Source organism: Ovis aries, chromosome 5 (assembly GCF_016772045.2).
Source record: "Ovis aries strain OAR_USU_Benz2616 breed Rambouillet chromosome 5, ARS-UI_Ramb_v3.0, whole genome shotgun sequence".
Taxonomy (NCBI): Eukaryota; Metazoa; Chordata; class Mammalia; order Artiodactyla; family Bovidae; genus Ovis; species Ovis aries.
The window spans coordinates 2433521-2680004 of NC_056058.1; the positions used below are offsets into that span (position 1 = coordinate 2433521).

At 51.2% G+C, this 246484-nt stretch overlaps 1 protein-coding gene and 1 pseudogene across 42 annotated transcripts; one reads left to right on the forward strand and one right to left on the reverse strand.

The window, feature by feature from the left end:
• Positions 1 to 7179: 7179 nt before the first annotated feature.
• On the reverse strand, positions 7180 to 238780 carry OBSCN (obscurin, cytoskeletal calmodulin and titin-interacting RhoGEF). 42 transcript variants are annotated; one of them, XM_042249462.1, is made up of 121 exons: positions 238637 to 238780; positions 234474 to 235483; positions 233070 to 233339; positions 232566 to 232826; positions 231494 to 231802; positions 230776 to 231042; positions 229969 to 230253; positions 198543 to 198818; positions 194549 to 194824; positions 187007 to 187282; positions 183148 to 183423; positions 178616 to 178891; positions 168081 to 168356; positions 164155 to 164430; positions 160111 to 160386; positions 145954 to 146229; positions 140555 to 140830; positions 136588 to 136863; positions 128064 to 128339; positions 121735 to 122010; positions 111813 to 112088; positions 107071 to 107346; positions 105507 to 105791; positions 105087 to 105353; positions 104653 to 104922; positions 103363 to 103629; positions 102821 to 103087; positions 102518 to 102630; positions 102256 to 102409; positions 101911 to 102072; positions 101688 to 101792; positions 100677 to 100943; positions 99973 to 100242; positions 99589 to 99855; positions 99136 to 99402; positions 98762 to 99028; positions 97500 to 97772; positions 96544 to 96810; positions 96063 to 96329; positions 90627 to 90899; positions 89973 to 90239; positions 87422 to 87688; positions 87046 to 87309; positions 86470 to 86733; positions 85667 to 85930; positions 85079 to 85342; positions 84505 to 84768; positions 82273 to 82536; positions 80865 to 81128; positions 80276 to 80539; positions 75647 to 75910; positions 75067 to 75330; positions 74268 to 74531; positions 73677 to 73940; positions 73095 to 73358; positions 72518 to 72781; positions 71929 to 72192; positions 70986 to 71252; positions 70463 to 70729; positions 69878 to 70150; positions 69039 to 69308; positions 68531 to 68727; positions 68278 to 68353; positions 65767 to 66039; positions 64466 to 64732; positions 61312 to 61584; positions 60307 to 60582; positions 59726 to 60013; positions 59332 to 59604; positions 58173 to 58546; positions 56811 to 57663; positions 55743 to 56021; positions 47559 to 47637; positions 47192 to 47316; positions 46844 to 47041; positions 45908 to 45940; positions 45672 to 45770; positions 45342 to 45560; positions 44891 to 44963; positions 44551 to 44618; positions 43439 to 43555; positions 43148 to 43287; positions 42526 to 42726; positions 42335 to 42417; positions 41942 to 42115; positions 41079 to 41235; positions 40597 to 40713; positions 40349 to 40513; positions 39695 to 39853; positions 39368 to 39545; positions 38725 to 38838; positions 32764 to 32931; positions 32290 to 32392; positions 31816 to 31945; positions 30963 to 31071; positions 21644 to 21838; positions 20862 to 20958; positions 20419 to 20534; positions 19810 to 19922; positions 19485 to 19653; positions 19240 to 19327; positions 17328 to 17528; positions 16568 to 16628; positions 16047 to 16124; positions 15514 to 15686; positions 15383 to 15409; positions 14543 to 14695; positions 14411 to 14456; positions 14193 to 14270; positions 11852 to 13862; positions 11244 to 11315; positions 10817 to 10927; positions 10477 to 10644; positions 9683 to 9805; positions 9262 to 9432; positions 8950 to 9034; positions 8487 to 8726; positions 8023 to 8246; positions 7824 to 7899; positions 7536 to 7685; positions 7180 to 7442 (listed from the first exon to the last, which is right to left on the reverse strand). In XM_042249462.1, exons 2-121 carry the CDS (start codon positions 235456 to 235458, stop codon positions 7265 to 7267), a joined length of 28038 nt encoding a protein of 9345 aa, XP_042105396.1. In that variant the 5' UTR covers positions 235459 to 235483; positions 238637 to 238780; the 3' UTR covers positions 7180 to 7264. The 42 variants fall into 42 exon arrangements, with proteins under 42 accessions (XP_042105396.1, XP_042105398.1, XP_042105394.1 ...); XM_042249464.1 differs by having other exon boundaries at positions 21668 to 21838; positions 59332 to 59607; XM_042249460.1 differs by having other exon boundaries at positions 59332 to 59607.
• LOC114114764 (mannose-P-dolichol utilization defect 1 protein-like) lies at positions 214843 to 215731 on the forward strand (annotated as a pseudogene).
• Positions 238781 to 246484: the final 7704 nt, after the last annotated feature.

Sequence of the window (246484 nt, forward strand, 5' to 3'; positions counted from 1 at the left end):
CAATCCGTTTTAGTTCACTGATTCCCAAAATGTGGGTGTTTAATCTTGCCATCTCCTGCTTGACCACATCCAATTAACCTTGGTTCAAGAGTCTGAGGGAGTATGCAGATGGGCGCCCCCAGGGTAGAGCAATTGGAGATTCATTCTCTATTGACCAAAATTCGAAGACAAGAATAGCAGGGCAATTGAGGAAGCTGGATTCTGCAGAGACCACATATTTCTCATTGGGGAAGTCAGGAGACCTCTCTGACCACACATGTACAGAAAAGACTCCTTGAAGGCCAAAGGGGGGTCACATCCAGGTGCCTTTTTGGTAGAATCCATTTTGGCTAAGCAATGTGTACAGACACATGGGAAGAACTGAGATATGGACTGTGAACCAGGCAAATCATAGTGACTGGCCAAAGGAAAGCTGGAAGAAATACCGGGTAAAAGTAATTCGAACTACCACGCAGGCATGACTCAGCAACTCAGGAACTTTCCTGTTGAGTCTGCGCATGTGTCTATCCACATGTACTGTACTCTTTTCCCTCCTAATACTTTACTTGTTTCACTACTTTCTGTCTTTGTGGAAATTCTTTTCTGCAAAGCTGAATTACCAGGGCCCTTGTCACTGACCAGTGGTCTACTGGTTAGGATCTGGTGCTTTCACTGCCATGACTCAGCCCAGTCTCTGGTTGGGAACCCAGGCCCCACTCCAAGTCGTTGCAGGCTGAGGCCACTTGAGATCATCACTAACATTTCTACAACATCAGACTTTACTTTCACCACCAGATAGATCACAACTGAGTGTCTTTTTTGTTTTGGCCCATGTATAGCTGTTCATCCTGTTCATGACACCAACTGTCTTGTTGTCTGCACTGTTTGCCGAACCCAGAGTCGGCAAGGCTCAAGCTAAGAGGCTGGAATGAGACACGAGGAGCTGTAGGAACTGCAGACACGTTTATTCTCTCCTGGCTGACGCAGCAGCCGTATTACAACTCTCTCCTCTTATGGCTGACCCAATGGACATGGCTGTGACACAGTAGTAAATGCTGCTGCTTGTCCAGGTGAAGCTGATATATGCAAACTGCACACAACCCGTGACCAAATGAACACCTTGTAAGGCTCGTGTGCAGTGCTACAAATGATCTCAGCTGTTAGATAGACATTATTTACAAAACATGGAGTGAGAGAGCCTGAACATGTCATCTTGCCCAATTTGCTGTCTCCCAGAGCCCAGCTGCTTCATTCTTTCTGAAGCTATTAGTAATTGCCCTCTGTTCTTCCCCAGGAGCATATTGGAAACCTTCTGACCTGGGGGCTCATCTTCCAGTGTCAAATCTTTTTGCCTTTTCATACTGTCCATGGGGTTCTCCAAGAATATTAGAGTAGGTTGCTGGTTCTTTGTCAAGTGGCCCCTGTTTTCTTAGAACTCTTCACTGTGACCCCCCAATCTTGGGTGGCTCTGCACAGCATGGCTCATAGCCTCATTGAGTTAAGAAAGCCGCTTCCCCACAACAAGGCTGTGATCCATGAAAGGGAAGATCTTATATATAAGAAGCCCTAAAGATTCCACCAAAAAATCTGTTAGAGCTAATATATGAATTCAGCAAACTATCAGTACACAAAATCAACACACAAAAATCAGTTGCATTTCTATACAGTAACAATGAACAGTCTGAAAAGAAAATAATGGAAACATTCAATATACAATGGCATCAAAAAGAATAAAACACTTAGGTGTAAACTTTACAAGGGTTTCCCTTGTGGCTCAGCTGGTAAAGAATCTGCCTGCAATGTGGGAGACCTGGGTTCGATCCCTGGTTTGGGAAGATACCCTGGAGAATGGAAAGGCTGCCCACTCCAGTATTCTGGCCTGGAGAATGCCACGGACTGTATGTATAGTCCATGGGGTCACAAAGAGTCGGACACGACTGAGTGACTTTCACTGTCACTTTCATAAACTTTCCAAAGGAGGTGGAAGACTTTACAATGCAAACTCAAAAATCTTGTTGGAATAAAGAAGACATAAATAAACAGAAACATATCCCATGTTCATTGATTTAAATATCTAATATTTTTAAAATCTCAATAATACCCAAAGCAATCCACAGATTCAGTTAAATCTTTATCAGTATTCTAATGATTTTTTTTTTTTTTGCAAAAAATAGAAAAAACTATCCTAAAATCCAGTGATGTCTTAAAGGACCCTAATAGGTAAAGCAATCTGGAAAAAGAACAAAACTAGAGGATTCACATTTCCTGGTTTCTAAACTTCCTGAAAATCTATGGTAATCAGAACAGTGTAGTACTTGCATAAAGACAGACACACCAATGGAAAAGACTAGAGATCCCAGAAACACACTCTTCCATTTATAGTCAAATGATTTTTGACAAGGGTGCTAAAACCATTCAATGGGGAAAGAACAGTCTTTTCAACAATGATGCTGGGAAAACTGGATATCCTCATGGAAAAGAATGAAGTAGGACCCTTCAGTTCAGTTCAGCCACTCAGTGGTGTCTGACTCTTTGCGACCCCATGAATCACAGCACACCAGGCCTCCCTGTCCATCACCAACTCCCGGAGTTCACTCAGACTCACGTCCATTGAGTCAGTGATGCCATCCAGCCATCTCATTCTCTGTCGTCTGCTTCTCCTCCTGCCCCCAATCCCTCCCAGCATCAGAGTCTCTGCCAATGAGTCAACTCTTTGCATGAAGTGGCCAAAGTACTGGAGTTTCAGCTTTAGCATCATTCCGTCCAAGGAACACCCAGGGTTGATCTCCTTTAGAATGAACTGGTTGGATCTCCTTGCAGTCCAAGGGACTCTCAGGAGTCTTCTCCAGCACCACAGTTCAAACGCATCAATTCTTCAGTGCTCAGCCTTCTTCACAGTCCAACTCTCACATCCATACATGACCACAGGAAAAACCATAGCCTTGACTAGACGGACCTTTGCTGGCAAAGTAATGTCTCTGCTTTTGAATATGCTATCTAGGTTGGTCATAACTTTCCTTCCAAGGAGTAAGCATCTTTTAATTTCATGGCTGCAGTCACCATCTGCAGTGATTTTGGAGCCCCCCCAAAATAAATTCTGATACTGTTTCCACTGTTTCCCCATCTATTTCCCATGAAGTGATGGGACCAGATGCCATGATCTTCATTTTCTAAATGTTGAGCTTTAAGCCAACATTTTCACTCTCCTCTTTCACTTTCATCAAGAGGCTTTTGAGTTCCTCTTCACTTTCTGCCATAAGGGTGGTGTCATCTGCATATCTGAGGTTGTTGATATTTCTCCCGCCAATCTTGATTTCAGCTTGTGCTTCTTCCAGCTCAGCGTTTCTCATGATGTACTCTGCATATAAGTTAAATAAGCAGGATGACAATATACAGCCTTGACGTACTCCTTTTCCTATTTGGAACCAGTCTGTTGTTCCATGTCCAGTTCTAACTGTTGCTTCCTGACCTGCATATAGATTTCTCAAGAGGCAGGTCAGGTGGTCTGTATTCCCATCTCTTTCAGAATTTTCCACAGCAAATTTGGAAAACTCAGCAGTGGCCACAGGACTAGAACATGTCAGTCTTCATTCCAATCCCAAAGAAAGGCAATGCCAAAGAATGCTCAGACTACTGCACAATTGTGCTCATCTCACACGCTAGTAAAGTAATGCTCAAAATTCTCCAAGCCAGGCTCCAGCAATACGTGAACTATGAACCTCCAGATGTTCAAGCTGGTTTTAGAAAAGGCAGAGGAACCAGAGATCAAATTGCCAACATCTGCTGGGTCATGGAAAAAGCAAGAGAGTTCCAGGAAAACATCTATTTCTGCTTTATTGACTATGCCAAAGCCTTTGACTGTGTGGATCACAATAAACTGAAAGCAGGACCCTTACCTAACACCACAAATAAAAATTAACTCAAAATGGACCTAAGACCTAAGGATAAAACTTGAAACTATTAATCTCTTAGGAGAAAATATTTAGGGTAAAATCTTCTGTCATTGAACTTGGTAATGATTTATTGCATATGGTACAAAAGGTGTAAGCAACAAAAGATGATATAGACAAATTGGACTTTATGAAAAAACCTTAAAGATTTGTGTATCAAATGGCAACCAACAAAGTAAACTGGCAACTCATAGAAGGAAGAGAATATTTGCAAATCACATATCGAAATAATTAATAGCCAAAATATATTAAAAATTCCTAAAACTCAACAACAATACAAACCATGTGATTCAAACATGGGCAAAGGACTTGTATAGACATTTCTCCAAAGAAGATATTTAAATGTGCAGCAAATTCATGAAAAGGTTCTCAATATCACTGATCACACAGTTCAGTTCAGTCACTCGGTCGTGTCCGACTCTTTGCTGCTGCTGCTAAGTCACTTCAGTTGTGTCCAACTCTGTGTGACCCCATAGACGGCAGCCCACCAGGCTCCCTCGTCCCTGGGATTCTCCAGGCAAGAACACTGGAATGGGTTGCCATTTCCTTCTCCAATGCGTGAAAGTGAAAAGTGAAAGTGAAGTCGCTCAGTTGTGTCCGACCCTCAGCGACCCCATGGATTACAGCCTTCCAGGCTGCTCCGTCCATGGGATTTTCCAGGCAGGAGTACTGGAGTGGGGTGCCATTGCCTTCTCCGGTCCGACTTTTTGCGACCCCATGAATCGCAGCACGCCAGGCCTCCCTGTCCATCACCGTCTCCTGGAGTTCACTCAAATTCATGTCCATCGAGTCGGTGATGCCACCCAGCTATCTCATCCTCTGTCGTCCCCTTCTCCTCCTGCCCCCAATCTCTCCCAGCATCAGGGTCTTTTCCAGTGAGTCAACTCTTCGCATGAGGTGGCCAAAATATTGGAGTTTCAGCTTCAGCATCAGTTCTTCCAAAGAACACCCAGGACTGATCTCCTTTAGGATGGACTGGTTGGATCTCCTTGCAGTCCAAGGGACTCTCAAGAGTCTTCTCCAACACCACAGTTCAAAAGCATCAATTCTTCAGCGCTCAGCTTTCTTCACAGTCCAACTTTCACATCCATACATGACCACTGGAAAAACCATAGCCTTGACTAGACGGACCTTTGTTGGCAAAGTAATGTCTCTGCTTTTCAATATGCTATCTAGCTTCACTAGGGAAATGCAGATCAAAGCTATGGGATACCACCTCATAGCTATTAGAATGACTTGCTATTGAAAACAAAAAACACAACAAACAAAAAAAAGAAAACAACAGATGCTGATGAGGATGTAAAGAAGCTGAAAATTTCCGTGGTGTTTGAAAGAAGGTAAAATGGTACAGCTAACGTAGAAAATCAAGGGAATTTCCTCAAAGAATTAAAAATGTAGTAACCATATGACCCAGAAATTCTTCTTCTGGATATGTAATCAAAAAGATTGAACGCAAGGTCTGGAAGAGGTAGTACACCCACGTTCATAGCAGCAATATCCGCGCTAGCTGAAACATGGAAGCAACTGAAGTGTACATTGATGAACAGATAAGTGAAATGTGATATGAACACACAGTGGAATATTATTCAACCTTTAAAAGGAAAGAAAGTCTGCAATATGCTATAACATGGATGAATCTTGAGGACATCATGCTAAGTGACTAAGCCAGTTACAGAGGGAGAAATAATGTATGACTCCACTTACATGAGGCATCTAGAGTCGGCAAGGGCCTTCCCAAGCGGCCCAGTGCAGGAGATGCGAGTTCAGTCCCTGGGTCAGGAAGATCCCCTGGAGAAGGAAATAGCAACCCACTCCAGTATTCTTGCCTGGGAAATCCCATGGGTAAAGAAGCCTGGCAGGGTTACAGTACATGGGGTCACAGAAGAGTCAGACATGACTTAAGTGACTAAACAACAGCAACAAAGAATAGTCAAATTCATAGATATAGAAAGTAAAACGGCAGGTGCCAGGGACTGAGGAGAGGGAAGACTGAGGAGTTAGTGTGTAATGGTTATAAACTTTCAGTTTTGCAAGATGAAGAGTTCTGGGGATGAATGGTGGTGATGGTTGTATACAGTACAAATCTCTAACTACTGAAGTATACTCTTAAAATACTTAAAATGATTAATTTTTATTACTACAAAAATAAAGTTGAAGAAAAATTTTCTATCAAGCCAGAAAACAACATGGAAGACACTTAAATTATTACTAAGTGAAAAAGCCAATCTGAAAATTCTATGTACCACATCATTCCAACCACATGACATTCTGGAAAAGGCAAAACTATGGAGACAGTCAAAAAAGTAAACATCCTTTCAGTGGTTTGCAGGAGTTAAGAGAGAGGGAGGGATAATAGGTAGAGCACGGAGGATTTTTCTGGCAGCGGAACTACTCCGCACGACGGGAGAATGGTACGTGGCTGTTGACGGGCCAGTGCAGGGCCACGCCGGGGGTAAGGGAGGAGCGTGATGGGAAGAGCTAAGGCAGAAGCCTCTCTGGTCAAGGCAGAACCCTGCCAGTCCAAGAGAGCGCAGGGCCTATGCCCACCTTGGCTCCCTTCCCACCTTGCCAGGTGAGCCAGTGAGGGGGTGGGGTGGGGGGAGCAGCTGATGTGGCAACGTTGGGTGTCAGTGCCCAGGAGCCAGGTGGCTAGGCTTAGGTATGACCAAGCTCGCACAGCAGGGGGAAGGGAAAGTTAGTGGCTGGATGGGGTGGGGAGGTGTCAGTTCACTTTTGGAAATGTTTGGTTTTTAGATGAGGGGTCTTGGGTCCAAGTAAGAGCTCAGTGGTGGATGTCCAGTGTGCAGACACCATTTTCTGGAGACGGGGAAAGCAAGGAGGGCTGGATTCGCCAGCCTGTCTCGGCTGCCAGTTCCATGAGACTTGCTGAGAATCAAGAGGGCAGAGTCTGCTATCTGCCTGCTCCAGCCTGAGCCCCTCACCCCCACACCGCCAGGAACGATGCTGCGGTGGAACAAGCTGGAATCCTGGATACCTGCCCACAGTCATTTCTCTGCAAATTACCTGGGCGTGTGTCCATGTCTGAAGCAACATTGACACAGAAGAAAACACACCCACCCGTGAGAATATGGAGCTGCCTGCACAGCGCACTGGCTCAGAGGGCTCTAGTCCTGATGATGCCTTTGCAGGCACATAGCCCAGGACAGCCCTGCCCTCCCCCAAACACCAGGAAGGTGGCAGGGCCCTCACCCGCTCCCCAGCACAAAACAATGAAACAGAGGACACCTCATCCGGTGCTGCTTTTTATTGACGTGTGCGTGCATATGCAGGGAGTCCTGAAAGACCGGGAGGCGGGGCCCTGAAGGGCCAGGGCGTCAGCGCACTTGGGCCAGGTTGTGTTTCTTGTACAGCAGTGCCCGCCTCTTTTCCCGCTCTCGCACAAAGACGCGCAGACCAGTGGTTGGGAAGGTCACTGCCGCAGGCTGGGAGCTGGCTGGGCCCTCCTCCGTCAGCCACGGGCTCTGCAGGCAGCTGGACGCACACGGCCGGACCCTGGAGCACACGGAAGGGCAGCATTTACCGCGCTCCCCCCCGCAGGTCAGCGCACAGGGGCATGGGCCAGGCAGAGCTGGAGGAGTTGCTCACCAGGGGTGCACACACAATGTGCTTCGGAGGAAGGCCACAGCACCCCCAGACAGCCCGGCGTAGCAGCGGCTCAGCTGGATGAGCCCCTTGCGCAGGCCCTTCTGCGTGTCTCGCACTCCCTCACCGCTCACCGGGTACTCAGCGCTCAACCTGTGTGTGTGGTGGTCACGTGACTGATGTTACTCTTGATGGACGGAAGTCACAGAGACCTGGGGTCACCATCAACAGACCCCAGGCCCGCCCTTCCTTCCCGCCCGCCCACCCCGCAGAGCACACGTGGAGACTCACATGATGAAGGCTGTAACACCTATGGCCCAGATGTCGGTCTGCGTGACAGCGCCCTGGCCCTCCAGGAGCTCCGGAGCTGGGGACGGCACAGGTGGGGGTCACGGGCTGTTTGCGGTGGAGGAGGCAGGGGGGCAGGACTGGGGCTTGCTCCCGGCACACCCCTCCCCCAGATCAGGCCTGGTGTCTGTGCCCTGCGCACCCATGGTTTCCATGTAGTCCTTGAATCTCTCTGAGGGCAGGACCCGCTCCTGGGCCAAGCTCTGGGCGTTTCCGAAGTCGATGACCTTGAGCAGGTTATACTCTGTGACGATCATGTTCTCCGACCTGAGGTCTAGGTGCAGGATGCCCTGGGCATGCAGGTACTGGGTGGCACTGAGTATCTGCCACAGATAGTCCTTCACCTCTGATTCCGAGTAGGAGTCCCTGGGGGCAGAGGGCCAGTTAGGGGGCACACGGGGAGAGGCACCCAGGCTCTTTCCACAGCCAGCCCCAGGGCAATCAGGAAGCACCAGCCTTCCCTGTGGGCTTAGGAAGGAGGTCCCAGATCTACTGAGTGACTGGCGGGCTGACGGGCGGAGGCGGGGCAAAGAGGTGGGTGAGGAGGCAGACCACAGTGCTCCAGCCAGGTCCTGAGCCTGGAATCCAGGCCAGGGCGATCCTCACCTCTCGGCCAGACAGGGGAGCAGCTCAGGCCCGGAGCACAGCTCCAAGATGAGGACCAGGTGCCTGGGGCTGAGGTAGGCAGCCTGCAGCTGCGCCAGGTGTGGGTGGCGCAAGCCCTTGAGGGCCTCGTACTCCTGCAGCACGGCAGCCCTGTCTGCAGGGTGGTAGGGCACGATCTTGGCAGCCAGCACGCGCCCACTGGCCTTCTCCCGGCACTGCCGCACCACGCTGAAGCGGCCCCTGGGGAGGAGCGCAGGCCAGGCTGGAGGCTCAGGCCAGACCCCGCCCTCCCTCCCGGTCTGGAGAAGCAAGCCCAGCAGGGAGGTCCGGGAGAGGGTGGCAGACCCTGAGGCAATGTGGACGCAAGTGATCAGAGGGGTGGAAGCACGGGGCTGGGGTGGGAGCTCGAAGAGCCAGCGGGGTGGAGGAGGCCCCGCCGCCTGCCCTCCCGGAGGCCCTGCACCTTCTCATCTGCGTCTGGAAGTCGAAGGTCTGCGTGCTGGGGAGGGGCCGGGCCGGCCCCGCTGCACCGCTCTCCTCTTCAGAGGCTGTAGGAAGAGGGCAACCCTGCACCGCCATCTCCCCCAACCTCTTCTCCCATCACCCCTCCCCAACCCTACAGGAACGCCCTCTTTGAACCCCCAACACTCTGCCCTCTCATTCCTCAGGCCATTGTGGGTGGGGGGCCTAGTGGGCAGAAGGAATCACCCCAAGTGAGTGTGTGACCGGTGGAGGTGGCAAGCGCATTCCCACAGAGGCCTGCCCAGGGGCTCACCCAGGCGGCTGGGCCCTCCCAGGAGGACCTGCTCCGAGGGGCTGCTGTAGGGGCCCATGCCCGCCTTGCTGACGCAGGCCGTCCGGAAGGTGTATGCCCCACCCCGAGAAAGCTTGCCCGTGAGGTAGCAGCAGTCAAAGACGTCCGAGGCCAGCGTGATCCAGCTGCCGCCTGGGACACACGGGAGTGAGTGAGAGGCAGCCCAGCCACGGCCGCCCACTCCCCGTCAGGGTGGAGAGGCCCAACAGGGGCAGAGAGCAGCCAGGCACATCCCCAACCCCCTGCCCCCACCCACAGAGACTCTGGGACCCCCCAGGAGGCGCGGGTTCGGGAGCGGCCCCACACCTCCCCCAGGAGGCGCGGGTTGGGGAGCGGCCCCACACCTCCCCCAGGAGGCGCGGGTTCGGGAGCGGCCCCACACCTTCCAGGCTGCACTGCACAATGTACGTCACAGGGCCGTACGACTCCACAGGCTTCCAGACCAGCAGCACCCCGTCCGCATGCACCTCCCCGATGTCCGGCCGTGGTGAGGAAGAGGGGCGTTCTGTGGGGCCCACAGTCAGCAGTCCGGGGTGGGCTTGCAGGAGCTCTCCATGGAAACTCTGAGCCCCAGCCAGCCTGCCTCATCCTCCTCACCCTACTCTAAGGCCCCTGAGCCCACCCGCCCCTGGTCCAGTTCACTCGGGGTCCTTTCCAAGGCTGACTAGTAGGAAGAGTCCAGTGCCTCTCCTTCAAGGGGCCTCGGGAGGTGTCTGCCCTGCTCCCCTCCCACTGGTGCCCACCCAGGAGCCCCACGGAATGGCCCTTGCTCACAGCTCCCCACCAACCCTAGGCTCTCGTCAGGGGGGCCTCTGCTTTGCCGGACTGTGGTGCAGGGCAGGTGGGGGCTGGGGATCAGGTCAGAGGACTGAGAGCTAGGCGCGCAGCCTCTGCTTTGGGTCCCCCAGAAACACACCCTGGAGCTGTGTTCTGAGAGCATGGTTGGACTGTAATACAAAATGGGAAGCCGCCGCCTCCTGCGCTACTGGAGAGACAGGGAGGTACCACGGGAATGCAAGGAGAAGAGCCCCCAAAGAGGGGTCGGGGAGGGGCCTGGCCAGCTGCGTCACCCTGCTCCCACGTCCCCTCCCCATGCCTCCAGACCCGGGGAGGGCCAGGCTGTGGGTGCCCGGGCGCTGAGCCTCACGCTCCCTGGGCCCTTCACGGCCGACCCACCTGCCTTCCGGAGGACGGCCGTCGTGGCTGCCGTCCCCAGCGCGTTGCTCACACTGCATGTGTACACGCCCAGGTCCTCAGCAGTCACCACCAGGATGGTCAAAAGCTGGAAGTTCTTGAGCGTAGAGGAGATGAGGAGGCGGCTGCTGCTCTCAAGCAGAGCCCCATCTGCAGCCGGAGAAAGTGAGCCTCAAGATAAGGTCCCAGCAGGCGCCCCGCCTCGTGGTCACGCCCAGGGCCCACACCCTCTCTGAGCCTCAGTTTCCGTCTACGCAGTGAGAGTAATGCCCGAAAGTAGTACCCTGCCTCCCTGGCCTTCAGCCTCAGGAGAGCTCTTTACCTTTACTCCAGGTGGCCTGTGCGGCTGGCTGGGCCACCACCTGGCAGGCCAGAGTCACAGACTGGCCCAGGACCACCGTCTCATCCGAGAGCTCCCTTAGGAACGACGGTGCTGGGGAACGGAGGTGAGGTGAGCCTTCAGAGGTGGCCTTAGGCCTGAGAGCAAGGCCTGACCCCCACTGCGGGGATACAGGAAATGAGCTGCATCCCCACCCAGCTCATCTCCAACACCAGCGCCTACTCCAGGAAGGCTTCCAGGACTGCCGGCTCCTGACTGCTGGGCCGCCAGTCTCCCCGTGTGCACTTGAGCCCCTGTGGATGTGAGCTTCCCCTCGCCACCCTGCACTAGTCTTGACAGCGTTCCCCTCCCCCACAGTCAGGTCCCTTGGGCTGCAGTGAGGGGCCTCGCCTCTGGGCAGTGTACCCACCTCGGTCCTTGCTCTTCAGGCGGAAGGAAGCGAGACCTGCCTTCTTCCGGGGAGGACTCTCCTCCTCCAAACCTGCAGTAAGGAAGTGGCCGCGCGAGGGAGGTCACACTCTGGGGGCCTGGCTCCTCTGGGAGCACGAGGGGAAGGCTCTGGGGATCCCCATGTGGCAGAAAAGCCCAGTCCCAAGGGGTCTTGTTGGCAATGAGCTAAATGCACGGCCGAGGGCACCAGCCCTCCCTACCCAACGTGTCAGCCACTGTGGGCAGCTGAGGCCAGCAGCTCAGGGGCCACTGGGCCAGCTGAGGGCGCTGGGGTCAGGATCAGGGAGGGCCGGGCCAGTTCCTATCTCCATGGGGGTGTAACTGCAGCTACATTACTGGGCTTCAGATGCACATGGGGAGGGACTGGAGGCCGCACAGCTGACCTCAGAAACAAGCCACTGTGTCCCGGGAGGTGTGGGCAGCACCGGGTCAGGGGAAGGAGCATAGGATGGGGGGCTTCCTGCATCACTCAGGCAAGCTGCGGAGCTATGTTTTTGGCCAAGGAGCCCCAAAGTGCAGAGCGGGAAACGGATGTGCCCAGTTCTGGGGCAGGGTAGGGGTAGTAACCTTCAGGCCTGCCTCTCAGGAGGCGGGAGATGTGAGCCACCGAGGCCTTCACCCTCTGGCGTAGCCCCAGCTCCGTGGGCTCCTCCAGCAGTGAGTGCCTTCCAGGGAAGTGGAAGAGCCTGCCGGAAGGGGGTGACCACTTGCGCTTCCTGCCGCCGGCAGCTTTCCCGAGCAGGGCCTCCATGTCCTCTGGCTCCTCTGTGATCTCCAGGCTGGCTGGCCAGGGCCACGCAGCCTCTGGGAGCTCAGCCAGCTCCTCCCCAGCCTCAGACTCAGGGGAGGATGGACGCTCCGGCTCCACTGGCTTGGGGATCTTCCTAAAGATCATGAACTCAAATGGGAGATACTTGATATCATACAGGTCAGACAGATTGAGGTAGGCAGGATCCACTTCTGAGATGTCCAGGGACACGGTGTCTGCTGCTTCTGGGTCCCTGGACAGGTCCTGGATCTGTACGAGTGACACCTGAGAGCCCCCACTGAAGTCTTCCCACGAGCCCAACTCCTGGGAGGTCCTCGGGAGGGTTCTATCGCCCTCGGGTGCAGGCACTGTGCTAGCCTGGGGCGGTGGGCTCTCGGTCCCTGCCTCGTCCTGCTCCTCCGAGGACTGAGAGACGGCCCAGGTCATCTTGGCCCACATGGGGCCCTGCCCCAGCATTCCACCGGCGTCCCCTCCAAAGGCAAAGGTGCCGTAGCCCGCCACCCCTGCGTAGCCCCCACGGCTCCCCAGGGAGAACTTCCGTGTGGTCGCCTGCTCCTGAGGCCGCTGTAGGCTGGGTGAAGACTGGGACAAGTCCTCTGTCTCCTGGACCAGGCCTTCAGCATCCAGAGAGGGGCTCGACTCCGTGCCCATCTGGGAGGCTGGCTCTGGGGGTCTGGGTGATCCAGGCCTCTTGGTGAGAGGGACGGCCTTCAGCACGCTCTGAGAGTCTACCTGGGGGCTTGCTTGGGCAGGGGGCAGACAGGCCTGCAGCTTTCCTGGGAAGGAAGGGCTAGGGGATGACAAGAGGGCCTCTGTGCAGGGCCCTGAAGGGAAGGAGCCAGGAGGCTGTGGTGCCAAGGCCTCAGGGGGGCCACTGTCCTGGGGGGTGGGGACCCACTGGGGCTGAGAGAAAGGGGCAGCCTGCCCTCCACAGTGGTCCTGGGACAACCCCTCTGGCTGAGTGGAGCACCCATCACTACTGGCAGATGGCAGTCTCAGCCCCTGCGGGGTCCCCTCTGGATGCTCTTTCTCCCTGGCACGTGCACCCCCTCCAGGCATGCCCTCTTCTTGGGCATCTTGAGGACTCAGGGGAGCCGGAGCGGGACACTGCCCCTTGCTGCAGGCCTTGGTGGAGGAACTGGCAGTGTTCGGTGGGTCACGGTCCAGGGAGCGGCGGGAGCCAGAGGCCTCCTGGGGACTTGCTCTGGGCATCGGCACGGCCGTCTCCAAGGGGGCTGCTGTGGCCTGCAGGGCAGCCTGCTCCTCCATGGCAGCCGCCTCCTCCAGTGCCCGGTGCTCCAGCAGTGGCTCTCGAAGTCCCGGCAGGATGCCCGAGAAGTAGCCACCCTTGAGAAGGTGCCGCCGGCGGGCGGGGTGCCGCCTGCCCCCTGTGGACAGGCCCCCTAGCTCTGGGCCTTCGCCCACCTGCTGGTAGAACAGGCTTCGGATGACGCTCTGCCGGGGCACACAGCCCAGGGCAGCTGCTGTCTCCTCGCCCTGCAACGATGCAGGCAGAGCCGAGGCTGCGGCGGGTGGACAGGCCTCGGCCTCCTCAGGCAGGCTGGCCGAAGGCCTCAGGAAGCCCCGGGGATGCAGCAGCGGGGAGTGGGTCACTGGGGAGGACGGCAGCGACTTGGCCCGGGCGAACGGGGCCAACTCGTTGTCGGAGGAGGAGGAGCTGCTGGAGGAGCCGCTGGCATCGCCACGCAGGTGCCGGGCAATCCCGAGGGATGGGCTGTCGGGCGGGCCCTGGAGCAGCTCTGGGATGGAACGCATCACCAGGATGGACTTGTAGCTCATCAGGGAGCGCTGGGGGCGTGGAGAACAGGGGCCCGTCAGCAGGGGACCCGCTGCCTTCCCAGTCCAGAGGGGATCTCAGGAAACGGTGGGCCTTAAAACACATGGTCCCCAGGGCTCCGTTATCTTGTCCCCACCTTGGCAGAGATGTTGCATGTTGCCCCGCCTCACCCTGCTGGCTCAGGGAGCAAAGACTTGAAATGAAGGGTGCCCCGCCCCACTCTCTTGCTCTGCAGACCCAGAAGGGACACAGAGCCAGCCCTCTGGGCCTCATTTCCCTCTCTGGCCTCCGGCCGCTTCTGCACCCAGCCCCTCACCCCTCCACAAGGCAGTGCGGCCCACCTGCCAGCGACTGCGGGCCAGGAGGAACTTCAGCTGCTTGGTGTTGATGAAGTGGGCCTCCTCCGCGGGCACAGACTTCTGGGGGCGCCCAGGTGAGAGATCCTCGTTGGGGGTGTGGGGAGCCCCTGGGGCATCCTGCAGCCCAGGCAGGCCCCCACTCCTCTTGGCCTCACTTTCCCTCCCTGCGAGCCAGGCCAGCCCACATTCAGCCTACTCACCCGGAACCAGGGGTGGGCGAGGCACTTGGCAGCACTGGGCCGAGCCCTGGGCGGGGGAAGGAAGGTCCAGGTCAGGCCAAGAGGTCAGCTGGCCACTGAGGCAAGCGCGGGACCTCAGATGTGCGTACTCACCCCACGGCCTTCTGCAGAGCAGCCTTGATAAAGTCCTGGGCATCCTCACTGAGGTGGGCGGCCATGGGGCTACTCCAGGACACCCGCCCTTCCAGGACATTCAGAAGCGTTGCTCGGTCACTCTCTCCAGCAAATGGGGATGAACAGGTCAGGCTGGAAGCAGAGACATGGCTAGCCTTCAGCTGTGACCTGAATTTCTGGGTCCGTGGGAGGCAGGTTGGCAGGACAGGGGTCTCATAGGGATGTAGTGACTGGGGGCCCCCAGCCCTGACTGGAGATGCCTCCTGACACCTCTCTCCTTCAGCCCTGAGAATCCCAGCATGTGTCTCAGATTTGCCCAGAGATCCAGCTTGGAGCTGGGATCCAGGCTAAGCCTGGAGTGGGTATCTGGTCTTAGGCTGGGGTGAGGATCCAGGTTGGCCTGGGATAAGGGATCAAGTGTCATCTGGAGTGGGCACCTGGACTTAGCCTGAGATGGCGATCAGGGGTCCACCTGCAGAGTGAACCCAGGCTCAGTCCTCATCACTAACACCCTCGGGACAGCAACAGCTGTTAAAAGGGACCTCTGGACAAGCTACCCGGACCCTTTAGGGAAAGAGCTCCGTGCTCTGCCCCATGACCTAGCAGAGGTCCTCTGTGACAGGGTGTGAGTGAGCAGCGCTTGGCAGAAACCCCGTATCAGAACTGGCTGACGGCATGTTCCCAACATAGCTGCCCCTCGGGTCTTGCGTCTCTGAGTTAAGGAGCAGTCAGCAGTTCAACAGCTTCCCATTGGCCTGCTGAGGAGGGGTCTGGGCTGGCTTTGGAGGAGAGAGTAGACAGGAGCAGGGGTCTGCTCACCTGAGGTAGGTGATGACCCCCATGGCCCTGCAGAACAAAATCACAGCCGTGAGTCTCTCCAGACCTGGTCCGATGAGGAGGAGGAGGAGGAGGCAGAGGGCGGGCAAACCCACCCCCACCCACCCACTCACCAGATGTCGGAAGCCTCGTTCACGGGGGTCTGTTCGATGATCTCGGGGGCCACAAACTCAGGGGAGCCATACTTGCTGTACTGTGGCTCTCCCGGGGTGATTTTTTGGGCAAAGCCAAAATCACAGATTTTAATGTCTTCCCGAGCAGGATGCACCATCAGGATGTTGGGGGGCTGTCAGGCAGAGTCGGGAGTGGCTGAGCACACCCTGAGGAAAGAATCCTCAGGGCTCCCAGGCCTGGGGAGGACACTCAGGGGACCCTGAGGAGCTGTCCCCGCAGGAGGGTGAGGCCAGCGTGAGGCCATAGGCAGCCCTGGGAGCAGGTTTCAGCGCCCTTGGGGATAGCTTCTACTCCATCAGAGCTGCCCTCCACCTGAAGGTGAAGGGGCTGCTGTAAGGCGGTGAGCTCCCTGTCCCCAGAGATGAGGAAGTCCGCAGAGGGAACTGGAAGCGATGGGCCTTCTCCTGCTCAGCCCTAGGCCCCAGGCTTCCAGCAGCTCCTCCCTGGGCTTGGGCAGCAGGGAGCCGCGTACCTTTATGTCCAGGTGAAGGATGCCTTGGCTGTGTAGGTAGTGCAGCCCCTCCACCAGCTGCTGGATGTAGACCTTGACCTGCGGCAGAGCCGGTGCTCAGCCAGCCTCCAGCACCCCTCTCCTCACCTCCCCGCCTGCTCCCACCAACAGGACCTCCACTTCCCTCCAGATCTGAGCCTGGGGGTGGGGGGGGCTCCTGCAGGACAGGTTCCATGCAAAGCCCCGGGGAGCCTGTAGTTGGGAGATTCCTCTAGGCCCCCAGGTGGATGGGTTTGGGTGTGTGGAGCAGCTTGAACAAAGCGGGAGGCGGCTGGGGGAGCAGGCAAGGGCTGGGCAGCTCGGTCAGCGCCGTCAGGGGTGGAGAAGCAGGGAGCCCCGGCCACGGGAGGGCTGTGAGAGCCCACAGGAGCTGCAGCAGCCTGTGAGGGTCTCTGCTGGGGAGCTAGTCTGAGGGACAGGAGGCCTGGCCAGGCCCACACGTAGCCCTGCAGCTGGATGGGCAGCCGGGCAGCAGCAGTCACCTCGGCCTCGGTCACCACACTCTTCTTGAACAGGCGGTCCAGCAGTTCATCTGACGAACACCTGGGAGTCCGTTAAGGAAAGCTCTAGGCTCTGGAACCCTTGAAGCCTAGCGCCGCCTGGGGGGGTCTAATCTCCAGGAAGGGGTGGGGGCTATGCTGGGGAGGCTGCTGCTTGCGGCTGAGGAGGTTGGGAGGGACAAAGCCCCCCAAGTACAGGGACGGAGGACAGTGGGAGGCAGCAGAGTGGGGGAGTGGCACGCCACCCCCTGACTCCTGCAGGGGATGCTGGGGGTGGGGGAGGGTGTGGTGAGCATACAGGACCCTCAGCTGGGCCAGGAGCAGCGGATGGGTGGGGCGGGGCGTGTGCCCCTCCCTGGAGCGTGCATTGGCATGCAAAGACGCATCAGTGCCTGGGGCATGCCGGAGAAAAGTAAGAAGCCCAAGTTTCCTGCTGGAGGCCAATGCCGGGAGCAGGAGGAGACAGACTTCTTGATGAAGCCCTGCCCGAATTCCCTACCCAAGGGACTGGGAGCTGGGAGCTATGCGCAGTGGCAGTACCTCCGGGGGGTGGAGGGGCCAGGGGCGTGCAGATAGTCCGGAAACATCGCAATGCCAGCGGCACGGGCTGCCCCCATCAGGCAGTTGGGCCTGGGCCACCGGCACCGCAGACCCCACCCAGCCCTGCAGACCACTGTCTGCCGGGGGCACTCCCACCCACCTCCCCCCCGCCACCTGACACCCTCAGGGTGAGGTGGGATACAGCTCCAGGATGAGGATCAGGGTCTTCCGCGTCTCAAACTGGTCCAGCAGCGCAGTGACCAGCGGGTGGCTCAGGCCTGCTAGAATGTCGCGCTCCCGATAAGCCTGGGCACGCGTCCTGCTCCGCAGCGGAATGAACTTGGCAGCACAGGCCATCTGGTTGCCCTTGTGCTGCACCCTCTTCACGAAGCCGAACACACCCCTGCGGGGAGGGGACAGCGCGCTGGGGGCCCGGGGGCAGAGCTTCGGGGCGGGGTTCCTGGGGGGCAGAGCTTGGGGGCGGGGTTCCTGGGGGGCAGAGCTTGGGGGCGGGGTTCCTGGGGGGAGGGGACAGCGCGCTGGGGGCCTGGGGGCAGAGGCTTCGGGGCGGGGTTCCTGGGGGGGGGCTGTCAGAGCTTGGGGGCGGGGTTCCTGGGGGGCAGAGCTTGGGGGCGGGGTTCTTGGGGGTCAGAGCTTGGGGGCGGGGTTCTTGGGGGACAGAGCTTGGGGGCGGGGTTCCTGGGGGGCAGAGCTTGGGGGCGGGGTTCTGGGGGGGTCAGAAGCTTGGGGGTGGGGTTCCTGGGGGTCAGAGCTTGGGGGCGGGGTTCCTGGGGGGGGGGTCTGAAGCTTGGGGGCGGGGTTCCTGGGGGGGCAGAGCTTGGGGGCGGGGTTCTTGGGGGGTCAGAAGCTTGGGGGCGGGGTTCCTGGGGGGAAGAGCTTGGGGGCGGGGTTCCTGGGGAGCAGAGCTTGGGGGCGGGGTTCCTGGGGGGGGCTGTCAGAGCTTGGGGGCGGGGTTCCTGGGGGCAGAGCTTGGGGGCGGGGGTTCCTGGGGGGGTCAGAAGCTTGGGGGCGGGGTTCCTGGGGGGGCAGAGCTTGGGGGCGGGGTTCTTGGGGGTCAGAAGCTTGGGGCGGGGTTCCTGGGGGGAAGAGCTTGGGGGTGGGGTTCCTGGGGAGCAGAGCTTGGGGGCGGGGTTCTTGGGGGACAGAGCTTGGGGGCGGGGTTCCTGGGGGGCAGAGCTTGGGGGCCGGGTTCTGGGGGGGGGTCAGAAGCTTGGGGGCGGGGTTCCTGGGGGGGCAGAGCTTGGGGGCGGTGTTCTTGGGGGGGTCAGAAGCTTGGGGGCGGGGTTCCTGGGGGGCAGAGCTTGGGGGCGGGGTTCCTGGGGGGGGGTCAGAAGCTTGGGGGCGGGGGTTCATGGGGGGCAGAGCTTGGGGGCGGGGTTCTTGGGGGTCAGAAGCTTGGGGGCGGGGTTCCTGGGGGGGAAGAGCTTGGGGGCGGGGTTCCTGGGGAGCAGAGCTTGGGGGCGGGGTTCTTGGGGGACAGAGCTTGGGGGCGGGGTTCCTGGGGGGGCAGAGCTTGGGGGCCGGGTTCTGGGGGGGGGTCAGAAGCTTGGGGGCGGGGTTCCTGGGGGGGCAGAGCTTGGGGGCGGTGTTCTTGGGGGGGTCAGAAGCTTGGGGGCGGGGTTCCTGGGGGTCAGAGCTTGGGGGCGGGGTTCTTGGGGGGGTCAGAAGCTTGGGGGCGGGGTTCCTGGGGGTCAGAGCTTGGGGGCGGGGTTCCTGGGGAGCAGAGCTTGGGGGTGGGGTTCCTGGGGGAGGAGGTTTCCTGAGAGGAGAGGTGCCAGGAGAGCAGGGGCTGCGGGAGTGGGCACTGGAGGAGGCCAAGTTGGCAAGGGCAGCGGGTACTCTGCATGGGGGTTTGCAGGAGGCAGGGGCTCCAGAGGGTGAGGGCTGGGGAGTCAGGTCTTCCGTGGGGGCAGGGCTCTGGGTTGAGGGAGTTCAGAAAGCTCTAAGCGGGGATGGTAGGGGTGCAGTGGGCAGGAGAGCTGGGGCTCCTGGTCGGAAACTCGCACATAGGAACCCTGGGAGGCTGAGGCTGAGGGTCTTAGGAGGTGGGGCTCCAGCGGAGGAGGCTCCTGGGGCTGGGATGAGGGCGGTACCTTCCAATTTCCTCCAGGACCTCATAAAAGGAATGCAGTTTCCTCCTAGAGCTGGGCTCACTGTCCCGTGTAGCCAGGGAAGGGGAAGCTGTTTAAGAATGAGTAAAGATCATCCAGCGCCTCTGTCCCCCAACTTCACAGTGTCTGCTGAAGCAGCTTCCTGTGCCTGAACCTGTGAGAGCTCAGGGGAACCCCCACACCGGCATGGAGCCAAGACAAGGCCTGGGAAGTCGTCCCCCACTCACCCCCGTGGATCAGCAGCTCTGCTTTGCACAGCACCTGGCCGCCAGGGTTGTGGGCCAGGCAGGTGTAGACGCCCGCGTCGTGCTGGGCCACGTCCCTAATCACCAGGGAGTAGGTGGTCCCTTCCTGCTGCTGGCTGAGCCTGGGGTCAGCTCCCAGCTGGGTCCCATCCTGCAGACACGGGAGCACGGGGCGGCCATCAGTACACCCTGGGGGACCCCAGCGCCAGGGCCCAGCCTGACCTTCGGTGAGCGCCATGCCCAGGCCAGCAGGGGCGCCACACACTGCCTCTCCCGCAGGCAGGCCCTTACCCAGGCCTGCCCCTACCTTGTACCAGATCACTGTGGGCTGTGGGTTGCCCTCGATGACAGCCTGGAATTGCGCCATACCGCCGCTCTGGGCCTGCACGTCCTCGATGGTGACCTGCATGGACGGGGGGCCTGGGGTGGGGGAAGGAGCCGGTGGGCAGGAGCCAGGCTGTGTCCACCACAGCCTATTCTGTGCTGAAATCTTCTGATGCCTGGCCTCCATTCACGGACACCCAGACCTCAGTGGACTGGCAGCAACCCCAGGTGTGTCTTGCTACCCAAGCTGGCCAGGAAGGCCCTGAGACATACTCCAGGGTGAAAGAGCCCAGCTTCCTCCAAGGGAAGGGACCCCACCCTTGATGGTCCAGAAATGCACCCTCTGTCTTTGCTGCTTCAGCCTCAGCTCTCTGTGGGCAGGCCACAAGAATATGCCAACTTTGCATGGGGTAAAAGGCCCTGACGTCCTGGTCACCGCTCCCTTCTGAGGGCATGCAAGGAGAGCGGCAGCAGGGCCCTGGCCACAGTAAGGCTGGGGCATGCCAGGTGGCTATGCCGGCCCTGCCATGGAAATCACTCCTTAGCCTGGGGCATGGAAGGGACACGTGCGACCTGCCAGGCCCCCACCTACTTGCAGCAGGCGTGTCACTGGTCCGGTACACGTACGTCCTGTGTGTGGTCTCCGTGAACACATGGCTGTGGATGTCCCAGAGCTCACCTGCTCCTGGCCAGGCAGTGCCCTCCATCCTGGGGCATGGAGTGGAATTAGCTGTCTGCCTCATCCTTCCATTCTTGGGGCATGGGAGGCCGAGATGGGGTTCTTGCCCCCTGCCTACTCAGGGGGCTGCAGCACTCTTTGGGAGGGGACATACAGCCCGTGGCCTCAGTCCTAGGTGAAGAAGGGAGCTCGCCCCCTTCCTTGCCCCAGGGGTGGCCTCCCCCTGCCCTGGGGCTTAAGGGTGGGGCTGGTAAGGAGAGTGCAGGCTGCTGTGATCCCACCCCTTGCTCTCCTTCTCTCACACTCAGCCTGCTCCCAGGACATCCCCTCGCCCCCCAGCCAGCTTGGGAGGTTACCGGATGGGCACCGTGCGTTCTGGGGCCTCAGTGTGTGCCTGAGCCGTCTGCTCGAGGCCCTTGGGGGAGTGAGGCTGAGGTGCCTTCGGAGGCTCGCCTGGTGGGAGGCAAGGGGCCCGGTGAGATGGAGCCTGGGACAGGGCAGGGGACAATTCCCCAGGACAGGTCGCTGCATCAGCCTCCAGCGCCCAGCAGACAGGAGCACAGACAGAGCAGGGGCTTCAAGAGCACGGGGTCCTGAGCACAGACTCAGCGCTCCCAACTGTGCGTGGGCACCTCACTCCCGGGCTGGGGCTAGCGCCCCGCAGCGCACTCCGGGGTCTGGTCCACCCGGGCGCCGCTCACTTCTGCCGCTTCCTGTCCTCCTCCCTTCCCTCCACTTCCCACGCCCCCCCTCACCCCCTCCTCCTCCTCGCTCCCATCCCTCTCCCTGCTCTTCCCTAGGCTCTGCCCTCCCCCCACCCCCACCGATTCCCACACCCTTCCTCTCTTCTCTCCCTTCCTCCCCACCTCCCCAGGAGCACAGGGGACCCAGGCTGGCGGCTAAGGGCAGCCAGAGTGGGAAGGACCTCCCGGAGCCCATCCCGGCATCTAGTTCCACAGGCTGAGGGAGGGGCAGCCTTGTCCAGGACCCCCGCCACGTAGAGCCAACTGAGTGGTGGGGGTCTCAGGCTCTGCCAGTTCAACCCCGTGGGATGGGCACCCAAAGTAACCAAGGTGGGGTCAGAAAGGAGGGGCGGTTATGGGTGGGGGCAGGGGTCCCGGAAGCAGGGATACTTTGCCTTCAACCTGCTGCCAGGCCTCACCGGATGCAGCCCCAGCCTCCACAGCTGGGGGCTCCGGATGCGGCCCCCCAGGGCTGGGGCTGGGGCTGCTGTGATCCCCTGTGGAAGGTCCTGGAGCCTCAGGGCATGTCTGTGTCCTCTGGATGGACGCGCTTTCCTGCCCTGGGGCAGCTGGGGCTGGGGCCACAGCATCTGTAGGAGAGGCAGGTCGACGCACAGGAGTGAGGGGGGCCGGGGCCCGGGAGGGGGACACTGCCCAGATGAGGCCCCCCTCCCCACCCTCCCGCTCCAGCCACCCGCTGGGTTCAGGAAACACCGAAGGTGGAGGCCCCTGAGAGAAGAAGGGGTCTGTGCCAGAGATGGCACTCCAGGCAGCAAGTGCTAGACTGGTCCACCCCCAGGGTGTCTCCCAGATGCCCTCATGAGAACGTCAGTTCCCACAGGGACAGCAGGGCCTGGACCCCCACCGTCCACTTTGGGCGGCCCCTCGGTCTCAGTCCCATCCCGTCATCCAGCGGCTCGCCTTGCTCTGTAGCCCACTCTGGACCCGAGGGCACTGGGTCACCCAGGCTCAGGTGGGTCCAGCCCCACGTTCTGGGAAAGCTAAGCACGCCCGGATGTCAGATCAGGAGCCCAGAGACCCTCACAGGGTGGGTTGCCTTCCTGCCTCCCGCACAGCCCCCATTCCCCACCCAGCCCGACACAGACCACCACACTCTCACCTGGTGTGAGTCCCCAGCCCCCGACACAACTCCCCAAGGGAGCCTTCAGACCCTCCAGGCTCTTGGCTTCCTGCCCTCAGCCCCCAATTCAGTTCCTCCTCCACTGGACTCTCAGTCCCCCTGTGGCTGTTCTGGGACGCCCACCGCTCCATTTCCAGAAAGGGCCCCTCTGTGGAGCTCCCTCCCGTGCTCCAGAGCCTCCCTCCTGGTGATCTGCTTTATTCTTGGGGCCCCCAGGCTGAAGAGGCCACTGGGCAGGCTACTGTCTGTCTGCGGTCTGTGGCGCTGGGGCGACCATCCTGTGCTTCCCCACTCCAAGGAGGTCGTAAGGACCCCGACCCATCATGCCCCCATGGCTGTCCTTACAAAGGACCCAGGCTCACAGGACGCAGGATGACCTGCTTGGCCCCCAGCAGACTGGGGGCAATGACTATGGACACCGCGGCCACACTGTGTGCGCCTGTGACAGCCCCTGAGCCCTTTTGTGAGCAAGCTGGAAAGGCCAACGATCACGCCTCCCCCCAGGATCTGCAGGACTGGCCAGCACCCACAGGCTGATGTGGGTGTCCACCCAGGCTGCCAGTGGAAAGGGCCTGGGCTGTCCATTGGTTGGTCTCCAGGGCCAGGAGGGTCCCTCCCTCCTGAGATGCCGGAACCACCAGGCGGAGAAGCAAAAATGAGGAAAGCAGAGGCGGTGCAAGGAACCGGTTTATTAGCATCATCAGGGCTGACGGATGGGACTGCTTCCCCTGCACAGACCCTGGTCCACCCTGCCGAGAAGGCCTAGGAGGCCTGTAGAGCTGGGCCCCACACAGGCCTCCTGGAGGCCAAGAAAGTGTTCAGGGCTACGATGTGGTTCGGGGGGACCCCCCAGCCTCGGTGAGAGCCACGGCTGGGCCAGGCCTGGACACTGGGACGGGGGCCTAAGCTGGCACACACAGGGCCCATGCGGCCCCTGCCTGGTGAACAGAGCAAGAAGGAAGCCCGAGTGCCCTCCCTGTGTCTGCAGCCCCGAGCCCGGAGCGGCAGCCTGCGAGTCAGTCCGGCCCATGCTCTCAGAGCAGCTTGAGAAGCCTCTGAGATCACGGATGCGTGCACCGTCCTCAGCTGACGACCAAGTCCTGTGAGGTAGGAATCGCCTGGTTTGGAAGGGGAGGGCAGGCTGGAGTCCTGAGTTGGTGGATAGCCAGGGAGGTCAGAGCACCCATGTCCGAGGCGTGCCAGCTTTGGGACTCTCTCCTGATTGAAAACCCAAGGCGGCTGTGTCGTGAGTTGATGCTGGTGCTAGGCGGGGTCCCAACGCCGCTGTCCTCTTCCCGCCGCCCCATGCAAGCACGGCAGCTTCGTCAGGGGGTCCCAGGTCCAAGGGTCTCTCATCTCAGCCCCAGCCACGCCGTCCCTGAGGGTCTTGGCCTCAGCCCTGGGAGGGGCTGGGGTCCATGTCCCTGTCTGGGCAAATGTGTAGGGTGACAGCCTCCCCCACAGTCCCAAAGCTGACTGTCTGGGTTGAAACCTCGGTTTTGAAGCTGCTCTGGCCGCTGTCCGCGGAGCGCTGAACCTGAGTGCAGAAGGAAGGCTTCTGGGTTGCCGCGCCTCCGGCCCGGGCCTCCCGAAAGCAGAAGGAGACGCCCGTGGGGCCCCGGCCCTGCGGCCCTGATGGAAATGCCTCCCGGGGCCTGGGCACACGGCTGAAGAAGCCAGGCGGGCCCCGGGAGTCTGGGGGGCGCCCCACGTTCAGCAGGACAGGCTGGCCCACGGTGGGCTCACTGATCTCTCTCTGCAGCACCGAGATTTCGCAGGGCGGGTCATCAGCGGCACTCGGCCTGGGGCCACTGCAGCCAAAGGTCTCCCCTTCCCGGGGCACGTAATCCTCCAGGTCGGCCAGGGTGAGGGCACGGCCGTGGTGCGTGAGGATCTTGGGGTCGCGGCCCTGCAGACCATCAGCACCCAGCGGCTCCTCCACCCCATAGGCATCTCTCTCCCCCTCGTCCAGTGGGGCTCCCTCTTCAGCACCCCAGGGAGGGGATGGCTCAGGGCTCTCTGGCCCCGTCTCCACGCAGACGATCAGGGGCTCTCCAGCGGTGACCGTGGCCGGGGGCTCCTGGGTCAGCAGCTTGTTGTTGGAGTTGTTTGTATTGGGGTCTCTTCCAGACACCCTTCCAGGCAGCGTGAAGCGAAGCTCCTCAGGGCTGCCAGCCGTCTCTCTGGCCAGAGATGCACCCTTTGAACCGGTCTTCTTCACCCGGACCTCAATGGTCTCCTCAACCTCCACCCATTTGGGTGGGGGCCTGGTGCCCCCCGGCAGGCCTGCCGTGTGGGTCTCAGGCTCTGTCACGAACAGAGTGGGCACAGCGGGCCGCCAGCCTGGCTCCGCCTCAGGCCTGGAGGGTCTGCTGGCCTCTGGCGAGGGCAGCAGCTCAGGGGCCAGCAGGCCTGGCCTGGGCAGGCTGGCAGGGTGACCGTAGCGGGAGGGAGACTTGCTGGGGGACTGGCGCCGGCCACGGGGGCTCTTCACCACAGTGGTAATAGTCTCCTCTCTGTGGGGAGAGGGCCGAGAGGACATGGGCATGGAGCCCCACAGCCTCACCCAGCGCCCTTGCTGTCAGCACATTCGCGGGCCAGCAAGGGAGATCAGGTTAGTGTCCAAGCAGGCAAGTGGCGAAACCGCATAGACAAACTCTTGCGCATGCGCCTGGGCCCAGGCCCCAGATGCCCACCCAAAGAACCGAAGCACAGAGTTCCGTCTGGCCATCTGCGTACACTGGGGCCCCAGTGTGCAGACCTCCGAGTGAGAGGCGAGGCATGCGGGGGCACGTGCAGCGTCACTCAGGCGGGTCTGTAACGTTATGCGCCGGGCTCCCTTCCTGTGCGTGGCTGTCCCGTTCTGGAGACACCAACCCTCCTTACAGGGCTGAGGGACAAGCCACACAGCCTTCCTCATCAGTCCCACGCTTGCTCTGTGCTCTGTATCATGGCAGGAGGGCACTGGGGGTTTGGGGCGCTTCTCAGAGGGCAGGTGCCTCAGAGATCATCAGTCAGGGACTGCGGAGCAGGGAGATCCCAGAGTGTGGACGTGCAGCCCGCGCTTTGGGCCTCTGAGTCTGGGATATGAAGCCTGGCAAAGACTCCTGGCCCTGGGCATGGCCTTGCTGTCATGGGCGGTGTGAGCTCAGCCCACGAGGTCAGGTGGGGCCGCAGGGGGATGAGGGGAGAGAACGCAAGTCCATGCACACGTGAGCGTGCCTGGGACTCTGGCCAGGGACCTCGCAGCAACTCTGGGCGGTGCGTCGGATCCCCTTTGACAGGTGCAGACAAGGCTGGAGAAGGGCTTGAGACTTTCCCAGAGCCAAGAGTCAGAAGTACCCCCGTCAGCGCAGGCCCTCCTCTGCCAACCAGCACCCTAACTCTGCCAGGTACTGGGGGTGAAATGAGCAACACGCAGGGAGCAGGAACACATTCAGTCACACAGCTCTCCTGGGCCCCAGGACCTGCGTTTCCTCCTGGGCTCAGGAAGAGGGATTCGGCATGCATGTGGTGACAACTCGGTGCTGCTACCGGCTGCCTGCAACGGCTAGGGCACTGTCTCTCTTGTTCAGCTTTGCTTCTGGCTAACCCACAGCTCCAACTGGAAGCCGTTACTCATGGCACGGGCACAGAGCTGTGTGGACCAGACCCTGCCTCCACTGGCCCTCCCCTGGCGAAAGGGAAACGCTCTGCCCCCTGAACTGGTGGGGAAGCCGAGGCATGGAGACGCGGCCTGTTCAGGCCCGCAGGCCTGCCTTCCTGCTTCACACAAGGCTCAGTGGCGCAAGGCTTGTTCCTGAGTCAGAGCCTGCCCACATGTCAGGGGAACCTGGCAAGGACCCATCTTCTGGCCTCAAGTGGCCTGATTTGCTGAGGCAGGACAGCGAGTCCATGCCTCCTAAATGCACCCCCGTGCTCAGCTCACTGCTGCCCCCATGAGGACATGGAGGCCCCCTGCCCTGAGGCCAGTGGCACACCACTTGAGGCTGCCAGGCGGCAGGAGCCTCTCTCCAAGCCCGGTCTCCTTCTGGTACCCCTTGGCTCCCCAGAGCTCCTCACTGTGTGGTGTGCCCTTGAGGGATGCGGTGCCAGGCAGCTGCCTCTCTCCATTCCTCAGGTGAGGGGGTACCTGTCCTTGCAGGGGGCGGGTTACTGCCTCCCTAAGCCTGGAACAGACTGGACGTGAGGGCGCCTTGTGAGTTACCTAGTCCAGCCTCGCACACACATGAGTCCCCAGTGGGCTGCCTGGCCCCATCTCTGCTCCTTCATGTTTTCACTCATAAAACGTAAATAACAATGCTCCCCTCACAGATGAAGTGTAGAGCTGATCTGTGGAAAGCTCTGGCATGGCTGCATACCTCCAGGGATGGGACTTCTTTCTGCCCCAGGCAGCCTCATCTACTGTGAGGCCGCACTCTGCTCTGGGGGAGAAGGGAGAAAGTCAGGGAAGGATTAACCTGGGATGTATCCAATGTCTGAAGATGGGTTCTGCAGCAACATCACCAGCTGCAGGCCCCTACAGGAGGTCTTCTGCCTAGGGGGAATTAAGAGGTTCCGCATCTTAGAGCCTCCCAGACATTTGGCTTTAGGAAATCAGTTTTTACTGCCTCCTAGCTTTTGCAGGCTCTTCCATCCTTCCACTTCACACATCTCCTACCTCAAGTCCTTCCAGGTCATCCAGGTCAAAACCAGTCCTGCCTTCTGTGCGTTCACCTAGCCCTGGACCGCTCTGGGTCTCTTGTATTCTTTAATTATCAATGACATGTATGGCGTTTCCTCAGCCTTGAAGGCACTGAAGCGTGGGGAAGGGGACAGTGGCTGTGGCATCAAGGGAAAGAGTTCTCAGCCAGCTTCCGACTGGGAGCCACCCCGAGCAAGGCTCCTCTCTTCCCTGAACCTGTTTCCCCACCTTCTCAGTGTGAGGGCTGAGTGTGGAGACCTCTAAGGACCCTACAGCGCTACTGTTCACTAAGGTTACACTATTTTAATTAAAATCAAATTAACTAAAATAAACTTCAAAATCCAATTCTTCAGCCACACTAGGCAAACGCTCAGTAGCCACATGCAGCCAGTGGCTGCTGGAGTTGGGGGGGGCGGGGTGGTAAGCATAAATCACTTCCCATCACGGAAAGCTCCCGTGGACAATGCTCTAATCCTAGGATACTAGATGGCAGCATTCTGCCTCCAGCTCACTGGAGAAGAAACTCTCAGGCCTTGCTCTTCCCTGACTAGTATGACTCAGAGTCCAAGCCCTGGGTGAGCCCTGGGATGTGCAGAATAAGTTGGCCCTGCTGAAACAACAGAGGCATGGAGAGGGTGCCTAGACCCTGGGAGAGACAGCTTTGAAATGAGGTAGGCAAGGCCTCGGAGGGAGGAGAATGCCCTGTGAGTGTCTGCAAAGTGCAGGCAGTCTGTGTGGTGAACAAAGGCCGTGGGAGCAAGCAGTCAGGCAAGCCAGGGGCCAGGCTACACAGGCCAGATCCGGGGAGGTTAGTGGGCATGCAGGGAGCACTGCAGTCAGAGGGAGGGTTAGGAACACGCCTGCACTTACATGATGACGGTTTTCTTGGGGACCTTAGTCTCCTGCTCAGTGACTACAAAGAAAACAGTCGGAATAGCGAGGGTTACAGACCAGCCAGCCCTGGGGGCTGCGCTATCCGAGTGGCCCGGCAGTGTGGTGACTCGCTCAGCTTAGGACACTGGCTCCAAACCCTGCTCGGCTGCGTGCCCCCCGGGAGGAATGTCTCGGCTTAGAGCCCCAGGCCCTTCACCTTTGAGACAGTGGCGGTGCCCCCTCCGAGGGTCTGGGGATGAGGCATTGCGGTGACCATGGGTCCCGCGTGAGGCAAGAAGCCCTGTCCCCCTTGAGGGGTCTTGCAGGAGCTTCCTGGAGAATAAGTGCCTTGTTCAGGCTGCCCACACAGAAATCCAAGCTCTTCCTTCAGTCCATGTACCCAGGGAGCCCTGGGTATTTGTCAGGCCCTGAAGTTCCTCTTTTTATAGAAACCAAGGCCTAGAAAGGGGAAAGGAATGGCCTGTGTCTGGCAGCCAAACTGGGAGGTGGAGGGCTGGTGCCTAGTTCACAAAGAATTCTAAGACCAAAGGACCTCTCTTCAGGGCAGAGTGACTCTGGAGTCCTAGAGGTAGCCCATATGAGTGGTGGGCGTCGGGCCACAGAAGGCCCTCTGGGAGCAACCTGAGGATGTCTGAGCAGGGTCCTGAGCTCTGAGCGAGCCAGGAGCATCCCACACACTCAACTGTTTCTTGATTGTCCTAGCTGTCCTCCCTGGAGCCAAGAGGATAAGCCCTGCGGCTCCCATGTTGCTGACAGGGACCCACATCCCAGAGATAGCACGGGACTCATCCAGGACCCGGCAGTACCTACTCCCCACAATCTGGAGGCCTCTTCCTCTGTAGCTTCTGGGCAGGGTCAAGCTTGGCACAGATACGCCCCCTCCCAGCTTTGTCAGTGGGCGGGCAGGCAGCCCACCAGCTACCAGCACCCATACATCTCAACCGTCCCTCTCAGCAGACTGGGGGAAAGCTTAGGGGTTGATGTGGCCCAGGGCACACAGCCTCCTAGTCTGTGGTCTGTGGGATTTTGAGCCACATGGAAAAGGACTTCTTTAGATGACCGTGACTATTTTAGCCTTGTTTCCAACGAACATGAATCAACTGTCCCAGCTGTGTCTGTATGGCACTTGGGTGCCACATTCACTGTGCATGTGTGTGTCTGCACGCACATATGTGTGACTGTGTGTGTGCCTGCATGTGCTTGAGCAAGCAGCCTCCTGGAGAGAGGGGAGCCTGCTGGGAGAGAGAATGGGATGCAGCTTCAATGCCCTGTATCTAGACGGAGCTGGACCCAGAGAACGCCAGCTGTCTGTGGCCTGTAGGCCACCCCCTGCGCACACAACAGTGAGCGATCCAGGGCCTCTTCCCTGATCCTCCCTGACGGGGGACTCATTCTGTTGCTTCTGGGGGTGGTGAGCAGCGCCCCTGTGGGCTGCTACACTCCTGGCACCTTTGTTCCCCATCTAGCCTGCCACCAGAGGGGCTCTGGGATCCAGTGCGTATTGGCGACTACGGAAGGGGTACAGCCATGCCAAGCGGGGCTCTCGGCCCTGCGCAGTTTCACAAGCGAGGGGGCAGCGCCCCACCCCACAGGGCCAGCCAGGGCCCGTCCTGGCTGCAGAGCCACCGGGTTAGTGATGAAGCCGCAGGACAGGATTAGGAGGCAGGAGGCGGCGGGCTCCAGTCCCAGGGGCTGTGAGGACTGGCCTTGCTTTGTGAGGCGCCAAGGCCATTCCTGGAGTGGGTGCGCCGCCCCCTCCAGACCCTGCGTCCACGGGGCCCAGACAGGGGCCTGTCGTGACGGTGAACTGAGAGCTCCGTGGGACGCGCTTGTCACCGCTGAGACAGGGTGCTGAGCCCTGCCGTGCGCCATGTAAGACCACCAGGGGCAAGGCAGAGGTGCCGCCAGACGCCGTGGGGGCCTCCAGTGGGAGCCGGCTTGACCAGTGCCCTTGGGGGCTTGACGAACAGGACCCCTGCCCACGAGGGAGGAAGGGTCTCTGGGCGGGCCCTACAGAGTGGGAAAGGCCCCAGGCCTGCGCTTCTGGGGCCGGAGGGCTGACTCAGTGAGAGTCCAGACAGACAGCAGACCCCGCACGCTGGACCCTGGGACTGGGTCTGGGGGCTCAAGGCATCAGAGGAGCCAACTTTCAGGACTTGGGAGGACACAGATCCCAACCCAGCCCTACTGTGAGAGCTGGAGCTCCCCCAGGCGTTTTAGTGTAGCTTCTGCTTGCATGCCCCCGAGGATGGGAGGCTCAGCCTCTGTCCTGGCAGCCCCTTCCAGGTAAGTCAGCTCAGACCAGGAGAAACTCTCCCTGAGGCTGTCACCCGCCCTGCAAGCCCTGTAAGGCCACTTTCTGAACTGAACAGACACCACTTGCCCTCCTCCCCATCCCAGCCAGCCTGGCGGGGACCCTGGAGCCGCGGAGGGAGACATCCCATCACCCTTCAGCGCCTGCCTGGGAGCATGCTGCTCCCTAGCGAGGCCCGTTCTGCAGCCCAGACCCTTCCCAGCCTGGCCCAGGCCAAGCCACTGCACCCTGTCCTTTCCTCAGCCAGAGCCGCGCGCTGCGGAAGGATCATGCCCCTGACACAGCTCCTTCTCCCAGGAGCCAAGCTGGGACCCAGCAGCCCGCTTCTGTGGGGCTGCCCCTGCCACCCATCCTGGAAGACCTCTCTGAACACGGCCTGGCAGGCAGCTCTAGGCCTGGCCTGCGTCTGCGCTTGTTATTCCCCCCGACCCTTCAGACAACCCCGTCAGCCTTTCCCAGGCTCTGGCTCACAGCCCACCCTTCTCTGGCCCCCACATATGCGGCTCCAGTCAGGGACGGGCCGCCAGCGCTTGCCCCCGTCCCGAGTCCCCTCCTCCGAACGTGCTTTCCCTCCTCCCGGAAGTGTGCTCTGCCGAGAAGGGCTGAGGGTCCTACCCCTCCCGGCCCTGCCCCGGCCTGTGGGGGTCCAGCTCAGGCTGGGCTGCACGCGGAAGCACTCACCTTCCACGGCCGCGAGCCGCTCCGCGCGGTGCTGATCCCGGGCCTGCAGCATGGGGCTCTGCATGAGCAGCTCCGCACGGCTCCGCTTGGAGCCCAGCCGGTTCACCAACTGCAGGGCATAGAGCAGGGGCTCACCTCCAGCCTGTGGCTCCCCAGAGGCCTGGGCAGTCTCTGTGAGGCCATACAGGCCGGCGGTGGCATGGAGGGCCCACCGCAGCTACTTCAGGAGCTGCAGAGCCTGGCCACATGGGTAAGGGTACCAGGCCAGCTACTGTGTCCCTTGACCAGCAGCTCCCTGGGACGGGGGGACACTCTCCACCTGCTCTGTCTAGCATCGTGGCCACATGGGCTCTGGGTACGTGAATTAGACGTGAATCTTTACTTAAATGTTGGCTTTAACTGATTTACATTTAAATCACCATGTGTGGCCAGCACAGGTCCAGAGCTGACTGGGGGTCTGTTTCTTTCTCTGAGAATTGCCTTTGGGAGCAGGCACCCCAGTGTCCCCTGCAGGCTGCCAGCAGCAACAGCACAAAGGAGGCTGGCGGCCAGGAAGGGCCAAGGCTAGCTCACACCCTCCCCCGACCTCCACCAGTGCCCCAGACCACGAGGACCACGGGGACTCCGCCCAAGGTTAGCTCATACCCTCCCCCGACCTCCACCAGTGCCCCAGACCACGAGGACCACGGGGACTCCGCCCAGGGCCCGCTCCTCGGTGCCCGTCTTCCCCACACGGACAGTGGGCGACAGCGGCCTGGGGTCTCCTCTCTCACTGCGGTCACGGGTGGTAGTGACCAGGCGGGATTCCCCAGGCAAGGCCCGCAACCCCCTCCCCCGACCCCACCCACCTCACCTCACACTCATAGATGCCCAGATCCTCCGTGCCAGCTGCCCGGATCTCCAGTACCAGCAGGCCGCTGCGGGGCTCACTCAGGGTCTGGTATCTGCCCCCAGGGGTCAGCAGGACCCCATCCTTGTACCACCTGCAGCCAGCCCCAAGGGCAGTCAGGTGGGTCTCCCGCCCATGCCCAGGACCCTCTCCTCAGCCATCCCACAGTTCCAAGTATCCTCACAGAGCCCACCCCCCTGGACACCACCCACCCAACAAACAGCCGGCCCCATGTCCTCGTCACAGCAGCTAGAGCCGTGTTCAGAATGTGCCGCAGCCCTCTCATGCCCACTCCTCACGGGACAGGCGGCGGTTCTGTGCCTAGCCGGCCCTGACCCAGCTAACAGGCTGCCCACCTGCACCTCTCAGGCAGGCAGGACAGCCCCAGGGCAGGCCCGTGTGCCCTCGGCTGCCCCACCCCCAAGCCAGCTGGCCCACCTGATCTGAGGATATGGGGCCCCTTCGATGGTGCAGGTGATCTGGGCATCTTCTCCATCCACAAAGGGTACTGCCCGGACCTTGTGCACAAACCGAGGCGGGACTGCAGGACCCAGGGAATGTGGGGAGACAAGAGAGAGATTGAGAGACGGAGGGAAGAAACAGAGAGACAGAGACACAGAAAGAAAAACAGAGACAGAGATGGAGACAGAGGGACAGAAAGAGAGAGACAGGAACAGATAAACAGAGATGGACACAGAGAAAGAAACAGACAAGGAGATGGAGACAGAGATGGAGACGGAGACACAGAGAGACACCAAGAGGGACCAGGACCCCACCCCCAGACTTGTCAGATATTCACAACCATCCCTGCAGCTATGCCGTCCATGTGCCCCTAACCAGGGCGGATACCTTTATAATGCCCATCGGCTGGGGCCTGGGCACTCATACCCTGGCCTTGCCCTCAGGGCTCACCTTGCACCAGTATTTTGCCCAGGGTGCTGGCATTGCCGGCAGCGCTGGCTGCGAAGCACATGTACTGGCCAGAGTCAGCACCAGTCAAGTTGTCCAGGATAAGCGCACACGAGCCATCGGGGTCTTCAATGAGGATGTGGTGAGGGTCCACCTCCACTGGCTTCCCATCTGGAAAGGGAACACAGAGAGAACACCATCAGGGACAAAAGGTCAGACCTGTCTGGGGGTCACAGTCACGGGGTCTGACGGAGGCAGCTACCCCTATAGCCAAGAGCCAATGGACTCCCTGCCAAGGGTCTAACTGGCCAAGCTGACCTGGAGCCCTGGGTGGAGCGGTGGTACTGACTCGCACCATCTACTTCCCCAGACCTCACTGTGCACAGCGTGGCCTCTAAAAGGCCAGCTCTCAGCTGGAGGCGGGGGCCAGGCTGGGGGACGTCTCCTCTGATAATAAGACCCTCAACGACCTTGCCAGTGGTTCCGCAACTCCCCCAAGGTACTGACCCCCCCCAGCAGATACTTGGACAGCACCATCTCTTTAACCGTCCTCATCCAAATGCCCACCTGACTAACACCTCCAGCTGCATCACATTTCCTTCCTGAGAGAGGGGTGGGGAGACATGCATCCTTCACTATGAAGAAATCTTTCCTCCGTAAATACGTAAAATTTCATAGATGAACACTTTCCAGTAGCTCTCTACGTTCTGAACAAGGTTGTTCAAGTTAAAACATCTTGACATCTGACTCACAGAGAAACTTAACAGTTTAAAAACATACCCCCCCCCCAAAAGCTTCCAGCTGCCACCCTATTTCCCTGCATCCCTGTATGGTAATTCCAAGAAAGAGCTCTTCTCATTCTCTGTCTCCAGGAGCTTCCCTTTCCATCTTTTCCCAAACCACACCTCTTGGCTTTCACCTCACACAACATAGCCCTTGGCAAAGACATCAGTGACCCTGTCAGTCAAAGTGAAAGTCACTCAGTCGTGTGTGACTCTTTGCAACTCCATGGACTATACAGTCCATGGAATTCTCCAGGCCAGAATATTGAAATAGGTAACCTTTCCCTTCTCCAGGTGATCTTCCCAACGCAGGGATCGAACCCAGGTTTCCCAAATTGCAGGCGATTTCTTTACCAGTCAAGCCACAAGGGAAGCCGAAGAATATTGGGGTGGGTAGCCTATCCCTTCTCCAGCAGATGTGCCTGACCCAGGAATTGAACCAGGGTCTCCTGCATTGCAGGCCAATTCTTTCTTTACCAACTGAGCTATCAGGGAGACCTACTGTCAATCTGTGGTCAATTCTCAGCCTTCATCTTGTCAGAAAACACTTCTTGGACTTTCGGCATTCCTGCACAGTCAGACCCTTTGGGCAGACACCTACAGCCAGGTGTTCCCTGTCACGTACTCCCTGACACGGACAACCCTCCAGGGGGACTGTCAACAGCTGGCTCATAGGCTCGTGGCACCTGGATGGTGTCTAGAGTGCTGATGACACGCTGCAGAACGTGATCCAGAGAGATGTCGGTGCTTCCTGACAGGTGGTCCTGCCTCCTTGGAAACCTCCCCCAGGAGCCATCCGCATCAGCAGAGACAAAGCCCTCAGCTTCCTTCCCTGTGAGACCTGTGACTGCTTTCTAGGGCCGTAAGTCACTTTTCTCTTTGGAGGGAAGGAGGGGAAGATGTGCCAGCAGCCCCATAAAAGTTCAGTATCTCCTAAAACTCGAGGTTCCTCTCTTGCGGAACAATTCACTGCACGAAGCTGGCATCTGGTGCCTGGCTGTGGAGATCAGGGCATGGGGAGCCCATGCAAAATGCTGCTGCCTTTGCCGTGGTTGGGGTCTTGTATTGGTGATCTGGCTGGCCGACTGGCTTGCTGGGTTGAAAGCCAAGAGATATCTCAGGTCCTTCACAGCTTCTGATTTGCAATTTTGGCAACAAGGAAGGGACACTGTAAGAGACACACCATTCCAAAAGAGAAAGGTGGTGGCCCGTGCACCAGTTAATAGACCTGAGGGAAGGGATGTCCACAGGAATCAGTGGTGGGCATACTGCCCGAACATCATGGTCAGCTGTGCAAGAAACAGCTATTTCCTGTGAGTGGAGGGAAACTGAGCAGGCGGCTCCAAGCCGAGCACGGAGAAGTGGGTTCAAAGTCTCCTGGATGGTGCCTTGCTTGACACACTCTCTCTCCCTACAGCGGGGACGCTGCTGGTCACCTCAGGTCAACCCCACTTCCCAACAAACATCAGAGCCCATGCTGAATCCCAGGAGGCATTTCTGAGTCCAGTACCCACCGACACTGGGTGCAAAGGGAAAGCTATCACCAATCCTGGGGGCAGAAGGCAGGCAGGAGCAGGGCTAGAACTCAGGGATGAGAGGCACGGGCACCAAATACATGAAGGATTCTTTTAGAGATGACAGGAAAGGACCCTGGTGTTTGCTGTGAACCCTGGCTTGGGACAACTCCCTGACATAGACAGACCTCAATGGGGAACTGTCAACAGCTGGCACAGTGGACTCATGGCACCTGGAAGGTGTCTAGAATGCTGGTGACATGCTGGAGAAGGTGATCCAGAGATGAGTGCCTCCTGACAGGTGGCCCTGCCTCCTTGGATGCCTCACTCATCCCTCATGGGAAGAACCAGAAAGGGGCTGGGAGATGTCACCATGGCTCTGGGCCACTGGAAACCTCTGCTAAGTGGAGCCCACCCCAAATGTCACCATCATGCCAGGCAAGGGACACAGAGCCCGAGAATAACGTGATGTGGCTGTTAAGTCAAGGGGTCCCTGAAGCTAAAACAGATAGGGTCTGTAGTGACAATCTTGCCGCCTCATCTGAGTGAGCTCAAAACTCTAGGCATCACTGAGCTATGGAAGTGTGTCTCCTTCCATCCCTGAGCCCTTCCTCCTCCTCCACTCTTACCACTGCTTTAAGAGAAAAATCATCAGAAGTGGGCCTTGGTCTCCCTGGGCTCAGAGGGACCCAACATGCCCCTCCAATACGCCAGGCATGCAGCCAGGGGAGAGCTTAGATTTTGATGGCTCTGCTGGATACAGGTATCTGGATTCCACTGATGGGATCTGAGCAAGGTTCCCGCAGAGCAAGAAGAAAACTGTCACCCCAGGGCCAAGTCAGGGTGCTGTGACCGTGGCTTCAACCTCTGGACCCTGGTGTCTGCTGCTTGGAACACCCTGCTCCCCACGAGGGTGGCGAGGCCCTGCATGTCGAGAGGCTACGGAGCATGTGACCAGCTCCAGCCCAGCAACGTGTCACTTGCCAAGCCTGCCAGCAGAACCCCAGCAGAAGAAAGGAAGTTGCAGGCCTCCTGGGAGATGTGAAAGCAGCCCAGGTAACAGGAGAGGCCGAGTCCAAAATCAGCAGCCGTGTGCAGCCTCAGAGTGGGAGCGGGCAGGAGACCGCCGCCAGCCCAGTGCAGTCACTGCGCCTGTGGCTCCAGCTGGCGAGGGCAGGGCTGCCGCAGTGGGGTCTCCTGTGCAGGCGAACAGCTCCTGGCAGGAGTCCTGGGCAGTGCAGCCAACTGCTTTCCCTTCCTGCTGGCATGCAGGGACCGAGACCAGAGCATCACTGGGGCTCCCTGCCCCAGGGGTGAGTTAGAAGGTGGCCTTCTGCCCCCGACACTTGAACTTCCACCCGATGAATGACGTTTGGCTGGTGGGTGAGTCTGACTTCTCCTGCCAGAAGCTATTTTTCCTGGCAAAGGTTATGTGAGATGTTGTGAACACCCTGGCTATTCAGTTTGACACATAACTGCAGATGGGTGGGCAGAAGACACTCCTCCTCAGGTCCATGAACCATGCAGACAAGATGCGAGCATGACCGGGCTCCAGACCAGCAGAGTCGCTGTGTGCAGCTGCTGCCCTGCACGTGGGGCCAAGTTCCAGTGCATGCCACACGGGACTGCCAAGGGTGACGCTCTCACCTGGCAGATGGGTGTCCCTCAGGAGACATCTCTCAGGTGTCTCCAACTGTGAGGGTCAGGGAACCGCTGGCTCTGGCCACACCACGGGGCTGTGTGTGCCGCCTGGCCCACGAGGACCTGTCTGTCACGGGGGCTGCCCAGCGTGAACTGACCACCAGCTGGCCCTTGCTTCCTCCACTCCCCACACACAGCTGTCCTCAGAGGAGTCTAAGCCTGTAAGCTGCTCACCGGGTAAAGGTCCAGATGAAAAAGACAGCGGATGGTCTGGAGACAGTTGGGAACCCGGGATCTCACCCTGACTGTTCCTGGGCATGGGGCAACTCACCTTTCCCTCAGACACAGCCCCGCCAGCACACGCCTCTGAGGGCAGCCTAGCTGAAGGGGTGGGGCTGACCGGCACGTTCTTCTCAATTACTTCTACTGACTGGGTTTGTCTCTCTGAAACCACCCTCACAGGTGAGAGGTCTGGTATGAGAAGGGATGGCGGGGAAGTGGGGTTGCACTGCATGGGTTCTGAGAGGCGGCAGGGAATTCTGCAGATTTCAGGACCCCACAGAATCTGGAAGGAAGACCCCAGGGTGCTGGGGGAACCAGTCATTTCATCCACCGACTCTGCTCTGAAGCTCCAACCCTTGGCCGGGATGGCCTTCTTGCATGTCCCAGCGAAGTGGCCTGCATAGCTGCTCCAGCCCCATTCTCTGCCATCCGTGGTGGACATACACGCCTGACGGGTTGTGGGCAAGCAGGATGGGAGGGCGGACTTCCCTGGGACCGTCCCCTATAACCAGGAGTGGACTCGGCTACTGGGACCAAACTAGAGCTCAGGACTTACCTTTCAGCCCAGATGAGACCTAGTGAGAGTATCATGGTTTACCTGAGACTTTGAGACTCACCAGATGGTCTAGGCTACACTGTGACTTGGGGTGGGGGGCTTTAGGCCACACAGTATCAGCTGGGCCTCAGAGGAGCTGCAGATCGAGGCCACTCGTGAGATGGGTGGTCTGTGTGAGCGCCCCGGCAGAGACCTGAGCAACGAGGCTCAACAAGGGAGTGTCCCTGGGTGGCCACACGACCTGTGCTGGGACACATCAGAGGTGACAGAAACAGGCATGTCCACACGACTCTACTGTGGGGACATCTGGCCCACGCCTGGACCCTCGGTAGGTGGAGGGATCCCACCCCACGTACCGCTTCCCTTTTGCTGCAGTAAACCAGAACCCTGACTGGGATGGTTGTGCTGAGTTCCGCTGCGTCCCTGAGATTCAATCTGTCGCTGAACCTGAAGGTGGGTGGGGACGCCCAAGCGTGCCATTGGTGCCCAGTGAGAATGGCCTTGGGGTCCTGAAGTTGATGTCAGAGGTGAAGGTGTTCCTGGGGACCCCCAGAGTTTGCGGCTCCCATCACACAGGGGAGTCAAGCCTGAGAGCCACATGGCAGCCCGCGAGGCCCAGCATTCTCCAGCCTCATTCCCCACTACGCCCGCCGCGGCTCCCCTCTGCCTGCTGTTCCCCTGCAGCCTTGCTGCCCACTGCGAGTTCCTCCAACCGGTCTGCCCTTCGTCCTGCCGTATTTCCCTGGCTGGTCACGCCACTTCGGACTTCACACTGCATATCTGTCTCTGCGCTTGTCATGTGTCTCCTTCCCAAGAAGGCCAGGCTCTATCCAGGGACAAGGATGACCTGCCTGTTCACTGCTATTTTCCATGCACCCAGAATGGTTCTGGGCACTCAGCACAAACATGATCAAATGAGGAAATGGATGAGCGAGACTCAGGGGTAGGCAGAGTCACTGTGTCAAAAGCACGATGCACACGGGAGCAAGCTCCGCCTCTGTCCCACCCCACCCGGCTGTGCACACCCGCTAGCTTGGCTTTGATTCCGGAGCAGGCAACCAGAACAGGAGGCCTGTCTCTTGTGCCCAGCCCCTCCATCAGACGCCACCCTGGACCCCTGACCCCCTGCCCAGCCTGATTCCCTCTGGGTGGCTCTTGCCTGTTGCAGGATTAGCTCCCAAAAGCTTACCTTTGTACCAGCTGACAATGGGCTTGGGTGTGCCCGTCACACGGCAGGCCAGCTTGACTGTCTCACCCAGCTCAGCTGTGCAGTCAGCCAGCTCTTCTTCAAAATCGGGGGGGCCTGAGGATACAAACACAGGGCCTTGATCACTCCCTCCCTCCCTCAGGTGCCCACCTGGCAGGACCAGAGCCCCATGACCAACAAATGGTTGCAACAGACACCACCCCTTAGGAGCCTTTGTCTGCAGTACCATACTGGGAGCTGGACGGGACTCAGGGGAAGGGACACAGGCCCAGGATACGTCGGGGAGCACGGTGGGGACTGTGGGAAAGAAGGGTATGTTGAAACGGGATCCTCTCTCCCATTCTAAGTGAGGAAGCAAGACCAAGACTGCCGGGCCCTTCACATCCCTAACACAGCCTGCCTGCCCTATGCTGGGCAGCCAAGCGCAGACCCTGAGGCCCCCACCTGGCTAACCAAGGGTAGAGCGCGCCACTTGCCCTAGAATTGAGCATCTTCTCTTGTGCTTGCCCAGGTGGGGACAAGGGCCCAGAGCGCAGGACCTGCCAACTCATGTGCTCTGAAGCCAGGCACCCAGGCAAAGGTTCAGCCTCCCTCCTAGCCTCGCCCCAGGAGCCCAGGCACTCACGCCAGATGGGCAAGGCCAGGCGCTGCTGGATGCCACAGATCTCCTTCACCCAGGAGTTCTTGGTGATGACCGTCCGTGCCTGCAGCAGGTACTTGCGCACGGAGTCCTCCCGCTCGTGCCAGATCTCAAAGGCCCGGTCGTCGCCCTCCACCTGGTCGTTCAGGTCGATGCTGCTCAGCTGTGGGAGGAGGGCACAGGCTCACTGCCGGGACGCAGACCAAGCCGTGGTCACTGAGACCGTGGTAGTGGGACCGACCCCGGGCTTCCCGGCCTGCACACCCTGCACGGCCTCCCTGCCCACCCGGGCTCCGCCGGCACCCTGCAAACCTTCATCATGTTCCGGAAGACGTAGCTGAAGGTGTCGGTGCGGGAGTCCCGCCGGGGCTTGCAGACCACCAGGTGGTTCCGGAACAGGAAGACGTGCCGGTGGTGGCCTTTCCATGGCATCCGCGCGCCCGGTGCCCCCTCCCACACGATGAAGTGGCCCTGGGCGTGCGGTTGGCCGAGGTCAGCCAGGCCCGGCCGGGCGTCCACCCTCCACCGCCCAGGGCGCTCCCTGCACCCTCAGCCTCAGACCTGGTGGATGGGCACGCCCGGGGCCGTCCCTGCATCCATAGCCTCAGACCTGGCGGACGGGCTCGCCCAGGGCCCTCCCCGCACCCTCAGCCCCAGACCTGGTGGATGGGCACGCCCGGGGCCGTCCCTGCATCCATAGCCTCAGACCTGGCGGACGGGCTCACCCAGGGCTCTCCCTGCACCCTCAGCCCCAGACCTGGCGGACGGGCTCGCCCAGGGCCCTCCCTGCACCCTCAGCCCCAGACCTGGCGCCCTTCCCGCACCCTCAGCCCCAGACCTGGCGCCCTTCCCGCACCCTCAGCCCCAGACCTGGCGGACGGGCTCGCCCAGGGCCCTCCCTGCACCCTCAGCCCCACCTGGTGGACGGGCTCGCCCAGGGCCCTCCCTGCACCCTCAGCCCCAGACCTGGCGGATGGGCTCGCCCAGGGCCTCCAGAGTGCCGGGGTAGTTCTCCATGAGCGACACGTGCAGCTGGTTCTCCGCTCGCTGCGGCAGGGCCGACACCACCGCGTAGGCCTGCTCGAGCAGCGCGCAGTTCTGGCCGTTCCGTGCCTTGTTTCGGATCAGCTCCTGCGGAAGACAGCAGGTCAAGGCAAGGCCTGGGGTGGCTGGGCACAGGAGCAGCCCCACAGCCCCTGGACCGTACTGCCTACCTTGAGCAGGGCCTGGTATTGCTGGACCCGCTCTACCGGCTGCTCCAGGAAGTGCTGCAGCGGTGGGGGCGGTGGCTGCGAGGGGTCTGCGGCTGACAGCACCTCCTCAGTGTATTTCTGTGGGAACCACAGGGCTGGGCTCAGGGAAGGAGAGTGCAGCCTCCAGGGGGCCTGTGTCCCCAGAGTCTGAAAGCTGGTGGACCGGGGGCCCAGGGGAGCTTACATGCGCACCCACAGACCCACCTCCCCAGGTGGGTCCCACTGCTGCCCCAGGGGGTGGCCAGCATCACTGCCTAACACACGAGCAGGGCTGGTGGGAGAGCAGGGTTGGCGGGGGGACCCTGCCTGCTTTTCTAACCTGGGGGTCAGGGGTCCTGGGAAGGTGAAGCAGAGCCTGAGCAGGGTCAGGGAAGATGACCTACAAGCCAGGAGCCAGAATCAAGCCTGGGGAGTGGAGGCCGGGCTGGCGGGCAGAGGGTCACCTTGTAGAACTCCTGCACGGCTGTGCTGACCATCACCGACTCGGCTTGCACTCGGCCCACCAGGAACTCCAGATACTTCTCAAAGGCTGCCTGGTTCTTGATGAAGCACATGGCCACGTCGTCATCTGTGTCACAGCTACGCAACTCCTGTAAGAAGCTGCCACAGAGGGGAACTGTGGTCAGGTGAGGGCTGACATCAGGACCCCCACCCAGGACCCACCATCCAGCCCCAAACCTGAGGGTTTGGGAAGGAACAGGCTGCTACCGAGGCCCGAGCTCCTATGGCTGAAAGTCAGTGCTCTGGGCTGTGATGGCCACACACGCTTGCACGTGTGCTGCACGTACACGTGTCTGTGGGCGTGTAAACGCGTAAGGAACGGCATGTCTGTGGGGGTACGTGTACACATGTACACATGTATATGTGTGTGTGCCATGCACAGGTACGCCCACACATGAAAGGGTGTGTGCGTGCAGGTATGCGCACGTGCTTACGTGCGCACACTTCTGGGGCATGCCTGCGTCCTTGGGTTGCAGTGGGTAGGTGTGCTGCAGGCACTGCTGGGGGCAAGCCAGGCACACGTGCCTGTGTGCCTCAGGACACGTGTGTCCTAGTACAGGGCTGTGGTGCACCGATGGGTCAATCAAGTCATACAAGGTCCTGTCTCTTTTCAACCCCTGCCCACTCCCCTGAGGCCCAGGCCTGCCAGGACACACGTGTGCAAGTGTGAGCATCCACGTGAGTGTGTCCTGTGCACGTGACTGGTGCGTGCACGCGTGCATCTGTGTCTAAGCACGCACACATGTACATGCACGTACACACACAGACCAAAGGAGACGCCTCGAGGCCCACCCTGCAGGCCCACCTGCTGTGGAAGTGGCCGATGTCCTGCACGTTTCGGAAGATGACCGCCTTCTGGCTGGTCACGGCTGCGGGCGCGTGGGGGCAGCGGTCCAGGTACTGCATGTGGTGGCTCTGCAGGAACTGCAGCTCACCCACGAAGGACTGCTCTGAGCTCAGCAGGTCCCGGATGATGGCACTGGCAGGGCGACAGCCGTGTAGGGGAGACCCAGGAGTCAGCTGCTCCACGGGGCGCTTCCAAGTCGCATGCACTGTGCTGACCGCTTTCAGGATGGGCCAGGCCAGACAACGGAGGGAGGGCACCCCCACACCCACCCGGCAGCCCCACCATAAAAAATTAGCATCTCAGAGCTCCCCCACAGAGACCCACCTTCCCACCTGTCTGGGGGCCCCTCACCTCAGCCTCGTCTTGTACTCGTCCTCTGACAAAGCCTCCCCAGGGAACTCAGGGGCCTCTGCTGGCCCCCACTCAGGAGACAGCTGGTACAAATCAGGGTGGAGTCATAGGCAGCCTGGGCACTGGCCTGCCCTTCGAGGGTCAGGCTCCCACCTGCGACCCCAGGACCACCCCTCCGGCCACCTAGTTACCTTGAGCCGCTTGTCCAGGTAAGCCGGGGACACCCAGCCCTGCCGAGAGGGGCTGTTTTTGGTGGGTTTGGTGCGCACGAGCCAGCGCAGGGGGTGGGCAGAGTCCAGGACCTCCACGTACTGGCCCTCCCGCAGCAGGATGGCATCCTGCTCAGCCCCCAGGGGCAGGTAGTCAGCCGTGACCACGTAGATGTCAAAGATCTGCGGGTGAGAGGGAGGAGCTGCTGTGTCAGGCCTGCGCTGGGGCCAGCCAGGCCTCCCAAGGCCCCAGGGAGCCCGTGCAGACACCAGAGGGGAGCGGGGTTGGGAGAGGGCCGATGGGCCTCCCAAGGCCTCAGGCTGCAAGGCCCCGAGGATTCAGTGGAGAAGACACAGCCATCCTAAGATTCTCTGAAGCTCTGGAACAGGCCTGACCCAGCTCCAGGTAGGGAGCTCCTTTCAGGGGTGCAGGCAGCCCGCTCCAAAGGGATCAGGAGGGGTCTGTGGGGTGCTGGGCGTGTCCTGAGTCAGGGTGGTGATGCTGGCCACACAGGGGTGTTCCCCACACCCCCCACTGTACCAGCTTGACCTGTACCCTGCCCCCAGGCTCTCCCCCCCCCCCACCCCCTGCCTGCCCACGCACCTCTCCCCGGGAGTCCCCATCCTCAGACTCTGAGGACGACTCCTGGACGCTGGAAGGCGGGCGTGAGCGGCCATGCCGGGGTGATGCGGACGGCGTCTTTGACTCCTCGTCACTGTCAACTCCAGGCACCTGCAGCTTCGCTGAGGGACACAGCACACACGAGGCCCTCAAAAGGCCTGCCCCACCGGCGGTCTCCCCCGGGTCTCCGGGGCATGCGGGTGGGGAGGGCCCAGGCATGCGGGTGCGGTCTCGGCCTCCCCTGGAGCTCACTCCATAATCAGCCAGCCTTACCCTGTGTGATCTTGGCCGACACCATCTCGGTGATCTGCGAAGTGAGCTTCTTCAGGAACTCCTCCGTGCCCACCTCGGCCAAGGACAGGTGGCTACGGGCCTCTGCTGCCAGGAGCTCTGTTGGGGGCCAGAGCCTGGCTCAGCCAGCTGTGTGCTCCACAGACGTGCCTGAACACCTGCCCGTAGGCCCCTCCTGGGCTTGGGATCAGAGGTGCCGATGGACACACAGAGCTGGGCCAGCACTGCCAGAAGCAGGAAATATTGACCACGACTAGAGGTCTCTTTGGCTCAAAAGCATCTGAGCCAAGGTGTGATTTAGGGAACCATGAACTTGGGGGAGCAGGGTCTGGGCAGTGGAAGCAGTAGGTGGCTGGAGGGAGAGCAGGCAGTCAGAGGGCAGGAGGCAGCCTGCAAAGGTGGAGGGCGGTGGGTGCAGGGGAGCTGAGCGCAAAGCTGAGCAAGTGGTCAGGCTAGGCTTGGAGCTTGGAGCGGTGGGGTTCCCCAGGGGGTCCACGCCACTTTCACTCCTGTTGTCCAATTGGCCTTTGGTCTAGGAAGGGGCTCGGGAGGGACAGAGATCAGAGGGAGCCCCGCCAGGCAGTATAATACAAGGACAGGCTCTGGACACCAAAGGCAGTGGGCTCAAGGGCTGGGGGGCCAGAACCCTGGCAGCTTCAGGTTGACCTTGATGGACGTGGGATCCTTTGCGGGGGTGATGGGGCAGCGGAGGTGTTGGGGTTAAAGGGCAATGAGGATGACCCATGGTGGGCAGCACAGGAAAGGGAGGAGCGGGTAGATTAACGAAGCAGGTCAGTGAAGAGTGATCCCACAGGCAGGGGGCGCGCGGGATGCACGGCTCCTTCCTCCTGACTTCCGTGAAGACTCAGTATTTTCCATAAATTACAAGTTTAAAACACGCCAAGGTGCTGGGGCCCTGTGCAGGTCAGAAATGGGTCCACAAGAGGCCAGGGTGACCCGGCCTCAGCTGGGCCAGCGGTGTTCCTGGGGCCACACAGTCCAGAGGAGCCCCACAGGCCGGGGGCAGCCAGCCGAGCAGCCTCCTGCAAGCTCCTGCCCCTCCCTGCACAGACGTGTGCCCACCCTGCCCGTACCTTTCTTCTGCCCAGCAAGGTCCGTGAAAGCTGCAGGTTCTGACATCTGTGCAGCAACAGCTTGGGTCCTAGAGGGGGAGGAGATACCCTGAGGAGGCTGACAGAAAGGAGGGTCTGGGGGCCGTGGGGCTAGACGCCACGGTCAGGGTCCTGGGGAGGGACTCCTCTCCAGTGGGGAGCCTAGCCCCACGGCCCAAGCAGAGCAGAGCTGGGCGGGGCTGCAGGATGGGGCTCCTCCCCGGTGGCAGCACCACCCCCCACTCCCAGGACCTGCACCCCGGGGCCCACATTCTCGAGCCCTCTCTGCTGGCCCCTGGCTCCTGAGCAGCCCCTCACTCACCCCTGCAGGAAGGTGGAGATGAGGGCCTCCTTCACCTCGGGCTGCTCCTCCGTGGCCCCCGCCTCCTTAGGCACTGTCGGGAGAACAGGGCGAGCCACTGGAATGACGCCACACACCCCTGAGCGCAGATTCTGGCCAGCACCCCTGCCAGTGACGCCTGGACCACCCACCAGGGGCCCTGGCCCGGTCCCCTGGAGCCCCGAGGAAGCCTGTGCCCACTGCCCCACCTTGTCCATGGTCACCCCACCAGTGGCAGGAAATGGAAGGAGTGTGCACTTGATTCACCAGCCCTCCGAGTTGCTGAGAGGGCCCGGGAAGAAACCACTCAGGGTGGTGGGGGCTTCTAGGAGGCTCTAGCTGAGCGGAGCCCACAGGGTAGTGGGTGGGGACTGGGTCAGGAGCTTGGAGGCTGCACGCTGCCCACTCTGCCCCCGCTCCCACGCCCACTCACAGCCAGAGACGTGCAAGCCTGCGGAGCAGAGGGCCTGGCCGGCAGCGTTGGAGGCGATGCAGGTGTAGGTGCCCTGGTGCTGTCGGCCCACGTCCAGCAGGACCAGGCTGTGCTGCTGGGCGGAGCTGGCCACCGTGTAGCCGGGCGTGTGGCGGCCGATCCACAGCACACCCTGCTCGGCTTCCTCCCGCAGCCAGTGCACAGCCGGCGGTGGGCTTCCTGCGGGCAGGAGTACACGGTGGATGGCCCTTCCCCACACCAGGAGGGCGGCTCACCTCCGAGCCTCTCTAGAAGGGTCCTGCGTGGGGGCAGGGAGGCGGGACCGCCTACCTTCCACCTTCACGGAGAAAGTGATGCTGGAACCCTTTTTCACCTTCTTGGAGGTGAATTTCTCCAGGAACCGGGGTGGGACCAGCTGCTGGCGTGCATCTGGAAAGACACAGGGCACTTAGTGGCAAACAACACGGATTCCCAGTTCCACACGGGGATTCACAATTCCCCCTCACATTCCCTTACTGAATCTATGCCCAGGGCCTCCCTCTCTCTGCCCTCCGGATTCAGCTCACCTAATGCTGGCTTCTCTTCTGGTTCATTGGGGCCTGAAAAAAGCACACAAGTCAGATCTACAGCACCAAGGTGCCCCCTCCCCTGAACAAGCCTGCCTATCAGGGTGGTAGTCTCGAGGGGGGCCCCACCCACTTCCACACACCACACACAGCACCTTTCCTAAACCTGGCTGGCCATGCAGACCTGGGATTTGCACTCAGGCCCATGGACCAGATGCAGTGCTACCCCATGTCAGCCCAGGGGTCTGGGGCTCGGCGCTGAAACCAACACAGGAACAGGTCTGCTCAAAAAGTCACACTGAAGCCAAGCCACGGGCAATGTTGGCTCCCTAGACCAGTGCAGACTTGGGTAAGACAGGGAATCACCTTGCAGTGCTCAGAACTTGGAACAGTAAGGAAGTTCAGACTTCTCCTTCTAAAATGACTATGAGTCTCTTCCTCCCCAGAGTCTACCGAAGGCCCCAGGCTTGCCTGGGATGACTCCACCAGCTAGCTAGCCTTCTAGCTAGTCAGTTTTCATGGACCCCTTACCCACTCAGCTTCCCTGGCGGCTCAGACAGTAAAGAACCTGCCTGCAATGCAAGAGACCTGGGCTCAATCCCTGGGTTGAGAAGATCCCCTGTAGAAGGGAAAGGCTACCCTCTCCATTATTCTTTTTTTTTTCCCCATTATTCTTGAATGGAAACTTCCACCGCCAGAGCAGCCTGGAGGACTGCAGTCCATGGGGTCACAGAGGGTCGGAAGTGACTGAGCGGCTAGCATTTTCACACACACACTTCACCCCTTAGGGGCACATGCTCTCTGGGGAGCAGTTTCTGGGCACCTGTGACTTCTGTACACAGAGGCAGTGACCACTGGGTCCTGGCTTCCAGGCCTGCCACAAGTGTGCCAACCCAGGTGTGGACGCCAGGCCCTGCCACACTGCTGGGCACCCACCTCGGACCAGGAGACGAGCAGAGGAGTAAGCGGCACCCACGGCGTTGCTGATGTAGGCCGAGTACTGGCCTGCATCCTCGCTGGTGACCGAGACAATCTCCAGGGTGCGCAGCATCTTTCTGTCCGCCATACGTATGTGCGCGGATGCGGTCAGGGGCTGCCCATCTTTGAACCAGTAGAGTCGAGGCGTGGGGTAGCCTGAGGCCACAGGGGGAGCGGTGAGCGCAGGGCCCCAGCCCAGTGGGCACCGTGCTCACCACAGGCCCTCAGAGCCTGGGGTCACCGGTGACCATGCAACTGTGGCTTGGCAGGAGACAGCGCCATGCCCTCTGTCCCTCTCCCGCTCACCTTTCACCTTGAGCTGGAACTTGGCCAGCCGCGTGCCGGGGGCCACCTGCAGGTCTTTCAGCTCCTCCACGACCTGGGGCAGCTGCCCCTCCTCTGAGGTAGACTCTGTACCCTCTTGTTCCCGGCTGGCAGGGAGAACAAAGAAGTGGCAGCCGTGAGCAGGACCAGTGAGGGCTCTGGGACAGAAGGGGTCCGGGGTTGGGGTGGGTCAGTCCTGAGTTCTCTTCTGTGCTGGGTGGAGAGTACGGTGGGCTGGCTGAAGCCACCACACTTGGGATGCTGTCAGTCCAAGCCAGCACTGCCACCCCCGCAAGGACCCGGGACCACCAGCCCACTGGGCGCTGCCCACCTCTGCCTGGCGCTCTACCTGGACAGGTAGCCCTGGGCGCTGAAGTAGGACGAGGTCTCCGTGGCGTCCGCAGCGGTGTCATAGTCGGTGCTGGTCACTGCGGGTAAAGGGTGGGGCTGAAGCGAGGCCTGCACCTCATCTTCTTCCCAGGCACGACCCCAACCCCCGGAGGGCACCCAATTCTAACTGTGCAGCCATTCCCGGGGGACACTCACACTTCTGCACTTCTGAGTCAGAAGGAACAGGGGACGCGGCTGCCTGCGGCCCCTCCCTGGCCCCAGGCTACTTACCAGCCCATGCTTCCAGGCCTGTAACTGACTTCAAGACCCAACAAATTATCAATATTGGGCTTCGTAATAGCAGACAGTGGCAATTAACTTAGTTCCTTAGTCCCAGCTAACTAAGGAACAAGGGTGACACAGGTCTCAGAACCAGCAGCTGGGGTTTTCTCTTAGAGCCACAATGAAGAACAAGGGCTACATTTATCCTCTGCTGTGGTCTGAGTGCTGTATCCACCCCCCCAAATTCCTATGTTCAAGTCCGTACTCCTACCACGATGGTGTCTGAAGGTGGGACCTTTTCAAGGTGATCAGACTTAGATGAGGTCGTAAGAGTGGAGCCTCATGAATGGGATTAGTGCCCTGCCCTAATAAGAAGGGACCCCTTCTCCCTTCCCCCACGTGAGAACAGTGAGAAGACAGATGTTGGCAACTTGGAAGAGGACTCTCACCAGCACCCTTCCGTCTCCATAACTTCAGGCAGTGTACTTCTATCATTTAAGCTGCCCAGTCTATGGGACTTTGTTACAACAGCCTGAAATAAGATACCCACCCCCGAAACAACCAAAGGAAAACAAACACAATAAAGAAAATAGTGGCTGTGATGTAGGGATTTATAATAAGAAACAGAAGTTTGGTCTTCTTCCTGTTCCTGACTCAGAGTTCCTACACACTTGGAATTTCCTAACTGGACAGGTGTAGAGGTGGGGATTTTTTAAAAATTTATTTAAATTGGAGGTTAATTACTTTACAATATTGTGGTGGGTTTTGCCATACATTGACATGAATCAGACATGGGTGTACATGTGTCTCCCATCCTGACCCCCCCTCCCACCTCCCTCCCCATCCCATCCCTCTGGGTCATCCCAGTGCACCAGCCCTGAGCACCCTGTCTCATGCAGTGAACCTGGACTGGCGATCTGTTTCACATATAATAATATACATGTTTCAATGCTATTTTCCCAAATCATCCCACCCTTGCCTTCTCCCACAGAGTCCAAAAGTCTATTCTTTACATCTGTGTCTCTTTTGCTGTCTCGCATACAGGGTCATCATTACCATCTTTCTAGACTCCATATATATGCAGTAGTATAATGTATTGGTGTTTTTCTTTCTGGCTTACTTCACTCTGTATAATAGGCTCCAGTTTCATCCACCTCATTAGAACCGATTCAAATGAATTCTTTTTAACGGCTGAGTAATACTCCATCGTGTATATGTACCACAGCTTTCTTATCCATTCATCTGCTGATGGACATCTAGGTTGCTTCCATGTCCTGGCTGTTATAAACAGTGCTGTGATGAACATTGGGGTACACGTGTCTCTTTCAATTCTGGTTTCCTCAGTGTGTATGCCCAGAAGTGGGATTGCTGGGTCATAAGGCAGTTCTATTTCCAGTTTTTTAAGGAATCTCCACACTGTTCTCTATAGTGGCTGTACTAGTTTGCATTCTCACCAACAGCGTAAGAGGGTTCCCTTTTCTCCACACCCTCTCCAGCCTTTATTGTTTGTAGACTTTTGGATAGCAGCCATTCTGACTGGTGTGAAATGGTACCTCACTGTGGCCTTGATTTGCATTTCTCTGATAATGAGTGATGTTGAGCATCTTTTCATGTGTTTGTTAGCCATCTGTATGTCTTCTTTGGAGAAATGTCTGTTTAGTTCTTTGGCCCATTTTTTGATTGGGTCATTTATTTTTCTGGAATTGAGCTGCAGGAGCTGCTTGTATATTTTTGAGATTAATTGTCTGTTGCTTCATTTGCTATTATTTTCTCCTATTCTGAAGGCTGTCTTTTCACCTTGCTTATAGTTTCCTTCGTTGTGAAAAAGTTTTTAAGTTTAATTAGGTCCCATTTGTTTATTTTTGCTTTTATTTCCATTACTCTGGGAGGTGGGTCATAGAGGATCCTGCTGTGATGTAGGTCAGAGAGTGTTTTGCCTATGTTTTCCTCTAGGAGTTTTATAGTTTCTGGTCTTAGGTTTAGATCTTTAATCCTTTTTATTTTTGTGTATTTTAGAAAGTGTTCTAGTTTCATTCTTTTACAAGTGGTTGACCAGTTTTCCTAGTACCACTTGTTAAACAGATTGTCTTTTCTCCATTGTATATTCTTGCCTCCTTTGTCAAAGATAAGGCGTCCATAGGTGCGTGGATTTATCTCTGGGCTTTCTATTTTGTTCCATTGAGCTATGTTTCTGCCTTTATGCCAGTACCATACTGTCTTGATGACTGTTGCTTTGTAGTATAGTCTGAAGTCAGGCAGGTTGATTCCTCCAGTTCCATTCTTCTTTCTCAAGATTGCTTTGGCTATTTGAGGTTTTCTGTATTTCTATACAAATTGTGAAATTATTTGTTCTAGTTCTCTGAAAAATACCATTGGTAGCTTGATAGGGATTGCACTGAGTCTATAGATTGCTTTGGGTAGTATATTTATTTTCACTATATTGATTCTTCTGATCCATGAACGTGGTATATTTCTCCATCTATTTGTGTCATCTTTGATTTCTTTCATCAGTGTTTTATAGTTTTCTGTATATAGGTCTTTTGTTTCTTTAGGTAGATTTGGATTTTACATTAATGATGTGATTTTTTCCTGAAAGCCCCTAAGGATGTGGTGATTGATTCTTCCATAAGCCAGGGTAACCAACCACAGGATTAGAAGGTTGGGAACTTCTGACCACCAGGAAGGAGAGAAGGGCTGGAGATTTCGTTCAATCACCAATGGTCAATGATGTAATCAGTGTGTCTGTATAATGAAACCTCCATTAAAAACCCAAGAGAACAGGGTTCATAGAGCTTTCCCATTGGTAAGCACACAATCAGGGGTGAGTGGCAAGCTCGACCTGGGCCCTTCCCACCTTCCTGGTCTACACATCTCTTCCATCTGGCTGTTTCTAAGTTATATCCTTTTATAATAAACTGCTGACATAGTAAGTAACATGTTTCTCTGAGTTCTGTGAACCACTTTAGCAAATTAATCAAATCCAAGGAAAGAATCACTGGAACCTCTAATTTATAGCATATTGGCCAGAAGCACAGGTGACAACCTGGACTTGCAGCTGATACCTGAAGTGGTGGGAGGCAGCTTTGTGGGAGTGAGCCCTTGACCTACGAGATCTGATGCTATCTGGGAAGATGGGATCAGAATTGAGTTAAACTATAGGACACTCAGCTGGTGTTGCAGATAATTTCTTTTTGTAGGAGAAAAAATACCCATAAGTTAGAATTGGGTACAGAATCAGCAGAATGGTTTTCAAGTCACAGGCATTACGCAAGTGAAGGACAGTGATCTGTTAGAGACAGGAATGCAGGCGGATTGTTTACCAACTGAGCTATGAGGGAAGCCTCAGGAAACAACACTGGGTCCTATCATTGCCCCAGCTTCCTGCCTGAGGTTTACATGAAGGGGAAACTGAGGCAGAGCCAGGCAGATCCTGAGTGGGGGAAACAAGAGCTGATGTCCTGAGAGACAAAGGCAGTCTTTGTCCATGGAACAGAAAATCAGAGAAGAGAAAGCTGTTCAGAGAGAGGGCCCCCTTTCTTGAGGATTCAGCAGAACACCAATTGGTACATGCATACCGGAGAGCCATCTGAAAGGACCAGAGGAGCACAAGGGCTGCAATAAGGTCTGTCCACGGGCAGATTGGGCACTTTCATAATTCATAGGGTATCAGGCAGAATGCTCAGGAACACTTACTTCAGCAGACAGACAGTCAGCTTGGACTGAGCACTGCCTTGGCCCCACCTACCAAATCACACAAGGCAGATCCAAAAGGATCCAGCTGCTTCCAAGCAACTCACTGTATCACTCAAGAAGACATGCAGAAACACAAAATACTCACCTCTCAACCGGGTTAAATTCACACTGTCAGGCATTTAGCCAAGACTGTCAAGACATGCAAGGAGTCAGAAAACACACAACCTATAACACGCAGAATAATCTGTCAGTCGAAACCAACTCAGACTTGACACAGATGTTAGAACTGAGAGGGAAGGACATTCACGCAAGCACTAGAACTGTGTTCCATGTGTTCAAAAGGTTAAGACGAGATCTAGAACATATCAAAAACACTCAAGTAGGGTGGCTTCCAGAGTGGTCTAGTGGTTAAGAATCCACCCACCCATGCAGCAGACATGGATCTGATCCCTGATACAGGAAGCTCCCACATGCTGCAGAGCGGCTAGACTCTGCATCACACCTCCTGAGCCAAGCCTCTTGAGCCTGTGAGCCTCAACAAGAGAAGCCACCACACCAAAACAAGAGTAGCTCCCGCTCCAGGCAACCGGAGAAAGCTCACATGCAGCGACAGCCCAGTGCAGTCAAAAATGAAAAAGGAAACAAATACATTTATGATGCAATAGATGAAATTTTCTTTTTTACTAAAAAAAAAAAAAAGAAAAATGATTCAAGCAGAACTTCTAGGGATAAACAACACAAGGGATGGGATTGATAGAAAATTAGATACTATGGGGAAAAAGGAGAGTGAATTAAAAGCACAGCAATAGGAACTACGCAAAATGAAATGCACAGAAAACAAGAATGTTAAAATATAAAAGGATTATTAGTGAGCTGTAGGACAACTTCAGTTGCGCTCAGTTCTCAGTCTTGTCTGACTCTTTGTGAACCCTTGGACTGTAGCCCACCAGGCTCCTCTGTCCATAGCATTTCCCAGGCAAGGAAACTGGAGTAGGTTGCCATTTCCTTCTCCAGGGGATCTTCCTGAGCCAGGGATCGAACCTGTGTCTCTTGCATCTCCTGCATTGCCAGGCTGATTCATCACAAGATTCTGCAAGATAATTACAGAAAGCATCTACCTCTGCCTCACTGACTAGGGCAAAGACTTTGACTCTGTGGATCACAACAAATGGTGGAAAATTCTTACAAAGATGGGAATACCAGACCACCTTACCTGTCTTCTGAGAAATCTGTATGTATGTCAAGAAGCAACAGTTAGAACCGGACATGGAACAATGGGATGATTCAAAATTGGGAAAGGAGTACGTCAAGGCTATATATTGTCACCCTGCTTTTTTTAACATATATGCAGAGTACATCATGAGGAATGCCAGGCTGGATGACTCACAAACTGGAATCAAGATTGCCAGGAAAAATATCAATAACCTTTGATATACAGAAGGTGAAAAGGAACTAAAGAGCCTCTTGATGAAGGTGAGAGGAGAGTAAAAAAGCTGGCTTAAAACTCAACATTCAAAAACCTAAGATCATGGCATCTGGTCCCATCACTTCATGGCAAATAGATGGGGAAACAATGGAAACAGTGACAGACTTTATTTTCTTGGGCTCCAAAATCACTGCAGAAAGTGACTGCAGCCATTAAATTAAAAGATGCTTGCTCCTTGGAAGAAAAGCTATGACAAACCTAGATACTATATTAAAAAGCAGACATCATTTTGCCAACAAAGGTCCATATAGTCAAAGGTATAATTTCTCCAGTAGTCAAGTATGGCTGTGAGTGTTGGACCATAAAGAAGGCTGAGTGCAGAAGAACTGATGCTTTTGAACTGTAGTGCTAGAGAAGATTCTTCAGAGTCCCTTGGACTACAAGGAGATCAAATCAGTCAATCCTAAAAGAAATCAACCCTGAATATTCATTGGAAGGACTGATGCTAAAGCTGAAGCTCCAATACTGTGGCCACCTGATGCAAAGGGCCAACTCATTGGAAAAGACCCTGATGCTGGAAAAGATTGATGGCAGGAGAAGGGGACGACAGAGGTTGAGATGGTTGGATGGCATTACTGACTCAATGGACATGAGTCTGAGCAAACTCCAGGAGATAGTGAAGGACAGGGAAGCCTGGCATGTTGCAGTCCATGGGGCTGCAAAGAGTTGGACACAACTGAGCAACTGAGCAACAAGCGCAACTTCAACTGCCTCGATTGTGTATAAGTCCCCAGATGAAGGGGGAAAGGAAAAATATTTCAAGAAATAATGCCTCACAAATTTCAAACTTAATGAAAAATATTAAAAGTGTTAGTTGCTAAGTTGTGTCCAACTCTTCTGTGAATCCATGGATTGTACAGCCCACCAGGCTCCTCTGTCCATGGAATTCTCCAGGCAAGAATGCGGCAGAGTAGCCCTTCCATCCTGCATGAGATCATCCTGACCCAGGGATCAAACCTGAGTTTACTGCATTGTAGGCAGATTCTTTACCATCTGAGCTACCAGGGAAGCCCCATTGACTCAAGAACCTCAATTAACTGCAAGATAAGGAACATAAAGACAAGTGCACCAAAAATTATGATTACTCAAAAACCACTGATAAAAAGGAAATAATAAAATGTACTCAGAGATTATGTTTGCAGGAATTGACAGGCTGATCCTAAAATTCATTAAAAAATACATGAGACTCAGGATGGTCAAAACAATCAAGTTGGCGGACTCACACTTATCAAAACTTAATACAAAGCTACAATAGTCAAAACAGTGTAATAACGGCATAATGACAGACATCTGGACGAATGGAAGAGAAATGAAAGTCAGAAATAAATCTATACATTTAATGGAAATTCATTTCTGGCAAAAAGAGTTCCAAGACAATGTTATAAGGAAAATATTCTTTTCAAAAAATAATGCAGGTACTTTTCCCTAGCCCGTGGCTTTTCATCCTCAACACTTGATTTTTCACAGAGCAAACGGTTTTAAGTCTGAGGAGGTCCACTTTACCAATTTTTCGTTTCAGGGTGAAGTCTAAGTAGTCTTTTCCTAGCCCTTGATCCTGAGGATTTCTTCCCACGTTTTCCCTAAAAGTTTGATAGGTTCATATTTTACATTTAAGTATGTAATCCATTCTGAGGTAATTTTCAAACAAGGTTGAAGTTCCTATTTTTGGTTTCTTTTTTTAATTAATAAATTTTAATTGGAGGATACTTCCTTTACAATATTGTGATGGTTTTTGCCATACCTCAACGTGAATCAGCCACGGGTGCACGTATTTCCCCCATCCTGAAGCCCCCCTCCCACCCCACCCCATCCCTCTGGGTTGTCCCAGAGCACTGGCTTTGGGTGCCCTGCTTCATGCATCAAATGTGCACTGGTCATCTACTTCACATACGGTAATACACGTGTTTCAATGCTGTTCTCTCAAGTCATCCCACCCTCGCCTTCCCCCACAGAGTCCAAAAGTGTTCTTTACATCTGTGTCTCTTTTGCTGCCCTGCATATAGGATCATCGTTACTGTCCTTCTAAATTCCATACATATGTGTTAATATTGGCGTTTCTCTTTCTGACTTACTTTACTCGGTATAATAGGTTCTAGGCTCATCCACCTCATTAGAACTGACTCAAATGCATTCCTTCTTATAGCTGAGTAGTATTCCATTGAGTATATGTACCACAACTTCCTTATCCATTCATCTGCCGATGGACATCTAGGTTGCATCCATGTCCCAGCGATTATCGTAAACAGTGCTGCAATGAACACTGGGGTACACGTGTCTCTTTCAATTCTGGTTTCCTTGGTGTGTTCATATTTTTGTCTACAATTGTTCAAATGACTCCAGCACTATTTGAAATTCCATCCTTGAATCTGAAATTCTGTGTTTCCTCAATTTGTTTTTGGATTTTTGTGAAAAATCAGATGGATTTATTTGTACTGAAGCTATCTAGGGGCCCACCAGGAATCAGGAACAAAGATCAAATATATATATTTCTTATTATGCCACAGTGCTGTTAACCACCCACTGCGCCCATGGGGTACCTCCAAGTCTTCCCAGGTTCTTCCCCACCCCATTTACCTGGCAAGGGGGCTCGAAGAGAAGTCTCTATCTGCCACAAGACTTTCCAGCCCCAAATTCTGCCTGACCTGAGACCAATGCTGGGCTGGTAATCCTCCAACCCAGCACTGCCTCTCACTGCCAGGATCCCTGCCCTGCCTGAATCTTCACACCCAAATGTGCACTCACGGTCCACACGGAGCTCTGCCTTTGTAGAGGACACACCCACACTGTTCTCAGCCAGGCAGCGGTAGACACCCATGTCTGCTGGCACCACCGCCGTGATGATGAGCTGGTGGCCGCCCTGCTGGTCCTCACTGATCATGTAGTGGTCGTCCTCCTCCAGCATCCTCCCATCCTTGAACCAGCGCACAGTGGGCACAGGCTGGCCTGTCACCACACAGTCGAAGCTCACAGGGTACCCATCCAGCACCTCCTGATTCTGTAGCTCGGTCAGGAACACCGGGGCTAGAAGAGAAGGGCAGGGCACCCAGCACGTCAGCCCTGGGTTCCCCGCAGCTACCCCAGCGGCCAGCAGTTCAGTGCTGCATGGCACCCATTCACGTGAGTGCTCACAGACTGGTGGCCAAACAGAATTCTCTCTCTGCCAACTGAGCTATCCCCTCCTCCCCATGCTCTAGAAGAACCCTCTCTTTGCCAGCCTGGTTCCCAAGCTCCCATGAGGCCAGAGAGACAGCAGACAAGAAATGGGGAGGAAGGGGAAGTTAAGGGAAGGCCAAGGCTGGCAAGTCTGGAATTGGAAGCACACAGCAGCTCAGAGTTGAAGAGGAGGAATGATGCTTTGGTTGTCAACCACCCCTTTAGGGATCATTATGATGGTGATCATTATGAGGGTAATGATGTTCCCTATTAGAGAGAAGTAAACAGCGAAATGACTTTTCAATTAACTTTCATTGCCAGAGTGGGAAATGGGGTTCAGACTGGACTATGTGGGACCCTACTTTTTATACAGATTACATCTCAAACCCTCATGGGGGAAAAAATAAATCCCTAAACTCTAGGAAGTCAGTATGTCTGAACATATTTCATAAAATAGGACTCTGAGGCTCAAAGAGGCAGAGCTGGAATTTAAACTGAGCTTTGTCTCACCCCAAAGTCAGGGCTCTTTCCAGCTCAGTGGACCGCATCTGCCCACAACCAGAAGCTAAAGCCCAGCCACCTCCTCGAGTCTTCAGCTGACGCTGGATCGCCAGCCTGGCTTTGCCCGTCCTCCCCGCGTACAGCTTGCAGACTCACCAGCCTCTGCCGTCAGCACTGGCTCCAGCGGGGCTGAAGGGGGGGGTGCCACCTTGCCAATGCGCATCTCCACCTTGCGCGGTCCCAGCTCAGACAGGCTGATGTCCACACGGATGCCCAACACGCCAAACATCTCCTGGAAGCGGCTGGCTGCCCGGCGGGCCTCCGCCAGCGTCTCAAAGCAGATGCAGATGGAGTGCTCATCTTCGCGGTATGTCTGCCAGTCCCCAGGCTCCTCAGGCTCTGCCTTGCCCTCGTCAGCGCTGAAGAAGATCTCCTCGTCCGAGACCTCCGCCGGGCCTTTCGTGCGGAAGAGGCGGTGCAGCCGCCGGGCGGCCCGGCGGAAGGTGTCATCCAGCTCACCCCCGGAGGAGCTCTCGGTCTCACTCTCCGTGCCACTGACCACCACGTTGGCACTGTGGGCCATGTGGCCAAACTTGTTGCTCACCTGACAGGTGTAGCGGCCAGCGTCAGCCCGGCCCAGGCTAGTGACCAGCAGAGAACAGGTGCCGTCCGCAAGCTGGTCGATGTGGTGGTGCCGGCTGTCCGTCAGTTCCACGCCGTCCTTCAGCCAGCGGGCGCGCACGTCTGTCTTGCTGGACACGACACACTCCAGATGCAGGACGTCTCCCACCTGTGCCACGGTGTCCCCAAACGTGCAGCGGAGCACGGGCCCCTCCTGCTGCTGCATCTCCTTCCGGACCTTATAACCCTTGAAGGCCGCCTGGATCTTCACCGCGGCCTGGTCCAAGGCCGGGTCACCCAGGTCCCCAGCACTCAGGTCTCCTGGTGGTGGGCGTACTGCAGGTGGCTTCTCCTGCGGCTTCCCAGAGGGGGCTGCTGGGGCCCCAGCCTGTGTGCACAGGCAAGGTAGGGTGCCTGAGGCCCAGGGCAGGCAAAGGATGCGGCGGGACACATGCAGGGCAGGGGGCAGCAGACCCCGGGCCTCCTGCCCCAGCCCCACGCCTCCCGCCTGCTGCTCGCTCTCAACCACACTCCCTTCACTGAGGCCGAACACCTGAGGGCTTCTGCTGCTGACAGAAGGCAAGTCTACCCTCCCTGAAACTGCTTTTCCCAGAGGGGGACAGAGCTGTGAGGAATACCACAGAGAGATTGGTTCCAGCTCTTCAGGAAAAGCGCTTTAACAGCCACGTGGATGGATGGATGGGTAGGGGCATCGTAGCTGGGTCGGTAGCTGGATGACCAATAGATGGGCAGGTGGTGGGTGGGAAAATGACTGGATGAATGAGTGCTGGATGGACTGACGGACAGACAGTGGAAAGACCACGTGTGGATGCATGATGGAGTGGCAAAAATCTAAGAAACATGGGCCTCTCCTTGCAGGTCAAGCGGGAGACTCACCTTGCTGGCCAGTGGCGAGGTGCTGGGCCTCCCAGCCTTCTTGAGGTAGGTAACCAGCGAAGGCGTGCCTGCACGGGACTCGTCGTCAGAGCTGGTGTGCGAGAGGTCGGCCTCGCCCGTGCGCGCCAGCTCGTCGGCCGTGGAATACTCCTCTGAGAGGTCAGGCGCGGCCTCCTCGGCCTCCTGCCGCGGGCCCTGCGGGCGGCCATCCTCCTCGGGCAGCTCGCTGATGGAGTCTAGCGTGGGCTCGCGGCTCATGCGGCGCTTCCGGGCCAGCGCCTCCCACAGCAGGTGCAGGTCGCCCTCCTGGGCTGCCTCAGGGGGCAGGCTGGGCTGAGCAGGGCCCTCCTCCCCAGATTCTGGGCTCAGCACCACTGAGGAGGGCGGGAGACTGGTCAGTTAGACAAGCACAGCGACCCCAGGCCAGCCCTGGCTACTGACCACAGTTCCCTTTAGAGGCCTCTGCTGCCTGCCTGCTCCAGTACTCTTGCCTGGAAAATCCCATGGACGGAGGAGCCTGGTGGGCTGCAGTCCATGGGGTCACTACGAGTTGGACACGACTGAGTGACTTCACTTTCACTTTTCACTTTCATGCATTGGAGAAGGAAATGGTAACCCACTCCAGTGTTCCTGCCTGGAGAATCCCAGGGAGGAGGGAGCCTGGTGGGCTGCCGTCTATGGGGTCGCACAGAGTCGGACACGACTGAAGCGACTTAGCAGCAGCAGCAGCTGCCTGCCTGGGCCCCGAGAGCTCGGATGGACAGTCTTGACAAGGTTTTAGAGGCTCTGAACGGCCCTCTCTAGGCCCAATTCTCCCTCCTGCACGAGAGCGAGTGAACACAGGAAACCCCAGGCCGGGGGCACAGCAGGTGCAGGGGGCTCAGACAGCAGGCATGCAAGGATTCAAAGAGCCAGCAGGGGGCACCAAGAGGGGGCATCGGCCAGGGGGCAGTGTGGCCTCAGATGTCAGTGATACGGGCGCTGACAGGAGGCTCAGCCACGCTGATCGGTGCACCTCCCCACCCCAGGCCTCAGCCCTGCATGTGAGGGGTGTCTGTCCAGCAGTTTCTCAAGAGAGGGCCAGCGAGGAAGCGCGTGGGCCCACTCCACCCCCCGGGCTCCTTCCTCCCCTCCGCACAGCGGGCCCCAGGAGACATACCCTGGAAAGCAGCAGCTGACCCAGAGGCTGAGTCCCGCGCAGGGGCGCAGCGGTACTCTCCCTGGTCCTCTGCGGAGAAGCCCCGGATCAGCAGCACCTGCCGCTGGCCCTGGCGGAGCAGCTGGAAGTGCCCGCTTGGCTGGACGCGCTCCGTCCCCTTCAGCCAGACGACCTCACCCGCCTCAGCCACCTCACACTCCAGGCACACGTCTTCCCCGGCCGCCACCTGCCGGCTCTCGGGGGCGGGGGCTGCAGGCCTGGGCTCCAGGGGCTCTGCTGGGAACGCGAATCTGGGTCAGCAAGGGTGCGGGCGGGGACCCTCAGCTGAGAGAGGCTTTGAGGGCTGCAAGCTGGGCCCCCGCCCTCGTCAACTAAGACTAAGGCAGCCACTCACCGAGCTTCACCATCTGGGGCAGGTACACGGGCTCCCCAGCACCCGCCGGGCCCACTGCGGCCACACGGAAGCGGTAGGTCTCCCCAGGGACCAGGCCAGCCACCACACACTCGGGCCCGGGCACCAGATCCTGGCACAGCTGCCACTCTCCCGTGGCTGCCGCCTTCATCTCCACCCGGTAGCCACGGAGACCCCCTCCGCCATCGCTCGTGGGGGCCACCCAGGACAATGTCACGGAGCTGCTGCTGCGCCCCACCACCTCTGCGTCCTCTGGGGGGTCGGGGAGGCCTGTGGGGCGGGGAGGAGGCGGTCAGGGCAGCAGCAGGCAGCCTGCACCCGCAGACCTGCCCACGCTGGTGTCTGCCCCCGAGAGCTGTGAGCAGCTGTGCCCTCAGCCTCGTCTTCCTGCAGGGCTGACAATGGTGCACTGGAGTCACAGTAAGTGTGGGCCCCGAGCCCACTCCGCCTGTGGGGCCACAGACAGCCCCCAACAGCTTCTGAAGTGGAAATGCCTCGTCCCCCCACCCACCTCCCCCAGAGCCCTGCGCCCGAGCTGCGGCAGGCAGGCCCAAGCCACCCACCCAGGACAGTGAGCCTCGCGGAGGCGACAGCATCGTGAGCAGCAAAGGTGACCTCGCCGGCGTGGTGCGGCTGGGCCCGGTGCAGCAGCAGGGCGTGGTGGCTGCCATCGGCAGCCATGGTCCAGTCTGCGTCATCGGGCTGCACGGAGGCTCCGTTTATGTACCAAGTCGCCTCGCCCACGGGCACCGTCTCGCTAAGGGTGCAGCTGAAGCTGGCCTGCCCCCCAGCGCGCACGGTCACATCCTGGGGCGCCTCCAAGACCTCTAGACGCCAGCCTGTGGGGCGGGGTAGGGTGGCAGTGTGAGCACAGGGCTGGGGGGACCTGGGGGCACTCAGAGACACCTATGTCACCCCCAGCCCACAGCCCCAGAGCAGAGGAGGGCGCCTAGCCTCCCGCTCCTCCCACCTCTGGGAGCAGCCTCAGAGATCAACGTCCCCAGCACAACCACCCTGCACTCTCCTGTCTCAGAGATCACTGCCCTTCCCAGAGGCCCCAGCTCCCCCAGCTCCCTCCACCCCCCACCAAGCAGCCAGGTGCCCAGTGGAGGAGTCCCTATGACCCCTGCTGCCCCAGCCCTTGCCTATGACCCCCAGCCAAATATCCAATGGGGGGGGTGTCTCAGGAACCTAGCCCCTCTCCTGTGACGCCAGCCCCCATACCTCCCCCACAAGGTGGCATCTCCTGGGCGGGCTCTGAGAGGCTCATGTGCCATGTCCCCAGCCTCATCACCACCCCCTGCACCCGAGCAGCGTGGGATCTAGTGAGAGAGGTGAAGAGTCCCACACAAGGGCTCGAGCCCACCCCGTCCCACCCCGCTGCAGCGTGCAGTATTTAGGAGGACGGGTCTGAGAGAGACGCACCCCTGTGGTCCCAGCATCAGCCCCAGCACCCCTGATGCGGGTCATCCCCTGGGCCCCCCCGACCCCTACCCTCCTGCACTCCCGCAGGGGGACATCAGCTGGGGGACCACGGAGAACCGCCCTCCCGAGCCCACAAGTCTGACCTCTGACGGTGAGGAAGGCAGACGTCACCATGTCCCCCGCCAGGAAGGTCACGCGGCAGCTGTCCTGTGGCCGCAGGTTTTTGAGCAGCAGCAGGTGCCGCAGGCCGTTCTCGAAGTAGACCACCTCTGCATTGTCAGAGGTGCGCACGGGCTCATCGTCCAGCAGCCAGGTGTGGGCGGCCACCTCCGGCTGGGACAGGACGCACTCGAACAGCGCCTCGCCGCCCTCGGGCGCCTCCACGTTTTCCAGGCCCTTCACCACCGTGTTCTTGGCTGCAGAAAGACAGTGGCTCAAGGCGTGCTCAGGGCTTTTCCTGCCCAGCAACCCAAGAGTCGTGCGGGAGAGCCCCCCTCAGGACGAAGGGCCTCAGAGGATGCGGCCAGGGGGAGGGCGTCTGGGTGTCCACCAGGAGGAGCCACACAGGGACGCCCTAAGGCCCTGGCCATCCCCACACAGGGACGCCCTAAGGCCCCGGCCATCCCCACACAGGGACGCCCTAAGGCCCCGGCCATCCCCACACAGGGACGCCCTAAGGCCCCGGCCATCCTCACACAGGGACGCCCTAAGGCCCTGGCCATCCTCACACAGGGACGCCCTAAGGCCCTGGCCATCCCCACACAGGGACGCCCTAGGGCCCCGGCCATCCCCACACAGGGACGCCCTAAGGCCCCGGCCATCCCCACACAGGGACGCCCTAAGGCCCCGGCCATCCCCACACAGGGACGCCCTAAGGCCCCGGCCATCCTCACACAGGGACGCCCTAAGGCCCTGGCCATCCTCACAGAGGGACTTCCTAAGGCCCTGGCCATCCCCACACAGGGACGCCCTAGGGCCCCGGCCATCCCCACACAGGGACGCCCTAAGGCCCTGGCCATCCCCACACAGGGACGCCCTAAGGCCCTGGCCATCCCCACACAGGGACGCCCTAAGGCCCCGGCCATCCTCACAGAGGGACATCCTAAGGCCCTGGCCATCCTCACACAGGGACGCCCTAAGGCCCCGGCCATCCTCACAGAGGGACATCCTAAGGCCCTGGCCATCCTCACACAGGGACGCCCTAAGGCCCTGGCCATCCCCACACAGGGACGCCCTAAGGCCCCGGCCATCCTCACAGAGGGACATCCTAAGGCCCTGGCCATCCCCACGCCGTCACCAGGCCTTGGTTAGGAAGGAGAGTCCGCTCCACCTAACAGGTAAGAAGCCTCACAGATGTTCACAGGCTGAAAACTCACCCAAAGCTGCGGCCAGGCTCAAACGCAGACGGAGGCTTCAGCCTCTCAGCTCTGCTGCAGCATGGGCCTCTGCAAAACTGTTCCCTTCCTTTCCTCCCCCAGCCAGGGCTAGCAGACCCACTGGGCTGCTCCCCTCACTCACTCGGACCAGACATATCTCTACCCTCATTCTCAGCCTGCTCCAGTTCTCCTGTACACAGAGGCCAGGAGTCAGTGGCGAGCAGCTATGCATGTTCTGCGGAAGCCAGGGTGTCAGGCCTGGGCATGCCAGGCCCCAGATTCAGCTCAGCACCTGGGCCCCAAGGGCTTGCCACCTCCGAGAGCCCATTCCCATGACGGGCCCCTGGTACCGACACCAGTGCCTTCAAGCTCCGGGGGGGCTTCTTGGAGGAGGCAGATCTCTGAGGATGGGCATGACTCAGCCAGGAAGGGGAGGGGTCCAGGAAGCAGAAGCACCTGGAGGGGACAGTGTGGTGGGAATGAAGAGGGATGGGTGGGGGGCAGTAGGGAGCCAGGCCAGTGGAGCGAAGGACACCAAGCAAGGTGAGGGGCAGCAGCCAGGAGCGGAGGCGGGCAGGAACGGAGCACGACGGCACCCAAGGCTGCACAGGATGCTGCGGAGGTCTGGACCTCCCCAGAGCCGAGGGCCCACGGCGCCCATCCGCCCATCCGTATCCTTCTCCTCGCTGCACTCCTGGCCCAAGTCTGCTCACGTCATAGGCCAGACTCCCCCACATCCCGGGCTCCTTTATTCCCCGAGTCAGAACTGACAGAACCAACAAGGACTTAGGGATGCACGTGTCCCACATCGCCGCCGTGCTTGGATGGCTGTGCCCAGCCAGATCGAGGCTGCGGCTGCTCTCGGCAGCGATGTAGTGGTGGGGGTGGGGGTGGAGGGAGGGGGAGGGTTGGGCCTACAGTCACTGCTGGAGCTCACCCTCCTTAACGCCTATTTCTACCCAATCCCAGATTCTACAGCAGCAGTGGCGAGCCCGAGGCCTCCGTCCTGCCGTCTCCCGCATTTCATTCTCTACTCCCTGCCGGGGGCCCAAAGGCTGTGCCCTAGATGTCCCCAAGCCCCTGCCCCAGCTGCCTCCTTCAGACCAGCTCACACTGCAGCTCCTCACTGCTCCTATCACATTCCGTCACCTCCCACAGCTCCCATCACAGTCCTTCACCTTCCACAGGAAAGCCACCAGTGGAGGGAGGGAGCTCTGTCTGTCCACTGTTGGGCCCCCAGGGGCCAAACAAAGAGTGTTTAACAATGGAGCTGTTGGAGTAGTCTGTGAATGGAATCCGAGTGACCTCAGGGGGACTGTGGCCCAGACCGGGCCCCACCTGCTCTTCCCGTTTTGGATGGCCCCTGACAACTGCCAGCTCTCACCACTGGGAACATTTCAGGTTTTCCCAATCAAATGCGGCCACAGCCAAATGACACCCCCTCCCCTGCAGAGCTGCTCCGTGTCCCCCATGGGGTATCCCTGCCGTGCTGCAAATGGGGAAGTGGGGCTCAGAGTGTCCTCTAAGTGACCAGCCCAGGAAGGGGCAGTGCTGGGGTCTGAACCCGGGACTCGGAGTGAGCCCAGTGGCCCTCCTCTGCTCTAGGACCCAGCCCTGTCTATGGTCCCAAAGGCCCCAGACCTGCTCATCTACCTGCCAGCCTCGGCCTCCATCCCTCCCCAACAGGGTGTTTGGAATGCAGATCCTTCGAGCAGCCTCTGCCCCGTGTTTCCCAGCTGTTCCATCAGACTGCTTGGGGATGAGAAGGGGTCTGGGTGGGCTGGCTCAGGGCCTAGGACCTGCCTCCTGGGAGCCCCTCTTTCCCGCATCCTGTCACTGCCTGCCACTCCGCCGGCACGGCTCGGCGTGGGCCTCCGCGCAGCTGTCCTGGGCCCGGGGGCTGCCCGCCAGGCGGCCTCACCTTGCACTTGCAGCAGGGCCACCACGCGGGTGCCCGCGGCCTCGCAAGAATAGATGCCGCTGTCACAGGGCAAGGCCGGCCTGAAGGACAGCCTGGCCACGGTCCAGTCCTGCTCTATGACGACACGGTGCCCGTCCGCACACACCGCCTGCTCGTCCATCTTCCACGTGGCCTGCACAGGCCGTGAGTACTGGCAGAGGAGCTCGGCCGGGCCGCCCTCCTCCACTGCCAGGTCCTGCATGGCACTGACCACTTCCACTGTGGGATCTGTCGGCCGACAGGCCAGGCACGTGTCAGCCGGAGCCGCGTGCCTGCGGACCCCCACCCTCTGCAGTCAGCGTCAGCGACTCAGAGGCAAGCAGAAGCAGGGCTGTGGCGGAAGGCGGACCCGCCCAGCGACCCAGGGCCCTCTGCGTGGGGCCAACCTCGCCCCCTCGCCCCCCCGCTTGCAGCAGACTGCACTGTTTGTCCACTCTCTATCTGCTGGGTCCCTCCTACCACTGGTCCCTCTGAGCCCCCACTTCCTCTAGCCCGGGATACCTGGTGCCCCAATAGGACAGAAAACCCACACCTGAAAGCCCTCGGGCCCGTTCAGGATCCAAAGCTCTGCTGGGCACGGGGCATCCCCAGTCCAACTCGCCCCTTCTCCAGGGGCCTTGTCGCCCACCCCCTCAGGGAGCCCACCCCACCTCCACTTGCTGACATCCCATTCAACAAATCGGCTGCCCCAGGATCTGGGCAAGTGCTCACGTTTACTGTGCAAAAGCACAGAGGAGGCCAGTTGAGAAACTGGGCCCCAAGTGGTTGAAACCACACTGGGCTGTCATGCCAAGAATGCGCAAAACCTCTTGACAACAGGCTGAGGGAATTCCCTGGAAGTCCGCTACCCTCTCCAATGGCTAGCTCTTTCCCAGAAGGGCACAAGACCCTGACCAAACCCACAGCAGCGGAAGCAGCTACAAGCGAGGACAGTGCAGGCCAAGCCCAGGGCTGGGAAGGCTGCCTTCACCTCCAGGCTGCTCTCTGGATGTGTGCCCGAGGAAGGGGCAGCCAGGCCCAAGGCCCCGTGAGCAGGTGGGAACGGGGTCGGCCTCCAGCATCACTGCTGAGTCCGACCTTCTTTCTCATCTACCAGCTAGGACTGCTGCCTGCCCACAGCTCTCACCCCTGGCACACATGGAAAGATGCCCCCTGCATCCTGGGGGTCAGTCCCCAAACCCCCACCCAGGAAGCCCGCAGGAAGCGTGCAGGGGTAGCAGAGCGGAAGTTTTAGCACAGGGCAGGGTTCCATCGGCTGGTACCTTTGACCAACAACTTGGCCCTGGAGACCAGGGACCCTGCTCGGTAGGTGACGGTGCCTGAGTCAGCCACCCCCAGGCCTGAGAGCGTGAGGGAGTGGATGGTCCCATCACGCACGGAGATGGCACTCTGAGGGCCGTCCTGCAGCAGGGTCCCATCCAGCCACCAGTGGGCCTCCGGCCCACCTGCACGGGACACCTCGCAGGAGAACGTGGCCACCTCCCCCGCAAAGACGTCCACGTTCTGTAAGCCACGTACCAGGCACGGTGCTGCCTCTGTGCGAGAGGGCAAAAGGAGGGGAGATGGGGTGCCCTGGGTCTGCGGGGCCACACGGCGGTCTACCATTTGGGGCTAACCTGGGTCCACCATGCTGGAGGCAGCCTGGGGATGGGGTGTAGAGATCGACCCTGGCCAGCTGGCACCCCCTGCTCACGGGATGAGACAAGGAGAACACCCCCAGTGAGTCTGTGGAGAGCCATCTCAGCCCTCCTGCACCCTACAGCGCCCTTCACGATGTGTTTGCCTCCATCAGATGAGACCAGTGTCCGCACCTACACCCTTTTCAGTGAGGGAGAACTGACAAGCCTCGAGTCCCTTGGAAGCGGTCCTTAAGGGGTTTGGGGCAGCACAGAAAGGTGAAGTCGTGGGGCCCACCTCTCTGAGAGGGAGGGGGTCTGCTAGGGAAGTGAGCCCTACTTCCTGGGGCTTTGGAAGTAGATGCTTCTCCCATCCTCAGAGGCCCATGTGTCCAGACGTCCCCTAGGGTCCCCTGGCCCCAAGGTTCTGGGGCCCTAGTGCAGAACGCATCCTGCCCTGACCTGCTACACAGGCTGTGAGTCCAGGGGGCTTCCCAGACCCTGTTCTGTGCTGGCACACCCACCCCAGCCAGGCCCTCCCCCAGAGCGCCCCATGTCCCTCCCAGGCGTGCACATCGACACCCCTGTCCCAGGCCCACACCAGTCACTCCGTGTCCTCACAGGCGTGCACATCTAACCACACCCCTAACCTGTCCGCCAGCTCCCTATTCCATCTCCAACACGGTCCCCGAGTCTGCCCATCCTCGCCACCCTAGGCTCACAGCTCTGTCTGAAGCCGCAGCTCATGTCTGTATGTGACAGACAAACGGCCAGGGCCAAGGTACGACCCTCAGTGGGGCCTGCAAGACCCAACCCCGCTCCATGCTGCCCCTCACAGATGCCCACTCTGACGACACATGAGGCCCTTCCCACCCAGCTCTGCTCAGGACACCCAGGATACGGCCCTCTCCTGGTGTCCAGCTTGAGGATGCTGCATTCTGGAGCCTTTCCCAGCCCTAGAGGCCACAGAGCTGGCACCAGAAAACTCACGGTGGGGACACCAGGGGCTCAGGGCACACTTTCCTGCCCCACTCCTCCCCTAACAGACTGGGGACTCCCTGAGGGCAGAGCTGCATCTGGCCCCTCTCAAGGTGGATAATACACATGTGATGGACAGATAACGGGTGGATGACGGATGGAAGAGTAGACAGTGGATGGACAGGTGGATGAACAGGTAGACGGTAGACGTACGGATGGGTGGCCAGACAGGCATAAGCAAGGATGGCAGCAGAATGATGGTTAGATGGGTGGGCTGACGACTGATGGCGGGTGGATGGTAGACAGATGGGTAGATACCAAATGCATGGGTAGATGGTGCAGGGGTGTGTGGATAATGCTGAACAGCTGATGGTGGGTGGATAAACGCATGCCTGATAGATAACAGACTGTGGCTGGATAGATGGATAGGGAATGGATGGCGGGTGAACGGATGGGTAGTTGAATAGATGGGTGTGGGATAAACGGATGGGCAGATGAACAGGGAGGGATGCACGGATGCACGGATGCACGCACAGGTAGATGAATGGATAAGCGGTGGATGGGTTGGCGGTCAAGAGATGGCAGAGGGATGGGACCAATACATAAACCAGGAGCAGGACAGCAGGCGACGGGGAGGCCTGCTGGGTCAGAGATGACCGCCTCCCAGGGTCAGAGATGACCAATTCTGGGGACAGAGTATAACAAGTTGAGGGTCCTTAAACCTTATTTTCCATGCCTGGTTCAGCATCTTTCAAAGCATTCATGTGTCCCAGGTGTGCTACTGGACCAGCATCTGAGAGCCTGTCAGCTGCGCAAGTGTGTACAAATAAGAGCACGGGAGCCTAAATCGCAGGAGCAGCTATATGGAGGGTAGAAGCCCAGAAGGCCCTGCCTCGGCCTCAGGGCCCAAGTCCCCAGCAACCACCCTCCCCACCTTCCCCCTACACACAGCCCTGCTCCTACGTGAGGACTCCCTCACACACCAGAATTTCTCAAGCTTATCTTCACTAGCCCACCTCCAGGGGCTTTAGTGGTCAAGGGTGCAAAGTTGCCAACCCACAGCAAGATCACTGCTGGAAGGCTCAGATTTCTGGCCTCAGCACCTGCCAACAGTTCCTCGAGGAGGGACATGGGGGCATGCACAAGGGGGGAGGCTGGCTGCGGGAGGGGGCTGCCCACCTGTGACCTTCAGCTGGGCCTCCGAGCGACATGAGCCCACTTGGAAACTGATGGTTCCAGCGTCCTCAAGGGTCACCTGATGGAACAGAGACGCACGTGTCAGGCTGGCACTGCCACTTCCACCACCCCGACTTTGCAAGTCGCCAGCGCAACTGCTCCGGAGCTGGAAACTTCCCTGTCTCCCAGCCTTTGGGGGAGCAGGTGGGAAGGCCCCGGGAAGCACTGCAGGGCACAGGCGGTCTGGGGACACCACCTTGTGCAGGGTGAGCCAGTGGAGCGTGCCATGCTCCACCGTGATGTCGTTCATCTCGTTGGCCTGCAGGGGCACGCCTCCCAGGGCCCAGTGGGCCTCCTGGCCCGACGCCCTCGACAGTCGGCACCGGAAGTGGGCGTCCTGGCCCTCGCTGAGCTGAGCGTCCTGCAGGGGCTCAAGGATGGTCACCTCAGGAACTGCACGGGGTGAGGGCAGGGCAGGGGCACGGCATCAGCCTCCGTGTCGGAGACGCCCCGCCCCGCCCCACCAAAGCCACCTCCCAGGCCCCTGGGCCTGCCCCCAGCATCCCAGCCCCAACTCCTGAAGACAGGCACACCGGGGGCCGCTCTACGGCAACATCTTGGGTCACCCCAGAATCAGTCACTCAGCGCCAGCTCCCCCACCCTCAAAGGCAGGAAGCCTTGCCATCTCTCTCTGTCCCCTGACAAGGTCTTAACCAAGGTGGGGGTTCCGGCCCGCAAGTGCAGTGAAGCCCGGCTCCTGCTACCTCGGACGGCGAGTTGGGCAGAGGACGTGTGGCGGCCCACGTGGAAGGAGACAGTGCCAGCGTCCTCCGGGGTCACGCTCTTCAGCCGCAGTGTGTGGGTGCAGCCACCCTGCACCGCCACCTCGGTCACCTCGTTGCTCTGCAGCGGCAGGCCCTGCAGGCGCCACTCCGCATCCACGCCAGCCTGTGACACCTCGCAGCTGAACTCCGCCTCCCCGTCAGCCTGGACCTCGGTGTCAACCAGGCCCCGCACGATGGTCACCTCAGGCTCTGGCGGGCGAAGGGGGCCTTCACCAGCCAGGTCAGAGCACCCGAGCCAAGCTCCCATGTCCCCGACCCCGACTCCTCCCCAGGAAGCCTCCCAGGCTCTCTCACACTCGTCTCCTGCCACAGCCTCTGCCTGCCCCATGGGGGATTCAGCACCCACTGGGCTCACAAACACAGCTCCCTCTCGTGACACTGAGCTCCTGGGGGCAGGGCTGGGCTGGGGGTGCCTCTGCTGGGAGGAAGCAGGCGGCTGTGGGGTGGGGGGCTGCTTGTGCCCCTTCCCAACCTGTGGCCAGCCCTGCCCTGGCTGGGACATGATGGAAGCGAGACCTTCAGGACAGACAGGGGCTCAGAGAGAGCTGCCCCACCTGCAGGCAGGGGGGTGTGGAAGGCAGGGCGGTGAGCGGGGCGACGCTCTCCTGTAGGCACACCAGCCCAGAGCAGCGCAGAGGTGAGCACAGGAAGCCTGTGCCCCAAAGGCCTGAGAGCCACCCCGGAACAGCAGCTGGTGGGGGGCTGAGGGAGCCGGCGTGCCCCCGCGGCGGGTGGCGGGTGAGGCAGGGGGCGCTCACCTTTGACTTTGAGGAAGGCCAAGGTCTTCTGGCTGCCCGCCATGCAGCTGTACTCGCCCACGTCCTTGGCCTCAAGCCCGTGGATCAGCAGCTCACACGTGGCCCCCTGGCGCCGCATCTCATACTTGGGACTCCTGTGCAGCTCCACACCCTCCTTGAGCCACAGCACGGGGGCCCCAGCCTCCGAATCACTCAGCTGGCAGCAAAGCCGGGCCACACCGCCTGCGTCCTGCTCGGCACTCTGCAGCTCCGTCTTAAACACAGGCCTGGGGGCTGGGGAGGAGCAGGGAGGGCACTCAGAGCTGCTAATCAAGGGGCCTGGAGGCTGGGGGGAGCAGGGAGGGGCACTCAGAGCTGATCATCAAGGGGCCTGGGGGCTGGGGGGAGCCAGGAGGGGCACTCAGAGCTGATCATCAAGGGGCCTGGGGGCTGGGGGGAGCCAGGAGGGGCACTCAGAGCTGCTAATCAAGGGGTCTGGGGGCTGGGGGGAGCAGGGAGGGGTGCTCAGAGCTGATCATCAAGGGGCCTGCTGGTTTTAGGGGGGCCCAGGGACTGGGGGAGGGCAGGGGCCAGGGGGAGGCTCACCCCGGACAGAGAGGCTGGCGGTGCTCTGCTCGTGGCCTGTGTCACAGGTGTAGAGGCCAGCATCCTCCTGCTCGGCCCCGTGCACCAGCAGCTCAGCGGCTGTGCCTTCCAGCACCATCTGGTACTTGGCACACGGGAAGAGCTGCAGGGAGCCCTTGCGCCACTCCACGCTGCTGCCCGCCCGGCTCAGCTCACAGTGCAGGCGAGCCGTCGCGCCCTCGTCTACCTCCTGGGCCTGCAGCTCTCGAAGGAACCTCACGGGCGCAGCTACAGGCGGAGGCAGAACGTGAGGGTGGGAGCAGCTATGGGGGCGGGGGGCCACAGGGACGCAGCTCTCGGGACAGCGGTGGGCGGGGGGCATCACCTCAGGCCTGCCCACCCTGAGGGAGCCAGGGTCGCGTCCCCCGTGTGTGCCCTCAGGGGACGGCAGCAGGTTGCGGGGGGGGGGCGTCACCCCAGGCCTGCCCACCCTGAGGGAACCAGGGTCGCCTCCCCAGTGTGTGGGGCCGGCCTGGGCACGCACCTGTGACGGACAGGGTGGCGCTGGTGGTCTGGGAGCCACAGCTGCACGTGTACTCCCCCGTGTCCTCCCGGCGCAAGCCCCTCAGCACCAGCTCTGCCACGTGGCCCTGCTGCCGCGGCTCCCGGCGCCCATCGGCCTGCACCTCCAGGCCCCCCTTACTCCAGACGACGGTGGCCCCAGGCTCGGAGAGCTCACACTGCAGGATGGCCGAGGTACCCTCCTCAGCCTGCAGGCTCTGCAGCAGCTTCCGGAACACCACCTGTGGGGCTGTGGAGTGGGGATGGGGTGGAGGGGAGAGGGAAGGTCAGCCCCAAGCCTGAGGCCCAGTCACCCAGAGAGGAGACTGGCACCCCAAATCCAGTCAGACCCACTGAGGGCCTTGGCCAGGCCTGCCTCACCCGCCCACAGGGCCCACTGCCTCAGGCTCCTCTGGAGGATCGGGGTGGGAGTGGGGTCACGGGCCAGGGTCTACTCTAAGGGAGAGGAGGGGCTGCAGTGGGGGCCGTGAAAGGGACCCTGGGTCTGACCCAGGGGGTTCTCATGCCGACCTCCACCCAGGAAGCCCACAGGCAGGTCTGTGTCCGTCCAGCCATTGAGGTGGAAAAGGGGGGGACCTGCTAAGCCCCCAGGGCAGGGCCACGCCCCCCAGATACTGACTAGAGGCTGTGGAGCATGGGGGAACGTGGACTGCATTAGGACAGGCAGGGGGCGGGCACGAGGTGGGAATTCCATCACACATGAGGGTGAGCCGGGGAGGCCATCCGACTGGAGAGCACAACCCAGGCAGGGGACACTGAACAGAGAGTTTGGCAGGTGAGCAGGTGGGCGACAGACAGAAGCTGCACACGACACAGAGGAGACGGCTGCCCACGTGAGGCTGGCATGGGCACAGGAGTCGGGCACACACACAGGCTCCCAGACGAGCCCGCAAGCCCATCCTCACCCGTGACTGTCAGCGAGGCTGAGGTCCTCTCCTGCCCGCACACACACGAGTACTCCCCGGCGTCCTCCGCGGTCAGCTCACGGATCTCCAGCTCACACACGGCTCCCTCCTGCCTCAGGCTCACTCTGTCCCCAGCTCTGAGGGTCTCGGGCCCCTTCCTCCACTCCACGGGGGCCGCCTTGCTCAGCTCACAGCGCAGAGTGACCGTGGTCCCTTCCACAGCCTCTTCCTTCTTCAAATCTTTTGTGAACTTGGCAGGCAGGGCTGCAGATGGTCAGAAACACACAAACACTATCACACTTTCTGAACACACACAGTCCACAGGATGTGAACAGTGCACAGAAGACGTAAAACCCAAGTGGACTTGGCCCACCTGCTGGGGGGCCGGCACACACTGTGACTGTGACTTTAAAAGGTCCAACGGTACATGCACCATGGAACAGACACGGGACATGACAGGGAGAACAGAAGAATTATGGGAGGAAAAGGAGCACGATAGTGCATTAGCAAGCTAGGAAAGGGAGCTGAGAGCAGAGAGACGAAGGGCAGCCGCCAAACGCCAGCCCACGTGGCCACACGCGGTCTTTACCCCTGACGGCGAGTGTGGCTGAGGTCTTCTCCTGCCCGCACACGCACAAGTACTCCCCAGCATCCTCCGCGGTCAGCTCACGGATCTCCAGCTCACACACGGCTCCCTCCTGCCTCAGGCTCACTCTGCCCCCGGCTCTGAGGGTCTCGGGCCCCTTCCTCCACTCCACGGGGGCCGCCTTGCTCAGCTCACAGTGCAGAATGACCGTGGTCCCTTCCACGGCCTCCTTGCTTCTCAGTCTTCCTATGAACTCAACAGGCAGAGCTGAGGACAGAGAGACATGAATATCAGTGTCTTGGGAGAACTCTGAAGGCAGGACGTGACAAGACAGAGAAAAAGACATAAGCTCCCACAGGACACAGGACAGAGCCTGCAGTGAGACAAGAGGTGCGGGGCTGCTCGGAGCCTGGTTTCCCATGGGCCACACCAAGCCCAGGCAGGAGGAAGGAGCTCTGGGGAGTTACGGCGAGAGGGCGGCGCTGAGACGCGGAGGGAAGGTGGGATTGAGTGCAGGGAGATGACACGAAGTCAGTGACTGGTACCAAACCCAGCTCCGCCTGCCACACGCGGTCTTTACCCCTGACGGCGAGTGTGGCTGAGGTCCTCTCCTGCCCGCACACGCACAAGTACTCCCCAGCATCCTCCGCGGTCAGCTCACGGATCTCCAGCTCACACACGGCTCCCTCCTGCCTCAGGCTCACTCTGTCCCCAGCTCTGAGGGTCTCGGGCCCCTTCCTCCACTCCACAGGGGCCGCCTTGCTCAGCTCACAGCGCAGCTTGGCTGTGGCCCCTTCCGTGGCCTCCTCCTTCCTGAGAGCCTTCAGGAACTTGGCAGGCAGGGCTAGAAATGGGCAGAAAGACACAAAGACTCTTAGGCTCTCTGTACACACAGATGAAGTAGGAAATGGAGAGTACACGGAAGACACAACCCAGCTGGACACAGGTATGCTGGGTGTGCCAGTACACACTGTGACTGTGACTTTAAAAGGTCCAACCTGTACACGTGCCGAAGAACAGACGGGGAACGTGACAGGAGGACAGAATAGTTAGGAAAGGAAAAGGAGCCGGGCAGTGAGTGAACAGGGCAGGAAAGGGAACTGAGAGCAGAGACGAAGGGCAGCCACCAAACGCCAGCCACGCGGCCACAAGCGGTCTTTACCCCTGACGGCGAGCGTGGCTGAGGTCCTCTCCTGCCCGCACACGCACGAGTACTCCCCGGTGTCCTCCGCGGTCAGCTCCCGGATCTCCAGCTCACACACGGCTCCCTCCTGCCTCAGGCTCACTCTGTCCCCGGCTCTGAGGGTCTCGGGCCCCTTCCTCCACTCCACGGGGGCCGCCTTGCTCAGCTCACAGCGCAGCTTGGCTGTGGCCCCTTCCACAGCCTCTTCCTTCTTCAGACCCTTTGTGAACCTGGCAGGCAGGGCTGGAGGGGGTCAGAAAGACACAAACACTCGAATGCTCTCTGAACCCACAGAAGGAAACAGGATACAGAGAGTGCACAGAAGACACATAACCCAACCGGACTTGGCCCACCTGCTGGGGGGCCAGCACACACTGCGACTGTGGCTTTAAAAGGTCCCACCTGTACATGCACCACGGAACAGACACGGGACATGACAGAGCCAAAGAAAATAATTATGGGAGGAAAAGGAGCAGGCTCGTGAACTAGCAGGGCAGAAAAGGGAACTGAGAGCAGAGAGACGAAGGGCAGCTGCCAAACGCCAGCCACGTGGCCACACGCGGTCTTTACCCCTGACGGCGAGCGTGGCTGAGGTCTTCTCCTGCCCGCACACGCACAAGTACTCCCCAGCATCCTCCGCGGTCAGCTCACGGATCTCCAGCTCACACACGGCGCCCTCCTGCCTCAGGCTCACTCTGTCCCCGGCTCTGAGGGTCTCGGGCCCCTTCCTCCACTCCACGGGGGCGGCCTTGCTCAGCTCACAGCGCAGCTTGGCTGTGGCCCCTTCCATGGCCTCTTCCTTCCTCAGACCTTTTGTAAACTTGGCAGGCAGGGCTGGAGGGGGTCAGAAAGACACAAACACTCTAATGCTCTCTGAACCCACAGGTGAGATAGGTCCTGGACATCACAGAGAAGACACAGCACCCACTGGACACAGGCCACAGGTCAGTCGCCCCAGGCTCACACCCTGGACTACGGCCCCTCAGCCCAGTCCGTCCAGTGTGCCTGTGGCCCCTTCCACAGACTCCTCAGGCCTCACGTCTGTGAATCTGGTGGGCAGGGCACGGGAGGGCTAGAAGGTGTGGAGAACATCGGATTCCAGAGGCCACTGGGGGACAGGACGTGACAGGATGGAGTGAAAGACGCAGACCCCCATGGGACACAGGACAGAACCTGCAGTGACGCGAGGGCGGGAAGCAGCTCAGAGGCTGGTTCCTTGTGATTCACACACATGCCAGGAAGGAGGAAGGAATTCTGTTTAGTTATGGGAAGAGGGCAAGGCTGAGATGACGAGGGATGAGTGCAAGATGCCGTGAGTCCATAACTGGACACCAAAACCCAGCTCCGCTTGGCCACACGCGGTCTTTACCCCTGACGGTGAGCGTGGCTGAGGTCCTCTCCTGCCCGCACACACAGGAATATTCTCCAGCATCCTCCATGGTCAGCTCACGGATCTCCAGCTCACACACGGCTCCCTCCTGCCTCAGGCTCACTCTGTCCCCAGCTCTGAGGGTCTCGGGCCCCTTCCTCCACTCCACAGGGGCCGCCTTGCTCAGCTCACAGTGCAGTATGGCTGTGGCCCCTTCCACGGCCTCTTCCTTTCCCAAACCTTTTGCAAACTTTGCAGGCAGGGCTGGAGATAGTCGGAAAGACACAGACTATCACACTTTCTGTATACACAGAAGCAGCAGGACATGGGCAGTACACCGAAGACACAACACCCAGCTCGACTTGGCCCACCTGCTGGTTGTGCCCAGCACACACTGTGACTGTGACTTTAAAAGATCTGCACACGCGCCTCAGAACAGACAGGAAACGTGACAGGGACAAAATAGTTACGGAAGCAAAAGGAATGGGATAGTAAGTAGCAGGGCAGAAAGGGGACTGAGAGCAGAGAGACGAAGGGCAGCCTCCAGACGCCAGTGCACGTGGTCACACGCGGCCTTTACCCCTGACGGCGAGCGCGGCTGAGGTCTTCTCCTGCCCACACACGCACGAGTACTCCCCAGCATCCTCCGCAGTCAGGCCACGGATCTCCAGCTCACACACGGCTCCCTCCTGCCTCAGGCTCACTCTGTCTCTGGCTCTGAGGGTCTCGGGCCCCTTCCTCCACTCCACGGGGGCCGCCTTGCTCAGCTCACAGCACAGCGTGGCTGTGGCCCCTTCCACGGCCTCCTTGGTCTTCAGTTCTTTGATGAACCGAGCAGGCATGGCTGCAGAGAGTTAGATGGACAGAAGCCATCAACCCCGATAAAGGACTGGGGGTCTCACCTGAACGTTCAGGATGGGGTAGATGCAGGACGGGGGGAGGACGTGGAAGGAAGCGGGCCAGAGCATGTGCGATAGTGAAATCCTCTCCATATCGCTCAGTAAGTTGCAGGTTGCGAGAGACTGGCTCCGTCCAAGCCTCTTTCTTCTCAGAGTTCATCTGTCCTACTTATGTCTTTTCCTATTGTCTGACGGCCCACCTCATCTACACCCAGAGTCCACGCCATGCTCTTCCAGCTCACGACTTACACACGCAGCCAGGCAATGGACAACTCGCCAGGAGGCACCTTCCAGCCGTGAGAACCACTGCCCCACCGACACCCCTCGTTTGTGCTTCCCGTCCCAGGTAAGGCGTCAGCCACATGGGGCCCACGTCTGGGCACACTGCAGGCCTTCCCTGCCTCCACCAGGTTCCACCTCATTCACCTTACACATTCCTTTCCCGACTCCACTGGACCCCCACTCTCCTGACTCAGATCTCTTAGACCCCAGTGGATTCCAGCCTTGGCCTTCTAACCCTGCCCCCTAGCCCTCCAACCTGCAGTCCGCTCTCGCATCCCAATTCCAGGCAGAGCGCGAGCGTCACAAGTTACAGCTGATCACAGCTCATCCTGGTTACACCCTGCTGTGGCCTGAATCACATCCCTCAAAATTCGTACGTTGGAGCCTAACCCCAGGATGCAGAATGGAGATGTATTTGATGAGGCAGCCGAGGTGAACGAGCTCACTGCGGTGGAAGCTAACCCAACATGACCGGTTCCCTTATAAAAAGAGTATATTACGACACAGATGCCCAGACAGGGATGACCATGTGAGGGCGTGGGAAGAAGACGGCCAACTACATGCCAAGGAGAGAGGTCTCAAGAGAAACCAGCCCTGCCACATCCTAGCCTCAGGCTTCCTGCTTCTAGGGCTGGGAGGAAACCATTTTCTGAGGTTTAAGCCAGTACTATACTGGTAAGCCATTTAGATTTTGGTACCAGGAGTGGGCTGCTACTATAACAAATACCTAAAATTATGGAGTTCTCTTTGGAACTGGGTGATGGGTGGAAGCTGGGAGAGGTCTGAGGTGCATGTTAGATAAACCTAGATTGCTTGAAGAGATTTCCAGGGGAAATATGGATTCTAGACATGCTCCTGGCGAGGCCTCATACGGAAATGCACTGTTGGAAACTGGAAGAAAGGCAATCCTTTTATAAAGCAGTGAAGGATTTGGCTGAACGATGTGTCCCAGAGTTCTATGGAAGGTAGAACTTACAAGTGAACTTGGGTATTTTTTTGCTGAGGTTAATTCCTAAGTCAAGCACTGAGGGCACAGACTGACTGCTCCTTGTTGCTTATGGTAAAATGTAAGAGAATAGAGTTATATTGAAGAAGGAAGTATTTAAACAAAGAGAAACCAAACATGGATACCTTAGAAATTTTCCAGCCTATTGAAATTTCAAAAAAAAAAAAAAAAGAGAGAGAGAGAGAGAGAACACTTGTTCTGGAGAGAATACTAAGTGTGTGGTTGGAAATCATTTGGTAAAGAGATGTTTAAGTGTGAGTCTTGGATCCAATCTTAGAAAAGCCAAGAACAGAAACGGAATCACCCAGGAGGCTGTGTGGAAGACTCTCTTGTCTGAAATCTTGGACTGCTGTGAATTATAAGGGAGACCACCAAGGCTTCTGAGAACTTTGTATCAACAGAAACACTGCCAGCCATGAAAATCAGGCTCAGAAGGCACAGGATGGAAGATGGGCGGGCCAATATAGCTATGCAGCTGGGACAGGGACCATCCTTCACAGTTGGGAATAACCCCAAAGGCAGTTCAGAAGTCAGCAAGGCTGCCACAGCATCCACAGTCCCAGGAGGCCACCTCTGTGTAGGGCCCAGAAGACAGTGTATTGAGCCAGAGGATCATTCTCTAATCTTGAAAATCTCACAGAATTTGTCCTTAGTAGGGGCCAGATTTCTGTGGAACCAGTGGCTTCTTTCTTCTTTCCTATTTCTTTCTTTTGCAATGGGGATATCTACCCCATGCCTGTTTCACTGAAGTATTTTGGAAGCACAGAACTTGTCTGATGTTTCCGGTTTACAACTGCAGAGGAATTCTGCCTCAGGATGAATCATACCTCCAGTCTCACAAACACTTGATTTAGATGAGATTTAGATGAGACTTTGGATTTAGCCTGACACTAAAATAGGTTAAAATTTTGGGGTTTGGGGTAAATGTACTCTGCATGTCAGAACATGCATTTTTGGATCAAGAAACCGAGTATCATGGACTGAATCATTTTGCTTTTCACTCAGTCATGTCCAACTCTTTGCGACCCCATGAACTGTAGCAGGCTTCCCTGTGCATCATCAACTCTCAGAGCTTGCTCAAACTCATGTTCATCAAGTCAGTGATGCCATCCAGCCATCTCTTCCCCTCTTACCCTCTTCTCCTCCTGCCCTCAAACTTTCCCAGCATCAGGGTCTTTTCCAATGAGTCAGCTCTCCGCATCAGGTCGCCAAAGTACTGGAGCTTCAGCTTCAGCACCAGTCCTTCCAATGGACATTCAGGACTGATTTCCTTTAGGACTGACTGGTTTAATCTCCTTGCAGTTCAAGGGGCTCTTAAGAGCCTTCTCCAATACTACAGTTCGAAAGCATTAATTCTTCGGTGCTCAGCTTTCTTTATGGTCCAAATCTTTATGGACTGAATCATCAAATTTATATCAATCAAATTTATATACTGAAGTCTTAACCCTCAGGAACTAAGAATGTGAAGTTATTTGGAAATAAGGTTTTTGTAGAGGTAATTAGGGTAGAATGGAGTTACCGGGAGGGTGACTAATTCAATTTAACTTATAAGTATTCTTATAAGAAGAGAAGATTAGAACACAGGACACGCAAAAGGGTGACCAGGTGAAGACAAAGAGAGAGTGTGGCTATCTTCAAGCCAAGGAGGGAAGTCTCCCGCAGACACCTGGATCTTGGACTTCCAGCCTCCAAGACTATGTAACCTGCATGTCAGAACACACATTTTTGGATCAAGAAACCGAGTATTATGGACTGAATCACTGGATCACTGAATCAATGAATGTGTCTTTTGAGTCACCTGTATGCGGTATTTGTTACACAGCCTAGGTTTTCTGCGACAGAGCTCTTTAGAGGCTGCACAAAAGTTCCAAGGTCAGTCAAATGCTGTCTGATTAGCACAGCACTGGAGGGCTTGGTCTGCCTGCTGCCTGCTCCCTGCACTCCCAAACACTGTGCTTCAGTCCTCGGTGCAGCTCTCTCACCAGCATGAACGACCCCACTGCACACCTGGGTCCGGAGCCCGCACACACCCTCAGACTCGGCCTCAGCCTCGGCTGAGGGCAGCTCTCTAAACCACAATGCCTGTTTGCTGGTGCCTCCCCGAGTGTCCTTGCACCAGGCACCCCTGGGGTCTGCACCCACAGGGCCTAGGCAGGGTTGGCCTGTGTTTCTGTGAAGTGGGTTGTGGCCCTGAGACAGCAGGAACACGGGGAGAGCACACTACACGTGGCAGAGAGGAGTCACGAGCGTGGCTACGTGCAGTCTTCACCTCGACACCGGTGTGGCCACACACCCCGCAGAGTCCACGCCCCCAGGTCACAGATCTCCAGCTCACACGCGGCCCCGTTCTGCCCCAGGCGCCCTATGTCCCGTATTTGAGGAGCTCAGGCCCCTTCCTCCACTCCACAGGGGCTGCCTTGCTCAGCTCACAATGAGGGGTGGCTGTGGCCCCTTCTGTGGCTTTTTATTCCTCAGGTGTTTTGTGAAATTGCTGGGCAGGACTGGTCACAAAGACAAACACGCTGTCACACTAGGCGAACACACAGAGAAGACACCAGGGGAAAAGAACAGCAGGAACACAACAGCCAGGCGGACACGGGCCACGCCCGGGCCGGGCCACGGACACGCCGTGCCTGGGGCTTCCCCCAGCGCAGCCCTGCAGTGGGCTTCCAGGCCCTTCCTGGGCATCACCCGACAGGCAGGGCTGGGAGCGTCAGTGACACGGACACCATGAGCTTCTCTGCAGAACTGCTGGGAAGGAAGTGACAGGACGGGGGAAACGACACGGACTCCGACAGGACGACAGAACAGCGTCACTGGCGACACGGTGGATGGTGGAAGTGGACTAACTGCCGGTTTCAATGGTTCACACATCAGCACAGGAGGGTGAAGGAGATTCCACAGTCTCCTGGAAACAGGCGGTACTGAGACAGGGAGGGAGCATGCAGTGAGGGCAGAAGGCGGCCGTGAGGTCAGTGACTGGACACCAGACACAGCCCCGCCTGCCACACGCGGTCTTTACCCCTGACGGCGAGCGCGGCTGAGGTCCTCTCCTGCCCACACACACAAGAGTACTCCCCGGCGTCCTCCGCGGTCAGCTCACGGATCTCCAGCTCACACACGGCCCCGTCCTGCCTCACCCGCACTCTGTCCCCGGCTCTGAGGGTCGTGGGCCCCTTCCTCCACTCCACGGGGGCCGCCTTGCTCAGCTCACAGCACAGCTTGGCTGTGGCCCCTTCCACGGCCTCTTCCTTCTTCAGGCCTTTTGTGAACTTGGCAGGCAGGGCTGGAGATGGTCAGAAACACACAAACACTATCACACTTTCTGAACACACACAGTCCACAGGATGGGAACAGTGCGCAGAAGACACAAAACCCAACCGGACTTGGCCCACCTGCTGGGGGGCCGGCACACACTGTGACTGTGACTTTAAAAGGTCCAACGGTACATGCACCACGGAACAGACACGGGGCATGACAGGGAGAACAGAAGAATTATGGGAGGAAAAGGAGCACGATAGTGCATTAGCAAGCTAGGAAAGGGAGCTGAGAGCAGAGAGACGGAGGGCAGCCTCCAAATGCCAGCCCATGTGGTTATACGCAGTCTTTACCCCTGACGGCGAGTGTGGCTGAGGTCTTCTCCTGCCCACACATGCACGAGTACTCCCCAGCATCCTCCGCGGTCAGCTCACGGATCTCCAGCTCACACACGGCTCCCTCCTGCCTCAGGCTCACTCTGTCCCCGGCTCTGAGGGTCTCGGGCCCCTTCCTCCACTCCACGGGGGCCGCCTTGCTCAGCTCACAGCGCAGCTTGGCTGTGGCCCCTTCCATGGCCTCTTCCTTCTTCAGACCTTTTGTGAACTTGGCAGGCAGGGCTGGAGACGGTCAGAAACACACAAACACTATCACACTTTCTGAACACACACAGTCCACAGGATGTGAACAGTGTACGGAAGACATAAAACCCAACGGGACTTGGCCCACCTGCTGGGGGGCCGGCACACACTGTGACTGTGACTTTAAAAGGTCCAACGGTACATGCACCACGGAACAGACACGGGGCATGACAGGGAGAACAGAATTATTATGGAAAGACAAGGCACAGACTAGTGAGTGAGCAAGGGAGAAACGGGAACTGACAGCAGAGAGGTGACTATGTGTTGTTCCCTGATTAAACTGTGTCCAGCTCTTTGCAACCGTGTGGACTACAGCATGCCAGGCTTCCCTGTCCTTCACCATCTCCTGGAGTTTTCTCAAATTCATATCCATTGAGTGGGTGATGCCATCCAACCATCTCATCCTCTGTCCCCTCTCTCCTCCTGCCTTTCATCTTTTCCCACATCAGGGTCTTTTCCGAGTCCGCTCTTTGCATCAGGTGGCCACAGTGCTGGAGCTTCAGATGGGCAGCCACCAAACGCCAGGCCATGTGGTCACATGCAGTCCTCACCCCTGACAACGAGCCTGCCCAGAGACCTCTCCTGGCCTCACACACTCCCCGGCAACCATTAGAGCCGAGCCATGATCTGCAGCTCACACGCTGCCCCGTCCTGCCCCAGGCACAGTCTTATTTCCGTCTCAAGGGTTCTGATCCAATCCTCCAGTCCTCATGGACCACCCTGCTCAGCTCACAGCACAGTATGGCCATGCTCCCTTCCGTGGCCTCTGCATGGTTCAGACCCTTTGTGAGCCTGGCAGGCAGGGCTGAGGAGGGCTACGAGGCCACTGAGAACATCAGACTCTCAGGGCAACTCTCTCCAGGACACAAAACCCCACAGACTGCAAAAGACCACAGTACAAACAAGTAAAGAGACGCACAGATGGTGACGGAGGCAAACGTCCCGGACGGAACAGCGGACACACAGCACTGGACACTGACGTCTACTGAAAGAGGAACCGGAGCCAGAGACATCTGCAGGCACCCAGGTGGGAAGATACAGAAAGGCACAGAATCCAACAGTGAGACACAGACCACACGCAAACATGAAGCCACAGGTCCCTGGGGCCTCTCACAGTCTTTACCCGTGACGGCGAGCGTGGCTGAGGTCTTCTCCTGCCCACACACGCACGAGTACTCCCCAGCATCCTCCGCGGTCAGGCCACGGATCTCCAGCTCACACACGGCTCCCTCCTGCCTCAGGCTCACTCTGCCCCCGGCTCTGAGGGTCTCGGGCCCCTTCCTCCACTCCACGGGGGCCGCCTTGCTCAGCTCACAGCGCAGCGTGACCGTGGTCCCTTCCATGGCCTCCTCCTTCTTCAGGCCCTTTGTGAACTTGGCGGGCAGGGCTGGGCAGGGTCAGAGCGACAAGGGAAACATTAGACTCTCTGGAAAATGTAGGGGGATCAGGCTGTGGACATTTGATAATGCAACAGTCACACACTGGGGCAAATGAGGAATAAACGCTTAGACCCACAGACACATGGGCAGGTAGCAGCGCTTGGCGGGGGAGCGTGTGCAGAGGACAGACCGACCAGCAAGGAAACGGACTCCTCAGGGAGGACCTCACGGCAGGGACAGAACACGGAAATGGCCACAGTGCCCGCAGAAAATGACGACAGATCGGAACGGATGTCCTCCAGCACCCTCCACGGCCCAGCTTACCCCACACCGTGGCCACGGCCCCCTCCAGGCCTCATTCTGTAGTGACTTTATGATCTCGAGGGGGATCGCTGGGCACGGAGACACAAAAAGAGCTACCTAAACTATCCCACGTGTCTCCCACAGCATACTCCCCTTGTCAACTCCTACAATGCCGGGGCCGGAGCCCGGGGCTGACAGAACCAGGAGCAGCACGGCCGGAAGGAAAGCACAAGCCACCCCACTCCTGCCCTGTCCCCCTGGAGTAGGTGCCCCTGGGATCGGCACGTTCTGAGAAGCTGCTCTCCTGGACTGCTTGTAGCTGGGCAACTTGAGCACTCCGCAGGCACGCTCAGTCGCTTTGTCGTGTCCGACCGTTTGCGACCCCATGGACTGTGGCCTGCAGGGCTCCTCTGTCCCTGGCATTTCCAAGGGAAGAATACTGGAGTGGGTCGCCGTGCCCTCCTCCGGGGCTCTTCTAGCCCAGGGATCAAGCCTGAGTCTCCTGTCTCCAGCGTTGGCAGGCAGGCTCTTTACCACGAGCGCCAGGGGGTTCTCTGGTCCTCAGCCCTCGGCGGTGCTTCCTCCCTGCAGCGGCAGCTGCTGCTGACCGTGTGACAGGCCTCCGAGCCCACACCCCTTGTGGTCTCCTGGTGAGTCTGAACAGTGTGCGCACCAGTGTCTCTGTGCTAGGGATGCTATGCTGCACTCATGAAGTTCACCCATGAAGGCGGCATCATGGCCTGACCTCTCCCCCGAGATCTGAGTTATCTGTGTTCATGACGGCCCTGCCCAGCCTCAGGGTCCTCTTCTTTACCGTCCCACCTTGTCTCGTGAGCACACCCCAACAGGGCCCAGGATGTGAGGCCTCTGAGCACCTGCAGAGCTGTCCCCTTTGCTCTGGGAGGTCACGCCACACCTTGACAGAACCCCTTCTGTGGCTGCTGTCTAGAGTCAGCGTACCCCCCAGAGGTGCCAGACACTGACCCCAGTCCAGCATGGGTGCCCACCTGCCCTCCTGGACCTGGCTCTGCTCCCCAGCATCCCTCCTTCCTCTCCCGCCGTCGTCAAGCACTGTCCACACCTATTTCGCCTCCACTCCACTCTACACCCAGACCTCACCTCCTGGCTTACCTCCACCTCACCCTCCACAGGCAACTCTCACTCCCAGTTCACTTTCGCTTCAAACGCCACCTCACCTCCACACTGAGGAGCCACCTCCACATCACCTCCAGCACGTCTCCACCTCCCCCACACCCCGAGCTCACTTCCCATAACAACCAGGCGCTGGACGGAAGACCCGAGGCCCTCCATCACGGCTCTCTCTTGGGACTACCCTCTCAACACCGGGTCAACATCCCACCCTCAAGGGCCATGCGCTCATCTATTTCCCAGCTTCTCTCCTGTTCCGCTCCCGCGAGAGGACCATAATTCTGTTCTTTCCCATGTGGCTGCCCGCCTCCTCTTTCTCAGACGCGAACCCCTGAGGACAGTGAGGACCTTATCCTCTGCTCGTTATCTGAGAGAAGCGTGGGAGACTGTGGAGACTCCTGCTGCAAGAATGCAGGAGATGCGCAGAGACATGAAAGACTGCAGCCAGACAGGGCGGAGCTGGAGGACACGATAAAGCCCGCAGACATGAAGCCGCTGCTCCACACGCCACACGCGGCCTTTACCCCTGACGGCGAGCGTGGCTGAGGTCTTCTCCTGCCCGCACACGCACGAGTACTCCCCAGCATCCTCCGCGGTCAGCTCACGGATCTCCAGCTCACACACGGCTCCCTCCTGCCTCAGGCTCACTCTGCCCCTGGCTCTGAGGGTCTCGGGCCCCTTCTTCCACTCCACGGGGGCCGCCTTGCTCAGCTCACATCGCAGCTTGGCTGTGGCCCCTTCCGTGGCCTCTTCCTTCTTCAGACCCTTCATGAACTTGGCAGGCAGGGCTGGAGATGGTCAGAAACACACAAACACTATCACACTCTTTGAACACACAGAAGCAGCAGGATGTGGAAAGCACACCGAAGACACAAAACCCAGCTGGGCTTGGGGAGGCCAGCACACACTGCAACTGTGGCTTTAAAAGGCCCAGCGGTGCGTGTGCCACAGAACAGACACGGGACATGACAGGGAGAACAGAATAATCATGACAGGAGAAGAAACAGGACAGCAAGAGAGCAGAACAGAAAGGGGACTGAGAGCAGAGACGAAGGGCAGCCACCAAACGTCAGCCACGCTGCCACACGCGGTCTTTACCCCTGACGGCGAGCACGGCTGAGGTCTTCTCCTGCCCGCACACGCACGAGTACTCCCCGGCGTCCTCTGCGGTCAGCTCCCGGATCTCCAGCTCACACACGGCTCCCTCCTGCCTCAGGCTCACTCTGTCCCCGGCTCTGAGGGTCGTGGGCCCCTTCCTCCACTCCACGGGGGCCGCCTTGCTCAGCTCACAGTGCAGCTTGGCTGTGGCCCCTTCCATGGCCTCTTCCTTCTTCAGGCCTTTTGTGAACTTGGCAGGCAGGGCTGGAGATGGTCAGAAACACACAAACACTATCACACTTTCTGAACACACACAGTCCACAGGATGTGAACAGTGTACGGAAGACACAAAACCCAAGTGGACTTGGCCCACCTGCTGGGGGGGCCGGCACACACTGTGACCGTGACTTTAAAAGGTCCAACGGTACATGCACCACGGAACAGACACGGGACATGACAGGGAGAACAGAAGAATTATGGGAGGAAAAGGAGCACGATAGTGCATTAGCAAGCTAGGAAAGGGAACTGAGAGCCGAGAGACGGAGGGCAGCCACCAAACAGCTCCGCCTGGCCACACGCGGTCTTTACCCCTGACGGCGAGTGTGGCTGAGGTCTTCTCCTGCCCGCACACGCACAAGTACTCCCCAGCATCCTCCGCGGTCAGCTCACGGATCTCCAGCTCACACACGGCTCCCTCCTGCCTCAGGCTCACTCTGTCCCCGGCTCTGAGGGTCTCGGGCCCCTTCCTCCACTCCACGGGGGCCGCCTTGCTCAGCTCACAGCGCAGCTTGGCTGTGGCCCCTTCCATGGCCTCTTCCTTCTTCAGACCCTTCATGAACTTGGCAGGCAGGCCTGGAGGGGGTCAGAAAGACACAAACACTCGAATGCTCTCTGAACCCATAGGTGAGATAGGTCCTGGATATCACAGAGAAGACACAATACCCAACTGGACACAGGCCACAGGCTGGGTGCCCCAGGCTCACACCCTGGACTACGGCCCCTCAGCCCAGTCTGTCCAGTGTGCCTGTGGCCCCTTCCACAGACTCCTCAGGCCTCACGTCTGTGAATCTGGTGGGCAGGGCACGGGAGGGCTAGAAGGTGTGGAGAACATCGGATTCCAGAGGCCACTGGGGGACAGGACGTGACAGGATGGAGTGAAAGACGCAGACCCCAAAGGGACACAGGACAGAACCTGCAGTGACGCGAGGGGGGGAAGCAGCTCAGAGGCTGGCTCCTTGTGATTCACACACATGCCAGGAAGGAGGAAGGAAAGTTATGGGAAGAGGGCAAGGCTCAGATGAGGAGGGAAGGTGGGACAAATGCAGCAAGATGCCACGAAGTTAATAACTGGATGCAAAACTCAGCTCCACTTGGCCACACATGGTCCTTACCCCTGACGGTGAGGGTGGCTGAGGTCCTCTCCTGCCCGCACACACACAGATACTCCCCAGCATCGTCCACGGTCAGCTCACGGATCTCCAGCTCACACACGGCTCCCTCCTGCCTCAGGCTCACTCTGTCCCCAGCTCTGAGGGTCTCGGGCCCCTTCCTCCACTCCACGGGGGCCGCCTTGCTCAGCTCACAGTGCAGAGTGACCGTGGTCCCTTCTGTGGCCTCCTTGCTTCTCAGTCTTCTTGTGAACTCAGCAGGCAGAGCTGAGGACAGAGAGACATGAATATCAGCGTCTTGGGAGAACTCTGAAGGCAGGATGTGACAAGACAGAGAAAAAGACATAAGCTCCCACAGGACACAGGACAGAGCCTGCAGTGAGACAAGAGGTGCGCGGCCGCTCGGAGCCTGGTTTCCCATGGGCCACACCACAGCTGGGAAGGAGGAAGGAGCTCTGGGGAGTTACGGCAAGAGGGCGGCGCTGAGACGCGGAGGGAAGGTGGGACGAGTGCAGGGAGACGACACGAAGTCAGTGACTGGTACCAAACCCAGCTCCGCCTGCCACACGCGGTCTTTACCCCTGACGGCGAGCGTGGCTGAGGTCCTCTCCTGCCCACACATGCATGAATATTCCCCAGCATCCTCCGCGGTCAGCTCGCGGATCTCCAGCTCACACACGGCCCCATCCTGCCTCAGGCTCACTCTGTCCCCGGCTCTGAGGGTCTCGGGCCCCTTCCTCCACTCCACGGGGGCTTCCTTGCTGAGCTCACAGCGGAATGTGACCGTGGTCCCTTCCGTGACCTCCTTGCTTCTCAGTCTTCCTATGAACTCAGCAGGCAGAGCTGCAACAAGGTCCAATGGACACAGCACATCACCTTCATGCTCCCGCAAAGGATGAAAGGGGCAGTGTGGGACTGCGGAGTGTCACGTGGGCAGGGTGGCTGAGACGCTCACCCTTTACGGTGAGCCTGGCCGACGTCTTCTGGTCCCCGAAACTGCAGAAGTACTGCCCGCTGTCCTGAGGCCGCAGGTCTCTGACCACCAGCTCCAGCACGGCCCCGTCCTGTCGCAAGCTGTATTTGCCTCCAGGCTGCAGAAGCTCATCCCCACGCCGCCACTCCACGGGCCTGACCACGGATGACAGCACGCAGCGCAGCGTGGCAGCGCCCCCCTCCAGCACCTCCACGTCCTTCAGGCCCTCTCGGAACTGCACTGGCCGAGCTGCGGACAGGCACGAGCTCCGTCAGCACAGCCTGCACGGCTGAGGATGGTGGAGGGCAGCAACTGGCAGAGGCAGGCAGGCCCACCCAGCTGTCTGCACTGGGGGCTGAGGATGGGGCCCTGAGAACTCTGCCTGTCCAGCAGGGTGAGCCGAACAGCACGGAGCAGAGAAGGGTGGGGCATTACAGGCTACATTTAATCCCCCAAATTCACCTGTTGGCACCCTAACCCTCAGGATCAAAGAATGGAGCCATATTTGGAGATAGGGGTCTTGAAAGAGATGATTGAGTTAAATGAGGTCAGCAGAATGGGTCTTACACCCGTATTATCGGTATCCTTACAAGAAATGGAAATTAGCACAGAGACACACACAGAGGGATGACCAGGTGAAGACACAGGGAAAGATGGCCATCTATATGCCAAGGAGAAAGGCCTCAAGGGAAGCCAGGCCTGCAACACCCTGATCTCAGACTTCTGGTCTCCAAACCCAGGAGAAAATAAATGTTTGTCTTTTAAGCCACCCAGTCTGTGATACTTGGTAGCCAGGCCGAGCCAACTGAGATGGAGATGAGCCAAGCCAAGAGAAGGGAGACATGTGCTGGGAGCCAGTGTGAGGAATCCCGCCCGTGACAAGGTCATGAGGAAGGAAGCTGACATACGCAAGGCGTGCTCAGACTTCAGGGACCCCTCTGGAAATTCCTAAGCATGTACCCCAACAAAAATCTGCCGGCTTTTGTGCTCTACTTTTCCACTCTTCTGACATTTTCTGGAAAAAGTCAATTCAGGGCTTTAGTCTTCTGCATTTAAAAGAGTGTTTCAATCCAAAAAACCCTCTGATGGCTTTCTAGCCTGCCTGCAGGACTCCTACAGCTGCGCGTGTGATTGTTTGAGGCCTCCTGACTGCAGGAGGCACAGGAAGCTTAAAACATCCTAGGAATGTAGGAGCTTCCGAGGAGTCAAAATCTTTAGAATAGGACTGATTAAAGGTTTCATTTGTTGAATCAATATTTGCTGCCAAATTTTCACATCCTTTAGTTGTAGATATAGTTAGAAAAACAAGTAGTAGACCTTGTGTTAGCAACATTAGATCTTTGAGTTAAGTACCCTCTTTGTTGTGTCCCACTGCACCTTTGTTCTATAGAGATGTAACTTTAATGTTAATGCTTTAAGGAGATGTAGATTAAAGAAAAACACTTCAGGGGAAACAAGATTAACATTCATTAAGGAAGAGAGCCAAAAAGTGTTAACAAGCCTCTTGGCCAGAAGATAATGTAAATCACCTGAGACCTTTTGTATACCAAATGATGTATAGAAAGAGCCTGAGCTGCGAACGCTACGTAATCTTGTGTTACCCATTGATCTCTGTGTTTTATCAAAAGTATAAAAGGCCTTCTGAACAATAAAGGAGGGGGCCAGCTTCCCGGGGCCAGGGGCCGGGGGCCCGGGGCCAGCTTCCCGGGGCCTGGGGCCGGGGGCCCGGGGCCAGCTTCCCGGGGGCCAGCTTCTGGGGCCGGGGGCCAGCTTCTTGGACCAGCTTCTCTAACTAGTCTCCCGGCCTGGTTTCTTGGCACTCTGGCTCCCCCCGTGTCTCTCTCTCTCTTTCTTCTCCTCTCTCTTTCCCTCTCTCTGCTCTTTACTTTAATTTCGGGTTGAATTTCCACCTGGGGCGCGGAGGCTCGCCAGGTCTACTTACTTGCCCCGGCTGTTAAGATCCGCGAGAAAGGGAGCTTAAGGCGAGGCACCCTTAGATATTCAAGCGGGCGCCGGTGGCCCAACGTAGATGGTGCAAATTCCTTGTCTGGAATTTTATTGGCCTTCCGCGTAAACCAAGCTATTCAGCCCTCTTCCTCCACTTAATCTTCTTACTACACTATAATTTCTTAATCTAATCTTACTTTAATAAATAAACAAGCTTTTCCACGCCGACGCCGTCCACCCTTCGAATTCCCTGGATCCACCGGGGCTGGACCCCGGCAGACATGGCAGTGTAAGCACAAGAGAGTCAGCAATGAAGTTAAAAAGGGAAAAAGACTGCTGGTCAGAAGACCAAGAGAGGGTGAGAGAGGCTTTCAGGAGCAGAAGAAACCCAGAGACAGGACAGACAGCGGGCAGAGTAAGATGGACGAACTGCTGAAGATACAGGTGGACAGAAGGAGCCTTATGACACCCTGCACCCACATGAAGAGGACAGAGCGCGTCCTGGAGTCCCCCTCGCCCCGAGCAAGACGAGAGACGTGTCAGGAGTGCGGCTGGAGACTGCCCACGCCCCTCTCCCAGGGCTCACCATGGACCCTGACAATGGACCTGCTCCAGGCGCCCGCAGCCTCACACTTGTAGCGCCCGCTGTCCTGCAGGGTAGCCTCAGTGATGACCAGCTGGGCCCGGCGGCCCTCATAGGTCAGCCGGCACCGGGCCGATGGCCGCAGGGGCTTCCCATCCTTGGTCCAGCACACAGGGCTGTCGGAGGCGGAAGTCTCACAGACCAGGGTCAGATCCTCCCCCTCCGTGACTGTGGCATCCGTGAGCCCCTGGGAGAAGACACTTGGCTTCTCTGCAGACAGAGAGGGATGCGTAAGACTGTTGGGGGCTCCTGCAGGAGAAGCCCCAGGTCTTGCTACACACCAGTGCCCACCCGCCCCTACACCCCATTCTGGGCTGCAGACAGGACTGTTGGGAGAACAGGATGGGCTCTGTGTGGCCCCACCCCCACGCTGACCTTGAGTTCACCTCTGCACACCATGGACAACAACATGTCTTCAGACAGCACCACTCAGCCCTGGGATCCAAGGCTCCAGCCCGAGGGAAGCCTACAGTGCCTTCCTTCTCTGGGAGCCCCAGGGCCTCACCCAGGAGATGGCCAAGCCACTGCCTTGAGGTTGCACGTTCAGCCATACGGACTGGTCCCCACCATGCACTGGGCACTGGGCCTGCCACCTACCTGTGACCTGCAAGGCAGCTGAGGTTCGCTGGTCACCTGCCTCAAAATGGACGGTGCCTGAGTCCTTGAGCGCCAGCTGCCGCAGGGTCAGCACGTGGTAGCCGCCGGGCTGGGCCTCGATCTCGTTGAGTTCATTGGCAGACAGGGGCGTTTTGTCCAAGAACCAGTGGACAGGCTTGTAGTCGGCAGGGGAGATACGGCAGCAGAAGGTGGCCGAGGAGCCCTCCTGCACCTCCGCGTCCTCCAAGTCCTCTGTGATGAGCACTTTCTGGCCTGCAGAGACACGGACAGGCACATCAGGGAGCCCCGGACCGCTGCCAAGGGAAACGGGGTGCTCCCCAAGGCCGGATCCGGGGTGGGCTCTCAGCAGGGAGCGAGCAAATGACTAACAAAGAACGTTAAGTGGGTCTGAACTGAACGGCCCAAAAGCATTTGTTTTGGGCCCACCAGTGAGCCCTCAATCCACCTCTTGGGGCCTTCTGCAGAGCACACACGCTGACCCACAGCACGGCCCCTCCATCAAGCTGGGCTCCGTAACGTCTACACCCCTTGTCCCTGTCACAGAAATCACTTAATGCCATTCGATCTTGTATTAACAGAAGTGTGGGGGGAAAAAGGAGACATGCGGCTATAACAACATTTAAATTGAATGATCTGGAGGACTGACAACATGAATTTCTAGAAAAAAAAATTTTTTTGCTGCTGTCTTAGGTATGGTGAAAGCTTAAGACATAACTACTGATTGGCTGCCAGATTCCTTCTGCGTTCATAGGTGTCTTGAAGCTACTGCATGCCAGGAAGCAGGGATGGCACGTTGGTTCTTGCTGTCCTTCAGTCCCTGAGTCATGTCTGACTCTTTGTGACCCCGTGGACTGCAGCACAGCAGGCTCCTCCGTCCTCCACCGCCTTCCTGAATTTGCTCAAATTCACATCCATTGAGTCAGTGACGCTATCTAACCATTTCATCTTCTGCCACCCCCTTCTCCTTTAGCCTTCAGTCTTTCTCAGCATCAGGGTCTTTTCCAATGAGTCAGCTGTTCACAGCAAGTGGCCAAATACTAGAGCTTTGGCTTCAGCATCAGTCCTTCCAATGAATATTTAGAGTTGATTTCCTCTAGGATGGACTGGTTTGATCTTCCTGCGGTCCAAGGGAACTCTCAGGAGTCTTCTTCAGCACAATTCAAAAGCATCACTCTTCAGCGCTCACCCATCTTAATGGTCCAACTCTCACATCCATACATGGCCACTGGAGAAACATAGTTTGACTGTGTGGACTTTGGCAGCAAAGTGATGTCTCTGCTTTTTAATATGCTGTCTAGGTTTGTCATAGTTTTCCTCCAAGGAGCAAGCGTCTTTTAATCTCATGGATGCAGTCACCATCCACAGTGATTTTGGATCCCAAGAAAAGAAAACCAATTACTTTTCCCCTTCTATTTGCCATGAAGTAATGGGACCTGATGCCATGATCTTAGTTTTGAATGTTGAGTTCCAACCCAGATTTTTCAAACTCCTCTTTCACCCTCATCAAGAGGCTCTTTACTTCCTCCTCCCTTTCTGCCATTCAGTTCAGTTCAGTTCAGTCGCTCAGTTGTGTTTGACTCTCCGTGACCCCATGAATCGCAGCACGCCAGGCCTCCCTGTCCATCACCAACTCCTGGAGTTCACTCAAATTCGTGTCCATTGAGTCAGTGATGCCATCCAGCCCTCTCTTCCTCTGTCGTCCCCTTCTCCTCCTGCCCCCAATCCCTCCCAGCATCAGAGTCTTTTCCAACGAGTCAGCTCTTCTCATGAGGTGGCCAAAATACTGGAGTTTCAGCTTTAGCATCATTCCTTCCAAAGAAATCCCAGGACTGATCTCCTTCAGAATGGATTGGTTGGATCTCCTTGCAGTCCAAGGGACTCTCAAGAGTCTTCTCCAACACCACAGTTCAAAAGCATCAATTCTTCGGCACTCAGCCTTCTTCACAGTCCAACTCTCGCATCCATACATGACCACAGGAAAAACCATAGCCTTGACTAGACGGACCTTAGTCGGCAAAGTAATGTCTCTGCTTTTCAATATGCTATCTAGGTTGGTCATAACTTTTCTTCCAAGGAGTAAGCATCTTTTAATTTCATGGCTGCAGTCACCATCTGCAGTGATTTTGGAGCCCCCAAAATAAAGTCTGACACTGTTTCCACTGTTTCCCCATCTATTTCCCATGGAGTGATGGGACCGGATGCCATGATCTTCGTTTTCTGAATGTTGAGCTTTAAGCCAACTTTTTCACTCTCCTCTTTCACTTTCATCAAGAGGCTTTTAGTTCCTCTTCACTTTCTGCCATGAGTGGTGTCATCTGCATATCTGAGATTACTGGTATTTCTCCCAGCAATCTTGATTCCAGCTTGTGCTTCTTCCAGTCCAGCGTTTCTCATGATATACTCTGCATAGAAGTTAAATAAGCAGGGTGACAATACACAGCCTTGACGTACTCCTTTTCCTATCTGGAACCAGTCTGTTGTTCCATGTCCAGTTCTAACTGTTGCTTCCTGACCTGCATACAGATTTCTCAAGAGGCAGGTAAGGTGGTCTGGCATTCCCATCTCTCTCAGAATTTTCCACAGTTTCTTGTGATCCACACAGTCAAAGGCTTTGGCATAGTCAATAAAGCAGAAATAGATGTTTTTCTGGAACTCTCTTGCTTTTTCCATGAGATCCAGCGGATGTTGGCAAATTGATCTCTGGTTCCTCTGCCTTTTCTAAAACCAGCTTGAAAAAAATACAACCAACTTGAACATCTGAAAGTCCACGGTTCACGTATTGCTAAAGCCTGGCTTGGAGAATTTTGAGCATTACTTTACTAGTGTCTGAGATGAGTGCAATTGTGTGGTAGTTTGAGCATTCTTTGGCATTGCCTTTCTTTGGGATTGGAATGAAAACTGACCTTTTCCAGTCCTGTGGCCACTGCTGAGTTTTCCAAATTTGCTGGCATATTGAGTGCAGCACTTTCACAGCATCATCTTTCAGGATTTAGAGTGGTGTCATCTGCTTATCTGAGCTTATCGATATTTCTCCCAGCAATCTTGATTCCAGTTTGTGTTTCATCCAGCCTGGAATTTCACGTGATGCACTCTGCATACAAGTTAAATAAGCAGGGTGACAATATACAATGCACTCCTTTCCTGATTTTGAACCAGTTCATTGTTCCATGTCCGGTTTTAACTGCAGCTTCTTGACCTGCATACAGGTTTCTCAGGAGACAGGTAAGGTTGCCTGGTATTCCCATCTCTTAAAGAATCTTCCACAGTTTGTTGTGATCCACACAGTCAAAGGCTTTAGCGTCGTCAATGAGGCAGAAGCAGATGTTCTCTGTAATTTTCTTGCTTTCTCTGTGATTCAGCAAATGTTGGCAATTTGATCTCTGGTTCCTGTGCCTTTCCTAAACCCAGCTTGCACATCTGGAAGTTCTCGGTTCACACACTGCTGAAGCCTGGCTTGAAGGATTTTGAGCATAACCTTACTGCTGCCGCTGCTTAGTTGCTCAGTCGTGTCTGACTCTGTGCGACCCCATGGACTGCGTCCCGCCAGGCTCCTCTGTCCATGGGGATTCTCCAGGCAAGAGTACCGAAGTGGGTTGCCATGCCCTCCTCCAGGGGATCTTTGTGACCCAGGGATCAAACCCAGGTCTCCTGCATTGCAGGCAGATTCTTTACTTCTGAGGCACCAGGGGAGCCCAATGTGAAATGAGTGCAACCATATAGCAGTTTGAACTTTCTTTGGCATTGCTCTTCTTTGGGATTGGAACGAAAACTGATCTTTTCCAGTCTTATGCCCACTGCTGAGTTTCCAAATTTTCTGGCATATTGAGGACAGCACTTAGGCAACATTAGATGGCACATCGGGAGGGTGATTTATTCAGAAGGAGATCTCCTTATCTTTGTGTGTCAGCTGTGATTCATGAACTGACACACAAGGAAAGGCTTTGGCAGGAAGCATTACCTGGCATAAGCCTGTGTGTTCTGAATCTGTCCAAAGACTATGTGGTGTTATTATGGTGCTCTCACTTGCGTAACTGTGGTCGTCGCTCAGTCGTGCCCTACTCTTTGCGACCCCAAGGACTGCAGCCTGCCAGGCTTCTCTGTCCATGGGACTTCCCAAGCAAGGATACTGGAATGGGTTGCCATTTCCCTCTCAAGGGGATCTTCCTAACCCAGGGATCAAACCCAGATCTCCTGCACTGCAGGCAGATTCTTTACAGACTGAGCTACCCGGAAGCCCCACTTTTATAACACATATGTTTATTTATTTACCATCTATTTAGCTGCATTAGGTCTTAGCATGGGGGCATCAGTAGCTGTGGCAGGCAGACTTAGCTGCTCCAAGGCATGTGGGGTCTTAGTTCCCTGAGCACGGATTGAACCCACATTCCCTGCACTGCAAGGCAGATTCTCAACCACCGTACTACCACAGAAGTCTGGACACTTGCTTTAATTGCCTTTTTTAAGCATTAACATTCACTTTAGATTAGACAGCTGCGATTCCACTGCACTAACGAAATGTTTTCACTGAGCTCAGTGGATTCACTGTATTTCAGTGAAAAAGAGGAAAAAATTCAAGAGTGGGGCTTCTTTGTTATTTTCTATGGACAGATCCCGGGAAGGACCTACAGCTAACTTCACCCTGACGCCAGCCCTGGGATTAGCAGGGCTAGGCTCAACCGGCCCTGACGTCCACTTGCCCTGCAACCCTGGAGCAGCCAATAAGCCCCAGTGAAGCCCCGGTTTCCTTATCAGTGAAGTAGGATAATGACAACCCCCAGCCTGCTGGCCCGGTGAAAGTTCTGTTCAAACCTGAAGACGTCCCTGAGCCAGTGACTCTCTGCAAGGGCAGAGGACGTACATCCATGTGTGAGCGCGTGCAGAGCCCACGTGTGAACACACGCGGGGAGGGCTCCAGAAACATCCACCTGGCAGACAAGCGCACAAGGAGACGAGGGCTGCCAACGCACTGATGCAAGGCCCAGCGAGACCGCCCAGGGCAGCCCTCCTTGGAGACGGGGAAACTGAGGCTGAGTTAGTCCAGGGCCAGGCAGAGCTCTGATCTCTGCTGCTGCTGCTGCTAAGTCGCTTCAGTCGTGTCCGACTCTGTGCGACCCCACAGACGGCAGCCCACCAGGCTCCCCCGTCCCTGGGATTCTCCACTGGAGTGGGTTGCCATTTCCTTCTCCAATGCATGAAAGTGAAGTCGCTCAGTCGTGTCCAGCTCTTAGTGACCCCATGGACTGCAGCCTACCAGGCTCCTGCATCCATGGGATTTTCCAGGCAAGAGTACTGGAGTGGGGTGCCACTGACTGCCCACCTACAAATCTACTTTAAACAGAGCTTACACCTGAGCACACCACAGGCCTTGAAACCTAGTGGGCAAATGCGAGCAACGGCACAGTGCCCAGGCCTAACCTTTCACCAGGAGCCGAGCCTGGGACTGGGCCTGGCCAATGTCGCAGCTGTAGGTGTCACTGTCTGCCTTCTCCAGGGCGCTGATGGTGAGCCGCAAGGTCAGGCCCTCCTGGCTGGGCGCATGCTTCCCCGAGGCCTGCAGCTCTGTGAGGCCCTTGCGCCAGACCACTGAGACTGCGGGCCGCTCCGTCTTGCAGGTGAACGTGGCTGTGCCCTTCTCCTCCACGTGCAGGTCAGCCAACGGCTCCGTGAACCGGTTTGCCTTTTCTGGTGGAGAAGCAAGAATGAATGAGGGGTGAGGTCTGTGCAGATGCCATGCAGGCCCTCAGGACGGGAAATCATTCCCATCACAGGTGGTTCTCCTGGCTCACCCCAGACCCTCAGGGACCTGGGCGAGTTCCTTATCTGCTGGGTGCTTCTCTCTTCCTACCTGGGACAGAACGGCTCCCAGGGGGCAGCCCCAGGCTCTCATGGGGTTTACCTTCCACTCGGAGACTGGCTGTGCTTTTGGAAGACTCCGTCTCACACGTGTATTTGCCCGAGTCTTTGAGTGAGGCTGCATGGATGACCAGCGAGGCCCGAGTGCCTTCAGTGAGCAGGTCATACTTCTGACTCTTGCGGATGGCCTTCCCGTCCTTCAGCCAGCGCACTGGGGTCCCCTCCCGCGACAGCTCACACTTCAGCACCACATCCTCACCCAGCATGGCCTGCTGGTCTTCCAGTGGCTTCATAATGTCAGCTGACCTCTCTGAAAAGAACAGACGTGGTGCCCGATAAGGCCTGGCCATCGCTCCACCCACGACCTTGGCCCTAGCCATGCCTGGGGTTAAGACAAGGCAAGCACTCAAGAGCTTCCAAGCTCTGGAGGCTGAGACCACAGAGCCCATGGCTCTAAAGCTTCCAACTCTGGAGCCTCAGGCCCAGGGACCTCAGATCCCTGGAGTGCCGGGGAGGACCCTGGGAAAGAGAGCTGTTAGACCACAGAATCTTAGGTTCTCACCACTGTTCAGAGCTCTGTAACTCAAAGCATGGCCATAGGATGAGCTCTGTATTTATGCTGGAAGTAGCAGCTCATAAATTTCAACGGCAATTTCACTACCAACATGAGCCATGCACCCTGGGAGCTAATATAGCATTTGAACCACAGCCTGAAGGTTATGAACCGTGCTCCTGCCCAAAGGCTCCAGAACCTCATCCTAAAGGGTAATCCTGGTCGTCCACGCAGTTCTTGATGACCAGAACCCCCCAGGACTCCAACAGATGCCTCTAGGTGCTCAGCAGAGGCTGGGGAGGCAGTCCCTAGACACAAGCCCTTGCAGCTTCCAAGCCCAGGACCCCGGCTCCAGGCTTCCTGGGGAGAGCCCGGGCTCAGGAGCTCCTAAAGCAGCCCCTGGACCTGCCCCAGCCAGTCAGTCCCTGCTGCCACCATTCACCCACCTTTGACGATGAGCGAGGCCTTGGAGGTGAGGCCCCGCACAGAGAAGACCACCTCCCCAGCGTCACTTGGCACGGCATCTCGGATAGCTAGAGTGTACTTGCGGCCCTGGCGCGTGGCACAGAAGCGGCCAGAGCTGCCCACTGTTTTCCCGCTCACTGTCCACTCAGCCACATCGCCAGTGTTCTCATGGGACAGGATGCACTCGAAGCTGCAGCTCTCGCCCTCCAGCACCTCCACTGTCTTCAGCCTCTTGGTGATGCCCACATGCAGCTCTGCGGGCCATGGAAACAGCTGTCATGCCCCACGAGACAGGCACCATCAACTGACAGCAGCCACAGGCAGACCCCAGGAGGCGGCCCATCCCTGGATGACCCGCATACCCCCCTCTAACCCCGCTCCCAGGAGGCTGCCGCTCCCTCAGCAAGGGTCCTCTCGGCCTCCTGCTGGCCACACCCTGGCAGTCAGATGGCTGACGGCTATGAGTGGTGACCACTCCTTTCACATGTGCTAGAGCATAACGTGGAGAGAATAAGCACCACCTGGTTGCCACCAGCTTACATGCTCCATAGAAAGAACAGCTCCCCCAAATGAAGGGGAATCCAGCTCTAAGAAAAACTCACCACACCACCCTTCCCCTTCCGTCTCATCACAAACTGGCCAGACCATCAGGGACCAGCCAGAGGGTAACTGGGCAACACTCCTGCCAAACACAGAAGAGGGGAAAGGACTAGGGGAGTGGAGTCAGGACAGACATACACGGGACCTCAGGGACCCACCAGAATCATGCCCGGACAGGAAGGCGCCTGGGAAGAGAAAGGTGACCTGCCCACAGCTACCTTCACCAGGCGGGGCGGTGGCCTGGGCGTCTTCCGGGGACACCCCTGCCTGACAGCGCAGCCTCTCCCACGCACTACCCTCCTGACGCCTCCCTCTGGGGCCCCTGTGCCTGCCCACACATCCCCGGGTGCAGAGGGAAGTTTCCAGCCTCCGCTGAATCCTTTATCCCCTGGGACTCGATCAAGCAGGGCCAGTCTATCTCCCAGGCTTTGCTCTATCGCTTGTTACCCCTGGCCCACCTGCCTGCACCTGGGCCTTCTAAGACCTTGTCAAGGCCATTCCTTCAAGAGCCTGCCCCGATCTCTCCAGGCTCAGCAGAGCAGACCCTGGCCTCTGAGAGTGAGTGGGTCCCCCAAACACAGGCACACCCAGAGCCACGCCCCGGTGCCCTGGCCCCACGTCTGCAGCTGGCCACAGCACGCACCATGCACGCTGACATGGGCACGGGTCTCATCAGTGCCCACGTCGCAGGTGTACAGGCCAGCATCATCCCGAGTCAGGCTGCGCACCACGAGGCCTCGCATGCCCGCCGAGTGCAAGAAGTCGTACTTGTCACTGGGGCCCAACTCCACCCCGTCTTTCCGCCACACCACGTGGGCTTGGTGGTCAGAGACCTCACACTGCAAGGCCAGTGTGCCCCGCTCCTCCACAGACACATCGTCCAGCGCCTTCAGGAATACCACCGGCTTCCCTGCAGGAAGAGCACAGGCGACTCAGGGGACCAGCTGCCACCTCTGGCCCTCTGGGTAAAGGGTGCGTGTCCCAAGGGTCCCCACGGACCACGCACAGCCACCTCACCTTTGACCACCAGGTGGGCAGAGGCCGTAACCTTGGGGGAGGAGATGCGCACGGTGCCCCCATCAGCCTGCCGGACCCGCTTCAGCACCAGTGTGTGGCGGCAGCCCTCGTGGCTGATCTCGTGGAAGCTGTCGTTGTACAGCGGTGTCCCGTTGAGCAGCCAGTCCACCTCTTCGTCCTCGTGGGACAGCTCGCAGGAGAAGCGGGCACGGCCCTCCTCCAGGACCTCCACGTCCTCCAGCGGCTGCGTCACCGTCACCTTCCGTTCTGCCAGGAGCACAAGGCGGCCTCAACGTGACTGCCGCTGCCTCCTCTAGAGACCCTTGGGGCCACGCCCCCTCACTCTCTGCCTTCCACGGTGACCTCCTAGAGACCCTTTTGGGGGCCCTCACTCTCTGCCTTCCACAGTGACCTCCTAGAGACCCTTGGGGGCCCACATCCCCCTCTCTCTACCTTCCACAGTGACCTCCGTGCTGCTCTGGGCGCTGCCGGCCTGGCACCGGTAGACACCAGCATCGTCAGGGGTGAGCCGCAGGATACGCAGCTCTGCCATGTGGCCCTCGAGCCTCATCTTGAACTTGCTGGATGGCGCCAGGGGCGTCTCCTCCTTGTACCACTGCACAGCCTTAGGGGGAGGCTTGAAGTCACAGGACAGGACGACGGACTGCAGCTCCCGCCCCACCTTGGGCTCCAGGGGCCGTGTGAGCACCACGGGAATGTCTGCCGTGGGAAAGCAAAGAGGGCAGCAGGCATTAAGTGGGCCAGACCACGAGGATGGAACCCCGCGCCCCAGGCCCTGTCCACCCTCAGCAGAGCCATCGGCCAGCGCCCTCTCACCAGAGACCACCAGGGAGGCGGTGGAGCGCGATTTGCCGATGGTGAAGTGCACTGGCCCCGTCATGGTGGAGTAGGTGCGCCGCAGCGTCAGCCGATGCACCGTGCCCTCCTGCTCTATCCCCACGTCAGCCCCCGCCTGCAGCACCGTCTTTCCCAGGAGCCACTTGGCGGGCCGCACCGAGGGGATGGAGGTCTCACACTCGAACCAGGCGGGTGCCGGCTCCATCACCGTCACATCCTGCAGGCCCCGCACAACCACGATGGACTGCTCTGTGGACGAGGGCCAGTCAGCAGGGCAGTCCCGCGGGAGGGTCTCGAGCCCCCCCCCCCTCACCTCTGCAGGGCCTGCTCCTGGGAACAGACCCTCTCAGGGACACTCACATCCTCCTGGGAGCACCCCGAGGCCACCAGTCAGGCCCTTCTCAGGGTTGTGTTCAGCTCTGTGCGACCCTATGGACTGTAGCCTGCCAGGCTTCTCCGTCTATGGGATTCTCCAGGCAGGAATACTGGAGTGGGTTGCCCTGCCCTCCTCCAGGGGATCTTCCCCACCCAGGGACCGAACCCAGGCCTCTTACATCTGCTGCACTGGCAGACGGGTTCTTTACCACTAGCACCACCTGGGAAGCCCAAGCCTCCAAGTGCCACAGGCCAGAGCCCTTCTCCTAGGGAAAAAAGGAACAGCTTCCACCCAGCCCTGCCCAAACCTTCTACGAAGAACTGTGCACTGGTCTTCACGTCGCCGGCATCACATGTGTAGGTGTCCTCGTCCTCGGGCTGGACGGCGTTGATGACCAGCTTGCGGTAGAGGCCGTCGCTGACCATCTCGTACTTGGCCCCAGGGTGCAGCTCCACGCTACCCTTGAACCACCGCACCTGGGCACTGGCCCTGGACATCTGGCACTCGAGCACGCCGCGGTGCTTCTCCATCGCGATCTTATCCCGCAGTGGGCGGAGGATGGACACGGGCAGCTCTGGGGGTATACCCCGTGGGGTCAGAGTGGGCGCACAGCGAGCCTGAACCCCCAGGATAGGGTGCTCGGGCTGTGCATCTTCCCACCAGCCTAACTGAGACCCCATGCTCAGGCTAAAAAGAGCCCAGGTGACCCGCCCGCCAGAGCCAGCAGGCAGCGCGGCGGAGTCTCACCCTCAGGCTGGCCAGGGACGTGCTGCTCACCTCTGACCACGAGGACTCGTCCAGGGGGCCCTCAGCATGTGCGTGCCCGCCCCACCCTGACACCCCATCCATCCCCTCACCACACAGCCTTACCCTCACCCTGCACACCCCGAATCCTCTGCACCCTGTCCCCTCCATACGTATCCAACACCCGGGCCCCTATCCCCAACCTGCTCCCAGGCCCTTTCTCCCTCCTGCCCCACCATCACCTTGACTGTCACCAAGGTCACCAGACAAAAGGCTTGTACGCTCACCTCCTGCCGGGCCTCACCATTTCCAGCATTTGCTGAGGTCCCAGGAGGGAGAATTTACTGGTAACTACATTTTCAACAAAGAAGGAGACCCCAAGACTGCCTCCCCTGGTCCACTCTCTTCCTGCTGAGGAGGGAACACCCCTTTCCCTCCTCCTGGGTCATTTCTAACCTCATTCCGGGAAGTACCCCAGGACAGACAGCAGGCCTTTCAGCCCCGCAAGACCCAGCACATGTACTCGTCCACACAGACACTGTCCAGCCCCTCCCTTGCTTGGGGCTCCCATTACCTTTTACTCGGAGCTGGGCTCGTGATTCCGCATTTTCTGCTACAAACTTGATTTCCCCTGCATCTTCCACCAGGACCCTCCGATAGATGAGAGTGTATGTCCTTCCTGGGGACAAAGCCCACTCAGCACTAAAGGGCAGGGTGGCCTGGGGACGGGGAGGGGTGGCCTGGGGGCAGGAAGTGGGGAGGACCCCTGCTTTGTCCCCCCACTGTCCCCGTCTCACCTTCCTGGCGGATCCTCACGTTGTCACTAGGCCGGAGCTTATTGCCCTCCCAGAACCACTGCGCAGGCACCTCATCATGGGAGACCGCGCAGGAGAAGGTGGCGCCCTCTTTCTCCATCACTTCCACATCCTCCAGAGGCCTCACGATCTGCACATTCCGGCCTGGGGCACAGAGCAGGCCCTGCTACACCCCGAGGCACAGGTCTCCTATCTGACCACCACCCCCGGCCCAGCTTGCTAACGGGGTACAGGCTGGGCACAAGGGCAGAACCAGAGGGCCAAGCATTTGCTGGGGGACACAGAAGGAGGCCGGGAGGTCCTTGCAGCCACCCACCCAGCCCTCACCTTGCACCTTCAGGGAGGCCGAGCTCTGAGCATCATGGGCATCGCACACATACACACCCTGGTCTCCAAACTCACATCGGTAAATGACGAGACTTCTGCAGGCCCCTTGGGCCAACATGCCCATGGTCTTGCTTACCCGCAGCTCCACATTGTCCTGTGAAGGAACGAGGCCAGGTCAAGGGCTGGCACTGCCCAGCAGAATGGTCTGACACTTGCCCACTCCTGGTTAGAGGCAAGAGGGGGCAGAGGAGTTCGCAGGCACCTTCAACCAGCGCACATCCACATTGGGGCGTGAGAGCTCACAATCCAGGGCCACCTTTTCTTTCTCTGTGGCCACTACGTCCTGCAGGGGGCGGATGAACTTCACAGGCAGCTCTGGGAAGACAAGAGGGAAGTGCTGAGATGCAGGGCCTCTGTGCGGGGACAGAGTCTGAACTGGCTGGAGTCATTCAGCTGGTTTTAGGAAGGGGTCCCCTCCCCTACGATGCCCCACCTGCCTCCCTGGCACCGTAGGGACAGGGGCAGGCACTCTGGAGTGAGTGCTGCCCCACCTATGAGCACCCACCAGTGACCACAAGATGGGCAGAGGTGTGCACGCCCTCCGCCCGGAAGGCCACCAAGCCACCGTCCTGCCGCTGCAGCCGTGACAGCGTGAGGGTGTGTGTGGGGCCGTGCACCGCCAGCTGGCAGTTGGGTCCCGGCTGGAGCCGAAGACCGTCCCGAGTCCAGGTGCCCTCCACGTCTGCGTGGGACAGCTCTACTTCCATGGTGGCCGTGCCCTGCTCCTGCGCCTCCACGGCCTGCAGGCCCCGCACGAGCCGGATCTGGCGCACTACGGGACAAACAAGGGAAGGGTGAGCCGCTGCAGCAAGACCCCGGCCTCGGGCCAGCCCCTGTCACGTCCCGCGGGAGCCTCACAGTGCCCTGCGGGGAGGCCTCCCCGCTCCTCACTCCCTTCCCCTCCTCCCCGCCCCCTGCCAAGCGCAGGGTCTTCTTCCCTTTTCCCCCTTTTCCAAGGCCCTGCCCCCAGACAGAGCTCCCCTCTCCTCCTACCCCCTCTACCTCCTCAATGCTCAACCCTTGGACCAAGCTCGCTTAGCTGCTCACTTTCCACAGTCAGCTTGGCCTGCGTCTTGTCGTTTGGTGTCTCGCAGCCGTAGAAGCCGCGGTCGGCGAAACCCACACTGTGCAGAACCAGACGGTGACGTGCGCCCTCGGCGTGGATCTCCACTTTCTCGCCCGACGCGAGTGCTACGGCATTGCGTGTCCACTTGACCTCCGGCCACGGCCGCGTCAGCTCCACCTCCATAGTCACCGAGCTCCGCTCCTCCACGGTCTGCGGCTCCAGCTTCTTTCTGAACAGCACTGGAGCCTCTGCGGTCGCGAGAGGAGGAGATCACCAGAGCCACTGTTTACTCTCAGAAAAGCAAGGCAGAGCGACCCGGCCCACGACCCCCAGCCAGCAGACCTGCCCTCCACCACATTCTGACTCCGAGCTAGGGAAGGCCTTGGCCATACTCAGGGCTCAGCAGTACGTGTGCGCAGGTATGATTTTATGGGTGGATAACAGCACTTCAGCTGGAAGAAGGCATGGCAACCCACTCTCCCATGGACAGAGAAGCCTGACAGGCTGCCATCCATGGGGTCACAGAGAGTCGGACACGACTGAGCTACTGAGCACACACACAACCACACCTCAGGAGGGCTTCTTCTCACCCAGTCCCCCTCCCGCCTACTGCTCCCCTCTTCTGAACTACCTCCTGCCACGCCCGTAAAAGCCTAACGCTCCTAAGCGCGGCTGGTGAACAGAAGCCTAGGGACACAGAGAGCTCTTGAGACAGGCAGACTCCAAGCCCCCAGACCAGCTGCACCCTGTTCAACTGGCCCTGGGTGCACCACATTACGGAAGAGAAATGTCTGAGGAGTCCTCCCAGACTCAGGTTGTGCCATGGGCAGAAGCAAATCTATCCATTTCACTCCCTTCCTCATGAGCTGGCTTGGCTCCCCCGGGATAAAGTTCTGGCTCTCCCCACACAACCTGGCTTCAGTGAGCCAAGCGCATCCCCATCCCCTGCATATGCTTGCCCACCTTGCCATCTCCCCCACCTCTCGGCTCAGCAAGGGTCCTTTCCTCCAGGAAGACCCCCTGGATCACGACCTCCGCCCATTCTCTCGCCAGGGGTGCACTGCAAGAGTGTACCACCTCCCCTTCAGAGCAGGTGTCTGGCCCCATGGGCCCACTCTGCAGCTGACAAACCCACGTCCTCTGAAATCAGCCCAAGGGGCTGGATCCAGGCCGGCAGCAGGCTGTATCGGTACAGCCACCTGGGAACCAGCTCACTAGGAGAACCTGGTACAAGAAGCTGTGGCGCCCTCCCTGCCGCCCCACAAGCTCACCTCGGACCCGGAGGGCAGCCGTGGACTGGATGCCCTCAGCCTCCGCAGTGACCTGGCCGGCATCCTCCAGGGCCAGGCTTAAGATGGTCAGGCTGTGGCTGGCACCCTTCTGCGATATGAGAAACTTCTCGCCGGGCTGTAGTTGGACACCATCTCGGAACCATGTGACCGCCACGTCGCTGGGAGTCACCACACACTGGAAAGTGGCCTCGCACCCCTCCTCCGCAACCACCGCACTCAGCCCAGACGTGAACTTGACCACGCGGGGTACTGCGGACAGAGGCTCCACTTGAGGTAACAGAGAGGATAGGCGGGGCTTCCCCCTCTTGCAGACTCCGCGGAAGGACCCCTCTTCCAGGAAGCCTCCCAAGAATGCTCCGCCAAGCTACCCATCCTCCCTGGCGACTCAGCCCGCGGACCTGGCACACGCATACCGATAACGGTGAGCATGGCGCTGGTGTGGTCGTCGCGGCTCTCACACACGTACTCCCCTGCATCCTCTTCCCGCAGGCCCGACACCGTGAGCGAGCGCTGAGTCCCCGCAGCCGCCATCTGGAAGCGTTTGCCGGACCGGAGTTGCGTGCTTCCGCGGCGCCACACCACCTCAGCCTGTGCAGGGCTCAGCTCACAGACCAGCGTCACCGTGCCGCCCAGATCCCCGCTCATGGGCTCCAGGGGGCGGCAAAACTTGGCAGCCACCTCTAGGGGAGGGGAGGGGACGTCAGCCTGGCAGGGTTCAGGCCGCAGGACCAGCTCCGAGCCGCCTGCTTGCACGCCTGGAGCCCCACCCAGTCTCCACTCCAGGATGCTGCCAACAAGGGGTTCCCAGAGGACCACCCGGCGGAGCCGCTCACCTTCCACCTGCACCGGGAAGTCCTGCCCCTCTGCGCCCACGCGGCAGCTGTAGACAGCGCTGTCCAGGGTCTGTGCCCCACGCACGGTCAGGGTGTGGGTGTCCCCCAGGCTGGCCATCTCATGCCGCTTGCTGCGGCGAATCTCCACACCGTCTTTGAACCACGTCACCGCGGCCACAGACGGCGTGGCCAGAGTGGCTGTCAGGACGATGTCCTCGTGTTCCCTGACCACCAGCGGTTCCCTGCGCCTGGGTTTCTCTGGGGCGGGGGGCTCAAACTCTGGCTCTGGGCAGGGGGATAACAAAGGAACATTAGACAGGGGACCCCCTCATCCTTGGCCTGAATCCCAGCCCCCTCCAGGCCACGTGGTGGGAGACTTGACATGAAACTGCCTAGGTGGTCCGCCTCTCCACCGCCGCCTCTCTGCTGAGCAAGCCAGAGAGGAATGCCTCAGGGCCACACTCCGCCTGCCAGGCACCATCCAGGCTCCCAGGGGCAGCACAGGGCAGTGAGGAGGAGCCACTTGGGACCACAGGCCTGGGGGCCACGAGCTCTGTCCACCAAGAGCTCGGAGTCCAGGATCCCTGCCCCACCCCAAGCAGCACTGGGCTCCATGAGCAGCTAAAGCAGGGAAAGCGGGGCACATAAAGACCCTGATGCAGCCTGTGGCTGAGCCAGCATTCCAGAGGAGCAGGAGGGAGCGGGGCCAGGAAGGGCAGCAGAGGGGGACAAGCTCAGTAGAGGAACCCCTTGCAGGGAGGGGAGAGGCCGGGCAAAGACTGAGACGTGTGAAACAGCCTGAGTGCCTCCAGCAGCCAAGCATGGGGGAAAGGCCAGGGCTGAGAAGAGGGTGAGGGAGGCCCTGGGAGGGGACCTAAGAGGGTCCCTGTGAGGGCTGATCCGGGGGACCACCTGGAAAGACCGTTATCAGATGCCAGGGCCACAGGTGCAGAAAGGTGGCCGTAAGGGTTAGGGACAGGGTTAGACAGAGACAGGGTCATTGAGCTCAGGACTCTGAAACCCAGTGATGTCACCAGCAGCAGGAGGGACAGGAGCAAGCAGGCAATATACCCACTTGGCTCAGGCTCAGGACAGAATGGGCATCTGAGCAGAGGCCAACACAACAGGCTGACCTAAATACAGCTGGACGGTCAGGGGCCTGAGCCGAGACAGGGGCGCCAGACCCAGTGAAGGCAGGGGCATTCAAGGCCAGAAGTGCCCCAGAGCAGGGCCCCACAGCTGCCCAGGAAAACTTAATATGGGAATAGTGCCCCCTGCCGACCACAGAGAATGGCCATTTCAACAGCCTGCAGATGGCTGAGAAAGCCTCTGTGGCAGGTTTCACGCTGGGAAAGGTATGGATGTGGTAGGGAGAAGCGGGAATCTGGGGGAAGAGATGTCAAGAGTGTCCTGGACTCAGGGCTCTGGCAGGCATCCTGCCGCTCAAGGGCCTTGCCGGGGGACAGAGCCCTGGAGCTGACTGCATCCGTGGAGAACCCAGCAGAGGACCCCAGGGCCCGGCATCCCCCGCACTCACGCCCCCCAACCCTGCCTTGGCACCCACCTGTGATGTCCAGGTGGAAGGAGACCTTCTGGCCCCTGGCCTCGCAGCTGTACTCCCCGGCGTCCGCCTTGCCCGCCTGCTGCACCACCAGCTGCCGGGTGCAGCCCTTGGCTTCCACATGCACTTTCGAGCTCGAACTCAGCCTCTTCCCATCCTTGTACCAGGTCACCTCCGTCTGGGCCTGGGCCACCTCGCAGCTCAGCGTGGTGCGTGCTCCCGCCTTGGCCTGCACTTCACTGCGTGCCGGCTGCTCCTTGGCAAACACCACCATAGGCTCTGCAGACAAGGAAGGATGCACAGGCTCAGAGATGCCATCTAAGTCAGGAATGCAGCAGGATGGAAAGAAGGCCTGGGCAGGTAGGAAGGGGGCTGGGCCCTGCTCCAGGCTCTGCGTTGTGCCACAAGTGCCCACAATTGATCTATACATTCCGTGCGTGCTGCTCCAAGTGGGGGCTCTGGGAAAGATTTCCTCCCTGCACAGACTCCTCTAGGAAAGGAACTGTGGGGTCAGGATGCACGTGCCCTTCAACCTTCCTAGAGGACGCAGTCTTTCTCACACGACTGTACAGAGAACACTCCTACCCACAGTGCATGAGAGTTCCTGAGGCTCCATCCTCTCGGTGTCGTCAACTGGTAGGGAGCATGGCTGTACTTCCTGAGCTTTCCTTTGCACAGTCCTAACGACTTACAAAGTGAAGCACCATTTCTCATCTTTTTGGCTTTTGGAGTTTGCTCTTCTGCAGTATCACTGCCAGACGTTTACCGAGTTATCAGTAGCACTGTCTGTCTTTTCCTTTTTCATTTTCAGGAGCTCTTCATATTTTTATATTAGAACCTTGACAGTTATGGGTGTGTAAATATTTTCTCCATCTTTGTCACTTGCTTCTTTATCTTTTATGTGTCTTCTGTTGACATAAAGTTCTGAGTTTTAACACAGGCAAGTATGTCAATTGTCCTTTGGGGAACCCTCTTACACTGTTGGTGGGAACACAAACTAGTACAGCCACTATGGAGAAAAGTGTGAAGATTCCTTAAAAAACTGGGGATAGAACTGCCATATGACCCAGCAATCCCACTGCTGGGCATACACACTGAGGAAACCAGAATTGAAAGAGATATGTGTACCCCAATGTTCACTGAAGCACTGTTTACAATAGCCAGGACACCTGATGTGAAGAGCTGACTCACTGGAAAAGCCCCTGATGCTGGGAAAGATTGAAGGCAGGAGGAGAAGGGGACGACAGAGGACGAGATGGTTGGATGGCATCACCAGCTCGATGGACACGAGTTTGAGCAAGCTCTGGGAGTTGGTGATGGACAGGGAAGCCTGGTGTGCTGCAGTCCATGGGGTTGCAAAGAGTTGGACACAACTGAGTGACTGAACTGAACTGAGGACATGGAAGCAAGCTGGACCTCCACTGGCAGATGATAGATGAGGAAGATGTGGTGCACACACACAATGGAACATTGTTCAGCTATAAAAAGGAATGTATGTGAGTCCGTTCTAATTAGGTGGATGAAACGAGCCTGTTATACAGAGTGGAAGTCAGTCAGGAAGCGAAACTCCAGTACAGTATACTGATGCATGTATGTGGAGTTTAGAAAGACGATAACAGCGATCCTCTATGCAAGGCAGCAAAAGACACCGATATAAAGCAAAGACTTTTGGACTCAGTGGGAGAAGGCGAGGGTGGGAAGATTTGAGAGAACAGCACTGAAGCATGTATATCACCATATGTAATACAGATGACCAGTGCAAGTTTGATGCATGAAGCAGGGCACTCAAAGCCGGTGCTCTGGGACAACCCAGAGGGATTGGGTGGGAAGGAGGTGGGAGGGGGGTTCAGGATGGGGGGACACATGGGCACCTGTGGCTGATTCATGTTGATGTATGGCAAAACCCACCAGAATGTTGTAAAGTCAGTATCCTCCCATTAAAATGAATTAATTTTTAAAATGTAGTGATTAATACATGTATATACTGCTTAAATCTTTTATTACCATCAGGTCATTAAATAATCTATATTAGCTGCTAAGAGCTTGTTTTAACTTTTATATTGGAGTCTCTAACCCACCAGGAGTTGGTGTCCATGTGTGCTGTGAGAGATATGTCAATTTTTATTATAGAGGAATACATATAATATATATATATGGTTATATGGCATTTGCAGTTTGTGAAAAAATTACTCTTTCTCTACACTACACACTAGCACTACATAGTTAAAAAACAGAAAAGGGATGGGAGAGTTTGGTTAAATGCAGGGCTTTTTCAGAGCTCACTATTCTTATTTCTTTGTATTTATCCCTGCACTGAAACCCAGCTGTTCACTACAGTAATTTTATAACGTTTGATATCTTGCAGATCAAGTGCTCTCATTTTACGAGTGTTTCCATCTCACCTGATCCTTGGAATCAACTTGTCAATTTTGACACACCCACAGAAGAACTTCCCTTTGGATTTTGATTGGTGGTACGTGTTCAGCTGTGTCCAGCTCTTGCAACCCCAAGGACTGTAGCCAGCAAGGCTCCCCTGTCCATGGAGTTCCCCAGGCAAGAATTTCTGGACTGGGTTGCCATTTCCTCCTCCAGGGTTTTGAGTAGGAATGGACCCCTTAGTGCCTTCCATGCATAGCTCACCATTCATTTAGATCTTCACTGCCTCCCTAAAATGTTTAATAATATCCTCTCTTGGAAGCCTTAAACAAATTTTACTAGGCATGGAATTAGAAGCATGATACTTTTGATGTCATTGTAATGGTCTTAAAATATCATTTTCTGACTCTCAGTTGCTAGTACATCAACATAGAAGCGTTTTCTGTGTATTTTGTATGTGGCGATTATTCTTAACTTTCTTACTAACCTTATAAATTCTTCCTACTTTCTGCATTAATAATGTTATCATCTAGGAACTCCACTTCTTGCTGTATCTAAATTTGACTTTATACTGTTCCTGACAGTCTCTACAACATTGGACATAAGATGTGATAGTGGAGCCACTTGAAATGCTCCAATGACAAGAAAAGCTTTCAAGGTTTCTCTGTAAGTATGATGTTTGCTGTTGTTTTCTTTAGTACTCTGTATCAAATTAAAGAACTATTCATTTATTAGTAGTTCAGTAAGAAGTTATCAAAATGAACATATGCTGTATTTTATACAACTCAACCTAGATATGATGTAAACATTTTATCAAGCACTTTTATTCTGCATTTTTTAAGGCAGAAATACGCTTTTTCTCTTTTAGCTTCTTAATGTTATAGGTTGATTTTTCTAATGTTCTGATGTTGAACAAACCTTGCATTCCTGGATTAAGATCTTCATGTCTTGCTCCATTCACTTTGCCAATGTTTTGTATAGGATTTTGATATTGACATCCATAAAAGATTGGCTTGTAATTTCAATTCTTTATACTTTGTCAGATTTTGGTATCAATGCTATGGTAGCTACATAAAATGAGTTAAAGAGTGCCTGTCTACACACACACACACACACACACACACACACACACACACATAAATAGATACACACACACACATATATCCCTTTTCCATTCTCTTAAAGAATCTCCATGAATATGAAAGTTTCCAGAATATTTCATATAATTTGCCAGTAGAGCCACTGAGCTTAATCTTGTTCTATGAGATTATTTTATTATGGTTCCGTTTATCTAAAAGATTATAAGACTGTTCAAGTTTATTTCTTCTTATATAAGTTTTGATATAGTTTTGTGAGAATTGGCCAATATTTCAAAACTTCTCAAATTTACTGTGTGAAATCATATTTCATTATAATAATGTAATTATTATAATAATTCATCTCTATTTGAAGTTAACCTCTCTTAACAAAAGGAAACTAAAGTTGGTCTGCAGACACCTCTGTGAACCGCCTCAGAACGTACAGAAAGACATGCCTCATTAGGAAATGTTATGAAACAAATACTGCTCTGCCAGTCAGTAGGGCTACTCTAGTACTTCGTCTTTAAGAAAGCCTGTTGGTGTGTCAGGAAAGCTCCTTACTACTCTCCATTTCTAAATTTATAAATCAAGCTCCAAAGGGAATACTGCCACAGAATGTACTAACTCAAGGCAAAAGAAAACCAAAATTTGCTTTTAAAAGAATGTACCATATCTCAGAGGTGCATGCCAAAGGCACCAATCCTCTTCTTTTGGTTTACTTTGCACAGACATTGCAACAGAACAGAAACCTAGATTTGCAACATTTAGGTGCACAGATGACTTCTACAACAATGTGCAAGAAAAAGAAACAGTGTCCCATAACAACTGAAATAAATTCAGACTTGAGGTAATGCCAAGTATGATTATGTGGCTGAAATCCTCTTATCCGCTTCAAAAAACTACAAACATCTCTGATTAGGGAGAATCCTCATACAACGCCGGGTGAGAGAATTTGGATATTGCTAAAGCATCCAAAAAGTACATTCACATATCCCAAGGTGAGAGATATGTGGCCCACTTGAGACCCCAAGGGCCAGATGGAGCCAGGGTCCTGGGCACCAAAGATCACCTGGAACATTACAACGCGGAAACAGCACTCGGGGTGCCCAAGAGAGGCCCCTCCTCCTCCCACACACACCATTCCCACCCAGTGTCCCTGGGATCAGCCAGGAGCATGAGAATGGGAGGTGGGAAGATGGGAGATATGAAGAGGTTAAACGCAATGAAAAGATCCGGTCACGGCTGTAAGTCAGTCACATCATCTCCAAAAGATCCTCTCAAATAACTGACCTGTGACGTCCAGGCGGAAGGAGACCTTCTGGCCCCCGGCCTCGCAGCTGTACTCCCCGGCGTCCGCCTTGCCCGCCTGCTGCACCACCAGCTGCCGGGTGCAGCCCTTGGCCTCCACACGCACTTTCGAGCTCGAACTCAGCTTCTTGCCGTCCTTGTGCCACGTCACCTCCGTCTGGGCCTGGGCCACCTCGCAGCTCAGCGTGGCACTCGCCCCCGCCACGGCCTGCACCTCACTGCGTGCCGGCTGCTCCTTGGCGAACACCACCGAGGGCTCTGGGGACAGAGGGGGATACACAGGGTCACAGATACTGCCTAGGTCAAGGTGCAGCACTGGGAGGAAGGACTAAATGGTGAAGCAAGAGAACTGGAAATTTCTCTAGATCCTGGCTAGCTGTGTGGCCTGGAAACCCTACCTCCTTCTCACCGAGTGACCAAGTTTACCTATATATTCTCCCACTGATCCACGCCTGTTGTTCCAGGTGAAGACGCTGCAAGAGACTTCAGTGTACACACTACTCTGGGAGAACTTCAGGGTCCTGAGGCATCGGTTCCTCAGCCTGTCTAGGTGGGCACCCAAAGGGCAGTGCAGGGTCGCAGCCACAGTCACCTGGCATTAGCGCTCTGCACGGGCCAGCTCAGGGAGGGGTGCACTCCCACCTGCCATGCGGAAGCGACCTTGAGCCTCCAGCCTCTGATCTACGCTCAGCGTGCCAACTGTGGCCAGTCGGGTGGAGGGAAGTCGTATCCCCCTGGCGACTGTTTCAGTCTTCTGGCCCTCACTGTTTGCGCTCCTGTGGTGTCACTCTTCAGGTGTTTCAGCTGACTTTCAATAGCGGTTTCTGCCTCCCCCTTACTCATTCTCCAGAGCTCTTTATGCGCTTAAGTGCTAGAGGTTTGACAGATGATGCACTCTGCGAATACTGTACCCATCTGCATAACTTGCCTTTTCACTCAAGTTTTTGTTTTAACTCTGTTTATTTAGTTTCACCACAGAGCTTGTAGGATCTTAGTTCCCCAACAATGGGTCAAACCTGTGCCCCTTGCGGTGGAAGCACAGATTCTTTACCACTGGGCCACCAGGGAGGCCCCCAAATTTAGTTTTAATATAGTCGAATACAGGATATTGTTGCATTGTTCTGTTTAAGACTTCCTTTACCCTGAAGCCATGAGATAATCTATGTCATCATCTGAGGTTTTATGGTCTTCCTTTCATACTCTGGTCTCAAACCCACCTGGAGTTCCTTTTTAACTGCTGTTCCAGTTACCTATGCAATTTTTTATGATTTAATGGTGAAAACACCATATCAAAAAGACCATCCTTTCTCCATTGCCTATACAAGTTCACCGGTTTAAAAACAAAAACGGTGGGGATGGCGGCAGAGTTGGAAGTTCATTTATTCACAGGTCTGATTGTGAGTTCACTATTCTGGTCCTTTGATCTGATAACTATCCCTGTATTGTAACCCCAGTATCTTTATTACTATAGCTTTATGACAATTCTCTTTTTCAAGAGTATGTTGGCTCTACTTGACCTTTGGAATCTGCTGCTCAATTTTCAACTATCCAAAAAAAAACATTTGTTGGATTTTGATTGGATGTGAATATATCTGAATCTTCCATAGATTTCCATCCATTTCTTTAGGCAGTTTTTACTCTCTCTCTCAAAAATGTTTAACTATTTTCCCCCACTAATGTCTTAAACATCTTTATTTTACTTGGAACTGGAAAGATCATACTTTTCACAATGCTGTAAATCTTTTAAAATTTCATTTTCCAACTATGCTGCTACTATATGGAAATATATGTTTTCCACATATTGACTTTTTACATGGCAATTTTCTCAACTCTTATACTAAGTCTAATTAACTTTTTAGATTTTCTGAGTTGATATCCATGTAATCTGTTATTCCTTCTTACGTTTCATGCTTTGCACTGATCTACTTTGTTTGTGAAGCTACATAAGCCTTGCAATATGGGAGTACAACCTTATCACAGTGTATTATCTTGTTGATATATTGCTGAATTCAGTTTGCTAATATTTTGTCTAGGGTTTTCCTTTGATAGCTACAATAAACTGACCTGTAATTTTAATTCTTGGTACATTCCTTGTCAGATTTTGTCAGAAAACCATGTGCAGAGTGTATCTCTTTCTATTCTCTAGAAGAATCTCCATGAACATGGATTAATTTGTTTCTAAACTATTTAGTATAATTTACCAGGAAAGCCACTGGGCTTAGATCTTTCTGAGAAAAATGATTTACTGTGGTTCAACTTACTTAAAAGGTTTAGAACTGTTGGAGTTGTCTAATTCTTCTGTGTGACTTTTGATAATAGTTTTCTAGGAACTGGCCAAATTGTCAAAATTTTTCCAATTGACTACCATAAAGTAATGTGTCATATTCTCTTAAAATATTAATAACATTTGACAAAGGTACAGAGTGAGTTTTCTGGTATCTATACATACCCACAAACTATTATGTACAGGTACAATCCCACACTGTTAGGTATTGGCGACCAGAGGTCAGTGTAGGATCACAGCCTTAGTTATTTGATATTAATACCCTCTTTTTTAAAACTATTTATTTATGCTTTTAATAGTATAATGAACAATGAATCCACTACCCACGGAAGAACTAATCCATTCCCAATCAGTTCTCTACCTGTAACAAACTCCTACGGAAAGGAAAAGAAATTTAGATCTCAGACTTCTCTCTGAACCAGCCAGGGAGACACAAACCACGAGGGAAACTCTGTAAAGTACATACTGTTTCATGAGACCATGGCTGCCGCTACTGTAAAAACTCAGCTTTTAGTGCAGTGGTGTAGTTAGCTTACTCCTTGGAAGGAAAGTTAGGACCAACCTAGATAGCATATTCAAAAGCAGAGACGTTACTTTGCCAACTAAGGTCCGTCTAGTCAAGGCTATGGTTTTTCCAGTAGTCAGGTATGGATGTGAGGGTTGGACTGTGAAGAAGGCTGAGCACCGAAGAATTGATGCTTTTGAACTGTGGTGTTGGAGAAGACTCTTGAGGGTCCCTTGGACTGCAAGGAGATCCAACCAGTCTATTCTGAAGGAGATCAGTCCTGGGATTTCTTTAGAAGGAATGATGCTAAAGCTGAAACTCCAGTACTTTGGCCACCTCATGAGAAGAGTTGACTCATTGGGAAAGACTCTGATGCTGGGAGGGACTGGGGGCAGGAGGAGAAGGGGACGACAGAGGATGAGATGGCTGGATGGCATCACCGACTCGATGGACGTGAGTCTGAGTAAACTCCGGGAGTTGGTGATGGACAGGGAGGCCTGGCGTGCTGCGATTCACGGGGTCGCAAAGAGTCGGACACGACTGAGCGACTGAACTGAACTGATAGTATTAGCTACTTATTCGTTTCCATTTCTAAGCTTACAGATCAAACTCCAAGAATACTGACACAAATGTTCTAACTGAAGACAAAGGAAAACCATATGCTGTTTGGAAAGAGCATGCTAAACCTCAGGCGCATGTCACAGGTGCGTACCTACCAAGAGTCAGCTCCTTTTTTACTCTTCACAGGCGCTGAGACAAAATCTGGATGTAGAATTTGGTACATGAAGTGAAAGAGAAAAGAGCCTCCCACAACACCTAAACTAGTATGAACCAAATTTTAGTTTTGAGATAATTCCAAGCATGATTATGTGCCAAAGTCCCCTTAATTTTGGTTCAGTGAAATTCAAACAGGTTTCACTAGGAAGAACTCTCGTGTGATGTTAGGTGAGGGAGGGATGTGGGAACAGCCAAAACATTCAACATAAGGATATGCACATATTCCCAGGTAAGAGACATCTCATCTACTTCAAACCTCAAGTACCAGGTGGATTCCAGAGTCCTCAATATGGGGAGGATTCTACACAGCTTCTGGGACATGTGAATAAGTGTTACATCAACTACTTGAAGTTTACAAGAATGGCCAAACTCCCTTCCATATCCATGCCCCTCCAATTTAAATTCCCTCGGTGCAGCCACGGGCGTAAGAATAGAAGTGGAAGGATGGGAGACTTGAAGGGAAGTCTGATGTAAAGAGCACTAGGGTCCAGTCAGTCTATTAGTCAGTCCCATCATCTCCTCCAAATGCTCTCAGTTAGAACCCCCTGTGATGTCCACACACAAGGAGACCTTCCGGCCTCCAGCCTCAGAGCTGTACTCCCCAGTGTCTGCTCTCCCCGCCTGCTGCACCACCTGCCGCTGAGCATAGCCCTGGGTCTCTTCCTGCACTCTTGGGCGGGCACTCAGCTTCTTCTCACCCTTGAACCATGTCACCTCCTTCTGGGTCTGGGCTACCTTGCAGCTCAGCTTGGCTGTCCCCCCAGTCACAGTGTGCCCTTCACTCAACACTGGCTGTTCCCTGGCAAATGATGTGCAGCTACGGACTCTGGGGACAAGGAGGGAAGTGCAAAGTCACAGACACGATCATCTAAGGCAGGAAGGCAACAGCAGGGGAAAGGGACTAAGTAGGGAAGTAGAGGGACTAGAAACTTCTCTAAGCTCTGCACTAGATACGTGCCCAAGAGCCCCATACCTTATCAGCAGTGGTGACACAATTTATCTATACATTTGGCCACAGCTTCAAGTGGGCAGTTCTAAGGAAGAACATTGCAAAAGACTTCTCTGTGTATAGGATCTGTGGGGGAGGGGTGGGGGGAGAAGAATCCACCTTCTTCTCAAGTGCACATGGAACATTCTCCAGGATAAACCACATCTTGGATCATATATCAAGCCTCGGAAAATTTGAGAAAATTGAAATTGTATCAGCATTTTTTCCCACCACAATGCTGAGATTAGAAATCAATTACAGGGGGGAAAATGCAAAAAAAAAAAAAACAAAAAAAACCCCACAAACACATGGAAGCTAAACAGTGCGCTGCTAAATAACCAAGAGATCACTGAAGAAATTAAGGAGGAAATTTTTAAAAAATGCACAGAAACAAACAATGCTGAAAAGATGACAACACAAAACCTATCGGACGCAGTAAAAGCAGCTCTGAAAGGGGAGCGCAGAGCAGTGCGATCTCACCTCAAGAAACAAGAAAAGGCCTCGCACTAACAATCTAACCTGCGAGGGAAAGACGAGAAAGAAAACTCAAAGTCAACAGAAGAAACGAAATCAGAAAGATCAGACCAGAAATGAATGAAACAGGAAACGAGAAAACAATAGCAAAGATCAATAAAAGTAAAAGTTGGTTCCTCGAGAAGGGAAACAAAACTGATAAACCTTCAACTAGACTCCTCAAGAAAAAAAAGAGCGAGGACTCAGTAAAATTAGAAATGAAAAAGAAGACATCAGCACAGACACCACAGATACACAGAGGCTCACAGAGACTGCCATAAACAGCTGTAATCCAAGAAAAAAACGGCAACCTGGAAAAAACGGATACATTCTTGGAAAGATGCATGCTTTCAAGACTGAACCAGGAAGAATTAGAAAATATAAACAGGCCAATCACAAGCAGTGAAATTGAAAATGTAATAAAAAATATTCCAACAAACAAAAGTCAAGGACCAGACAGCTTCACAGGCAATTTGAGCAAACTTTTAGAGAAGAGATAACATCTATCCTTCTCAAACTCTTCCCCCCAAAATCTCAGAATTACAAATACTTATAAATTCGTTCTATAAGGCCACTATCACCCTGATACCAAAACCAGAAAAGATATCACACAAAAAAAGGAAATTACAGACCAATATCACTGATGAACAAAGACACAAATATCCTCAACAAATTACTAACGAATAGAAGCCAACAACACATTAAAAGGATCATACATCATGATCAAGTGGTTATCCCAGAGATGCAAGGATTCTTCAATATATGCAAATCAACCAGTGTGATAACCATATCAACAAATTAAAGAATAAAAACCATACAATCATCTCAATAGAGGCAGAAAAAGCTTCTGACAAACTTCAATATAACCGTTTATGATAAAAATTCTCCAGAAAACTGGCATAGAGGCCATTACAACAAACCCACAGCAAGCCATCATTCTCAACGGGGAAAAAGTGAAAGCACTTCCCTTAAGATTAGGAACAAGACAAGGATGTCCACGCTCACCACGCTTTTTCAACATAGGTTTGGAAGTCCTCACTATGGCAGTCACAGAAGTGAAAGAAATCCAAATTGGAAAAGAAGTAAACAAAAGTGTCAGTATATGCAGACGACAGGCAATCACATGTAGAAAATTCTAAAGATGCCACTAGTTTTTCTACTGGACCTGATCAATGAATTTAGTAAAGTTGCAGGATACAAAATTAATACATAGAAATCTCTTGCATTCCTTTATACTAACAATGAGAAATTATGAAAACAATCCTGTTTACCATCAAGACAAAAAGAATAAAATATCCAGGAATAAACCTACCTAAGGAAGCAAAAGATCTGTACTCATAAAACTATAAAGCACTGATGAAAGAAATGCAAGAGGACACAAACAGATGAAGAAACAGACCATGTTCTTGGATCGGAAGAATCAATTTATAGTGAAAATGACTACATTGTGCAAAGCAATCTACAACTGCATTGCAATTCCTATCAAGTTACTAACGGCATTCTTTACTGAATTAGAGCAAAAAGTGGTATAATTTGTATGGAAACACAAGAGACCCCCAAGAGGCAAAGCAATCTTGAGACAGAAAAATGGAGCTGGCTTTCTGACTCCTAACTATAATATAAAGCTACCGTCACCAAGACAGCATGGTGCTGACACAAAAACAGAAATATAGACCAACAGGACAAGATATAACTCCCAGAGATAAGATATGGGCACCTTGTCTTTGACAAAGGAGGCAAGAATATATCTGGGAGATATTGAGAATATGGAGAAAAGACAGCTTCTTCAATAAGTGGTGCTGGGAAAGCTGGACAGCTACATGTAAAAGAATGGAATCAGAACACTCTGTAACACTGTGCACAAAAATAAACTCAAAATGAATTAAAGACCTAAATGTAAGACTGGACACTATAAAATTCTTAGAGGAAAACACAGGAAAAACACTCTTTGACATAAACCATAGCAAGATCTTTTTTGACACACCTCCTAGAGCAATGAAAATAAAAATAATCAAATGTTATATAATTAAACTTAAAAGCTTTTGTACAGCTAAGGAAATCATAAATAAGACAAAAAGACAACCCTCTGAATGGGAGAAAATATTTGCAAACAAAGCAACAGACAAAGGACTAATCTCCAAAATATACAGGCAACTTATGGAGCTCAATATCAAAAAACAAACAACCCAATCAAAAACAGGCAGAAGACCCAAATAGACATCTCTTCAGAGAAGACATACAGATAGCCAAGAGGCATATGAAAAGATGCTCAACATCATTATTGCTGCTGCTGCTAAGTCACTTCAGTTGTATCCAACTCTGTGAGACCCCGTAGACGGCAGCCCACCAGGCTCCCCCGACCCTGGGATTCTCCAGGCAAGAATACTGGAGTGGGCTGCCATTTCCTTCTCTAATGCATGAAAGTAAAAAGCAAAAGTGAAGTCACTCAGTCCTTAGTGACCCCATGGACTGCAGCCTACCAGGCTCCTCCATCCATGGGATTTGCCAGGCAAGAGTACTAGTGTGGGTTGCCATTGCCTTCTCCGCAACATCATTATTAGAAAAATGCAAATTAAAACTACAGTGAGGTATCATCTCACACCAGTCACAGTGGCCAGCATCAAAAAAAAAAAAAATCTACAAACAAAAATGCTGGAAAGGGTGTGGGGAAAAGGGAACCCTCTTACACTATGGGTGGGAATGTAAATTGATACAACCACTTTGAAGGACAGTATGGAGGTTCATTAAAAAACTAAATATTAAACTACCATATGACCCAGCAATCCCACTACTGGGCTTATACCTGAGAAAACCATAACTCAAAAAGACACATATACCACAGCGTTCACTGCAGGACTATATACAATACCCAAAACATAGAAGCAACCTAGATATCCACAGACGGATGACTGGATAAAGATGTGGTACATATACACAATGGAATATTACTTAGGCATAGAAAGGAATAAAATTGAGTCATTTGTAGTAATGTGGGCAAACCTAGAGCCTGACACACAGCATGCAGTCAGTCAAAAAGAGAAAAATACATATTATATAGTAACACATCTATGGAGTCTAGAAAAATGATACTGATGAACCTATGTGCATGGCAGGAACAGAGATGCAGACAGAGAATGGACTTGTGGATGAGGTGAGGGGGAAGAGAGGGGCTAACTGAGAGAGTAACACCGATATATATGCACCAGGATGTGTGAAATAGATAGCTAGCAGGAAGCTGCTGTCCAGCACAGGGGGCTCAGCTTGGTGCTCTGTGATGATCTAAGGGGTGCAATGGGAGCGGGGAGTGGGAGGCAGGCTCAAGACGAAGGGGATATATATACACACACTTATGGCTGATATGCACTGTTTTACAGCAGAAATGCTATGGAAGAAAATGACCCTGGAAGGAAAGCTATGACCAACCTAGACAGCATATTAAAAAGCAGAGATATTACTTTGCCAACAAAGGTCCATCTAGTCAAAGCTATGGTTTTCCAGTAGTCATATATGGATGTGAGAGTTGGACTATAAAGAAAGCTGACACCAAAGAATCGATGCTTTTGAACTGTGGTGTTGGAGAAGACTCCTGAGAGCCCCTTGGACTGCAAGGAGATCCAACCAGTCCATCCTAAAGGAGATCAGTCCTGAATATTCATTGGAAGGACTGATGCTGAAGCTGAAGCTCCAATACTTTGGCCACTTGATGCAAAGAACTGACTCATTTGAAAAGACTCTGATGCTGGGAAAGATTGAAGGCAGGAGGAGAAGGGGACAACAGAGGATGAGATGGTTGGTAGGCATCACCAGTTCTACAGACATGAGTCTGAGTAAGCTCCAGGAGTTGGTGATGGACAGGGAAGCCAGGCGTGCTGCAGTCCATGGGGTTGCAAAGAGTCGGACATAAATGAGAAACTGAACTGAACAGATATATGCTATGGCAATCTTTGATCAATGGTCTCTGATGTTACTATTACCCACTGAAGGCTCATATGATGTTTAACATTTTTTAGCAAGAAAGCATTTTTTGCCTAAAGTATGTACATTTTTAAACATAATGCCAGGGCACACTTAACAGACTACAGTACAGCGTAAACATAACTTTTATATGCACTGAAAAAACAAAACATCTGTTAGGTCACTTTATTGCAATCATGCATGCATGCAGGCATGCTAAGTCGCTTCAGTCGTGTCCGACTCTGTGCGACCTCCATGGACAGCAGCCCACCAGGCTCCTCTGTCTATGGGGTTCTCCAGGCAAGAATACTGGAGTGGGTTGCATATTCACTTTATTACAGTGACCTGAAACCAAACCCACAATATCTCCTAGGCATTCCTATACATAAATGTACATGAGGGTCTTAAAACAAAGAAAAAATTAATAACCCAAAGTTTACTCAACCTTATACAAAGAGATGCAAGAGTCTCTGACTAGTGAGAACCCCAATATGGTTCTAAGAGAGGGCATACCCAGCCATCCAAAAAAGCAGTCACATAACTCAGGTGTGAGATGACTAGTCTATTTCAGAATTCAAGCATCCAATAGAGCCACGGTCCTGGACACCAAGGAACATGACAAGGGTCGTGGGCAGCGTTAATCACACTCAGGATGCGTGATTAAACACTGCTACATGGAAGCACCACAAGGTGTTCAAGAACGGTCCCTCTTCCTCTCATACACACCCTTTCCATTTTGTCTTCCTTGCCCCAGTCACGGGCATGAAAACAGGAGGCAGGAGGATGGGAGGCCTGAAGAGATGACGTCTAATAAGAGAGTATCAGGGTCTAATGCAATTCAACCACCATCTCCAAACAAGACTAAGTACCACAAACGACTGACCTGTGACATCCAGGTGGAAGGAGACCTTCTGGCCCCCGGCCTCGCAGCTGTACTCCCCGGCGTCCGCCTTGCCCGCCTGCTGCACCACCAGCCGCCGCCCGCGGCCCGTGGCCTCCACACGCACTTTCGAGCTCGAACTCAGCTTCTTGCCGTCCTTGTACCACGTCACCTCCGTCTGGGCCTGGGCCACCTCGCAGCTCAGCGTGGCACTCGCCCCCGGCACGGCCTGCACTTCACTGCGTGCTGGCTGCTCCTTGGCGAACACCACCGAGGGCTCTGGGGACAGAGGGGGATACACAGGGTCAGAGACCCCATCTATGTCAAGATGCAACACTGAGGAAAGAATGATTAAATGGGGAGGCAAGAAGACAGGAAGCTTCTGCAGGCTTTGCACCAGCTCTGTGACCCAGAGAAACTCCACCACCTTCTCAGCAACAAGCAACACAATTTATTTCTATATTCCACCCCTGATCTGTGCAGGCTGTTCCAATGAGAAGCTGTGAAAGACTTCTCTCATGTACAAATCCTCTCGGAGAAGAAGTGCAGAGTCATGCATTCCTCAACCTTCCTATGGGAGGCCAGGGTCCTTTCCATACAGCTACACAGGGCACGTTCTCATCTGCAGTGAATGAGAGCTCCTGAGGCTCCACCCTAACCACACTCTCAGTGTCGTCAGCTGTTAGCAACCTGATGGGAGTGAAGCTGCACCACTGTGGCCTGGTCCTAGGGATTCACAAACTGAAGAATATGAGTTTCATAGTTATTCGGTAGTTTACTCTTCTGTAGTTCAAGTTTTGTACAATTTTCAAGATTTGCAGTCTATTTTTTCCAGATTCATTAAATGTTATACAGTGTTGATGGTTCAGTTCAGTTGCTCAGTTGTGTCTGACTCTTTGCAACCCCATGGACTACAGCACACCAGGCCTCCCTGTCCATCACCAGCTCCCAGAGTTTACCCAAACTCATGTCCACTGAGTCGGTGATGCCATCCAGCCATCTCGTCCTCTGTCGTCCCCTTCCTGCCTTCAATCTTTCCCAGCATCAGGGTCTTTTCAAATGAATCAGCTCTTCACATTAGGTGGCCTAAGTACTGGAGTTTCAGCTTCAATATCAGTTCTTCCAATGAACACTCAGGACTGATTTCCTTTAGAATGGACTGGCTGGATCTCCTTGCTGTCCAAGGGACTCTTAAGAGTCTTCTAAACACCACAGTTCAAAAGCATCAATTCTTCGGTGCTCAGCTTTCTTTAGAGTCCAATTCTTACATCATGCATGACTACTGGAAAACCATAGCCTTGACTAGACAGACCATTGTTGGCAAAGTAATGTCTCTGTTTTTGAATATGCTGTCTAGGTTGGTCATAACTTTTCTTCCAAGGAGTAAGCATCTTTTAATTTCATGGCTACAGTCGCCATCTGCAGTGATTTTGGAGCCCCCCAAAATAAAGTCAGCCACTGTTTCCACTGTTTCCCCATCTATTTGCCATGAAGTGATGGGACCAGATGCCATGATCTTAGTTTTCTGAATGTTGAGCTTTAAGCCAACTTTTTGACTCTCCTCTTTAAGAGAAGACTACACATGGACATCACCAGATGGTCAACATTGAAATCAGACTAATTATATTCTTTGCAGCCAAAGATGAATTAGCTCCATACAGTCAGCAAAAACAAGACTGGGAGCTGACTGTGGCTCAGATCATGAACTCCTTATTGCAAAATTCAGACTTAAATTGAAGAAAGTAGGGAAAACCACTAGACCATTCAGGTATGACCTAAATCAAATCCCTTAAGATTACACAGTAGAAGTGAGAAATAGATTTAAAGAACTAGACCTGATAGACAGACTGCCTGATGAACTACGGACAGAGGTTTGTGACATTTTACAGGAGACAGGGATCAAGACCATCCCCAAGAAAAAGAAATGAAAAAACCAAAATGGCTGTCTGAGGAGGCCTTACAAATAGCTGTGAAAAGAAGAGAAGCAAAAAGAAAAGGAGAAAAGGAAAGATATACCCATTTGAATACAGAGTTCCAAAGAATAGCAAGGAGAGTTAACCAAACCTACCTCACTGATCAGTGCAAAGAAATAGAGGAAAGCAATAGGATGGGAAAGACTAGAGATCTCTTCAAGAAAATCAGAGATACCAAGGGAAAATTTCATGCAAAGATGGGCTTTGATAAAGGACAGAGATGGTAGAGACCTAACAGAAGCAGAAGATATTAAGAAGAGGCGGCAAGAATACACAGAAAAACTGTGCAAAAGAGATCTTCACGACCCAAATAATCATGATGGTGTGATCACTCACCTAGAGCCAGACATCCTGTGATGTGAAGTCAAGTGGGCCTTAGAAAGCATCACTATGAACAAAGCTAGTGGAGGTGATGGAATTCCAGTTGAGCTATTTCAAATCCTGAAAGATGATGCTGTGAAAGTGCTGCACTCAATATGCCAGCACATTTGGAAAACTCAGCAGTGGCCACAGGACTGGAAAAGGTCAGTTTTCATTCCAATCCTCAAGAAAGGCAATGCCAAAGAATGCTCAAACTACTGCACAATTGGAACTCATCTCACATGCTAGTAAAGTAATCCTTAAAATTCTCCAAGCCAGGCTTCAGCAATATGTGAACTGTGAACTTCCAGATGTTTAAGCTGGTGTTAGAAAAGGCAGAGGAACCAGAGATCAAATTGCCAACATCTGCTGGATCATGGAAAAAGCAAGAGAGTTCCAGAAAAATATCTATTTCTGCTTTATTGACTATACCAAAGCATTTGACTATGTGGATCACAATAAACTGTGGGACATTCTTAAAGAGATGGGAATACCAGACTACCTGACCTGCCTCTTGAGAAATCTGTATGCACGTCAGGAAGCAACAGTTAGAACTGGACATGGAACAACAGACGGGTTCCAAATAGGAAAAGGAGTATGTCAAGGCTGTATATTGTTACCCTGCTTATTTAACTTATTGCAGAGTACATCATGAGAAATGCTGGGCTGGAGGAAGCACATGCTGGAATCAAAACTGCCGGGAGAAATATCAATAACCTCAGACATGCAGATGACACCACCCTTATGGCAGAAAGTGAAGAGGAACTGAAGAGCCTCTTGATGAGAGTGAAAGAGGAGAGTGAAACGTGTTGTTGTGTTTATCTGTCCTCCCACTTTTGTGCTCTACCTTTTTCATTTTGTAATAATGTTTCTGGTGAGATTAAGTTATTTAATTAAGGCAACTGTATCAGTTTGTCCTCTGTGGTTTCTGCATTTACGTTCTGTTTAAAAATCTTTCATTATCCCACGGTCATTAAATAGTCTTTACTGTCAGATAAAAGCCTGTTTTACCTTTCACACAGAGGTCTCTAACCTGCCTGGAGTTGGTTCTTTGTGTGGTAGGAGGCAGATTCCAATGTTATTTTATTTTTCCGTACGGTTAATGGTCTTACCATTAATGATGATAAGATCCTCCTTTCTCTACACTTCGGTGTGAGTTCACCATTCCATTCCTTTGGGCTATTTATCTGCATTGACACCCACTTGTCTAAATTGCTGTAACTTATTTTTTTTAGTCATGATTAGGTTGGAGCAAATGTCCTCATTTTTTTAAGAGTCACTTGGTTCTCTTTGGCTGTTGCAATCAACTTGTCAATATTCTAACACCCCAAAGAACTGTGATTTGGCATTTAATGGGAAGTGAACGTCTCTGAGTTCCATAGATTTGTATACACTTATTTATATCTGTTTCCTGCCTCTATGCAACGTTTAATATTAATACTTTCACCAAGTCCTGAAGACCTCTGATTAGACTTTGAGTTAGTAACATGACCCATATGCTGTTATTGCCATTCTTTTAAATTTCACCTTCCAGGTGTTTGTGTCTGGTATATAGATATAGAATTGTTTTCTGTGAATTGTTTTTGTATGCAGTGATGTTTACCAGTTTTCTTATAAGTGTAGTAATCAATGTTTCTAGATTTTCTAAATTGCTAACCATATCATCTGCATGTTTCATTTTTATTTTTCTAACTTTTAATCTTTCAGTTCCCTCCTTAGTGTGTTGTGAATGTAGCATCAAAGTGGTGACAACTGGCTTCCTTCTCTTGTTCCTGCTGCAAAGGCAGTGCCTTCAAGGTTTCACTTTATGGACGAGGATAGCCAGTTTTTCTCTATACTGCCAATGACTAAATGAAAGAAGAATCCTTATAAGAATTTTATGGCAGGAATTAATGCTCAATTTTATCAAGTATTTCTCTTGGATATATGTAACTATATTTTACTGAGCATTTTTATTCTCCACTTATTGGGGAAATCATATCATTTTTCTTTTATTTTATTGACACTAAGCTTTCCATCAAGTTTTCTACTGATTCTTGTTTTAAACCAACCTCACGCTCCTGGAATTTGGCTGTTGCTGTAGTGTATTTTCCTCTTAAGAAACTGCTGAATTCAGTTCACTATTATTTTGTGGAAGATATTACCCTTAATATCATCAATAGACCAAACTGTGTTACTTCTTCATAATTACTTTGTCATATTTTGCTATCAATGATATGTTCTCTATGTAAGATAAATTAGACAATGCATTCCATCTTTCAATACTACAGAAGAATCTCTGTGACCATGGAATCATTTCTTACCAGAATACTCAGTACAATTTAACACTAGAGCAAGTGGGCTTAGATATTCTGCTGTGAAAAGATTGTTTATTATGGTTCCATTTATTTAAAATGCTGGGGTCTTTACAACTTGCTAGTTTTCCATTTTGTGAGTTTTGACACAGTTTTCTAGGAACTGATCAGTTTTCAGTCTTCTCTATTTTCATGAATTCTGTACACACACTACAACAAATCATGGACTACGTTTTGCTACATCTGTGTTCAAGGAGTTTACTTATCCATGTGAACATTGCTAACCCAGAATAGCTAAAGATTTATAAGCCAAAATTCTGCCATGAAATAATTCCTGCATTACTGTGTGGCCAAAACTTTCTTATTCTGGTACAGTGAATTCAGCTATCTCTTGTTAACAGGAATTCTCCAATGTTTGGGGTAAGAATCTGCCGGGAAAACCCCAGGGGGAAGATATCTTGTCTACCTCAGCCCTATAGATCAGATAGAGCTCGCGTAATAGACACCCAGGACCACCAATGGAGTCTGAACACTTGTTGGGAAAATGTGACTGAGCATTATTACATGCGTGGTATAAAAGAACTGCCTCTCTCCCTCCAGAATACACTCACTCACCCATGCTTTCTTGGCTCAACATCGGCAGTAAAGATGGAAGAATATAGGATAAGAGAATTCAGGAAATCAATTTAAAAAAAAGAGAGCACAGAGTCTCTTGGCTATACAGCTGTCTGATCCTCACTGCAAACTATGATAATTTGGTATCTTATATAGATGGAAAAATGCATTCAGGTCCTAGGAAAAAACAGAGTTATTACCTGATGTCAATCTTGCCAAACTGATGTACAGACAGCTACATCCCAAAGGACTTAACTCCATACATACTTTCAAACTCGACTCGGCTTCTTCCCATCCTTACACCACCCACTCGATGTAGTTACGCACTACCTCACATTTCAGCATGAAAAAGCACCACTTTGACCCACACCACTCTATACGCCAGATGCTCCTTGAGCACCACTGAGGACCAAGCAAAAGGACTGATACACAGGATAAAAGACTCCATGTGACAGAGACAGAAAACGAACCCAAGGCCGGGACGGCGACAGGGAAAGAGGACTTCCACAGGCGCTCTACCAGCCCCCTGTGCTGCAAAGCCCCCTCTGCCCATCGCAGTAACAAGCAACAGTCTCCCACTGACCTCCTGTATCTAGGAAAACGGAGGGAAGACCTCCCAGAAACCTCAGGTTTGAGCATTCAAACTTTACTCCTGAGAGAATGCGAAAGAAGATTGTCAGGGATACATCAGACTGAAACAGCTGACCCACGGAGGACTCGCATAAGGTGCCTGATGAGGATGTGTGCTGGCTCTCGGAAAAACACACGGTGGGAGGAAAGTCACTCATCCCCAGGCCCACCCCCGCCCCCAGGCATCAGGGAGAGCCAGGGTCCCGACACCAGGAGAAAGAGGAAGGCTCTGGGCAGTGTGATCGAGCCCCACTGTCTGGCAACAGGGGGACAGAAACAGTCCCTCTTCTTTCCACATGTACCCTCCCCATTCATCCTCTTCCAGGTCAAAATGGGCCTCCAGATGGGATGCAGAAGATAGGGAGGCTGAAGAGATGAAGGTTCAAGGCACTCATGTCTGAAAGCCAGTCCCCTCATCACCTGCACACGGGCCAGCTCAGCGCCCTCCTCCAGGACTGACCTGTGACGTCCAGGCGGAAGGACACCTTCTGGCCCCCGGCCTCGCAGCTGTACTCCCCGGCGTCCGCCTTGCCCGCCTGCTGCACCACCAGCCGCCGCCCGCGGCCCGTGGCCTCCACATGCACTTTCGAGCTCGAACTCAGCTTCTTGCCGTCCTTGTACCACGTCACCTCCGTCTGGGCCTGGGCCACCTCGCAGCTCAGCGTGGCACTCGCCCCCGCCACGGCCTGCACTTCACTGCGAGCCGGCTGCTCCTTGGCGAACACCACCGAGGGCTCTGGGGACAGAGGGGATACACGGGGTCAGAGATCCCATCTCAGTCAGGACGGCAGCCCTGGGCAAAGACGACCTGGATGGGGAGCTGGGAGGGTCCAGGTGGGAGTAGTGAAGCTGGAGACTTTTCCAGGCTCTGCAGCAGCCCTGTGCCCTGCAGAAATCCTTCAGACATTCTCAGAAACAAGTGATACAGTCTATGCCTTTTCCCGCAGGTCCACCTGTTTGAGCGGGTCCCACACGGGAAGGGTTGCTGGACCTTTGGAGAAGACCTTTGGACGTCGTTGGAGAAGACATCTCCCTGTTTACGACATCTGCAGGATAACAAGGCACGTGTCCCCCAACCTTCCTACCCGATGCCCCAGTCTTCCCCAGGCTTCCCAGGCTTGTGCGGGGAACTTTTCACCTGCAGTTCACGGAGATGGCTGAGGCTCGGTGCCCTTGCCTGCTCTCGGGATGGTCAACGGATAGCAATCTGGGAGGAGTACTTCCACCTCCCTGTGGCTTTCTTTGTCATCGTCTAAGGAATGAAGAAGTCAGTACCGTCCCCCTTAGAACTGGGGTCCCCATTACTGTTTCTTCTTTCTAGTGAAACCATTCAAGTCTTTTCTCCACTCACTAATAGCAGGCTCTCTGTTTTCAAGATTCACCTCTGGGCACTCTTTATCCATTTAAATACCAGAGAATGACACATAGGTAGGTTTTAAGGATGTTCCCAACTATGTGACTTGCATTTGCACTCTCTGATTGAGTCCTCTGTTAAATCAAAGTTTTTCCTTCCAATAGTGTCAAATGTCCATTTCAAAGTCCCTTGAGTTTGGAGCATTTGTGTTTGTACTTAAGAAATGTTTCCTTACCTTAAGTCTTTAAAGAAATCATGTTATCATCCAAGGGAATTTTGGGTTTTACCATTTACACTGAGGTTCTAACCCATCCTGAGTTGACTTTTGTGTGTGGTATGAATTGCTGGTACAATTTAAGTTTTCAGAATGGTCAAACGTTCCAAGTATGATTTATGAAGACAGCACTTTCCTCAACTTCTCCAATAGATACCACAGGATCAAGTGGAAGGTGATGGTGGGTAAATGCGTGGTGCCAAAATCCATTTATGCAAGGAACTATTTCTGAGCTCACTTCTGTCCCTCTGACATGGTAACTATCCCTATACTGGGATCCTCTTATCTTCAAAATTGTAGCTTTGTGACATCAGGTCCCAGTGAATGCTCCCACCATGCTTTCCTTCAAAAAAACAGTGTATTGATGGCACCTGGCCTTTGGAATCTGCCTGTTATTCTTCCATCAGGCCACCCAAACAGAAATTTGGTTTCAATTCTGATTGCTAATAAATATCTTTGATTTTTTTCTCTCTGATTCCTACCTCTCTATTCCAAATTCTTACTGTCTCTCAAGAATCTTGACTAATTTTCCCACTTAGCAATTTTTATCAGATCTGGAATTAGAACCATACTGTAATTGTGCTAGTCTAACTCTAAACGACAGAATGATCTGTTTGTTTCCAAGGCAAACCATTCAATATCACAGTAATCCAAGTCTACACCCCAACCAGTAATGCTGAAGACGCTGAAGTTGAACGGTTCTATGAGGACCTACAAGACCTTTTAGAACTAACACCCCAAAAAGATGTCCTTTTCATTATAGGGGACTGGAATGCAAAAGTAGGAAGTCAAGAAACACCTGAGTAACAGGCAAATTTGGCCTTGAAAAATGGAATGAAGCAGGGCAAAGGCTAATAGAGTTTTGCCAAGAGAATGCACTGGTCATAGTAAACTCCCTCTTCCAACAACACAAGAGAAGACTCTACACGTGGACATCACCAGATGGTCAACACCGAAATCAGACTGATTATATTCTTTGCAGCCAAAGATCGAGAAGCTCTATACAGTCAGCAAAAACAAGACTGGGAGCTGACTGTGGCTCAGATCATGAATTCCTTATTGCAAAATTCAGACTTAAATTGAAGAAGTAGGGAAAACCACCAGACCATTCAGGTATGACCTAAATCAAATCCCTTATGATTATACAGCGGAAGTGAGAAATGGATTTAAGGGCCTAGATCTGATAGATAGAGTGCCTAATGAACTACGGACAGAGGTTCGTGACATTGTACAGGAGACAGGGATCAAGACCATCCCCATGGAAAAGAAATGCAAAAAAGCAAAATGGCTGTCTGGGGAGGCCTTACAAATAGCTGTGAAAAGAAGAGAAGCAAAAACCAAAGGAGAAAAGGAAAGATATAAGCATCTGAATGCAGAGTTCCAGAGAATACCAAGAAGAGATAAGAAAACCTTCCTCAGCGATCAATGGAAAGAAATCGAGGAAAACAACAGAATGGGAAAGACTAGAGATCTCTTCAAGAAAATTAGAGATACCAAGGGAACATTTCATGCAAAGATGGGCTCGATAAAGGACAGAAATGGTATGGACCTAACAGAAGCAGAAGATATTACGAAGAGGTGGCAAGAATACACAGAAGAACTGTACAAAAACGATCTTCATGACCAAGATAATCATGATGGTGTGATCACTCACCTAGAGCCAGACATCCTGCAATGTAAAGTCAAGTGGGCCTTAGGGAAGCATCACTACAAACAAAGCTAGTGGAGGTGATGGAATTCCAGTTGAGCTATTTCAAATCCTGAAAGATGATGCTGTGAAAGTGCTGCACTCAATATGCCAGCACATTTGGAAAACTCAGCAGTGGCCACAGGACTGGAAAAGGTCAGTTTTCATTCCAATCCCAAAGAAAGGTAATGCCAAAGAATGCTCAAACTACTGCACAATTGGAACTCATCTCACACGCTAGTGAAGGAATGCTCAAAATTCTCCAAGCCAGGCTTCAGCAGTATATGAACCATGAACTTCCAGATGTTCAAGCTGGTTTTAGAAAAGGCAGAGGAACCAGAGATCAAATTGCCAACATCCACTGGATCATCAAAAAAGCAAGAGAGTTCCAGAAAAGCATCTACTTCTGTTTTACTGACTATGCCAAAGCCTTTGACTGTGTGGATCAAAATAAACTGTGGGACATTCTTAAAGAGATGGGAATACCAGACCACCTGACCTGCCTCTTGAGAAATCTGTATGCACGTCAGGAAGCAACAGTTAGAACTGGACATGGAACAACAGACTGGTTCCAAATAGGAAAAGGAGTACGTCAAGGCTGTATATTGTCACCCTGCTTATTTAACTTACATGCAGAGTACATCATGAGAAATGCTGGGCTGGAAGAAGCACAAGCTGCAATCAAGATTGCCAGGAGAAATATCAATAACCTCAGATATGCAGATGACAGCACCCTTATGGCAGAAAGTAAAGAGGAACTAAAGAGCCTCCTGATGAAAGTGAAAGAGGAGAGTGAAAAAGTTGTCTTAAAGCTCAACATTTAGAAAATGAAGATCATGGCATCTGGTCCCATCACTTCATGGGAAAAAGATGGGGAAACAGTGGAAACAATATCAGACTTTATTTTGGGACTCCAAAATCACTGCAGATGGTGACTGTAGCCATGAAATTAAAAGACGCTTACTCCTTGGAAGGGAAGTTATGACCAACCTAGATAGCATATTCAAAAGCAGAGACATTACTTTGCCAACAAAGGTCTGTCTTGTCAAGGCTATGGTTTTTCCAGTAGTCATATATGGATGTCAGAGCTGGACTGTGAAGAAAGTTAAGCACTGAAGAATTGATGCTTTTGAACTGTGTGTTGGAGAAGACTCTTGAGGGTCCCTTGGACTTCAAGAAGATCCAACCAGTCCATTCTAAAGGATATCAGTCCTGGGTGTTCTTTGGAAGGAATGATGCTAAAGCTGAAACTCCAGTACTTTGGCCACCTCATGCGAAGAGTTGACTCACTGGAAAAGACTCTGATGCTGGGAGGGATTGGGGGCAGGAGGAGAAGGGGACGACAGAGGATGAGATGGCTGGATGGCATCACCGACTCAATGGACATGAGTTTGAGTGAACTCTGGGAGTGGGTGATGGACAGGGAGGCCTGGCGTGCTGCAATTCATGGGGTCGCAAAGAGTCAGACACGACTGAGTGACTGAACTGAACTGAACTCTAACATAAAATTTCATTTTCCAAGTATTCTTTGCCAAGACATAAGCAAAGAAATGCTTTCTGTATAATTATTTTTTTTACACACTAATCCTACTCAAGAATCTTACACATTCTAATAATTTATCTTTGGGATTGTCTGAGTTGATCATCCTATCATTAGTAAATTCTACCTTGAGTTTTTTTTTTTTTTTTTCCCAAAATTGTTTGCCGGTGATTTTATTTTCCTCTTTATCTGACTCAGTGGTCAGGGTGGCCTAAGTGTGCTGTCCCTCAGGTCAAAGATTTCCAGGTATACCTTAGGTGGGATGTTGCTGTTGTTGATGCTGTTGCAGGCATTTTTCAATATTTTTTTAAAAAGAACACTTTTATACTGCTTGCCAAGAATTTTACGGCAGAAACTGATGCTTAATGTTATCAAACTTTTTGTCTTGATGTATGATATTCAAATTTAATCAACCATTTGATACTGTACTCATGGGAATGATGACATCTTTTTGCAGTTTGTCTTTTTTAATATTCCCAAAAGTAATAAAAGTAAATTTATTTGCACTGTTTACAACAGCCAGGACATGGAAGCAACCTAGATGTCCATTGGCAGATGGATGGATAAGGAAGCTATGATCCATATACACAATGGAATATTACTCAGCTATAAAAAGGAATGCATTTCAGTCAATTCTAATGAGGTGGGTGAAACTGGAGCCCATTATACAGAGTGAAGTACGTCAGAAAGAGAAATACCGTTACAGTATATTAACGCATACATATAGAATTTAGAAAGATGATAACAATGATCCTATATGCAAGGCAGCAAAATTAGAGATATCAAGGGAACATTTCATGCAAAAATGGGCACAATAAAGGACCGAAACAGAATGGACCTAACAGAAGCAGGGGATATTAAGAAGTGGCAGAAATACACAGAAGAACTGTACAAAAAAAGGTCTTAATCACCTGGACAACCCAATAGCGTGGTCATTCACCTAGAGCCAGATATCTTGGAGTGTGAAGTCAAGTGGGCCTTAAGAAGCATTACCACAAATAAAGCTAGTAGAGGAGATGGAATTCCAGCTGAGCTATTTCAAATCCCCAAAGACGATGCTATGAAAGTGCTGCACTCAATATGCCAGCAAATTTGGAAAACTCAGCCAAGGCCACAGGACTGGAAAAGGTCAGTTTCCGTTTCAATCTCAAAAAAAGGACAATGCCGAAGAAAGTTCAAACTACCACACATTTGCACTCATTTCAAATGCTAGCAAGGTAATGCTCAAAATCCTTCAAGCTAGGCTTCAACAGTACGTGAACTGAGAACTTCCAGATCTACAAGCTGGATTTAGAAAAGAAGGAACCAGAGATCAAACCGCCAACATCCGTTGGATCATAGAAAATGCAAAGGAATTCCAGAAAAAGTTCTACTGCTTCACTGACTGTGCTAAAGCCTTTGACTGTGTGGATTGCAACAAACTGTGGAAAACTGTCAAAGAGATGGGAACACCAGACCACATTGCCTGCCTTCTGCGAAACTTGTATCAGGTCAAGAAGCAACAGTTAGAACAAGACAAGGAACAGTATACTGGTTCCAAATTGGAAAAGGAGTATATCAATGCTGTATATCGTCACCCTGCTTATTTAACTTACATGCAGAGTACATCATGCGAAATGCCGGGCTGAATGAAGCTCAAGCTGGACCTAAGATTGCAGGGAGAAATATCAATAACCTCAAATATGCAGATGATTACACCCTAAAGGCAGAAAGTGAAGAGCAACTAAAGAGCTTCTTGATGAAGGTAAAAGAGGATAGTGAAAAAGCTGGCTTAAAAGTCAACATTTTCAAAATTAAGATCATGGCATCTGGTCCCATCACTTCATGGCAAATAGATCAGGAAAAATGGAAACTGTGACAGACTTTATCACTTTATCACTTTATCACTGCAGACAGTGACTGCAGCCATGAAATTTTTTAAAAGATGCTTGCTCCTTGGAAGGAAAGTTATGACCAACCTAGATAGCATATTCAAAAGCAGAGCCATTACTTTGCCAACAAAGGCCCTTCTAGTCAAGGCTATGGTTTTTCCAGTGGTCGTGTATGGATGTGAAAGTTGGACTGTGAAGAAAGCTGAGCGCTGAAGAATTGATGGTTTTGAACTGTGGTGTTGGAGAAGACTCTTGAGAGTCCCCTGGACTGCAAGGAGATCCAACCAGTCCATTCTAAAGGGGATCAGTCCTGGGTGTTCTTTGGGAGGACGGATGCTAAAGCTGAAACTCCAATACTTTGGCCACCTCATGCGAAGAGTTGACTTACTGGAAAAGACCCTGATGCTGGGAGGGATTGGGGGCAGGAGGAGAAGGGGATGACAGAGGATGAGATGGCTGGATGGCATCACCGACTCAATGGACGTGAGTTTGGGTGAACTCTGGGAGTTGGTGATGGACAGGGAGGCCTGGCATACTGCAACTCATGGGGTCACAAAGAGTCGGACACGATTGAGTGACTGAACTGAACTGAACTGCTCCTTGGAAGAAAACCTATGACAAACGTAGACAGCATATCAGCATATTTAAAAGCAGACATCACTTTGCCAACAAAGTTCAATCTAGTCAAAGCTATGATTTTTCCAGCAGTCATGTGTGGATGTGAGATTTGTACCATAAAGACGGCTGAGCACCAAACAATGGATGCTTTTGAACTGTGGTGCTAGAGAAGACTCTTAAGAGTCCCTTGGTAGCAAGGAGATTAAACCAGTCAATCCTAAAAGAACTCAACTCTGAATATTCATTGGAAGGACTGATGCTAAAACTGAAGCTCCAATACTTTGGCAACCTGATGTGGAGTACTGACTCACTGGAAAACACCCTGATGCTGGGGAAAGATGGAGGGCAGGAGGAGAAGGGGTTTGACAGATGATGAGATGGTTGGATGACTCGATGGCCATCAATTTGAGCAAACTCCAGGAGATAGTGCAAGATAAGAAAGCCTGGGGTACTGCAGTCCATGGGGTCTCAAAGAGTCAGACATGACTGAACACCACCTATTTAGCCACGTTTCCCAACTTTCCTATGATCTTTTCTTAGAATACACTCTAACATTCTCAAAAACAAAAAACACTCCAGAAAGATGCACATTGAGATCTGAGGTATCTGTACACATCCACAAATCATCCTACATTATTAGTACAGTCAAAAACTGGTAGGTGTTGGCACCTAGAAGTCAAGGTAGGATGCCAGCCCAACTCTTTTCAGCATGAAGACTTCCTTGGCAGAAGAAGAATAGTCTGATTTCTTAGACTGCCCTGTGTTCCAGGCACAAGGCAGAGACTCATTCACCATTAGGAAAATGCAATGAAATAAAGGACTGCTTTGCCAGTCAGAGGCTAGTAGGACAGTAACTCCCCATTAGCAAAGCCTAGTGATGTGGCAGAAGTGACTTTTTCCTTTCAATTCCTAAATTCACCAGCATCACATCAAGGGGAATACAACCTGCAGCATCCAACCTGTTTGAAGACAAAGGCAAAAATCATATTTTGCAATCTAAGGTCACCCTAAATGTCACACGTGATGCTCTGCCAATCACCCTTAAGGACCTGACAACATAACATGGGCGTCTTCTGGCTACCTACAGACAACCAGAGCAGGAACAGGAAGGAAGGGCATCCCAGAAACCTCAAGTTTCACCATCCAAACTTCATTCCTAACAGAATTCCAAGTAGGACCGTGTGGTCAATATGTCTCCTAAACTGGGATGCATCAAATTGAAATACTTCTGGGCAACTGAGACCAGCAAGAGGTACTGGATGAAGGCCTATGCTAGCTGTCAAGAAAGAGATAATGGGAGGAAGGTCAGTTATTCCCAGGCCTACCTCGGCCCCCAAGCATCAGGGAGAAGCAGGGTCTCCACACCAGGAACAACAGGCAGATTGTGAGCAGGTGCTAAGACAGTGTGACTGAGCCTCACTGCCTGAAAACACACGGATCAAAACACCTCTCTTCTCTCCATGGACACCCTCCCCATGCATGCTCCCCCAGCCAAAATGGGCATGATGGTGGGACATGGAAGACAGGGAGGCTTGAAGAGACGAAGGATCCAGGCAAGGGCACACATAGTCTGGTGAGGCTGGAAGCCAGTGCCCTCATCACCTGCATGGGCCAGCTCAGCGCCCTGCTCCAGGACTGACCTGTGACGTCCAGGTGGAAGGACACCTTCTGGCCCCCGGCCTCGCAGCTGTACTCCCCGGCGTCCGCCTTGCCCGCCTGCTGCACCACCAGCCGCCGCCCGCAGCCCGTGGCCTCCACACGCACTTTCGAGCTCGAACTCAGCTTCTTGCCGTCCTTGTACCACGTCACCTCCGTCTGGGCCTGGGCCACCTCGCAGCTCAGCGTGGCACTTGCCCCCGCCACGGCCTGCACTTCACTGCATGCCGGCTGCTCCTTGGCGAACACCACCGAGGGCTCTGGGGACAGAGGGGGATACACAGGGTCAGAGACACCATCTCAGTCAGGACGGCAGCCCCGCGCAAAGACGACCTGGATGGGGAGCTGGGAGTAGGGGCTTGGGGCAGTGGAGCTGGAGACTTCTCAGGCTCTGCACCAGCCCTGTGCCCTGCAGCGGTCCCCCTGCCTTTCTCAGCAAGTGACACAATTTACGCATTCTCCCACAGGTCCCTGCGAGCAGGTCCACGGTGTAGGACAAATGGGACGGACTTGTCCCCTGCTCATGACAACTGCCAGGTCTCGAAGTGGATGTTCCCATCTTTCCTCAGCGGTGTCCCAGTCTTCTCCACGCTGTTTAACAGCAGGGAACTTTCCATCTGTGGTCTGCGGAGACGGCTGAGGCTCAGCACCCTCGTCCACTCTTGGCATCGTCAGCTGACAGCAACCCAGGGGAGTGCGCACACCTCCCTGCGGCTTTCTTCATCACTGTCTGAGGAATGAAGAAACTGAGCGCCTTTCCCCTTAGGACTGGGCTCGCCGTTACTGTTTTCTTTTTCCTGCTGACACTAGTCAAATCTTTCGCCCACTTATCAACAGTAAGCTCAATCTTTTCTTGATGCAACTCTGGCCATTCTTCGAACATTTAGAGAATGATAAACAGGGAGGTTTGAAGGATATTCCCAACTGTGTGACTGCCCCTTTCACTCTCAGGTCCAGTCCTCTGAGAAACCAAACGTTCTCCTTCCAATAGCCTCACAAGGCCCATTTCTGCCCTTTGAGGTTAGAGCATCTGTGTTCTATTTAAGAAGTATTTCCTTACCTTGAGTTTTTAAAGAAACCACTTTCTCATCTGAGGTTTTTTATGCCCTAAGCTTTCTAACCCAAGAAGAGTTGACTTGTGTGTGGTATGAATTGCTAGGACATGTTAAGTTTCCCATATGGTTCACTGGTTCAGCAACTATTTTTGACTAGAACATCCTTCCTCGACTTCTCAAATAGACAACACAAGAACAAACAGAAGATAAAGAGGATCTGTGGGGATGGTGGGTGCAGGAACCCTTTTATGCAAGAACTGTTTCTGAGCTCACTATTCTGTTCCTCTGACATGATAACTATCCTGCACTGGGATCCCATTATCTTGAAAAAACTGTAGCCTTACAAGAATTCCTGACTTCAGTTCCCAGTAAATGCTCCCACTGTGCTTTCATTCAAGAAAACAACATATTGGGTATACCTTGCCTTTGATCTGCCTGTTATTCCTCCATCTACCACCCAAAAAAGAAATTTGGTTTCGATTTTGATTGTTAGTAAGCATTTTTCATTTTTCCCTCTAATTTCTATCCACATACTGCAACCTCTAACTATGTTTCGAGAATCTTGACTGAGGTTCCCCACACAGCCTCTGAGTGACTTTTATCAGATCTGGAATTAGAAACGTGATACAATTGTGCCAGTCTAACTCTTTCACACAAATTTCATTTTGCAAGCACTCCTTGCCAGGACTTAGATGTAGAAATAATTTCTGCATTTCGATTTTTATTAATACACTAATCTTACTCAAGAATCGGACGCAATCTAACCATTTATCTCTGGGATTGTCTGAGGTGATCATTCCATCATCAGCAAATTCCACCTTTAGTTTTCCAGTAATTTTATTCTCCTCTTTATTCAACTCAGAGGTTAGAGTTGGCCTGAGGGCTGTCCCTCATGTCAAAGATGCTGGCGTTGGTTTTGTTTTTGCAGGAGTGTGATAACATTAAAAAGAACTCTTTAATATAGATTGCTAACAATTTTATGGCACAGACTGATGCTCAGTCTTATCAAACATTTTGTCCCAATGTATGACCTTCAAGTTCAATCAGCTATTTGATTCTGTTCCCATGGCGATGATCACATCTTTCTGCATTCAATCCAGCGTCAAGCTTTCTACCTATCAACAGTGCCAACGTTGACACGACGTGCAGTCCTGAACTGTGACTTTCATCACTCATTGCTACCCAGGGATACACTGCCGAACTCTTTTTATTAACATTTAATATGTGATTTTTACCTTGGCGCTTGCAGTAGATTTTCTGGAATTTCATTCTCCCTGCCTCTCTAGTGCGATATTGGTATCGATGTTATATTCTGGACATGAAGGAGTTATGGAGACTATCTCATTCTTCTCTCTCTAGGATCATCTCCATAAGCATGGAATAACAATTTTTCAAATATTTTGCATACCTCATTAGAAAACTACAGGGCTGAGAATAGTTTTCATTACTGGTCTTACTGATTCACAAGTCACACACTCTTTTAAACTTACTCTGTCTTCACGCGTCCGATTATCACATAATCTCCTAGGATTTAGCCATATATCACAACTTTCAAAGGTTTTACCATAAAATACTTTCTAATGTGCTCCCCCCCGTAAAAAAAAACACATTCTAAGAGATGCATGGTGGGATCTGGGGTATACATATACCCACACATCCTGCTACACTGCCTGGTCTCAAACTCTCACACGCTGGCACCTGGGAGTCAGTGTGGCATGGCAGCCACCCCTATTCAGCATGAAGACTCTCTTCCCAGAAGCAGCATAACCTGATTTCTTAGACTGCCTGACATTTCGGCCACGAGAAAGAGACACTCGATGACCACGAGGAAAATGCACGGAAATAAAGGCTGCTTTGCCAGTCAAGGCTGCTAGGACAGTAACTGCTTATTAGCAACACCCACTGATGGGGCAGAAGAGATTTTTTCCTTTCCATTTCTAAATTCATCAACTAATGCCAAGCAGAATACTGACCTGTAACATACAAACTTGTTCAAAGACAAATGGAAAATCATATTTGATCTAAGATCACCCTAAATAGCACAGGTGACTGTCAATCATCCTTTCTTTCCTCCCTTTGTAAGGCGTGTGTGCATGCTAAGTCATTCACTTGTGTCCAAGTCTTTGTGACCCTTTGGACTGTATGTAGCCCATCAGGCTCCTCTGTCCATGGGATTCTCCAGGCAAGAGTACTGGAGTGGCTTCCATGTCCAGGGGATCTTCCCAACATAGGGATCAAACCCACGTCTCCTGCAGCTCCTACAGTGCAGGCGGATGCTTCATTGCTGAGCCACCAGGGAAGCCCCACTTTGTAAGGACCTGGCAACAAAACATGTTTTGTTTTGTTTTTTCTTGCAATGTACAGGCTACTAGAGCTTTTATATCCAGAGACAGGAAGGAGTGGCATCCAAGAAACCTCAAATTCAATCATGTGAAGCTCACTCCTGCAAGAATCCCAAGTAGGATTGTGTGGCCAGTATTTCCCCTAATCTGGAATCCATCAAACTGAAACACCCAAGAACTTGCATGAGGCACCAGATGAGGGCATGTGCTAACTCTCAGGAAAGACAGATCATGGGAGGAAAGTCACATATTCCCAGGTCTACCTCAGCCCCCAAGCATCAGGGAGAGTCAGGGTCCCGACACCAAGAACACAAGGAAGGTTCTGGGCAGGTACTAAGACAGTGTCACTGAGTCTCACTGCCTCCAAAGAGGAGGACAAAAATGGCCCTTCTTCACTGAAGGTGCATCCTTCAGGGCCAAGATGATATGAAGATGAGACACGGAGATGCGATGAAATAAAGGCTACAGGCGAGCACACACATCTGTTGAGACCAAAGGCCAATCCCTTCATCCTCTGCACACGGCCTAGCTCAGCGCCCTGCTCCAGGACTGACCTGTGACGTCCAGGCGGAAGGAGACCTTCTGGCCCCCGGCCTCGCAGCTGTACTCCCCGGCGTCCGCCTTGCCCGCCTGCTGCACCACCAGCCGCCGCCCGCGGCCCGTGGCCTCCACACGCACTTTCGAGCTCGAACTCAGCTTCTTGCCGTCCTTGTACCACGTCACCTCCGTCTGGGCCTGGGCCACCTCGCAGCTCAGCGTGGCACTGGTTCCCGCCACGGCCTGCACTTCACTGCGTGCCGGCTGCTCCTTGGCGAACACCACTGAGGGCTCTGGGGACAGAGGGGATACACGGGGTCAGAGATCCCATCTCAGTCAGGACGGCAGCCCCGGGCAAAGAACAGGATGGGGAGCCAGGGAGGAGGTGTGTGTGCTGGCAGTGGAGCTGAAAATTTCTGGGCCCTGCACCAGCCCTGTGCTCTGCAGAGGTCCTCTGCCTTTCTCAGCCACAAGTCACACAGTTCTCGTGTGTGACACAGCATTCTCATCTGAGTCCATGTGAGCAGGGTGGCCCCTGGAAGACTTCTCCTGTGCTCATGGCATCTGCAGGGTCACGAGGCACGTGTCCCCGAACCTTGCTAGCTGGTGCCCTAGCCTTCTCCATGTGGTTATGCAGGCACTTTTCACCTGCGGTCCGTGCAGATGACTGAGGTGCGGTGCCCTTGCCGACTGTTAACTACTGTCAGCTGGCGGCAATCTGGGAGGAGTGCTTCCAGCCCTTTCCGTGGCTTTCTTTGTCATTGCGCAATAAAGAAGCTGAGTACCTTTCCTCTTAGCACAGGATTCACCATTCCTATCTTCTTCTTCATGGTGATACAATTCAAATCTTTTGGCCACCTACAAACAGTAGGCTCTTTTTTCAATTCAACTCTGGCCACTCTTTATACATTTACATACCAGAGACTGATACAAACTTAGGATTTACGGATATCTCCAACTGTGTGACTGGCATTTTTACTCTCAGATCCAGTCCTTTGACAAATCAAAGATTTTCCTTCCAACAGTTTCACAATGTCCATTTCAGCCCTTTTAGGCATAGATCATTTATGTTCCATTTAAGAAATTTCTCCTTACATTGTCTTTAAAGAAACCACATTATCATCTGAGGGTTTTTTTTGGGGTTTTGCCTTTTGCCCTGAGTTTTCTAACCCACTCTGAGCTGACTTTTGTGTGTGGTGTGAATTGCTAGCACAATTTAATTTTTCCGTATGGTTCAGTGGTCCAACGCCATTTATTAGACAACATCCTTTCTTGAGTTCTCCAATAGATGACACAGTAACAGTGGAAAGGTGCAGGGGAAGAGGGGGATGGGTGGTACGGGAAGCCATTTATGCAAGGAGCTGCTTCTGGGCTTACCATTCGGCTCCTCTGATGTGGAAACTATCACTGCACCGGGATCCCCTTATCTCAAAAACTACAGCTTTAGGATCATTCCTGATACATGAGAACTGGTCAGGCTGGTCCCCCACGGAGCAGGGATCACGCGCCCACACACGTGTGGCCTTGTAGCTGTGTGCGGAGCTGGTGTGCCTGGGTGTGTGTCTGCTTCTGCAGCCAAGAGTGTCCTGAGCAGGAGCCTGCTTTGGACATAGCTCTGTGGTTTCAGAGGGCTTCCCAGGTGGCGTTAGTGGTAAAACGTCCACCTGCCAACGCATGAGACATAAGAAAGGTGGGTTTCATCCCTGGGTCGGGAAGAGCCCCTGGAGGAGGAAATGGCAACCCACTCCAGTATTCTTGCCTGGAGAATCTCATGGACAGAGAGCCTGCCTGGTAAGCTATAGTCCTCAGGGTTGCAAAGAGTCTGACACTACCAAAGCGACTTAGCCTAACACAGGTCCCAGTAAATGTCCCCACCATGCTTTTCTTCAAGAAGACAGTGTATTGGCTGAACCTTGCCTTTGAAATCGGCCAACTATTCTTCCATCAGACCACCCCAAAAAGAAAATTCTACTTTGATTGTTAATAAACATCTTTGACTTTCTTCTCAGATTGCTCCATCTAACGTAAGCTCCCACTGTCTCTCAAGAATCTTGAATATGATTTCCCCATGCCCAGCCTCTTGGTGACTTCGATCAGACCTGGAATTAGACACACGGTAACTGTGCTAGTCCAACTCTTAACACAAATTTCATTCTTAAGGCGTTCCTAACCAGGACTTAGGTGTAGGAATTATTTCAGCATGTTGATTTTTTTTCCTCAAGAATCATTCACAGTCTAATAATTTATCTTCAGATTTTCTGAGTTGATCATCAAATCATCAGCAAATTTCACCATTAGTTTTCCAAAACCATCTGCTGGTGATTTTATTCTCTTCTTTACTGGATTCAGGGATTATAGCGGCCTCCATGTATTCAGTCAGTTCAGTCGCTCAGTCGTGTCTGACTCTTTGCAACCCCATGAACGGCAGCACACGAGGCCTCCCTGTCTATCACCAATACCTGGACTCCACCCAAACCCATGTACATTGAGTCAGAGATGCCATCCAACCATCTCATCCTCTGTCGTCCCCTTCTCCTCCTGCCCTCAATCTTTCCCAGCATCAGGGTCTTTTCCAATGAGTCAGCTCTTCGCAGCAGGTGGCCAAAGTAGTGGAGCTTCAGCTTCAGCATTAGTATCAGTCCCTTCAATGAACACCCAGGACTGATCTCCTTTAGGATGGACAGGTTGGATCTCCTTGCAGTCCAAGGGACTCTCAAGAGTCTTCACCAACACCACAGTTCAAAAGCATCAATTCTTTGGTGCTCAGCTTTCTTCACAGTCCAACTCTCATATCCATACATGACCACTGGAAAAACCATAGCCTTGACTAGATGGACCTTAGTCAGCAAAGTAATGTCTCTGCTTTTGAATATGCTATCTAGGTTGGTCATAACTTTTCTTCCAAGGAGTAAGCGTCTTTTAATTTCATGGCTGCAGTCACCATCTGCAGTGATTTTGGAGCCCAGAAAAGTAAAATCAGCCACTGTTTCCATTCTTTCCCCATCTATTTGCCATGAAGTGATGGGACCAGATGCCATGATCTTAGTTTTCTGAATGTTGAGCTTTAAGCCAACTTTTTCACTCTTCTCTTTCACTTTCATCAACAGGCTCTTTAGTTCTTCACTTTCTGCCAGAAGGGTGGCGTCATCTGCATATCTGAGGTTATTGATATTTCTCCCAGCAATCTTGATTCCAGCTTGTACTTCCTCTAGCCCAGCATTTCTCATGATGTACTCTGCATATAAGTTAAATAAGTAGGGTGACAATATACAGCCTTGACATACTCCTTTTCCTATTTGGAACCAGTCTGTTATCCCTCACTCAAAGATTTGCAGGTACACCTTAAGTGGGATGATATTATCACCATTGTTCTTTTCACAGGAGTTTTATTATGTTAAAAGAAAAAATATCTTATATAGTTTCCCAAGTATTTTATGGCAGGGACAGATGCTTGATGTTATCAAATATTTTGTCTTGATGTATGATGTTTGAATTTAATTAACCATTTGACTCTGTACTCATGGAGATAATCACATTTGGAATCTTCATAGGACAAGGATCAAACTATTGTCCCCAGCATTGGCATTCTGGACCACCAGGGAAGTCCTTGCACTCTATTTCTCAATATCCAGCTTTCTACTTTCTATCTATTAACATATCCAACATTAAGCTCATTGTGCAAGCCTAGACTACAATTTTTATCATGGGCCTACTCCTGGATACATTGGTTAATTCATTTTGCTAACAAATACTATGATTTTTTATTTTGGCCTTGATATTCACAGTAGATCGGTCTGAAGTTTGATTCTCCCTGCCATTTCTGGGTCATTTCGGTATCAATTCTATGTTTTATATATGAAGAAAGTTACAGAGTCTATCTTCTTTTTCCTTCTCTAGGATCATCTCCACAAGCACAGAATAACAGTTTGCCCGGACATTTTGTACAGTGTACCAGAGAACTGGTTTTCCTGGTGGTTGGGCAATAAAGAATCTGCCTGCAATGCAGGAGATGCTAGTTCAATCCCTGGGCCAGGGAGATCCCCTAGAGAAGGAAATGGCAACCCACTCTAGTATTCCTACCTGGGAAATCCCATGGACAGAGAAGCAGGACGGACTACAGTCCACAGGGTCACAAATAAGTTAGACACGACTTGCAAATAAACAACGACAAAAACAACCAGAAAACTACAGGGCCGAGAAGACCTTTCATTATTGGTCCTACTGATTGGCGAGTCTTACCACACTTTGACTTCTGTCTGTTTTCCTGTGTTCATAGAGCTTACAATGATTCAGCCACCTTTCACAAGTTTTCAAAAGTTCTGCTTTCAAATACTCTCTAATGTGCTCCCAAAAACACATTCTATAAAGATGAACTGTGGGATCTGAGGTATCTATTCACACCCACAAATCATTCTAGGTTGGCACAGCCTCAAATCACGTGTCAGCACCCAGGAGTAAATGTGAAAGGGCAGCCCATCCCTCTGTGGCGTGAGACTCTCTTCCTGGAAGAAGAATACGCTGATTTCCAGTCACAAGACAGACTCATTCACTGACCATCAGGAAACTGCAAGGAAGTAGGCACTGCTTTGCAGTCAGAGGTTGCTAGGACAGTAACTCCTTAGGGAAGACTAAGAAGAGACTAAGAAGGACGTGGCAGAAATGAACGTGTTCCTTTCTAACCCCCTCGGCGGAGCGCAAAAAGGAATACTGACGGGAAAATCCAACCTGTTTGAAGACAGAGGTAAAAGCATCTTTTATCTAAGATCAGCCTAAATAGCACAGATGACTCTCTACCAGCCACCCTTTTTTTTCCCTTTGAAAAGATGTGATAACACCCCTGGGCCTATTTCCTGCTACCTCTAGGCAACTGGAGCTTCTATATCCAGGAAAAGGAAGAAAAGGCCTCCCAGAAACCTCAAATTTCATCATCCAAAGTTCACCCCTGAGAGAATTTCAGGTAGGATTGTGTGGCCAATATTTCTTACCATCAGGGATCCACCAAATTGAAACACATCTTGACAACTGAGAACTGGCATGAGGGGCAACACGAGGGAATGTGCTGGGTGTTGAGGACTTACAATGGGAGGAGAGTCACGTATCTCTAGGTCTACCTCAGCCCCCAAACCCGAAGAGACCCAGGGTCTCAACACCAGGAATAACCAGCAGGTTCGGGGCAGGTGCTAAGCCAGTGTGATTGAGCCTCACTGCCAGGAAAAGATGTGGGCAGAAACGGCCCCTCTTCATTGCAAGCACACCTTCCACATCACCCTCCCCCAGGGACTAAGATCGGACATGGAAGACAGAGAGGCTTGAAGAGATGAAGGACACAGGCAAGGGCACACAGGTTTGGGGAGGCAGGTAGCCAGGCCTCTGATCGCCTGCACGGGCCAGCTCAGCGCCCTCCTCCAGGACTGACCTGTGACATCCAGGCGGAAGGACACCTTCTGACCTCCGGCCTCGCAGCTGTACTCCCCGGCGTCCGCCTTGCCCGCCTGCTGCACCACCAGCCGCCGCCCGCGGCCCGTGGCCTCCACACGCACTTTCGAGCTCGAACTCAGCTTCTTGCCGTCCTTGTACCACGTCACCTCCGTCTGGGCCTGGGCCACCTCGCAGCTCAGCGTGGCACTCGCCCCCGCCACGGCCTGCACTTCACTGCGAGCCGGCTGCTCCTTGGCGAACACCACCGGGGGCTCTGGGGACAGAGGGGGATACACAGGGTCAGACACCCTATCTCAGTCAGGATGGCAGCCCCACGCAAGACGACCTGCATGAGGAGGTGTGGGGGGCTGGCCAGGAGGATGGTGGAGCTGGAGACTTCTCAGGCTCTGCACCAGCCCTGTGCCCTGCAGAGGACCCCTGCCTTTCTCAGCAACAGGGACACGATTTATGCATTCTCACATGGGTTCCTGGGAGTACACCTTGGGGTGGGCGGTCATTGGAACAGATTTGTCCCCTGCTCATGACATCTGCAAGGTCTCGAGGCAACTGTTCCCCAACATTCCCAGATGGCGCCCCCGTCTTTTCCATACTACTATGCCGGAACTTTTCACCTGCAGTCCATGGAGACGGCTGAGGCTCAGTGCCCTTGCCTACTCTAAGTACTGTCAGCTGGTGGCAATCTGGGGGAGTGCTCGCACCTCCCCGTGGCTTTCTTTGTCCTTGTCTGAGGAATGAAGAAGCGTAGCACCTTCCCTTTAGGACTAGGTTTGCCATTACTGTTTTTTTCTCATTGGTGACAGTATTCAATCAAATCCCTTGCCCACTTACCAACAGGTTCTGTCTTCTCTCAATTCACATCTGGCCACTCTTTGTCACTTTAAACACCAGAGAATGACACATAGGTAGGATTTAAGGATACTCTCAATCATGTGACTGACATTTTCACTCTGATCCAGGTCTCTGATAGCTTTTCCTCCAATAGTCTCACAATGCCATTTTGTCCCTTTAAGCGTAGAGCATATGTATTCTATTTAAGAAATCTTTTTACCTTAAGTCTTGAAGAAACCACATTAGCATCTGTGGATTTTGGGGTTTTATCTTTGACACGGAGGTGTCTAACCCACCTCAAGCGGACTTGTGAGTGTGGTGTGAACTGCTAGCACAAGTTAATTTTTCTGTATGGTACAGTGGTCCACCCACCATATTTTGAGGACAACATCCTTCCCCTAGTTCTCAATAGACAACACAGTAACAAACGGAAGATGCGGAGGGTCGGCAGGAATGTGGGTGATGCAAGATTCCACTTCTGCAAGAACTGTTTCTGAGTTCACTATTCTGTTCCTTGGATGTGGTAACCATCCCAGCACTGGGATCCCTTATCTTGAAAACTGTAGCCTTGTAATAATTTTTGACATTGCTGCTGCTGCTAAGTTGCTTCAGTCGTGTCCAACTCTGTGCAACCCCATAGACGGCAGCCCACCATGCTCCCCCGTCCCTGGGATTCTCCAGGCAAGAATGCTGGAGTGGGTTGCCATTTCCTTCTCCAATGCATGAAAGTGAAAAGTGAAAGTGAAGTCGCCTAGTCGTGTCCGACCCTCAGCGACCCCATGGACTGCAGCCCACCAGGCTCCTCCGTCTGTGGGATTTGCCAGGCAAGAGTACTGGAGTGTGGGTAACAGTAAATGCTCTTCTTCATGAAAATGATGTACTGGCTGGATCTTGCCCTTGCAATCTGCCAGTCATTCTTCCATTAGACCACTCAAAAAACAAGTTTTCTTCCATTTTGATTGTTAATAAACATCTTTTGGTTTTTTTCCCCGTTGGATTTCTATCCATCTCTTGCCACCTTTAACTGTCTCTCAAGAATCCAGAATAATTCCCCTCACACAGTCTCTTGGCAACATTGATCAGACCTGGAATTAGAAAGATGATACAACCGACCTAGTCTAACTCTCACACAAATTTCATTTTCCAAGCACACCTTGTCGGGACTTAAACATAGAAATGTTCTTTCCATGTCAATTTTTTACACACTAATCCTATGCAAGAATCATCTGCATTCTAATAGTTTATCTTTAGGATGGTCTGAGTTGATCATCCTATTATCAGCAAATCCACCTTTAGTTTTTTGAAACCATGTCCAGCGGAATAGCAGTTTCCAGATATTTCGTATGGTGTATCAGAGAACTACAGGGCTGAGAAGATTTTCATCAGTAGTCCTACTGATTCACATGCCATATCTCTGATTTTCCTTATCTTCCTGTATCTGATTTTCATAGAGATTACTAAGATTTAGCCACATTTCACTATTTTTAAACGGTTTTACCTTAGAATACTCACTAACATGCTCCAAAAACTACATTTAACAAAGTTGCGTGGTGGGGTCTGGGGAACACACACACCCACAAACCAGCCTGCCCTGGTATGACCACAGAATGTCAGAGGTTGGCACCTAGTGACTGACGTGGGGTGGCAGAGGAGCAGGTGGACGTGGAGCACATCTCCCCCCACGGATCCATCAGGAATGCACTGATGGACACAGAAGTGCACGTGGGACACCAGCTGGGAGCAGGCAGGAGGACCTGACTGCTAGGAAAGAATATACAGCACCGCACAAAACTCGGTAGGAGGAAGGAACTAGGGAAAACAGGAGTGTCAGTAAGACTGGACCTGCCCTTGGCAGGTAGGGAAACTGAAGAAGGGGGCCGATCCCCACATCCGGGCAACTGTCTGAGTCAGAGGAGAAACATTTGAGGCTGAGAGTGAATCAGCTGATCTGTGACAGCTTAAATGGAATGAGAATCAGACAGTCCTTGCTGCAGCCGTACATACTGGACAGGGACGTGGGCCCCCTGGAAGGCGCAGTGACTGGGAGCTGGAGAGTAGGGATCGTGGAGCAATCCCAGGGCGAGGGCAGCTGTGGACTGCAGAGAGAGACGGACCGAGGGGACGTGAGGGAGCAGACTGTGGGAAATGCCTGTGGAGGAAAGCCGGGCAGCCGTGGAAGCAAGGTGACACAGCTGAGTCATGCGTAGGGGGTGGAGCCATCACCACAACCTCTCTCCCCCCACAGGCAAGCACTGGCCACTGAACAATAGAGAGGCTGGCCCATCAAACGCCCAACGCACCAAACTACAGAGTAGGACCCCAGCCAGGGTGCCCCTTGATGTGCCTGATGTGCCCATCTAGAGGAGGACCCCGAATGGGCAGAGCAGTGGAGAAAGACTAGACAAAGAGGCCTTTTGCTTGCCAGCTGCTAGGGGCTAGAAAAGCACCGATAGGGCCACAACTCCTGTGGCTAACAGAGTCCATGTCCCTGTGCATTTGGCGCTGCCAGGATCCTCATGACCCACGCAGCTGCGCCACCTTCACGCTCAACCCCACTGGGGCACAACTGCCACGGGCAAAAAAAAAAAAAAAAAAAAAAAAGGCTTGCACCTATGCACGCAGGGTGCTTCAGTCCTGTGCAATTCTGCAACCCTGTGGACTGTGGCCTGGCAGGCTTCTCTGTCATAGGGGTTCTCCAGGCAAGAAAGCTGGAGCGGGTTGCCAGACCCTTCTCAGTTCTGTTCAGTTGCTGAGTCGTGTTCAACTCTTTGCGACCCCATGGACTGCAGCACACCAGACTTCCCTGTCTATCAACAACTGCTGGAATTTGCTCAAACTCATGTCCATCGAGTTGGTGATGACATCCAACCATCTCCTCTGTCGTCCCGTTCTCCTCCTGCCTTTAATCTTTCCCAGCATCAGGGCCTTTTCCAATGAGTCACGACTTTGGATCAGGTGGCCGAAGTATTGGAGCTTCAGTTTCAGCATCGGTCCTTCCAATGAATATTCAGGGCTGATTTCCTTTAGGACTGACCAGTTGGATCTCCTTGCCATCCAAGGGACTCTCAAGAGTCTTCTCCAATACCACAGTTCAAAAGCATCAATTTTTCAGCGTTCAGCTTTATGATCCAACACTCACATCCATACATGACTACTGGAAAAACCATAGCCTTGACCAAATGGACCTTTGTCAGCAAAGTAATGTCTCTGCTTTTTAATATGCTGTCTAGTTTGTCACAGCTTTTCTTTCAAGGAGCAAGTGTCTTAATTGCATGGTTGCGGTCACCATCTGCAGTGATTTTGGAACCCAAGAAAATAAAGTCTGTCACTGTTTCCATTGTTTCCCCATCTATTTGCCATGAAGTGATGGGCCCAGAAGCCATGATCTTAATTTTTTGAATGTTGAATTTTAAGCTAGCTTTTTCACTCTCCTCTTTCACTTTCATCAAGAGGCTCTTCAGTTCCTCTTCACTTTCTGCCATAAGGGTGGTGTCATCTGCATATCTGAGGTTACTGATTTTTCTCCTGGCAATCTTGATTCCAGCTTGTGCTTCATCCAGCCTGGCATTTCGCATGATGTACTCTGCATATAAGTTAAATAAGCAGGGTGACAGAATATGGCCTTAATATACACCTTTCCCAATTTGGAACCGGTCTCATTGTTCCATGTCCAGTTCTACCTGTTGCTTCCTGACCTGCATACAGATTTCTCAGGAGGCAGGTCAGGTAGTCTGGTATTCCCATCTCTTTCAGAATGTTCCACAGTTTATTGTGATCCACACAGTCAAAGCCTTTGGCATAGTCAATAAAGCAGAAGTAGATGTTTTTCTGGAACTCTCTTGCTTTTTGGATGATCCAGCGGATGTTGGCAATTTGATCTCTGGTTCCTCTGCCTTTTCTAAATCTAGCTTGAACATCTGGAATTTCACTGTTCACATACTGTTGAAGATTTCCTCAAAAGAATTTTGAGCATTACTTTGCTAACATGTGAGATGAGTGCAGTTGTGTGGTAGTTTGAACATTCTTTGCCATTGCCTTTCTTGGGATTGGAATGAAAACTGACCTTTTCCAGTCCTGTGGCCACTGCTGAGTTTTCCAAATTTGCTGGCATATTGAGTGTAGCACGTTCACAGCATCATCTTTTAGGATTTGAAATAGCTCGGTTGGAATTCCATCACCTCCACTAGCTTTGTTCACAGTGATACTTCCTAAGGCCCACTTGACTTCACACTCCAGGATGTCTGGCTCTAGGTGAGTGATCACACCATCATAGTTATCTGGGTCGTGAGGATCTTTTTTGTACAGTTGTTCTGTGTATTCTTGCCACCTCTTTTTAATATCTTCTGCTTCTGTTAGGTCCATACCACTTCTGTCCTTTATCAAGCCCATCTTCACATGAAATGTTCCCTTGGTATCTCTGATTTTCTTGAAGAGATCTCTAGTCTTTCCCATTCTATTGTTCTCCTCTATTTCTTTGCACTGATCACTGAGGAAGGCTTTCTTATCTCTCCTTGCTTTTCTTTGGAAATTTTCTTGAGATGGGTATATCTTTCCTTTTCTCCTTTGCCTTTAGCTTTTCTTCTCTTTTCTTTGGATTTTTAAAAAAATTTACTTATTTTAATTGGAGACTAATTACTTTGCAATATTATAGTGGTTTTTTCTCAGCTATTTGTAAGGCCTCCTTAGACAACCATTTTGCCTTTTTGCATTTATTTTTCTTCGAGAGCACTATTTCCTTTTAGAGCACTATATTTCCTGCTGCCCCAGCCACCAACTCCTCTGAGTTCCTGGTACTGTCAGATTCCCTGCGACCCAAGCAGCTGTACCACCTCCACCTGGCCCTCACCAGGGCAAACCCAAGTCCTCCAGGGCAGCCCTGGGAGCAAACCCCAGTGGACGACCCACATGCAGAGGTGGAAATAAAGCCACAACTGAAACCCAGGGGCAGTGTGGCTAGGGAAGAAGACCCAAAACCTTCCCACCAGCTGTACAAGCTGCAGGTTAAATCCACATGATCAACTAGGCAGACTCTGTGTCTATGGAATATATAAAAGGACACTGAGAGCTCCCACAGAAGAAAACGCACTAGTTCTGACAGCTGTGGACACTGGAGGCAAGAACACACAGGAGCAGGATCAGATTAGAGTCTGAGCTGCCCCCACAGCAAGTCCAGAGACCAGCCTCGTATTAGAGAGCATCCTCGGGAGGCAATGTGGACTGTGACTCACAGTGAGGGAAAGAACGCTGACAGCAGAGACTCAAGAAAAACATTTATTCTTCTTATACTCTGACTTGCTCTATAGTTGCTTCTGGATTTTTTTTTCTTTTTCTCTTATTTTCCCTACCTCCCCGACCGTGCTGTAGTTGTCCATTTTATTAGCACTATGAAATCTGTTTAAGCTTATGGGATTTTCTTTTTCAATCACACTGTTTATTTCTGTTATAGACTTCTGCCTTTTGCAGAACTTTGGCCTTTTGCAGTTCTGTACTTTTCCTTTTTTTTTCTCTTTAATTTCAATTAAAAAATTACTTTTAAAACTTATGATCTTTTCTCCATTTATTTGTTTGCTTTTCCTGCTGTTCTTTTCCCCTTGCAGTTAATCTTTAATATATATAAATCTTATCTACCTACCTCTATTTCACTTTGCATTTCTATTCTTCCTTTCTTTTCTTTCTCTCACCATATTTGTTATATTTGTTTTCACTGCTTTATCCCCCAGTTGGTACCTTGCTTCAGTTTTGTTTTCCAGTTTGTGCTTTAGTTAGTTTTGTTCTCAGCTGGTGGATATCATTTCTGGTTTCCTTTCTTCACTGGGTCAGTCTGTTGTACTCTATTTTTGTTGGACTGTTTTGATTTTGCTTATGGGTATTTATGTATGTGTGCATTGTCCATTATTTAAATTATTATTTGCCTGATTTTTTAATTGCCATTTGTCTGGGGTTCATCTTTGTTTTCTCCTTTTTGGGTACTTGTTTTAATCCCATTTAATGCCATAACCACCCACCTGTGGAATCTCAGTTCCTGGCCAGAGATCAAGCCCCAAGCCTTTGGAGTGGGAGTGCTGATTCCAAGACCCTAGACTACCAGAGAACTAACCCTAGGGAGCAGCAAGCAGCAAGAACTCCCACAAAGGGAACCACTTGTACACAAGACCTGATATCGCCCAACTACCAGTAGCACCCTGTGCGGGGTACCTCATCCAAACAACAAACAAGACCAAAATACAACCCCAATCATCAGCAGACAGGACTATCACCTTACTCAGTCCTGCCCATCAGAGGAAGAAGAAAAAAAAAAAACAAAACACTCACTGCCTCCCACCAAATGCAAGCACAAGTCACACCCTACACAAAGCTGACACAAACCACTGGACCAAACGTATGAGGGCAGAAGCCAAAAGGAAGAAAGAATTCAACCCTGAAGCCTGGAAAAAGGAGACCTCAAACATAGTAAGTTTAAAAAAACAATGAAAAGACAGAAGTACTGCACAAATGAAGGAGCAAACCAGAAATACACAAGTCCAAATAAATGAAGAGGAAATAAGCAAACTACCTGGAAAAGAATTCAGAATACTGATCATAAAGATAATACAAAACCTTGAGAATAAAATGGAGAAAATGCAAGAATCAATTAACAAAGACCTAGAAGAATTAAAGAATAAACATACAGACACAAACAACACAATTACTGAAATTAAAAATACTCCAGAAGGAACCAATAGCAGAATATCTGAAGCAGAAGAATGAATCAGTGAGCTGGAAGATAAAATGGTGGAAATAACTGCTGAAGAGCAGAATAAAGTGGAAAGAATGAAACGAACTGAGGACAGTCTCAGAGATCTCTGGAACAATATTAAATGCACCAAAATTTGAATTATAGGGATCCCAGAAGAAGAAGAGAAAAAAGAAAGGGTATGAGAAAAAATTTTTAAGAGATTATAGTTGAAAATTTCCCCAGCACTGAAAAGGAAATAGTCAATCAAGTCCAAGAGGCACAAAGACTCCCATACAGGATAAACCTGAAGAGAAACATGCCAGGACACATATTAATCAAACTAACAAAGACTAAACACAAAGGAGGAATATTAAAAGCAGCAAGGGAAAAGCAACAAGTAACATACAAGGGGAACCCCTATGTTTACCAGTTGATCTTTCAGCAGAAACTCTGCAGGCCAAAAGGGAATGGCAGGATATATTTAAAGTACTAAAAGGGAAAAATCTACAACCAAGATTATTCTGCCTGGCAAGAATTTCATTCAAAATTGATGGAGAAATCAAAAGCTTTACAGACAAGCAAAAGTCAAGAGAATTCAGTACCACTAAATCAGCTTTATAATAAATGTTAAAGGGACTTATATAGTCAGGAAACACAAAATAAGAAAAGATGTGCAGAAACAAACCACAAACAATTAAGAAAATGGAAACAGGAACATATATATCAATAATTACTTTAAATTTAGATGTATTAAATGGTCCAACCGAAAGACACAGACTAGCTGAATGGATACAAAATCACGACCCATACATATGCTGTCTATAAGAAACCCACTTCACACCTAAAGACACTTATAGACTGAAAGTGAGAGGATGGGAAAATATATTCCATGCAGATGGGAAGCAAAAGAAAGCTGGAGTAGCAATCCTCATATCAGACAAAATAGACCTTGAAATAAAGAATATTACAAGAGATAAGGAAGCGTGCTACACAATGATCAAGGGATCAATCCAAGAGGAAGATGTAACAATTATAAATATCTATGCTCCAGGACTGGAAGAAACACAGGCTGGAATCAAGACTGCTGGGAGAAATATCAATAACCTCAGATAGCAGATGACACCACCCTTATGGCAGAAAGTGAAGAGGAACTAAAAAGCCTCTTGATGAAAGTAAAAGAGGAGAGTGAAGAAGTTGGCTTAAAGCTCAACATTCAGAAAACAAAGATCATGGCATCCGGTCCCATCACTTCATGGAAAATAGATGGGGAAACAGTGGAAACAGTGTCAGACTTTATTTTTTGGGCTCCAAAATCACTGCAGATGGTGACTGCAGCCATGAAATTAAAAGACACTTACTCCTTGGAAGAAAAGTTATGACCAACCTAGATAGCATATTCAAAAGCAGAGACATTACTTTGCCAACAAAGGTCCGTCTAGTCAAGGCTATGGTTTTACATGTGGTCATGTATGGATATGAGAGGTGGACTGTGAAGAAGGCTGAGCACTGAAGAATTGATGCTTTTGAACTGTGGTGTTGGAGAAGACTTTTGAGAGTCCCTTGGACTGCAAGGACATCCAACCAGTCCATTCTGAAGGAGATCAGCCCTGGGATTTCTTTGGAAGGAATGATGCTAAAGCTGAAACTCCAGTACTTTGGCCACCTCATGCGAAGAGTTGACTCATTGGAAAAGACTTTGATGCTGGGAGGGATTGAGGGCAGGAGGAGAAGGGGACGACCGAGGATGAGATGGCTGGATGGCATCACTGACTCAATGGACACGAGTCTGAGTGAACTCCGGGAGTTGGTGATGGACAGGGAGGCCTGGCGTGCTGTGATTCATGGGGTCACAAAGAGTCAGACACGATTGAGCGACTGAACTGAACTGAACTAAGGAGCACCTCAGTATACAAGACAAACACTAAATGACATAAAGGGAGAAACTGACAGAAACACAATAAGAGCAGGAGACTTTATCACCCCACTCACACCAATGGACAGATCATCAAAACAGAAAATTAATAAGGAAACACAAGTCTTAAATGATACATTAGATGAGATGGATCTCATTGATGTCTTCAGGACATTCCATCCAAATTCAGAAGAATCCACCTTCTCCTCAAGTGCACATGGAACATTCTCCAGGATAGACCACATCTTGGGTCACAAATCAAAACTCAGGAATTTAAGAAAACTGAAATCATATCAAGCATCTTTTCTGACCACAACTCTATGAGACTAGCTATCAATTATAAGGAAAAAAAAAACTGCAAAAAACACAACACATGGAGATTAAACAATATGTTTCAAAATAATGAACAGGTTACAGAAGAAATCAAAAGGGAAATCAAAAAATTCTGCAAAAGCAGTTAAGAGGGAAGTTTATAGCAAGACAATCCTACCTCAAGAAACAAGAAAAACATTGAACAGACAACCTAACTTTACACCTAAAATAACTGGGAAAAGAAAAACAAACAAAAAAAATCAGCAGAAGGAAAGAAATCACAAAGATCAGAGCAGAAATAAATGAAAAGAAATGAAAGAAACAATAGTAAAAATTAATTAAACTAAAAGCTCATTCTTTGAGGAGATAAACAAAATTGATAAACCTTTCGCCAGATTCATCAAGAAAGAGAGAGAGAAGAATCAAGTCAACAAAATTAGAAATGAAAAAGGAGAGGTTCCAACAATGCAGAAATACAAAGGATTATGAGAGACTCTTAATGAGCAACTTTAGGGCAATAAAATGGATAAACTGGAAGAAATGGACAGATTCTTAGAAAAGTTAAATCTTCTAAGACTGAACCAGGAAGAAACAGAAATAATGAACAACCCAGTTACAAGCACTGAAATCAAAACTGTGATCAAAGATCTCCCAAAAAAACAAACATCAGGACCAGATGGCTTCACAGGTGAATTCTAATCAAACACATAGAGAAGAGCTAATACCTATTCTTCTAAAACCCTTTCAAAAAATTGCAGAGGAAGGAACACTTCCAAACTCATTCTATGAGGCCACCATCACCCTGATACCAAAACCAGACAAAGAAAACTACAGGCCAATATCACTGATGAAAATAGATACAAAAATCCTCGACAAACTAGCAAACAGAATTCAACAACGCATTAAAAATCTCATAACCATGATCAAGTTGGGTTTATTCCAGGGATGCAAGGATTCTTCAGTACACACAAATCAATGTGTTACACTGTACTAACAAACTGAAAGATAAAAACCACATGATAATCTCAATAGATGCAGAAAAAGCCTTTGACAAAATTCAGCACCCATTTATGATTAGAACTCTTCAAAAAATGGGCATAGAAGGAACCTACCTCACCACAGTAAAGGCCATATATGATAAGCCTCCAGCAACCATTATTTCCAATGGTGAAAAACTGAAAGCATTCCCCCTAAGATCAGGAACAAGGCAAGGGTGTCCACTTTCACCATTATTACTCAACATAGTTCTGGAAGTCCTAGCTACAGCAATCAGAGAATAAAAAGAAATAAAAGGAATTCAAATCAGACAAAAAGAAGTAAATCTGTCACTGTTTGCAGATGACATGATACTACACATAGAAAACCCTAAAGATATTATCAGAAAATTACTAAAGATAATCAGTGAATTTAGCAAAGTCGTAGGATACAAACTCAATATACAGAAATCATGTGCATTCATACATACTAACAATGAAAGATCAGAAAGAGAAATTAAGGAATCAATCCCATTCACCATTGCAACAAAAATAATAAAATGTCTAGGAATAAACCCACCTAAGGCGACAAAAGAGCTGTATAGAGAAAATTATAAGACACTGATGAAAGAAATCAAAGATAACATAAACAGATGGGGAGATATTCCATGTTCCTGGATAGAAAGAATTAGTATTGTCAAAATGACTATACTACCAAATGCAATCTACAGATTCAATGTGATCCCTGTCATACCAATGGCATTTTTCAGAGAACTACAACAAAAAATTTCACAATTCATATGGAAACACAAAAGATGCCAAACAGCCAAAACAGTCTTGAGAAAGATGAATGGAGCTGGAGGAATCAACCTTCCTGACTTCAGATTATACTACAAAGCTACAGTCATCAAGACAGTATGGTACTGGCACAAAAACAGAAATATAGACCAGTGGAACAAGATATACAGCCCATAAATAAACCTATGCACCTATGGTACCTTATTTTTGACAAAGGAGGCAAGAATATACAATGGTACAAAGATAGCCTCTTTCAGTAAGTAGTGCCGGGAAACTGGACAGTTACCTGTAAAAGAATGAAATTAGAACACTTCCTAACACCATACACAAAGATAAACTCAAAATGGATTGAAGACCTAAATGCAAGATCAGAAACTATAAAACTCTTAGGGGAAAACATAGGTAGAACACTCGATGACATAAATCAAAGCAAGATCTTCTATGACCCACCTCCCAGAGTAATGGAAATAAAAACAAAAGTAAACAAGTGGAACTGAGTGAAACTTAAAAGCTTTTGCACAGCAAAGGAAACTATAAGCAAGGTGAAAAGACACCCCTCAGAATAGGAGAAAATAACAGCAAATGAAACAACTGACAAAGGATTAATTTCCAAAATATACAAGCAGCTCATACAACTCAATGCCAGAAAAGCAAACAACTCACCCAATCAAAAAGTGGGGAAAAGACCTAAACAGACATTTCTCCAAAGGAGACATACAGATGGCTAACACATGAAAAGATGCTCAACATCGCTCATTGTTAGAAAAATCAAATCAAAACTACAGTAAGATATCACCTCACACCAATCAGAATGGCCCTCATCAAAAAGTCTACAAACAATAAATACGGGAGAGGGTGTGGAGAAAAGGGAATGCTCCTGCACTGTTGGTGGGAATGTAAATTGATGCAGCCACTATGGAGGATGGTATGAAGAGTCCTTAAGAGAAACATCACCATATGACCCGGCAATCCCACTCTTAGGCATATACCCTGAGGAAACCAAGACTGAAAAAGACACATGTACTCCAGTGTTCATTACAGCACCTTTTACAATTGCTAGAACATGGAAGCAACCTAGATGTCCATCGACAGATGAATGGGTAAGAAGGCGTATTACGTACACACAACGGAACACCACTCAGCCATAGAAAGAAACGCATCTGAGTCTGTTCTGAGGTGGATGAACCTAGAGCCTATTATAGAGCAAAGTAAGCCAGACAGAGAAAGATAAATATCGTACACTAACATACATACATGGAATCTAGAAAGACGGTGCTGATGAACCTATTTGCGGGGTAACATGGAGACACAGACATAGAGAACAGATTTATGGGCACAGGCAGAGGGGAAGAGAGGGTGAGATGTATGGAGAGGGTAACACGGAAACGTACATTACCATATGCAAAATACATAGCCAACAGGAAATTTCGGTATGTCTCAGGGAACTCAAACAGGGGCTCTGTATCAACCTAGAGGGGTGGGATGGGGTGGGAGATGGGAGGGAAGTTCAAGAGGGAGGGGACACATGTATACCTATGGTTGATTCGTGTTGATGTCTGGCAGAAAACAATGAAACTCTATAAAGCAATTATCTTTCAATTAAAATTAATTTTTTTTAAAAAAAGAAAAAAAAAATGGGATGGCAGGCCATTTCTATATTGGCACGAAGACCATCTTCCCAGAAGAGTAACCTGATTTTTTAGACTGTCCTGTGCATGAGGGGCAGAGGCTCCTCCTGACCACTATGAAAATGCAACGGAATGAAGACTGCTTTGCCAGTCAGAGGCTGCTAGGGCACTAAGTCCTCATTGGCAACGCCGATTGACGTGGCAGCTGCGACTTTTTCCTTTCCATTTCTAAATTCATCAATGTAACACCGACAGGAATACTGACATGGAACTCAGAGTCTGTTGGGAGACAAAGGCAACGGCATCTTTGATCGAAGAAGATCACCCAAAGTAGCAGAACCGACTTCTATCAATCGTCCTCTGTTTCTTCCCGTTGAAAGGAAGTGACGCTAAAACCTGTCTATTTTTTTCTATCTATGGACAACTGGAGCTTCTACATCCAGGAAAAGGAAAGAAGGGCCTTCCAGAAACCTCAAAGTTCATAATTCAAAGTTCACTTCTGGGAGAAGGCCAATGAGGATTGTGTGGCCAAACTTTCCCCTAATCCAAGATCCTTCAAACTGAAACACCACTGGTCAACCAGGACCAGCATGACGGCGTGTGCTTGTTCTCAGAAAAGACAGATGATGGGAGGAAAGTAAGCTATCTCCAGGCCTACCTCAGCCCCCAGGCATCAGGGAAAGGCAGGGTCCCAACAGCAGGAACATGAGAAAGGTTCTGGGCAGGTGCTAGGACACTGCCATTGAGCCTCACTGCATGGAAACAGGCGGACAGAAACAATCCCTCCTCTTTGCAAGTGCACCCTCCCTTTACATGCTCCCCCAGCCAAAACGGGGACCACGTGGGGACATGGAAGACAGGGAGGATTGAAGAGATGGAGGATCCAGGCAAGCGCACACATGTCCAGTGAGGCAGGTAGCCCTCATCACCTGCACGGGCCAGCTCAGCGCCCTCCTCCAGGACTGACCTGTGACGTCCAGGTGGAAGGACACCTTCTGGCCCCCGGCCTCGCAGCTGTACTCCCCGGCGTCCGCCTTGCCCGCCTGCTGCACCACCAGCCGCCTGGTGCAGCCCTTGGCTTCCACACGCACTTTCGAGCTCGAACTCAGCTTCTTGCCGTCCTTGTACCACGTCACCTCCGTCTGGGCCTGGGCCACCTCGCAGCTCAGCGTGGCACTCGCCCCCGCCACGGCCTGCACTTCACTGCGTGCTGGCTGCTCCTTGGCGAACACCACTGAGGGCTCTGGGGACAGAGGGGGATACACGGGGTCAGAGACCCCAACTCAGTCAGGATGGCAGCCCTGCACAAAGACAACCTGGATGGGGAGGTGGTGGGGGGCTGGGCAGGAGGATGGTGGAGCTGGAGACTTCTCAGGCTCTGCACCAGCCCTGTGCCCTGCAGAGGACCCCTGCCTTTCTCAGCAACAGGGACATGATTTATGCATTCTCCCTCAGGTCCCTGCAAGGAGGTCCTGGGTGGGAGGTCCTGAGAACAGACTTGTTCTCTGCTCATGACATCTGCAGGTCTCAACGCAACGACTCCCCATCCTTTCTAGATGGTGCCCCTGTCTTCTCCATACAATTATGCGGAAACTTTTCACCCACAGTCCGTGGAGATGGTTGCGGCTCGGCCCCCTTGCCTACCCTTAGTACTGTCAGCTGGTGGCAATCTGGGGGGGTGCTTGCACCTCCCTGTGGCTCTCATCGTCTGAGGAATGAAGAAGCGTTGCACCTTCCCCTTAGGACTGGGCTTGCCATTACTGTTTTCTTCGTCCTGACATGAGTCAAATCTTTTGCCCACTTGCCACTAGTAGGCACTCTCTTTTGTTGATTCAACTCTGGCCTATTTTTACACATTTATGTGCCAACAGGTAAATTTTAAGCATATTCCCAGCCATGTGACTCGTATACTCATACTCTGCTCCAGTCCTGTGTTAAGTCAAAGTTTTTCCTTCCAATAGTGTGACAATGTCCATTTCTTCCCTTTGCATTTAAAGCATTTGTGTTCTACTTAAGAAATCTTTCTTTACGCTGAGTCTTTGAAGAAACCATGTTATTATCTGAGGGTTTTTTTGGTTTTACCCTTTACTCTGAGGTTTCTAACTCACCCTGAGTTGACTTCTGTGTATGGTGTGAATTGTTAGTACAATTTAAGCGTTCTGTGTGGTTCAGTGATCCACCCACCATTTCTTGCTACAACATTCTCCCTCGACTTCCTAAACAGACAACATAGTAACAATCGAAAGGTACTGGTGAGGGAGGGACGGTGGTGCCGGGAAGTCATTTGTGAATTGTTTCTGAACTCAGGTTTCTGTCCCTCCAGTGTGGTAACTATCCCCACACTGGGACCCCCTTGTCTTCAGAACTTTAGCCTTATGATAATTCTTAACATCACGTCCCAGTAAAGACTCCCACCCTGATTTTCTGCAAGAAAACAACACATTGGCTGTGCCTTACCTATGAATCTGCCTGTTTTTCCTTCATCTGACCCACCCGCAAAAACACTGGTTTCGATTTTGATTGTTAATAAACATCTTTGAATTTTTCCCCTTTTATTTCTATCCATCTGTTTCAACCTCTGACTGCCTCTCAAGAATCTTGAATAATGTCTCACACACAGACCCTTAGCAACTTTCCTCAGGCCTGGAAATTAGAAACATGATACAGTTGTGCTAGTCTAAGTCTTTCACACAAATTTAATTTTCCACGTGGTCCCTGCCAGGACTCAGATGTAGAAATAATTTCCGCATACTGATTTGTTTTCACACACTTAGCTTACTCAAAAAGAGAGGAGATGGGGAGGGAGGTGGGAGGGGGTTCAGGATGGGGAACACATGTACACCTGTGGCGGATTCATGTCAATGTACGGCAAAACCAATACGATACTGTAAAGTAATTATCCTCCAAATAAAATAAATAAATTAATATTTAAAAAAACAAACAGATGCAATCTAATCATTTATCTCTGAGATTGTCTGAGTTGAACATCACACCAAATTCCATCTTTAGTTTTTCAAAACTCCTTGCCAATGATTTTATTCTCCTCCTTACTGAACTCAGTGGGTAGAGGGGCCTGAATGTGCCATCCCTCACATCAAAGATTGCCAGGTATACCATGAGTGGGATGTTGTTGTTGTTTTTGCCACAATGCAATAACATTAAAAAGAAGATATCTTTTTTATAGTCTACTAAGAATTTTACAACAGAAACTGATGCTCAATTTTGTCAAACATTTTGTCTCAGTATAAGACAAGCAAGTTTAATCAACCATTTGATTCTGTACACGAGATGATCTTTGTGCATTCAATCCAACGTCAAGCTACCTATCAACCTTGTCAACATTAATACAACATGCAATCCTGAACTAAGACTTTCACCACTGATCTCTACCCCTGGATACACTGCTGAATTCATTTTGTTAACACTTAAATTCATAATTTTGATACTCTCAGTAGATTGGTCTGGTATGTCATCCTCCCTTTGGCTTTCTGGAGTGATTTTGGTACCAATGTTATGTTCTGTACATGAACAGTTATGGAGGGTACCTCATTCTTCTCTGTCTAGGACCATCTCCAAGCATGGAATAACAATTTCCTGAATATTTTATACAGTTTACCAGAGAACTAACTACAAGGCTGACAAGCCTTTCATTATTTGTCTTATTGACTACAAGTACAAGTCATCCAGCTCTTTGAGTTTTCTCTATCTTTGCATGTCTGATCTTCAGATATTTTACTAGGTTTCAGATTAATGCACTGGAGAAGGAAATGGCAGCCCACAGCGACAGGGGAGCGTGGTGGGCTGCCGTCTATGGGGTCGCACAGAGTCGGACACGACTGAAGCAACTTAGCAGCAGCAGCAGCGGACACATTTTACAATATTTCAAAGGTTTTTACCTTAAAGTACTCTTCAATGTGCTTCAGAAACCACATTCTACAAAGATGCATGCTGGAACCTGGGGATATACACACCCACACATCCTGTTATACTGGCACGATCTCAAACTCTTAGGGGTTGCCACCTAGGAGTCAGTGTGGCATGGAAGCCCACCCCTATTCTGCATGAAGACTTTCTTCCCAGAAGAAGAATAACCTGATTCCTTAGACTGCCCGATGTTTCAGCCATGAGACAGAGACACTCAGTGACCACTAGGAAAATGCAAGGAAAGAAACACTGCTTTGCCAATCAGAGGCTTGCAGGACAGTAACTTCTTCTTAACAATCCACACTGATGAGGTAGAAATGACTTTTTCCTTTCCATTCCTAAATTCTTCAATCTCATGCCAAGAGGAATACTTACCTGAAACATCCAACCTTTTTCAAAACAAAGGAAAACCATATTTTATCTAAGAAGATCACCCTAAATAGCACAGGTGACCCTCTACCATCATCATTTCTTTCTTCCTTTCACAAGGCAGTGACAACAAAAAGTCGCCTATTTCTTGGTCCCTACCAGCAACCAGACCTTCTCTATAGAGGAAAAGGAATCCCAGAAACCTCAAATTTCATCATCCAAAGTTTACTTCCAAGAGAATTCCAAGTAGGACTGTGTGGCCAATATTTTCCTTAATCCAGGATCGACCAAACTGAAACACCCCTGGCCAGCTGAGACCAGCATGAGGTTATAGATGAGGGTGACTACCGGTTCTCAGGAAAGACATATGATAGGAGGAGCCAATTATAGCCCAGGCCTACCGCAGCCCCCAAACATCAGGGAGAGCCAGGGTCCTAACAGCAGGAACAACAGGAAAGTTCTGGGCAGGTGCTAATAAGACAGTGTGACTGAGCCTCACTGGCAGGAATCAGATGGACACAAACAGGCCCTCTTCTCTCCACAAGAACCCTCCCGATGCAGCCTTCCCTGGAGCCAAAAGCGGTATGAAGATGGGACATAGATGACTGGAAGGTGTGAAATCCTAAAGATTACAGGCGACTACACAAGTCTGGTGCGGCTGGAAGCCAGTGCCCTCATCACCTGCACGGGCCAGCTCAGCGCCCCCTCCAGGACTGACCTGTGACGTCCAGGTGGAAGGACACCTTCTGGCCCCCGGCCTCGCAGCTGTACTCCCCGGCGTCCGCCTTGCCCGCCTGCTGCACCACCAGCCGCCGCCCGCGGCCCGTGGCCTCCACACGCACTTTCGAGCTTGAACTCAGCTTCTTCCCGTCCTTGTACCACGTCACCTCTGTCTGGGCCTGGGCCACCTCGCAGCTCAGCGTGGCGCTCGCCCCCGCCACGGCCTGCACTTCACTGCGTGCCGGCTGCTCCTTGGCGAACACCACCGAGGGTTCTGGGGACAGAGGGGGATACACAGGGTCAGAGACCCGATCTCATTACGGTGGCAGCACCAGGCAAAGAATAGGATGGGGCGTTAGTTGTGGGTGGAGTAAGAAGCAGCAACAGAGCTAGGGAATTTTCAGGCTCCACATCAGCCCTGTGCTCTGCCGAGGTCACCCAAACTTTCTGAGCAGCAAGTGGCATGTTTATGAATTCTCCTCTGGGTCCATCCATGTGAGCTATTGCAGGACGGGGCGGCCACTGGAACAGGCTTGTTCCCTGCTCATGCCTGGCGTGTGTTCCCCAACCCTCCCAGATGGTGTCAGTCCTTTCATAACATTATCCTTGGAACTCTTCACCTGCAGTCCGTTTAGATGTCTGAGGCGGGCACCTTTGCCCACTTTTACCATTGCCAACTGGTGGCAATCTGGGGAGAGTGCTTACACCTCCCTGAGGCTTTCTCTGTCATTGTCTGAGGAACGAAGAAGCAAGCACCTTTTCCCCAGGGGTCACCATTATTGTTTTTTCTTCCTGGTGACACTATTCAGATCTTTTGCCCACTTACGAATAGGATGGGAACTGCGGGGTCATGACGGGGGCGTTCCTAGATGAAGCCCCGCCTTCCACACAGAAATGTACATGTTCCATCACAGTGACCAGGACTTGCTAAGGCTCCACTCCTGCCCACTCGCATGCTGGCCATCTGGTGGGAGTGAGTGTGCCTCCTGTGACGTTCTTTGGCGTTTTCCTCATGACACAAAGGAAAGAACCCTTTGTGATATTTTTGCTCACGGGTATTTGCTCTTCTGTATCATCGTTGTTCAAAGATTTTGCCCTATTTTCAATAGCATCTTCTGTCATTTTGAGGACATGTTTATATATTTAAATGCAAGGCGCTGACAAGTATGTATGTTCTAAACGTCTTCCACGTCTGTGTGGTTTGCCCTTTAGTCACTTATACTAACTTCTGATGAATTTTCATGGTTAGTTTTAGTAAAGTATTTCAAATGTGTTTCATTATGGCTAGTACACTTGTATTCTAAGAAATCATTCTTTATCCTGAAGTAATTTACGTCTATGATTTTTGCTTCTATTCTGTGGTTTCTAACTCAACAGGAGTTGACTGTGTGTGGTATGACGTACTGGTCTAATCTCTTCTCTCTGTGGTTAAATGGTTCAAGTATCATTTACGAAAACTATGTTGCCTCTCTGCTTTACACCATTCCATAATGTTTTAAAAGGAGACGGGAAATGCGGTCATTCAGGTCCGTGTCTGAAATCACTCTCCAGAGGCTCTGGCCTGTGTGTCTATCTTTGCAACAAGACACTACTGTATTCATTACTAGAGCTTTATAGTAGTCTTAATATCTGGTAATATCACCAAATATTTGCTCTCGTCAAGAGTGCACTGACTGTACATGGTCTTTGCAATTTACTTGTCAATTTTCAAAGTCCCCTCTAAACAAACTTTTTTTGGATCTTAATTTGTATTGAACATTTTTCATTCTTCTGTAGATTTCTACCAAACTATTCAGAACTTCTTGACTGTCTCTCAAAACAATTCCAAGAATCCTCCCCACCACAGAGCTTCTCAGAACCTTTTATTAGACTTGTAATTAAAAAATGCTTGCTCTGATGCTATTTTAACTCTTTTAAAATTTCATTTCCAACATGTTTGTTGCTACTGTTAGACACAAAAGTTTGTTTTCTTCCTACTAACTTCTTCCACGGTAATCATTCTTAACTATCCGGTGGTCTCATAACTTATCTTTGGGTAAATCATATTATCTGTGAATTCCACTTTTGTTTATTCACACTTTTATATTACTTTATGTTTTCCCTAACTATGCTGTAAAATGTTGGATAAAAGCAGCAACAGTGGGTTTCCTCGTCTAGTTCTCTATCTCAAAGCAAAGCCTTCAAACTTTCACTTTTTTGTGTGCAATTAGCTGGATTGCCTGCAGAGTCATTGATCAAATTAAGAAAGAATTGTTTTATTTATAATTCATCAAGAATTTTATGGCAAAAATTGATGCAAACTTCATTAAACATTGTTTCTCTATTTATAATGCCAAATCTCATCCAATACTTTATTCTGCATGTCATGAACAGAATGGTTTGCTAACATTTCTGGTATTTCAACAATCTTGCCCTTCTGGACTATGACTTTCAGCACAGCGTATTACCAGTTACCCTCTTAATATATTATTAAACTTATTCTGATAATGTTTTCTTTCAGATTTTGGCCTTGCTATCCATAATAGATTGATAATAATTTCAATCCTCACCCCTTTCCTTGTCAGATATTGGTATCAGTGTTACGCTATCTACATGAAACAAATCAGAGACTGTATCTCATTTTTCTATTCTCCAGAATAACCTCCATGAACACGGTTTTTCTTTTTAAAGTAGCTTATATAATTTACCAATGGAACTACAGGGATTAAATATTTCTCTGTGGGAAGATTTCTCATTATGATTCCAATTACTTAAAAGGTTTTAAGACTATTTGAGTTGTCCAGTGTATCTGTGTCACTTGGTATATAATTTTCCAAGAACTTAATTAATTTGTCAAGCCTTTCATATTTACTGCAATGAAAATAATTGTCATATTCTCCTAAAATACCATTTTTTTAAAGATACATGCATATTCGTATAGGAGAAGTGACTATTCCTCTTCAAGTCTAAATCTGTAAATCAAGACTCCAACTAGAGTTCTGGCATAGACTGTTCCAACAGAAGATAAAAGAACTCAATATCTGCTTTGAAAAGAGAATTCCAGACCTCACATGTACGTATTTCAGGCACACATCAACCAATCCTCTGCTCTCTGTTTACTTCCCACACAAACTGCAAGAAAAACAGACCTAGACCTGTGTATCTGTGTAGCTGTGCCTGTGTGCTCAGTCCCTTCAGCCGCCTCTCTGTGACGCCATGGACTATAACCCGTCAAGCTCCTCTGCCCATGGGATCCTCCAGGCAAGAATACTGCAGTGGGTTGCCATGCATACCCAGGGATGGAACCTGAGTCTCCTGCATTGCAGGCAGCTTCTTTGCCCACTAAGCCACCTCAGAAGCCATGGAGATACACAGATAATTTCAATATCCAGTGCAAGGAGAAAGAGTGTCCAGAACAAACTGAAACTCTGGCAAATCCATAGTTCATTCCCGAGATAAAGCAAGCACAACAGTGTGGTAAAAATTCCCCCTGGACCTGGTTTAAAGAAATTCAACCATCTCTCCCTAATGTCAACCCAAACGCATTGCTGGGTGGGGCATCCAGGAGCTGTCAGGACAGCCAAGAGGAGCAAATTCACATACCCACAGTTGAAAGGCATCTGGTTTACATCAGACCCCAAGTGCAAGACAGAACCAGAGGCCCAGACACCAGGGAACACCCAGACGACCCCGGGCAGATGCTGGGAAATGACGGCCGTGCGTCACTGTGTGGAAACGCCACTCTGGCTTTATAGGATGCCCTTCTCCCTTCTGTTCACACCCTCCCATCCAGCGCCCTTTGCCTGGCCTTGGGTATGAAAATGGGGGTGGGAGGACAGAAGGCTGAAAGAGATGAAGCCTAGGGGAAAGACCATCGGGTCTGTCAGGGGTGCAAGCCCGTCCCATCACCTCCACATAAGGCTAACTTACTACCTCCAAACTGACCTGTGACGTCGAGGCGGAAGGAGACCTTCTGGCCCCCAGCCTCGCAGCTGTACTCCCCCACGTCCGCCTTGCCTGCTTGTTGCACCACCAGCCGCCTGGTGCAGCCCTTGGCTTCCACACGCACTTTCGAGCTCGAACTCAGCTTCTTCCCGTCCTTGTACCACGTCACCTCCGTCTGGGCCTGGGCCACCTCGCAGCTCAGCGTGGCACTGGTTCCCGCTACGGCCTGCACTTCACTGCGTGCCGGCTGCTCCTTAGCAAACACCACTGAGGGCTCTGAGGACAGAGGGATACACAGGGTCAGAGACCCCATCTCAGTCAGGATGGCAGCCCCGGGCAAAGACGACCTGGATGGGGAGTTGGGAAGCAGGGTGGTAGGAAGGAGCGATGGAGCTGAAAACTTTTCCAGGTTTTGTACCAGCCCTGTGCCTTGCAGAGGACACTCTTGTCCTTCTCAGCAGCAAGTCACACAAGTCATGCATTCTCCCACAGATCCGTGTGAACTGGCCTGAGAAAGGGGCTGTTGAAAAAGGCATTGCCCCTGCTCATGACATCTGCAGGTTCACAATGCAAATGTCCACAACCTTCCGAGATAGTGCCCCAGTCTTCTCCATAGGATTATGCAAGGGACTTTTCATCTGCAACCAGTGGAGATGTCTTAGGCTCAGCACCCACGCCTGCTCTTACTCTTGTCAACTTGTGGCAATCTGCTGGGAGTGCCTGCACCTCGCCGTGGTTTTCTTTGTCATTGTCTGAACACCTTTCCTCAGGACTGGGTTCATCACTACTGTCTTCTTCTTCTTCTTCCCAGTAACACTATTCAAATCTTTTGCCCACTTACCCTTGGTAGGCTCTCCCTTTTCTCGATTCACCTCTGGCCATTCTTTATGGTTTAAATACCAAAGAATGACACATAGGTAAGTTTTAAGGATATTCCCAACTGTGTGACTCGCATTTTCACTTTCTGATCAAAACCTGTGATAAAGCAAAGTTTTTCCTTTCAACAGGGTCACATTGTGCTTCCATCCCTTTGAGTGTAAAATATTTCATTCTCCCTACCTTTCTTGTGTGATTATGGTGTTGGTGCCATGTTCTGTACATGAAGAGAGTTATGGATGGTATCTTCTTTTTTCTGTCTCTAAGATCATCTCCACAAGTATGGAATAAGAGTTTTCCAGGAAATTTTGTATACTGTACCGGAGAACTACAGGGCTGACTTTTCATTATTAGTCCTACTGACTGACAAGTCATACAACTCTGACTTCTATCTTCCTTTGTCCTCTTTCATATAGTTTACTAGAATTTAGCCAAATTTCATAATTTTTCAATGGTTTTATCTTAGAACACTCTCTCCTATTCTCAGAAAACCACATTCTACAAAGATGCATGGTGGGACCTGGGGTATCTATACACACCCATAAATCATCCTATCCTGATAGGTATTGCCACCCAGGAGTCAATGGCATGGCAGCCCAGCCCTATTTGGCATGAAGATGCTCTTCCCAGAAGAATAACCTGATTTCTTGGACTGCCCTAAGTTCCAGCCACAAGAAACAGGCCGTTAGGAAAATGCAACAAAATAAAGACTGAACTGATTCTATGAGGCCACCATCAGCTTGATACCAAAGCCAGACAAAGAAATCACAAAAAAAGGAAATTACAGGCCAATATCACTGATGAACAGAGACGCAAAAATCCTCGACAAAGTTCTAGCAAACAGAATCCAACAACACATTAAAGGAAGTATACATCATGATCAAGTGAGATTTATCCCAGGGATACAAGGATTCTTCAATATATGCAAATCAATCAGTGTGATACACCATGTTAACTAATTGAAAGAAAAAGCATGATCATCTCAACAGATGCAGAGAAAACTTTCAACAAAATTCAACATCCATTTATGATAGAAAAAAAAAAAAACTGTCCAGGAAATTGGCATAGAAGGAACACACCTCAACATAATAAAGACCATATATGACAAACCCACAGCAAACATTATTCTCAATGATGAGAAACTTTAAGATTGGGAACAAGACAAGGGTGCCCACTCTCACCACTATTATTCAATATAGTTTTGGAAGTCCTCGCCATGGCAACAAAGAAGAAAAAGAAATAAAAGAAATCCAGATTGGAAAAGAAGAAGTAAAACTCACTGTTTACAGATGTCATGATACTATACATATAAAACCCTAAGAGCACCACTAAAAATCTACCAGAGCTAATCAACAAATTTAGTAAAGTCACAGGATATAAAATTAACACACAGAAATTCCTTGCATTACTATATACTAACAATGAAAATTCAGAAAGAGAAATTAAGGAAACAGTTCCATTCATCACTGCAACAAAAAGAATAAAATATCTAGGAATAAACCTATTTAAAGAAACATAAGACCTGTATGCGGAAAACTGTAAGACACAGATCAAGGAAATCAAAGACAACATAAACAGATGGAGAGATTTACTATGGTCTTAGATTAGAAGAATCAGTATTTTGAAAGCTACCATACTACCCAAAGCCATCTACAGATTCAATGTAATCTCTATTAAGCTACCAATGGTACATCCATAGAACCAGAACGAAAAAATTTCATAATTTGTATGGAAACACAAATTCCTTGAATAGACAAAGCAATCTTGAGAAAGAAAAACAGAGCTGGAAAATTCAACTCTCCTGACTTCAGACTACACTACAAAGCTAATAGTCATCAAGACAGTATGGTACTGGAACAGAAACAGAAATATAAACCAATGGGACAAGATATTAGCCCAGAAATAAACCCACACACCTATGGGCACCTTAATCTTTGACAAAGGAGGCAAGAATATACAATGAGAAAAGACAGCCTCTTCAATAAGTGGTGGTGAGAAAGCTGGATTGCTACATGTAAAAGAATGAAACTAGAATACTTCCTAAAACCAGACACAAAAATAAACTCAAAATGGATTAAAGACGTAAACGTATGGCCAGAAACTATAAAGCTCTTAGAGGAAGCCAAAGACAGTATACTCTTTTGCATAAATCACAGCAACATCCTCCTTCACCCACCTCCTAGACTAATAAAAACAAAAATAAACTAATGGGACCTAATTAAACTTAAAAGCTTTTGCACGGCAAAGGAAACTAAAAACAAGATGAAAAGAATGGGAGAAAATAATTGTAAATGAAACAACTGACAAAGGGTTAATAACCAAAATATATTAGCAGCTCATACAGCTCCATATCAGACAAACAAACAGCTCAATCAAAAAATGGGCGAAACACCTTAAACAGACATTTCGCCAAAGAAGAAATACAGATGGTCAATGAAAACGTGAAAAGATGCTCAACATCTCTCATTATTAGAGAAATGCAAATCAAAACCTCATACAACTCAGAATGGCCATCATCAAAAAATCTACAAACGGTAAATGCTGGAGAGGATGTAGAGAAAAGTGAACCCTTTTGTACTGCTGGTGGGAATGTATACTGATACAACCATTATGGAAAACAGTACAGAGATTCCTTTAAAAACTAGGAATAAATCTACTAAATAACCCAGCAATCCCACTATAGGTCATATACCCTGAGAAAAACCACAATTCTAAAAGACACATGTACCCCAGTGTTCACTGAAGCACTATTTACAATAGCCAGGACATGCAAGCAACCTAGATGTTCACTGACAGATGAATGGATAAAGAAGCTGTGGTGCATTTATAGAATGGAATATTACTCGGCCGTAAAAAGGAATGCATTTGAGTCAAGTGTAGTGAAGTGAATGAACCCAGAGCCTCCGATACAGAGTGAAGTAAGTCAGAAAGAGAAAAGCAAGTATTGTATATTAACGCAATATACATAGAATCTAGAGAAATGGTACTAATGATCCTAGTAGAGAACAGACCTGTGGGCACAGAGAGGGAAGGTGAGGGAGGGACTAACTGAGAAAGTGGCATTAACATATATATACAATCGTGTAAAGCAGATAGGGGGAATTTGCTAAAAAACACAAGGAGCCCAGCCTGGTGCTCTGTGATGACCTAGAGGGATGGGATGGGGTTGGGGGAAGGAAGAGAGGCTCAGGAGGAAAGGGGCATATAAATATATATATATAATTATGATTGATTCATGTTGTATTATGGCATAAACCAGCACAAAATTGTAAAGCAATTTTCCACCAATTAAAAAAATTTTTTTAAAAAGATCGCTTCCCCAGTTAGAGGCTGCTAGGACAGTAGCTCTTCATTAGCCATGCCTAATGGTGTGATGGAAGTCACTTTTTCCTTTCCACTTCTAAATTCAACAATGTAATGCCAAGGGGAATACTTACCTGCAACATCCAAACTCTTTGAAGACAAAAATAAAGTCATATTTGATCCAAGAAGATCTCCCTGAATAGCACAGGTGTTTCTCCACTAATCATTCTCTCCTCCTTCCCTTTGCCAGGACATGACAACAAAAACAGCCCTAGTTTTTGCTACCTTTGGGCAACCGGAGCTTTTAAATCCAGGAAAAGGAAGGAAGGCCTCCCAGAAATCTCAAATTTCATCATCCAAAGTTCACTCCTGAAAAAACTCTAAGTAAGATTTTGTGGCCAACATGTACCCTAATCTGGGATCCATCATATTGAAACACCTCTAGCCAACCAAGAACCAGTATGAGGTTTCAGATGAGGGCATGTGATTGCTCTCAGGTAAGACATATGATGGGAGGAAAGTCAGGTATCCGCAGGCCTGCCTTAGCCCCCCAAGCATTGAGAGGGTAACAGGCAGGAAGGCCAGGGGTCTCCAAACGGAGGAAACAGCCTGCAAGGGTCAGACACTTTTATCTCTCTTAAGCGGCAGGAGGAAACAAACTAGCGATATTTTTTTCCCTTCTCTATACAAATTTAAAAGGTTTCTCTTAAAATTCTGTGTTGCCATGATACCTGGTTTCACCTGAAGTTAACTATTCTCAAACCTAGAGATAACCAACTTTTTCTTATGGAAATGTTTATCTTAAGCTATGCTAACATCACTTCATGGGAAATAGATGGGGAAACAGTGTCAGACTTTATTTTTTGCGGGGCTTCAAAATCACTGCAGATGGTGACTGCAGCCATGAAATTAAAAGACGCTTACTCCTTGGAAGAAAAGTTATGACCAACCTAGATAGCATACTCAAAATCAGAGATATTACTTTGCCGACTAAGGTCCATCTAGTCAAGGCTATGGTTTTACATGTGGTCATGTATGGATGTGAGAGGTGGACTGTGAAGAAGGCTGAGCACTGAAGAATTGATGCTTTTGAACTGTGGTGTTGGAGAAGACTCTTGAGAGTCCCTTGGACTGCAAGGAGATCCAACCAGTCCATTCTGAAGGAGATCAGCCCTGGGATTTCTTTGGAAGGAATGATGCTAAAGCTGAAACTCCAGTACTTTGGCCACCTCACGCAAAGAGTTGACTCACTGGAAAAGACTCTGATGCTGGGAGGGATTGGGGGCAGGAGGAGAAGGGGACGACCGAGGATGGGATGGCTGGATGGCATCACGGACTCGATGGACGTGAGTCTAAGTGAACTCCGGGAGTTGGTGATGGACAGGGAGGCCTGGTGTACTGCGATTCATGGGGTCGCAAAGAGTCGGACAAGACTGAGCGACTGAACTGAACTGAACTGAATGTACTATGCATTTACCCCAAATGCACAGTCTTCAAGTCGGTTCCTCCTTTTGGGCTCAGAACCTACTTGATAAACCAGTATATTCTACTCAGATATTGTTCCTCTAATCTATGTAAATGAAACTATTTGTATGGTGATCTGCCCTTCTTCAAGATTCAAGTTAATCATTATATGGCCCAAGATAAACCATTTGGTGCCAAGATTATCCCAAAATGCATCTTATGGGTGAGGGGCCTGGTGCCATTCTGAGTTTTGAGCCATTCCTTTCTTTCATTAACAGACTGCTAGTGACTATATAACATCCAGCTGAAGACTAGCAGGGGGGTACTCTTTCTGCCCCCTTCTGATGCCTATGTCAGAAGCTTTCTCTATCTCCTTTATACTTTAATAAAACTTAATTACACAAAAGCTCTGAGAGATCAAGCCTCGTCTCTGGCCCCGGATTGAATTCTTCTCCTCCGGGGGCCAAGAATCCCGGCATCGTGATTCAACAGCAACCGTTCGGCATCAGGGAGTGCTAGGGTCCCCTTAGGGGAATTACAGTGCAGGAAGTACTGTTCAGGCTTCAGAAGCAGGAGAGCAGGCCCTTGACCTTCGTTCTGACCTGCCAGGACACTGCCCACATTTCCTGCCTGTCTGCAAGCACACTAAGTCAGGCGGCACTTTAGACAAGAAGGGAGTGGGGCTTGGAGTTCTTGAGCCCCTGGATTCATGCCCGGGTTTAATGAAATCCTATCCTGATTCACAAGATAAAGCAAACAGCTCCGTAAAAATGTTAGACTGAAACCAGAGCTGCATTTTTGCATGCAAACTGATGATGCAGCCTGGGGTTATAAGCAGGGGCCCCCCAAACTGCAATCTGAAGTCTCATCAGTGGAGTGGGCTGCTGCTGAGGCCCTCTTCCCAACTGGGACTCCAGATTGCTGTTAACAAGAGACTTCTCGGTATGATGTTTAAGTCTGGATGCTGGTCAGCCCCATTTGGTGATATATGTACTGTTACTCTTTGCTTTCGCTTAATTATTTTCATTGGAGGATAGTTACTTTACAAGACTGTGGTGGGTTTTGCCATATATTAACATGAATAAACCATGGGTGCACATGTGTCCCTCCATCCTGAAGCCCCCTTCCACCTCCCTCCCCACCCTATCTCTCTGGGTTGTCCCAGAGCACCGGCTTTGAGTGCCCTGCTTCATGCACTGAACTTGCACTGGTCATCTATTTCACATATGGTGATATACATGCTTCAATGCTATTCTCTCACAATTTCCCACCCTTGCCTTTTCCCACAGAGTTTAAAAGTCTGTTCTTTACATCTGTGTCTCTTATGCTGCCTTGCATACAGGATCATTGATACCATCTTTCTAAATTCCATATATATATGCATTAATATACTGTATTGGTGTTTCTTTTTCTGACTTACTTCACTCTGTATAACAGGCTCTAGTTTCATCCACCTCATCAGAACTGATTCAAATGCGTTCCTTTTCATAGCTGAGTAATACTTCATTGTGTGTATGTCTTCTCTTGTGTTGTTGGAAGAGGTAAACTTCAAACTGCAATCTGAAGTCTCATCTGTGGAGTGCACTGCCGCTGAGGCCTTCTTCCCAATTGGGACTTCAGATTGCTGTTAATGAAAGACTTCTCAGCGTCATGTTTAAGCCTGGATGTTTTTTTAGTTTACCTCTTCCAACAACACAAAAGACTTTTCATGTGGACATCACTAGATGATCAATACCGAATCAGATTGATTATATTCTTTGCAGCTAAAGATGGAGACGCTCCATACAGTCAGCAAAAACAAGACCAGGAGCTGACTGTGGCTCAGATCATGAACTCCTTATTGCAAAATTCACACTTAAATTGAAGAGAGTAGGGAAAACCACTAGACCATCCAGGTATGACCTAAATCAAATCCCTTACAGTAGAAATGAAAAATAGATTTAGGGGACTAGATCTGATAGACAGAGTGCCTGAAGAACTATGGATGGAGGTTCATGATTTTGTACAGAAGGCAGGAATAAAGGCCATCCCCAGGAAGGAGAAAAGCAAAAAGGCAAATGGTTGTCTGAGGAGGTCTTATAAATAGCTGACAAAAGAAAAGAAGCTAAAGGCAAAGGAGAAAAGGAAAGATATACCCAACTGAATGCAGAGTTCCAAAGAATACCAAAGAGAAATAAGAAAGCCTTCCTCAGTGATCAGTGCAAAGAAATAGAGGAAAAGAACAGAATGGGAAAGACTAGAGATCTCTTCAAGAAAATTAGAGATACCAAGGGAACATTTCATGCAAAGATGGGCACAATAAAGGACAGAAATGGTATGGACCTAACAAAAGGAGAAGATATTAAGAAGAGGCGGCAAGAATACACAGAAGAACTGTACAAAATGACCTTCATGACCCAGATAATCATGATGGTGTGATCACTCACCTAGAGCCAGATATCCTGGAATGCAAAGTCAAGTGGGCCTTAGGAAACATCACTATGAACAAAGCTAGTGGACGTGATGGAATTCCAGTTGAGCTGTTTCAAATCCTGAAAGATGATGCTGTGAAAGTGCTGCACTCAATATGCCAGCAAATTTGGAAAACTCAGCAGTGGCCACAGGACTGGAAAAGGTCAGTTTTCATTCCAATCCCAAAGAGAGGCAATGCCAAAGAATGTTCAAACTACAACACAATTGCACTCATCTCACACGCTAGAAAAGTAATGCTCAAAATCCTCCAAGCCGGGCTTTAACATTATGTGAACCATGAACTTCCAGATGTTCAAGGTGGATTTCAATGGCACCCCACTCCAGTACTCTTGCCTGGAAAATCCCATGGGCGGAGGAGCCTTGTGGGCTGCAGTCCATGGGGTCACTAGGAATTGGACATGACTGAGCGATTTCACTTTCACTTTTCACTTTCATGCATCAGAGAAGGAAATGGCAACCCGCTCCAGTATTCTTGCCTGGAGAATCCCAGGGACGGGGGAGCCTGGTGGGCTGCCGTCTATGGGGTTGCACAGAGTCGGACACAACTACAGCGACTTAGCAGAGGAACCAGAGATCAAACTGCCAACATCTGTTGGATCATAAAAAAAGCAAGAGTTCCAGAAAAACACCTACTTCTGCTTTATTGACTATGCCAAAGCCTTTGACTGTGTGGATCACAATAAACTGTGGAACATTCTTAAAGAGATGGGAATACCAGACCACCTTAACTGCCCCCTGAGAAATCTGTATGTAGGTCAAGAAGTAACAGAACTAAACATGGAACAACAGACTGGTTCTAAATTGGGAAAGGTATATGTCAAGGCTGTATATTGTCACCCTGCTTATTTTAACTTACATGCAGAGCACATCATGCAAAATGCTGGACTGGACGAAGCACAAGCTGGAATCAAGATTGCCGGGAGAAATATTAATAACCTCAGATATGTAGATGACACCACCCTTATGGCAGAAAGCAAAGAACTAAAGAGCTTCTTGATGAAATTGAAAGAGGAGAGTGAAAAAGCTGCCTTAAAACTCAACATTCAGAAAACTAAGATCATAGCATCCAGTCACATCACTTCATGGCAAATAGATGGGGAAACAATGGACACAGTGAGAGACGTTATTTTCTTGGGCTCCAAAATCACTGCAGATGGTGACTGCAGCCGTGAAATTAAAAGATGCTTGCTCCTTGGAAGAAAAGCTATGACCAACCTAGACAGCATAATAAAAAGCATAGACATTACTTTGCTGACAAAGGTCCATCTTAGTCAAAGCTATGGTTTTTCCAGTAGTCATGTATGGATGTGAGCTCTGGACCATAAAGAGGGCTGAGTATTGAAGAATTGGTGCTTTTGAACTGTGGAGCTGGATAAGACTCTTGAGAGTCCTTTTGACTGCAAGGAGATCCAACCAATCAATGCTAAAGCAAATCAGTCCTGAATGTTCACTGGAAGGATTGATGCTAAAGCTGAAACTCCAATACTTTGGCCATATAATGCAAAGAACTGACTCACTAGAAGAGACCCTGATGCTGGGAAAGATTGAAAGCAGGAGGAGAAGGGGACCACAGAGGATGAAATGGTTGGATGTCATCACTGACTCGATGGACATGAGTTTGAGCAAGCTCCAAGAGTTGGTGATGGACAGGAAAGCCTGGCATGCTTCAGTCCATGGGGTCACAAAGAGTCAGACACGACTGAGCTGAACTAAATATTTCATTGTATTCAACTTCCTTATCCATTCATCTGCTGATGGACATCCAGGTTGCTTCCATGTCCTGGCTATCATAAACAGTGCAACCATGAACATTGGGGTACACGTGTCTCTTTCAATTCTGGTTTCCTCAGTGTGTATGCCCAACAATGGCATTGCTGGGTTATATGGCAGCTCTATTTCCAATTTTTTAAGGAATTTTCACTCTGTACTCGTAGAGGCTGTCCCAGTTTGCATTTCCACCAACAGTCTGTTACTCTTTTCTATTTTTTCTATTTCTTTTAAAGGTTATATATTGAAATTAAGTTAAATAAATCTATATTAAATATTGAAATTGCTTATTTGTGTGTAATGAGCTGTTTCGTTCGAAAACAAATTCTCTGAACCTGAAATGAAAGTAAAACTTTTGGTAAAATGGGTTTTGACACCAGGGAAAACAAGAAGCCTCTGGGCAGGTGATAAGACAGTGGGACTGAGCCTAACTGCCTGGAAACAGGTGGGTGGAAACGGCCGCGCCTCTTTCCAATGCACCCTTGTCATTCATCCTCCTCCAGGCCAAAATGGGTATCAAGATGGGACATGGAAGAATGAGAGGCAAGAAGAGATGAAGGTTATAGGCGAGGGCACATGTAGTCTGGAGAGACCAAAAGCCAATTCCCTCACACTTGCAAACAGGCTAGCTCAGCGTCCTCCTCAAGACTGACCTGTGACGTCCAGGCGGAAGGAGACCTTCTGGCCCCCGGCCTCGCAGCTGTACTCCCCGGCGTCCGCCTTGCCCGCCTGCTGCACCACCAGCCGCCGCCCGCGGCCCGTGGCCTCCACACGCACTTTCGAGCTCGAACTCAGCTTCTTGCCGTCCTTGTACCACGTCACCTCCGTCTGGGCCTGGGCCACCTCGCAGCTCAGCGTGGCACTGGTTCCCGCCACGGCCTGCACTTCACTGCGTGCCGGCTGCTCCTTGGCGAACACCACTGAGGGCTCTGAGGACAGAGGGGGATACACAGGGTCACAGACCCCATCTCAGTCAGGATGCAGCCCCGCGCAAAGACGACCTGGATGGGGAGCTGGGATTTGGGGTGGTGGGAAGGGGCAGTGGAGCTGGAAACTTCTCAGGCTCTGTACCAGCCCTGTGCCCTGCAGAGGTCCCCTGCCTTTCTCAGCAAAAGTCACACATTTATGCATTCTCCATGTAAACTGGTTCAGTCGGCAGGGGGGCCGTTGGAAAGGACTGGTCCTTTGTGCGTGGCATCTGGAGATTCACGAAGGTTCCCCAACCTTCCTGGATGGCACCCCAGTCTTCCCCATATGGTTATGCAGGGAATGTTTCACCTGCAGTCCACAGAGATGTCTTAGGCTCAGCACCCACGCCTATCCGTACTGTTGTTAACTTGCACGCTTGCACCTCCCCATGGTCTTGTCCTTCACTGTCTGCGGAGTGGAGAAACTGACCACCTTTACCATTAGGACTGGGTTCGCCATTACTGTTTTCTTCCTGGTGACACTATTCAAACCCAAACTGGTGCGTCATCATGGGTGCATTCCTAGCCTTCCTCTATGAGGCCAGACCCTTTCCCACAGTACTGTGTAAGCCACGTTCTCATCTGCAGAAAGTGAGACTTGCTGAGGCTCCACCCTCACCTACTCTCACTGTTGGCAAACTGATGGGATCGAGTGCACCTCCTGAGATGCTCTTTTGCATTTTTTCCTAATGACCCAAAGTAAAAAACCCTTTCTGATGTTTTCGCTCAACAGTGTTTGCTCTTCTATGTTGTCACTGTTCAAAATTTTTGCCTTATTTTCAATTGCAGCGTCTGTCATTTATTTGTTCATTTGAAGGACCTGTTTATTTATATATATTTAAATGCTAGGCGCTGACAAGGATGTGTGTCCTAAATATCTTCCATATCTGTGTGGTTTGCCTTTTATGAACTTATGCTATCTTCTGGTGAATTTTCATGTTTAGTTTTAATATAGTCAAGTATTTCAAATTTGTTTCAGTATGGTTGAGAGCTTCTAAGTGGTGCAAGTGACAAGCAATCTGCCTGCCAATGCAGGAGACGCAAGAGACCGGGGTTCAGTACCTGTGTCACGAAGATCCTCTGGAGAAGGAAACAGCAGCCCACTCACCATGGTTCGCGAACATTCTGAGAAATCCTTCTCTACCCTTAAATAATTAAAATCATCTATGTTCTCATCTAAGAGTTTTATGAGAAGTTCCTTTGTGGCACAGTGGAGAGGAATCTGCCTGCCAACGCAGGGGACACAGGAAGAGTTCACGTGCAAGCTCTAAGAGCAACCAAACCCATGCGCCACAACTGCTGAGCTCAAGCTCTAGAACCCAGAAGCTGCAACTACCGAGCCCGTGGGCCACGAGCACGGAAACCTGTGCACTCTAGGGCCCACGAGCTGCAACTGCCGGGCCCATGGGCCACGACCACCGAAACACGTGCACTCTGGGGCCCACGAGCTGCAAGTACCAAGCCTGAGCGCTGCAACTTCTGCGCCTGCCTCCTGCAACTACTGAAGCCTGTGTGCCTAGAGCCTGTGCTCTACCACAAGAAAAGTGACTCAGGGAGAGGCTTGTGCACAGCAGTGAAGAACAGCCCCTGCTGACCACAGACAAAGTCCACATCCAGCAACAAAGACCCAACCCAACCAAAGACAAATAAATCATTTTTTAAAAAGAATTGTATGATTTTCTCTTCTATTCCCTTCAATTCCAAAAGGAGCTGACCATGTGTGGGATGAGTTACAAGTCTGATCTTTTTTTTCTATTGATTTACTACAGTTGAATGTTTAAGTACCATTTATTAAGAACATGCTGTCCTTCCCTTTGCACTGTTCCACAGTTTTCTTTTAAAAAGAAGGGGAACGTGGTCATCTACTTATCGGTGTCTGGGATCCCTATTCTGGTCCTTGGGTCTCAATACCTGTCCTTGCAACAAGACACTTCTGTGTTCATTTCTGTAGCTTTCTAACAGTATTGATATCTAGTATAGCAGATAACTCTCCTTTTGTTCTTCAAGAGTGAATTCACTGTACATGGTCTTTGAAATTTATATGTCAATTTTCAAAGTCACACTAAACAAACATTTATTTGAATTTTAATGGGTACTGAACATGTTTTATTGTTCAATTGATTTCTACCCAACATTTTCAAACTTTTTGACTGTCTTTTAAATTTTTTTCTAACTTCTCCCTGCCCTTACAGAACCTCTCAGCACATTTATTAGACTTGGAATTAGATATTGATCCTTTTCAAGCCATTGTAACTTTCAAAATTTCATTTTCGAGATGTCTGCTACTATTCTTAGACATGGAAGTGTTCTTTTCATACTGATTTTTTACATGGTAATTATTTTTAACTATCTTATTATGTTGCATATTTTATCTTTTGGATAAATCATGTTATCCATGAATTCCACTTTTGCTTTTTCACACTTTTATACCTTTCACTTTATTTTTGTCCTAACTGTGTTTTAGAATGTTGGACAAAAGCAGTAACAGTTGGCTTCCTTGTCTGGTTTCCTATCTCACAGGAATAGCTTTAAAACTCACTTTTTTTATGTACAGATAGCTGGTTTGCCTGCGGCATTGTTTATCAAATTAAGAAAGAATTGCTTTCTGTATAATTCATAAAGAATTTTATGGCATGGTTTGAAGCTAACTTTATAAAACACTTCTTCTGTATTTAAAATGCCAAATCTTATCGAATACTTTATTCTGCATATCATGAACAGATTGCTTGCCAACGTTTGTAGTGTGTAAAGAACCTTGTATTTCTGGAGTATGACTTTCATCACAGCATATTACCGATTTTCCTCTTATTATATTCTTAATTTTGATATTTTGTTCCAGAGTTTAGCTTTGATATCCATAATAGATCAGTCTACAGTTTTCATTCTTACTACTTTCCCTGTCAGATACTGGTATCAACGTTACATCATCAACATGAAACAGAGACTGTATCTCCTTTCACTGTTCTCTAAAAAATTCTCCATGAACAAGACTTTTTTTTCCCAAAGTATTCCATACAATATGCCAGTGGAACTACTAGGACGAGATCTATGAGAAGATTTTTCATTACGGTTTCAATTACTTCAAAGGTTTTAGGACTATTTAAGTAGCTGAATGTTTCCTGAGTCACTTTTCATTGAGTTTTCCAAGAAACTAATCAATTTGTAAAAGCTTTCATATTTATTGCCATGAAAAAATTGTCTATTCTCCTAATATACCATTTTAAAAAATATATGCATGCGGGGATAGGAGAAGCTACCATTCCTGTCCAAATCTAAATATATAAATCAGACTCCAAGCAGAATTCTGACTCAGAATGTTCTAACAAAAGACATAATAAAATCAGTATTTGTTTTGAAAATGTACCTAGATTTCGTTATATGTAGATGCACAGATAACTTCTAATCCCATGTATAAGGAAGAAAGAGTGTCTAGAACACTTAAAATTTTGGTAATCCATAGCGCAGTATTGAGATAAATCAAGTACGACAGTGTTGCCCCTGCTGCTGCTGCTAAGTCACTTCGGTCGTGTCCGACTCTGTGCAACCCCATAGACGGCAGCCCACCAGGCTCCCCCGTCTCTGGGATTCTCCAGGCAAGAACACTGGAGTGGGTTGCCATTTCCTTCTCGAATGCATGAAAGTGAAGTCGCTCAGTCGTGCCCGACCCTTCGCGACCCCATGGACTGCAGCCATCCAGGCTCCTCCGTCCATGGGATTTTCCAGCAAAGAGCACTGGAGTTGGGTGCCATCGCCTTCTCTGGTGTTGCACCTAGTCTGATGAAATTCAACCATCTCTCCTCGTGTGAACCCCCACGCATTGCTGGGTGGGGCATCCAGGAGCTGTCAGGACAGCCAAGAGGAGCAAATTCACATACCCACAGTTGAAAGGCATCTGGTTTACATCAGACTCCAAGTGCAAGACAGAACCAGAGGCCCAGACACCAGGGAACACCCAGACGACCCTGGGCACATGCTGGGAACTGACGGCCATGCATCACTGTGTGGAAACGCCACTCTGGCTTTACAGGATGCCCTTCTCCCTTCTGTTCACACCCTCCCATCCAGCGCCCTTTGCCCGGCCTTGGGTATGAAAATGAGGGTCAGAGGACAGAAGGCTGAAAGAGATGAAGTCTAGGGGAAAGACCATCGGGTCTGTCAGGGGTGCAAGCCTGTCCCATCACCTCCACATAAGGCTAACTTACTACCTCTAAACTGACCTGTGACGTCCAGGTGGAAGGAGACCTTCTGGCCCCCGGCCTCGCAGCTATACTCCCCGGCGTCCGCCTTGCCCGCCTGCTGCACCACCAGCTTCCGGGTGCAGCCCTTGGCCTCCAAGTGCACTTTCGAGCTCGAACTCAGCTTCTTCCCGTCCTTGTACCACGTCACCTCCGTCTGGGCCTGGGCCACCTCGCAGCTCAGCGTGGCACTGGTTCCCGCCACGGCCTGCACTTCACTGCGTGCCGGCTGCTCCTTGGCGAACACCACCGAGGGCTCTGGGGACAGAAGGGGATACACGGAGTCAGAGACCGCATCTCAGTCAGGACAGTAGCCCCGGGCAGACGACCTGGATTGAGAGCTGGAGACTTCTCCAGGTTCTGCACCAGCCTATTGCCCTGAAAGGAGCCCCTGCCTTTTTCAGCAATGAGAGGCACAATTGGCACATTCTCCCATGGATTCCTGTAAGCTGGTCTAAGGGTGCAGGCGCTGCTGGAAAATACTTCTCCTCTGCTTATGGCATCTGTAGAGTCAAGAAGCAAGTGTTCCCCAACCTACTTATATGGTGCCCTGCCATCTCCACATGGTTACACGGGGAAGTTTCCACCTGCAGTCCACAAAGACGTCTCAGGCTTGGCACCCTTGCCTGCTCTTACTATGGTTAACTTGTGGCCATCTGCTGGGAGTGCCTGCACGCTCCGATGGCTGTCTGCATCGCTGTCTGAGGAAAAAGAAGCGGATCGCCCTTCCCCTTAGCACTGGGTTTGCCATCACTGTTCTCTTCTTGTTGGTGACGCTAGTCAAGCCTTTTGCCCACTTGCCCGTAGCAGGCTCTCTCTTTTCTCCATTCAGCTCTGGCCACTCCTTTCCATTTAAAAACAGGAGAATGACGAGACAGCTAAGTTTTAAGGATATGCCCAACTGTGTGGTTGGCATTTTTGCTCTTTGATCCAGTCCTCTGATAAGCCAGAGCTATTCCGTCCAACAGTGTCATAATGTCCACTAGGCCTTGGAGTGTAGATCATCTGTGTTCTATTTAAGAAATCTCTCCTTACCCTAAGTCTTCAAAACAGACCATTTATCATCTGAGGGTTTGGGGGGTTTTACCTTTTACACTAAGATTTCTAACTCACTATGAGTTGACCTTTGTGTGTTATGTGAACTGCTAGTACAATTTAATTTCCCATATGATTCAGTGGTCCAAGCACCGTTCACTAACACAGCATCCTTCTCGACCTCTCGAACAGACAACACGGTAACCAATGGAAGACACAGGCGTAGGGAGGGGTGGCACAGGAGTCCGTTTATGAAGAGCTCTTTCTGAGCTCACGGTTCTCCTGCTCTGATGTGGTAACTATTCCTGTACTGGGATCCCCTGATCGTTAAAACTGCAGCCTTACGGTAATCCCCGACATTAGGTACCGTAAATGCTCACCCTGTGCCTTTCTTCAAGAAAACAAACCACTGGCTGGACAGTGCCTTTGCAGTCTGCCTGTTATTCTTCCTTCAGAACACCCTAAAAACACATTTGGTGTTATTTTGATTGTTAATAAATATCTTTGATTTTTTTCCCTCCAGATTTCTATCCAACTCTTGCAATCTCATCTCTCAAGAATCTTATGTAATTTCCCCACATGCAATCTTACGTTATTTCCCCAGTATGTGGGGAAACTACCAACTTTTATCAGACCTGAAAGAAACGTGGCACAATGGTACTAGTCTAACTCTTTCACACAAATTTCTTATTCCGAGCATTCCTTGCCAGGACTCAGATGTAGAAATGTTTCCGCATATTGATTTTTTTACACACTAATCCTACTCAAGAGTCATACACAGTCTAGCAATTTATCATTGAAATTATCTGAGCTGATTATCATCTCATCAGCAAATTCCACCTTGATTTTGATTTCTTCAAAACTGTTTGCCAGTGGTTTTATTCCCCTCCTTCCTGAACTCGGTGGTTAGATTGGCCTACGTGTGCCATCCCACACACCAAAGATCTCCCGGGACGTCCTAAGCGGGATGTTGCTGTTGCTGTTGTTGTTTTATAGGAAGTTTACAACATTAAAAAAAAAGAACACTTTTACATAGCTCACTAAGAATTTTAAAGCAAGAATTTATTTGTTCAGTATTATCAGACTGTTTATCTCTCCCATTTAATCAGCCACTTGATTCTCTATTCATGGAAATGATGACATCTTTTTTCATTCAGTCTCTTAATGTCAAGCTTTCTGTCTATTACCATGGCCAAAGTCAAACCCAAAGTGCAAGCCTGGACTAGGATCGCTGATCTCTGCCCTCAGATACACGACTGAATCCATTTTGACAACATTTAATTTATGATTTGGGCTTTCACAGTATACTGGTTCACAGTGTACTGGTCAGTATACTGATTCACAGTACCCTGGTCAGGAATTTCCTTCTCTCTTCTTCCGCTGTGTGATTTTTGCTGCTGTTATGTCCTGTGCATGAAGAGAGCACTTTCTTTTTCCCTTCTAGGATCATCTTCACAAGAATGGAGTAACCGCTTTCCAAGTAGTTATTTACAGTGTACCAGAGAACTATGGGCTGAGAAGACTTTTCACTATTGGTCTTAACGACTGACAAGTTATACAGCTCTTTGACTTTCCCCGATCTTCTTTTGTCCATTTTCACATAGTTTCCTGGGATCTAGCCACATTTTACAATATTCCAATACTTTTATCTTAGAATAGTCATTGACACGTTCTGAAAACAACTAACCATGTGAGATCTCAAGTATCTATACAAACCTGTGAATATATGAACCTTACAGAGGCGTGGTCCCAAACTGGTATGTGCTGGCACCTAGGAGTCAATGTGGGATGGCAACCCATCTCTACTTTCCATGAAGACATTTTTTCCCAGAAGAAGAATAACCTGATTTCTTAGACTATCCTATGTTCTAGGCACAAGGAACACACACTCACTGACCATTTGGAAAACAGAACAAAATAAAGACTGCTTTGCCAGTCAGAGGCTGCGAGGATAGTGACTCCTCACGAGCAAAAACTACTGATGTGGTAGGAGTGCCTTTATCCCTTCCATTCCTAAACCCATCAGTAACATCAAGGGAATATTGACCTGGGTCGTCCAACCTTCTGAAGCCCTTGGAGAAACCATATTTTATCTACGATGATCACCCTGAATAGCACTGGTGACTATACATATCACCCTTTCTAATTCCCTTTTCAAGGACATGACAAGAAAACATGGGCCAATTTCTTGCGACCTACAGGCAGTAAGAGCTTCCACATCAAGCAAAAGGGAGGACGGGCCTCTCAGAAACCTAATATTTGATCATTCAAGGCTCACTCCTGAGATAATTCCAAGGTCACGTGGCCAACGTTCCCCCCTCCCCACAAAATAAATGATGAATTTTGACGAATTTTTGATGAATCTGGGATTCATCAAATTGAAACAGCTCAGACCAACCAAGAATCTACACAAGGTCCTGGGTGAGGGCAAGTGGTGGCTGTCAGAAAAGACATCCGATGAGAAGAAAGTCACACATCCCCACATCTACTCCAGCCCCAAGCTTCAGGGAGAGTCAGGGTCCTAACACAGGAACAACAGGATCGTTCTGGGCAGATGCTAAGACAGTGTGACTGAGCCCCCTGCTGCAAACAGGTAGAAAGAAACAACCCCTCTTCTTTCAACCCCCACCCTCCTCTCCATCCACCCACCCCTGAGCCCAGACAGGTGTCAAGGTAGGGCATGGGAGACGGGCAGATATGAAGGGATAAAAGCACCAGGTGAGCGCACACACATCTGGTGAGGCTGGAAGCGAGTCCCCTCATCACCTGCACACAGGCCAGCTCAGCGCCCTGCTCCAGGACTGACCTGTGACGTCCAGGCGGAAGGAGACCTTCTGGCCCCCGGCCTCGCAGCTGTACTCCCCGGCGTCCGCCTTGCCCGCCTGCTGCACCACCAGCCGCCGCCCGCAGCCCGTGGCCTCCACACGCACTTTCGAGCTCGAACTCAGCTTCTTGCCGTCCTTGTACCACGTCACCTCTGTCTGGGCCTGGGCCACCTCGCAGCTCAGCGTGGCACTCGCCCCCGCCACGGCCTGCACTTCACTGCATGCCGGCTGCTCCTTGGCGAACACCACCGAGGGCTCTGGGGACAGAGGGGGATACACAGGGTCAGAGACCCCATCTCAGTCAGGACGGCAGCCCCGCGCAAAGACAACCTGGATGGGGAGGTGGGGTGTGGGGTGATGAGAAGGGGCAATGGGGCTGGAGATTTCTGCTGACTCGGCACCAGCCCTGTGCCCTGAAGAGGACACCTGAGTTTCTCAGCAAAAGACTTACAATTTAAGCATTCTCCCATGGGTCCTTCTGAGCTGGTCCAGGGGGAGCCACTGGAAAAGATTCCCTGCTCCTGGCCTCAGCAGGGTCCTGAGGCAACTGCTCCCTAGCCTTCCTAGATGGACCCACAGTCTTCTCCCTACTATCATGCAGGGCTTTCCACCTACAGTCCGTGGAGTTGGTTCAGCATCCTTTCCCGTTCTTCCTGTTGTCAGCTGATGGCAATCTGCTGGGAGTGCTTACACCTCCCTGTGGCTCTTTTTACGCTGCATGAGGACGGAGGAAGCTGAACCCCTTGGCACTGGGCTCACTCACTGTGACTGTGTTCTCCTTCCTAGCAACACTATTCAAAGCTTTTCACAACACTATTCAAAGCTTTAGTAGGCTCTCTCTTTTCTTGCTTCACCTGTGGCTGTTCTTTATGCATTTAAACACCAGAGAATGATATAGGATTTAAGGATCTAAGGATCTTTCCAACTATGTGACTACCATTTTTACTCTTTGATCGATTCCTCTGATAAATCAAACTTTTCCCTTTCAATAGTTTTCACAACTTCTCATCTCTTTCATTGTAGAGCACTGTGTTCTATTTAAGACATCTTTCCTTACCTTAAATCTTTAAAAATATCATCTGAGGGTTTTTTGGGTTTTACCTTTTACGCTGAGGTTTCTAATTTACTACAAGTTTACTTTTGTGTGTGGTGTGAATTGCTATTACAACTTAAGTTTTCTGTATAGTTTTCAGTGACACAACCACAATATTTGAAGACCATATCCTTTCTCAACTTCTCTGATAGGCAACAGAGTAACAAACGGAGCATGAGGAAGGTGGGGAAGGAGGATGGCTGATGCAGGAATCCATTCATGCAAAGAAGTGTTTCTGAGCTCACTATTCTGCTCCTCTGCACTGGAATCCCCTTATCTTGAAAACTGCAGCCTTATGATAATTTCTAACATTCAGTTCAGTTCAGTTCAGTCACTCAGTCGTGTCCGACTCTTTGCGATCCCATGAATTGCAGCACGCCAGGCCTCCCTGTCCTCACCAACTCCCGGAGTTCACTCAGACTCACATCCATCGAGTCAGTGATGCCATCCAGCCATCTCATCCTCTGTCGTCCCCTTCTCCTCCTGCCCCCAATCCCTCCCAGCATCAGAGTCTTTTCCAATGAGTCAACTCTTCGCATGAGGTGGCCAAAGTACTGGAGTTTCAGCTTTGGGTGCCAGTAAATGCTCCCTCTGAACATTCTTCAAGAAAACAGCAGATTGATTGTACCAGACCTTTGGAATCTGCCTGCTATTCTTTCATCTGACAATCAGAAACATATTTTGTTCCATCTTGATTTTTAATAATAATTTTTGATTTCTCCCTCAGACTTCTACCCATCTATTTCAACCTCTGCCTCTCAAGAATCTTGAATAATTTCCCCACACACATCCTCTTAGCAACTTCTATCAGACCGGAAATCAGACCCATGATACAATTATACTACTCTAACTCTCTCACACAAATTTCATTTGCCAAGCATTCTTTGCCAGGACTGGTAGGCAGAAATGTTTTCTGCATATTGATTTTTTACATACTAATTCTACTCTAGAATTATACACAGTCTAATAATTTATCTCTGAGATTATCTGAGTTAATCATCACATCATCAGCAAATTTCACTTTGAGTTTTTCAGAACTGTTTGCTGTTGATTTTATTTCCTCGTTACTCAGCTCAGTGGTTGGAGAGCCCTACATTTATCGTCTCTCACATCAAATATTTCCAGACACACCTTGCTGTATTTGTTGTTGTTGAATGAATTCTATAATGTTAATTTTTAAAAAGAATACTTTTATACATTTGCTAAGAATTTTATGGCAGGAACTGGTGATCAGTATTATCAACATTTTTTCCTTAGTGTGTAACATTCAAGTTTAACCAACCATTTGATTTGTACTCATGGAGATTAGGTCAAGATAGCAGAGTGGACGTACACTCACCTCCTCCTGGAAGAGAACCAAAATCACAACTAACTGTTGAACAACCATCAGCAGGACTAGGCTTGAACCCACCAATAAAGACACCCCAAGTCCAAAGACAAAGGAGAAGCCACAACAAGATGGCAGGAGGGGTGCAGTCATGATAAAAGAAAATCCCATATCCACCGGGAGGGTAACCCACGGTCTAGAAACAATGCTACCACAGAGGTTCTACCACTGTTGTGAAGGTGCTGAGCCCCACATCAGGTTTCCCACCCTTGGGATCTGCTAATCCCCAGGGAATCTAACCTGAAGGATTTGACTGCAGATTTCCAAACGCCCTGGGGAAACAGAAGCTCCACCCCTGGAGGGCACACACAATATCCTGGGCGCATCAGGGCCCGGGGGAAAAGGAGCAGTGACCCCACAGGAGGCAGAACCAGACCTGCCTGCCAGCATTGAGGGTCCCCTGCAGAGGTGTGGGTTGGCGGTGGCTCAGCACGGAGGTAACAACACTGACAGCAGCTGTCCAAGGAAGCACCTGCAGGCGTGAGCCCTCCTGGAGGCCTTTGCCATTAGCCCTAGCCTAGAGCCTGCAGATACTCAGCAAGAATCACCGCAGGTCAAAAAACTAACAGAGAGGGAGCGCAGACCTGCCCATCAGCAAACAAGTGGATTGAAGTTACTGACCGCTGCCCTGCAAACCAGAGCAAGACCCGGTTCTACCCACCGCCAGTCTCTACCACCAGGAAGTTTGCACAAGCCTCTTAGATAGCCTCATCCACCAGAGGTTAGACCACAGAAGCACAACATTCTTAAAGTGATGGAAGAGAAGAAACTATAACCGAAAATACTCTACACAGCAAGGCTCTACTTCTGATTTCATGGAGAAATCAAAAGCTTTGCAGACAAGAAAAAGTTAAGAGGATTCAGCACCACCAAATCAGCCTTATAGCAAATGCTAAAGGAACTTCTCTAGGCAGGAAATGTAAAAGAAGGAGAAGGCCTACAAAACAAAGAAAAACAATTAAGAAAATGGGAACAGGAGCATACATACTGATAACTGCCTTAAATGTAAATGGAATAAATGCATCAACAGAAAGACACAGACAGACTGGCTGAGTGGATACAGAAACAAGACCCACGTATATGCTGTCAAGAGACCCACCTCAGACTGAAAGTGAGGGGATGGAAAAGATATTCCATGCAAATGGAAATCATAACAAAGCTGGAATGGTAATGCTCAGACAGAACAGATTTTAAAACAAAGACTGTTATAAGAGATAAAGAAGGACACTACATAATGATTAAAGTTCAGTTCAGTTCAGTCGCTCAGTCGTGTCCGACTCTCTGTGACCCCATGGACTGCAGCACGCCAGGCTTCCCTGTCCATCACCAACTCCCGGAGCTCACTCAAACTCATGTTCATCGAGTTGGTGATGCCATCCAACCAGCTCATCTAATCTAACGATCAAAGGATCAATCTAAACAGAAGATATAACAGTTGTAAATATATATGCATCCAACATAGGAGCACATCAATATATGAGGCAAATACTAACAGCCATCAAGGGAAAAATCAACAGCAACATAATAATCATGGAGGACTTAACACACCTCTTTTGTCAATGGGCAGATCATCCAGGCAGAAAATTAATAGGAAACACAGGCCTTAAATCACACATTAGACCACATGGACTTAATTGATATTTACAGAGCATTTCATCCAAAAGCAGCAAACTACGCGTTCTCCTCCAGTGCACTCAGAACATTCTCCAGGATTGACCACATGCTGGGCCACAAGAGGAGCCTTGGAAATTTAAGGAACCTGAAATAATCTTTTCAATGAAAGCATTTCAAAGCTGAAAGCACCTTTTCCAATAGCGATGCTACGGGATTAGAAATAAACTGCAAAGACAAAAAAAAAAAACTATTAAAAATACAAACACGTGGAGGCCAAACAATATGCTACTGAACAGCCAATGAATCAGTAAAGGAATCAAAGAGGAAATCAAAAAACATCTAGAGACAAATGAAAATGAAACCACAATGATCCCAAACCTGTGGGATGCAGCGAAAGCAGTTCTAAGAGGGAAGTTTATAGCGATACAGTCTTACCTCAAGAAACAAGAAAAATCTCATGTTGATGTATGGCAAAACCAATACAGTATTGTAAAGTAAAAAAATTTAAAAAAAAAAGAAAAATCTCAAATAAACAACCTAACCCTACACCGAAAACAATTAGAGAAAGAAGAACAAACAAAATCTAAATGTAGTAAAGAAGAAATAAATCCTAAAGATCAGAGTAGAAATAAGTGAAAAAGAGACGAAGAAAATGATGGCAAAGATCAATGAAACTAAAGCCTAGTTCTTTGAAAAGATAAAGAAAATTGATAAACTTTTAGCCAGATTCATCAAGAAAACAAGGGAGATAAATCAATAAAATCAGAATGAAAATGAAGAAGTTACATCAGATACCACAGAAATACAAAGGATCACAAGAGACTACTACAAGCAACCGTATGCCAATAAAAGGAACAGCTTGGAAGAGATGGACAAATTCTTAGGAAGGAACAATCTCCCAAGACTGGCTGTACTCATGGAGACAATCACGTCTGTCTGCATTCAATCTCTCGAAGTCGAGCTTGCTCTCTATTAACGCTGTCAAGGTTAACTCCAAAGTGCAATCCTGGACTTGGACTTCCACCAGCAATCGCTAACCCCTGGGTACATCGCTGAATTCCTTCTGCTAACATTTAATTTACAATTTTGGCCTTGTTACTCAGAGCACCCTGGTCTCAAATTTCATTCTTCCTGCCTTTCTGGCGTGAGTTTGGTACTGATGTCATGTTCATGGAGAGACTTACAGAGTATATCTCCTTTATCTTTCTCTAGGACCAAATCCACAAGCATGGAAGAATACCTTTCCCATTTCGTATAGTTTAGCAGACAACTATGGGGCTGAGAAAACTTACCATTATTGGTCCTACTGATTGACAAGTCATGCAACTCTTCAGCTCTTCTCTATCTCCTCGTGCCCATTTTCATAGTTTCCTAGGATTTAGCCACATTTCACAACTGCTCAATGGTTTTACCTTAGACTACTCTAACATGCTCTGAAAACCACATCTTCCAAGGGTGCATGGTGGGGTCTGGGGTATATACACACACCCACAATCTTCCTATCTGCCACGGTCACAAAGCGTTAGATGTTCGGACCTACAAGTCAATGGAGGATGGCGGCCCACCCCTATTCGGCATGAAGGCTCTCTTCCAGTTCTTAGACGGCCCAAGAATTGGAAGGCTCTCTTCCAATTCTTCTGCTTCATGGCTGAAACAGAGATACTCACTGACCATCGGTTAGGGGAATTAAATGAAAGTAATTTAGTTCAGGCTTCAAAGACAAGAAAGCAAAGTAGACCTCTGACCTTGCTTCCGACCTGCCCAGACATAGGCCTGACTAGGTGCCAGATGTGAGTACAAGCTCAGCAGCATCATAGATAAGAGAGAGGGCAGATTAAGGGATTCTTGAGCCCTGGAGAGTGTCTGGCCAACCATACCTGAGGCTTAACAACGAGACTTAACAACCTTCCAAGCTTTGCAAAACAAACAGCTTTGTAAAACACGATTAACATAAAACCAAAGCTGCAATTTACTCCTTTGCAGCCAGGCATTATAAACAGGAACCCCCAAACTGTAATCTGAGGCCTCACCCATGGAGCAGATGAGCTGCCTGAGACGTGTTCCCGACTGAGACTCCAGAGCGCTGTTAAATGGGATTTCCTAGTGCTGTTTGAGTCCGGATGTCAGTAAAAACACAATCTGGTGATGTATGTACTGTTACCCTCCTTTACTGTTCTATTTATCTTTTCTTGTAATGGTTGTTTATTGAAAGTTGTTTACTGAGCTTTCCTGGTGGCTCAGATGGTAAAGAGTCTGCCTGCAGTGCGGGAGATCCAGGTTCAATATCTGGGTTGGGAAGATCCCCTGGATCTTCTCCCCTGGAGAAGGAAGTAGCAACCCACCCCAGTACTCTTGCCTAGAAAATCCCACGGATGGAGGAACCATGGGGTCTCAAAGAGTAGTCGGATACGACCGACCGACTTCACTTCTTCTTATTCAAACTAAGATAGATAATTCTCTATTAAATATCGAAATTGTGTATTTGTGTATAACAAGTGGTTTCTTTTGTTAATGAATCCTTAAAACCTGAAACAAAAATTAAAACTTTCAGCAAAACACCATTAGGAAAACGGAATGAAATAAAACGCTGCTTTGCTGGTCAGAGGCTGCTAGGACAGTAAGTCCTCATTAGCAAAGCCTACTAATGTAGCAGAAGCACATTTTTCCTTTCCATTCCTAAATTCATCAATGTAATGCCAAGGGGAATACTGACTCAGAACATCCGAATCATTTGCAGACAAATGCAAAATCACATCTGATATAAGAAGACCACCCTAAATGACACAGGCGACTCTCCACCAATCATCCTTTCTTCTCTTTGCAAAGGTGACAAGAAAACATGGACCAATTTCTTGGTACCTACAGGCAACTGGGGCCTCTATATCCGGGAAAAGGAAGGAAGGACCACCCAGAAACTTAAAAACTGATCATCAAATGCTCACTCCTGAAGAATTTCAAGTAGGACTGTGTGACCAATATCTCCCCTAATCCAGGAACAATGAAATTGTATCACCTCAGGCAAACCAAGAACCTGTATGAGGTGTCAGATTAGGGCATGTGGTGACTGTCAAGAAAGACATATGATGGGAGAAGAGTCACATATCTCTAGGTCTACATCAGTCCCAAATTATCGGGGAGAGTCGGTGTCTGGACACTAGGAACAATAGGAAGACTCGGGACCTATGCTAAGACACCGCAGCAGAGCCTTACCAATGCAGACAAGCGGAGAGACACAGCCCCCCTTCTCCAGGCACACCCTCCCCAGTCATCCCCCCCAGGCCCACATGGGTATCCGTGTGGAACATGGAAGACAGGGAGATATGAAGAGATAAAAGCACCAGGTAAGCACACACACATCTGGTGAGGCTGGAAGCGAGTCCCCTCATCACCTGCACACGGGCCAGCTCAGCGCCCTCCTCCTGGACTGACCTGTGACATCCAGGCGGAAGGAGACCTTCTGGCCCCCGGCCTCGCAGCTGTACTCCCCGGCGTCCGCCTTGCCCGCCTGCTGCACCACCAGCCGCCTGGTGCAGCCCTTGGCTTCCACACACACTTTCGAGCTCGAACTCAGCTTCTTGCCATCCTTGTACCACGTCACCTCCGTCTGGGCCTGGGCCACCTCGCAGCTCAGCGTGGCACTGGTTCCCGCCACGGCCTGCACTTCACTGCGTGCCAGCTGCTCCTTGGCGAACACCACCAAGGGCTCTGGGGACAGAGGGGGATACACAGGGTCAGAGACCGCATCTCAGTCAGGATGGCAGCCCCAGGCAAAGAATAGGATGGGGAGTTGGGAGCAGGTGGAGGGGGAAATGGGGCTGGAAGTTTCTCGGGGATCTGCACCAGTCTTGTGCCCTGCAGAGGTTCCCCAAACTTTCTTAGCAACAAGTGACATAATTTATGCATTCTCCTGCATGTGAGCTGTCCGTGTGAGCTGGCTCACGATGTGGTGGCCTTCGGATCAGCCTCATCCCCTACTACTGGCATCAACAGGGTCACAAGGCAAGTATTCCCCAAACTTTCTAGATGCACCCACAGTCTTCTCCATCAGGTGCAGGCAGGAACTTTTCACCTGCAGTCCATGGAGAGGGCTGAGGCTCAGCGCCCTTGCCTACTCTTACTATTGTCAACGATGGCAATCTGGGGGAGCTTTTGCACCTCCCCGTTGCTTTCTTTGTCATTGTCTGAGGAATGAAGAAGCTAAGCAACTGTCCCCTTGGGACTGGGTTCGCCATTTCTTCTTTCTGGTGACACTATTCACATCTTCTGCCCGCTTACCAACAGGACGGGAATTGTAGGGTATGATATGTACATTCCGAGACTTCCTATATAAGGCTAGAATCTTTTCCACAGGAATGTGCAGCCCATGTTCTCATCTGCAATGAATGAGATTTCCTGACGCTCCACCTTCACCTGTTCTCACTGCGAGCAAACTGGCGGGAGTGAGTGTTACCTCCTCCGTCTTACACATTCTTCCTGAGGACTCAAACTCAAGAACCTTTTCTGATGTTTTGCTCATCAGTGTTTGCTCTTCTGTGTTGTCACTGTTCAAAATTTCTGCCCTATTTTCAATAGCACCGACTGTCATCCATGTGTTCACTTTAAGGAACTTTTTTGTCCTTAAATGCTAGGCACTGACAAGAATGTGTGTTCTAAACGTCTTTCATATCTGTGTGGTATGCCTTTTACTAACTCATGCTGTCTTCTGATGAATCTTCATGCTTAGTCTTAAGGTACTCAAGTATGTTAAATTTCTCTCATTATGGTTAGTACACCTGTATTCTAAGAGATCACCTTTATCCTAAATTAATCAAAACCATCTATCTTGTCATCTATGATTTTTCCCTTTAATTCCATGGTCTCTAACTCAGCAGGAGCTGACTATGTGTGGTATGAGTTACTGGTCTAATCTTTTTTCTATACGGTTAAATGGGTCAAGTGACATTTGTTAAAACCATGCTGTCCCTACCCCTCTCGCCATTCCACATTTTTTAAAGAGGAGAAGGGGAATGTGGTCGTCCATTCATGCCCAGGTCTGTGTATGAGGTCACTGTTCTGGCCCTTTGCTTATCTATCCTTTCAGTTAGGCACTATTCTATTCATTTCTGTAGCTTTACATCAGTTGATACTTGGCATAGCAAATAAATCACCTTTTGCCCTTCCTCAAGAGTAACTGACTGTACATGGTCTTTGCAACTTGTCAGTTTTCAAAATCCCCACTAAAGAAACATTTTTTGAATTTTAATTGGTATTGAAAATTGTTTATTCTTCCACAGATTTCTACCTCTTCAGAACTTCCCATCTCTCTCTCAAAAAAATTTTAATAATCCTCCCCAAGCATCTCTCAGCACTTTTTATTAGACCTGGAATTAGAAAATGATTCTTTTTATGCTATTGTAACTCTCTTAAAGTCTCATTTTCAGATGTTTGTTGCTACCATGTAGACACAGAAGTGTCTACTTCATATTGATTTTTTATATGGTAATCATTCTTAATTATCTTATTAGGTCTCATAATTTATCTTTTGGATAAATCGTGAATTTCACTTTTATTTTTTCACTCTATTGCTTTGTTTTTGTCTTAACTGTATTGTAAAATGTCAGATAAAAACAGTAACAGCTGGTTGCCTTGTCTGCCTCCCAAAGCTTTCAAACTTTCACTTTTCTGTGTGCAATTAGCTTGTCTGTCTACAACATCACTTGTCAAATTAAGAAAAAACAGTTTTAGTTACAGTTTGTTAAGAGTTTTATGGCATGAATTGATGCTAATCCTATTAAACATTGCTTCTGCATTTATAATGCCAAATCTCATCAAATCCTTTGTCCTACATGTTGAATACAGATTGATTTGTGATGTTTCCAGTGTTTCAACAACCTGGCATTTCTGGCTGTTGCTTTCCTCACAATGCATTTGCAATTTTCCTCTTAATATACTGCTGAATTTATCTGGACAGTATTTTGCTTCATATTTTAGCCTTGATATCCATAACAGACAGGTCTGTAATTTTAACCCTTACTACTTTCCTTGTCAGATATCAGTATCAATGGTACACTATCTACATGAAACAAATCAGAGACTGTAGTCTTTTTTCTATTCTCGAGAAAAATTTCCCTGAACATGGATTTTTCCCCAAGTATTTCATATAATTTACCAGCGTAAACTACCAGGATTAGATCATTTCCTATCCAGAGTTTTCACTATGGTGCTAATCACTTAAAAGATTATAGGACTATTCCAGTTGAATGTTTCTTGTGTCACTCCTAAGACAGTTTCCTAAAAATCTAACCAATTTCTCATAAGCTTTCATATTTATTGCCATGAAAAAAATTGCTATATTCTCCTAAAATACAATTTTTTTAAAGATACATACAATGCTGATATAGGAGAAGCAACTATTCCTTTCCAAGTCTAAATCTATAAATCAGACTCCAAGCAGAATTCTGACACAGAATGTTCTAATAGAAGAAAAAAGGAATCGATATTTGCTTTGAAAAGAGAATTCCAGACCTCACGTGTCCATATTTCAGGCACATACTGACCAATTCTCTGCTCTATTTACTTTGCACACATATTACAAGAAAAATGGATCTAGATTTTGTTACATACAAAATATACAAAATTTGTAGATACACACGCAAGCATGCTCAGTCACTTCAGTCATGTCTGACTCTTTGCAAAACCATGGACTGCAGCTCAACGGGCTCCTCTGCCCATGGGATTCTCCAGGCAAGAATACTGGAGTGGGTGGCCATTCCCTCCTCCAGGGGGTCTTCCTGACTCAGGGATCGAACCTGCATCTCCTGCATTGCAGGCAGATTCTTTACCCACTGAGCCATCTCGGAAGTCCTATAGATACACAGTTAACTTCAATATCCATGTGCAAGGAAGAAAGAGTGTCCAGAACACTTAAAACTTTGGTAATCTATAGCTTGCTCTTGAGATAAGTCCAAGCCTATGCAGCAAAAATTTCCCCTGGTCCTAGTTTAATGAGATTCAACCATCTCTCCTCGTGTGAACCCCCATGCATTGCTGGGTGGGGTATCCAGGAGCTGTCAGGACAGCCAAGAGGAGCAAATTCACATACCCACAGTTGAAAGGCATCTGGTTTACATCAGACTCCAAGTGCAAGACAGAACCAGAGGCCCAGACACCAGGGAACACCCAGACGACCCTGGGCACATGCTGGGAACTGACGGCCGTGCATCACTGTGTGGAAACGCCACTCTCGGTTTACAGGATGTCTTTATCCCTTCTGTTCACACCCTCCCATCCAGCGCCCTTTGCCTGGCCTTGGGTATGAAAATGGGGGTGGGAGGACAGAAGGCTGAAAGACATGAAGTCTAGGGGAAAGATCATCGGGTCTGTCAGGGGTGCAAGCCCGTCCCATCGCCTCCACATAAGGCTAACTTACTACCTCCAAACTGACCTGTGACGTCCAGGTGGAAGGAGACCTTCTGGCCCCCGGCCTCGCAGCTATACTCCCCGGCGTCCGCCTTGCCCGCCTGCTGCACCACCAGCTTCCGGGTGCAGCCCTTGGCCTCCAAGTGCACTTTCGAGCTCGAACTCAGCTTCTTGCCATCCTTGTACCACGTCACCTCCGTCTGGGCCTGGGCCACCTCGCAGCTCAGCGCGGCACTGGCCCCCGCCACGGCCTTTACCTCCTTATGCATTGGCTGCCCCTTGATAAACACTGCAGAGGAGTCTGGGCACAGAGAGGGATACACAGGGTCAGAGACACAAATCAGATCCTATTCCAGGGCATCTTCCCGACCCAGGGATCGAACACACATCTCTGGTGTCTCCTGCATGGGCAGGCAGATTCTTTTCCTCTAGCACCACCTGGGAAGTACAAACCAGCTTATGAGACCAAAACTTCAGGGTTCAGGAAATTTTCTCCTTGGAGCCAGTGATGCTCTAAGCCCAGAAAGGTGCACAGGTAAAGAGTCTGATATGTCTCCTGTGTCAGAACCTCACGTGTATTATAGTCATGTTCTAACTCAAAAGTAATTCCTAAGGCTGGGAGAAGGTGGCCAAGGTTATCCCAGCATCTGTCACAGCTAGCTCACTGTCCTTCCCACATGACAGTCACCGCTGGTGGACAGACTGAATTGTGTGCTCTTGTATCCCCAGAACCAGGCATATGGTATATTCCCCACAAACTAGTCCACGTTTTTCAAGGTATAACGCATATGTAAAGTACATGAATTCATTTACAGCTCAATAAAGTTTAGGTGTACCTATCCCCATGTGACCAAAACACATCAGTTCAGTTCAGTTCAGTTCAGTCATTCGGTCGTGTCCAACTCTCCGCGACCCCATGAATCGCAGCACGCCAGGCCTCCCTGTCCATCACCAACTCCTGGAGTTCACTCAAACTAACGTCCATCGAGTCCATGATGCCATCCAGCCATCTCATTCTCTGTCATCCCCTTCTCCTCCTGCCCCCAATCTCTCCCAGCATCAGAGTCTATTCCAATGAGTCAACTCTTCGCATCAGGTGACCAAAGTATTGGAGTTTCAGCTTCAACATCAGTCCTTCCAATGAACACCCAGGACTGATCTCCTTTAGGATGGACTGATTGGATCTCTTTGCAGTCCAAGGGACTCTCAAGAGTCTTCTCCAACACCACAGTGAAAAAGCATCAATTCTTCAGCGCTCAGCTTTCTTCACAGTCCAACTCTCACATCCAAACATGACCACTGGAAAAACCATAGCTTTGACTAGACAGACCTTTGTTGGCAAAGTAATGTCTCTGCTTTTGAATATGCTATCTAGGTTGGTCATAACTTTCCTCCCAAGGAGTAAGTGTCTTTTAATTTCATGGCTGCAATCACCATGTGCAGTGATTTTGGAGCCCCCAAAAATAAAGTCTGACACTGTTTCCCATCTATTTCCCATGAAGTGATGGGACCAGATGCCAGACCTTTATATCAGATGCCATGATCTTAGTTTTCTGAATGTTGAGGTTTAAGCCAACTTTTTCACTCTCCTCTTTCACTTTCATCAAGAGGCTTTTTAGTTCCTCTTCACTTTCTGCCATAAAGGTAGTGTCATCTGCACATCTGAGGTTATTGATATTTCTCCCGGCAATCTTGATTCCCGCTTGTGCTTCTTCCATCAACAGACAACATTTCCAGCTCCCCATTCACTACTGACCACGCCCCCAAAGTCACCTTTTGACCTTTATCACCATCAACAACTTTTACCTGTTCTTTGACTTCACATGAATGGAATTAAACATCATATGTTCTTTGGGTCTGTTTTCTTCCACTCAACATAATGCTTGTAAGATCTATCTGTGCTATGCATGAGGCAGCAGCCTGTTCTTTCATACCGATGGATAGGATCTGTCGTTTGAGCAAGCACCACGATTTATTTTCTCCTCTTTTCTCTTATGGTTCATTTGGGTTGCTTCCAATGTGGCGATGTGATGTGTGAAGTTGCTATGAACATTCTTTCACGTATCTTTTAGAGCACTACAACGGCTGGGACACAGAAGCATCTGCTTTTGGCTTTCGCAGATATTTCCAGTTTACCAAAACTGTTTTACCAACTTATGCTGCCAACATAAGTGTGTGGATTTCCAGTTCTCCACATCCTTACCAACAGCTTATATCACCGATTATAATAACTGTGCATACGCCATCAAATTTAAGTAAATACAGAGATGATCTCAGAGATTCCATGTTACAGATGCAGTCATTCACTTATTCACTGAATCACTGACGAAACTAATGTCAATGAAGGGTCTATTATCTGCAGGCACTACGGTGGTAGCTTGGAATGCTACACCACAGCTGGAAATGTGTACAACACAGTCTCTGTGCTTATAGATCCTACCTTCTATTGAGGAAAGATAAGCAAACATATAAGCCTGACAATGATGTAATGCTAAGTTGAGTGCTGTGAGGAAGTAAGTGATATGCTAGAGAAAAGGGACTGATTGGTGGCTTAGATATGGCGGTCCGAGCAAACCTTGCTAAGGAGTGATGTTTAGGTGAAGGCTAAATGATAGAAGGGAGGTAGCCCTGAAGAAAGCTGAGCGGGTCACTATAATAGAGATGAGACCTACAGCCAAGGCGCTCCTAAAGGGAAAGATATGGAATGAGTGAGGAAGGTAAAGGGGAATTGTACTTTTAGAACCACACTGGGCATCCGATTTTCTCCTGTGGACATTGCTGCTCCTTGGTATGGCATGACAATATAAGGTATAGGGTTGCTACTATGAAACAAGAATACTGTCCATGCTGTGGACACCTTGTGTGAATAGAGAGACGAAGTTAGAGATTGAGGAGGCAAGCCTCCAGGGAAAAGAGACTTTGAGGAATTGAGCCCCACACTCAGTTACATTTCCCCCAAGATGTTTGATGATTTCCCCAGCTGCATGACCCAGGGGACTATGAAGCTAAGCAGAAGATCTCTGAAAAGTAGAGCAGACATTTTAGCACCTTGCATTAACAGAGAGACAAAGATAGGGTTGAGTCTCTGCTTGGAAAGAGACTCTCACCCCTGCCCAAGTCTCTGCAGGAATCCTTGGAGGATGCCCCGGACTAGAAGCCAACCAGAGACAAACAACCCTGATCAAAACTGCAATGCAGCCTTGACTCAGTGCAGTACCGGGACAGGCTAAAATTCTTAGTTGTTTCCTTTATCCCTAGCAAAAGAAATACTGATCCTCTTTCTAAAGTAAGATAACATCATCCATGTTCAAAAAAAAAAAAAAAAAAAAACCAATATCTGACCATCAACTGAAAATTCACTGGCTTGCCAAGGACAGGAGTAAATAGGAATTTTTTAAAAAGGCAATATTAGATGATCAGTTTTATGGTTATCAGACCAGGAGTTAACCATGTGCGCAGTTGCTAAGTTGTGTCTGACTCTTAGCGACTCCATGACCTGTAGCCCACCAGGCTCCTCTATCCATAGGATTTCCCAGGCAATAACACTGGAGTAGGTTGCCATTTCCTCCTCCAGGGGCTCTTCCCAACCCAGGGACTGAACCCATGTCTGTTGTGTCTCCTGCACCTGGGGAGCTGATATATAAGCGTGATAATATTTCTTTAATATGAAAGAAAAGAAAATAGGTCAAATATAAAAATTTTACTACCAACTCTAAGAATCTATAGATTCTGTAAGAAATTAAACAAACATAAATTATAAAATGGGAAAACAGAACTGAAAGTAAACACACTATAAGTGGATTTGACAACAGATCAGATACAAAGGAATAGAAAACTAGCGAACTGGAGGACAGAGCTAAAGAAAACACCTCAGCTAAAGTAGACAGAGAAAAAGAACTGAGGTAGAGAGAAGAGAGAAAAAAAGAACTGAGGTAGAGAGAAAGATACGTGAGAGACACAGGAGAAAACTTACTCCATGACTGAGCAAAGACAAAAATCTGCACTCAAAATGCTCTGGAATTCTAACCCAGATGCATACAAAGAAAACCATACCTAAGTGCATCAATATAAACTGCTGAAAGTCAAAAACAGTATCTTAAAAACAACAGGGAAAGAAAGATGGGACCTTGAGGGAAGATAAATCAGACAGTTGATATTCCAAAAAATACATGGAATCTGGAAGGTGGTGGAATAGTCTCTTAAAAAAAAAAATTTAATACAGTTTGGAGGGTGGATTGTTAAACTGTAATTTGATACTGAGAGAAAATAACCCTCAGAATATTGGGCTAGACTCTGGCTCTGTATTTCTCTGGCTATACGAACTTTGGCAAGTTACGGAGTTTCTTTTTTGTGCCTTATCTTAAAATGGGAATTCCTCTTCCTGAAGCGGGTGTGAAACTTAGACAAGTAAAGAGACAAGAAGCACTCATAGAATCTGGCCCTAGGTGTATGATTAATACGTGTTAGCTGCTATGTCGTCAGTTTTGCGAGGAAACGGGCTTCTAGGCGGCATGATCACACACTCCTCACTCCCTAATAGTTAACTTGAGGAACATTAAGAAGCTTCAAGGAACCCACCTGCGACACTGAGCTGGAAGGAAACCTTCCAGGTCTCAACTTTTCAACCAGAGTCCCCAGGCTCTGCCTTGCCCACCTGCTGCACCACCAGGCTCCAGATGCAGACCTTGGCCTCCACATACACTTCCAAGCTTCTGCCCTCTTTGAATCATGTAACCTCTGTCTGGGCTACCTTACAGCTTAGCGTGGCTCTGGCCCACCACCTCAGCCTGCACTTCCCCGCATGCTGGGTACACCCTGGAAAACATCAATGTGGGCTCTGAGGACAGGGAGGAACAAGCGGTCAGAGACAATCAAATTTCTAGAACTGGATGAGGGCTCGCCTTCTGGAACTCAAAACTAGAAGGCCTCGGCCCCAAGCTGGCCCTATTCCTAGCTTTCTCAAGGCAGGGAACTTCACAGGGAGAAGATGCACAAAGCAGGGAACAGGATAGTTCTTGGAATCTGAACGCTCCCAGTTCAATCGTGTTCAGGTTGATATATGCTACAACCCAGGTTTACTCATCACCTGTGATCTCATAATTACTCTAACAAAGGGAGGCATAATTTGAGGCTGGCACATCAGAGAACTGGTATTCTCAGGGAGAGTTGCTTATACCATGTTACCAAACACAGCCGATTCTCCTGTCACAGGAACATCAATATGCTAATACAGTCTACCACTTCTAGCAGGCCAACCACCATTGGTGTAATCAGATCGTGTAATCAAAACCTTGGCCTTGTAATCAGATGTTCTTTTTTAATTAACTTATTGTATTTGCTTCATATCACATTACTCTAGAACCCATTCTATTACTCCAGATTTGATTTTCTTCTTTATAAAATAAATTCATTGGTAATTCTTTCAGTGAGAGTTTGTGAATCGTAAATTCTCTCCACTTACTCTGTGCTCTTCATTGCTGCTGATAAACCTAAAGAAGAATAAATATCATCCCATTAATCTTTTTTCTCTTTGGAAATAAATGGGGAAACAGTGGAAACAGTGTCAGACTTTATTTTTGGGGGCTCCAAAATCACTGCAGATGGTGATTGCAGCCAGGAAATTAAAAGACGCTTACTCCTTAGAAGGAAAGTTATGACCAACCTAGACAGCATATTGAAAAGCAGAGACATTACTTTGCCAACAAAGGTCTGTCTAGTCAAGGCTGTGGTTTTTCCAGCGGTCATGTATGGATGTAAGAGTTGGACTATAAAGAAAGCTGAGTGCTGAAAAACTGGTGCTTTTGAACTGTGGTGTTGGAGAAGACTCTTGAGAGTCCCTTGGACTACAAGGAGATCCAACCAGTCCATCCTAAAGGAGATCAGTCCTGGGTGTTCATTGAAAGGACTGATGTTGAAGCTGAAACTCCAATACTTTGGCCACCTGATGCGAAGAGTTGACTCATTGGAAAAGACCCTGATGCTGGGAAAGATTGAAGGCAGGAGGAGAAGGGGACGACAGAGGATGAGATGGTTGGATGGCATCACTGACTCGATGGACGTGAGTCTGAGTGAACTCCGGGAGATGGTGATGGACAGGGAGGCCTGGCGTGCTGCGACTCATGGGGTCGTAGAGAGTCGGACACGACTGAGCGGCTGAGCTGAGCTGAACTGAACTGAAGATCTCCTCTTGGTTTTTGACCTTCTGCAGTTCACTATCATGTGTCTGGCTGAGACTGTTTTTACAATTTCCATGATTACTTACAAACCTTACAGTTTAGGATTTAGGTCTTTCATCATTTCTAAAATGTCTCCAATTATTTCCTTCATTATTTCGTCTTCCTCATTATTTCCAGTCTCTCCTAGAAGTCTTTTTAGACATACATGTGGCCTGCTTCTCATCTCTGTTGTATTGTTAACTGTTATTACTTCTTTGTGATTCATTCTAACTTTCTCAGATATATCTTCTAATTCAGTAATTTTATGTTCAACCATGTTTAATTTGCTGTTTGTTCCTCTTATAAATTGTTCATTATAAATTTTACGTTTCCTTTCCAAGAAATGTCCCTTGTTCCTTTAAATCTGCCTTTTCCGTAGCATTACACTTTTTCTTACGTTTTCAAGTCCTCCATACATCTTTTTAATCATTTTAAATAGATTTATATTCTCTTTCAGACTGCTGTTCTATCATCTGAAGTTCCTGGGTGGTCTAATCTTGCTTATGTTTGTAAGTTCCAACTCTCATTTATATTGGATAATTCCTCTGATACTTAGATTTTTATTGTGAGAGCATATTTATCAGGGATTCTTTTTTAAAGACTTTTATTTATTTGGCCATGCCACGCAGCTTATGGGATTTTAATTCCCTAATCAGGGATTGAACTCAGGCTCTTAAAAGTGAAAGTGGGGAGTCCCAACCACTGAGCCCCCAAGGAATTCCCCAGGGATTCATTAAGTATGACCTGGTAGTGGAGGGGTATCCTTCCTGAATGCTTTCCATTTACTCCCGTCAGGTATTCCAGGAGTATCACCGGCCTAGAGTTTCATTTTTAGCTTAACTTCTTATTCTGGGGTCCCATATATGATACATTCACATTCCAATCCATTTCTTTTCACACCCAAGCCAAGGAAAATAGAAAAATACTTTGACACCTCCCTGGGCTATGGGTAGTTTACTCTTCCGGTCCAACTTTTCCTTAAACACGTGGTTCCGTAAGGTTCTCAGATTTGTCCAGTTGTCTCAGTTCCAGTCCTCTAACTCTCTTGAGCCAAAGTTCCTACTGCCTATTTGCAAGTCAGACCCAGATCCCTGAAACCAAAACACCACAACAACATCAGTGCACCAGCTCATCACTGACTGCTTTCGTCTTTCATTCCACTTCGCTTCCAACCTAGAAATTTCCCTTTTTTCCCCCTGCCAGTTCAGATATTAACTTAACCTAACACCTCATGCGAACAGTTGACTCATTGGAAAAGACTCTGATGCTGGGAGGGATTGGGGGCAGGAGAAGAAGGGGACAACCGAGGATGAGATGGCTGGATGGCATCACGGACTCGATGGACGTGAATCTGAGTGAACTCCGGGAGTTGGTGATGGACAGGGAGGCCTGGCGTGCTGCGATTCATGGGGTTGCAAAGAGTCAGACACGACTGAGCGACTGAACTGCACTGAACTGAACTTTGCTACATTTTGTCCACAAGAAAAGGCCATGTGAAGATACAGGAAGAGAGCTCTCACAAGAAACTGATTATGACGGCACCTTGATATTGGACTTCCAACCTCCAGAACTGCAAGGAAAAATAAAGGTTTGTTGTTGAGGCCATACAATCTGTGGTATTTTGCTATAAAAACCTGAGCTGACTAATACACTGGATAAATAAAATACACTGTACCTCTCCTCTTGAATTCTTTAAAATGTTCGATGGTTAAAGCCAAAGATCATCACACACTGGATAAGTTTACGATGCACACAGAGATGATGCATAAGACAACTGGTAACGTCAAGAAGAGACAACAAAAGTACTTACATATAAGTTCTACAAGTCAGCTGAAGTAGTAAAATTCTGGATTCTAAGCAGGTGGTGAGGAGTATGTTTATTGCAATCCCTAGGGTAACTACTGTGTCACAACAGACAAATTAAAATGCAATACTAAAAACATCATAAATAACCCCAAAAGATAGGAAAGGTAAAGAGAGAAAAAAACAAAAATAAATATTAAGGCAGTAGACCAGAATTCAAATAATTACCACATTAACAACAAGTCTAGTCTAAACACACCTATTATAAGAGATTGTCGGGATGTGTAAAAATGACCCAACATTATGCTGTCTGCAAGAAACTCACATCAAATATGTATAGATAAAAGAATGAAACAATATATACAATGCAAACAATAATCGAGACAAATCTTGCGTATCTACATTAATACCAAATAGAATAGACTTTTGAGCCAAAAAAGTTACCAGCAATAAAGAGGAGTATTACCTAAAGATAAACCAGTCAACATAAAAAGAAGACATAACGATTCTAGATGAGTGAGCACCAAATAGCAGAGCTTCAAACTACATGAGACAAAGTCTGCCAGAACTGAGGGTAAAGCCAGAAATGCCAGTTACAGCTGGAGACGTCAGCACTCTTCACGCAATACCTGGTAGAACTCACAGACAGAACACCATTAGACGCCGAACCAGTAACCAGCACAATCGGACACGTGTAAGACACTCCACCCAAGGGCAAACTAGGCATCCCTTTCAAGTATACATGGAACAGTCACCAACATCTACCATACTGTGGTTTACTAAGAAAGCGCTAAACACTTCTAAAATCTAAAAAACATAAAGTATGTGCTAGTATGGACTAGGAATCAACAACAGAGAGGTAACAGCTAAATCTCTAAGCACTTGGAAATTAAACAACACACCTCTGAATAATACAGCAGTTGAATTTTTTTCAAGCAAAATTAGTAAATATTTTAGGCTGACTAACAATGAGAATACAGCATATCAAAATTTGAAGAATAAAGTTAAGGCAGCACTTAAGGAAATTTAAAGTATTAAACATTTATTTTATAAAAGAAAGATTTCCATCAGAAATCTAAGTTTATACCTTAAGAAATTCAACAAAGAAAAGATTAGACAGAAGGAAATAATAAAGATAACTTAAATCAATGAAATTAAAAAGAAAATCAATGAAACCTACATCTGGTTCTTTGAAAAGATCAATACAGTTGATAAACCTTTAACAAGAAAAAGAAAGACGATATAAACTGACAATACCAGGAATGAAAGAAGAAATATCACTATTTTAATATCACACTGCAGATATTAAAAATGAACAGAGGAAGACTGCAAACAACGCTATGAGCATGAAATAAACAAGTCTGATGAAGTAATCAACTTCTTAAAATCCAAAAACTAAAAAAAAACAAAAAAACAAAAACTTGCCAAGAGGAAACAGATAAACTATATACTTTCATAAGTATAGATAAAATGTTTTTATTATTCAGACCTCCAAAACAGAAATCTCTGGGCCAGGATGACTTCACTGGTTCACCCAGTGAAATAACCAAAACAGAAATTAAAGAGGGAACAGAACAGCATAGATTCTACACAATCTCTTTCAGAAAACAGAAGCAAAGAGAATACTCTTCAACACACTTTGTGATTCCAGCATTATCCTGATACCAAAGCCAGACAAAGACAGTGTAAGAAAGCTACAAACCGAAATTCCTCACGCACATAAATACAAAAGTACTCAATCAAACATTTTCAAACTGAATCCAGTAACACACAAAAAGAACACGACCCCACAAACAACCAAATGGGCATAATCCAAGAAATGCAAGGCTGCGTTCAATATTTTAAAGTCATCCTAAGACACGTTAGCAAGATGGCAAAATAATAACTTTTAAAAAAAACTCTCTTCCATGAAATCAATTAAGACATCTGCAAAAATTGTTGTAATCAACTTTCTCAAAGCTCTGGAAATTAACCAAAGGCGTCTTAGCAATCTGAGGAGCATACAGTCAAGAAAAACAACCACATCTTGGTAAGAACAGCAAAACGTGGTATTTTCACTTGCCCAATCCTCATACCCTTCTCCCTGGTTCTGACGTAGCCTTGAAAACCAACAGTCCACTATCACAATGAAAACCAGCAATTGGAAGCCTCCTGGTAGGTAAAGAATGAAATGAGGGCTCTTTCAAAGTTCCATTCCCAGAGAATAGTCATTATTTAAGCTGACTAGTGGTTCCTTGCCAGAGAAGGCAATGGCACCCCACTCCAGCACTCTTGCCTGGGAAATCCCATGGGCAGAGGAGCCTGGTAGGCTGCAGTCCATGGGATCAGGAAGAGTCGGACACGACTGAGCAACTCCCCTTCTCTTTTCCTTTTCACGCATTGGAGAAGGAAATGGAAACCCACTCCAGTGTTCTTGCCTGGAGAATCCCAGGGACGGGGGAGCCTGGTGGGCTGCTGTCTATGGGGTCGCACAGAGTCGGACATGACTGAAGTGACTTAGCAGCAGCAGCAGTGGTTCCTTGCAAAACCCCACAAACAAGGCTGTCTTTATTTATTCATTATCCAAGCCTGAACAGAAGCTCACCAAGTAAAAACAGCTTTTCCCCAGGGGTATTTGTTAAAAAATGATCACAGGCAGTTACTGAACACGGCTGTCTGGGTTTGTGGATAACAACTGGCAGACAACAGGCTAATCAATGGGCTTAAAAGGAAAAGCTGGATTATGAGATGTTAGTAGATGGCTTTGGAAAGCTCTGACCTCTTCCTGGGCATCTAGAAGGCCATCCATCCATGATACTCAGAAGACCCCTGAGAAGGTCCTAAACTCACACATCTGCCTCATGGAAGCCTGAAGTAAAGGCAGAGGTGGATATGGCTTTGAGTTACATGCAGGCAACAACACCCACACAAAGTCCCCTGGCAAAAACTGGGAGACGTACAGGTTACAGACATCGGAGGAAATCACTGTGAAATCATTAGCTGGCCAACAAGCTAACTGAAGAGAGACTTCAGTATCTTACACACACACACACACACACACACACACACACACACACACACACACACACAGACTTCACAGAATTCATTCAGGAAAGTCACTGAACATCCAAACAACAGCAGCAAAAGCAAACAGCGATACCAAGAAACACCAGGCAGGATGGGAGAATCTGAACTCCAGAGTTGCCACATATTATCACGTAATATTCCAGTTATCCACAAAGAATTACATAACATGCTAAGAAACAGGAAAGCATGGCCCACACACAGGCAAAGACACAGTCAACAGAAACTGCGCTTGAGAAAATCCAGATATTGGACTTATGAGAAAAAGTCTTGACATCAGCTATTTTAAGTATGCTTTTAAAAACCTAAAGGGAACAATTTACAATGAAATCAAGGAAGACATGAGGACAATGTCTCACCAGATAAATAATATTCATTAAGAGATATATTTTAAAATAGAAATCCTAAATTTAAAAAGTATAATAATTGAAATGAAACCTTCACTAATGAGGCAGTCAACAGCCAATTTAAGCAGGCAAAAGAAAGAATCATTCAAGTTAAAGACAGGTCTCTTGAAATTAGCCAGTCTGAGGATCAGAAAGAAAAAACCATGGAGAAAACGGACAGAGCCTCAGACAGCTATAGGACAACACGGATTGTACCGATACATGCAAGATGGGAGTCCACAGGAGGGGAGAAAGGGGCAAAGAGGTTATATGAAGAACTGGTCAGAAACTTCCAAAACTGATAAAGAACGTGAATCTCTTCACCTAAGAGGCTCAACAAACCCCACGAAGACAAACTGAAAGCGAGTCACACTCAGACAGTGTATGTCAAATTGTCAAAAGTCAGAAAAGCAGCCAGAAGTGACCTGCCACACCAAGAGCTCCTCAATGGGACAAATAGCTGATTTCTCCTCGGAAACCACAGAGGCCAGCAGACTGTGGGATGGTGTATTTAAACTGTTCAAAGAAAAAAACATCAACCAATGGTTTTAGATTTGCCAAGGCTGTCCTTCAAACGTGAGAGAGGACATAGTACAGCCCCAGATTAACAAAACCTAAGGATCGCTTTGCCGGCCCCCGTCCTACAAAAAATTCTAAAGTAATCTTTCAGCTCAAAATGAAGATACAAGACAGGAACTTGAAACTGTATGAAATCAAAGAATTACAGTAAATGTAGCTACACAAGTAAATATAAAAGCCAGGAGCATTTTTATTCTGTAATTCATCTTGTTTTTTATATGACTTTTAAAAGGGTATACACAATAATTATAAAACTACAAAGTTAATGGATACACTATGTATAAAGACAACTTGTAACAATGAGAACATTCAGCTTGGGGCACAAGTTGTAAATATGCAGAGTTTTTATTGAAACGAAAAGCATATAATTTCAAAGTTGATTATTATAAAGCTGTATGCTAATGACAAATCCCCAGGGTAATCACTTAAGAAAAAATGAATGTATATATGAATAAAGAAATGAAACAGTAACACAATGGCACACTAGAAAAAAATCAGTTAGTCATTAATGACAGTAATGCGGAAAGCAACAGCAGAAAGATATGACAAGAAACCGAGAACAGAATAGCAGAAGTAAGCCTTTCTTTTTAAGAAGTAACAACACAAAATGAATTTGTTTAAGTGCTGTCTGTAAGAGAGTCACTTTATGCCCAGACATACAAATGGGTTGAAAGTGAAAAGATACTCCATGCAAATAGCAATCAATAGAGACCTGAGGTGGCTATACTTAAGTAAAAAAAAAAAAAAGAAAAGACATTACAAGACATTATATTATAATATATATAATTTTAGACTGGGCTTCCCTGGTAGCTCCGAAGGTAGAGAATCCGCCTGCAATGACGGAGACCTGTGTTCAATCTCTGGGGTGGGACGATCCCCAGGACTCTTGCCTGGAGAATCCCGCAGACAGAGGAGCCTGGCGGGCTACAATCCACGAAGTCACAAAGAGTTTGACAAGACCAACTACTCACAGCACAGCACATAGATTAACGATGTTACATGCTGATTGAAAGAGTCTTAACTAAGAAGATAACACAGCCATAAACATGAGCTCAACTGAGCACAGCGCAGCAGGAGAGCTCCGAAACACATGGAACGAAAGCTAGGAGACTAAGACATAACCAGCTCTCCAAGAACCGCTGAAGGCTTCAGTACCCTACTCGGAATAAGGGACAGAATAACAGATCAACAAAGAAATCCAACATGAACAACACAACACAAGAAACCGGGCCTAACAGAATTAGAGCAGACACTCCCCCAATCAACAACAGAAGACACTCTGACCAACAACAGCAGACACTCCGCCCAACAACAGCAGACACTCAACCCGACAACAGCAGCAGACACTCCACTCAACAACAGCAGCAGACACTCCCCCCAACAACAACAGGAGACACTCCACCCAATCAACAACAGAAGACACTCTGACCAACAACAGCAGACACTCCCCCCAACAGCAGCAGACACTTACACTCCCCCAATCAACAACAGAAGACACTCTGACCAACAACAGCAGACACTCAACCCGACAACAGGAGCAGACACTCCCCCCAACAAATACAACAGATACTCCCCCCAACAACAGCAGCAGACACTCCACCCGACAACGGGAGACACACCACCCAACAACAGCAGACACTCCCCCCAACAACGGGAGACACACCTCCCAACAACAACAGCAGACACTCCCCCCAACAACAGCAGCAGACACTCCCCCCAACAACGGGAGACACTCCACCCAACAACAGCAGACACTCCACCCAACAACGGGAGACACACCTCCCAACAACAACAGCAGACACTCCCCCCAACAACAGCAGCAGACACTCCCCCCAACAACGGGAGACACTCCACCCAACAACAGCAGACACTCCACCCAACAACAGCAGCAGACACTCCCCCCAACAACGGGAGACACTCCACCCAACAACAGCAGACACTCTCCCCAACAACAGCAGCAGACACTCCCCCCAACAACGGGAGACACTCCACCCAACAACAGCAGACACTCCACCCAACAACAGGAGACACACCTCCCAACAACAACAGCAGACACTCCACCCAACAACAGCAGCAGACACTCCCCCCAACAACGGGAGACACACCTCCCAACAACAACAGCAGACACTCCCCCCAACAACAGCAGCAGACACTCCCCCCAACAACGGGAGACACTCCACCCAACAACAGCAGACACTCCACCCAACAACAGCAGCAGACACTCCCCCCAACAACAGCGGCAGACACTCCCCCCAACAACGGGAGACACTCCACCCAACAACAGCAGACACTCCACCCAACAACGGGAGACACACCTCCCAACAACAACAGCAAACACTCCCCCAATCAACAACAGAAGACACTCTGACCAACAACAGCAGCAGACACTCCCCCCAACAACAGCAGCAGACACTCCACCCAACAAATACAACAGACACTCCCCCCAACAACAGCAGACACTCCCCCCAGCAACAGCAGCAGACACATTTTGCTCAAGTACCTATGGAACACTCTAATATACGTTAAGCCATAAAACGCGTCTCAGTAAATCTTAAAAGACTGAAAGCATACCAAGAATCTTTTTGACTATGATGGAATGAAACTAAAAAGCAATAATTGAAGGAAAACTAGAAAATTCACAATCATATGTCAAAGTTAAACAATACACTCAAGAGAGATTTGCAAGGAAAATTAGAAAATATTTGGCGATAAATGAAAATGAAAGCACAGCATCCCGAAACTTATGAGACGCAGTGAAAGCAGGGCTTCCTACCACCCAGAGCTATACATTATAGGCCTATTAAAAAAAATTACAAATCAGTGATCTAACTTCATGCCTTAAGAAAAAGAAGATTACGTGAAACCCAAGCTCAGAAGAATGAAAACAATATAGAGTGCAAATAAACGAAATAGAGAATACAAAAGCGACAGAAAGAACTGAGAAAACCAAAAGGTGGTTTCTTGAAAAGATCGACAAAATTGACAAAACATTAGCTAGGCTGATCAAGAAAAACCCAGAAGACTAAAATTATTAAAATCAGGGGGAAAATAGGGACCTCAATAAAGACTTTGTAAAAGTTAGGATTATAACAGAATACTACAAACTACTGCATACCAACTAGATAACCTAGATGAAATGGAGAGATTCCCAGAAACACATAATCTATCAAACCTAACACAAGCATAAACAGGAAAGCTCTGAATGGACCTATAACAAGTAAAGAGATTTAATCAGTAATCAAAAGCAACATGAGAGGCATCCAGACCGGAAACGAAGTAAAACTATCTGCAGGTGACATGATCTGCACATGGAAAATCCTAAGGCATTCACAAAAGAACCAGCACAGTAAATAGACGGACTCAGAAAGGCTGCAGGCAGGCCAACGGCTACTGCCCAAGCACATATGGATCAAGTCTACTTCTTGACCAAGCCTATTTCTATGTCTTCAGTTTAGTTCAGCTGCTCAGTCGTGTCCCACTCTTTGCGAGCCCATGAGTCGCAGCACGCCTGGCCTCCCTGTCCATCACCAACTCCCGGAGTTCACTCAGACTCACGTCCATCGAGTCGGTGATGCCATCCAGCCATCTCATCCTCTCTCGTCCCCTTCTCCTCCTGCCCCCAATCCCTCCCAGCATCAGAGTCTTTTCCAATGAGTCAACTCTTCACATGAGGTGGCCTAAGTACTGGAGTTTCAGCTTCAGCATATTAGGAATGAGTAATTTAAAAGGAAATTAAGAAAATAATTCCATTCACAGTAACATAAAAAAGAATAAAATATTTAGCAACAAACACCACAATAAGCACAATTCTTGCACACTAAAAACTATAACATAATTGAAAGGAAGTTAAAACACCAAAATAAATAGAGTCATTTCATACTGTAGACTAGGAGACTAATACTGTTAAGATGTCAATTCCCCAAATTGATCTATACACTGGGTGCAATCCCAATCAAAATACCACCTGCTGTTTTTGCAAAATTTAAAAAAGATGATCCTAAAATTTATGTGCAAATGCAAGAGACCTCAAATAGCCAAATCAATGTTGTCTGGGGGAAAAAAAAGTTTAAAGGATTCACATGTCCCAACTTGAAAATTCACCACAAAGTTACAATGATCCAGACTGTAGCAGACATATACATCAATAGAGTAAAATTAAGAGTCCAGATAAAACCAGATGGTGTCAAGGAGGAGGACCACAAAGGTGGGAAGATAAACTCTGCTGCCAAAGCATAAAAAAGGCAGGAGAGAGGGGACTCAGCAGGTGCACAGCTTCGGCATGCTTAAAAATATGAGCAGCAGGAAGGGTGTGTCCAAAAACGTGGTCTCCAGGTGAGGCCTAGTGTACGCTAAGGAGGTTGCCTGCCTCAAGATTCTTCTCAGCAAAGCCCCAGGGCTGGCACTGTGGCTGGCCCACTTCTGGTAAAGTTGCTCCAAGTGTCTGAAATCTTGGGGGCAGAGTGCTGAAGGGCTGAGTCTTCAGTCAGTGATGCGAGAGCCAGCGGCACTGACTGGGACCATGGTCTGTGCTTAGCTGCTCAGCTGTGTTTGACTCTGTGAGCCCATGGACTGCAGCCCACCAGGCTCCTCTGTCCATGGGATTCTCCAGGCAAAAATACTGGAGTGGGCTTCCATGCCCTCCTCCAGGGGATCTTTCCAACCCAGGGATCGAACCCATGTCTCCTGCATTGCGGGCGGATTCTTCACCACTGAGCCTCCAGGGAAGATTCTTCGGGGGAAGCCCTGTTCCTGATGCTCCAGACAATCACCTGGTCCTGGTCCTGGTCCTGCACTACAGAGTGCAGACGTGAGAGGTGTTGCTTTCCTGGCGAGCTACACCCTGGCCCTGCTGCTGCTGCTGCTGGCACCACTAACGCCCCAGGCTGTCACCACGCCGCTCCAGACCTCCAGCGTGCCTGCTGTGGAGGTGAGAAGGCTCCTGCAGGCAGCCACGAAGTACCACATGGGCACAGCTCTCAGCCATCACAGTCTTTCTGCTCTGGAGGGATTCCCTGGCCCCAGTCTTCACCTCCATTCAGGAAACTGGAAACCCCCTCATGTCTGGAACCTTTGCAGTCTCTTCTCTCTGCAACAGCCTCATCGCTGTTCAGCTACTCTTCTACTGGAACGCAAAGATTCCCCACAAGAAGAAAGAGCAGCGGAGTTGAGCTGGCTCCCGGAGTACACTCCATGTTTCCATTTATCCACCCCACCCTGGGGGCCTTCTCATCTGAATCACTCTGCTGGAGTGACTTGTAAACATTCCCTGTTTCTGTGCAACTGCAACTTTAGTGGAAATACTTGGTTGACTTCCATCCTTAGAAAGGACAGGGGTAGAGATTTTCAGACTGACATTTTGACATTGTGTGCGTCCTTACAAAATTCAGGAGAAGAAAGTAAGGAAGACGACTAGGTCATTCAGGTACGACCTAAATCAAATCCCTTATGATTATACAGTGGAGGTGACAAATAGATTCAAGGGATTAAATCTTGTACACGGAGTGCCCGAAGAACCGTGGACAGAAGTTCTTAGCATTGCAGAGGAGGCAGCGACCAAAACCATCCCCAAGAAAAGGAAATGCTAGAGGGCAAAGTGGTTGTCTAAGCTATTAGAGAAGAGATGTAGAAAGGAAAAGATATACCCATTGACTGCAGAGTTCAAGAGAAAAGCAAGGCGAGATAAGAAGGACTTCTCAAACAAACAATGCAAAGAAACAGAGGAAAACAACAGAATGTGAAAAATTAGAGATCTCTTCTTAAAAACTGGAGATATCAAGGGAACATTACACGCAAGGATGGGCATGATAAAGGACAAAAACGGTAAGGACTTAGAAGCAGACGAGATTAACAAGAGGTGGCAATAAGACAAGAACTATATGAAAAAGGTCTTAATGACCTGGGTAACCACGATGGTGTGATCACTCACCTAGGGCCAGACGCCCTGGAATGTGAAGTCAAGTGGGCTTTAGGAAGCGTCGCTATAACCAAAGCTAATGGAGGTGATGGAATTCCAACTGAACTATTTGAAATCCTAAAAGATGATGTTGTGAAAGTGCTGCACTCAATATGCCAGCAAATTTGGAAAACTCAGCAGTAGAAATAGGACTGGAAAAGGTCAGTTTTCAGTCCAATCCCTAAGAAAGGCAATGCCAGAGAATGCTCAAACTACTGCACAACGGCATTCATTTCACATGCTAGAAAGGTTATACCCAAAATCCTCCAAGCTAGGCTTTAGCAGTATGTGAACGGGACTTCCAGATATACACACTGGATATAGGAAAGGCAGAGGAACCAGAGATCAAACTCCCAAAATTTATTGGCTCATGGGGAAACCAAGGGGATTTCAGATTAAAAATCTACTTCTGCTTCATTGACTGTGCTGAAGCCTTTGACTGTGTGGATCACAAAAAACTGGAAAATTCTTAGAGATGGGAATACCAGACCACCTTACCTGCCTCCTGAGAAACCTGTATGCAAGTCAAGAAGCAACAGTTAGAACTGGACATGGAAAAATGAACTGGTTCAAAATTGGGAAAGGAGTATGTCAAGGCTGTATATTGCCACCCTGCTTATTTAACTTCTATGCAGAGTACACAGGGGATATGCCAGGCTAGATGAATCACAAGCTGGAATAAAGATTGCTGAGAGAAACATCAACAAACTAAACATCATCAAACTAAAGAGCCTCTTGATGAAAGTGAAAGAGGAGTGAAAAAGCTGGCTTAAAACCCAATGTTAATAAACCCATGCACCTATAGGTACCTTATTTTTTACAAAGGAGGCAAGAATATACAGTGGGGCAAAGACAGCCTCTTCTATAAGTGGTGCTGAGAAAACTGGACAGCTACACGTAAAAGAATGAAATTAGAACACTTCCTAACACCATACACAAAGATAAACTCAAAATGGATTAAAGACCTAAATGTAAGACCAGAAATTATAAAACTCTTAGAGGAAAACACAGGCAGAATATTTTATGACATAAATCAAGAAAGATCCCCTAAGACCCACCTCCTAGAGTAATGGAAGTGAAAATAAAAGGAAACAAGTGGGACCTGATTGAACTTAACAGCTTTTGCACAGCAAAGGAAACTATAAGCAAGGTGAAAAGACAATCCTTAGAATGGGAGAAAATAATAGCAAATGAAACAACTGACAAAGGATTCATTTCCAAAATATACAAGCAACTCATACAACTCAATGCCAGAAAAACAAACAACCCAATCAAAAAGTGGGGAAAAGACCTAAACAGCCATTTCTCCAAAGAAGACATACAGATGGCTAACAAGCACACGAAAAGATGCTCAACATCTCTCATGATTAGAGAAATGCAAATCAAAACCACAATGAGATATCACCTCACACCAGTCAGAATGGCCCTCATCAAAAAGTCTACAAACAATAAATGCTGGAGAGGGTGTGGAGAAAAGGGAATGCTCCTGCACTGTTGGTGTGAATGTAAATTGATACAGCCACTATGGAAGATGGTATGGAGATTCCTTTAAAAACTAGGAATAAAACCACCATATGATCCAGCAATCCCACTCCTAGGCATATACCCTGGGGAAACCAAAATTGAAAAAGACACATGTATCCCATTGTTCACTGCAGCACTGCTTACAATAGCTAGAACATGGAAGCAACCTGGATGTCCATCAACAGATGAATGGATAAAGAAGCTGTGGTATATATACACAATGGAATATTACTCAGCCTTAAAAAGGAGCGCCTTTGAGTCAGTTCTAATGAGGTGGATGAACCTAGAATCTATTATACAGAGTGAAGTGAGAAAGAGAAAGATAAATACCATATTCTAACGCATATATACAGAATCTAGAGAGGGTGAGAGGTATGGAAAGAGTAACATGGAAACTTACATTACTGTATGTAAAATAGAGAGCCAATGGGAATGTGCTGTATGGCTCAGGAAACTCAAACGGGCTCTGTATCAATCTAGAGGGCTGGGATGGGGAGGGAGGTGGGAGGGAGTTTCAAAAGGGAGGGGATATATGTATCCCTATGGCTGATGCATGTTGAGGTTTGACAAAAGAACAACAAAATTCTGTAAAGCAATGCTCCTTCAATTAAAAAAAAAAAAACCCAACATCAGAAAGAAGTAAGATCATGGCATCCAGTCCCATCACTTCATGGCAAATAGAAGCAGACGAAGTAGAAACAGTGACATTTTATTTTCTTGGGCTCCAAAATCACTGCAGATGTTGACTGCAGCCATAAGATTAAAAGACACTTGCTCCTTGGAAGGAAAGCTATGACAAATCTCAGTTCAGTTTGGTCGCTCAGCCGTGTCTGACTCTTTGCAACCCTATGGACTACGGCACGCCAAGCTTCCCTGTCCATCACCAACTCCCGGAGACTGCTCAAACTCATGTCCAACAAGTTAGTGATGCCATCCAACCATCTCATCCTGTTATCCCCTTCTCCTCCTGCCCTCAATCTTTCCCAGCATCAGGGTCTTTTCAAATGAGTCAGTTCTTTGCATCAGGTGGCCAAAGTATTACAGTTTCAGCATCAGTCCTTCTAATGAAAATTCAGGACTGATTTCCTTTAGAATTGACTGGTTGGATCTCCTTGCAGTCCAAGGGACTCTCAAGAGTCTTCTGCAACACCACAGTTCAAAAGCATCAATTCTTTGGCACTCAGCTTTCTTTATAGTTCAACTCTCACATCCATACATGACTGGACCTTTGTTGGCAAAGTAATGTCTCCACTTTTTAATATGCTATCTAGGTTGGTGATAGCTTTTCTACAAGGAGCAAGCGTCTTTTAATTTCATGGCTTCAATCACCATTTGCAGTGATTTTGGAGCCCAAGAAAATAAAGTCTGGCATTGTTTCCATTGTTTCCCCATCTATTTGCCATGAAGTGATGGGACCAGATGCCATGATCTTAAGTTTTCTGAATGTTGAGTTTTAGGCCAGCTTTTTCACTCTCCTCTTTCACCTTCATCAAGAGACTCTTTAGTTCCTCTTCACTTTCTGTGGTATTATCTGCATATCTGAGGTTGTTGATGTTTCTCCCAGCAATCTTGATTCCAGCTTGTGCTTCACCCAGCCCAGCATTTTGCATGATGTACTCTGCATTAAGTTAAATAAGCAGGGTGACAATATACATAAGAATTACTGTCGCCCTGCTTATTTAACTTCATGCAGAGTACATGGCTTAAAGCTCAACATTCAGAAAACTAAGATCATGGCATCTTCTCCCATCACTTCATGGCAAATAGATGGGGAAACAGTGGAAACAGTGACAGACTTTATTTTGGGGGGCTCCAAAATCACTGCAGATGGTGATTGCAGCCAGGAAATTAAAAGATGCTTACTTCTTGGAAGGAAAGTTATGACCAACCTAGACAGCATATTAAAAAGCAGAGACATTATTTTGCCAACAAAGGTCATTCTAGTCAAGGCTATAGTTTTTCCAGTGGTCATATATGGATGTGAGAGTTGGATTATTAAGAAAGCTGAGCACTGAAGAATTGATGCTTTTGAACTGTGGTGTTGCAGAAGACTCTTGAGAGTCTCTTGGACTGCAAGGAGATCCAACCAGTCCATCCTAAAGGAAATCAGTCCTAAATATTCATTGGAACGACTGATGCTGAAGCTGAAGCTCCAATACTTTGGCCACCTGATGCAAAGAACTGACGCACTGGAAAAGGCCCTGATGCTGGGAAAGATTGAAGGCAGGAAGAGAAGGGGACGACAGAGGATGAGATGGTTGGATGGCATCACCGAATCAATGGACATGAGTTTGGGTGAACTCTGGGAGTTGACAATGGACAGGGAGGCCAGGCGTGCTGCAGTTCATGGGTCGCAAAGAGTCAGACATGACTGAGCAACTGAACTGAACTGACTGATGATATACAGCCATAACATACTCCCTTTCCCATTTGGAACCAGTCCGTTGTTCCATGTCTGGTCCTAACTGTTGCTTCTTGACTTGTGTACAGGTTTCTCAGGAGGTGGGTCAGGTGGTCTGGTACTCCCATCTCTCTAAGAATGTTCCACAGTTTGTTGTGATCCACTCAGTGTTTCCTGCATAGGCACGAGTCAGCAGTGGCCTGCCGCAGGAGCGCTGGGTGCAGCAGACCTGGGTCACACAGTCTGTGGCATAAGCCCTCTTGGAAGAGGTCACCATTAACCCACCATAGTTGCCTGGAGAATCCCAGGGATGGCGGAGCCTGGTGGGCTGCCGTCTATGGGGTTGCACAGAGTCGGACACGACTGAAGTGACTTAGCAGCAGCAGCAGAGCTACCGAGCAGATGACTCACAAACTGCAGAACAACTCTACCAAGGAAATTCTCGCAGTTAAGAAAGTTCTAGGTCCCACAACAGATTTCCCAACCTGGGGATCTGGCAAAGGGACTGAGAATTCCCAGGGAGTTTGACTTTGGAGGCAAGGGGGATTTGATTACAGAATTTACACAGGACTGGGGAAAGAGAGCTCTTACAGAACATAAAGAAAACCTTGTCCACACCAGGACCCAGGAGAGAGGAACAACGACAAACCTAGACAGCTTATTAAAAAGCAGACACATCACTTCATCTACAAAGATTCATAGAGTCAAAGCTACAGTTTTTCAAGTAGTCATGTACAGATGTGAGTGTTAGACCATAAAGAAGGCTGATTGTCAAAGAACTGATGCTTTTGAAATGTGGAGACAGAGAAGGCAATGGCACCCCACTCCAGTACTCTTGCCTGGAAAATCCCATGGGCGGAGGAGCCTGGTGGGCTGCAGTCCATGGGGTCACTACGAGTCGGACACGACTGAGCGACTTCACTTTCACCTTTCACTTTCATGCACTGGAGAAGGAAATGGCAACCCACTCCAGTGTTCTTGCCTGGAGAATCCCAGGGACGGGGGAGCCTGGTGGGCTGCCGTCTGTGGGGTCGCACAGAGTCGGACACAACTGAAGCAGCAGCAGCAGCTAAAGACTCTTCAGAGTCCCTTAGACAGCAAGGAGATCAAACTAGTCAATCCTAAAGGAAATCAGCCCTGAAGATTCTAAGAGCCAGTTCACTGGAAAAGACCCTGATGATGGGAAAGATCGAAGGTAAAAGGAGAAGGGGTTGACAGAGGATGCAATTGTTAGAGAGCATCACTAACTCAATGGACACAAACCTGAGCAAACTCTGGGAGATCGTGAAGGACAGGGGAGCCTGGCATGCTGCAGTCCATGGGGTTGCAGAGTCGGACATGACTTAGCAACTGAACAACGTTTAGTCATTTGGCTGAGATTCTTCCTTTGGCAGAAGTGTCCAGCCTCTTACCTATTCTGAGCAAAAGTCTTACCCCGTCCCGCCATTTCCCCACTTCCCCTCTGACCCTACAGGACACAGCCTGGACAGTGGAAGGGACTAGGTGATGTTGGCTTCCTCCCTCCCTCAGACTAGCTCAGACTGTCTCCTGAGCCCCAGTGCTTGGTGGGGATAGGGGAAGATGCACAAAAGGATGACTCAGGCAGGGCCCCAGGGTCGGGGAGGAGACTCCTGTTCCGGCAGGGCCAGGCAGGAGGGGGTGGAGACTGCCGGAGTAAAGGGGAGCAGCAATGGAAAAAAAGACTCAGAAACACGGAAAAAGACAACAGTCTCCGGAAGTAAATCCTTATATAATGGTTAACTGATTTTTCAACAAGGATGCTAAATTCAATGGGAAAAAACTTTTCAACAAATAGTGCTAAGACAACTGGATATCCACATGGAAGGAATGAGTATCCCCTAGGTCACACCATATACAAAAATTAGCATAAAATGGATCAAAGACCTAATTACAAGGGCTAAAACTGGAAAATTATTAGAACACAGGTATCAGTCTATTTGACCCTGGATTAGGCAAAGATTTTGTAAATGTGACACCTAACACACAAGCAACCAAAGAGAATAAACTGGACTTCATCACAATTTTAAAGCTTTTGTGTGTAAAAGGGCACAATTAAGAAAGTAAATGGAAGAAAATATTTGCAAATCATCAATCTGATAAGGCTCTACTATCCAGGATATATAAAGAACTCTTACAACTCAGTAATAAAAAGATAAATAACAACTAAAAACAAGCAAAGAATCTGAACAGACATTTATCCGGAGAAGACATGCAGATGGCCAAATGCATATGAAAAGATGCTCAACATCATTAGTCATCAGGGAAATATAAATCAAAACCACAATAAGATAACACTTCACATCCACCAGGATGACTATAATCAAATAAACTGAAAATAACAAGTGTTGGTAGGCATGTGGAGAAAATAGAACCTTCAAACACTTTTCTGGGAATGCAAAATGGTACAGTCCCCCTGGAAAACAGTTTGGCAGTTCCTTAGAAAGTTAAGCACAGAGTTACTATCTGACCCAGCAATTCCAAGAAAACTGGAACTATATGTTCAGACAAACCCACGTATAAGAATATTCATAGCAGCTCTATTCACAACAGTCAAAAGGTGGGAACAATTTACTTGTCTATTAGCTGATGGATGGATAGAAAAAATATGACACACCCATACAATGGAATGTTATTTGGCCATAAAAAGGAATGGAATACTAACGCATGCTAGAGTATGGATGGACTTTGTGAACATTACACGGAAAAAGCAGACACAAAAAGCCACACATCAGGGAATTCCTTGGCGGTCCGCTGGTTAGGACACAGCACTTTCATTGCTGTGGCCTTAGTTTAATCCCTGGTCGGGGAACTAACCGCAAGCCACATGGCACAGCCCAAAAGAGAAGGACTCAGTGTTCTCACAGCAGACACAAAAAGTCATCATATGATTCCATTTAAATGAAATGTTCAGAAGAGTCAGATCCATAGAGACCAAAGGTAGACTGGCAGTTGCCAAAGCCTGAGGAAAGGGGGTGACTCACAATGGGTTCAGGGTTGCTTTGCGGGGGATCATAAGAATGGTCTAGAATGAGACTGTGGCGTGGTTGCACAACCCATGAATACTAAAAACCACAGAACTGTACACTGTAAAAGGGTGGATTTGATGCCATGTGAATCTGTTGCTGTTTAGTCACTAAGCTGTGTCTGACTCATATGCAACCCCGTGGACTACAGCCTGCAAGGCTCCTCCGTCCATGGGACTGTCCACGTAAGAATACTGGAGTGGGCTGCCATTTCTTCTCCAGGGGATCTTCCTGACCCAGGGATGGAACCCACACTTCCTGAATTGGCAGATGGATTCTTTACCACTGAACCACAAGAAAGCTCCATCATGTGAATTACTGAATTTAAAAAATCAGTCAACACAATCCTCCATATTAATAGTCCAAAGTAGAAAGCCCATGGTCCTATCAGCAGACGCCCAATAAAGCTCACCGAGGACAACTCTGGACTGCATTTGACATCAGGAGGTCAAGCTCCCCTTGGCATGGGGGCTCAGTGCTCTGCTTACTGCAAGGAGACTTAGAGAAATGAGTCTATTAAACTTTACAAGCTCATCAATCAGACTGGCTAGTTTTAATCACCTCTCACAGGTTTCTGTTTTTTACATTTAAATACAGAGGGATGCTGAAATAACAAACTTCCCCATTACCTGACACTACTGTGTTATCACAGACCTCCCTAGGGCAAGTCAGTAGAGGAAAACCAATTGCATATTTATAAGTAAAAACGCTTTAGGACAAAGAAAAAGGCAGGACCTGAAATTAAAGGCGCGTGAGAAGCCCTGCATGTAGTGTAGTACATCAGACTCTCTTGGTGGAAACAGTTTAGACTTCCCTTTGTCACCAAGGAACCCCAGTTCCCAACTTCTCCTCCCCTGGGCTAAAGACATTGATCCAAGTCTCTGAAGGGGATGGCAGGGCCCCAGCGGAATGAAAGCAAATGGAACCTGTCTCAACAGCTGTGTAAGAATTTAAATATTTAAATCAAACATCAGTTGAAAACAGAATTATTCCCTCTAATCCAAACTGCTTGCTCCTCAAAAGAAAAGCCATGATAAACCTAGACAGCATATTAAAAAGCAGACACGTTACTCTACCAATAAAGGTCCACATAGTCAAAGCTATGGTTTTTCCAGTAGTCACGTACAGAGAGTTGGACCGCAAAGAAGGCTGAGCGCTGAAGAACTGATGCTTTTGAACTATGGCGTTGGAGAAGATGCTTGAGAGTCCCTTGGACTGCAAGGATATCAAACCAGTCAATCCTAAAGGAAATCAGTCCTAAATATCCACTGGAAGAACTCATGCTGAAGCTAAAGCTGCAGTACTATGACCACCTGATACAAAGGGCTGACCCCTTAGAAAAGACCCTGAAGCTGGGAAGGATTGAAGGCAGGAGGAGAAGGGGACGACAGAGGATGAGATGGTTGGATGGTATCACTGACTCAATGGACATGAGCTTGAGCAAGTTTTGGGAGATGGTGAAGGACAAGAAAGCCTGGTGTGCTGTAGTCCATGCGGTCACAAACAGTCAGACACAACTGAGCTGACACAACTGATTTGAACAACAAATCCAAACTGCACAGATGCCATTGCTAAGGAGGGCTTAGACAGGCAACAGTAACTTTTTCAAGGAGTCAGTTTAAAGAAAAGTCTTATGTAACGACCACCAATTTGAGATAAAACCCTGAAGGCCTGCAGGGCTCTGGCCTCCTCTACACAGCCACAAAGACCCCCACAGCCCATGCAAAAGGGCGTCGTGGCTTATCACGCAAGCGGACAAACGTGACAAAGCCACGCAAGCCTGTGGACACACAGCTTTTGTCTCACATCTAGAGCAGGGCTTCCCAGAGGAATAATTCGGGGACAGGCAGAAAAGACGGAGCATTAGTGTAGACTGGGCGCTGTGTGCACCTCTTGACAAGCGCCATCTCAACCTAACTCCCTGGACAGCCCTCAAACTGGGTGGGCCTCATGATACAGGTGAAAAAACTGACACCACACAAGGTAATGATGTGGCTTCCCTGGGGCCCCACTGCAAGCGAGAGCATCAGGACTCAGGCACAGGAGCACACACTATTCAACAGGACCAGGGGCCAAGCACATGTCCAGACGTTCCCACATCACTGTCCAGAACTTTCTGGAGGCCCTGATGCACATTTGGTGGAGTGCCACCCTGCCTGACATGCTTGGGTTCGCCTCCAGTACCAGACACGGGGCCTTGATGCCTGGGCCTCTGGCCCACCACGAAAGCTCCGCCCCCTTCCCTGGACCTACGTCACTGCCAGAATCTCAGTCCAGCGGTGCGGGAGGGGGCCAGCCCGCAGCACTCCTCGAGGGTGTCCTCAGGACAGCTCCAGCAGTTCTATCACTGCCCCTCACTGCAGATCCCCTGGCCACCTGATGCGAAGAGCTGACTCACTGCAAGAGACCCTGACGCTGGGGAAGACTTAGGCAGGAGAAGGGGACGACAGAGGATGAGATGGTTGGATGGCATCACTGACTCAATGGACATGAGTCTGAGCAAGCTCCGGGAGTTGGTGATGGACAGAGAGGCCTGGTGTGCTGCAGCCCATGGGGTCGCCAAGAGTTGGACACGACTGAGCGACTGAACCGACCGAACAGACGAGCAAACGGGGTGGGAGGCAGCTGTACGAGGTCCTAGAACGGCCAGAACAGACGACCACAAAGAGGGGGCTTAAGACAACAGAGTTTGTTCTCTTCCAGTTCTGGACACCAGAAGCCTGAGATCAAGGTGTGGGCAGGCCGAGCTCCTGAGGCACCGTGGGCAGACCTTCCCAGGTGCTTCCAGTGCCATCCCTGGGTCTGTGGCTGCATCACCCCAACCTCCGCCTTCACTATCACTGGCCATTTCTCCGTGTCTCTGTATCGCAAACATTCCTCTTCTTTCTCTCAAACGACACCTGTCACTGGATTCAAGGCCCATCCTAATCCACGGTTATCTCACCTTGTGATGCCTTCCTTGATGTCACCTGCATAGACCCCATTTCCAGTTAATCCCCCATTCTGAGTTTCTAGGCCGACAAGAACTTCACGGAGATACACACTGACAACTTGCCTAAGGTCACCTGGCTCCTAAGAAGCCAGGGTGAGGTCTGACCCTGTCCACACTCTCATCCGTCCACAGCCTGCCTCGAAGTCAGTGTCTAAAATCAAGGCACAGTCACCCTGGTGTGGTCATGGGCCAGTCCTGCAAGACAGGTCCCTCAGCAGAGTCGGGCCAGCCACACCACCTTCAGAGTCACTCTGCTGAACCTGGAAGGTTAGGGGCTCACTTTCCCAGGCTCCTGAGCAAGGCAAGGCTATCGGACCCAGGCAACACTGGGAGGCATAGGGAAACTCTGCTGTGGGTTCCTCAGAGATGTCTGTTCTCTGAGGAGAGGAATAAGCAGGTGACACCCTGTGCTAGGCTGGACTGTTCCAAGATCCCTGCCTCACAGTGTGCATGCCCCCTCTAAGCTATTCCACCAAACACCACTCTAGGTGCTGCTGCGAAGGAACTCAGCAGAAGGAAGTTAGGTCCCAGATCAGCTGACTGTGAGTTCACTCACTAACGAGGAGATCCTCCTGGTTGGAACTGGCCTAAGCAGGTGAGACCTTACAAGGGAGGGGCCTCTTCCTGGCCAAAGAGATTTTAAGCATAAGAGTGAGTGGACATGAGATGCCATGTGCCCCTAGGGGCCAGCCAGCCAGAACACAGCCCAGAATCACAAGGAAATGAATTCTGCTAGCAACTTGGCTGCGCTTGGAAAAGACCCTGAGAGAATTCAGCCTGATGGCACATGGATTCCAGCTCTTGAGACCCTGAAAAGAGAATCCAGATCTATAGAATTCTGACTTATAGGACTATGATCTAACATATTGGCATTAATTTAAGCCACTGAGTTTGTAATAATTTACAACATAGTAGTGAAAAGGGGAAAAAAAAAAACCCCACACACAATCCTCACATGTTCTTCCCACCTTGAACACGATGGCTGGAGCTGTGGAAGCCATCCTGTGAGCGTGAGGCGATAAGCATTAGAAAGATCTTTATCCCAAGCTCAAGAAAGATCTAGACAGATAGAGCCACGTTCCTGTAGTAGATTGTAAGAAACTGTCCCGAATGAGTCGGGGACCCCTCATTAACAGCAAAGTCTTCTTTTCCCATCCCTTGGAACTAGGTTGACCTTATGTCTGGCTTTGTACAATAGAACATGCAGACTGTAACACTCTGGGGCTGGTGAAAACAGCCCTTAACAAACCTTGTAGCATCTCCTATTCCCTGAAGGGAATCCTGCCACTGTATGAAGGAGCTCAGGCCACCCACATGGAGAAAGAGGCCTTCACAATGAGATGTGACAGGGAGATGGCCTCAGGAGAGAGAAAAGCATGGTCCCAGACAGACAACATTACTAGAAGAGAGAAGCCCCATCCCAGCCAGCCCCCTGGGACATCAGGCACACAGATGAAGCCAGACTGGATCCTCCTGTCCTGGCCAACACCACGTGGAGCAGGGATGAGCCTCTCATACTGACACTGCTTGAATTCCTGCCCATGGGTTGTTCCATTGGGCCACTAAGTTCTAGGGCTACTTGTGTAACTGACAGACACAGACCTGCTGAGTCTGCTGAGCACTGCCATCATCCACACTGAAACGGTTCCTCCAGGCCTGTTGCTGTTCAATGGCTAAATGTCTGCTTCATCAACTGACTTGTGATGCCCAAGTGGAAAGAGATCTTCTGGCCCTGGTCTCACAGCTGTATTCCTCAGCATCTCTCTTCCCTACCTGCTGCACTACCAGACTCTAGGGGCAGCCTTTGGCCTCCAGGAACACTTTTGAGCTAGCGCTCAGCTTCTTCCCATCCTTGTACCATATCGTCTCCATCTGGGCCTGGCCACCTCACAGCTCAGCGCAGCACTGGCCCCCACCTCGGCCTGTACCTCCCTGAGTGCTGGCTGCCCTCTGGCAAACATCACTGAGGACTCCAGGGACAGGGAGGGATACACAGTCAGAGGTTCTGCCCAGGAGAGGTTTTCCAAGTCCTGGAGTCATGACAGAGCCGTGCTCTAGACCCTGGCAGTCTCAGATCCACCATGAAAATCCTTTGTGATTGGCGGCTGCACATGGACCCTCCATGGGCACCAGTGGTCCAGGCACTCCAAGCCCGCCTAGGTGTGATGGGAAGCAGCCTCAGCGCCCCTGACGGGCAGATGGCCCTAGGGCCTGTGTTCAGGTGTAAGGATACATCAAGGACAAGGCAGAGACCCTCCTGAAAGCCAGGACAGGGCAGAGCTGGACTTGGAGAATCTGCCAAGAGACCTCAATGGCTTCCAGAAAAAAGCCAGGGCCTCAGACTTACCAAGGTCCAAATCTAACCTTCCAAGGACACTTCCAACACTTTCCAGGTCTGCTCTGCCTTATTTCCTCATCTTTACAAAGAAGACACAGGTTTTTAATTTTCTCATTTTTTATATTACAAACCTGTGTTCCTCATATATATATACACACATATATACATACATGTGTTTTGTGGGCAGTTTCTTTACCCAAATCCAGGAGTAGCTACCCCTACTCCCAAGCATTCTCAGAAGAAATGAAGTGAGAGAGCTTGGCCTTGCAAGCGCAACATAGCTGGAGCAGCCAGACCTGCTCCCTACAAACCAAGCCTAGGAGGCAGTGCAGTCACCACAGACACACAATCAGGAGTCCAGAGCCCTCACCGGCTCAGTACCAATGGGTGCCCTCACCCTGCACGGTGCCTGAGGTGGCCACCAAGCAGCGCCGTGTGTCTACATCCTCCTGGGAGAAGTGCTGGCAGGAGCAACCGAGCTCCACGCCATCCTTGTACCCAGGAACGTGCACATGGGCATCTGAGGTCTCAAGTTCCAAGTGGGCTGGCCTCCCTGCCACGGCACCCACAGCCGTGTCCTTGTGCAAGGAGGGTGTGAGGCCTACAAGGGCACACAGGCAGCTCAGGGAGCTGACAGAGCCCTCAGCACACACGTGCCCACGCAGCTAGTAACCGAAGATGCTCCTGCTTCAGAATCACGGCAGACAGCAGCCCTCGCCCACACCTGGAGACCGAGCAGCCTCCGCGGCTGACTTTCGACCACCAAGTGCCGCCCTCCCCTGCTGAGCAGAGCTCCTGCCCCCACCCTCCCACCAGGGTGGGCTGGGCTCCTGGTTCCCCACCCTACCCTCAGGGGTGACCTGACGGCCTAGCCTCCTCAGGAGGTCGGCAGAGCTGCCCAGACCTCTGCCATCTGCACGTGCTCACCCAACACGATCCCATCCCCTGCTGTAGCCACGGGGTGGGCCGAGCACCCCCCAACACACCTCTGACCTCCCACAGGGTAACCCGAGCCCATCTGAGCCCCCTCCCCACAGGCTTGGCAGAGCTGCTCCCCGCCCCCCCATGGGGACCGAGGACAGCGGCTCCTGCCACTCAGGGCTTCTCCAGAGTTGAAGGGGGAGAGGGACACACACACACACAGTTGTGTCACCTTGCACCATCAGCTGGTAGGCAATGCGGCCCCCGCGGCTGACGCACTCGTACAGGCCCGCGTCTTCTTGCTTCACGTCCCGCACGAGCAGCGCCCGCTGCCCAGCTGAAGCCTGCACCTCATACTTGGGGCCGGGAGACAGCGTGTGTCCGTCCTTGAGCCACGTCACGGCTGCCGCCTGGTCCGACAGCTCGGCCAGGAGCTGGGCCTCCTCATGCAGCCGGGCCAGCACCTCCCGAGTGGCCGCTGCCGGTGCCGGACGCTTGGCCGTCAGCTCCAGGGCCGCTGGAAGCCACAGACAGGTGACAACGGGGGTGTGAGTGAAGAGGGCGGCGAGAGGAGGAGAGTGATCAGAGGAGGAGGGTGGGGAAGTGGGATGAAGGCGTGGACAGCAGGGTGTGGAGGCAAGGAAGCTGGTGGTGGGTAGAAAGAGACAGCAGTGGACAGAGGAGGGAGAGCCGGATATCGTGGAACAGACTCCGAGAGGCAAGAAAAGAAGACACAGAACAAGAAGCGGAGGAGGAGAAGAAATCAACAAGAAGGGAGGAGGGCAGAGGGGAGGGAAGTGGCGGGCACAGACACGGAACGGAAGCTTGGCGCCGTCCGGCTCTTTAGGCCCTCCTCCACTCACACCCAGTGGCCTTGCACGGCCTTGTACACCCCACCACCTGGCCCCACGTTATCCAGCTGCTCTGAGAGCCACGGCAGATCTCCCGGGATCCCTGTGACTGCAGGGACCCCGTCCCACCCCATCCCTCGGGAAACATGGCCTGGGGAAGCCCTGGGGCCACAAGACTGGGTCCCTACCTCGGACTTCCATGCGGATGCTGCTCTCAATGCCATTGGCCACGAACTTGAGCTCTGCCCCGTGCAGGCTGACAGGCACCGAGCGGATGGTGAGGGTGTGGCGGGTGCCATCCCGCTGTATCACATACACGCTGCTGGCCTTCAGGACCCGCCCGTCCAGGAACCACTCCCCTGAGGAGGCCGTAGTGAGGTCCACAGAGAAGGTCACCTCGCCGCCTTCCACTGCCTCCACTGCCTTCAGAGGTGTTTTCACAGCCAGCTGGGGAGCTGCGGAGTGAGAGCTTCAGGAAGTAGTTGGGCCCCTCCCCTCCTCTCCTCCAATGCCTAGCCCCAAATAACCTCTCCTCTAGGAAGTCCACTGGGCAAGCACATGGAGACCCTGAGTGAAAGCGAGACCAGGGTGGAGTGAGAACAAGCTGGAGCTACCCAAGATCCCCTTCAGCTCCCACAGACCCAGCAGGTAGCCCAGTGCCCTGGGGTTGGGGGGCACAGACAGTTCCTGGGGGCTTGAGTCCTGTGTTGGGGTCACCTGGCCTTCCCACCAAAGAGCCTTCAAGAGCATCAGGATCCTGGGCCCACCCCCCTCCACAAAGAGGACGCAGGAGCCACGGGGGGCCCTCCAGCACTGGGCTACACTCTAGGTCGGGGCGATTCAGAGGCAGATGGCGCCACAGACCGCTGCCAGGCTGCCGTCGAGACGAGAGCCTTCAGCACTTACCCAGGTGTACAGTTCCTGGGAACTCGAGGTAGGGGCTCTGGCCAAAGCTGTTCACAGCTGACACCCTGAACTGGAACTCCCCCTCCTCGGCCACGCCAGCCACAGTCAGCTCAGGCGTGGTCACCCACTCATCTTCATGGCACCGGCTCCAGGCGTAGGCACCCAGCCTCTTCCTCTCCACCAGGTAGCCCTCGATGGCAGCAGGGCGGTCCCCAGGGGGTGGCGGGGACCAGCCAAGAGTCACGGAGCTCTCTGTCCGGGCCTTCACCACGGGGGCTTCAGGAGCATGCAGGGGCGGCCTCCTGGGGGCTGAGCAGAGCACAGGCCCACGTCACCAACTGGGACCCCCCTCCCCAACCCTGGGTCCCATACCACAGGAGGGAGAAGTTCTTATGCAGAACTCCCAGCCCTCCGTGGGGGGGCACTGCCCTGGTGGTCTGGAATGGCCACAGCCCGAGGGGCCTGCCAGCCCAAGAGCGAGCTGTGGGCCCAGCAGCCCGGTCTCAGCTCTGTGGCCCTTTCTCTGTCTGCAGTGGAAACAGCACCCGGGCCTCGAAGGCCACACTTGGCCCAGGGCCACCATGAGCTGTCCATGGGGCCTGGAAAGGGACTCCTTCCAGTTCCCAGCCTTGACCCCCTCTGTGCATTGGGATCTTGGGCTGGATGATGGCTAAGGCAAGGCCCAAGGACCCTTCCACGGGTGCTGAGGCCCGCACACCCCTGACCCCAGCAAAGGGCTGACCCTGTGCCAGCTGGTCTCAGCACCAAAGGCCAAGAAAGAGGACACATGCAATGTTCCCCTACACGCTGTGCTTCTAGAACCACCTGCACCGTTTAAGTTGGTTCACAGATCAGGGGGGCCACTGGGACTCCCACTTTGCAGACGCCTAGTGTGACCGTCGTGGAGGAGGGTGTCAGACAAATCGCAGCCCCCACAGAAGCAGATCTACAGCCTAGGCAGTCTACAACGCACTGCGCTCCCCGCAGCAGGCGAGAAGTCAGAGCAGGGCCCAGCGCACGGCGGGCAGGGGCAGGGCCCCCTCCGTCCGACAGGGGCTCTCACGGCCCTTACCTGACACGCAAAACTGGGTGGACGTCCGGCAGTCCCCAGCCACAAAGGCCACCTCACCCACATCCTCCAGGCTGCACCGGGAGATGGCCAGCGTGTGGCACGTGCCCTCAGCAGTGACGGCCACCCGGCCCCCAGCCACCACCGCCTTCTGGTTCCACAGCCACTGAACGGGGCCCTCTGGCTTGGCCAGCTCCACACAGAACATGGCCGTGTCTCCCACCCGCACGGCTGTCTTCCTCGGGAGCTTCCGAAGGAGGTTGCCTGGGGCGGGCAGAGGGGCAGTGAGCGAGGGGGAAGCGGGTAGAGCCGGTCAGAGCGACCCCCATAGGGCTGCCCCACCCATACCTCCTTCCTGCCCCTGCATCCAGAGTTCCCGCTCCACCTCTCCCTGACCCACCCCTTGTCCTGGGATCCTGCCTGCCCCGCCGCCCAGGACCTCAGTCACTCGCCCAGGTCCTGGGAGACCCATGCCCTGCCCAGTCTCTTGGCCCGCTGCCCGCTTACCTTGCACTGCCAGCTCAGCCACCGTGCGACTGCCCTCTGCCGTCTCACAGATGTACACGGCGTCATCGTCAGAGGAGACATTGAGCACGGTCAGCCGGCGCTCAGTGCCCGCCTCCTCGATGAGGTACTTGGCACTGGCCCACAGCCGCGTTTCCTCCTTATACCAGGCAGACTCCATGGCTGGCACCGGCACCTCACACTGGAACGTGGCTGATGCCTTCTCTGGCACCTCCAGGTCCTGCAGGCGCTTTTTGAAGGGCACTGTGGGCTCTGCGGAAGAAGGGCTCAGATGAGCAGGGCGGGGAGAGGGAAGAGGGGCAAGTTGGAGGGGTGCCAGAGGCTGGGGGATGAGGGGGCAGTGCAGAGGGGCAGGGAAGTGGGTGAAAGAGAGGAAGGAAACACGGGAAGGTAGGTATAAGGCTGGGGTGGGGGCAGGGAGTAAGGGTAGGGGTTGGAGGGGCTTTGCAGGCAGAGGGTAGATAAGAGGGCAGAGGAGCTTCAGGGAGTGGGGACAGAGGGAGGTAGGGGGAAAGCAGAAAAGGGAGAACGGTGGAGAGGGAACAGCACTTAAAGCAAAGAGTCCTTTCCCCCAAGAATTAAGGTGAAGTCTGTACGAAAAAAGGAGAAATGTCGCACGTAAAGTCATAGCAAGCAGCACTGCTGGGCAGCCCCCTAAGCTGGTGGTCCTGGACAGCCAAGAGAGGCTGGATCACACAGCAGAGAGGCCACTGGACAAGTACTGGCCTGAAAAACTGCTCAACCCCAGCACACTTCCCTGCAAAAAAAAAAAAAAACAAAAAACGAGGAAGCAGACACACACACACACACAAAGGTTGAAGCGCCCTGCTAGAGATCCTACATCTGGTAAAAAGTGGAGATGGGACTCCGACCACATCGAGGCTGGTCTTAGGAAACAAGAAGGAACAGTCCCCCAGCAAGTTCTGACGGTGTTGTCCACAGCTGCCCCGTGCGCTGGGGACAGGAGCCTGCAAACTGACCCAGAATCACGTTCAGGCTGCGCCCTGGTGTAGCCCCAGCTTGGGGCCTCTGAGAGCAGGAGACCTGTCCTTACTCCTGCCTCCTCCAGCTCAGCTGGGGAGGCCCCCCCCCCAGCATCCTGTAGGAGAGGGGGAGAGCCTGGGTCACCCTCAGCCTGCACTGGGCAGCCATCTCCCGAGGGAGGGGCTGTTAGTGACAAGCACTTGGTTGCACATGCGTGACTTTCACAGAGACAATGAAACACGACAGCAAGAGCCGCCAAGACCTGCAGCCACGAACTTCTCTACACGATAGGGAAATGGCAGCGGCAGCGGCAGCTAGAAGGAAGGGGTGGGAGGCCCGGGGAGGACCCTCCGCCTGCGCTCACTGCGCACGGCGACTTCGTGCCAGCCACCAGGAGCTCACCTCTCACGACGACCAGCACCGAGCTGTAGGTCTGGCCCACAAGGTTGGACGCCGTGCAGGTGTAGAGGCCACAGTCTGACTGCTTGCAGAAGAGGATCTTCAGCACGAAGTTATCCTGCTCGTCCTCGTACACCACGTGCCGCCGGCCCTCCGCCACCAGCTGTCCGTCCTTCTTCCACACGATCTCAGGCTTGGGCTCGCCCGTCACGAAGCAGCTGAGGCGCGCGTGTTTGCCCTCTGTCACCGTGCAGGTGCGCGTGCCGGCGCTCGGCGGCGAGGCCGGGGCGCCCCCGGCGCGCATGGCCTCGCGCCGCCGCTGCAGGTGCGCCAGCAGCATGGCGGTGGAGGCCCCCGGCGGGCTGGCTGCCTCCGCCTCCGCGTCCACCGTGAGCCCGGCGGCGGCGCTGGCGGCCCCGAGCGGGTTCTCCGCGTGCACCGTATAGGTGCCGCTGTCTCTCGGCTGTGCAGCCTGGATGCGCAGAGCGCTCGCCTCGCCGCTCTCCTCCACTCGCACTCGGGGGGCGTCCAGCACACCCAGGCGCCGCCCGTCCTTGGCCCAGCTCACCGACATGGGCGGCGAACCGCGCACGCGGCAGCGGAAGGTGGCCTCGGCGCCCTCGCGCACGCGGATGGAGGTGGGCCGCAGCAGGAAGTGAGGCGCCTGCTCGGCGCACGCGGCGTCGGCGTCCACCTGCAGGCCGACCGCCGCGAAGGCCTCGCCGATGGCGTTGCGCGCACGGCACACGTACTGCCCACTGTCGCCCAGCGCCAGGTCCAGGATGGTCAGGCGGTACAGGTCGCCGTCCTGGGCCAGGCGGAATCGACCACCCGCTTTCACCAGCTGCCGGTCTTTCTCCCAGCTCACTTGCGGCGTGGGGTTGCCCACGATCTGGCAGCTCAGCGTGGCATCTTTGCCCACCGATACCACGAAGGCCTTGGGCCGGGTTAGGAAGCGGGGTGCACCGCTGAACGAGGAGTGATCCATGGTTGGGGGGGAGAGGCGGGAGAACCTGTGAGTGGGGTCGGGGAGGGCATGGTGGGGATGAGTCCTGGGTGTGCTCAGAGCCCCGCTTAGCTAATGTGCGTGTGCCCCCCTTTGGCTATTTCATCGGCCCAGTGCCGCCTGGAAATTTTAGCTTAATACGGGGTGAACGTCTCCCCATTCTGCTCCCATCTCCTCCCACACAGCCCGTCCCTGCAGGTGGCATCACCAGCCGGTATGGTGGTCCAGAAGTGCCAGTTTGCCTCTTTCTGGGCCTTGGAGTTTGGCCCCACCTCCACCCCCCAGATGGGCTCTTTTTAATTGGCTGGAGCATCTCCTCCCTCTTGTCCCAGCTCCAGGCCTGCTGCCCCAACTCAAGATCCAGCTGAGCACCTATCCCCAGACGCTGCACCAGCAGCAAGCTTGCCCTCTTCCCTGAGCGGCCTCTGCCATGCTTTATGTCACCACAGGGCCTTCCCTGTCCCTCCTGGCCACTCCAGGTTCCATCGGGTGTCCTGTCTCCCCACACACTGGTGCTTCCTGGGGCCTGAAACTCCAGTCTACCTAGTGTCTCCCAGTCAGAGAGAGGCAACTCTCTGCACCCTGGCAGGCCCTGGCCTTGGAGGCTCATGAGGCGCCCACTGCTGGCCTGTTCTCTCTAAGGCACACCAGAGGTGTTTACTCCAGCAGACTCTCCTCTGAGCCGCCTGCTTGGCCTGCCCCCTTGGCTCCCCATTCTCCTCAGTGGCTTTCCCCACTCAAGCACTGGGCTGCCCTGCAGGCTGTGTGCACAGCTGTCCCGCCTTCCTCACTGGACATTGCCCAACAGAGAGTGCAGTACACAGGGCCTGTCCCTCCTGCCACTGTCCTGGGTCACATCTCACCCCTCCTGGGGTCCCGCCACAGATCCTCCCCACCCCTGCAGGGGGGCTGCTCATCAACGAGCAAAGAATGGAAATTCTACAGCTGGAGGGCTGGGCACCCCTCCAGCACATAGGGCTACCCACGAGCTCTTGCTGTGAGTGCCTGCCTCCTTTCATCAGAAGTCGAAATGGGGAAGGTCAGTGGTGTGTCTGTGGAGGACAATGGAGAGTGCTGCAAGAGTCCGGAAGGCTGAGAACGGGTGGACCAGCGGGCCAGGGGCACCCAGGGGGCTGTGGGGGGACTGCAGCCCAGCCACTGCAGGTCTTGGCTGAGGCCCCACTGGCTGCGGCTCTGCCTTGCAGGGGTGGGTTTGGCACCAGCAATGCCAAACGCCTCTGACTGACTCTGGTGTCTGCCAACTCCACGCTGGATCCTGCTGGCCCCCAGCGCCAGTGGGTGCAGTGAAACTGGGCCTTGCCTACACAGGGGCTTCTGTAAGAGCCAGCACGGATGGGCCCATGGGCCCTGGGCTGTCCCCACGTGCGCTAACTCTCTTCACCCCGGGAGCTGGGCCTTCAGCATGGGGCTGATCACCCTGGAACACACAGGGCAAGGTTCCCAGGCCCTCCAGCCCCCATCCTGGGATTCGGGACCTAATCCGCTTAATCCCCCTCAAGGAGGTGAGCTGGGACCAGCCTGCTGACTCACTGTGCAGTCAGCACCTCTGCCCTGCCCGCTTCCCCCCCTTCATTTGCTCCCCCATGGCCTAGCTGGGCTCTTGGCCTGAGAAGGACCTGGGCGGGTGGCCACCCGCCTCCATGGACAACCTCCTGGACCTCAGCGTCCCTCCGTGGAAGAATTACTTTGACACCAGTTCCACAGGGGCCTGAGTTCCGATCTCTTCCCAACACACCACTGTCTCCTGAATTATACAGTCAATCTGTGGATTCCCCAAGGCAGGACATGGCACCCTACCCCTGCCACACCCAGAGCAGGTGCGGGAGGGAAGACAGCTGCTCTGAGCTCATGAGCAAGTCTGTCCAGGGTCAGGGGGCCACTTCCACAGCTGGCAGCCCCTTGGGCCCTAGAAAAGGAGGATGGGGAGGTCTCATCTCTCCACATACTTAGGGGGAGCCAGCTCTCAGCAGGTGCTCAAGAGTGGGCAGAGACTCCAAGATCCTCTAAAGCCATGGAGATGAATCCTCTGTCCAGGGCCTGCAAGCCCCACTCCCAAGGCAGCAGAACCATGGAGGTCTAAAACAAGGCCCCTCGACACCCCCACACCAGGCAGGCATCCTCACTGGACAGCAGGGCCAAGGAAGCCCGAGGTATGCCAGAGGACTCTGGAGCCACCCTGCTTCAAGCTGGGTGTGGGGTGGGGACCACCCAAGGCCCCTCTGGGCCCAGATTCATCCACAGGCTCCTTCTGCCCTGCCGTGTTGGCAGCTGGGGCCGTGGGAGCCGCAGCCACAAGGGCAGAATCAGGCGTTTCAGGAGGAGAGACCAAGCCAGGACCTGAACCCCAGCATCTCAGGAAGGCCCTTCCTCCCTCTGATGCCCACCTGTAGACCCTGCTTGGGCTCCTCAGCTCCTTGGAGCCCCCATCTTGGCACTGGCAGGCTCCTCAAGCCTACCAGGGAGCCTGCAGCTGACCCGTCACACCTACAGCCCCTCACTTTTCCAGAACTTGGCCACTCTTGGGTCCTGGTGGGACTTGGGCCATTTTCCAGATGAGCCCAGGGTGAGAAGTTGTTCACAGCCGCACAAAAGAACCCTGGCCGGCCCTCTCCCAAACGCCCTGTCTCCCCCGCTCTCCTCTCCCCGCTGTGTTGCCCCATACCCTTCCAGAAAACACTTCAAAGGGCAGCTCCTGCAGTCTGTGCTTTACCCCTAGACCTCTGGGCCTTCCAGCTTCCCAAACTCCAGGGGAAATTCTTTCCTGGAGTCAGGTGTCACTGCCCCTCTGGCTGTCCCCTCCGCTGAGCCAACAGGCCCAAAATAGCCCCAGCTGTCAGCGGACATCCATCTCAACAGAGCTGGGGGCAGGGCCAGCCGGACCCTCAGGGCACTAGGCAGAGGGGAGGTGGGCACTTCAGACGCCCCCCGCCTGCCCCAGCTGCTGCCTCCCCACATGCAGGTCTGGCTCCATCCGCCAACGCGCCAGGGGCTGCAATCCACAGCCCCAACCCCAGGAGCAGCACAGCCTGGCTGAAATTCTATCCCAGGTCCCTCCATCCCCCAGAGCCGTGACCTTCAGCTCTGCCGTCCTCAGGGGCCCTGGCTGGCCCCCCACCCCTCCTGCGCTCTGCCTCCTCACCTGTCTCTCCGGGGGGCACGAGACAGCACCCAGGGGAGGTGCTCAGATGGTGCAGCAGGGGCTGCTGGGCCTCACCTCCCTCCGGGGACCCAGGACCGACAACGTTCCCACCCAGCAGCCCGCACGCCTGCCGGTCCTCAAACTGGACAGGGACGAAAGGACAGGCGGATACTATCCACTGAAGAAGACTGGGCCCGCCCCCAGCCCGCCCCCACTGCCGCTAGCTCGCCCAGCCCAGCCCAGCTCCAAAATAGCCCAGGAGTCACTGCCCCAGATTGGGTCTCACCCCTGGCCCCACGGAGGCAGAGGGCAGAGGCTCAGGGCTGCTGGGGGAGGAAGGGCCTGTGTGTGCCAGTGAAGTGTGCCCCCCGCTCGTGGGGACCCCTCAGACCAGTGTTCCAGAGCACAGGGAGGGACGGAAAAAGGGGGACCCAGGACCACTCATAGGAGCACCCAGGACCACCACCCAGAGGGGAGCAGAACCACCCCAAGTCACCAGAGAATGCTGCAGCCTTTCGGTTGAGACGAGCAGCTGGGAGCCTAGCACAGGTGCCCAAGGTCAGCCCCCGCTCCACCCTAACCACACACGTGACTGGGGTGGGTTCATTATCCCTGGTCCCTGCCAGCCACCCCTGGCCTGTCTGGGTGTTCGTGGCATCTTTACGTGGGAGTGAGGGTCCCTAACATCCCATCCCGTATCCTTCACTTTCCAGGGACCAGGGACCCAGCCCCGGGAGGTGGGCAGACAGGACAGCGGCAGGGGGTGAGGATGATACAAACCAACTCGCACCCCAGGATGGCTGCCCCCCACCCCCGTGACCCCGGCACCGGGTCAAGGGTGAACAGGATGCTGGGCCCGCCTGGGTGAGAAGGTGGGCCTCACTGAGCAGGCGTCTACTGGGGAGCCAGATTTGAAAGCAGTTTTGCCACCTTTAGGAGAATGAGAGGATGGGAATCAGAGATCTGGTAGAAGTCCAGGGGCCTCTCCTGGGAAGAGGCTGACCCACGAGTGGAGGGTTGGGGTGCTGCTCTCTGCCCGTCATCACAGACTATGGTTCTAGATGCTACAAGTTCAATATGAAGGTATTGGCAGATTCCATGTTCACTAACAGCCTTTCTTTCTGGTAAACAGATGGCACATTCTCTGTGTCCCAACTTGGCAGAGAGAGTGAGTTCTGATATCTCTGCTTCTCATATGGGCAATAATCCCACCGTGGGGACACACCGCTAGCTTCATCTAACCCCAGTCGTCATACCCTCTGTCTTCCCAACCCTCATACTCTCCTGCTGTGCTCCTCCACAGCTCACCCTCCTCCAGGCATTATGCTCTTGCCCAGCACCTGCAGCCTGGGGTCGGATCCATGCCCTTGCCCCATCTATGCCCTCTGTACTCGGGCCTGTGCCCCTCCCTACCTGTGGTCCTCCATAGCTCTCCGTCCTCCCCCTCTGTCCTCCTCCCTGTCCTGAGACCCACCTCCATGCCTCAGCTGCTCTGAGGACCAGCCTGACTCCACACTGCCTGCAGACAAGTGCCTGGTTACCAGCTACAATCAATGGGTCCATACACCGCTGTGCCACTCGAAAGATGCCTTCTCTCCTGGGTATTCTCTATCTCTGCAGGGAAGATGCCTAGCACCCAAGCAATGAATTTTTCAACAATCCACATACTTGTTGCACCCCATGAAACCTGCATTGGTCACCTTCATCATCTTTGGCAGAGAGAATGGATAACCATCACCCACCAGGACCTCTCTGACTATAAATCATCTACCTGTCAATCGGGAGGGACCGTATGCCTCAAGGGTCCTGGACCCTGTCTTCTTCAGCTAGCTTGAGACTCTTGTACCAATGTTCCCATGAACAGAGGAATAAATGCGAAACCCAGTGGGCCCCCAGGGTGTCTCCAGTGTTATCAGGCAAGTTTTGTGCGATGATGTCAAAAGTCTGTGCTTTCAGTGCAGTTGTGAAGATGGAAGCCGTGTATTCTGGGCAGAAAGGGGGTTTTATTTCCCTTCTGAACATTTTAAAGGGAAAACATTTATGATGTTTGATCAGCTTATGAGTAACACAGATGAAGGAAATGCAAACTCTCATCATACGGAAAACAAACACACATAATAACACTTCTTGGTGTTTCGTATCAAGAGTTTATTGGATCTTCCCAGAAAAAAAAAAATTTTTTTTTTTAAATTTTACAGCAGAAACCTGAGGCTCAGAGAAGTTAGAATACTTTGTTTAGGTTTATACAACTGACCGTGCTTAACCAAGTTTCTCCTGAGAATAAATAACAAACAGTCTGTAAAACCAGGGGGATATAACAACTCACTGCATCACCACAGCCTGCGTGACATCCTGGAACAAAAAGGGGACGTTAAGGGGAAAGCTGGTGAAATCCAAACAAAGCCTGAAGTTCGGCTTTGAAAACATATGTAAATGGCTAAAAATTCCTTGGTGGAGAGGTGGGTGGGGGGTGGGACGGTGTAGGGGATTGGGGGTGGGGAGGATGCAAGGGCAGAAAGTTTGAGGACGGATGACCAGGTCAAAGTTCTGCATGCATTTAGGCAGATAAGAGTTTTCAAAGCATACTTTTGCTTTTAATAGGGACTTCTTTGGTGGCTCAGTGGTAAAGAACCCACCTGCCAATGCAGGAGATGCAGGTTTGATTCCTGGGTCGGGAAGATCCCCTGGAGAAGGAAATGGCAACCCTCTCCAGTATTCTTGCCTGGAAAACTCCACGGACAGAGGAGCCCGGCAGACGAGTCTACGGGGATGCAAGAGTCGGACACAACTGAGTGGGCTGTAAACAACAACACTTGCTTTTAATGGAGAAACATTGGAAAGAACCTAAATGCCCGCCTATATGAAAATAAAGAAACGACTGTGCCATTGGGCACCGAGTGCTACACATCAGTTTAAAAAGTGAACTGGAATTGTATCCACAATGTCAGTAAATAAAGTAGGTAATCAAACGGAAAAAAAATCAATAGAAAGTTGGGGGCTCCCATTTCCTTGAGTCTCTGCTGGTTCCTGGTGTGCCCAACACCTCCCTTTGGCCACAAGAGGCTAAACCTACAGCTGGAAGCTAAGGGAGGGGGAGGAGGGGCAGGAGGTGCGTCAGAAAGGAGCTGAGGCCAGAGCTAAGCAGGGAAGAAGAATGTGCCAGAATGACAAGGGAAGGAGCCTCTGCCAGGCAGGACGGCCTAGGTGAGGACCGCAGGACCTCCAGAGACCTCCTGGGGCCTTCATCTGCCCACAGGGCCTTTGGGAGTCCACGCTCAGAAGTGCAGACCCTGGAAACAGCTCCAGGATGTCCTCCGCATGGCAGGGCCAGAAGGGGGCCCAGGATGAGGGGCCAGGAGGAAGAAAGGGCCCCAAGGGAGACCCTGGACTGACTGCCGACCACCAGCTGTGCAGAAGCAGGAAAGGCGAGTGGCCTGGCCTGGCTCTGCACAAGGGATGGCTTTGCTCCTCAGGTGGAAACAGGAGGCACCAAGAAGAGTGAGCAGGCTCTGGGCATTCTGGCTGGACAGGCCTCTGGGAGAAGGCGTCCATGGGCCCCTGGGTCCAAGGAGAGCTGGCACTTTGAGAGGCCAAGCCAGAGCCTCAGGGACAGTCACAACCAAAGGAGGGACACCAAAGGGGTGAGGGGCCTATCAGCACCCCGTTTGTCTTCCCACCCATGTGGTTAATGATCTCTTTGTAGATCTGAGTGTACTCGCCACGCCAAAGCTGGAACGGTCCTGGTCCCTATCTGGGGACCTTGCCCCAGGATACATGCTAGTTACCCCCAGGCCTGAGCGCAGCATCCCTCCCAGGAACACAGTGAGCCCCAAGATGGGGGACTGCTTTCCCTAGTCCGAGGACCTGTGCTCCCCAGGGGCAGGCCCACCGCAAGGCAGTTGCAAAACTCAAGAGACAAGTGCTTCTGAAAGAAGGTTATTATAAAATCACACCATGTCCAGTATAAGAAAGGGGGAGCCCAAACTTGGTTTCAAGAAAACACCCAAGAAACCAGTCACTTGGAAAATGAAGCTCCTGAGGACCTCAGCAACAGCCCAAAAGGGCTGTCTCAGTGATTGATACCCTCCAAAGATGTTACGAAAATTGATAGCAGAGAAAAAAAAATAAGGTTGCTCATAACATCATTCATGGTCAGTGTAGGTAAGACTGCTTTTAAGAGAAGCCTCCAAAATCACCAGGGAGTAAATACCTGCCCAGGGCAGGGATGGAACCCACCACCACCCAGGTTCCAAGGTCAGAAGCCACCAAAGGACTGAAGAAAACTCTTGGTAAACTGATAACTGTGGTTCTCATTAGAAGTGGGGGGTGTTGTAACTGGACGTACTTGTATATGATTTAAATTTTGAACACTAAGCATGTTTTCCTTTGCAAGGGAAAGAAGCGAAAGACAAGACTCTCCTGGCAGTCCAGGGATTAAGACTCCACACCTGCACTGCAGGGAGCACGGGTTCAATCCTTGGTCAGGGAACTAGTCCCCTCCATGCTGCATGGCATGGCCAAAAATAAAAGTGAAAGACAAAAATTAGTTCCAGGAAACAGCGGCTGTGAGAGTTTCCTGAGTCTCCTCACTCCTCATCACAAGTGTGCAGGAAAAGTGATGGCTTGATTTTTTTAATTGATTTCTTGTTTTAAATTTTGAAGTTTTTTTTTGAATTGTGAATTTTTAAAAATTATTATTTTTTTTGGAGGCTAATTACTTTACAATATTGTATTGGCTTTGCCATACATTGACATGAATTCGCCACAGGTGTACATGTGTTCCCCATCCTGACCCCCACTCCCACCTCCCTCCCCATCCCATCCCTCTGGGTCATCCCAGTGCCCCAGCCCTGAGCACCCTGTCTCATGCATCGAACCTGGACGGGCAATCTGCTTCACATGTGATCATTTACATGTTTCAGTGCCATTCCCCCAAACCATCCCACCCTCTCCTTCTCCCACAGAGTCTAAAAGTCTGTTCTATACATCTGTGTCTCTTTTGCTGTCTCACATACAGGGTTATCGCTGCCATCTTTCTAAATTCCATATATATGTGTTAGTATACTGTATTGGTGTTTTTCTTTCTGGCTTACTTCACTCTGTATAATAGGCTCCAGTTTCATCTACCTCATTAGAACCGATTCAAATGCATTCTTCTTAATGGCTGAGTAATACTCCATTGTGTATATGTACCACTGCTTTCTTATCCATTCATCTGCTGATGGACATCTAGGTTGCTTCCATGTCCTGGCCATTATAAACAGTGCTGTGATGAACACTGGGGTACATATGTCTCTTTCAATTCTGGTTTCCTCAGTGTGTATGCCCAGCAGTGGGATTGCTGGGTCATATGGCAGTTCTGTTTCCAGTTTTTTAAGGAATCTCCACACTGTTCTCCATAGTGGCTGTACTAGTTTGCATTCCCACCAACAGTGTAAGAGGGTTCCCTTTTCTCCACACCCTCTCCAGCATTTATTGCTTGTAGACTTTTGGATCGCAGCCATTCTGACTCGCGTGAAGTGGTACCTCATTGTGGTTTTGATTTGCATTTCTCTGATAATGAGTAATGTTGAGCATCTTTTCATGTGTTTGTTAGCCATCTGTATGTCTTCTCTGGAGAAATGTCTGTTTAGTTCTTTGGCCCATTTTTTGATTGGGTCATTTATTTTTCTGGAATTGAGCTGCAGGAGCTGTTTGTATATTTTTAGATTAATTCTTTGTCAGTTGCTTCATTTGCTACTATTTTCTCCCATTCTGAAGGCTGTCTTTTCACCTTGCTTATAGTTTCCTTTGTTGTGCAAAAGCTTTTAGTTTTAATTAGGCCCCATTTGTTTATTTTTGCTTTTATTTCCAGTATTCTGGGAGGTGGGTCATAGAGGATCCTGCTGTGATTTATGTCGGAGAATGTTTTGTGTATGTCTTCCTCTAGGAGTTTTATAGTTTCTGGCCTTACGTTTAGATCTTTAATCCATTTTGAGTTTATTTTTGTGTATGGTGTTAGAAAGTGTTCTAGTTTCATTTTTTTTAAGTCGTTGACCAGTTTTCCCAGCACCACCTGTTAAAGAGACTGTCTCTTCTCCATTGTATATTCTTGCCTCCTTTGTCAAAAATAAGGTGACCACAGGTGTGTGCATTTATCTCTGGGCTTTTTATTTTGTTCCATTGATCTATATTTCTGTCTTTGTGGATGGCTTGATTTTAAAATCCTACCTGAGCCAGACCCAAAGAAAGTAAAGTCACAGCCTCAGCCTCCTGCCTAAGACAGTCTGGTGGCCTCATGAACTGACAAAGGGTGGCTCCTTCACCTGGAGGGGGGTGCTGACCTGTCCCTCCCACGGGAATCAGCTGTGCCCACTCACATTCGAACAGGTGCGTGTTTGGGGCGAGCAATCTGGTGCCTTTCTTCATTGGCAGCCCAGGCAGGGAGACACTTAGAGATCCCTTTATTCCAGAAGGAATCTGAGAAAGCTCTGAGCTCACAGTGCAGACTTACTGGACTCACAAAGGGGGCTTGTTTTAGATCAAATGTTGATCCATTAATTAGGGGCAGCACAGCATCATACTGGGAGCTAAATCGGCTGCCATAGACCAGCATTCATGTCCCCAAAATGCTGAAGTCTAACCCCTATTGTGTTGGTATTAGGAGTGAGGCTTTGGGGTGATTAGGTCATGCAGATGGAGCGCTCAGGAATGGGATTAGTGTCCTTATGAAACAGACCCCAGAGGGTGCCCTTGCCCCTTCCACCACAGAAGGACATAGTGAGAGGTGGAAAAATTAAGTGAAAGTGTTAGCCCCTCAGTCGTGTCTGACTCCACGGCCTCATGGACAGTAGTCTGCCAGGCTCCTCTGTCCATGGAATCCTCCATTGTAGGATAGCATTTCATCAGGATGTTAACAGAATTAGAGCTTGAAATACTAAATTACTTGAATTTAGCTTGAATGTTTAAATGGATACAAAGGATGGCTGTGGATGTGCAGGTAACATGATCAATAAGTGTAACTTCATGGTGGTTTTTTTTCCCTCCCCCACAGGTGTTAAATAAGTGTATCCTCAGTAAAAAGATAAGTTAGCTGCTCAGTCGTGTCCGACTCTTTACGACCCCATGGACTGTAGCCCACCAGGCTCCTCCATCCATGGAATTTTCCAGGCAAGAATACCAGAGTGGGTTGCCGTTTCCTTCTCCAGAGGATCTACCTGACCCAGGGATTGAACCCAGGCCTCCAGCACTGCAGGCAGACGCTTTACCATCTGAGCCTAAATCCTCAGTGAAGTTCTCTGTTACTGTTACAATGGCCCTTCAGATTTAGAAATAGATAGACCCGGGGTGTCTTCCAACAACCACAACCAGTTCTCCCATTCTTGGCTGATATAAGCGGGGTGTCCCCACAATTTGACAGTGCCTGGCTTTTAGAGTTAGCCATCTGGGTGCAGTACCATCAGATCTCACAGGGTAAGGGCTCTGTCCCACAAAACCAGCCCCATCTCAAATGCCAATCGCAAGTCCAGAGCTACCCAAACTTCTGACCTCCTGGCTATAAACCAGAGCTTCCACGACCCCTTCTCAGGTTCAGCCATTTGCTGGAATGGTTCACAGAACTCCAGAAACAGTTATGTGTATTTACTGGTTTCTTATATAATAAAGGAGATCCGAGGAGGCATGATCAGTTGTCAACTCCACTTCCAGCCTTTCATTCTTCTCTCGAGAATGGTGTTGGGGTGGAGTTGAAAATTTCAAGTTTCTAATCATGGCTTGATTTTTCTGATGACCAGGCTCCATCCCCAAACCATCCAAGAACCTACCCAGAGTCACCTCATCGAACAAAAGTGTTAGTCTCTCAGTCGTGTC

Excerpts from the sequence above, each read along its gene's own strand:
- OBSCN (XM_042249460.1), bottom strand. The coding sequence starts at position 235,458 with ATGGATCACTCCTCGTTCAGCGGTGCACCCCGCTTCCTAACCCGGCCC. Across the intron at positions 194,825-198,542 it reads CTTCCACCTGGACGTCACAG|AGCCCTTGGTGGTGTTCGCC; the intron begins GTCAGTTTGGAG and ends CTCTGTCCCCAG. Across the intron at positions 146,230-160,110 it reads CTTCCACCTGGACGTCACAG|AGCCCCCGGTGGTGTTCGCC; the intron begins GTCAGTCCTGGA and ends CTCTGTCCCCAG.